The sequence below is a fragment of the Kogia breviceps genome, chromosome 2 (assembly GCF_026419965.1).
Source record: "Kogia breviceps isolate mKogBre1 chromosome 2, mKogBre1 haplotype 1, whole genome shotgun sequence".
In the NCBI taxonomy this organism is placed as follows: domain Eukaryota; kingdom Metazoa; phylum Chordata; class Mammalia; order Artiodactyla; family Physeteridae; genus Kogia; species Kogia breviceps.
This window is the reverse complement of record NC_081311.1, coordinates 140,359,396-140,636,184: the sequence shown is the minus strand read 5'-3', so window position 1 is coordinate 140,636,184 and position 276,789 is coordinate 140,359,396. Positions and strand designations below refer to the sequence as shown.

At 37.9% G+C, this 276,789-nt stretch overlaps 2 protein-coding genes and 1 pseudogene across 2 annotated transcripts; 2 read left to right on the top strand and 1 right to left on the bottom strand.

Annotated features, from left to right (window-relative positions):
* The first annotated feature begins 33,227 nt into the window (after nucleotides 1–33,227).
* TLK1 (tousled like kinase 1) lies at nucleotides 33,228–185,700 on the top strand. Its single transcript, XM_059053516.2, has 21 exons — nucleotides 33,228–34,174; nucleotides 78,729–78,847; nucleotides 102,033–102,104; nucleotides 124,070–124,145; nucleotides 127,361–127,407; nucleotides 128,911–129,006; nucleotides 130,747–130,836; nucleotides 131,866–131,958; nucleotides 136,345–136,455; nucleotides 136,570–136,706; nucleotides 139,687–139,875; nucleotides 154,708–154,774; nucleotides 166,622–166,719; nucleotides 169,202–169,283; nucleotides 173,116–173,207; nucleotides 173,297–173,386; nucleotides 173,546–173,715; nucleotides 174,027–174,162; nucleotides 177,460–177,571; nucleotides 178,966–179,073; nucleotides 183,936–185,700. Exons 1-21 carry the CDS (start codon nucleotides 34,036–34,038, stop codon nucleotides 184,110–184,112), a joined length of 2,301 nt encoding a protein of 766 aa, XP_058909499.1. The 5' UTR covers nucleotides 33,228–34,035; the 3' UTR covers nucleotides 184,113–185,700.
* Nucleotides 185,701–189,622: 3,922 nt separating this feature from the next.
* On the top strand, nucleotides 189,623–190,015 carry LOC131750721 (elongin-C pseudogene; annotated as a pseudogene).
* A 37,465-nt stretch (nucleotides 190,016–227,480) lies between these two features.
* GORASP2 (golgi reassembly stacking protein 2) lies at nucleotides 227,481–257,788 on the bottom strand. Its single transcript, XM_059053541.2, has 10 exons — nucleotides 257,437–257,788; nucleotides 243,987–244,067; nucleotides 242,222–242,425; nucleotides 241,219–241,305; nucleotides 240,311–240,441; nucleotides 236,981–237,113; nucleotides 235,169–235,292; nucleotides 231,030–231,116; nucleotides 229,896–230,006; nucleotides 227,481–228,290 (listed from the first exon to the last, which is right to left on the bottom strand). Exons 1-10 carry the CDS (start codon nucleotides 257,497–257,499, stop codon nucleotides 227,950–227,952), a joined length of 1,362 nt encoding a protein of 453 aa, XP_058909524.1. The 5' UTR covers nucleotides 257,500–257,788; the 3' UTR covers nucleotides 227,481–227,949.
* Nucleotides 257,789–276,789: the final 19,001 nt, after the last annotated feature.

Below are 276,789 nucleotides of genomic sequence, written 5' to 3'. Positions count from 1 at the left end.
GAGCAAAAATTCTGAAGGTGTGTTCTGGGGTAAAAAGGATCCTATGGACAAATTAGATTAGAAAATGTGGAATCAAAGTCAACTCATTTCTGTATTTCTGAAAGCTCTGAAGATGCCAGTGTGCCTTGGGACTCTCTAGAGAAGATTCTAATAGGTACCATTCCGCCAATTTATTTTTTATTTATTTATTTTTTAATTGAAGTAGAGTTGATTTGCAATGTTGTGTTAGATTCAAGTGTACAGCAAAGTGATTCAGCTAGATATATATGTGAATATATACATATATATATATTCTTTTTCAGGTTCTTTCCCCTTGTAGGTTATTACAAAATATTGAGTGGAGCTCCCTGTGCTATACAGTAGGTCCTTGTTGGTCATCTATTTTATATATAATAGTGTGTATATGTTAATCCCAAACTCCTAATTTATCCCTCTCCTGCCTGCCACCCCTCTGCCAACTTCCCCCTTTGGTTACTATAAGTTCATTTTCTATGTCTGTGGGTCTATTTCTGTTTTTTTTCTGTGTTTTTTATTTTATTTTTTCAGTTGCATTGGGTCTTCATTGCTGCACGTGGGTTTTCTCTAGTTGAGGCGAGCAGTGGCTACTTTTTTTGTTGAAGTGCTCAGGCTTCTCATTGCAGTGTCTTCTCTTGTTGCGAGCATGGGCTCTAGGCATGCGGGCTTCAGTAGTTGTGGCACACGAGCTTAGTTGCTCCGTGGCATGTGGGATCTTCCCGGACCAGGGCTTGAACCTGTGTTCCCTGCATTGGCAGGTGGATTCTTAACCACTGTGCCACCAGGGAAGTCCCTACTTCTGTTTTATATTCTGTAATACCAAGGAGCCGAGATTTGTTAGACTGCTGTTTCACAAGACACCCTCAGGGAAGTGTGTTGGCCATGCTGGGTGAACCCCTTCTTACATCCAGCTAGAAAGAATGCCAATATGGGTCAATGACAAAATGGAGTTCCTAAGTGGGACCAAGGGTTTTAGTTTTCACTGGGAGGAGTAAGAGAATTTAAAACTTATTTATTTCCCTTTTGTTTTTTTCTTGTGGCCATCTCTTGGCTGCTGTGAGATGCCTGACGGTGACCTTCATCTAAGAAGGCTAAGTGAATTCAGCGTGCAGCTCAGGCAAAAGGACACTTCAGGTAGGCACCTCTGGCCAGCTCCAGTTCTGACTTTGGAGAATGGCACTCTCCTTACACTTTCTTCCCAAAATGGATGTGGATGTAAATTTGGAAGGCCTTAGGGAGTGTTTCTTGTTAGGGGACTCACTGGGGTCCCAAGGCACAAGGGCAGAACCAGGTTCTATGGAGCTTGAAAATTACCCAACTTGGAGGTTGGGGGAACTTGTTAAGAGAAATAAAATACAAAATTAGGAACAAAAGTGACTATTTAAAATGAGGAAAGGAATCACAACAAATTAAAATTTTAAAACTGGCGAAAACCATGAATATCACAAAACCCAGAAAAACAACACACATTTTATTAACTGCCTAACGTACCTCTATTTTTTAAAAATATTTTTTGCTGCATCCTTGTTATTTGTCTCTTCATATGAAGCTTTCAAATTTTGAAATAACATTTTATATAGAATAGAAAGATAATCCAGGCTTTCCTCTAACAAGTTTGAATTTTGTGTTTTGCTATTGATCATTTAGAAAAGTTTCTTTCAGCATCAAAACTTATTGGCAATGGCATGTAGAATTTTAGGATTATTTTCAAATTTTGGCAAACTTTTACCTAGTGTCTTTCATATATGAGACTTAGCATTTCAAATTTTCATGTCAGTAATTAATGTAACTCTTTGAGTTGAAGACATTTGTTGAATAGTTTGTCACCAATGTCCTATTGTAGTGGCTTACTAATGACCTTTATGTTGAGCCCTTACCTTCCCATCATGGTGCCAGGTGAGTTAGCACAGTGGGAAGCAGGAGTATTCCTGAAAATGATTCCCACACTTTGATGGCTGGCAGTAACTCAGCTATACATTGAAGCACCTGTGACCCTCCTTAATATAATCCACTAAATTCAAACTGAATGTGTCCTCAATTTAGCTTCCTCTTAGCTTGATCCTCCAAATACCCATGGCCACACCAACAACACTTACATTGTATCCTGAAGGGTGGGAAAGTCAGAGTAGAAAAGAACAGTGGTATTAATTAATTGCAATCTTAAGTGTACAAATTTTACAAAAATTTATGACCAAAAAAAAAAAATTTATGACCTTGTGAACATATTTCCAGAACTTCTCCCAGGGTCTTGGAGGGATCTGTATAAGTGAGGGAAGCTGCGTTTAAGCTTCATTAGCATCAGGGTAAATTTGCCTCTGAGTTTCACACCATTTCTTACTCAGACCCCCCCAGTTGTGTAGTCAATACTACGTTAACTTGGAACAGCTTACTATGCATAAATCCTATAGAAATGAAGAGTGTGGCATAATGCCAGCGAAACAGTACCTTTCACAGATTTCCTTGCAGCTTGGAGTGGCCATGTGAGACAAGTTTTGGTCAATGAGACCTTAGCAAAAATTCACTGAATAGAGGCTTCTGATAAATCTCTTTCCAAGTTTTAGCTGGCATATGCCTTTTGCCTTTGTCATTTCTTCCTACTTAGAACTCACGTGCAATGCTGGAGGTAGAGCAGCCATCTTGTGACCACAAGATAAAAACATGAAGGCAAAACTATATGCTAAGATGGAGGTACAGAAAGATATAAGGCTCCTAACCTGAGGTCACTCTCTACCTTCAAGCTTGTTGGTACATGAAAAAAACTTGTCATGTTTTCTGTTATTTGCTGCTGAATGCAATCACAAATTAAAATGCTTCCCTTGGTATTGATTTTGAATTAAGGATCCAGGAGATAGAATTTCTTTTGTAACCCTCTGTGGGACTTGGAACATTTAAAAAATTGGTTGCCTATGCAATGAAAAATGCACAGTGTTTTCACAAGTCTCTCCCATGCTTCTCATTGACATTTTTTAAGTCAAGGATATTTGAAGTTTTAAGATTATACTATCAATATTTGAGTTGATTTTTTTCAGTTTTATTTTAATTCCCTCAATATTATCTTGTTGCATGGAAATTTCACTTAGGATGTGGTATTGATTTAAGATGATTTTCATGGTTGACTTACATCTCATTTATCTTTATTTTGTCCTTTTGTAAAATGGAAATAATTGCTGGTTCCTACTAAACGTAAATGAGGTAAATGAGTTTGTTGTAATTTCTTTGTATGTCCTCAGTAAAGTATTAAACATTATTTCTATGAAGTATTTTGCTTTGGTCTTAACGGGCATATTAGGATCTTGTAAAATTATATTTTAAGTGTGTCCTGAATTATTGCTTAAACTAGTGGACTTTGGGCTTTTCAGGGTAATACATTAAAATTGATCTTATTTTTGGTGACAGCCTACCAGATATTCTTCACCTAAATCGAACATAGGGATAAATGAATTTCACTTGACCTTTGCACCATGGTTAAGTGCTCCTTATAATTCAGTGATATCTGTTTTAATATTTCATGTTATGTGTATGGATGGTTCCTGCTTCTCTCCCCTCCCATGACTTTCCATTTCAGTACAGGGTTCACAATATGTCATGTAATCTCCTCTAAACGTGAAGTTTCCTTTTGTTTTAGAATATCATTGTATTCTTGTATTGGTAAATGATTAAATCTCTACTTATAGTAAATAACTTTTTCATTCAACAAATATTTAATGAGCGCCTCCATAGAATAGATATGGTTCTGGGTGCTGGGGATGCAGTACAAATAAAGCTGACAGTGTTCTTGCTCCTATGAAGTTGACATTTTAGCAGAAGCAAGCAATAAACAATGCTGTTTTAAAAACTAGGAAAGGGGACTTCCCTGGTAGTTCAGTGGTTAAGACTTCGCCTTCCAATGCAGGGGGTGCGGGTTCGATCCCTGGTCATGGAGCTAAGATCTCACATGCCTTGCAGCCAAAAAACAAAGCAAAACAAAACATAAAACAGAAGCAATATTGTAACAAATGCAATAAAGACTTTAAAAACAGTCCACATTAAAAAAGAAATCTTTAAAAAATAAAATAAAATAAAAACTAGGAATGGACATAGGGAATGGTGGCAAGCTGCTTTCCTAAAAATCGTGATTAGAGGAACCCAAAATCCAGCAGTTCAAAAAGTATCTCCTATTTGGCTGAAATGGTCTTGTGCCCCCTTCTCCTTAAAATTGTCTCTTGCACTTCAACTCATGGCACTGGCACTACTCTTGTAAAAACTGTTAACACTGATAAATAGCTTAGTGTCATGAGTAAATTTAGAAAGGACTTGTGAAAATATTGTAGATTTTTAATGGTATTGAATCATAGAATGTTAAAACCGGAAGGGAATTTCGATATAATGTAGAAACTGTATTATCTGAGAGCTACCTGAATTATCAGCTCAAACAATTAAGACCTTGGACCGTGAAGGAATTCTGTTATCAGGTGTACAGATTCCAGGCCAAGATGTCTGTTTCCTAGATTGGTGCCACATTGGGGAGGCTTTGGGAGGTGGATGCCAAAATATGAAGGAGACTCCTAGAGATGGGTGGATTGATGGAAGAAAGTACCGAAGATGAACTTTTTTTTTCTTGCTATTTCGATTTGAATTAACCTTAACTGAACCAACCAAAGAAAGAAAAAAGAAATAGCTGAATTTAATGACTTTATTCTCTAATCATTCATGTTTCATCAGTTATATGAGAGAAATATAGAAGTAATTATGAAAGGTGATCGCAAAGTAATGGACTAATTATTTAAGCCCACATAACCTACAGACTATGGCTAAGTATTCCTGCCCCCATCCCTTTGCAGTTTCAGTTCAGAGTGACTTTTATTGCTGGGCTTTACAAGCCAATGGGAAGTCAAAGATTTAAAAAAAAAAAAAAAAGTCTGCTTCTTAATGGGTCACTATGGGCAATTTGGGGAGGATTTTTTTTCTTCCAGTTTTATTGGTATTTAATTGACATATAGCACTGTATAAGTTTAGGTGTAGAGAGTGATGATTTGACTTACATACGTCATGAAATGATTACCACAGTAAGTTAAGTGAACACTAACAGGATAATTCTTTGTCACGCAGGACTGTCCTGCACATTGTAGGATATTTAGCATCTCTGGCTCCTAAGCCACTAAATGACAGGGGCACACACGCCCTCCCCACATCATTAGGACAATCAAAAATTTCCCTAAACACCCCTTTGGGGAGGGGGGAGCTGTATTATCCTCCTGATTGAAAACCACTGGTAGAAAGATATTGAAGGTTGAATCCATGAACGTGAAACTGGGGATACCAAGGGCTGACTGTCGAATGCAATTTTATATGAGACTTGAGCATCTGCACATTTTGGTATCCACAGGAGTCATGGAACCAATATCAAGGGTACCAAGGTACCAAGGGATGACTGTACATTACTTCCATATGATATGTGCTAGGCTAGCTATTTGTGTGCATCTGTATGGGAGCACAGAGGAGGGGCACCTAAATGAATATGGTGGTTCTCACAGGTGTTTAAGTGTTATTCCTACCGAAACAATCCAGTAATACCATTCCTACTCAAAATATTTTAGATATTCTCTTCTGGATTACTTTTAGAGCCTGAGTCATGTTCTTTTGAATTTGTTCAACAGAGGAAACTTTCTTCCTTTGGAAACAACCCAAAGTCACTTGTAGCCAAGCCTTGTGAATAATATGAGAGAACAAGCTGGATAATATTACTTTTAGTTAAAAACAGTTCCACAATACACAAAATTATGAGCTGACACTTTGTAGTTATTGAATTATGAAAAGCACTTAACCCAGGTTTTAATAACAGGTACCACTTATTTCATTGTTTTTCATATTTGTTATTATTACAATGTTGTTAGCACTCTGTTATAAGTACTGTGGGTATAGAAATGAAAGGCAATTCCTGCCTTTAAGGAGTTCAGTATCTAGTAAGGTAGGGAGGCAAGTGAACCAACAATTGCAGTACAAACATATAAGTGCATGCTAGAAGGGGTATACTTATGAGGCTATGGGAATGCAAAGGAAGGGCACTAGCTCAATCTCACAATGAGGAATGTGGAAAGTTTGCTGAGGGAATCTGATGTTTTATCTGAGTTTTGAATGTGCAGTGCTCATTGGCTTGGAGGAGGAATGGAAGATACTCTGGGCAGTTGCAGTAACATATCCAAGCTACAAAGGATTCGGTGTGGTGCATTCTGCGAGCTTCAAGTTCTTTGGTGTCTATTAGGGAGAGGCAGGAGATGACACTGGTGAGATAGGCAGCATCATTTGTCCTAACACTTCTATGTACCATACTAAGGAATTTGGACTTTGAAATGGAGATGAAGGATGGCTGTGAAGGACTTAAAGGATAGAAGTCTGAGGATACTTGCATTTCAAATCATTCTAACAATAGAGTGGAAAATGAACTGGAGGAGGGAGAAACCAGAGACAGAGTGGTTAAGATGTCAGGAAAGAGGAGAGAAATGAAGAGGTCCTAAATAGAGAGGTAGGAGTGGGGATTAAAAGGAGAGGAAGGATTTAAGACATTAAATATAAAAAAATTATAAAGTAACAGTAATTAAGCAATATGATTATGGATCAGGAAAAGAGATCCATTCTGATCAACGGATCGGAATAGAGAGTTCAGAAACCAGCATGTGCCTGGGAATTATACAAAGATGGTATTTTAATTTACTAGGAACAAGATGGAATATTTGATTTTAAAAAAAGTGTTGGTTAGAGGGGTATATTAGTTTTCCAATTAACAAATTACCCAAAACCTGGTGGCTTAAATACAAATTCATAATCTTACAGTTCCGTAGGTCAGAAATCTGACATGGGGCTCACTAGGCTAAAATCAATGTGTCGGCAAGATCGCATTCCTTCCTGGAGGCTGTAGGTGAGAATTTATTTCCTTGTCTTTTCCGTTTCTAGAAGCCATCCTCATTCTTTGGCCTCCCTTCCATGTCCAAAGCCAGGAACAATGCATTTTTCTAACCATTCTAACCACTCTTTTTCTTTCTTCCCCCTCCCCCCAACTGGTTTTTTTTTTTTTGGCCATGCTGTGCAGCTTGCAGGATCTTAGTTCCCCGACCAGGGATTGAACCCAGGCCCTCGGAAGTGAAAGCGTGAAGTCCTAACCACTGGACTGCCAGGGAATTCCCTCTAACCATTCTTCTATGGTCACATTTCCCTCTGATCACAGCCAGGAAATGTTCTCCAATTTTAAAGACTCATATGGTTAGATTGGGCTCACCTGGATGACACAGGATAATCTCATTTCAAACTCCATAACCTTAATCACATCTGCAAAATCTCTTTTGCCGTGTCAGGTGACATTTACAGGTTCTGAAGTTTAAGCTATAGACCTCTCTTATGGGCCATTATTCTGCCTATCACAGGTGAAAAATGTCAATTTAGATCTCTACCTCACACCATAAACAAAGAATAAATTACTTATGGATTAAAGATCTAAACATAAAAATAAACAAAACTACCAAAGTATTAGAAGAAACCACAGGAGGTTATCTTTAAATTAGGAAGACCTTCCTGGATAGGATAAGAAATCCAGAGGTCGTAAATAAAACTATCAACAGACTTGACCCAATAAATATTCAAAACATCTGTAAAGTGAAAAGCACTACAAGAAATTTACAAAGTTAAAAGATAACCATCAGACTAGGAAAAAGTATTGGCCACATAAATAACAAAGATAATACCTGTAGTATATAAAGAGTATTTACAGGGGATTTCCCTTCCCTGGTGGCGCAGTGGTTGAGAATCTGCCTGCCGATGCAGGGGACACAGGTTCGTGCCCCGGTCTGGGAAGATCCCACATGCCGCGGAGCGCCTAGGCTTGTGAGCCATGGCCGCTGAGCCTGCGCGTCCAGAGCTTGTGCTCCGCGATGGGAGAGGGCACAACAGTGAGAGGCCCGCGTCGTACCACCACCAAAAAAAAAAAAAAAAAAAAAAAAAAAAGAGTATTTACAAACCAATAAGGAAAAAACTTAGAAAAATGGGCAAACGATAAAAAAGATGATTTAAAAATGAAATCAAAGCAACCAATAAATAAAGAAGGGGGGAAAAGCTAAATTTCTATAGTTATTAGAAAATATTATTTAGGAATTTCTATATATGTGGTAAATCTTTAAAGAAAAGCAAGGGAATGATAAAACATATTCGGGATACTATTTCCTGGGGTGGGGGTGAGGTGGAGAGGAGCACACTGGAAACTTTAACATTATTAATAAATATTTAATTTCTCAAATTGAGTGGTAAATTCACAGGAGTTCATTTTTATTTTTAACATCTTTATTGGAGTATAACTGTTTTACAATGGTGTGTTAGTTTCTGCTTTACAACAAAGTGAATCAGTTATACATATACATATGTTCCCATATCTCTTCCCTCTTGCGTCACCCTCCCTCCCACCCTCCCTATCCCACCAGTCTAGGTGGTCACAAAGCACAGAGCTGATCTCCCTGTGCTATGCAGCTGCTTCCCACTAGCTATCTATTTTACGTTTGGTAGTGTATATATGTCCATGCCACTCTCTCACTTCGTCACAGCTTACCCTTCCCCCTCCCCATATCCTCAAGGCCATGCTCTAGTAGGTCTGTGTTTTATTCATTTTTATTTTTAAAGGTCATAACTTATATACACATTACACTTATTTTTTGTGTGTATGTATCCAATGATTCTTGATTTAAAAAATGGAAAAGCAGGTTTGTTTTTCACTTTTTATTTGGAAACAACTTACAGTATTTGAAAAAATTTCAAACTTGCAGAAAGTTGCAAGAATTATACAAAAAACTCCCATATATCCTTTGTCTAGAAGCCCTATTCAAGTTTACAATTGTCCCAATAATATTCTTTATAGCAAAAGGATTCACTCCAGGTTCATGTGTTTGTGATATTGTGATTTATAATAAGAAATATAGGGCTTCCCTGGTGGCACAGTGGTTGAGAGTCCGCCTGCCGATGCAGGGGACACGGGTTCGTGCCCTGGTCCGGGAAGATCCCATATGCCGCGGAGCGGCTGGGCCCGTGAGCCATGGCCGCTGAGCCTGCGCGTCTGGAGCCTGTGCTCCGCGACAGGAGAGACCACAACAGTGAGAGGCCCGCGTACCACAAAAAAAAAAAAAACCAAACCAAACAAAAAGAAATATATATTTGGTCTTCACCCCATTTTTTTGGCACAAAGGTCCTAAAACCCTTGGAATTTTCTAAGCCATAAGGGTGTCTTGATATTCATAACAAACCCCTTTCAACCATACCTGAGTTATGTTTCCTTTTAAATTTATTAATTTATTTTTGGCTGCATTGGGTCTTTGTTGCTGCGCGTGGGCTTTCTCTAGTTGTGGTGAGCCGGGGCCACTCCTTGTTGCGGTGCACGGGATTTACATTGTGGTGGCTTCTCTTGTTGTGGAGCACAGGCTCTAGGCGCGCCGGCTTCAGTAGTTGTAGCTCATGGGCTCTAGAGCGCAGGCCCAGTAGTTGTGGCGCACGGGCTTAGTTGCTCCACGGCATGTGGAATCTTCCCGGACCAGGGCTTGAGCCCGTGTCCCCTGCATTGGCAGGTGGATTCTTAACTTCCACCAGGGAAGTCCCATACCTGAGTTATGTTAATGAAGTGAGTTGGAAAGCCTGCAAGGGTGGGTGATGGTTGCCATGGTAACCAACCACGTGCTAGATAGAAGGTTGGAAATTTCAGTCCCACCCCTTGACCTCCAGGAGGGAGAGGGGCTGAAGGTTGAGTCAATTACCAATGATCAGCAATTTAATTAATCATGCCTATGTAATGAAGCCTACTTGAAAACTCAAAAGGATAAGAGTTCGCCTGGTGAACGCATGGAGGTGTGGGGAGAGTGGTACACCTAGACACCGTGGAAGTTCTGCAACCCTTATCACATCCTTTGCCCTAGGCATCTCTTCCATCTGGCTGTTACTGAATTATATCCTTTTATAATAAAGTGGTATACATAAGTAAATGGTTCTCTGAGTTCTCTGAGCTGCTCTGAACCCGAGGAGAGGGTTGTGAAAGCTTCTAATTTATAGCCAATTGGTCAGAAGTACAAATAACAACCTGGATTTGTGACTGGCACCTTGAAGTGGGGGAGGCAGTCTTGTTGGACTGAGACGTTAACCTGTGGGATCTGATGCTATCTCCAGGTAGATGATGTCAGAATTGAGTTAATTGCTTGGTGATGTTGTAAAAACACATTTTGGTTCTCTACCCAGTCGTCACATTTCTCTAGTTGCCTTCACCCTGAAACAGTTCTTCAGTCTTTCCTTGACTTCTATGACCTTGACATTTTTGAAGACTACAGGCCAATAATTTTGTAGAATGCCTCTCAATATAGGTTTATTTGAAGTTTCCTTATGATTAGACCCAGATCATCCTGGAACATCACAGAAGTGAAGCTGGATTCTTCTTATTGAATCCCAATATGTAGCCTATGACGTCAATTTGTCCCATTTCTGGTGGCATTGATTTGATCAGTTGCTTAAGATGGTATCTGACAGTTTTCTCAACTGAAAAATTACTCCTCTACCTTTTTGTAATTAACAGGTATTTGAAGGAAGTACTTTGAGACTGTATAGAACTCTGTTCCTCATTCCTCTTTCAGACTTTAGTATTAGCATCCATTGATGCCTCGTGCCTGAATTGTTAACTATGCTGATTGCCTAAATGTGATTTTCTAATTCCATCATTCCTTCTACATTTATTAGTACAGAGAGTGAGATTTCCCTATATCCCTATATTCCCAGAGATATTCATTACTAACATTATTTTTTAATTTTAATTTTTATTTCTGTAATTGAAGTATAAATGACCTACAACACCATGTTACTTCCAGGTATACAACATAGCAGTTTGATATTTCTATATATTACAAAATGATCTCCAGTACTAACATCAATTTTTATCTGTTTTTTTTTGTTTTTTTTTGTTTTTTGTGGTATGTGGGCCTCTCACTGTTGTGGCCTGTCCCGTTGCGGAGCACAGGCTCTGGACGCGCAGGCTCAGTCGCCATGGCTCACGGGCCCAGCCGCTCCGTGGCATGTGGGATCTTCCCGGACCGGGGCACGAACCCGTGTCCCCTGCATCGGCAGGCGGATTCTCAACCGCTGCGCCACCAGAGAAGCCCCCTAACATCAATTTTTGATAGCTTGATGAGTCTTATTTCTCCAGATGTTCAGGTATAAGAGGGAGAAGCCAGTGCTTGGATTGATTCAGAGTGGGTTCAGTGAATGACCTTTCAAAGGAATAAGGAAGTTAATTGTTTTGGCAAGAGTGGGGTTGAAGAGATGGACTGTGGGGTCTGATTGGATAATCAGAAGTTCTGAAGGAAGTGAAGCCAGAGGGAGCTGACAGATTAGGAAGAAATGGAGAGACGTGAGGACCTAGAACCTTGATGTTGTTAACATGGTGGACGGGCAGGTCTGGAGACATACAAGACATTAGAACACTTGGGTTCAAGTGTTGGCATGGGTTTTCACTTTGGATTTCTCAGATGTTCACTAAAGCTTTAGAGTGTTTATATTTTCACCTCACTGCTTAAGCACATGGAATGATCCATACATATTGGAGTCAAGAAAAAAACCAACATTGCCTTCACTTGTGAGTCTGACAATTTGGGGGTCTTGGTGATGTTACAGTTTTACACCACTAACTTTGATATTTTATTTCCATTTCCTAAAAGAAACACCATATTTTGTTTCAGCTACTATTTTTCTTAATGAGACATTAATTCTTCCAGCTTCTGTTGAAAGATGAGAACAAATGGCAGACCTTTATTGTCCTTGTTCATAATCCAAACAGAAACTTTCTTGTGCTCAAGGTTTCTTACAGAATGAATCTGTTCCTTCATGTAAATACAACTTCTCAATCATCATTATCAGAGTTAATCATCTGTGAACTTTTCCACATTTTTCTTAGGCCTGTAGTTTTATGAGTGGCATCTTCTCTAACTTTGAACTTTATGTTAAAGTAAAAAATACTTCCTCTTACCATTGTTTCCATGCCCATATACTCCTTCTAACGTGTCAAGTGACTCATTTGCAGAATTTACGTGACTGAAAATTTGGTTTCTAATCTTTGTCTCAATAACAGTCACTTATTTTTAAGCCAATTTAGAAAAGCCTTGTACGCTGCTGAAGCAACAAGTTAAAACATGTTGCAATCTTCTCTGCTGAGATAGTTCCTCCTCTGTTTCGAGGAATCATGGGAGAAAACAATTGGTCTCTTTAGTTTGCAGCACTACTATGTTGCTAACCTGTGATTTCAATGATCCATACTCCAGAAGAAAGAACACAGTATGGATAAAACAACTAGGAGTATTCTGAGGCTGGCTTTCTCATCAGCTCAGCATCAGAATTCCTATGATAAATACCACCTACTAACACACTGGGACCTGGAGGGTGGACGTGTTCCTCTGCCTTCTCAGATGACTTTTCTTTCTCTTTTTAAAAAAAATTTTTATTTTATATTGGAGCATAGCTGATTAATAATGTTGTGCCAGTTTCATGTGTACAGCAAAGTGATTCAATTATATGTATAAATGTATCTATTCTTTTCCAAATTATTTTCCCGTTTAAGTATTACAGAATATTGAGCAGACTCCCCAGTGCTATACAGTAGGGTCCTTGTTGGTTATCGGTTTTAAATACAGCAGCATGTACATGTCAATCCCAAACTCCCAATCTATCCCTCCCCTTCAGCCTTCCCCCCACCCCGTGCCACCCCCCATCCTGATAACCATAAATTCCTTCTCTAAGTCTGGACTGTGAGTCTGTTTCTGTTTTGTAAATAAGTTCATTTGTATCTTTTTATTTTTGATTCCACATATAAGCGATTGCATATGATATTTGTCTTTCTCTGACTTACTTCACTTAGTATGATAATCTCTGGATCCATCCATATTGCTGCAAATGGCATTATTTCATTCTTTTTAATGGCTGAGTAATATTCCATTGTATATATGGAATATATACACATCTTCCTTATCCATTCATCTGTTGATGGACATTTAGGTTCCTTACATATCTTGGCTATTGTAAATAGCACTGCAATAATGAACATTAGGATACATGTACATTTTTGAAGTATGGTTTTCTCAAGGTATATGCCCAGGAGTAGGATTGCTGGATCATATGGTAGTTCTATATTTAGTTTTTTAAGGAACCTCCATAATGGTTGTACCAATTTACATTCCCACCAACAATGTAGGAGGGTTCCCTTCCCTTTTTTCCACACCCTCAGATGACTTTTCTTTAATGGCTCCTTTAAAAATTCCATAATTGTGAATAATGAAATTGATGTATAGAGCAAATACTGTCAGCTTGATTGTCAAACCAAAAACTACTTCCTCCTCTCCTCTTTCTCTTCCTCTTTCCTTTTTCATAAAATGAATGGAAGGGGCTAGCTGCTTAAATGTCAGTCTCACAGCAACGAAGAGCCTGGCCGTGTTTCAAAGCTTCTGAAAGATGTCTAGAGGACAAGGAGGGGGCAGCGGAAGAATCCACACCTTCTCTCATCTTTTCTTCCTCCTTAGCCAGGATTCCAACTCATGTCTGTCTGATGCTCTTAACTGCAGATTATGAAAAATTAAGTCTTGAAAATGAGAGTAAGAAAGAAAAAAATGTCATCATGTATATTCATTTAATTTGGGAATAAAAGGGTGCCCTATAATTTAGAATAAGAGACAGGGATGACTCATTATAGCTATGAAGTTTATTAAGGAAATGAGTAAATTGGTCACACACCACCACAACTGTGCTTGTCATCAGAGAAGCATTGTCAATTTTCCTATACAGTTGGGAATTGCTATTCCATACCTTCTTATATGGAATGTAAGACCTATTCTGGTGTAACAATGAATATTAAAAATAGTCTTCAAATCCATCATTAGATGAGGCTATAAAAAGCTGTAACTAGAGCAGATGCAAGCTACCTCAGAACCTTGGAAAGAGTCATTCAAAATTACAGCACTGAAAATACACTGAATTATCCAATGTGATAAAAAGTGTATATATTTTTTAAAAGTATATATAAGATTTAATAGTCATCAGTGTATGAGTGACTTAAGAGTTCTTAGTTTTCTCTTCTTGTCCTTCTTCCCTTCACTCTGTCTTTCCATGGGTGGGGAAAGGGTGTTTTGAGTAGAGCTTGATTTCCAAAGCACCTGGCCTCTTCACAGTCTCAAGTGGCAGTTTCATTTAGAATGCAGAGTGGAACATCTTTTGGATACCTTTCCTGTATATTCTATAAAACTTTCCATATGTGAGGGTGTGGGAAGGTGTTTATAAAACACCTTAGCACTTTCTTCCTTAATATCAGAAAGCAAAAAAGAAAAAAAAAATTAAACCACAATTAACATTTGCTTTTCAAACCCTCAGGTGTTACCTCTAACCAGGTGGCCCTGGTCACCATCAGAGTACTGGAACCAAGGAGACCTTGTTCCTTTTTTAAGTTTATTCTGGACTCTTGGAGTGGAAATGAGCTTGTTCCTACTGGAGTTTAATTCCATTGCTTTTGACTCCAGAAAGACCCCCGTGCCTTTTGACAATGGCCAGGGTTTTATTTTCACACCAGTCTTTCCCAAGGAAACTCATTCCAAATTCTTACCTTTTCCACTGAGGTCTTAGAAGGAAAATGGTATTCTGGTTCATACTGTGGTCTCTTGTAACCTCAGGTCTTTAATGTGATCACTTTCAAATTTAAAAGATCCAGGTGGAAGTATTTTTACTATGCTGGTAATAATTCTACAGAATACCTGAATTCTTACCCTGTTATGTTTCAGTATAAGTGGTGACTTTTTCTCTTTATGTCTTTGATCTGGTTTCATTCCTGTAATACAGCCACCTGATTTTGTGAGGGGGGAATAATATGTGTTTTTTGTACAAACATGTTTCTCAATGTGTTATTTTGGAAAAGTGAAGAGAGGGAGTTTTGGGAGATCGGAAGAAATTCATCAAGAAGGCCTAATCTCCCTCTTTTTCAGTGAATAAATGGAACATCATTTCTGGAAAAAAAAAGTCATCAGTGTAAAAGGCTATGATACTTGAAAATTAAGCCTGTTTTGATAATGTTAAATTGATACCCCAAATCAGAAAAGTGACACAAAGCATAACTCACACTTATATTTCTTAGTTTAATAAGTCTATAAATTTTAGCAAAAAGTATAAAGGTAATATACATTATAGCAGCTTTGTTTGAATCTATTTAGGAAGTGAGATCTGAAGCTTCTCTGTAGTTTTCCTTATAACCTGACAGTCCATTTTGGCTAATACTTTGCTTAACTGTATCTTGGTTACTTTGATCATCAAGCTTGGAGATATCTTTCCACTGTTGTGCTGGTGGTTTGATAGCTTTTGTTACCCTTGTCTCAAAGTATGTCTGCAACCAAGTCTGTTTATCTTATATTTCTTCTTCAAGGAAGAAGAAAGATGGTCAGGAAGTAGGAAGGGGTGAAAAGCTAAAAAGCACACTTCCTTTTGGCTCCAGTCTGTAATTGAAAGCTCCATGACATTCCATCCAGAAATTTAGAAGCATAGTCTTTGGGGATAGAAATATATAAAAAGCAGTATCCAGAGTAGTTGAGAGCATGGACTTTGGCCCCAAGCAGATCTGGGTTTCAATTCTGGTTTCTTCCCTTAATATCTGCATGACTTTGGACAAGCTCCCTAATTCCTCTAAGCCTTAGCTTTCTCATTTGTAAAATGAGGATAACAATAGTGCCTGTCTCATAGAGTTTATTGTTAGAATCAAATTAGATAATGCATATAAACACTCCGCATGGTACCTGGCATATGGTAAGCATTAAAAAATGCTAGCTAGGACTTGCCTGGCTGTCCAGTGGTTAAGACTCCGGGCTCCCAATGCAGGAGGCACGCGTTCAATCCCTGGTCAGGGAGCTAAGATCCCACATGCTGCACCATGTGGCCCAAAACCAAACTAAACCAAACCAAAAAATGCTAGCTAAAAAAACACTGGTGCTATTCATGTAAAAATATATTTGTTTTCAAAAAATGCACGAAACCCTTGGTAGGAGATACTCCCATATCTTTTGGGGGACCTTATTCAGCAATGACTTTGAGCCTAAAAAAATGCTATACTTGTATCACTTTGTTAGTTGAGAAGAGAGGTTCTAGACGAAACTTTGTCCAGGATCTTTGATACTTCTTTTTCTTTGATGACCAGTTCTGTTCCAAATTTGATTTCTGTTTCCAGTGACTCTCTCTCTGCCCTCAAGACACCTAGGGTTCTGCATGCCAAGGGCTCCCACAGCAGTGTTTGAGGCGCAACCCAGGGTTTTCTGCCCCTCTTATACCAATGAAAATCTCCTATTTCTTTTTTTTTTTTTTTTTTTTTTTTTTTTTTTGCGGTACGCAGGCCTCTCACTGTCGTGGCCTCTCCCGTTGCGGAGCACAGGCTCCGGACGCACAGGCTTAGCGGCCACGGCTCACGGGCCCAGCCGCTCCGCGGCACGTGGGATCTTCCCGGACCGGGGCACGAACCCGTGTCCCCTGCATCGGCAGGCGGACTCTCAACCACTGCGCCACCAGGGAAGCCCCAAATCTCCTATTTCTATGGTGTGTTTCCTCTCTATATATATTAACCACGATATAATTTTTTTGGCCCAGATATATAACATTTATTCTAATTACTTATATGTTTATTCACTTCCCCCAGCCCATTATGTTATTTATTTGAGTACTTACTACCATGTTTCATTGAGTCTAAATTACATTGACTATTGGTGGTGGTGGGGGGGTGGAAATTGGAATAAGGGGGTCAAAAGGTACAAACTTTAAATTATAAGATAAATAAGTACTGGAGATGTAATGTACAACATGATGACTTTAGTTAACACTGCTGTATGGTATATATAAATTTACTAAGAGTAGATCCTAAAAGTTCCCATCACAAGGGAAAAAAATGGAGGTTAGGAATGCAGGAGTCTAAGCAGGGAGATTAATTACCAGCTATTTCTTTAGCTCTGTAAGAGATAATGCTAGCCTAGGCTAGGGCAGTAGGCTTGGAGGAGAGGGGAAATGGTAAAATTTGGAAAGTACATTTAGTGTACAACAGATCAGAACTGAATTATGTGGATGTGAGAAGTGACAGGAGTGTGGATTCAAAGATGATCCCTAGGATTTTGGTGGGAGCAACTACTACATGATGGGATCATTTGCAGAGGTGGGAAGACTGGGAAAAGAGCAGGTTTGGGGGCAAAAATCAAGCATTTAGTTTTGGACATGGTAGTTATTAGACAGCCCAAGAGAAGCTGTTGAGAACCAATTGGATATTTGAGGTTGAGGCTCAAAGAGAGGTCAGGGCTGGGGACATATATTTTGAACTAATCTGCATAGAGATGTTATTTAAACCCATTCAATGTGATCCTCAATTCTGCCCTCATTAGAATCACTTAAGATGCTTTAAAACCTATGAAATCCTGCCTTTGCCCCCAGAGGTTCTGATAGAGTTTCTGATAGAAAAGGGACCTGGATTTGGCGTTTCTTTTTAAAAGCTTCTCAGGTGATTCTAATGTGTAGCTAGGCTTGCGAACCAGGGTCAAAGGGAGTGCGGTAGTTGGCTGCAGAAGAGAAGAGAAGAGAGGGGAATCATGGATTGAGCCTTGGTGGGCTCCAACATTTAGTAGATCAGAAGAAGAAGCAGAGGGCCCAGCAACAGGACGGATCAAAAGAAGGTATCAAGGTAGGAAGGAAACCAGGATAGTGTTCCAGAGGTCAAAGAAAGACAGAGGTTCAAGGAGGACAGAGTAATCAGGTAAATCAAATACACACTAGAAGGACTAGTATGATAAGGACTGAGCATTAACTGTTAATTAAGTACAATGAAAGTGTGTTACAAATAGAGCAGGAGATAACAAATGCTTTTCCAGTCTTTCTTCATTGTACACATACATGTTAAGCAAAGTTGGGAGTTGTAATATGTTTGATAAATAAAAAATAATTTAAAGTAGTAAAGGTAGGGCTTCCCTGGTGGCGCAGGGGTTGAGAGTCCGCCTGCAGATGCGGGGGACGCGGGTTCGTGCCCCGGTCCGCGAGGATCCCACGTGCCGCAGAGCGGCTGGGCCCGTGAGCCATGGCCGCTGAGCCTGCGCGTCCAGAGCCTGTGCTCCGCAACGGGAGAGGCCCACGTACAGAAAAAAAAAAAAAAAAAAAAAAAAAAAAAAAAGTAGTAAAGGTAATATAACACTACTGAAAATTATATTCTAAATCCCCCCCCACTTTTTTTTTAAGATGGCAAATCTAAGTAAATAAGTAGCCACAGAAAGTTTGGGCAACTGAGAAAAGGAAAAAATATATATTACCATATTCTTTTGAGCTAACTCAACCATTATTTAGTCATTCGTTCGCTTTTATTTAGTGAATTCCTACTCTGCATCAGACTCTGTGCTGGGGATATAGAAACACATACAACAAAAATCTCTTCCCTCAAATAATTCAGGGCCTAGTGGGGGAGGTGAACACATAAAAAAATGACTACAAAACAAAGTGATAAGTGATGTAATAAAGGTTATATGGAGCATACGGTGGGAGCAAAGAAGACAGAGAATTTATTGCATGTTAAATGATAATTATGAAGAGCACCTTGGCAAACTAGAAAATTGCTCATGCTGTAATGTTAGTGATAGAAACCAGGTGGAAAATTGAGTGTACCCCATGATTACAACCATATAAAAATATGATCCCTGAAGTTTTCCCAGTCAAGGAGAATCTTTTTTTTTTTTAAACATCTTTATTGGAGTATAACTGTTTTACAATAGTGTGTTAGTTTCTCCTTTACAACAAAGTGAATCAGTTATACATATACATATGTTCCCATATCTCTTCCCTCTTGCGTCACCCTCCCTCCTACCCTCCCTATCCCACCCCTCTAGGTGGTCACAAAGCACAGAGCTGATCTCCCTGTGCTATGCGGCAGCTTCCCACTAGCTATCTAATTTACTTTTGGTAGTGTATATACGTCCATGCCACTCTCTCACTTCGTCCCAGCTTGCCCTTCCCCCTCCGCATATCCTCAAGTCCATGCTCTAGTAGGTCTGTGTTTTATTCCCATCCTATCACTAATCTCTTCATGACATTTTTTTTCCTTAGATTCCGTATATATGTGTTAGCATACGGTATTTGTTTTTCTCCTTCTGACTTACTTCACTCTGTATGACAGACTCCAGGTCTATCCACCTCATTAAAAATAACTCAGTTTCATTTCTTTTTATGGCTGAGTAATATTCCATTGTATATATGTGCCACATCTTCTTTATCCATTCATCTGTCGATGGACACTTAGGTTACTTCCATGTCCTGGCTATCGTAAATAGAGCTGCAATGAACATTTTGGTACATGACTCTTTTTAAATTATGGTTTTCTCAGGGTATATGCCCAGTAGTGGGATTGCAGGGTCGTATGGTAGTTCTATTCAAGGAGAATCTTGAACTGAGTTTTGGATGATGGGCCAGGTAAATAAGGTTGGGAAAGGTGGGAGAAAGAATTCTGGTAGCTGGAAGAAGTCAAGGGAAGTGAGACAGAGCGTACAACCTGTTTGGCCACTGTAATAACTTTGGTGTTGCTGGAGTGTGGGATTCCCGGGAGGGAGTAACCAGACATAAAACTGGAAAGATAGGCAGGAGATAACAAGATAAAAAGAATCACCATAGGCTGTACTAGAGAGTTTGAACTTTATCTAGTCACTTATGAGTAACCACAGAAGAATTTTATTTTTTAAATTTATTATTTATTTATTTATTTATTTTTGGCTGTGTTGGGTGTTCATTGCTGCATGTGGGCTTTCTTTAGTTGCAGCGAGTGGTGGCTGCTCTTCGCTGTGGTGTGCAGGCTTCTCATTGAAGTGGCTTCTCTTGTTGTGGAGCACGGGCTCTAGGCACGCAAGCTTCAGTAGTTGTGGCTTGTGGGCTCTAGAGCGCAGGCTCAGTAATTATGGCTCACGGGCTTATTTGCTCCGCAGCATGTGGGATCTCCCCAGACCAGGGCTCGAACCCGTGTCCCCTGCATTGGCAGGTGGATTCTTAACCACTGCGCCACCAGGGAAGTCCCCAGAAGAATTTTTAAATGGAAAAGCACACTCAAATTTGGTATTACAACTATAACCACAGCAGCTGAATTGAAAGAGGCTGAAAGCAGGAAGACTAGTTAGAGAGATCTTGCAGTAATCTAGGTGGGAAATGGTAAAGGCAATGGCAGAAGGATGGATAGATGGATGGATGGATGGATGGAGAGGGATAAATTCAAAGGGCTCTTTTTTTATTTTTTTTGCGGTACGCGAGCCTCTCACTGTTGTGGCCTCTCCCGCCGCGGAGCACGGGCTCTGGACGTGCAGGCCCAGCAGCCATGGCTCACGGGCCCAGCCGCTCCACGGCATGTGGGATCTTCCCGGACCGGGGCACGAACCCGTGTCCCCTGCATCGACAGGCGGACTCTCAACCACTGCGCCACCAGGGAAGCCCCAAAGGGCTCTTTAGGAGACAGTGTGGAGTTAGGGAATGGTAAGAGATGGGGGTATTAGGAATGTATAGTGAGGGATGACAAGAATGACTCTCAGATCTCTGGTTTAGATAACTATCCCTGTTCTTATTCTTGGCTGAGTTTCCACCCAAAGTAAAAAATATAGGAGGAAAAAATTGAGGGACCTGTGAAACATCCAAGGGAAGATGTGTAGTGATGAGTTTGAATATCCTGGGGCTGACAAGATATGTGTGGGCTGGAGATACAGATTAAAGAGGCATCATTACTATGTGATTTATGGAGTGGTTGAGACTGGGCAGGGATATTGTGTATGTGTCATTTGTGTGTTTTCCTTTCTAGTCATTTTATTCTAAGTTGTATCTTTATTTAATTATAATAATTAGGTATATGCAATTTCCTTTTTCCTTTTTCACCTTACATTATACCTGAAGTTTTTCTCATGTTGCACTAGAGTTTTCAAAGCAGTCAAAACTGAATAAAAATATACCAAGAGGATATGCTATAGTTATAGTTGACCTTAGCTCTGTGATAAAAACTTTTGTTCATAGTTTTCTCCCATGTTTTGGATTTTTTCCTTAGGAAAGATTCTCAGAAATGGGAATATGTGTGTGTTGTTATATAGTTAATGTATGTTGCACATATACATCCAAATTACTTTCCAAAAAGGTTGTACCATTTTCTCCTTGATACCAATAATGTATGAGAATGCAAGTTTAATTAGGTCCTTGCTATAACTTGTATTATGTATTTGTGGAATGTATATATTTTTATTATATATGTTAAACATTTCATTGAAGTAAAATATACATGCACCAAAGTGTACAAATCTAAGTGTACAGCTTGATGAATTTTCAAAGTGAGCGCACTGTATAATCTGAACCTAAATCAAGAAACAGAGCATTACCAGAATTCTCCCTCATGTACCCACCAAAGGTGTGCTGAATGATTTAACATTATAGGATGGTTTTAACTGTTTTTGAACTTTATATAAATGGAATCACATAATATGTAATCTTTTGTGTCTACCTTCTTTTGTTCGACATTATGTTTGTACAATTCATCATGTCACTGGTGTAGCTATGATTCATTAATTCTCATTTCTGTATGGTATTCTATTGTGTGAAAGTTCCACAATGTATTTATTCTGGTAGGCATTTGGGTAGTTTCTGGTTTGGGGCTATTATGAACAGTGCTGCTTTATGAACATTCTTATATATGTCCTTTGATGAATATATGTATGCATTTCTATTGGCAATGTACTTGGGAATGAACTGATGGCTCATAATATATGTATATTTTCAGCTTTGGTAGTTACTGCCCCATTTTCCAAGATCAACACTTTTCACTTCCACCAGTGTATGGGAGTTCCTGGTGCTCTACATGCTGTCTGATTTTTTTTTTTTTTTCATTATAGTCTTCTGGTGAATGGTATCTTCTTTGGCTTCAATTTGCATTTCCTCGTTAACCAAAGATGTTTAGCATCTTATCATATGTTTTTTAGCCATTTGGATATGCTTTTTTTGAAGTAATTGTTCAAGCTTTTTGTCTACTTTTCTACTGTATTGTTTTTTCCTTATTGATTTGTAGGAGGTTATTGTTGTTATTGTTGTTATTTTACATATTCTGAGTATGAGTCCTTTATCAGGTGTATATATTGCAAATATCTTCCGACTCCATGTTTCCTTCCACTATCTTAGTCTCTCAGTGATCAGAAATTCTTTTTTTAAAAAATTATTTTATTTTTGCCTGCATTGGGTCTTTGTTGCTGCGCACAGGCTTTCTCTAGTTGCGGCAAGCAGGGGCTACTCTTCGTTGTGGTGCGTGGGCTTCTCGTTGAGGTGGCTTCTCTTGTTGTGGAGCTCGGGCTCTAGGCGCGCGGGCTTCAGTAGTTGTGGCTCACAGGCTCCAGAGTGCAGGCTCAGTAGTTGTGGCACACGGGCTTAGTTGCTCCGTGGCATGTGGGATCTTCCTGGACTAGGGCTCGAACCCGTGTCCCCTGCATTGGCAGGCAGATTCTTAACCACTGTGCCACCAGGGAAGTCCAGAAGTTCTTAATATAGTTCAGTCTGTCAAATTTCTTCCTATGGTCAGCACATTTGTGTTCTGTTTAATAAATCTTTGCACACCTGTAAGCCATGAAGATATTTCCCCATGTTTTCTTTTTAAAAATTTTTTTTAAAAATTTATTTATTTATTTTTGGCTGCATTGGGTCTTCGTTACTGCACGCAGGCCTCCTCTAGTTGCAGCAAGCGGGGGCTGCTCCCCATTGCGGCGCGTGGACCTCTCACTGCGGTGGCCTCTCCCGTTGCGGAGCACGGGCTCTAGGCACACGGGCCTCAGTAGCTGTGGAGCACGGGCTTAGCTGCTCCTCAGCAGGTGGGATCCTCCCGGACCAGGGCTTGAACTCCTGTCCCCTGCATTGGCTGGCGGACTCCCAACAACTGTACCACCAGGGAAGTCCCCCCATGTTTTCCTTTAAGTGCTTTGTTTTTTATTTTCATATTTAGATCTGCAATCCATCTGGAATATATTTTTGTAGTTGGTGTAAGGTAGGGATAAAGATGCATATTCTATGTGGCTATCCATTTGACACAGTCTAATTTATTGAAAAGATTATCCTTTCCCCCACTGCACTGAGTATTAATATTTTAAGGTTTTTTTCCTCTCCTGTTTAACACATGGGAAGTGGAACCTCATTGTTAGACTCAAATTTCTTGATTGTTTGGGCAGTTTGCCGTTTCTTTATTGCATTAATTAAGACAGGATAGACTCTGCTGCGGTAGCAAATAAAGCACCAAATTTCAGAGGCTTAAAATAACATGGGTTTATTTTTCCTCATGCAAAGTCCAGTGCCAGTGGGCCAATTTATAAGGCAGCTGGTCTCCCTGCAGTGACTGGGAGATCCAGGTCACTTCCATCATGTGACTTCACATTATTATGTGGTCTCTATAATCCCTGTTAGAAGAAAAGAGAGTGCTATGGTAGCACATTGACTCCTAAATTCTTGGCCTGGATGGGACACACCCAATTTCAGCTCATGTTCTGATGTCTATATCTAGTAACACTGCCCCATCTCACTGAAGGGAATCTGGGAAGTATAGTTTTCCCATGTGCCCAGGGTGGAGAGGAAAAACAGATACCAGAGAGATAATGATTCCATCACATTCCCTCAATTAACTAATCATATTTCCACTGTGTGAATTGTTTGTGTCTATTGCCGCTTATCTTTTTTTGGTATCTAATATTCATATTAAATCAAAATAACCTTTAAGATTTTTTGCCTTGGATTCTATTTTGACTTAATAATGCTTCTCTAATTTATTGCAAGCTTGCTTACTACATTTCACCCATCCTTTTCTGTAGTCTTTTTATGTTATTTTATTTAGATGTATTTTTTATAAGCAGCAAAGTATTGGATTTTGATCTTTAACACAATCTGAGAGGCTTTTTCTATTAGTAGAGAATCTAAATTTAATAAGTAAACTGATCATGCTTAGTCTCACTACTGCCATGATTTTGTGCCTTTGTTTTCATACATGCATGCTGTTTCTTTGCAGTTTTGGCATTTGCTCTGCAGACTTGGTTTTGTTTTCTCTTATTTTCTACTGTGATTTTTTTGAAGGTGGACATTCCTCTGATTCTGCTAGTGGGTTCCTGAGAGCTTTCCACAAATACTTTTAAAATCTACACTTGTTTAATTGTACCAATAAAAAGCCAAACAATAACCTTTGGAAACCGTGGAAAAGGAGGCACCAAACATTTTTTTTCTTTCCCTATCACCTGCTGATCCTTCCTTTTGTTTGTCTTCATTAATCTAATCTGGGGTAGTAAACCCAGTCATTTGGAAAAATACAGTTTTTTTTTTCTCATAAAGTAATTGCTATTCCTATAAAATATTTGGACAATACCCCAAAGTACAAAGGCCAGCAACAAAAATCTGCCATCATTTTATCACATGAAGACAATCACTGTTAATATTTTAGTATATGTCCCTTCGGTCTTTTTACTATATACATTTTATGTGATTGAGATTATATTGTATATATAATTTTTATATGCTGCTTTATTCACTGAAATGCTCTTATAAGCAAACCAGTTGTTTTTGGTTATATAAAATCTTCACAGTCATTTTAATGACCTTATATTAGATGAGCCATAAGTTATTACCACATCCTTATTATTGTACATTTAGGTATTGTCAACTTTTTTTAAAAAATTAATTAATTAATTAATTTAGGGCTGTGTTGGGTCGTCGTTTCTGTGTGAGGGCTTTCTCTAGTTGTGGCAAGCGGGGGCCATTCTTCATCGCGGTGCACGGGCCTCTCACTATCGCGGCCTCTCTTGTTGCGGAGCACAGGGTCCAGACGGGCAGGCTCAGTAGTTGTGGCTCACGGGCCTAGTTGCTCCGCGGCATGTGGGATCTTCCCAGACCAGGGCTCGAACCCATGTCCCCTGAATTAGCAGGCAGATTCTCAACCATCAGGGAAGCCCGTCAACTTTTAATTATTGTAAATAATATTGAATAAAATTATCTTTGTGCAAAAGGAGAAAAAGCACTTTTTTTCTAATTTAGAATTATTTCATTAGGGCAGATTTCCAGAATGAAATTAGTGGGTCAAAAGGAATACCTTTTTTTTTGGCCGCAGTGTGCGGCATGCAGGATCTTAGCTCCCCAACCAGAGACTGAACCTGTGCCCCCTGCATTGGGAGTGGGAAGTCTTAACCACTGGACCAGAGAAGTCCCAAAAGGAATACATTTTTAAAGGATTTTTGATCCATATTGCTAAATTGCTTCCCAAAAGAAATCCCATCATTTAAAATAAAATCTCAGTATAACTATGTTATTGCTATAGTTCTTTTAGTATTTCAGACTTAGCATCAATTCATCTTTCATTATTGTTTTGGGCATCTCCACCAACTCTTTCCAACCCTACCTTCCAAATCATGAGTTCTTTTATGATTCAGTGACTCATTTTATAATTCATCAAATTGTGTCAGATTCATGGGAGAATGTTCCTGATATGCTTTTTTGTTGATTACCAATAAAGTCAATGCTTTATGTAAAAATTTGGTTTCTTTTTTCCATGTTGCATAGCAGGTGACTTAGTTTCAGTGAGGAAAATTACTTTTTTTTTCTGCTTTCTCTTCTGTTTTACTCTATATTTTTGAAACTGTCCATATATATATATATATATTTTTTTTTTTTAATTTATTTTTTTTTTTTGCGGTATGCGGGCGTCTCACTGTTGTGGCCTCCCCCGTTGCGGAGCACAGGCTCCGGACGCACAGGCTCAGCTGCCATGGCTCACGATCCCAGCCGCTCCGCGGCATGCGGGATCCTCCCGGACCGGGGCACGAATCCGCGTACCCCGCATCGGCAGGCGGGCTCCCAACCACTGCGCCACCAGGGAAGCCCTCCATATATTTTTTAAACATCTTTATTGGAGTATAATTGCTCCACAAAGGTGCGCTCGTTTCTGCTGCACAACAAAGTGAACCAGCCAGGAAGATTACTTTTTGATACTAGTGTCCATGTCCTCTCCCAACTCATAGAGCAAGGAAAAGCCTATGGTAAATTGAAAGATGCAGTTCTAGGAGGGATTGGAAAAGTGTTTTGAGGCTTCTAAACAGGGGAAAAACGGGAAGTAAGCAAAGATTTAACTAGGTGCTCAAGACTATCTGAAACTGAAAATATAATAAAAAAATAGAATAGAGACTTAAGTTGGTGTATGGAATAGATCCAGACTATGATGGATAAATTTTGAATCCTGAAAAGGAAATAATAATTTAGATCACTTTGATGCACTTCAAGGCCCAGCTGAAATTGCTCCTCACTTAGGAAGCCTCAAATGTAATCTTTCCTGCCTCCAAATTCTCCCATTTTTCTAGAAAATGCATCATTTTCTACTTTGGATAGTAGTCATTTGCTGGACTATTCTTTGATCATTACCTCTAAGCTACACGTGTGACTCACTCTGCACTTCCACAGCAGCTGGCAAATTGCTTTATCCCGGATAGGTGCTCAACAAATAATTCCTGAAACCAAGGCTTATCAGTCTGTAACAGTTTTCAAAACCAATGGATATACAAGTTATAAACCATTCCCAAACAACTTTATTAAGTGCTCAAGGTGAGCAATAGCTAAGTAGATAAATATTTACTTGAGGAATTTTTCATGGTGGCAGTTTTGGAAATTTCATCATGTGTTTATTGATTTCAAGACATTTTCTTTCCATAAGAAACTGCCATTCATTTCCCCTCATATTAACAACATTTTCCTTTTTAAAAAAATTACTCCTTTTTATTTTCTCATTAAACAAGACATTTTTCTTTAGAGTGTATGCCCACATGCGTGTGTGTGCGCACACATGTGTGCAGATACTTAGAATCACAAATGCCAGGTTATTTTTTTCTAAAAAAATTTTTCTAACTTTTTACTGTAAGTGTACAGTTTTACAAACTAGACACTCACTTCTAACCAGCACCTGGAACAGAATACTATTTGCATCTCAGAAACCCCCCTCTTGCTTCATGGTGACTTTTTGACTTTTGGGGGGGAAGGGGAAGAAATTCTCATCAATATTTGATGTTTTTATGTTGTTTCAAAGTTTCTAAATATGTATGAGGTTATATACATCTCACATTATTTTTGTCGTGTGTCTAAGAAAGATATAGCATTTTTTATTTGCTAGGAAAGCATTAAGTGATTTTTAAAAATTAATTAATTTTTTGGCTGTGTTGGGTCTTTTTAAAAATTATTTATTTTTTTCATTTATTTTTGGCTGTGTTGGATCTTTGTTGCTGTGCACGGGCTTTCTCTAGTTTTGGTGAACGGGGTCTACTCTTTGTTGCCGCGCGTGGGCTTCTGATTGTGGTGGCTTCTCTTGTTGCGGAGCGTGGGCTTCAGTAGTTGTGGTGCACAGGTGTAGTTTGCTCTGTGGCAAGTGGGATCTTCCCAGACCAGAGCTTGAACCCGTTTTCCCTGCATTGGCAGGCAGATTCTTAACCACTGCACCACCAGGGAAGTCACACATTAAGTGATTTTGTGTGCGTTTTTGTTTTTGTTTTTTTTGCATTAAGTGATTTTGAAAGTCTTGAAACCATACAGTTGGAAAGATGTCAAAAATCAAGGATATTTGATATTAATTTTTATGAAAAGGAACATCAGTTTCTTTGCCTACAAAAAAATTCGGACTGCAGAAACAAAGTCCAGAGTAATTAAGGCTTTGGGAATCTTTGTTCTTCCCTCTGAAGTGATGAATTTATATTTTAGTTTAATCAGTAAGACTTAGGATGAGTGAAGTGGAACACTAGATTACAATTGGTTTTATGTTTTCTTAATCACTTTTCTAAGTGACTGCTTTGTTAAGGGGTACATTGTTGGTTTAAAATCTGCTATGAGCACTGTTTGCTTGTTGCACTTTGTTTTTGTAAACATTTCATAATACTCATGCCCTTGGAGAACAGCCTCTGGTGCTCTTTGGGGGAGGTAATACTGTTCTGAAGCTGATTACAATTTTTAACCTAAGGTGAAATGAATGTTTTGAGAATCTAATAATTCCAGCTTTTGTTATGTATAGATCAAGCCCCCCCCTCCCCCAATGAGTTGACAAACCAGAAGGAAACCACTTCCACTGCTAGAGAGAGCAGAGGAAGTGTAACCTAGCCTATTATGCACAAAACCCTGAAACTATCTCTGCAGGGATTTGGAAACCATAATCTTCAAGCAGTGGCTTTGTGAATTGTGCAGGACAGGTAGAACACACTCAGTGAAATGAGAATTCTTCAGAATCCAATGCAATGGAGTCATCTGTCCAAGCATCTACCAAAAAAGTGTCACTAAGGTGACATATCATGATGGTAGGGCAGGTATCTTGAGAACTCCAATCTGTGTGCATACATTCAGACAAAGAAGGAAATCAAATCTGGGGGTGAGTTCAGGCAAGAGGAGACAGGCTGGGCATTTTAGTTCACTCTAATAAAAAGGCCCAGCACACTCCATTTCCTAAACATTTGTAATGTAATATTTCATGTATATTAGAGCAGATCTGATATATATATATATATATATATACATTATAAATATATATAGTTTAAAGGAAAAGAGTAATGCAAACATACCTCCACTCTCACCAAACTTAACAGTAGTGCATTTATTGATGCTTTTGAAGCCCCTGTGGGTCCTCCATGATCACATTCCCCCTTTTCCCTGATGGAAGTACCTGCTCTGATTTTGGCTTCTCATTCATTTTTCTTTTTTCTTTCTAGTTTTGTCACATATATATTCCTGAACACTATTTTATTTAGTTTTGAATGTTTTTGAATGTTTTATAAATGAATCAAACTGCCTTCATCCTTCTTTAATTTGATCTTATAAATCAGCATTATGCCTGTGAGCATTTTAATTGTTGTATAGTATCCTATTGTGTGAATATACATAACTGTATTTATTTATCTATTTTCTTGTTGTTAGACATTTGGGTGGTTTCCAGTTTTTGGCAGCTATTAACAATAGTGCTACGGACATGCTTGTTCTTTCTCCTGGTGCACATGAACAAGAATTACTCTAAGATATATTATTTGGAATGGAATTGCCAGGTAATATTATCTTCAACTTTACTAGGTAATACATCATTAACTATGTTTTGCTTAGTTCAAAAGGGCTAGGGTTGCCAGATGTAGCAAATAAAAATACAGGATGCTCAGTTACATTTGAATTTTACATAAACAACAAATAACTTTTTAGTATCAGTATGGCCCTTGCAAAATTTACATTTCATCTGGCAACCCTAACAAGGTCAGTGAACTTTACCAAATCACAAACATTGGCCAATGAAGTGAAAGTGTGAGGGGGTGGGGGAGTATTTGGCCTTTTCTTCCTCTGCTAGCATGGCCAACAGAGTTGTTTAGGAGCACATTAGCTCAGGGGGCTCAGGTGCTTGCTAACCAGCTCTGTGGGTAATTGATTGGCTCAACAAATATGTATCAGCACCAGCTGTATGCCAAGCAGGTGCTAGATGTTGGGACTATGTAAACATGACGGACAAGGTCCTTGCCCTCCCTAGGCTTTTAGCCAAGGTGGGGAAATGGAGGATAATAAGGCAATGATCTATGTACTGTGGGAGCAGTGGTGTGCTGGTGAGGAAGCCTTGATTTGTAGATTTTGCTGACTTTGGTGTTGTAAATACTCTTACCATGGCCAGTTCCAAGATACCAATGTGACATCATTGAACTCTGAGCTGAGGGAGAGACTTGTACAATCTGCTCTCTGGGTGGTATGAACTGGCTCCAGCAGCCCCCTGTATGGGGGAATACAAAGAAAGGACATTTCATCCAGTCTCTGGGCTCATTTCTGACTGGTTTGGGGGAAAGGGACTTAAGCATTAATTGTTTCCTCAAATTTAGTAGGAATCAAATGTTAAGAGGTAAAAAAAAATTATTATATCTATAATATTGGATGCTTTTAAAATATTTTTTACTATGGTATATAAATAGAAAAGAGTCCAATAAACATAGTTGTAAATTATGACTAGCCTATAGATCAGGGCTTAGATCTCTCCCCTTTTGTATGTGACCTTCTATCAGGAGAGGCTTGAAGACCTCCTCTCCTGGACTGGTTCCTCACCTGTATCCCAGCTCATTGATCCATATTACCCATTCCATGACAGAGTCCTTGATTCTGTGCCGGGCATTGCACTAGGGGCTTCGGTCCCTGTCCTCATGGAGCTCTCAATTCACAGAAAGAATATTCTCCCCAGTTCTTTGCAGGCAATTTTACTCCTGTGTTTTCAGGCTGGCTTTCCCTCTGTGAGTATTTCCCCAAGAAATCTTGCCCTAAACCCCCTTCCAATGATCTTTTCTTGCTTTTCTTGACAGTTCTCCTTCCCCAGAGTGGCTGAATCTGGACTCTCCTGACTTTCTTATATCTTTTCTTGTTGAGGAAGCTAACACTCTAGCCATCCCATCTCTCTCTATCAAACGTTATTGGAATGCCTGTGTACTAGCTGATGTGCAAGGGGTGGGGGAGCCTCTCCTTACCATTTAAAAGCTTTCATTTATCACAATAATTTAATAAAATTATGTATTTGCACTATTTGTATCCAGGCCCTTTTTATGCTTAAATTACTTAAGAAATACATGATTCATTGTACAAAATTTGGCAAAGCAGAAAGTAGAAAAGAATAATTATGCAATCTTACAGCCCAAGGCTAGCCATGCACTTTTTGGGGTGCATCCTTGCAGTCATTTGTTTTGCATACTTACAAACAAATCGGGATCATACCCGTGTTTTCTCTTACAATATACATGAAAATTTTACCATCCTTTTCAGTATTCTTCAAAGGCATGATTTTAAGTGATGGCATAACATTCCATTTTCAGGCTAAGCCACGGTTTATTTAAGTAGCTCCCTGTTGCTGGCAGTAGCCTCTTTATAAGTAAGTCAGTGTTGACTATCTTTATCATAAGCTACAAGAAAGCAGGAATCAATCATTTAATTTTCTTTCCAAGGCAGCACTTTTAACAAAAATAAATCAAAAGTAATTGGATTATGTTATTTGCTGTGATCCTCTAGTTACCATTTAAAATAAAAGGAGTCAGTCTGCATAAAATGTAACCGGGGTTGCTGTAAAGGTAACCTGAGGCTCTGGGGAGGGTTGGGAGGAAGATAACCTACTATCAAATCTCTTTGGTTGGGTTTTGTTTACTACTCTCGAGAGGAGCTGAGCTCTATATAAAGTCTTGGAATTGGTAGGAGCTTTAGAGATCACCTAGTGACTCTAACCTCTTTTTCATAGATGGGGAAATTGAATCGAGAAGGATTGTTACCTGCTGAGACTAGTACCCAGGCCTCTTGACTTCCTTCCTCTCTGGTGCTCTTTTCACCACAATCAGCTGACTAAGCTTACTCTTTTAAAATACTGAAAGAGCATACAGTTGCCTATTACCTATCATATAGGAATTCTTGTTTTGCCTTAGGGTGAATGTGCTTTGGTATAAAAATCTAATGGTAAGTTTCTGGATGTGTATCCAAGAGAAAGGAAGGCATATGTCCACACAAAGACTTGTACACAAATGTTCATACTAGCATTATTCATAATAGCCAAAAAGTGGAAACAATGCAAATGTCCATCAACAGGTGAATGGATAAAGTGTGGTATAGTCACACAATGGAATAGTCGGCAATAAAAAGAAATGAACTACTGATAAATGCAACAATGTAGATGAATCGCAAAATAATTATGTTGAGTAAAAGAAGCCAGACAAAAGTGTACAAACCTTATGATTCCATTTATGTAAAGTTCTGGAAAATGCAAGCTAATCTAAGTGACAGAAAGCACATCTGTGGTTACTTGGAAATGGGGGTGTAGGGGAAGAGGAACCACAAAGGGGTAGAGGAAGTTTTGGAGGCTGATGGATATATTCACTATCTTGATTTTATAAATGGTTTCAGGGTTGTATACACATCAAAACTTATCAAGCTGTACAGTTTAAATATGCGTAGTTTATTGTATGTTAATTATACCTCACCAAAGTTGTTTAGGGGACTTCCCTGGTGGTCCAGTGGGTAAGACTCCTGTGTTCCCAATGCAAGGGGCCCCGGCTTCCATCCCTGGTCAGGGAACTAGATCCTGCATGCATGCCACAACTAAGAGCTTCCAGCTGCAGCGAAGATCCCGCGTGCAGCAACTAAGACCCGGAGCAGCCTAAATAGATAAATAATTAACTAAAAAATTAATAAAATTGTTTTTAATTTGTGAGATGTTCCTCTTAAGTTTGAAAAGCAGAACATTACTAAAAACTCACTTTAGAATCTGAAGCATAGAAAACTAAAATTACCTCTGGAGATAACTGACAACCAAGGTTCTATTCTAGTATGATAGTTTATCTGAACAAAACATTACTATGAGAAATACAAAGTCATAAAAATAAAAAATAGAAATGACATTTTTGTCCCCCTGCATGCAATTTCCTCGTGCCAGTACAGTTGCTGTATATCATAATCTTTTTAGTGTTCTATTCAATTTGGTTTTTTAAAGAGAGCAATTCCTTGTATTTTTCCTGAACTATTAGCTCCTTTATGTACAAGATGCCCAATCCTTGATGTGTCTGTCCGTGTGTGGGTGTGTAGAAAGTTACACTGTACCTATAAATTTCAGCAAATGCTGCAATTTGCTTTAGGATTTTGTAGTCAGGGCTCAGCAGCGGCCCTGGAACTTTCTAGAAACCAACCATACCCTCTTCTACAAGATGAACCCTGGATAGTTTCCCTAAATATGTGAATTCAGTGATCAAAATTTTCTTATATTTCCCACCTACTGTTTTAAAACAAAGAACTGCTAGACCACACATACAGCGCAGAACACCGGTAAAGATTTTCTTTTTTGGAAAACACTCATAAAGTTTTATTTCCATCCCCCCCAACTTATTTTCTTAGCTCTTTTATTCGATAATCACTCCCATTCTGTAGACGGGGAGAGGCACACCGGTTTTTTTTGCACAGTACAGAGGGGCAAGAAAGAAGCAACTCTCAACTTTTCAGTTCCATTTTGAGAAATGATCACATCGAACTCCTGAGAAACGACAGCTCAGCGAGAGCAGAAGCATTTCTCTCCAGGCTGGGTGTGGGTCGGAAGCTAGGCGCGCTTCCGCGCGAGAGAGGGGGAGTCAGGTGGCAGCGGATCGGGCGCGGGAGCCGGTGCAGCGCGGCGGGGGCGCGTGCGGGGTGCGCCTCCCTTCGGCCGGCTCGGGGAGGCCACCCCCGCGCACGCCAGTCGGTCGGCCGGGCTCCCGCGCAGCGCTGCGATCCGCTGGTGAGCCAGCAGCGCCCTGCGCCCGCGTCTCCTCCCTCGCGCGCTCGTTCCCTCCCCAGCCCCCCCGCCCCTAACCCCTGGCAGTCCCTCCCCCAAGCCTGCTCCCGCGGCCGCCGCCGCCGCCGCCGCCGCTGCTACCGGAGGCGCAGGAGCCTCGCGATAGTGTTTGCACAGGCGGCGCGTGACGCCGCCGCCGCCTGTAACTGATGCAGAGGTTACCCCGCCGCCTCAGCCGCCACCCACCACCCGCCGCCGCCGCCGCCACCCGGGCGACGCCGGGGGCCGACGCACTGCAGAGGTGCCGGCAGGTTCCGCCCGCGGAAGTCTTCTCGGCCGGCGCAGCCCGCGCTCCGCCCGCTCTCCGACCCCGGCTCCAGCGGGCGCCCCCTCGACACCTCCGCCGCCGCGCTCCTTCCCTCCGCCTCTTCCCCGGCGCGCCCGCCGGCTCCCTCACTTCTCCCCCTTTTCCTCCTCCCCGTCCCCCCTCCTCCCCTTACCTCTACCCTCCCCTCTACCCTCCCCACCTCCCCCCTTCTCGGTTTCCTCCCCCATCCCCTTGAATCTCCCCTCCCTGCCCTCGCTCTCTCGCTCGCCCTCAGCGCGGCCCCCGCCATGACGGAGGCGGGTGCCGGTGCCGTTGCCATTGCTGCCGCTGCCGTCGCAGGGGGGGAGTCGGGTTCCCAGAAAGTAGCTTGATGAGTGTCCAAAGTAGCAGTGGAAGTTTGGAGGGGCCGCCATCTTGGTCCCAGCTCTCCACGTCTCCAACCCCGGGCTCGGCGACGGCGGCCAGGTCCCTGCTGAATCACACGCCGCCATCCGGGAGGCCCAGGGAAGGTAAGCGCCGTCGCGCCCGCGCCCGCTCGCGGTCCTCCCCTCCTGCGCCGCGGCCCCTGCGCCCCCGCGTCTCCTTCCTTCGACCCCGGGGTGGGGGAGGGGCTGAGGTGGACTTGAGGCCTCCCGGCTCCGGGGAGGTAGTGCTCTGTGTGTGGGTGGTGGTTCGCGGGTGGCTGAGAAGAGCGACGAGGGGGTGCGCGCTGGAGGGGACGGAGCGAGGCGCGGCGCACAGACTCGCCTGGGCTTCCTAAGAGCCAGTCCTGCTGGGATGGGAAGCCTGACCCCGGACTCGAGCCCCTTTCTGCTCCATTTGCTAGTACACTCAGTACTCTTAACCTCCTGGCCTCGGGTCTCTGGTGGATTTTCCCTGTTGGTGAAGCATTGATCCTCGAGCCCCCTCCCCTTCTCTCGCGCACTCCTCCCCTAGAGGCGGTCCCCGCTCTGCTTCCCGGGACCTGGAGGATGCCTCTCGTTTTCAGGGTCTCTGCCCTTTTGGGGGAGCCTCTGAAATTATCAAAGCCGACTTTGATCCCTAGCCTGGCCCCCTAGAGCAGTTGAAACGACAGACTGATTCGTGGGCAGGCTTTAAAAACCATTCCTCCAGATGGTTGCAACTTTGCTTCGCCATCATCTCCTGCGTGTTTGTGCGTTTTCTCTCTACAGCAAGTAGGCTGCTGTTCTTTGACAGGGTCGTGGGTTTTGTGGGAAATATCTGCGTAAAGGTTACTGCAAACACGCACCAGATCGGTTACAATTGTTTTCTAAGTTTTCTGGCTTCTTGCATGCAAGTGTGCTGCCACCAGATGTAGCAGTTACACAGCTAGTAAGACACCGGAGTGCTTTTGACTAATATTTCAAGTTGCTGTATTTAACTTTAAGTATACGACATAAAATGAAATTTGGGAGAATTATGGGGGAAGAATAAATGTGCGTAGAATCACGTTTAACGCTCTTTTGTCTGGAAAACGTTTAGCGGTATTCATCTGCAATTGGTAAATGGGTTGTTCACGGCCGGTTGTGTCACACAGGGGGATTGTAGCCACATTTTCAAAAAAAAAACGTCTGGAAGTCCAGTAGTCTAGTGAATCCTTTAAAGATACCAGGAGCTTTGATTTATGCAGTTGTCAGGGGGATTAATTTATCTTGAAAATATCTGTCAATATTTACGACTCAGAGCCCTGACATTTGTTAATCAGGTGGTTTGTGCCCTGAATCCAGTGGCTCAGGCACAGCATTCTTTGTCATTTTGTTCTTGTGAGCATGTGTGAAAGTGACAATAGGCTCAAAGATTGGTATGAATTTGCTCTGGAAAATTCAGGGGAAGGTTTGATTTATGGCATCCATTAAGCATGCTGAATACATTGACATGACATTTCCCCTTTCCATCTCACCCCCAACTCTGAGTTCTGATTATTAGAAGATAAAAGTTTATTTATTGACTCACTCAAATTTAGTACACCTGGTGATTTTTCTTTTTGCATTTGAAAATTTGTAAATGAATGTTTTAAAATCTATTTTGTAAACAGCAGTTGGTGCTTTTAGCATGCTTTTACTTTTGTCTGTTCTTTCATTAAGATGCTTAATGATAGTGTTAGGAGTGGTAGTGTAATGAGTGATAGTAAATGATGGTCTTGGGAAAGACTCTCTTTTAAGGCTATACCTTTTTTTCATTCATTTCTTAAATATTTGCTGAGCCATTTCTGTGAGCTAAGCACTGTGCTAGATACTGAGGGCATGGTGTTGAATTGCTCATCTGTAGCATCTGTAATTAATAATTTGGAGGCTGAAAAATCTAGATTGAGCTTCTGAGGTTACTTCAACTCTAGTTAAAAAACTTTCATACTATTCTGCAATTTTCCTGATGTTTTAAATTTTTGGGGGGTTGGTATCATTTAGCTTGACCCAAATAACCCGAAATTTTGTCCAGCAGTTTGGATTTTTATGTAACCTGAATAGTGAGTCTCTGTTTACTAATGAAATAACAGAACATGCTTTTGTGGAAGTTATACTTCACACCCAAGTACCTGTATGGTGACAGTGGTACATTGCTTTTTTTTTACCAACCAAGAAGTAAGTTAAAACTGTTAATTCTCTCTAGGATTATATATATTCATCTTGAAGCTATAGTTTCAGATTTCACTAATGCTAATAGGAATTGCATATATGAAGCCCTAGGTATCAAGATGGAAACATTTTCTTTTGAGTGTGATCCCAGTTTTTATTTTAACAAGTGCTTTGCATCTATTCCAAGTAACACATTAGTATGTTGTGTAAATTGATGTAAATTGAGAGCTTTGATTGCTGGTGACTGATAGATAGTAAGAATCATTACTATTAATGGAACTTAAGTGTATGTATCAAGGAGAGAATAAACTTTGTTTCTTGAAAAATTGAGCCAATTAAATGTAATATATAATAGAAAATTTTAAACTTAAAAGAGATGTACACATATGTATATAAAGTTACATATGTGATGAACTCCTTTTAAGCAAATTTTACTTTGAAAATGGGCTATTTTCAAAGTTGTTCCATAAGTATCTTTTCTATAAGCCTAACTCATAAGATTTAGGAATTTATATGATATAGTGTAGACTTCTTTCTTCCCTCTGAGTCCCAAAGCTTTTCCTTTATCAATCTTAAAATTCTCTGAGAGGTGCTCAGCAGTGTAGCTCTAGATTTCACACTGGGTTTTTTAAACCTGTGGCTAAATTCTCTATCCCACTTTATCTTCTAATGTGTGAATAAGGGTGTAGGAAGTTAAGAAATTAAAATTTCAAATAAGGTCAGGTTTGTTTGCGGAGGCCGAGGAACCTGGTGTGTGTACTGGCTAGATGAGCAGGTGGTTTTTTTGCGTATCAGTACATAGGTACTTTTGAATGGGTTACTGCTAAGAGTCAAATAAATGGTTATACAAAAGACTTGGCTTTTCTGTTTCATTTTGCCAGATATGAATAATTTGCTTTACTTTTACATAAATAATGAAAGTAGTTTGGTCAAAAAGATAATATCACAGTTTAAATAAACTTGCTCTCTGTTTCCATATTTACAGACTGCATCCTTTAGACAGAAGAGTTAAAGTATTTGACTCCAGATGATTGAGTAATACCTGTAGGGAGGTGTTAACAGTTAAATGTACCAGATGGCCCTTTAATTTCTTGAAGTCACCTGCCGGAGCAAGATAGGGTTGTATGTTTAAGGATTCTAGCTCATGAATATATAGATATGTGGTAGGTGCCTCCCTTACAGAGTCATATGTACGTATTAGAGGAGAGAGGGAAATCCAAGATTGTTAGAAGTCTGGGAATCTGCCCCTGAGAAATAGGCTGTGCTTTAGCCATTTTGGTCTCAGGACCTCTTTACTCCCTTAAATATTATTGAGGAAGAGATTTTGTTTATGTGGGTTATATCTATTGATATTTACTATATTTGAAATGCAATAACTTCAAAAATATTTATCTAAAAATAATCTGATTACATGTTAACAAATTTTAAAATGAAGATAAATATTCTAAAACAACAACTTTAGTGAGGGGACTTCCCTGGTAGCACAGTGGTTAAGAATCCGCCTACCAATTCAGGGGACACCGGTTTGATCCCTAATTCGGGAAGATCCCACATACTGCACAGCAACTAAGCCCGTGCGCCACAACTACTGAGCCTGCACTCAGTGAGAGCCTGCATTGAACCTGCACTCAATGATAAGCCCACGTACCGCAACTCCAGAAAGCCCGCACACAGCAACGAAGACCCAATGCAGCCAAAAATTAAAACAAAAACACACTTCAGTGAGGCTGGTGGCATTGTTTTATATTTTTACAAATCACTTTAATTTCTGGCTTACTAGAAGATAGGTGGATTTTCTTCTTTCAGTCTGTTGAGATATATTTTGATTGAGGCATGTGAAGAGAATCCAACTTCACACAGATATGTAGTTTAAAGGTATGTAGTTTAAAGGTACTTGTGATGTGGAAGTACATTTTATCTGGGAAGTGTCTTCAGGACCCACAAGAAATCTGTGGACCATACGTTTAGACTAAAGAAGAAACTAAAGGGTGGGAAAAAGTATAGCTGTTTTCAGGCATTTCAAACACATAAATTAAAGAGAGAATGTGTTCATTATGCTGTTATAGAAGATGGACCAGCAGGTGAAACTTAGGAAGGCACAGAATGAATTCAGTATAATTTTTTGACAAGAATGTAAAAACTATAACTACAGGACTTGGCCAGCAATGAAAGAACTGCTTTAAAGAATTTAAAGCAAACTACGGAGACTTTTTTGGGGGAGCTAGAGATAAATTCTGTAGATTCTTATTTTGTGTGCTATTAGATTAAGTGACTTAAGGTCCCATCCAGTTAAAAATTGCAAACATTCTGTGATTCTTTGAAAATTCGTAAATATAGTTAAACTGTACTTACATATCCATGAATGTTTTTGAATATTCTCTTAAGTCAGTAGCATGAAACTATCATTGACTTTATTACTCTTTTGCATTTTTATTATGCTTTTCCTCTGAGGATTTTTCTGTATTTTCTGGAATAAACACTGTCCGTCTTCCTGAAATCCTGATGAATTCCCTGTGAAATACAATAAGCTTTGAAGACATTTTAGGGAATTAGATGCTGCTTACGATACAGTTTAGTAGAGTTGTCATATACATGGGCACAGAATTTTAGAATGCTGTGGGGGGCTGATTTTCAGTTCAGAAAGAGAAACTCAGCAGTCTGTATAGTCTTTCATTTGTAATTGTGTATGTGATTTCAGAAGTAATGTGCTTAATCTAATGGTTTTAAAGCTAGAGTCTGAAAAAAGGATGCATGAAGGCAAAGAGTTTAATTGATCACTCTTGAATTTAAAAATGCATATTAAATAAAACCAGAACATAAAGTGAAGAATTTAAATTCTCATTGAGAGGATTATGCATATCATAATAACTATCATTACCTATAGCAATTCATATTTTAATTTAATATGGAACATAATCTCTTCTGTGAGATGTATTGAAAGGTTAGATTTTAGGTGCTGGGAAGTCAAGGTTAAACTCCTGTAACTTTCTTGGGGTCAACTTAAGTATAGTAAGTGACACAGCTTGAGACTTCATGTATTTCTTGCGTTTAGACTTAAAGCTCATTTTCTATAGAAGAGCCATAGGATTAAGTCATTTAGTTTAATAAACTTCTTCATGCTCTTTAATAATTTCCAGAAATCTTAGAATAGTTTAGAGGAATGGTGAAGTAGGAGAAGTATGGTAGAGAAGAGAAAGTGCATTGATAATTGGAATCCAAGTGTAGTCCCAATTTTGCCATTAACTAGCTGGGTGACTTTGGGCAAGTTGCTTATCTCTCTGCTTCAGTTTCATAAAATGAGAATTACAGAGCTGAAAAGAACCTTGGAAGCAAATGAATCCAAACCTCTCATTTTACAGACGAGGAAACTTAGATAATTTGCCCAGGCTTTTACTGTAGGAGAGGTGGGACCAAGATTCAGTTTTCTGACTTTCAACTTAGTGCTTTCTCCATTATACTTTGTGGCTTCTTTTCATCTGTAAAATGAGGGAGTTGAATTCGAAGCCTTCAGAGTTCTCTAACAGCTCAAAAATATTATTCCTTTGACATTAGTGCTAATTATAATTTACTGCAGGAAAGTTTGTAGCTTTTTTACTTTCTTTTTTTTTCTTTTTTTTTGGCCGTACGCGGGCCTCTCATCGTTGTGGCCTCTCCCTTTGCGGAGCACAGGCCCCAGACGTGCAGGCTCAGAGGCCATGGCTCACGGGCCCAGCCGCTTCGTGGCATGTGGGATCTTCCCGGACCGGGTCACGAACCCGTGTCCCCGGCATCGGCAGGCGGACTCTCAACCACTGCGCCACCAGGGAAGCCCTGTAGCTTTTATTTATTGGTGAAAGAAATGTTTCTTGAAGAAGCAATGTGACCTTTTCAAGGTTATGTTATAATTTGTTAAGAGAAGATATTCATCTTCATTATTACCAAAAGATTTTTAAGTTTATTTATGAGCATGGTAAGCAGTAATGTGCTAGGTGATCTTGTCTTTTCAATAATCTACATTCTAAAATACTGTTATGAATATATTAAAAGCTGTGTAAATTACATAAATAATAATGTGGTGCCCTGAAGTGAAGTAACTAGGTGATTGTTACTCAGAAATTATTTCTGGGGTGTTTCCCCCCCGAGTTAGATGCCTCTGCTCCTTAGTGTTGTATAGGATTGTCTATTTCATAGCACCTTTGTCATACTACCTTTAATTTTTGTTTTATTTTTTTGCATACTAGACAGAAAGGTCTTGAATTCAGAGACTGTGTTTGTTCATTTCCATATTCTCAGTGCATAGTAGGATGTCCTCTATAGCAGGGGTCCCCAAATCCCGGGAGGCTGCTACAGCTGTGGTCCGCGGCCTGTTAGGGACCGGGCTGCATAGCAGGAGGTGAGTGGAGTGAGCACAGCTTCATCTGCTGCTCCCCATTGCTTGCATTACCGCCTGAACCATTCCCCACCCCTGTACGTGGAAAAATTGTCTTCCACAAAACCAGTCCCTGCTGCCAAAAGGTTGGGGACTGCTGCTCTATAGAGGTGGCACCTAATGAAAAGTTTTGTTGAAGATCTGTTAAAGCCTTTTTTTTTTTTAAATGGAGTGATTATATACTTAATATGCACGTATTTCAGACCCAGGGAGATACTCATTTTAGTAATTCATAGGCAAGTTATATTTTAGAGAGTGATAATGGATAACAATAATAGCTAAAGTTTATTGTTTGTACATGTTAATTCATTTAATTCTCATAACTCTGTGAGGTATATACAATTATCATTCTCATTTTACAGATGAGGAACCAAAGCACAGAGAAGTAAAGAAACTTGTCCAGTATGACACAGAGTAGTAAATGTTAGGGCTGAGATTTGAATCAAGTCTGCATTTTAACCACTGGGATATATTGCTAAGATATGGAAATTTACTTTTGGGTAATTTCTTAGTTTTTCTTTAACAAGTTTTAATTTACTAATCAGTCTTTTAGGCTCATTCAATGTACTGGTAAACTTTGTTATTATTATTTTTTTGCATGAGTTTTGTATGTATGTGGAGATAAGATTAAAAAAAGGAAAAATCCAAAACCAATTTGTACAGATCTTAACATTTCATGGAAAATGTTAGAGGTATACTAATGAAAATCTTGCTTTCATGTTTAATAATTAAATTGGGATGCCATTTATCTTAATATTTTGACCTCATAAGCTCACCACAGCAATAACAAACATTAGAATTTGAATGGAGAATTTTTGACTGTCCATATAGGAATAGTCCACTTACTGTGGAGGGTTTTAACTTGGTGCATGAGGCTCTGAATAAAATTGAGATTCTTTAGTTGCAGATGTTTGAGTTTTATTAGTATTCAATATGGCAGGGAAAGGAAGCTTGAAGCTTAATCTGATTCATCTTATAAGAAGTATTTTTTAAAACACTTAAAGCTTTAATTATCTTATTGCATACAAAACAGATCCCTTGGTAACATGTATTATTTAGTGTATCTAATGAGAGACAGAATTTGAAAGGGTTGATAGGAATTCAAAGCATGATGTAGAAGGATGCAGATCTGAAATAGGTGGGAGGTTGTGAAACTTAAATCTTCTCAATGCCTTCATGATTAGGTTTGAAATATTGTGAATTTCACGAAGACAGGTTATACCTCTATTTAAGTTAAAATGCTTGTATGCTACAAAGATGCAGTACAAAGCCAAATGTGGTTTTGGGGGCTGACATAATATTCTCCTTCATTTATATGGATTATTAAGAGGTCGTTCTGCTCATAAATTTGTACCTTTCCCTGGAAACTAGTTTAGTTGGAGAAATGACTTCTAGGTTTAAATTAAGCTTTAACATGGTACTTGCTGGTATTGTTAAATGTCATACATTGTGATTTCATAATTCTGCACTTGATACTATGTATGTGCCTCTTGTCTGATGGTGAATATGGTGCCTCTGGAGAAGGTCAGGGGGATTTGTATGAAGCCAATCAGATTCATCCTGTCTTTCATGAGACCTGAGGCATATTTCTTTCTTTTTTTTTTTTGACAAATAGGGTATTTTTGCTTTTTTAAAAACAGTTTTTACTTTTTCTGTGCACAGATTTTTAAAAAAAATCAGGGAAGTTACATGGTTTAGTTAACTTTGTATATATATTTTTGCTTATCTCATTTATTTAAAAGATACATATACTTATTAATGGTAGGACTTGTTCTAGGCACTTTGTAAATAGTTACTCTTTTACTTCTAACAGTCATGAAGTAGGTACCATTGTATCCCTATTTTACAGATGAGGAAATTGAGCCACAGAGAGGTTAACTAACTAACCCAAGGACACATAGAGAATATGTAGCAGAGTCAGACTATGTAGCAGAGTCAGGATTCAGACTAGGCTCCTGAGTGCATGCTCTTAACAGTTATACTATTCTGTTAGCATTATTCCACTGAATTTTAACCACAGGGATACTGAATGGATGTACTGTAATTTACTTAGTTAACCATTCTTCTTTTGATAGTGTGTTAGTCATGATCCTTTTGCTTACCTGTGATAAAAACTTAACACAAGCTTTGGTAAATTAAAAAAGGAATTTACTGGTTCACGTAACTGGGAATTGTATGTGTGGAGGAGGATGGAATGGCTTTGGAAACAGCTTAGATCCAACATCTCAAATAATGTCACTGAGCCTCTTTGACTCCATTTCTGGGTTCTTCTAGCCTCTTGCTTCTGGAGCCCAGTCACATACCTTTTGGCTTAGTAACCACACTTGACAGACAAAACTTTTGCCTAATGTCTACATGTCACTTCTGGGTTTATGCTGTTGTATTATGATTGTCAATTCCTTAACCAATCACTGGTACCTGGGAGATGTACAGCAAGGTAGCCACTATGGCTGTAGGTAGAATGAGTTGGGGAATCCACAGAAAGCCATGATTGACAGACCACTGAAGGTCAAACAAATTAGGTGAGTGGTAGTTTTCCTGAGGAATGGATCATGGTGAACAAAAACATCTTAACTACCATAGTTGTTATTTAGGTTATTTCTTTTCTTTTTACTTTTACTTTTTGGCTACAATAGATATTGAAATAATATATCTGAGTAAAATCTCCCCCCACCCCCCGAAGAGGATTCCCAGTGATGGAATTATCAGGGCAAAAAGTATAAAACAATTAAAAGCTTTTGATAACCATTGCCAAATTATTATTTGAAGAATTGTGTTCGCTCATATAGCAGCAATGCATGAGCTAGGCATGTATTTTTGAACCAGGGGGGTTCACCTCATCCTAGGAATTACTGGGCTTAAATATTATTAACACAGTGCCTTGCAGTTAACCAAAGGGTTAAGATCTTCATACTGAACATGTATCTAATCCAGTTTATCAAATGCTTTATTATATTTTCTCTGGGCATTTCTGTCACTATTTAAAATTTTTTTATTTTATAATTTGAAACAGCAAACCCAAAAGGCTAATGAATTGCAGTCCTCGGCAAGCTCTTGGCCCCCTACTCCTCTTTCATATCAGTGTCTCCTACTTCTCTGACCTTGTTGACAGCATTATACTTAGTTTTTTATACTTAGATATTTATATCTTATGTTAGAAGCATTATTATGTAGAAGTAGTTACAAGCACATATTTGTTAGACCTGGATATCAGTTTAGGTTTTGCCACTTACTGTAGTAAGTTACTTAACCTCTCCATGCATCTGTAGATTTTCTTTCTTTTTTTGTTCTTTTTTAAATGCTTTTTTTTTTTTTTTTTTTGACCATGTGCCTTTCGGGATCTTGGTTCCCCAACCAGGAATCAAATCCGTGCCCCCTGCAGTGGAAGCGTGGAGTCTTAACCACTGGACTGCCATGGAATTCCTAGGTTTTCTTGATTGTAGGATGGGATAAGAAATAGTAACTATTTCATAAGGTTGTGAGAATTAAATGAGAAATTTGTGGCGTGTTAACCAGTCAGTATGTGTTAACTGTTACTATTATATTTAGATACAAGGATGCTTTAGAATTAAACATTTTTTCTTCTTTGTTTCAATGTCAAGAATAGGGAACAAGTACCATCTGGATTTAAGATCCTTATGGCCAGAGTACACTTGACATACATAGATTGTCTCCCTGGCTTGTTGAAGAATTCTAGCAGGGTTGTGTATGACAGAGGCAGATTTCAAGTGATAATCATAATTGTTAGTCTCATTTCTTTTCACTATATAATTTTGTGGCATTTATTATACATACAATTTTTCTTCCTTTGATTTATTTCTTTATTTTACATTTTAAGGATTTGCTTTACTGGGCAAAAGGGCATGAATTTTTTAATGTCATTTAATGTGTATTGTCACTGTTGTTTTCCCTGTGGGATAACCAGGATTTTAAAATCTGTTATTGCTTCTTAGAAGTGAATCAATTGTCAGAGCTTTAGAGTTTTATAGAAACCTTATTGGCATAGTTTGTTTATTCATTCAGCAAGTATTTTTGGACCTGGAGCATAGCACTGGGTAAACAAAGGTATGTAAGATATAGTGCTTGTCTCCTAGGAGCTTGGCCAAAGTCTAGTGAGGAAGACTACAATTCATAACATATAATTTATACTTAATAAAAAACAAACCACTTTGTGGGTCAGATAAAACAATCTGTGATGCCAGTTTCAACTTCTGATATAAACAGAATTATTATATAATGTGGTTGTAGCATATCCTATATCAAGGTGTTATATTAATTGGTTATTTGGTTGGTAGAAAAAAACTTTCGCAAAACAAATTTATTATTAGAAGGATATAGGGCTGAGTGTCTCTTAGAACCCATTTAGGTCTCAAGGGGACTGAACTAGAAACTGGAAATTCAGGAATCACAGTAGCACTGTTCTCCTGTGGATCATAGAGCAACCCTCTCCAGTGCTGTGAAGGAAAGTTTTTTAAAAAGGAAAAGTGGGAAGGAAGGAAATTGTATTTCTGTCAATAGGTATGAACAGAGTATTCCCTACAGAAGGGAATTAGACAATTTTCCTCCAGTTTAACTATTAAATGTTATCATCTTGTTTCAGTTGGTATGTCTTGATTGCTAGTGAGATTGAACTTAAACTTAATATTTATATCAAAAGCCCAATCTTTAAAAAATTATTACCCTCCAAAGTTCAAGTACTCTAATTTTACTGTATTCAATTGATTTTATTTTTTAATGTTATATGGTGCTTTACCTTTCATTATTGTATCATAATATTAATACATACAGAAAATGCACACGATAAATAATGCTCAGTGAATTACTATAAATCATGATGTACGTACTGACCACTCAGTTAAGAAATAGAACATTGACAGCATTTCAGAGCTCTCTTCCTGCACTCATCAGTCATTCACTACCTTCTCCCTTCCCTCCAAAGCAATCACTATTCTGACTTAATTATGCCTGTTTTGAATTTTATATAAACGGACTCACACAGTATATATATTTTTTCTAGCTGCTTTTGCTTCACGTATGTTTTAGAGTTTCATCCATGTTAATTCCTGTAACTGTTGTTCACTTTCAGTGCTCTATAATATTACCTGTACGTGTATACCACAGTTTCTTTATGCAATCTGTTGATAGATGTTTGGGTTGTTTCCACTTCTCTATTATTACTAATAATACTGTTTGAACATATTTATACCTGTCTCTTCATGTACTATTAATTTCTGTTGAGTATATACCTAACAGTACATTTTCTGGGTTATAGGCTATGTGTGTGTTTGCCTTTAGTAGATACTGCCAGTTTTCCAAAGTGGTTGTAACAATTTACATTCCCATGAACAGTGTATGAGAGTTCCCATTGCTCTACACCCCCACTGAAAGCTGGAATTGTTAATATTATTTATTTTTGATATTCTGGTGGATATGAAGTGGTATTTGTGGTTTTAATTGTCATTTCCCTGGTGAGTTAAGAGGTTTACCATTTTTTTAATAAGTTTACTGACTTTTGGATATATCTTGTGAAGTGCCTGTTCAGATCTTTTGATCAGTTTTCCTTTGTGTTGTTTCTCTTTACAAAAATAAAAAAATAATTGAAGAAATTCTTTTTGTATTTTGGATAAGTACTTTTTGTTTTTTATTAACACCCCTCCCCCATTTTCTGGCCTGTTTCCCCACTCCCTTATGGTATTTAAGAAGTATCTCAATACATGAAAAATGTTTTCCTGTTTTCTCTTCTTTAATATAGGCATTTACAACTGTAAATTTCCCTGTAAGCACTCAATTAATTCACCCTGTAAGTTCTTTTTCTTTTTTGTAAAATGTTACAATATATGCTGATATATTACACACGTTGTAAAACACAATATAAAAATTTGCAAAGGTTAAATAGATAAATTTAACAATATTTAAAAAGCTTTTTTTTGAATTTTAAAATCTTATTTTTTTGTACAACACGTTCTTATTAGTCATCCATTTTATGCACAGTGTATACATGTCAATCCCAATCTCGCAATTCATCACACCACCACCGCCACCCCCCGCTGCTTCCTGCCCTTGGCGTCCATACGTTTGTTCTCTACATCTGTGTCTCAATTTCTGCCCTGCAAACCGGTTCATGTGTACCATTTTTCTAGGTTCCACATATATGCATTAATATACGATATTTGTTATTCTCTTTCTAACTTACTTCACTCTGTATGATAGTCTCTAGATTCATCCACATCTCTACAAATGACCCAATTTTGTTCCTTTTTATGGCTGAGTAATATTGCATTGTATACATGTACCACATCTTCTTTATCCATTCATCTGTCGATGGGCATTTAGGTTGCTTCCCTGACCTGGCTATTGTAAATAGTGCTGCAGTGAACATTGGGGTGCATGTGTCTTTTTGAATTATGGTTTTCTCTGGGTATATGCCCAGTAGTGGGATTGCTGGATCATATGGTAATTCTGTTTTTCATTTTTTAAGGAACCTCCATACTGTTCTCCATAGTGGTGTATCAATTTACATTCCCACCAGCAGTGCAAGAGGGTTCCCTTTTCTCCACACCCTCTCCAGCATTTCTTGTTTGTAGATTTTCTGATGATGCCCATTCTAACTGGTGTGAGGTGATACCTCATTGTAGTTTTGATTTGCATTTCTCTAATAATTAGTGATGTTGAGCAGCTTTTCATGTGCTTCTTGGCCATCTGTATGTCTTCTTTGGAGAAATGTCTATTTAGATCTCTGCCCATTTTTTGATTGGGTTGTTTGTTTCTTTAATATTGAGCTGCATGAGCTGTTTATATATTTTGGAGATTAATCCTTTGTCTGTTGATTCGTTTGCAAATATTTTCTCCCATTCTGAGGGTTGTCTTTTTGTCTTGTTTATGGTTTCCTTTGCTGTGCAAAAGCTTTTAAGTTTCATTAGGTCCCATTTGTTTATTTTTGTTTTTATTTCCATTACTCTAAGAGGTGGATCAAAAAAGATCTTGCTGTGATTTATGTCAAAGAGTGTTCTTCCTGTGTTTGTCTCTAAGAGTTTTATAGTGTCTGGTCTTACATTTAGGTCTCTAATCCATTTTGAGTTTATTTTTGTGTATGGTGTTAGGGAGTGTTCTAATTTCATTCTTTTACATGTAGCTGTACAGTTTTCCCAGCACCACGTTTTAGAGAGACTGTCTTTTCTCCATTATATATCTTTGCCTCCTTTGTCATAGATTAGTTGACCATAGGTGTGTGGGTTTACCTCTGGGTTTTCTGTCTTGTTCCATTGATCTATATTTCTGTTTTTGTGCCTATACCATATTGTCTTGATTACTGTAGCTTTGTAGTATAGTCTGAAATCAGGGAGTCTGATTCCTCCAGATCCATTTTTTTCCCTCAAGAGTGCTTTGGCTACTTTGGGTCTTTTGTGTCTCCATAAACTTTTAATATTTTTTGTTCTAGTTCTGTAAAAATGCCATTGGTAATTTGATAGGGATTGCATTGAATCTGTAGATTGCTTTGAGTTGTATAGTCATTTTCACAATATTGTTTTTTCCCATCCAAGAAGATAGTATATCTCTCCATCTGTTGGTATCATCTTTAAGTTCTTTCATCCCTGTCTTATAGTTTTCTGCATACAGGTCTTTTGTCTCCCTAGGTAGTTTATTCCTAGGTATTTTATTCTTTTTTGTTGCAGTGGTAAATGGGAGTGTTTCCCTAATTTCTCTTTCAGATTTTTCATCATTAGTATATAGGAAAGCAACAGATTTCTGTGCATTAATATTGTCTCCTTCAGCTTTACCAAATTCATTGATTAGCTCTAGTAGTTTTCTGGTGGCATCTTTAGGATTTTCTCTGTATAGTATGTCATCTGCAAGCAGTGACAATTTTACTTCTTCTTTCCGATTTGGATTCCTTTTATTTTTTTTTTCTTCTCTGATTGCCGTGACTAGGACTTCCAAAACTATGTTGAATAATAGTGGTGAGAGTGGACATCCTTGTCTTGTTCCTGATCTTAGAGGAAATGCATTCAGTTTTTCACCATTGAGAATGATGTTTGCTGTGGGTTTGTCGTATATGGCCTTTATTATGTTGAGGTAGGTTCTCTCTATGCCCACTTTCTGGAGAGTTTTTATCATAAATGGATGTTGAATTTTGTCAAAAGCTTTTTCTGCATCTTTTAAGATGATCATATGGTTTTTATTTTTCAGTTCGTTAATATGGTGTATCACCTTGATTGACTTGCGTATATTGAAGAATTCTTGCTTCCCTGGGATAAATCCCACTTGATCATGGTGTATGATCCTTTTAATGTGTTGTTGGATTCTGTTTGCTAGTATTTTGTTGAGGATTTTTGCATCTATACTCATCAGTGATATTGGTCTGTAATTTTCTTTTTTTGTAGTATCTTTGGTTTTGGTATCAGGGTGATGGTGGCCTTGTAGAATGAGTTTGGGAGTGTTCCTTCCTCTGCAGTTTTTTGGAGGAGTGTGAGAAGGATGGGTGTTAGCTCTTCTCTAAATGTTTGATAGAATTCACCTACCTGTGAAGCCATCTGGTCCTGGACTTTTGTTTGTTGGAAGATTTTTAATCACAGTTTCAATTTCATTTCTTGTGATTGGTCTGTTCATATTTTCTATTTCTTCCTGGTTCAGTGTTGGAAAGTTATACCTTTCTAAGAATTTGTCCATTTCTTCCAGGTTGTCCATTTTATTGGCATAGAGTTGCTTGTAGTAGTCTCTTAGGATGCTTTGTATTTCTGCGGTGTCTGTTGTAACTTCTCCTTTTTCATTTCTAATTCTATTGATTTGAGTCCTCTCCCTCTTTTTCTTGATGAGTCTGGCTAATGGTTTATCAATTTTATCTTCTCAGAGAACCAGCTTCTAGTTTTATAGAACTTTGCTGTTTTCTTTGTTTCTATTTCATTTATTTCTACTCTGATCTTTATGATTTCTTTCCTTCTGCTAACCTTGGGTTTTGTTTGTTCTTCTTTCTCTAGTTTCTTTAGGTGTAAGGTTAGATTATTTATTTGAGATTTTTCTTATTTCTTGAGGTAGGTTTGTATAGCTATAAACTTCCCTCTTCAGCTGCTTTTGCTGCATCCCATAGGTTTTGGATCATTGTGTTTTCATTGTGATGTGTTTCTAGGTATTTTTTGATTTCATCTTTGATTTCTTCAGTGATCTCTTGGTTATTTAGTAACGTATTGTTTAGCTTCCATGTGTTTGTGGTTTTTACGTTTTTTTCCCTGTTATTCATTTCTAATCTCACAGCGTTGTGGTCAGAAAAGATGCTTGATATGATTTCAGTTTTCTTAAATTTACTGAGGCTTGATTTGTGACCCAAGATGTGATCTATCCTGGAGAATGTTCCGTGCGCACTTGAGAAGTGTAATCTGCTGTTTTTGGATTGAATGTCCTATAAATATCAATTAAGTCTATCTGGTCTGTTGTGTCATTTAAAGCTTGTGTATCCTTATTAATTTTCATTTTGGATGATCTGTCCATTGGTGTAAGTGAGGTGTTAAAGTCCCCCAGTATTATTGTGTTACTGTCAATTTTCTTTTTTATAGCTGTTAGCAGTTGCCTTATGTATTGAGGTGCTCCTATGTTGGGTGCATATATATTTATAATAGTTATATCTTCTTGGATTGATCCCTTGAACATTATGTAGTGTCCTTCCTTGTCTCTTGTAACATTCTTTATTTTAAAGTCTATTTGATACGAGTATTGCTATTTCAGCTTTCTTTTGATTTCCATTTGCATGGAATATCTTTTTCCATCCCCTCACTTTCAGTCTCTGTGTGTCCTTAGATCTGAAATGGATTTCTTGTAGACAGCATATATATGGGTCTTGTTTTTATGTCCATTCAGCAAGCCTGTGTCTTTTGGTTGGAGCATTTAATCCATTCACGTTTAAGGTAATTATCGATATGTATGTTCCTATGACCATTTTCTTAATTGTATTGGGTTTGTTTTTGTAGGTCCTTTCTTTTGTGTTTCCCACTTAGAGAAGTTCCTTTAGCATTTGTTGTAGAGCTGGTTTGGTGGTGCTGAATTCTCTTAGCTTTTGTTTGTCTGTAAAGCTTTTGATTTCTCCATCAAATATGAATGAGATCCTTGCTGGGTAGAGTAATCTTGGTTGTAGGTTTTTACCTTTCATTACTCTAAGTATATCATGCCACTCCCTTGTGGCTTGTAGCGTTTCTGCTGAGAAATCAGCTGTTAACCTTATGGGAGTTCCCTTGTATGTTATTTGTTGTTTCTCCCTTGCTGCTTTCAGTAATTTTTCTTTGTCTTTAATTTTTGCCAATTTGATTACTATGTGTCTCAGTGTGATTCTCCTTGGGTTTATCCTGTATGGGACTTGCTGCACTTCCTGGATGTGGGTGGCTATTTCTTTCCCATTTTAGGGAAGTTTTCGACTATAATCTCTTCAAATATTTTCTCAGGTTCTTTCTCTCTCTCTTCTCCTTCTGGGACCCCGGTAATGCGAATGTTGTTGTGTTTAATATTGCCCCAGGGGTCTCTTAGGCTGTCTTCATGTCTTTTTACTTTTTTTCTTTATTTTATTCCACAGCAGTGAATTCCACCATTCTGTTTTCCAGGTCACTTATCTGTTCTGCCTCAGTTATTCTGCTGTTGATTCCCTGTAGTGTATTTTTCATTTCAGTTATTGTATTGTTTATCTCTGTTTGTTTGTTCTTTAATTCTTCTAGATCTTTGTGAAACATTTCTTGCATCTTCTCAATCTTCACCTCCATTCGTTTTCTGATGTCCTGGATCATCTTCACTCTCATTTTTCTGAATTCTTTTTCTGGAAGGTTGCCTATCTCCACTTCATTTAGTTGTTTTTCTGGGGTTTTATCTTGTTCTTTCATCTGGTACATAGCCCTCTGCCTTTTCATCTTGTGTATCTTTTTGTGAATGTGGTTTTTGTTCCACAGGGTGCAGGATTGTAGTTCTTCTTGCTTCTGCTGTGTGCCCTTTGGTGGATGAGGCTATCTAAGAGGCTTGTGCAAGTTCCATCCCATAAGTTCTGATATGTTGTGTTTTTGTTTTTATTCATTTCAAACGTTTTCTAATTTTCCTTTTGATTTCTTCCTTTGACTTATTGGTAATTTAGGAGTATGTTAATTTCCACATATTTGTGAATTTCCCAAATTTTCTTCTGTAATTGATTTCTAATTTAATTCCATTGTGGTCAGAGAACATACTTTGTGTGCTTTCACTTATTTTAAATTTGTTGATTCTTGTTTTGTGGCCTAGCATATGGTCTGTTTTAGAGAGTGTTCCATGTGTGCCTTAGAAGAATGTGTATTCTGTTGTCGAATGGAGTATTCTCTAGATGTCTTTCAGGTCTAGTTGGTTTATTGTGTTTGTTTTCTATTTCCTTTTTATTCTTCTGCTTAGTTCTGTTTGCTATTAAAAATGGAGTATTGAAATCTTCCAGCTAGTTTTGAATTGTCTTTTTCTCCCTGTGTTTCTCTCAGCTTTGGTTGAAGTATTCTGAAGGTCTGTTATAAGGTACATATATGTTTATAATTTCTATATCTTACTGATGGATTGACCCTTTGTTATAAAATGTTTCTCTTCATCTCTAAAATCATTTTAGAAGCTGATATTATATCCACTTCAGTTCTTCTGTGGTTGCTGTTTGCAGGGTCTTTTTCCATCCATTTTTTTTTATCCTGTTTGTGTCTTTGGATCTAAAGTGTGTCTTTTGTAGACAGTGTTTAATTTGATCTTGTTCTTTTTTAATCGATTCCTACAGTCTCTGCCTCTTGATTATATTGCTTAATCCGTTCACATTTAATGTTTTTCTTATGGTTGGATTTATGTTTGTCATTTTGCATTTTGTTTTCTCTGTCTCATGTCTTTTTATCCTTCTGTACCTACGTTACTGTTTTCTTTTGCATTGAGTATTTTCTAGTGTAACATTTTAATTGCTTTTGTGATTTTTAAATCTTTTTTGAGTTTTTTTCTTAGTGATGACTCTACGTTATACATCTTATCAAAATCTGCTTCAGATTTACACTAAATTTGAGCATTATATAGAAACTTTATTCTTTATTTAGTTCTACTCCATCCTGCCCTTTTTTGGTTATACATGTTGCTATATGTTACCTCAGAATAAATTGTTATAATTATTTTATATGATTTAACGTCTTTTTTAAAGAAACTGAAATAAGAAAGGAAAACCCGTTTATAGTTTTTGTACCAACCTTATGTATCATTTCTACTTCTCTTCATTTTCTCATGTAGGTTTTTTTAAAAAATCTTTATTGGAGTATTAATTACTTTACAATGGTGTGTTAGTTTCTGCTGTATAACAAAGTGAATCCAGCTATATGTGTACATATATCCTCATATCCCCTTCCTCTTGTGCCTCCCTCCCACCCTCCCTATCGCACCCCTCTAGGTGGTCACAAAGCACTGAGCTGAGCTCCCTGTGCTATGCAACTGCTTCCCACTAGCTATCTATTTTACATTTGAAGTGTATATATGTCGATATTACCTCATGTAGATTTGATTGATACCATATGATGTTTCCTTACTCCAATAAAGTTTGTTTCCACCTGTCTCCTTCATGCTGTTACTGTCAAATACATTATGTTTTCTATGTTATAGACCCAACAATACAACTATATACATGTTGTATGTGTAATTGCTTTTTAAATTAGTTAAGGGAAGGATAAGAAATATGCAGTTATGCTCTCTTTACTAGCATTCATATTTTCTCATTTGATTATTTTGTGTAATTCCTATTTTTCATTGATATTCTCGCTTGATGAGACGTTGTAATAATATCTTCCTTTAATTATTGAAACATGATTTCCTTTAGTTCTTTGAACATATTTATAATAGCTGCTTTAAACTCTTTGTCTGATGAATTCAACATCTGGGCCCTCTCAAAGTCATGTGCAGTCTCCCTGACCACCAGAGCTGATAGGTTTGGGCCTTGTTTTCTTTGCCTCTTTCCCTGATCTCCCAATTAAGCTTTTGGCTGGTGTGCCTCCATTGCTGTCACAGCCAGCTGTCAGCCTCCACTGACTGCTAGCTTATTGTTCTATGATTTTCACCAACATCCCAGGGCATAAATTGCTCCATAGTTTGATTGCATTAAGTCAGGTCTCTGCAGAAGCGAAGTGTTGCCAGCCTTTGAGACTTGTGCTGCTTACCTTGAGGAATCTTACCGCCTTTTTTTTTGCCTAGTTCTCTCTGTTAAACTTCTAGCTGGTTTTTAGCTTTGCTTGTTGCTACTACTGTTGTGGAACTACCCGCCTCCTTTTAGTTATTCACCTCCACAATCTCCATAGTTTTGGACATTGCCCTTAGAAATGAGGTTCCCCACAGTCTGTCCTACCTAGTAGAGTCATTCTGTTAGGTGCGGGGGGACAGAGCTTTCTGTTCCTAATGGTCTACCTTTTCCCCTGGGAAGAACCTCTGCCTTGCCTCAGTGAAATTAGGGTCAGAGGCAAGATCACTTCCCTTGAAGTGACACCCCACTCCAGGAGTAGTGTGCTGGGCAGGGAGAGTAAATCCTACTTTAATCTTGCCCCTACTGGTAAAGAACTTCTGCCTTATGAGTGAGGAATTGGGACCTAGTGTTTTTGGCCCACTCCACCTGGAGAAGAGCTTTTCTGCCTTATAAGTAGGGGTTGGTTGGATGGAGGGACCCCTATTCTTCTCACCCAGGCCTCCCTGGCGTAGAGTTTCTGCAACACGGAGCTGGGGGGTGCGACAGGTGAGAGATGCCAGCAGCCTTCCCCTACCGGGGTGAAATTTTAGTCCTAGGCTGGAGTGTGGGAGCTCCTGTAGCACCTGTCTGTTGTAGAACTTCTGTCACCCTGAGTTGAGGGGTGTAATTGGGAGTGGCTTATGGCCCATATGTCATGGATACTTGCTGTTCTCACCTCTGTTTAGTATGTTTTCTTGAATAAATGTTTTTCTATTTGCTGTATGCCCTTAGGACAATTTTCAGAGACATTAAATGGTTGGTTGTTTAAAAAAATATTTTTTCACCAGTTAAATCGTTGTTTTACTGGAGAAATTGTCCACCAAGCTCCTCATGCCACTATTCCTAAAGTCCCACTCTCCGGTATTATCTTTCAGAAGCTTTGTTGTTATTATGCTTTTCATATTTAGATCTGTAATCCTTCTGAAGTTGATTTTTTTTCTGTGTGGTGTGAGATGGGAGTAGGTTTCATTTCCCTGTGAGTGTCCTGATGTCCCAGCACAATTTACTGAAAAGAATTGTTCTTTCCCACTGTTTTGCAGTGCTACCCTTTTCTGTAAATCAAGTGTCTGCCCAGAAACATGTCAGTTTCTAGGCTTTATTTTCTGTATTATGTTTGTCTGTTTTTGTGCCAGTATCATATTTTCTTAATTACTGTATTTCATAATTAGGTTGATATCCAGTGAATCAAACTTCCCTATTTTTTGATAGGTGGAATTCTAAAGATGTCCTCCCAACATTTCTGTCCCAATTATTCAGTTGAATACTAATCTAGGAAGTGCTGTGAAGTGATTTTGCAGATGTAATTAAAGTTACTAAATCAACAGACCTTAAAATAGATTATTTTGGTGGGTCCTATATAATCACACAGGCCCTTAAAAATAGAAAAGTCAGAAGAGAAGAAGGAAGCAAAAGAGGAAAGGGACAGAAGGAGAGGTCAGACGGATTTGACTCAGAAGCAGTGAAAAGGACTTGACCTGCTGTTACTGCCTTTGGAAGGGGACCATGAGCCAGGGAATGTAGGCAGCCTCTAAAAGCTGAGACTAAACCTCACTTGATGGACAGCAAGGAAATGGGGACCTCTGTCCTGCAGCTGCTTGGAACTTAGTGTTGCCAACATCCTAAATGAACCTGGAAATGTATTCTCTCCTAGAGTGTCTAGACAGGAACACAACCTGGCTGATACCTTCATTTTATCCTTGTGAGACTAAGCAGAGAACCAGCTGAGCCATGCTGCACCAAGATTTCTGACCCATAGAAACTGGAGATAATAAATGGGTGTTTTAAGCTGCTAAGTTTGTAGTAACTTGTTATTAGGACAGCAATAGGGAATTAATACACACTTTATTGATTTTCTTCAACATTGCCTTTGCTATTTTTGGCTAATTTCAAAAACCAAACAAACACACCAATCTGTTGGGGGTTTCATTGAGATTACACTGAATCTATTAATCATATCTTTACAATAATGAGTGTATAATTCATGTATATAATGTATTCCCTTCATCATTTTAATAATGTTTTATAGTTTTATCTGTAATAAACTTGCATAATTACTGTTGCACTTTTAGATGTTTTAGTTTTACTTTTTGATGTTACTGTAAATGGTATCTCTTTAACTTTTATTATTTTCTATTTATTACTGATATGTAGAAATCCACTTAATTTTTACATATCGACTTGGTAACCAGCAACCTTGCTTATAATTCTGATAATTTATCTCAGCTAGATTCATCTTCTATAAACATATGACCTATGAATGATAAGTTCATTTCATCTTTTCCAATCCTTATACTTAATTTGTTTTTCAGCCTTATTATAGTGACTTTGACCTCTAGTACAGTATTCAATAAATTGGTTATAGTGGGAATCCTTGTGTTGTTACTAATTTTAGAAGTGGGGGGAGAATTTTTCAGTATTTTACAATTTATTATATGGCTGTTTTGGGTCTATCCTTTCTCAGGTCAAGGAGATTCCTGTTACTAGTTACTATTTTTGTTGTTGTTGTTCAAATCACAAATGGCTATTGAATTTTATCAAATGCTTTTTCTGCATCTATTTGGACAATCATTTAACTTTTTTCCAGGTTTTTATTTTTAATGTGATAAATCATTTTATTGCTCTTTAAGTATTAAACCAACCTTGTATTCCTGGACTAAACCCAATTTACTTGTGAGCTGTTATTCTTTTTTGGGGGGGGGGGTACGTGGGCCTCTCACTGTTGCAGCCCCTCCTGTTGCAGAGCACAGGCTCTGGACACGCAGGCTCAGCGGCCATGGCTCACAGGCCCAGCTGCTCCATGGCATGTGGGATCCGCCCGGACCGGGACACAGACCCGTGTCCCCTGCATTGGCAGGCGGACTCTCAACTGCTGCTCTACCAGGGAAGCCCTGTTATTCTTTTTATACAAATTACTTCGCTGATCTTTTGTTTAGTATTTTTACACCTATGTTCATGAATGAGATAGGTCTATAACTTAACTTTCTCGCAAATTTATTCTCTAGATTCTTTTGGGAGGATTCATGGGAGCAGTATTTCCCAATTTTTGGCATTTTGATAACAGTTTATCTGTGTCTTCCATGTGCTAAAAATCAGTTTTACTGAATATAAGACACTTTATATTTTCTTGTCTTGAATATCTGAAATACGTTATTCTGTTTTCTTCTAGCATAAAGTGTTGCCTTTGAAAAATTAGTTGTTGGCCTACTGAATTTTTTTTTTCTTTTTTTTGCGGTACGCGGGCCTCTCACTGTTGTGGCCTCTCCCGTTGCGGAGCACAGGCTCCGGACACGCAGGCTCAGCAGCTGGAAGCTGGGCTGAATTTTAAAGGGTACATGGTGTTCCTTCAGCCAGTAGTTTCAATTTTTAATTTTCAAGAAAGTTTTCTTGAGTTACAGTTTTTACTGTTTATTCTCTTATGGTAGTGCATTTTAAAGACTTCTGTTTTCTGAATGTTGGATCCTTATTATGTCATTAAGTGGTTACTTTCTCTCATCCTTTTAATCTCTTCATTTCTTTTGATTTCAGAACTGTTCCTCCTTTTTACTCTCTCATTCTCTTAAAGCATTATCTGTTGTATGTATTTTCTCTTGGGTTCATTCAGGCTTAATCTTCATTTCTAAAAAGTTTAGGTTTTTTTATCAAGGTAACATTGACTTCATAAAAATGAGTTGGGAAGTACTTTTTCTTTTACCGTTTTTCTCAAAGAATTTATGTAAGAAGGGTGTTACAGCATCTATTTTTCATTCATTTATTTATTTGGTTGTGTTGGGTCTTCGTTGCTGCGCGAGGGCTCTCCCTAGCCGTGGCGAGCGGGGGCCACTCTTTGCCATAGCACGCAGGCCTTTCACTGTGGTGGCCTCTCCCACTGTGGAGCTTGGGCTATAGGCGTGCGGGCTTTAGTAGTTGTGGCACATGGGCTCAGTAGTCGTGGCTCGTGGGCTCTAGAGCACAGACTCAGTAGTTGTGGCACATGGGAGTTCATAGTTGCTCCGCGGCATGTGGGATCCTCCTGGACCAGGGCGTGAACCTGTGTCCCCTGCATTGGCAGGCGGATTCTTAAACACTGAGCCACCAGGGAAATCCAGCATCTTTAAATAGTTGGTAGAATTCACTGAAGCTTTGTAGTTCTGGAGTTTTCTCTGTGAAGTTTTAAGTAATGGCTTCAATTTCTGTAATGTCATAATACTCTTTAGAGTTTTAATTTTCATATCAGTTTTGGTAAATTGTATCTTCTAGGAATCTCTCCATTTTATCTAAAATCTCAAATGTGTCTGCATAAAATTGTAAATATTCCCTTGTGATCTTTCTATATCTAGGGTCTGTAGTGGTGTCCTCTTTTTCATTCCATATAGTCACTGTCTGTGTCTTGTCTCTTTTCTTGACCTATCTTACCAGTCCATAAGTCTTTTCATGGAACCAACTTCTGGCTTTGTTCATCAGGCTATAGATTATTCAGAAGTATACTGCTTAATTTTTAAACATAAGGTATTTCTAAATGGCTTTTTGTTACTAATTTCTAGCTTAGCTGTACCATAATAAGACCTAAAGATATAAGATTTCAGCTTTAAAATTTGAGACTTGCTTTATGACTCAACATACAGTCTGTCTTGGTAAATATTCCTTGTGTAGAACAAAAAAAATTTTTGTTGGGTACAGTTGTTAGATGTGGTGTAATAGGTATATCAGTTATATCAAGTTTGTTTCTTTTTTAAATTGTTATCATTACTTTTTTCGTTTATATGCTCTTATTCAGAGGAGGGTTTGTTAAAATGTCCAAAAACAATTACAGATGTGTCTGTTTCTCTGTATAGTTTCTGTCCTTTTTGCCTTATATATTTCAAATATGTTATAGGTGCTTACCAATTAAGAATTTTTGTGTCTACCTGCTGAATCAAGCCTTTTATTATCATATGTCCCTCTAAGTAAAGCATTTTGCCTTAGAGTGTACTTTATCTAGTGTTAAGATAGATAACACTAACTTTCAGATGCTAAGTGTTTGCACGGTATCTTTCTGCATTCTTTTACTTTCAACTTTTGTTTATAAAAGTTGTAAGTCTCTTGTAAGTAGCATATATGCTATTCTATTCTATTCTATTTATTTATTTATGGCTGCGTTGGGTCTTCGTTGCAGAGCGTGGGCTTTCTCTAGTTGCTGAGAGTGGGAGCTACTCTTTGTTGCAGTGTGCAGGCTTCTCACTGAGGTGGCTTCTCTTGTTGCAGAGCTCGGGCTCTAGGCACGCAGGCTCTAGTAGTTGTGGCTCGAGGGCTCTAGAGCGCAGGCTCAGTAGTTGTGGCGCACGGGCTTAGTTGCTCCGTGGCATGTAGGATCTTCCTGGACCAGGGCTCGAACCTGTGTCCCTTGCATTGGCAGGCGGATTCTTAACCACTGTGCCACCAGGGAAGTCCCTAGTAGGTTTCTTCATTTTGAGAATTTGGGGATAGGATACCTGAGAATATCCATTTATTCGTTAAACAAATACTTATTGAGAGTCTTCTATGTGTTGGGCATTCTTTTGGCACCTGGATATTTCAGTGAACAAATAAACTGCCCCCAACCCCCAAATTCGTTTTTTTGGAGCTTACATTCTTGTGAGAGGAGGCAATAAGCCAGCTTATTGATACAGTTGCAGACTCAGAATGACTGTGTCTGCCAAGGAGTTTCAAAACTAAGAAGCATTCACCTGTTTTGGCATGGGAAGGAGGTATGTAAAATTAACTTACATAGGGGGTTCTCCATAACCTCAGAAAGCAGGGTAATCACCAGTTCTTGCCTAGAGCTCTGAACATGGTATCTTAGAGTGGTCTGTGGGCTTCAGATACTGTGTCAGTTTTGCTAGAAAGACTGGTGGGCTCAGCATATAGTTGTATTCATGGTTGAGCTGTATTATGGTGACATAGTAAAGATGAACAGCCAGATCATAAGGGAAAAAAGCATAGGGAGAGCCTGGAGGGATCCATATTTAGGCTTCCTTATGTTCTCTCCCTCATAAGAGGGGGGACAGGGAGTGCACACACTTCCCCCAGCAGTGAAATTTCAGCAACTTGTGTGCAATGTGTCTGTCCAGGGAAGTCCATTAGAGACTCTGCATTCAAGGTTTTTCCTGGGGCATCTTCTTCCTAGTTATACTACATTGTTTGTATAACCTAGGCACTGTGAGCCACCTTATCAGTTAGGGAAAGGTGGGGATTTCTTTGCTGGGAGGCCTTTCTAAAGATAGCATTCTCAGGTCTACTGTGTTAACCCTTTTCTTCACAGTTACCTAATGACTCTGGATGGAGATTGCTGAGGTGAGTCTGGGGAGGGATAGTAAATATTTACAGTCGTCTTTCTTATCATGCTTTGGGTGTCATTGTTTTAAGGAAATAACCCTACATTCAAATAAAACATTTTAGGTAGTACAGTGTTTGCTGCAGCACTGTTTTTAATAGCAAGAAATTAGAAACCACTTGAATCCCCAATGGTAGGGGAATAATTAAACATATTAATGTATATCGATTTAATGGAATGTTAGGTAGCCATAAAAATAATGTTCATGAAAACATAATGTGGAAAATTGCTTTTGTATAATTGGAATAACATAGGGTAGAAAGCAGTAAGTAGTGTAGGATCTTGACAGCAGTAATGGATGCCAGACAACTTTCTAGTTCTGAAATTTGCAAATGCCCTTAAAACACACATTTCCTCCCCAAAATGTGGGAAAACGTAAGAAGTTAACTTTTTATTATGGGGAAAAAATTTAATTTATTGAAGTAGAGTGACTATTGCAGTGAACCCTAATGTACCCATCACACAGCTTCAATACTCATAAATTTTAACACAGAAGTTGGAGTTATTTGTAAAGAAATTTAAATAAATTTTATTAAACATGTACACTGCATTATATTATTAGGATAGTAACATTAACATGCAGTGAATGTATTATATAAATACATACGTTTGTAATTTATCTGAAGCTTGTTTTTGTTTTTTTTAATATTCATTCATTCATTCATTCATGCTGTTGCAGCATGCGGACAGACTCTTAGGTGAGGCATGCATGCAGGATCTAGTTCCCTGACCAGGAATTGAACCCAGGCCCCCTGCATTGGGAGCCCAGAGTCTTACCCACTGGACCACCAGAGAAGTCCCCTGAAGCTTGCTTTTTATGGCAAATAACTGCTGCTGTCATTTTCATCATTAATATTATTAATTGCGTTTATTTGGGGGGAACATTTTTCCCAAAAAAATGTTTTTCATGGGGGGTTGGAGTAACTGTGAGAGTTTCCGGATATATGACTACAGACAAGGAAAAACAAACCCAAACTGAGAATTGGATGGATGGAGGTTGTATTATAAGTTTTTCTCATTTAGTAGCACTTAAGCAGTTTTTATGTCATCAACTTTCAGAGTCTTTTGCAGATGGTTGAAATTAGAAATGTGGAAACATCTTTGAATGCTGGGAGCTACTATAAAGTGTAATCTTAATTGTTGAATAAAAAGTATACAGAAAAAAGACTGGAAGAAAATAAACCTAAATGTTAACTTTGGTTATCTTTGGGTAGTAGACAATGGGTGGGATTATTTTAGGTTCTAGTTTTTTGCATTTTTGCATTTTTCTGTACTGTTGGCAATTTTGGGTTCATGACCAAGGGTAAAAAGGAAAAGACTTCAAATTGCTTCTTTATTGTCACAATTTTATAAAAATACATGTCCCTTTTTACATAAGGCAAATAAATTGTCATTGGGAAAGAAATGTTGGAAAATTGCTGTAATTGAAAGAAAACTTGGTATATAAGTCAGACTTTTTAAATGATTGTATAGATTTGCTAGAGACTATGGTGAAAATTTGAGGGCCTACCTTATAAGCCATAAACTTAGTAAGACTGCACTCTGTTTTGGCAGTCTTGAGATTTAAACACTCATAAAGATGTATGAGAATGATGTGACCCACAATTTCTTTGAATCACTGAACACTGTAAAAATATGGCAGTCATAATCATTTGTAAAGGCACTAGGGGATTGATTATACCACAGGCCATTCAGTATTGGGTTGAACCATCTGAACCTATTTTATAGATTAAAAATGGTTGAATACCTGTAACTTCATACAGTTGAACCTGTTAAAAATTATAATATTTCATCCTTTGTTCAAATTGTTTTACTTAGTTTGTGTTATATATTTATCTCAAGTTACAGGTTGGTGTTTTTGTTAAGGTTGCAACTAATAGAAGTTACTACTAAAATTAAATTTTTTTTGTTTTTTGGGTATTTGCTCACTGGGAAATGTGTCTTTCTAGAGGAACATTATGATCTCAGTGGGCTTATGTGCTAATTTATGTATCTGGATCCTAAACTTTGGCACTCTGGAGTTTTACATCAATTCAGAGTTAGGAGTGATGGTTAAAGATTATTTTTATTTTCATCGAGCAGTATAATTTGTGTTGAACATGTTTATGCACTTAGAGCTGGTAGGGTTCCTAAACAGAGTAGTCTGTTTTGCTGGAAATTTTGTAGATCTGTTAATTGAAAGAAATATATATTTCTTCTTTATATGAAGGCTTAGGCTAGAGAAATTGAAAAGTAAGTGAGTAAATTGGCTTGCTTTCCTGTCTACTGATAATCTTTTGTTGCTTTCTCTCCTCACATCACTTGTTTGGTATGCAATTTTGGGTAAGTTGCTTATTTTTCTGGCACTTAGTAAGAGTAAGCAAAAATTAATGAGGCTGTGTATTCCAGGAACCTGCTAAGAGCTTACAAGTATTATCTCATTTAATTCACCTAACAATCCTGTGAGCTAGACTTTGTTATTAACCAGAAATTTATGGATGAGGAGGTCTTTAAGTGGCAGAGCTGGGATTTGAACTCAGTCTTGCAGCAGAGCCCACCTTAGCCCTAAAGTTATATTGCTACAATAAATGTACGAAGAAATTCATTTCAGGAGCCTTGTTGAAGCCATGATAGAGCCAGTGTTGGTGAAATGATACTTATGTTGAAATCACTGTATAAACATTTAGAATATTTTATCCTTGTTTATTATAATGCATTGTTTTAAGTAGTATTTTAATAGGTAGATAGTGCTCAAGTTGGACATCTTACATGTAGTACATGCAACTTACTTCCTGGTCAGAGATTTCCTTCCCTGTTGCAAATGAACTCTAAGACTGTTCTGTAGCCCTTCTTTTACCTTGCACTATTGGGATAGAAGAATAGACCAAGAAGGAGTACTGTGGGCAGTAAATCATCGCTGTGCTTTTTAAGGCATGTTAAATGGTTATCTGTGAGGAGTGGGATTTTGGGAGGCAGGGAAGTATTCGGACTTTTTACTTTTCTATTTTTGTATTGTTTATTATTGTTATAATACAAGTATGTTTTGTATTAATAATGGGAAAAAGCATGAAACTAGAAAAGATTCTCAAGTAATTAGCACTTTGGTTAGTGACAGGATACCAACTGACTTCCTAGTAGTGAGGAGGTTTTACTAAAATCCTGTTTTGGAGCTTTCCTGGAGAACATTTCTTCTTACGTGTTCAGTCACGTGCTCTCTTGGCAGGCGCTCTTTCTCTTTCACACACACACCCACACACACCCTTACACCCTTCTTTTGGACCATTCCTTTGGGACAAGGGTGCTCAGTTGAGTGGATATAAGTTCTAACAAAAGGCGTAACAGAACCTCTCAGTGTCTCAATTTCCTTATCTTTAAAATGAGAACTATATGTTAAAATAGAAAAATAGCCTAGTATTAAGACACACACACATGTATGCATATATATACATATATGTATGTGTGTATACATATATGTATGTGTGATACATATATGTATATGTGTATGATTGCTTTTTAAGGTAAATTATTATAAGCTAGAGGAGGAGGAGTTAGTCATGTTATTAATACATTAAAGAAATGAGGCATTGAAGTATATGCTATTCTACCTACCAGGAACTTCTAGCTTCAGCGAGAAAGCTGGAAGAGAGCTTATTATATACATTATACATACCAATGTTTATTGAGCACTTGTATTTTAGCATACATATATGTTCACATTTATTGAGTGCTAAGTGACAGATATAGTTCAAACTCTTCATATTAACTTATTTTACTCTAACAACTATAAGGTATATACTTTTATTATCTCCATTTTATACATAAGGAAGCTGGAACATGGAGAGGTTAAGGAACTTGGCCATATTGACACAACTTGTCTGTGTGTGTGTTTTATTTTTGATGAAAGAAAAAGTAGCTGTCAGACATTTTTTATTTATAAGAATAAAATTGAAATTAAATTATTCTCATGCTCCAAGGTCATGACAGTATAGAGAAGCAGAAACGAGAACTCCATGCCTCACCTCTGGGGCAAGCTACATATCGTTATATGAAAATTCGGTCTCAGGTTGTCTGAATCCTTTGCTGGAAGGGTTATAATTAAAGTGTTTAAAATGACTTATCTTAAAGATAAGGTGAGATATTAATCTGACTTGGAGTGATTCTAGATCAGACCTGTTTTCTCTTTACCACAGGCTTATGTAACTGAATGTGTTTCAGTAGAATAGATTCAGAAACTTGGCTTTTTATACATACTCTTTTCAGTCATTCTAGGTGAAATATTTATGTGTATATGTACAATACATAAATATTTGTATGTGTAGATAGATAGAATGGAGATATATGTGGTTCAGAAATAGTTTAGTGAAACAGAATTAAATATAGAAACATACCTATGTTTATATCAGAATGTGACACATGACTAGAGATGTATTTCATATCAGTGGGGAAAGGTCAAATTTGTGAGAAATTGTATGATATTTCCCTTTGGAAAAAATTCTAGATAAGTACAGTTAAATTTTAAGTGAATTAAATGTCCAAATGTTAATATTTTAAATCATTATAAAAAATGTGGGTGGTATTTTTATTGGATTCCTGGGGGAGAAAGTATATTAGGAAATAAAGAATTTGGACTGCTCTTGTGATAGGTCATTTAACATGTTCATTTAACTGCCAAAAAGTTAGAATATTTGGTTTTAAATAGGAGATCAGACAGTGGAATAAATGATGAAATGCAATGTAGTCAACAAAAATAATAAGTATATCCACTAAGTATATAAAATACTGTATATGAACATAGGTATGTCCTATTTATTAACCATGTTAGAGTGGATGTTTAAAGACGAGTCAGAAGTAATTCTGGAGTGTTAAAGTAAACTTGTTGAATTTTTAGTTTCCTATACTTTCAAATGCATTTTAAAAACTAATGAAAAGGAATGATTTAAGTGGAATATTTTATCTTGTTGAAATAATTTCTAACTTTATTATGGTATTTCTGTTTTTAATCTCTACCTTGTCAGGCATGATATGAAAAGTATTAATTGAAGAAAGACTTTACTGTTCTATATAAATCAGCTTATCATATGTGATATGAAAAGTAACAATTAAAACCTGGAATGAATTAAAATATTTTCAGAGTAAAGGAAGTTTTAAATTAAAAAAAAAAAATGAAGTAATGGCTGAGTAGCAGTTGAATCTAATATTAGAAAGGTCTTATTGAACAAACTCATTTCTTTTTGGTAACTGGTATTCTGGTTTTAACCTTTTGAAAACATGCTCTCTAGATATTTTTATTTTGTTTTGACTCTCTGCTAAGGAAGATGAAGACTTAAGGTACTTGAAAAATGAAATAATGAAAAATTGATTCATTGTCATAAAAAAGGTGCTATAACTATAAAGTAATGTTGACCAACCAGAGCTGCTAATACGTCCAAATACACGTGTCCTTTTTTAGACTGACCACCTTGGGAGGTCATACTTGTATAATAATTAACATTTATTGAGTGAGTTTGTGAGTGTGTGTGTGAAAGAGAAGGAGAGAGAGAGGAAAAAAAGTTATTAGAAGGGGCCATGACAGACTGCTCTAATGGGTCAAATTGTGGTTTTATTTATGTTGTTTTCCTAAAATTGTTCTTCATAAAATAGGATGTGATTGATCTCTAATTTGAGTAGTGACATCTCTTGCTATATGTTTTATGTGAAGTTTTGGGTTTACAATAGATTTTGGGGAGCAGTTCAGTAAGAATAGTAGCATAATTAAGAGACAGGTGGTTGTATTTTTTTTTTTTTTTTTTTTTTTGTGGTATGCGGGCCTCACTGTTGTGGCCTCTCCCGTTGCGGAGCACAGGCTCCGGACGCGCAGGCTCAGCGGCCATGGCTCACGGGCCCAGCCGCTCCGCGGCATGTGGGATCTTCCCAGACCGGGGCACGAACCCGTGTCCCCTGCATCGGCAGGCGGATTCTCAACCACTGCGCCACCAGGGAAGCCCAGGTGGTTGTATTTTTGAGATGGGGTATTCTTTAAGGATGGTATGGTCTTTTTTTTTTTTTTTTTTTTTTTGGTACGCGGGCCTCTCACTGTCGTGGCCTCTCCCGTTGCGGAGCACAGGCTCCGGTCGCGCAGGCTCAGCGGCCATGGCCCACGGGCCCAGCCGCTCAGCGGCATGTGGGATCCTCCCGGACCGGGGCACGAACCCGTGTCCCCTACATCGGCAGGCGGACTCTCAACCACTGCGCCACCAGGGAAACCCAGATAGTATGATCTTTATAGTGTCTTCTATAATTTTTTTTTTAACACAGAATGGCTTTTGGGCAGGTCACTGCCATTTCTTTTTTTTTAAAATTAATTTTATTTTTGGCTGCATTGGATCTTCGTTGCTGCGCATCGGCTTTCTCTAGTTGCGGCGAGTGAGGGCCACTCCTTGTGGTGGTGCGCGGGCTTCTCTCATTGAAGTGGCTTCTCTTGTTGCGGAGCACGGGCTCTAGGTGCGTGGACTTCAATAGTTGTGGCTTGCGGGCTCTAGAGCACAGGCTCAGTAGTTGTGACGCACAGGCTTAGCTGCTCCATGGCATGTGGGCTCTTCTAGGACCGGGGCTCAAACCCGTGTCCCCTGCATTGGCAAGCTGATTCTTAATTTAATCACTGCGCCACCAGGGAAGTCCCTTTTATAATTTTTTTCTTTTTCAAAAGTATAAGCGTTTATTGTATAATGAAGAATTTCATGGATCATGGTAAAATTACATATTCTTCAGAAAAATCTCACCTCTTGTAATTGAGAACCAAATTTTTGGATGTATCAGAAATGACAGTTTGATTTCATAAAAGATTAAAACTTTTGAAATGTGTTAGCTATAACAGGAGTCAGCAAACTACCTATTTTTTCATGGTTAAAAAAAAAATCAAAAGACTAATACTTTGTGACATGTGAAATTCAAATTTTAGTACCCATAAGTAAAGTTTTATTGGAACGCAGCCACTTTTGCATTATAATTGCAGAGCTCAGTAGTTGTGACAGAGACCCTATATAGCATTCTCTTCACTTCTTACTGCTTTGCTGCACTGTGAATTTCAGTGCTGCAGTTATAACGTGACAGTATTTTGAGTGCCATGTATATTGCCAGTCTTCAATATCTATTTTATTTTTTTTTATACCAGTGCATATCTATCATGTCAAAACAAGAAAAGAAGAGAACAATGGACTCTGAGTGGCATGCTTTTTAAGGCACAGTGGAGTGTGTATTATTTTATTATTGAATTAGATAGCAAGAAACTGTTCTTATTTTGCAGTGACACTGTGGTAGAATACAGTATATGTTGACATTACTAGACTAAGCATACACCACAGTATTCTCAACTCTCAAAATTTTAAAGTAACAGTCCATTTGAAGTGGAATATCTCACTACAGCATAACTTCATAAAAAACAAAATTGAAAATTTTATTTGCCAACAAAATAAGTTGCCAACTTATTTTGCCAACAAAATAAGTTTCTTAGTGACTCATTCGTTAGCCAAGCAAAGAAAGCTATTTACTGATGGTGAGTTAATTAAACTGTGTTTGATTGCAGCAAAGAAATGTGTCCAGAGAAAATAAACTTGTTTTAGACTATTAACTTTTTGGCAAGAACAGTTGACTTAGGAGTTGAGGACATTTGAAACAACATCAGTAGTCAATTTAAAACGGCAAAAGGTTTTGAGTGGTTTTCCTTGTCTCTTGATGAGTTCACAGATTTTATTGATACTACTCAGTTGTTGTTTATTGGAGGAGTCAATGCCAAGTTTGAAGTGGCAGAAAAATTAGCCTCTATGGATAATCTGTGTAGAACAACTACAGGCAAGAGTATTTTCAAAGTTGAGAAAACACTAAGTACAACCTGAGGTGGAATCTGCTAAGATGTGCTGCAGCTGATGGTGGTAAAAATATGTGTGAAACAGAAAAAGCCTTAGTTGGACTCATTTACAAAGCTTGTAAAAATGTGAGGTGTTCAAAGCCTACTTCTTTTTTTTTTTTTCAAAGCCTACTGTTATTCATTGTATTATTCATCAACAGGTACTTTGCAGAAAATAGGTGAATTTATCACGTTATTGAATCAGTATTGTGGTTTTTTTTTTTTTTTTTTTTTTTTTTTTTTTTTTTGTGGTACACGGGCCTCTCACTGTTGTGGCCTCTCCCATTGCGGAGCGCAGGCTCGGGACGCGCAGGCGCAGCGGCCATGGCTCACGGGCCCAGCCGCTCCGCGGCATGTGGGATCTTCCCGGACCGGGGCACGAACCCGCGTCCCCTGCATCGGCAGGCGGACTCTCAACCACTGCGCCACCAGGGAAGCCCTTGAATCAGTATTGTTAATGGTGAATTCCATTTGCTCTCATGGACCTAACTAGCATCAGCTGCACAAATTTTTGTTAGAAATAGAAGCTGAATATCCTGACTGGCTTAGCAGTGGTAACATTGCAGTTTTTTGATTTTAGGACTGAGATTGAAATTTTTCTGAACAAAGGGGACTGCCCTCAACCACTGTTATCAAATACTGATTGGCTTTGGAAATCAGCTTTTTCTGCAGAGTTAGAAATATTTTTAAATGAATTTAACCTAATATTACGAGGCAAAATAGCGCCCATATGTGAAATTTAGCTGCAGTAAAGTCATTTGAGTGGTAACTTAATGTTTGAATTACATGTAACATCAAGCTGCTTTATACACTTCTCATCCCATCAAAGTGAGATCTTCATTCCCACATGAATTTGCTTGAATATATTTTCCAACCTCAAACTACAGTTCCAGCAGCATTTTTCAGACATTGATGCAAGTGCAAAGAATGTTTTCATAATTCAGAATCAATTTAATTGTGCATCTGAGGAACTTCTACCTAACCTTCAATTGGATGTGATTAATCTGCACTGTAGTGACATACTGAGAGGCAAATATCAAAAGAATAATCAAATAGACTTCTCTAACTGCCTTTGAAATAATGAATATGCTCAAAGTCATATGCTTCCAGGTTTATATCAGCATTCGGCAGTACTTACTTTTCAGAAAAGACTTTTTCAAAGATAAATCCATAAAATCTGATCATCATTATCAGATGAGTACTTGCAGTATATTTTGATTATAGGAAACTCAAATTAAGCAGAATGTTCCCCCTTCCCCTGCCAATTCCATTCTTTTCATTATCATACTGATCTATTACAATATATTATATAGTTATCGTATACATCTTTAAAAAAATTTTTAAATTCATTTATTTATTTTTGGCTGCCTTGGGTCTTCATTGCCGTGTGTGAGCTTTCTCTAGTTGTGGCAAGTGGGGGCTACTCTTTGTTGCGTTGCGCGGGCTTCTCATTGCAGTGGCTTCTCGTGGTGCATGGGCTCTAGGCACGTGGGCTTCGGTAGTTGTGGCACACAGGCTCAGTAGTTGTGGCTCTCGGTCTCTAGAGCACAGGCTCAGTAGTTGTGGCGCATGGGCTTAGTTGCTCCGTGGTATGTGGGATCCTCCCGGACCAGGGATCAAACCCGTTTCTCCTGTATTGGCAGGTGGGTTCTTAACCACTGCGCCACCAGGGAAGTCCCATTACATCTTAAATTTTGTCAACAAAAAGTTTGTGGGAAGCTTTTCTCTCTTGTTATATAAACATCTGCATGATTTTGCCTAGTGCCCTACAGTGACTAAAATATTTATGATTAGGCTCTTTCCAAAGTTTGTGGTATCCTCTGTTCTATAGCAGTGCTTCTCAAACTTGAATGTACATAATTTTTTGAGGCTTTTGTTAAAATATGGATTCTGATTTGGTGGGTCTGGAGTGGAACCCAAGATTTTGCTTTTCTTATAAGCATCTGAGGTGATAACAGATGCTGCTGTCAGTGGACTGCATTTTGAGAAGCAAGGCTCTAGTATTCAAGGTTATGTAGATTTTTAGACAGGTATGCTAATATTTGTTATGTGCCAGGAGTTACACCAGGGTCTTTTGGACATACTGACTTTTAAAATATCACAAAAACTTGTTAGAAGGTGTTAAGGACTACAGTGGGGTTGGGACCCTAGTAAGGGTTTTCAGTTAGAAGCTAATTGTTTTGTTTTGTTTTCGCTTGAATGTACAGCTTCCTCTAGGACCTCATGGAGGAGAGGAAGCTATACACCTAAGAAACAAAAACAATGGGAAACAAAATACCACATTGTTAGCTGGTGCAAGTCAAATAGGGACTAATGTCCTCATCTTTCCTGCTAAATTCTATTGGGCCAGCAACCAGTTTCCAAGCCAAAGAGTGGACATAGTATATATAGCACATACATGTTTTGTAAACATTTTCTCGCAGTCTCTTGCTTTCCTTTTCATTTTTATAACAGTGTTTTTTGAACTAGCAAATTCAAATTTTTGATTAAATCCAATTTATTATTTTCTTTTTAAAAAATTATTTTTAAGAATTGTGATAAAATATACATAAATAAAATTTACCATTTTAACATGTATGGTTCAGTGGCATTAAGTACATTCTTACTGTCGTACTGCCATCACCACTATGTCTCCAGAACTTTATCTTCCCCAAGCAAATCTCTGTACCCATTAAACACTAACTCCCTATTCCACCTTGTCCCTCAGACCTTGGCATCCATGATTCTACTTTCTGTCTCTGTGAATTTGACTACTCTAGGACTCTAGAGTAATCGCCGTGCTATTTTCCACAGTGACCGCACCAGTTTACATTCCCACCACCAACACACAAGGGTTCATACAGTAATTGTTCTTCTGTGTCTTGCATATTTCACTTAGCATAATGTCTTCAAAGTTCATCTATGTTCTAGTCAAAATTTCCTTCATTTTTAATGCTGAATAGGATTACATTTTATGTGTATACTACATTTTATTTATTCATCCATTCATTCATTGGTGGACACTTAGGGTACTCTTTCCTTTTGGCTATTGGGAATAATGCCATCAACATGGATGTACAAATATCTCTTTGAGTCTTTGCTTTTACTTCCTTTGGGGGTGAAGCACACCCACATACACACATACACACACTTTCTGGATAATGTAGTAATTTTATCTTTGGAACTTTCTGGATAATGTAGTAATTCTGTGTTTAAATTTTGAGGAACTGCTGTACTGTTTTCCACAGTGACTGCCCCAGTTTACATTCCCACCACCAACACACAAGGGTTCAAACTTCTCCACATCCTTGCTAACACTTGTTATTGTTTTTTGATAATAGCCATCCTAATGGGTGTGAAGTGGTATCTCACTGTGGTTTTAATGTGCATTTCCCTAATGATTAATGATATTAATGATATCAGTTTTAGGTCTTTATGTTTAGGTATTTGATCCATTTTGAGTTAATTTTTGTATCTGGTGTTAAGGTAAGGGTTCAACTTAACATTTTTACATGTGGATATCCAGTTTTTCAAATACAAATACCATTTGTTGAAAAGACTTTTTTCCACATAGAATGGTCTTGGTGCTCTTATTTCTGGGCTCTCTATTTTATCCCATTGGTTTATATGTCTGTCTTTATACTAGACCATATATATATTTTTTGACTTTCGACAAAGCCACCAAGGCTATTTATTGGTGGATGCAGAATTTTGCTGTTTATGTTTTTCAATGAATGGTGGTTAATAAAACAGGAAAACCACATGGTAAAAAATCCTTGCCCTCATACCATATACAAATATTAATTTAGGATAAATCATGGACCCAAGCAGAAAAATATAAAACTTGAAAAGATTACTATGTTTGTTTTTTTATTTCTGAGATATACATTTTAAAGTAATAACTAGAATTATGATTTATAACATTATACCAGAACATATAAGATTTTCAGAAAATTCATGTAATGTCTGAAACATTATATTAACATATTTCCATACAAATAACCCAAAGAAAGTTTAGTATTAGTTTTTTGTTTGTTTGTTTGTTTTATATTGCAGGTTCTTGTTAGTCATCAATTTTATACACATCAGTGTATACATGTCAATCCCAATTGCCCAATTCAGCACACCACCATCCCCACCCCACTGCGGTTTTCCCCCTTTGGTGTCCATACAATTGTTCTCTACATCTGTGTCTCAACTTCTACCCTGCAAACCGGTTCATCTGTACCATTTTTCTAGGTTCCACGTACATGTGTTAATATACGATATTTGTCTTTCTCTTCTGACTTCACTCTGTATGACAGTCTCTAGATCCATCCACGTCTCAACAAATGACTCAGTTTCGTTCCTTTTTATGGCTGAGTAATATTGCATTGTATACATGTACCACATCTTCTTTATCCATTCATCTGTCGATGGGCATTTAGGTTGCTTCCCTGACCTGGCTATTGTAAATAGTGCTGCAGTGAACATTGGGGTGCATGTGTCTTTTTGAATTATGGTTTTCTCTGGGTATATGCCCAGTAGTGGGATTGCTGGATCATATGGTAATTCTGTTTTTCATTTTTTAAGGAACCTCCATACTGTTCTCCATAGTGGCTGTATCAATTTACATTCCCACCAACAGTGCAAGAGGGTTCCCTTTTCTCCACACCCTCTCCAGCATTTGTTGTTTGTAGATTTTCTGATGATGCCCATTCTAACTGGTGTGAGGTGATACCTCATTGTAGTTTTGATTTGCATTTCTCTAATAATTAGTGATGTTGAGCAGCTTTTCATGTGCTTCTTGGCCATCTGTATGTCTTCTTTGGAGAAATGTCTAATTAGGTCTTCTGCCCATTTTTTGATTGGGTTGTTTGTTTCTTTAATATTGAGCCGCATGAGCTGTTTATATATTTTGGAGATTAATCCTTTGTCTATTGATTCGTTTGCAAATATTTTCTCCCATTCTGAGGGTTGTCTTTTTGTCTTGTTTATGGTTTCCTTTGCTGTGCAAAAGCTTTTAAGTTTCATTAGGTCCCGTTTGTTTATTTTTGTTTTTATTTCCATTACTCTAGGAGGTGGATCAAAAAAGATCTTGTTGTGAGTTATGTCAAACAAAGAGTGTTCTTCCTATGTTTTCCTCTAAGAGTTTTATAGTGTCTGGTCTTAAATTTAGGTCTCAAATCCATTATGAGTCTATTTTTGTGTATGGTGTTAGGGAGTGTTCTAATTTCATTCTTTTACATGTAGCTGTCCAGTTTTCCCTGCACCACGTATTGGAGAGACTGTCTTTTCTCCATTGTATATCTTTGCCTCCTTTGTCATAGATTAGTTGACCATAGGTGCATGGGTTTATCTCTGGGCTTTCTATCTTGTTTCATTGATCTATATTTCTGGTTTTGTGCCTGTACCATATTGTCTTGATTACTGTAGCTTTGTAGTATAGTCTGAAGTCAGGGAGTCTGATTCCTCCAGCTCCGTTTTTTTCCCTCAAGAGTGCTTTGGCTATTCGGGGTCTTTTGTGTCTCCACACAAATTTTAATATGATTTGTTCGAGTTCCATAAAAAATGCCATTGGTAATTTGATAGGGATTGCATTGAATCTGTAGATTGCTTTGGGTAGTATAGTCATTTTTACAATATTGATTCTTCCCATCAAAGAAGATGGTATATCTCTCCATCTGTTGGTATCATCTTTAAGTTCTTTCATCAGTGTCTTATAGTTTTCTGCATACAGGTCTTTTGTCTCCCTAGGTAGGTTTATTCCTAGGTATTTTATTCTTTTTGTTGCAATGGTAAATGGCACTGTTTCCTTAATTTCTCTTTCAGATTTTTCATCATTAGTATATAGGAATGCAAGAGATCTTTGTGGATTAATTTTGTGTCCTGCAACTTTACTAGATTCACTGATGAGCTCTAGTAGTTTTCTGGTGGCATTTTTAGGATTCTCTATAGTATCATGTCATCTGCAAACAGTGACAGTTTTACTTCTTCTTTTCCAGTTTGTATTCCTTTTATTTCTTTTTCTTTTCTGATTGCCATGACTAGGACTTCCAAAACTATGTTGAATAATAGTGGTGAGAGTGGACATCCTTGTCTTGTTCCTGATCTTAAAGGAAATGCTTTCAGTTTTTCACCATTGAGAATGATGTTTGCTGTGGGGTAGTCTTATATGGCCTTTATTATGTTGAGGTAGGTTCCCTCTATGCCCACTTTCTGGAGAGTTTTTATCATAAATGGGTGTTGAATTTTGTCAAAAGCTTTTTTCTGCATCTGTTGAGATGATTATATGGTTTTTCTTCTTCAATTTGTAAATATGGTGTATCACATTGATTGACTTGCATATATTGAAGAATTCTTGCATCCCTGAGATAAATCCCACTTGATCATGGTGTATAATCCTTTTAATGTGTTGTTGGATTCTGTTTGCTAGTATTTTGTTGAGGATTTTTGCATCTATATTCATCAGTGATATTGGTCTGTAATTTTCTTTTTTTGTAGTATCTTTGGTTTTGGTATCAGGGTGATGGTGGCCTTGTAGAATGAATTTGGGAGTGTTCCTTCCTCTGCAATTTTTTGGAAGAGTTTGAAAAGGATGGGTGTTAGCTCTTCTCTGAATGTTTGATAGAATTCACCTGTGAAGCCATCTGATCCTGGACTTTTGTTTGTTGGAAGATTTTTAATCACAGTTTCAATTTCATTTCTTGTGATTGGTCTGTTCATATTTTCTATTTCTTCCTGGTTCAGTGTTGGAAAGTTATACCTTTCTAAGAATTTGTCCATTTCTTCCAGGTTGTCCATTTTATTGGCATAGAGTTGCTTGTAGTAGTCTCTTAGGATGCTTTGTATTTCTGCGGTGTCTGTTGTAACTTCTCCTTTTTCATTTCTAATTCTATTGATTTGAGTCCTCTCCCTCTTTTTCTTGATGAGTCTGGCTAATGGTTTATCAATTTTATCTTCTCAGAGAACCAGCTTCTAGTTTTATAGAACTTTGCTGTTTTCTTTGTTTCTATTTCATTTATTTCTACTCTGATCTTTATGATTTCTTTCCTTCTGCTAACCTTGGGTTTTGTTTGTTCTTCTTTCTCTAGTTTCTTTAGGTGTAAGGTTAGATTTTTTATTTGAGATTTTTCTTATTTCTTGAGGTAGGTTTGTATAGCTATAAACTTCCCTCTTCAGCTGCTTTTGCTGCATCCCATAGGTTTTGGATCATTGTGTTTTCATTGTGATGTGTTTCTAGGTATTTTTTGTAGGTCCTTTTCTTCTCTTGTGTTTCCCACTTAGAGAAGTTCCTTTAGCATTTGTTGTAGAGCTGGTTTGGTGGTGCTGAATTCTCTTAGCTTTTGCTTGTCTGTAAAGCTTTTGATTTCTCCATCGAATCTGAATGAGATCCTTGCTGGGTAGAGTAATCTTGGTTGTAGGTTTTTCCCTTTCATCACTTTAAGTATATCATTCCAGTTTCTTCTGGCTTGTAGAGTTTCTGCTGAGAAATCAGCTGTTAACCTTTTGGGAGTTCCCTCGTGTGTTATTTGTCGTTTTTCCCTTGCTGCTTTCAATAATTTTTCTTCGTCTTTAATTTTTGCCATTTTGATTACTATGTGTCTCAGAGTGTTTCTCCTTGGGTTTATCCTGTATGGGACTCTCTGTGCTTCCTGGATGTGGGTGGCTCTATCCTTTCCCATGTTAGGGAAGTTTTCAACTATAATCTTTTCAGATATTTTCTCGGGTCCTTTCTCTCTCTCTTCTCCTTCTGGGACCCCTATAATGTGAATGTTGTTGGGTTTAATGTTGTCCCAGAGGTCTCTTAGGCTGTCTTCATTTCTTTTCATTCTTTTTTCTTTAGTCTGTTCTGCAGCAGTGAATTACACCATTCTGACTTCCAGGTCAGTTATCCGTTCTTCTGCCTCAGTTATTCTGCTATTGATTCCTTCTAGTTTAGTTTTCATTTCAGTTATTGTATTGTTTATCCCTGTTTGTTTGATCTTTAATTCTTCTAGGTCTTTGTTAAACATTTCTTGCATATTCTCAATATTTGCCTCCATTGTTTTTCCAACGTCCTGGATCATCTTCACTCTCATTATTCTGAATTCCTTTTCTGGAAGGTTGCCTATCTCCACTTCATTTAGTTGTTTTTCTGGGGTTTTATCTTGTTCCTTCATTTGGTACATAGCCCTCTGCCTTTTCACCTTGTGTATCTTTTTGTGAATGTGGTTTTTGTTCCACAGGCTGCAGATTGTAGTTCTTCTTGCTTCTCCTGTCTGCCCTCTGGTGGATGAGGCTATCTGAGAGGCTTGATGGGAGGGACTGGTGGTGGGTGGAGCTGACTGTTGCTGGCAGAGCTCAGTAAAACTTTAATCTGCTTGACTGCTGATGGGTGGGGCTGGGTTCCCTCCCTGTTGGTTGCCTGAGGCAACCCAACACTGGAGCCTACCTGGACTCTTTGGTGGGGTAATGACAGACTGTGAGAGGGCTCATGACAAGGAGCACTTCCCAGAACTTCTGCTGCCAGTGTCCTTGTCCCCACAGTGAAACAGAGCCACACCCTGCCTCTGCCGGAGACCCTCCAACACTGGCAGGTAGGTGTGGTTCAGTCTCCCCTGGGGTCACTGCTCTTTCCCCTGGGTCCTGATGCGCACACTACTTTGTGTGTGCCCTCCAAGAGTGGAATCTCTGTTTCCCTCAGTCCTGTTGAAGTCCTGCAATGAATTCCCACTAGACTTCATAGTCAGATTCTCTAGGAATTCCTCCTCTCATTGCCAGACCCCCAGGTTGGGAAGCCTGACGTGGGGCTCAGAACCTTCACTCCAGTGGGTGGACTTCTGTGGTATAAGTTTTCTCCAGTCTGTGAGTCACCCACCCAGCAGTTATGGGATTTGATTTTACTGTGATTGCACCCGTCCTACTGTCTCATTGTGGCTTCGCCTTTGTCTTTGGATGTGGGTATCTTTTTTGGTGAGTTCCAGTGTCTTCCTGTCGATGATTGTCCAGCAGCTAGTTGTGATTCTGGTGTTCTTGCAAGAGGGAGTGAGAGCATGTCCTTCTACTCCGCCATCTTGGTTAAATCCACTATGTTTTTTACTTTGGGACATGCAAAGTTTTCTTGGAAAGAATAGAAAAATAATAACTGTAAATAGAGAAATTAGATAATTTTCACTTCACCAAAATTAGACACTTCTGCTTGTGAAACATTATGAAGAAAATGGAAAAAAAAATCAGAGCCTTCGTGCAAATGCTCTTCTTATCTATCTATCTATCTGTATCTGTTATCTGACAGTGACTGTTTCTGATGTAATAGCAGGATCAGAAAAAAATTGAAAGTACTGGTGATACTTGAAAGTACATAGTCAGGAGTATACTTATAATAGAAACCAGATTCCAGGGACCTAAGGAGGATAGGGTTATAAATCACTAGTTCAAGGAAAGGATTAAATGATAATAGTAATAGCACGGAATTCAAGCAAAAGTTTTTTTGTTTTTTCTTTTTTAAAGACATATAAATGAGGCAGAGAAGGCAGGGAGGGAAAAGATGCAAGAGGGGGGGGGGATACATGCAAATCAAGATTCCTTGAATATCAAGAAGGAATGGGATCAAAAGCAAGAGCGGAAGGCTTTAGCTTTTTGAAGGTAGCTACCTTTTTGTCTAAGATTGAAGAATGACGAATGGCCAGGGAATATATATGCAGGTACAGGAATGCTAATAAACATGGAAGGATGGCCATTATCCATGTAGTCCTCTATCCAGATGAAGATGGAAGGTAATGAAGGGAACTTTAAAGGGTGAGATCTATAGGAATAGCTCTTAACCTTTAGGAAAGAGGAATGTCAGGGTACATGGAAGTGGTCTAGTGTAATTTATAAATGCTCCACATGTGATTCTGAATTCTGATAATATCCTCCCTGCTCCCTTTGAGAACCAATCATTTATGTCAGTTCTAAGGTTTTATCAGTAGAGAATTAGCAGATATGGATAAAAGAATTTTTAAGAGTTTAATTGAACTTTAACTAGAATTTGTGGTGCTTTAGTTTACATAGTAGTAGTTACAGGAGGGCACTCATTTTTCCCCCTTAATTTCAGGGTTATTGTTTAATAATAGATGTTACCTTAGTTATCTGCTTGATATATGTGTGTGTTTTCTGTCTATCTGATAGGAACTGAAAACTATCAACTGTACAAAAAATTTTGGGGATGTGACAGTAATAAGAGTCTTCCCAGTTTAAAATTAGTCAGATAAAGTATATATAAGCAAAATAAGTAATAATACCACTTAGTGCCAAAATTCTATATCAGCTTAGAATAGGGAGATCGCATTATGGACCTGGGTCCATTAATGGCTCATGAAATCAGTTTAGTAGCTCACAAATCAGTGTTTTTCCTTTTTAATGGACTAGAATAGACTAGAAAATACTGGAGTGTACTGCATACAGTAAGAAGTATTTGTGGAACTTTTACTATGTGTATGTGTGTAGTGATTTGGGTGAAAATATATTTCTTAATGTAGATTGCAGTCAAAAGTATTGGAAATCCACCATCACCGTAGATTATTTTGATAAATAAGTGTGGACATTATAAACATCTTTAAGTCCTTACTTTCATCTGTTTTTAGAATTCGCTGAGTTTATATTGACATCTCAACTAATTGCATACACATATTTTGTGATGTGTGTATATAAATACATATGTATGTGCGTGTACTTTTTTTTTTTTTATCTTAATAGGTGCAATGGATGAGCTTCATAGTCTGGATCCAAGAAGGCAAGAATTATTGGAAGCTAGGTTTACAGGAGTTGCAAGTGGGAGCACTGGGAGCACAGGCAGTTGCAGTGTTGGAGCTAAAGTAAGTAAAATTGTAATCTTTATTTGACATTTTTTCCTTGTATTAAATGATATAAAATATATTTTGTAAAGGATCCCTACGTACGTACTTACCAGCAAATTATACCTACTATAATTTTTATAATGTGTAGAAAAAAATCCATTGTTTTTATACCTGATTTCTAGTATAGCATAATAAATATATTTTGGGGCATTATGTTATAATATAGCATAATAGGTTTCAGGGGTAAAAAGGAGTTTGGTAGATTGTACTGCCTTTCTTCCATTTACATAATTTTTACCTTTCCTGTCCTTTGTTTTTGATTCTTCCTTGCCCCATCACCCATGTTTCTATTGTGTATGTTCCTATCTGTACGCTAATCCACTGCTGCTCACTGCTGCATAAAATTAATAGTGTATCTGTTGGGCCTTCCCGTGGTAGATATCAGGTTGTCTCCAACTCCCCACTACCTCACACTGCAGTGAATTTCTTGTAATTGTTCCCTTACGGAACTTTGTGAGCATTTGTTTAGAATATATTCCCAAGAGCACAATTGATAAGGCATAGGGTATGTATAGATTTAAATTGAATAAACAGCGCAAGATTGCTATTCAGAATAGTTGTATAAAACTAATAAAACTAACCTGCACTCTCAGCATAATGTATCTTTGTTTGAGTTGTACCATCAATTATTTTGAGCATTTCTTCAATGCTTGTTAGCTTTTTGGGAGTCTTATAAATTGTTCCAGTTCTTTGCCTATTTTTCTGTCAGAATTACTTTCTTTTTCAAACTGATTTTCCCATGTTCCTTGTATATTCTACATATTTATGCCATGTTGATTACATACAGTACAAATAACTTTTGCCATTTTGTCATGTCTGTTAACTTTGTTCATGATGTCCAACATTGTACAGAACTATTTAATTCTGTTGTATTCAAACTCACCAATTTTTTGCTTTATGGTCTGTACCTAAGAAAAACAGTCGTCACCATTAACCATCTGGGTCAAATAGACCTTTTTGCTATGTTTATATTTTATTTTACTAATTTACAACAATAAGAATAAAACTGTAATGAAAAACAACTTTATTAGAAATTTTAATATGAATTTAAACATACTTAAAAATCTCTTTGTATCAAGTAAATCTTGGTGCACAAACATCATAAAAGATGAAGGATGTTGTTGTGTGTCCTTTGAGCATAATGAAATGGTCCAGGTTCTTGTTGCAGAATATTGTATGGTGAAGTCCTTCAGTTGAATGACTTAACTGATGAGAATACCATGTTTCCCTTTTTTTTTCCCCTTAGAAATGTATTGCCCTATTCATTGATTTTTGAATTTGAGAAAATTCATCTAGGATACTGTCATTTGAAGACTCAGATTTCATTTATATAGTCAGTGTCACCTTCATCAGTTTTAGGTGCTGTTATCTCTTTGTATTTATTTTCTGATTTGTCTAATAATTATAAATTGTCTTCTGTCATTTTCTCCTCTTGATTATCTTAAGTAGAAAATGAAAATTTCTTAGTTCTCAGCTGGAGTCAATGAAAGCTAAAATCAGACTACAAAGATGGTTTCTTAGTCATTTATACATTTTTGAAAGATGATGTGGTACTTTGGACAAGGCAAGAAGATAACTAAAAGATCATAATTTATTTGACTATTGCATCGTCCTTTTAGGTCATTAAATCTGTGTTGTTTTTCTATTTCTACTATAATAAATTATCACCAAGTTGCTCAAAACAGTACAGATTTATTATCTTACAGTTCTGTGGCATCAGAATTCTGACACCGCTCTCATTGAGCTAGAATCAAGGTGTCTGCAAGGCTGCATTCCTTTCTGGGAGCTCTAGGGAAGGATCTTTTCGCCTTGCCTTTTCCAGCTTTGAGAGGCTGCCTGCATTCCTTGGCTGGTGGTTTCCTTCCTCCATCTTCAAAGGCAGCAATGTTGTATCTCTCTTACGGTTCTTTGGCAGTCACATGTTTTGGACCATAGCCTAGAAGGTTCTTCACTTTTAAGTACTCATGTGATTAGATTGGGCCCACCCCAATTTGGATAACCTGGTATAATTTCCCCAATTCAAAATTCTTATCCTTAATCACATCTGCAAGTCCGTTTTGCCATGTAAAATAACATTCACAGATTCTGGTGTTTAGGGCATGGACATCACTAGGAGGCCAATATTTTGCCTATCATACCATCATTCTTCCATTTTCTTTTTATTTTAGTAGTTTTTCTTTGTATTAACATAATTGGGAATAATTGATGAACAGTGATAAGTAATGATGAGTTCCTAGGATGGTATAATAACAAAATATAGGAAAAGTAAGATCAGTAAGATCCGATAATGTGTTGCAGATTGATGAAAGGGCAGTGGACATCTGGTAATTAACTGCAAGCTAGAATGTGTGTTATTCTATGAAAAGTAAATCTTTGTTTTATTCTATGAATGGTCTCTAAGAAAGAATAAAAGTCCTGAAATATTAATTATTATAAACAGGATTACTTGAAAAAGAAGGTAAAAAACTAAAATTGGGTCCAGTGGACTCTGATGGTATTCTAAAAGTTGAACACTTCTTCCCCACTCCTGAGGCACAAAGATATTCTACAGCTCCTATTAATTGTACAGTTTTACTTTTATATTTACTCTTTAGTCTGAGGTCTTATCTTTTACATAGTATTGATAGAGATCGAGTTTTATTTTTCTCCATGTAGTAAACCAGTTTTCTCCACAGTGCTTCTTAAATTATCCATATTTTCCCACTGACTTGTGCCGGCACCTGTATCATATATTAAGTTGCCATGTGTATATACCAATCTGTGTCTGAGATTTCTCTAATGTTCTGATGGTCTCTCTGTGTTCTTGTGCCAGTATCACATAAAAAAGAAGAATACAATTGTATTTTGGTATGTCTTCTTTATATGGTGGAGCAATTCTCTCCTTTAATCTTCTTTTGTAAGGTTGACTTAAATATTTATGGATATTTATTCCCTCATATAAAATTTGAGCATCTCTTTGTTTGCTTGTTAGCATTTGGCGATTATTCTTCTATAATAACTTATTTGTATCTTTTTCCTTAAAAGATTCAAATGGAATTTTTATTCTGAATGCATTGAATTTATAGATTAATTTCGGGAGTACTGAAATCTATAAGATTAGGTTGTCCCATCCAAGTACATTAAATGTCTTTCCATTTGTTCAGTTCTCTCTGTAGAGTTCTTAAGAATTCTTGGCTAGTTTTTATGAATTTTGGGGGCTTATTCCTGGATACTTTAAAGTTTTTGTGGCTGAAGTACTTTTTATTATATTTTCTAGTTGGCTATTGCTGACCTAGGGTTTTTAAAAATTTTTATAGGCTGGTCTTGTATGTAGCAGTCTTGCTTTTGGTCTCTTATTGGTTGTACTACTCCGTTGATTCTTCTCTAAGAGAAATAGTTAGCTTTCCCCAATTTTTTTTTTTTAATATTGGTCATGAGCTTCAGTACTATGTCTTGTTGAGAAGGAATCATCTAAAGTTTCTCCATTAAGTGTAGTGTTTGTTATAGGTTTTGTGTATATAACCATGACCAAATTACAGAAGAACTTTTCTATTACTGGTTATTTAAGAAGTTTTTGTTTGTTTTTAATATAATAAGTATAACAAATTTTAAAAAAATGTTGAAGTTTGCATTGCTGTGATAAACCCTACTTGGTTACGATACACTATTTTATTTATTTATTTATTTTTGGCTGTGTTGGGTCTTTGTTGCTGCACATGGGCTTTTCTCTAGTTGTGGCGAGCAGGGGCTACTCTTCATTGCGGCGTGCGGGTTTTTCACTCTGGTGGCTTCTCTTGTTGTGGAGCATGGGCTCCAGGCGTACGGGCTTCAGTAGTTGTGGCATGTGGGCTTAGTAGTTGTGGCTCGTGGGCTCTAGAGCACAGGCTCAGTAGTTGTGGTGCACGGACTTACTTGGCTCCATGGCATGTAGGATCTCCCTGGACCAGGGCTCGAACCCACGTCCCCTGCATTGGCAGGCAGATTCTTAACCACTGTGCCACCAAGGAAGTCCCTGATACACTATTTAAAAAAATAGTGTATTAGGGGACTTCCCTGGTGGTCCAGTGGTAAAGAATCTGCCTTCCAGCGCAGGGGACGTGGGTTCGACCTCTGGTCGAGGAACTAAGATCCCACATGGTGTGGGGCAAATAAGCCCGCGCGCCACAACTACTGAGCTTGCGCACCTCAACGAGAGAGCCTGCATGCTGCAAACTACAGAGCCCATGCGCTCTGGAGCCTGCACGCCACAACTAGAGAGAGAAAACCCTCACGCCACAACTAGAGAGAAACCCATGCACTGCAACTATGTCCCGACGCAGCCAAAAGAATAAAGATAAATAAATAAATATGAAAAAATACTTTTGGATTTAATACATGATTAACTATTTTAGTTAGGATTTTTACATATATGCTTATAAGAGAAATAGATGCACAGACCTGAAGAGTAATTTAGTGAGTTTTGACAAATGTGTATACTTGTAGTAATCCATGTTCCTTTTAAGATACAGAACATTTTCATCACTCTACCTTGTCTGTTTTATAAAACAGTGTCACACTAGCCCCATAAAATGAACTGCTGCTTCTTTCACTATTTTCAATTTTTTCAACATCCTGTATGTGGTAGAAAATGTTCATGGGAAGATGAGTAGACATTTACCTGTAAAACTGTCTTGGCCTGGGGTTTGTTGCAAGGAAGGTCTTTCACTACCATTTAACTTTCTTTAATATTATTTAGTTTATTAATCTATTTCAGTTAAGCTTTTCAAACTTAATAGTGTATGGTTATAACACTTTAAAAAATCTCCTTTGTTATTTCATTTCCGTTTATTCTTTCAGTTCTCCTTTTCTGTTCATTCTTGCCAGAGCCCTGACTAATCAAAGAAACAGATATTGGTTTTAATCTATTTCACTTTTTTTCCCCCATTGATTTCTATCATCATAATTTACTTGTTACTTTACTTATTACTTTGGATTTGCTCCATTGCTCTTCTTCCAGCTATTGAGTTGAATGAGTCAGATTATTTATTTATTTATATAGAGACAGAATTAACATACGATAAAATGTATAGATTTTAAGTGTTTGGTTATGAGAGTCCCCCCCATGGTTTTCATTAAGTTATGTATAATTTACATAGGGTAAAATTCACCCCTTTTTATCATATAGTTCTGCTATAAGTTTTGTGAATGTATACAATTGTGTAATTCCCACCACAATTAAGATATAAAATACTCCTCAGTGTCCTTTTGCACTCTACCCCTTTAGGTTGCCTCTGGCAACCACTGATCTGTTTTCTGTTTTTATAGTTTTGCCTTTGCAAGCATGTCATATAAATGGGGTAAGTATTGTAAATATGTAGCCTTTTGAGTCTGACTTTTTATAAGTTAGCATAATGCATTTCTTTGAGATTCATCCATGTTGTTGTAATGTTACCAATACTTTTTATTTGTTGAATAGTATCCTTTTGTATAAAATATACAATTAAAAAAATTTATTGAAATATAGTTGACTTACAGTGTTGTGTTTCAGATGTACAGCAAAGTGATTCAGTTATGCATACATATATATGTATATATATTCTTTTTTAGATTCTATTATATGTTGTTATAAGATATTGAGTATAGTTTCCTGTGCTATACAGTAGGTCCTTGTTGATTATCTCTTTTTTATACAGTAGTGTGTAAAAGTATACCACAGTTCTTTTTAATCCATTTCTTATAGATAAGTAACATTTAGGTTACTTTCAATATTTTAAGAATTACAGATAAAGCTACTGTAAACATTTATATATTCCCTCCTCTTAGATTATTAGTTATTTTGAGCAATTCTTTTGTTACAGACTTATAATTTATTGCATTACATTTTGACAATACAGTTCGTATGGCATCAATCCTGAAATGTGCCCTGTCTTATAAACATTTCATATCTAATAGCTCCTAATTGTATTTAACTGTGATTATTGATGTATACATTTCAGCTTTATGCATTTCAGCTTGTAGTTTATCAGTTTTTGCTTGATGTATTTTGAGGTTATATTTTTACATGCATATACCTTCTTTTCGTTTCATGACTATAATTTTTTAATATTTGTTTTTTCAAATCTTAAGAATGCTATCCTCAACTTTCTTTTGGTTCATATTGTCTTAGGTATATGTTTTTCTATTCTTTAATTTTTATTGTTTTAAAGTGTGTTTCTTGTAGGCAATATGTCAACTTTTTTTGATGGAATATGAGCATTTTTATCTCTTAAATGGTGGGTTTAGTCCATTATACTTATTATAATTATTTTTATTTTCTGACTTGGTTCTGCCATCTATTGGCTGATATCTTCTAATCGTATTTGACTTTTATTCTCTTCTACTTGCTGCTTTCCATTGGACAAATGGAGTTTTTCCTGATGTTTTAAAGTTACATATTCTAGTTTTAGTTTTATGATGACACTCTATACCCATTTATTTCTGTTCTCTCAAACTGATATTTATGCATTCCTGCAGGGTCTCCCCTCCTCCCCTGTTTTTTTTTTTCTTAAACAACTTTCTACTTTGAAAAAAATACTATACCTTTAGAAAAATTGAAAATATTTTACAAAGAATACTTGTATACTCTTTATCTAGATTTAAGAAATATAGGGCTTCCCTGGTGGCACAGTGGTTGAGAATCTGCCTGCCGATGCAGGGGACACGGGTTCATGCCACGGAGCAGCTGGGCCCATGAGCTATGGCCGCTGAGCCTGTGCGTCCGGAGCCTGTGCTCCGCAATGGGAGAGACCACAACAGTGAGAGGCCCACATACCACAAAAAAAATTTTTTTTAAATAAAAATAAACATTTTTGCCAATTTTATGCTTATGTATACATACACATCTCTACCATCTCTCTCTAGTATCAGTGTGGTCTCTGTGCTGAATGTGAACAGACCTTTTCAAAGAGCCCTGCTTCATTTTAGTGGGGAATGGTACTTAGGAACCAAGCTAGGTATGCTTATTGTTATGTGGCAGTCTCTTAGAAGAATGTTACCGAATGTAGAAGGAATATAGAATCAGAAAATCAACACAGTATTTCCTAGTATAATTATTGATTAAGGTAAGGATCATCAATGGATGCTAAAACCATTTAGTAAAATGTTTTGGAGAACAGTGTTTTACAGGGTCTCAAAGTTTCACTCTATAGATTAGTTATTAATTATAAAAGAGAAAAATATGCCTTTAAACAGGAGAGATTTGTTGGTCACCACCATAATAAGTAAGGTCAAGATTTGCATTGGCAATGTCACAGAGAGCCTGACATTATATGTTTCCTGAAGGTGATGCAATAGGAAGAACACTCATCACCTGTAGTTTTCATGCTGGTAATGTTTGATTTGAATTTAATCATGAGGAAATACTCCTGGGACATCCTGCTGGCCTGGACTCTTTAAAGTATTCAGTGCCATGAAGAACAAAGGGAAGCAGAGGGACTGTTCTAGGTTGGATGAGACGAAAGAGATTTAGTAGCCAAATGCAATGTGTGAATCCGTGGATTCTAATTTGCTCCTGGATTGGGAGAAAAACAGTTTTAAAGGACATTTTTGAGACAACAGGGGAAATTTGAGTATGGACTGTATGTTGCATGATGATATTGAATTAATGTTGGTTTTACTGTTCTTTTGAGGGTAAGCTTGTATTTTAAAATATTCATTTAAATTTAAAAACAAATGCAGGCCCGCGTGCAGCACCGATGACCCAATGCAGCCATAAATAAATAAAGGTAAAGCTTACAGAATGTAACAGTGGTGAGCAATGACTCTTACAGTGTTTTTATTTAAATTGATGGTGATAACGTGCCTGTGAAATGCAGTATTATTAGTAGGGGCAAATTTTAATAATAGTGACACCAGGAGTTTGTAATGTGGAAATAAAAGCATTTGAAGGATCATATTTCTGATAGTGATCATGCTCTGGGAGAAGAGGAACGGGGGAGAAAGGGAAGAAAATCATCTAGGACTACAGAATAATTCATTAAGATTTGATTTGTCTATAGAGAAGAATAGGGTTATATGTTTGCTAAAAGTAGGAAAGTAATAAGCACAAGCAACAGATACTGTACATAGAACTTACTGTGATAGGGTGTAGGAGGAGGAACAAAAAGAAACTTAGTCTAATAAAAGTGAGGAAGAGAGAAAGAGGAAACAAAACTATTCTATTTTTACCTGCGATTATATAATATGGAAGAAATAAAGCCAAGTATATATTATGATAATAAATGAGAATCCATCTTTAGGCTGTTGACAGGAAACATCCCCCCCAAAATGACAAAGATTGGAAGTAACTGGAAAGAAAATAGTTCAGATAATCATAAATTAAAAGAAAGTAGAATTAAATACAAATTTGAATTCAGTTTCTCCCCAACTTCAGACCCTTCCAAAGACTTCCCATCACATTTAAAATAAAATTCCGTGCTCTAAGTAGACCTTCTGATCTAGCTCTAGACTACCCTATTTAACTAATAACTGTCCCACTACTGCACTCACATTGGTTTATTTGCCATTTGCCTCAAACACACTTCTCTCTCACTGCATTCAAGCTTCTGCTCAAATGTTACCTCTTTAGAGCAGCATTCTTTGACTGCTCTATGTATAGGTATGATACCTATACCACTCTCCCTTTCTCTACTTAGTTTTTTTAAAGTACTTACTGGTTCCTCATATATTACTAAATATTTATATGTTTGTTTATTGTCTGTTTCCCTTCTTGTAACGTAAACTTCATGAGCACTTGGACCTAAGTCTTTTTTTTTTTTCACTGCTATATCCCTAGCATCTACAACAATACTAAGGCCCTCAATAATTATTTTTGAATGCATGAATGAGTATCAAATGAAACAGTCTTCAAAACCAAAAGCCTGAATGAAACAAGGGTAGATACTTTTTAAGGACTAAGCATCCATTAAAAAGATATAACAGTTTTAAACTTTTATATAGCAAACAGTTCTAAAACTACATGGTACATTTATTAAAATACAGCTATATTGAGGGATTTTAATGTAATTCTTCTGGATTTTGACTGTTCAAACATATATAAAAGAGCAAGGCTATACAGGATTCACACAATATGATTATAAGCTTGATTTGATATATACAATCAATACTCTTTTTTAAAAAAAATAAGACGTTGGGGGTAGGTGTTTATTAATTTATTTATTTTTGGTGTGTTGGGTCTTCGTTTCTGTGCGAGGGCTTTCTCTAGTTGTGGCAAGTAGGGGCCACTCTTCATTGCAGTGCGCGGGCCTCTCACTGTCGCGGCCTCTCCTGTTGCGGAGCACGGGCTCCATACACGCAGGCTCAGTATTTGTGGCTCATGGGCCTAGTTGCTCCGCGGCATGTGGGATCCTCCCAGACCAGGGCTCGAACCCGTGTCCCCTGCATTAGCAGGCAGATTCTCAACCACTGCGCCACCAGGGAAGCCCCAATCAATACTCTTTATTCAACTTACTTGTAACTTCAAAACCAACATTTACATTGCTTTTGCTGGTCATTCACGGGCCTGTGCACTTGCAGAGTGGTGAAAAATTTGAGTCGCCTGAGGCTGAATAAAGTGACATTCTGCTTACATTTTCAGCTCTCATACTGTAAACAAGTATTCTTTTCTCAGTTTACTTAATGCCATGTTTTTCACATTTTTGTGCTTTTTGGTGGTAGTTTTACTGTTTAAAATAGCCCCTCAGGGTAGTAGTCAAGTGTTATCTAGTGTTCTAAGCACAAGAAGACTGTGATGTGCCTTAGGGGGAAAATATGCTTGTTAGATTAGCTTCTTTCAGGCATGAGTTACAGTGTTGTTGGCCATGAATTCAATGTGAGTGAATTGACAATACATATTAAACAAGGGGTCTTTAAACAGAAACACACTTTTATATAAAACAAGGTTATGGGCACTTCCCTGGTGGTCCAGTGGTTGAGAATCTGCCTTCCAATGCAGGGGACGTGGGTTTGATCCCTGGTCGAGGAACTAAGATCCCACACTCTGCACGGCAACTAAACCTGTGTGCCACAACTACACAGCCTGCACGCTGCAACTAGAGAGAAGCCCACAATGGAGACCCAGCACAGCCAAGATATATATATATAAAAACAAAAACCAAATTGTTGTGTGTTGATCGGTTGATGAACTTGTGATGAGAAGCTTGCAGGAACTTAATCCTGTATTTCCCTTAGCATCAAGGATTCACCATTTGCTAATTCAGTGTTCATAGCTGATACCAAAAATTGGAAGAGAAAGAACTGATATTCTATCATATGCCACTTCTTTTCTCTTATCCCAAGCCTACCTCACCTGTTTATTTTACTTGCCACAGATCCTTGTGGCATGAGTTTGTGGCTCTGTTGCAGGAATACAGATAGGAGGTAAAGGTAAATGTTATAAATTGTACTGATGTAAAGTTATAGTGTAGCTATCATGTTGGGAGAAAGAGGAACTGTAAAGATTTATTTTATTTTACATATTAAGGAGTCATACAGAGTTTAAAGCTAAAGAATAGGGCTTCCCTGGTGGCACAGTGATTGAGAATCCACCTGCCAATGCAGGGGACACGGGTTCATGCCCCGGTCCGGGAAGATCCCACATGCCGCGGAGCGGCTGGGCCCGTGAGCCATGGCCGCTGAGCCTGTGCTTCCGGAGCCTGTGCTCCGCAACGGGAGAGGCCACAACAGTGAGAGGCCCGTGTACTGGGGGGAAGAAAAAAGAATAGAAAAGTTTATTATTTGAAGTGAAAGTAACTGAAGATTTGAAAATAAAAATATATCAGGGAGAAGGGGAAGTTGTGATGCCAGTGAGCTAAATTCTTCATCTTTTATGGCAAGGTCAATAAAGAATTATTGAAATGTAGTACATCCAGTGGAATACTCTGCACCTGTTTGAAAGAAAGGAAGTAGCAAAGGAAAAGGGGAATGAAGAAGCTATGTATGTGTTGATTTGAATTTTTCCAACATAAAGAGAAAAGAAAGCAATGTGGGACAGTCTGCATAACGTTATCTTTTGAGTAAGAAGGGAGGAATCAATGAACGTATATTTAATTTGTTAGTGTAGACATACAGCCTTAGAAAGATGATAAGAAATGAACTGAAGGGGCTTACCTGGTGGCTCAGTGGTTGAGGATCTGCCTGCCGATGCAGGGGACACGGGTTCAAGCCCTGGTCTGGGAAGATCCCACATGCCGCGGAGCAACAGGGCCCGTGAGCCACAACTACTGAGCCAGCGCGTCTGTAGCCTGTGCTCCGCAACAAGAAAGGCCACGATAGTGAGAGGCACGCACACTGCGATGAAGAGTGGCCCCCGCTTGCTGCAACTGGAGAAAGCCCTCGCACAGAAACGAAGACCTAACACAGCCAAAAATAAATAAATAATAATTAAAAATGAATATCTGCTTATAAAAAAAAATGAACTGAAGTAGTTTGTTTGCATTACCTATTGAAAATTTTAATTAAAAACAATTTAAAAAAATGGTTGCCTCTCGGACTTCCCTGGTGGCGCAGTGGTTAAGAATCCACCTGCCAATACAGGGGACATGGGTTCGAGCCCTGGTTCGGGAGGATCCCACATGCCGCAGATCAGCTAAGCCCGTGCGCCACAGCTACTGAGCCTGCACTCTAGAGCCTGTGAGCCACAACTACTGAGCCTGAGTGCCACAACTACTGAAGCCCATGCGCCTAGAGCCTGTGCTCCACAACAAAGAGAAGCCACCACAATGAGATGCCCGCGCACTGCAAGGAAGAGTAGCCCCCATTCGCCTCAACTAGAGAAAGCCCGTGCGTAGGAATGAAGACCCAACACAGCCAAAAAAAAGAAATAAATAAGTTAATTAATTTAATTAAACTAGGTTAAATATTTTTAAAAAGTTGTTGCCTCTGAATAGGACTGATGCGGGAGGGAAATATTTATATTTCTGTAGTGAAATTTTTTCTATGTGCCTGTATTGCTTTTATATTTTTAAAAATGTCTCATGAATGTTTGCAAAAAAAAACAACTCTATTCTCTGCTTTGAAGGCTTCAAAAGTCTGTGATTGTGTGGTTGCATGTGCACATACTATATGTCTGAATGTATAAATGATTATGTACTAGATTTTGTCACACTCCCCCCCAGCTGTGCTCCCTTTTCCTCAATAACTTGAAAGTTTTTGTATTGAGATATAATTCACATACCATAAAATTGACCCTTTTAAGGTGTACTTTTGGTTTCTGGTATATCACAAAGCTGTGCAGCCATCACCACTAATTCCAGAATATTTTTATCACCCCAAAAATAAATCTTATAAACATTCACAGCAGCTCCTCATTCCCCTGCTTTCCTACCCTACACTTCATCCCCTGGCAACCACTAGTCTACTTTCTGTCTCTATGGATTTTTCTCTTCTGAACATTTCATATAAATGGAATAGTACATAGCATTTTGTGTCTGGCTTTTTTCACCTGGCATAATATTTTCAAGGTTCCTGAATGTTGTAGTATGTATTAATACTTCATTTCTTTTTATGACTGAATGTTTCATTGTATAGATGTGTCACATTTTGTATATCCATTCATCAGTTGGTGGATATTTGGGTTGTTTCCATTTTTTGACATGAATAATGCTGCTGTGAACACTCTGATACAAGTTTTTGTATAGACATATGTTTTCAGTTCTCATAGTTATGTTCCAAGGAGTAGAATTACATCACTGTGATATTGACACAGGAAAGAAAAATAGACCAGTGGAACAGAATAGAGTCCAGCAGCAGAGCCGTTCATATATAGTAACTCGATATATGACAAAGGTGACACAGCAGTGCAGTGGGGAAAGGGTCGTCTTTTATAATAGATGATGCTGGATCAATTGGATATCCACATTGGGAAGAAACAACAACTCGACCTTCATTTCTTGCCATGATAGAAAAATCAATTCCAAGTGACTGTAGATCTAAGTATGAAAAATAATAAAGCTTTAATAAGAATAATGACAGATTTCATAAATAGGTCACAAAAGGCTCTAACCATAAAGGAAACCATTTGATAAACGAAACTGTGTTCAAATGATACCAATGTATGAGTGAAAAGGCCAAGTCATAGAGGATTCATACCAAGGATATATAAAGAATTCCTACAGATCAAGAAGGAAAAGACACACAATCCATGGTCAGAGTTTTAAAAGCCAACTTGTCCTACCAAGCCTATAATGAAAATTGGTAGAAGCATGCCCCATTCTTTTAACCCTACATTTATTCTTTATAGAGGCAGTCCTTCTCACCTGTAGCTTTTTATTATACTATATATGTTTTGTTTTATTTATGTCTGTATTTGTAAGTAAGACTAATATAGTTCCTTGTCTTTTTTTTTCAGTTTTAGATATTTATTGACTTCCTGTTATAGAAGATGAGGCGTTAACTCTTAAATGATCCAACCCTCTACCCATGTAGAAATACTCAAACTTCCCTGACCCTATCCTGATTTAGAAATATTTTAGTTTTGGATTAGGTCATTATTTCATTGTTTATGTTATGACTGTAAATTTTATTCACAGCTGTGAGATTCCATGATTACGTTTCTTCTTTTGTACGACTTTTTGTTTTTCCTAGAGTTGATTTATTTCTTTAGTTTGTTAGTGTTCAGTGTAAGCATCCACATAATCTCTAGCAGAGGTGTGTAAAACTCTCAGTTTCAAATATAAATTTATTTATTTTATTCTTATATTTCTGTAGACATACCCCTGAAATCTTCCATTCTTCCATTCTTACCTAGGCTAGTTACTCTCTGTTTCTTCTGGGTGCCTGTCATCCTTGAATCCCTCTTCTTTATCATCATGGAAATTCCTTTTGTGTCTGTCCCGTGTTTGAGCTCCTGTTTCTTGTATGCCATATTTTCCTCTTTCTTGGTTTATTCTTTTGTTTTGGTGGAGCAGATTCTCTAGTCACTTCCTGAGAAAAGGTAAATGGGTATATTTTTCAGACATCTGGTGATATTGGGCTTTGCATGTCTATGCTTTAGGCACTGATTTTTGAGACTTAGCATATTCTCCTCTTCCCACTTGGTTGTTAGTTTGGGTGTAGAATTCTAGGTTGGAAGTCATTTTAACAGAATTTTGAAGGCATTGTTCCATTGCTTTCTAGCTTCCAGTGTTACTCCTGAGCACTCCAGTGCCATTCTTATTCCTGATCCTTTGTAGGTATTCCTGTTTAGTCTTTTCTAGAAGCTTCAAATCCTTGGCATTTAAATTTGTTTATTATAATGGGCCTTGGTATGGATCTTCATTGAACCAGTGTGCTTGGTTCAAAAGTGTGTCCTTCCAATTCATAAACTAATGTTTTCCAGTTCCTTTTTTTAAACATCTTATTGGAGTATAATTGCTTTACAATGTTGTGTTAGTTTCTGCTGTATAACAAAGTGACTCAGCTGTATGTATACGTATATCCCCATATCCCCTCCCTCTTGCATCTCCATCCCAACCCTCTAGGGGGTCACAGAGCACGGAGCTGATCTCCCTGTGCGATGCAGCTGCTTCCCACTAGCTATCTGTTTTACATTTGGTAGTGTATATATGTCACTGCTACTCTCTCACTTCTTAAAAAGTCTTGAATTATTTCTTTGATAATTTTAGCTCATTAATTTTCTCTTTCTTTTTTTTCTGGAACTCTCATTTGGAGCAGTACCTCTTGGACTGATTCTCTACTTTTCTTTTTTTTGAGGGTTTTTTGGTCTCTTTCTGGAAAGATTTCTTCAACTTTATCTTTGAATTCATTCTTTTTTTTTTTCCAGTGTGTTTCAGCTATCATTTTTAATTTCCAGGAGGTTGTATTTTTTTGGGGGGGGTCTTTTTATTTAATTACAAAAAATGTTATTTATTTATTTATTTATTTTTTGGCTGCACTGCACAACATGCAGGATCTTAGTTCCTCAACCAGCAGTGGAAGCGTGGAGTCTTAACCACTGGACCACAAGGGAAAGTCCCCTGGGGTTGTTCTTGAAATGTTTCTTTTCGTAGTTGGCTGTCACTAGGATATTAGTAATAGTTCTGTGTGAATTTCTTTTCTGCTCCCTGGGTTGTCTTCTTATGGGTTTTAAAAATATATTTGTTTATATTTTTCAGACATCTGGTGATATTGGGCTTTGCATATCTATGCTTTAGACACTGAAACACTTATTGGAAGCGTTGTTTGAGTAGGCAGGACTTATTACAGTAGGATGACTTGGCTGGGTCATTTTTCTGAGAGATTTTTGATTCTTGGTGTCTGTAAGTCTTATCTCTTGAGATGGTTTATTTTCCTAGAGAGAAATTCTGTACTCTCCAGCCTGTAGAGTTTAAGTTTGGCTGCTGACTTTCTAGAATTTAGCACAGGAAGGTGCTAAGAGTCTCTTCATTTAGTGTGTAGACATGCAGTTAATGTCTTCTCTTTCCTCAGCTGTGCCTTATGTGTCTCAATACAGAGTTCTCCTGGCTCACCGTTTCCAGAGATGAAATCTGACCTCCAATATCTATTATGACAAGCTAGCCGTCAGTCATATCCTTTTTTGTTCTCATGAATGTAATATGTTATCTTCCTCTGGTTGCTTTCAAGATTCTTTTCTTTTTTAAAAAAACATCATAAATTTTTTAATGAGGTATAGGTGACATTTAAGATTACATTACATATAAGATTAGATTACTAGTAAGATTAGATTACATGTGTATAGCATAATGATTCCATATTTGTATATGTTGCAAAGTGATTACCACATCCTAGTTAACATCCATACTTGGTTACAGTATTTTTCCTTGTGATGAGGACTTTTTTTTTTTTTTTTTTTTTTTTTTTTTTTTTGCGGTACGCGGGCCTCTCACCATCATGGCCTCTTCCATTGTGGAGCACAGGCTCTGGACGCGCAGGCTCAGCAGCCATGGCTCACGGGCCCAGCCGCTCCGTGGCACGTGGGATCCTCCCGGACCAGGGCACGAACCCAGTCCCCTGCATCGGCAGGCGGACTCTCAACCACTGCGCCACCAGGGAAGCCCAAGATTTCCCTTTTTTAATGGCTGAATAGTATTCATATATATATGTATTCATATATATATATATATACATATATATACACACACACACACACACACACACACACACCCACACACCCACACACACCACATTTTCTTTATCCATTCATCAAGTGATGGACACTTAGGTTGCTTCCATGTCTTGGCTATTGCAAATAATGCTGCAGTGAACATTGGGTGCGGATATCATTTTTTCCTTTTTTTTTAACATCTTTATTGGAGTATAATTGCTTTACAATGGTGTGTTAGTTTCTGCTTTATAACAAAGTGAATCAGTTATACATATGCATATGTTCCCATATCTCTTCCCTCTTGCATCTCCCTCCCACCCTCCCTTTCCCACCCATCTAGGTGGTCACAAAGCACTGAGCTGATCTCCCTGTGCTATGCGGCTGCTTCCCACTAGCTAGCTATTTTACGTTTGGTAGTGTATATATGTCCATGCCACTCTCTCACTTTGTCACAGCTTACCCTTCCCCCTCCCCATACCTCAAGTCCATTCTCTAGTAGGTTTGTGTCTTTATTCCCATCTTGCCGCTAGGTTCTTCATGACCTGTTTTTTTCTTAGAGTCCATATATATGTGTTAGCATGCGGTATCTGTTTTTCTCTTTATGACTTACTTCAGTCTGTATGACAGACTGACTCTATGTCCATCCACCTCACTACAAATAACTCAATTTTGTTTCTTTTTATGGCTGAGTAATATTCCCTTGTATATATGTGCCACATCTTCTTTATCCATTCATCTGTTGATGGACACTTAGGTTGCTTCCATGTCCTGGCTGTTGTAAATAGAGCTGCAATGAACATTGTGGTACATGGCTCTTTTTGAATTATGGTTTTCTCAGGGTATATGCCCAGTAGTGGGATTGCTGGGTCGTATGGTAGTTCTATTTGTAGTTTTTTAAGGGACCTTCATACTGTTCTCCATAGTGGCTGTATCAGTTTACATTCCCACCGACAGTGCAAGAGTGTTCCCTTTTCTCCACAATTTAAATTCCCACCAACAGTGCAAGACTGTTCCCTTTTCTCCACACCTTCTCCAGCATTTATTGTTTCTAGATGTTTTGATGATGGCCATTCTGACCGGTGTGAGATGATATCTCATTGTAGTTTTGATTTGCATTTCTCTAATGATTAATGATGTTGAGCATTCTTTCATGTGTTTGTTGGACATCTGTATATCTTCTTTGGAGAAATGTCTATTTTGGTCTTCTGCCCATTTTTGGATTGTGTTGTTTGTTTTTTTGATATTGAGCTGCATGATCTGCTTGTAAATTTTGGAGATTAATCCTTTGTCAGCTGCTTCATTTGCAAATATTTTCTCCCATTCTGAGGGTTGTCTTTTGGTCTTGTTTATGGTTGCGGATATCATTTTGAGTTACTGTTTTTGTTTTCTTCAGATAAACACTTGGAAATGCTAGATCATATGGTAGTTCTATTTTTTTTTTTTTTTTTTTTTTTGTGGTACGCAGGCCTCTCACTGTTGTGGCCTCTCCCATTGAGGAGCACAGGCTCCGGACACGCAGGATCAGTGGCCATGGCTCATGGGCCCAGCCGCTCCACGGCATGTGGGATCTTCCCGGACCAGGGCACGAACCCGTGTCCCCTGCATCTGCAGACGAATTCTCAACCACTGTGCCACCAGGGAAGCCCAGTAGTTCTATTTTTAATTTTTTGAGGAAACTCCACACTGTTTTCTATAGTGGCTGCACAGGTTTATTGCATTGGCCAAAATTTTCTTTCATTTTTCTCCATAAGATGGCTCTAGTAGCAGTTAGTTGTCTTTAACTTCATTTGAAACAATTTTGTTAGATTATATGTGACAGTTGACATGTCAGCGTGCATTTTAAAAAAAGGTTTACCAAAATTGGTGATTTTTTGTGTAGCCATTTTAATACTGAAGAGGGAAGAAAAAAAGCAACATTTTCGGTCTGTTATGCTTTATTGTTTCAAGAAAGGTAAAAACGCAACTGAAACGCAAAACAAGATTTCTTCAGTGTATGGAGAAGGTGCTGTGACTGATCAAAGATGTCAAAATGGTTTGCGAAGTTTTGTGCTGGGGATTCCTTGCTGGATGATGCTCCACGGTCGGGTAGACCAGTTGAAGTTGATAGTGATCAAATAGAGACATTAATTGAGAACAATCAGTGTTATACCATGCAGGAGATAGCCAACATACTCAAAATATCCAAATCAAGCATTGAAAATCATTTGCACCAGGTTGGTTATGTTAATCGCTTTGATGTTTGGGTTCCATATAAGTTACGCGAAAAACACCTTCTTGACTGTATTACCGCATGCAAGTCTCTACTTAAACATAATGAAAATGTTCCGTTTTAAAAACCAATTGTGGCAGGCAATGAGAAGTGAATACTGTACGGTAATGTGGAATGGAAGGAAGAGATTGTGGGGCAAGCGAAATGAACCACCACCATCCACACCAAAGGCCAGTCTTCATCCAAAGAAGGTGATGTTGTGTATATGGTGGGATTGGAAGGGAGTCCTCTGTGATGAGCTCCTTCCGGAAAACCAAATGATTATTTCCAACAAGTACTGCTCCCAGTTAGACCAACTGAAAGCAGCACTCAACGAAAAGCATCCAGAATTAGTCAACAGAAAACGTATAATCTTCCATTAGGATGATGCAAGACCGCATGTTTCTTTGATGACCAGGCAAAAACGGTTACAGCTTGGCTGGGAAGTTCTGATTCATCCTCCGTATTCACCAGACATTGCACCTTTGGATTTCCATTTATTTCAGTCTTTACAAAATTCTCTTAATGGAAAAAATTTTGGTTCCCTGGAAGACTGTAAAAGGCACCTGGAACAGTTCTTTGCTCAAAAAGAAAAAGTTTCGGGAAGGTGGAATTATGAAGTTGCCTGAAAAATGGCAGAAGGTAGTGGAACAAAAGGGTGAATACGTTTTTCAATAAAGTTCTTGGTGAAAATGAAAAATGTGTCTTTTATTTTTACTTAAAAACGGAAGGCACTTTTCTGCCAACCCAATACATTCCCATCAGCAGTTTAGGAGGGTTCCCTTGTCTCCACATCTTTGCCAACCCTTCTTATTTCTTGTCTTTTTGATAATAGCCACTCTAATAGGTATGAGGTAAGGTGTTTTTTTATAATCTTTGGTTTTCAGCAGTTTGATTATGATGTACCTAGGTATGATCTTCTTTGTACTTATCCTGTTTGGGGACATCAGTGAGCTACTTTAGTCTGTAAATTTATGTCTTACACCAGTGTTTAGAATTTTCTTCCTATTGCTTTTTCAACCTTTTTTTTTTTTTGCTCCTTTTTCTCTCCTTCTATGACGCCAAATTCATTTATGTTAGACTACTTAATAGTGTCCAACAGACAACTGCTTTTCAGTATTTTTCTCTCTATTTTTTAGTTGGAATAATTTTTTGTTCTATCTTCAGTACTTTCTCCATTCTGCTGTTAATAAGCCCATACAGTGAATTTTTTGTTTTAGAAAGTGAATTTTTCAGTTTTGCTATTTCCATTTGGCTCTTTTTTATATTTTTATTTCTCTGCTGAAATTTACAATTTCTTCCTTTATTTATAAGTTTATTTTCCCTTGGTGTCTTGAGCATACCTGCAGGTAGCTGCTTTAAGATCTTTGTCTGTTAATTCCAATACCTGGGTTACCTTGTGGTTGATCTCTATTGATTGTCTTTTCTCTTGAGTATGGGTAACATTTTCTTGTTTCTTCATATGCTTAGAAATTTTCTGTTATATCCTGCATACTGTGAATGATACATTATAGTGACTCTGGGGTTTAGTGTATTTTTCTGGAGAGTGTTAATATTTTGGTTATTATTTGTATTAGCAAGCAATTAATTTGGCTGAACTGAGATCTAAACTATGTCTCCCCACAGAGGATGGCAGCTGATGTCTCTAAGTCATTTTAATCTTACCTGTACTGCTTAGAGTCTGATCAACTCTTGCATAGAACAGTGACCAGTCAGAGACATGGGTAGAGTTTTTTGTGGTTCTCTCTTTGTGGTTCTTTATTTTCTAGTATGTGCCATCTCACTTTTCAGCTGCTGTGGTAGCTGAAAGCCAGTAAGACTGCATCTTTTGATTCACATTTCAACTGCTTTGTGCAGCTCAGTCTAGGGGTCTTCCCTCAAGCAAAAGCTGTAAAAACGGGAAACCCATCCAGTTCTCTTTCCTCCCAAATATTGTCTCCTAACCAGATTCTGCCTATTTTTGGCTGCTCAAGTGCCTTCAGGTAGTTGTTATTTATATTTTTTTCCAGAATTTATTGTTATCTGAGGGAATGTTGGTCTGATAAGAGGTATTCTGTTATTGCTCATGGCAGGATTTTTTTGTTTTAAAAAGTAAAAATCTCATGTATTTATATTAATATTTCCAGTTCAAGTCAGAACTATAAGGTGTTTATTTACATCTGTATCTTCTTTCTTCTATACCAAGAATTGTGGTTCTGAAGGACATAAAGCAGGTGATAGAATTAGAATATCACATAATTATTTACTTACTCCTTTCTATATATCACACACACAGCAGTCTCAACAGTGTGTACTATCACAATGACCAAAGAGATTATGGAAAATAGTTAAAACATTTTTTGCTTGTGCTTTCCATGAATTTCCATAGCACAGTTTAAAAAAAAAATTGTGTTAACAACTTTGCATGCATTTATCCATTAAATTTTATACTCTCTTCCTTGTACTTCTCCTTTAGTCTTTATCAACAAGTAAATAATAATATTGCTTGCCATAAATTCTTAGGTTGAAACTATTCATTTTGGTTGTCTAAAGCTTATTCTCTAGTTTCTTTTGGAAGGGCTCGTGGGAGCCAGTGTTTCCCAATTTTTGGCCTTATGATAAGTTTGTGTCTTCCATGTGATAAAAATCAATTTTACCAAATATAAGACACTTAATTCAGATTTTCTTTTCTTGAATATCTGAAATATGTTACTCTGTTTTCTTCTGGCATAAATAAAGTGTTGCTTTTGAAAAGTTAGATGTTGGCCTTCTGGGCTGAATTCTTAAGTGTACACAGTGCTCCTTCAGCCAGTAGTTTCAGTTTTTTTTTTTTTTTTTTTCAAGAAAGTTTTCTTGAATTATAGTCGTTACTATTTATTCTCTTATGGTAGTGCTCTTTAAAGACTTCTGTTATCTGCATGTTGGATCCTTGTTACTTCATTAAGTTGTTGCTTTCTCTCATCCTTTTAATCTCTTCATTTCTTTTGATTTCGAAACTGTTCCTCCATTTTACCTTCTCATTCTCTTAAAGCATTACCTCTTGTATGTATTTTCTCTTGGGTTCATTCAGGCTTAATCTTCATTTCTGAAAAATTTTTTTTTCAATTTCTAATGCTTTCCTGAGTTCTGTTACCTTATTTCTGAGTTTTTTAAAAATCTGATTTATGTTGTTCTTGCGTGTCTTGAGTCATTTTTGTAATGACTTTTATCTCATTTTGAAGTAGTTGGTTATAATTTTCACCTATTTCGTGGGTATATATTTCTGGTATGCTTTCATTATCAGAATGTAATTCTGTATCTTTTTCTTTTTTTCCCTCTAATTTCATAGGATTGACATACATCATTTTCTGTTGCTTACTTTTTTATGGTTTAGGATGGCATTTCTTACAGAGCTCCCTCTACTGTTGTTTTTGGAACTCTTCAAAAGTGTGGCATTTGCTTTCTGTGATTTCTAAGGCTTTGCTCCCTTCCCCACTATTCTCATTCCTTAATCTTCATTGTTCCTAATGTGCTCAATTTTGATTCCGTGCTTAGTAGCTTATCCTCATTGTGACACTGTTAGTGAAGGATCAGTTTTAAGAGTTCATAGAGGCTAACTGCCCCAGCTTCAGACTTCAGGAAAATGCAGAAAGCCAGTTATAGCTGTGGGAGTCTCTGTTCTCAGATGTGTCAGACACTGTTTTCTTCTGCTGCTTCTCATACCATGCAGGTTCTATGGTTGTTGGGGACTTGTTCCCACTTGCTGTTTCCTAGGGAGATTTATGTAGATTTCCTTGTCACCCAGTTTTTTTGTAAATGTTGTATGTGGGTTTGGGGATTTAGGGATACTCAGGAACGTTGCCACTGCCTCCACTGTCCCTGAATCTTTATAATTTATCACTTCTTAATTGCTGTTTATGATGTTCTCTTTTTCAAGTTTGATAATCTTGCCCTAATTAGATTATAATTCCTCTAAATAGTGCTTGAATCTTAGTTCAAATGCTATTTTGTGTTGAAAATAGCCTTTACAGTGTCCAGCATAGCACTGGACATATATGCAATGTATCATATCAGTCATCAGTTTTGAAATTAGTCTAAGGGTAATTATAGGCTAACTTGAAACTTGTAATGGTAGTATTAGCAGCTACTCTTACAAATTGAAGGGAAATGGATACCAGCTGGCCTGCTTGTACATGAAGTTCATTCATATGTCATCTTTGGCATATATGCTATAGTCTGTCTGGTCTAAACATTCCTGGAAGACATTGATCTAATGTACTGATGGTCCAAAAAAGTTGACAAAGTAATAACCATCATAGAAACATTGGAAACAGAAAATGTTATCTGCCATAGTGATAGTTCATTACTGTCACAGTTCAAAAATATTGTAAAAGGAAATTTAAAAACTCTCTGAGTGATGCAGTTAAAATGGTCAAGTTAGTAAAAGATTTTTTTTAAAGGCTAAACCCAAACAAACAGAAACCAAAGATTGACCAGTTTGTTAATATGAAGAGGCAGAGGGGTGTGGGTGAGATATGATGGAATTTCATAAGATTGTGATGAAAATTAAGGAACACAAATAATACTTTCAGTTAAAGGATGCATTAGTTTTTATACATTGGGTAGTAATTTTAGGGATCTTTTTATCCTAACAACATCTCACTTCCTTTGCTTCTGAATTTGATATTCTAAAAAGTCGGCTAACACAAGTCAGTTCCTGAAACACAGCAGAACTTTATTGATTTGATAAAACTTTCCAAGTATAGTGTTAAGAAGTTGGTCTTTCTTATTTTTACTTCATTTGTCTTCCTTATTTAAAGTAATCATATTTTATTTTTAATTATAAAGATAGATTATTTACTTTGTAAAATGTTCCATTTAAAATTACTCCTAATTTTTACCTTTTTAAAAATCTTCAACAGGCCTCAACAAATAATGAAAGCTCTAATCACAGTTTTGGAAGCTTGGGATCTTTGAGTGACAAAGAATCAGAGGTAAGTAACTTCATTTTAAATATGGTGCTATTAATAAGTAAAAGTTGGAATCACTTTTTTTTTAATTAATTTTTTTCCTTCTTTAATACTTGTGCTAAACGTTAATCCTTGTTAAGTTTTTTTGTAGGAGCATTTTATTCTGTTTTATGAAGCACAGCATTCAAACCGAAGACTGTATTGGACATTAGAAAGAAAATATAGTTTCTTTGGTTATGTAGGTGAACTTGTACATTAATGGTATAGACATTCTTAAGTTACTAGCCGTTCATAATTCTAAGAGATGAACGTGGTTTTGCAATACGTCGTATTTCGCAGTTTTCTATTATTTCTTGTTATACTTCCCTCTTAGTTTGGTCCTGAGTAAAGGTTTGTTTACTTTTTGAGATACAGAAACACATTTTTTTCTCTTTTTGAAATTTCTTGTGGGATTTCATGCTGTTGGTTTTCACTTTACATATTTTAAAATATCTGAAAAATCCCCTCCTCCCCCACCCACTTACTCTCCCCACTAAGAAAATATATGGAATTTTATAAGTAGGTATTTGGATCCATGGTATAGTTCACGTTGAGCATGATATTCTTGATGGCATTTTAAAGAATGTTTAGACAAGAGGTTCTTTGGGTAGTAGCATTCATTTGTTGATGCTGCAACTTCACTTTTTGCAGATACAGTCTGTAATATTTCCTCTTCTCAGATTATGGAGTTCTGTCACTTACTTTTCAACATGCGTGTGTGTGTGTGTGTGTGTGTGTGTGTGTGTGTGTGTGTGTGTGTGTGTGTATTTTCCCTGTCAGTGTTAACTTCTACTTGATCCATTTTAGTCTTTTTTCTGCTTGGGTTAGTATAGATATATCACCATGATAATAATACCATAGGTCATTAGGACCCAGTAACTCTTAGGCATTTGGTTTTGGTGTTCAGTGGAAGGGGAATATCAAAGATGGCATCTTTTTAAGCCCTGTGTTATTGAAAGCATCTAGGAATCTCTAGGTAGACAGTTTTGTGGAGTTCTGTGCAGGCACCCTGACACTCCAAAGGAGTGTGGCATAGGGCTCTCACTCATCAGGCTTTCCCTTCCACAGAGACAACTGGCAGGCAGCTGAAAGAACTGTGCAAGTGACGGGACTTTATCTGCAGTAGGTTCCCTTGAGGTAAGCGTTAGTAGCCCCTGTAGCACCAGATTATCACAGTTTAGTTTTTATCAAATTAACACACATTAAGTCCTTAAAAATGTAGGTTTAGACCTTGTCAAAGTACATTTTTTTCAAAAACCATATCAAGAATGTTTTCACTCTATATTTCCTGGATTTTGGAACATTTCTTGATACTTCCACAGATTTGGGTCTATATAGTAATTTCACATGCCTTCTCTTTTCATAGGCTTTTATGTTATGAAGGGCAATAAAATAATTTTAGATATTTCTCTTTTCTGTTCACCAAATCTAGTGTTTCTGATAGATTTTTTTAATAGAAAAACATAGTAAAAGTTAGACCACATGTATGGTTATATATTTCTGTGTTCTTTATTGAACCCAATAATGAGTTGTAGATGCAATATTTGAATTCTTCCAAAAGAATCAGTTTGTAAGAAAATACCACTTCCCTTAAAAGAATTCTAAGGCTCACTTTTGGCTATGTTCTTAGGTTAAAAAAAATTTTTTTTAAAGACCATAATGGTATTTGCACTAAAATACAATTTGGTTAACCATTGGATGTACTTAGCTTTATTTGTGTAGAAATTTTGACATTTGGGGCCACAATAGAAAAATCTTAAATTTTTTTGGCTTTTGCTGTTTTGTGTTCTGTATCTGGAATTCTTGCAAAATAATGGTTAAGTCAAGTGGCATAATACTTTGGAAATGACTATGGATTATATGTTTTCCTTAAAATTAGAAGAAGGAAATTTGAGGGGTGGTCTTTCTTTCCACTTAAGAAGTGATTTGTCTGGAAAATGATTCCCAGATTTTATTTCTGTACTAGATGCCTTAATGGACTCCCTTGGGGTGAAACTTCATATACATCACAATACAGATATTCAGATAAGTCATGAATAAAGTTGTTGGCAGTAAACCGCTGCAGGATAGAAGTACTTCTTTTTTCCCCCAGTACACCTAATAGTAAAGTTTATGTAGTATTTCGTTGTCTGCTGATGTCATTTTATTCTTTTGGTAATCCATCCCCTGAACCATCACATTTTAAAAAATAACAGTTTTCATTTTTATGGACAAATAGTGCTGAAAGGTTTATTATTATTATTTTTTAATAGCAGTTCTCTACCACTCACCCTTACCCCACCCTGCTCTCCATTCTCTTAGCTTTTCTTCCTGGTATTTATTTCCACATTTTAATATAAATAATATGCATATCTTTTTGGGTTCATCAATTGGACATTATCTGTGACTTCCTCTTAGTATTTATGAAGATTTTAACCTACTAATAAACCCCCTGCTTTCTATCCTCTTCTTAATACTGTTTTCAGACACTCAGAACCCTCTTGTTTTCATCTATCCTTTTACTATTAAAAGTGAAAAGCATCTGATATTCACTGTTGGGTTGATTAAATATACTTCAACTGAAAATTTTCATTGCAGTTTATATATGAATTAAACTTGCCTTTTATTTCTAAATGTAGAATTGTAAAACAGAAAGGGTTTTTTTTTAAATAATGAAATCGTCTAGTAGATAGGAAGGTGTTGGTCTTGTTTTGCTTTATTTTTATTTATTTATTTTTTTTTGTGGTACGCGGGCCTCTCACTGTTTTGGCCTCTCCCGTTGCGGAGCGCAGGCTCCGGACGCACAGGCTCAGCGGCCATGGTTCACGGGCCCAGCCGCTCAGCGGCATGTGGGATCTTCCCGGACCAGGGCACGAACCCTTGTACCCTGCATCGGCAGGTAGACTCTCAACCACTGCGCCACCAGGGAAGCCCTTGTTTTGCTTTATTTTATATCACTCTAGGACTATTCAACAGGCTCCAAAAATTTTCAGTAAGCATTTGTTACATATCTATTATCTTCTAGCCTCTGTGCCGAAGCACGGAGAATATAAAGATGAATAGTATACAATTCCTGCTTTCACATGAGATCAGTGTCTAGTAGGACAAACAAACTGTTTCATAAACAGTGTGGGCTATGCTGTAATAGATGTAAACACAAGGTACTATAGGAGCAAAGAGCAAGAAACCACTAATTCCATCTGCCTGCAGGCGAGAGGTAGGGAAGGAAGAGAAAGAGAGGTCTTCCCTCAAAGAACAGATGATAGGGACTTCCCGGGTGGCGCAGTTGTTAAGAATCCACCTACCAATGCAGGGAACACGGGTTTGAACCCTGGTCCGGGAAGATCCCACATGCTGCAGAGTAACTATGCTTGTGCGCCACAACTACTGAGCCTGCGCTCTAGAGCCCATGTGCCACAACTACTGAAGCCCACACACCCTAGAGCCTGCGTGCTGCAACTAGTGAGCCCACATGCCACAACTACTGAAGCACGCATGCCTAGAGCCCATGCTCCGCAACAAGGGAAGCCACTGCAATGAGAAGCCTGCACATTGCAACGAAGAGTAGTCCCTGCTCGCCACTGCTAGAGAAAGCCCGTGCACGGCAACAAAGACCCAACACAGCCAAAATAAATAAATAAGTTAATTAATTAATTTTAAAAAAACTAGTCTCTTTATCTTAAAAAAAAATAGAACAGATGATAGTTAAGTTGTTAAGAAAGCCTATGGATTCATCCCAGAGGACAAGGGCAAAGTATGAGAAGAAAGCAGACAGGCACTAGGATGTGCTTTTGCTTTTCCATGGAAGCATGGCACATAGTTTTGTTCAAGATGTAAGGCAGTGGTTCTCAATCCTAACTGCCTTTTAGCTCACCTGAGGAGCTTAAAAAAAGAAAAAACCAACTACCTGGGTGATTCATCTGGTTTGTAAACTTCTGGTATAGAGAAGATACACAAGAATGGTGAAAGATAGGCAGGGGTCAGGGTTTGAATGCTCTTGTATTTCATAGTAAGGAATTTGGACTTCTTTCTAGGAGATGAAAGGAGAGGAAACAAAACAAGTAGAGATGAAGAAGGCCCCCTCATGGGGCAATGTATAGGATAGGATGGGAGGGAGGTGAAACCTAAGTTGGGAAGACCATTTAGTTAAGGAATGCTGCTGCCTTTACAAAACTCCAAGGTTTAACAGGAAGAAATACTTCAAGTGGGGGTTCCTAATTACAGTGTTCTCAAGTTTGCCTTTTGGGCTCTGCCTTCTCTGGATTTTGTAACTATTGATGCTATCACCACCCAGGCCCGTGCTTCTCAAACTTTAATACGCAAGTGAATTACCAAGGGTTCTTACAGGTCTGGAGTGGGTGTATATGCATTTCTGACAAGCTCTCAGATTCCACTAGATTTTAAAAATAGAAGCAGTAGGGTTTGATGACTGAATGAGGGTAAAGAGGAAAGGGAGGAGCCTAGGATTATTTAAAGGTAGCTAGCTTTAGGTGAATGATAGTGTTTTTGAGTGAGATAGACAACACAGAAAGAAGATGAATAGGTTAGCATAGAAGGTAATGAATTAAATTCTGGACAGCACTGAGTTTGAATACCTATGAAATGATCAAGGCAGAGGAGCTGTCTGGAGCTCAGGAAGGAGGTCAGGCTAAAGATGAAGACTTAGTGGTTTTTGGCATACAAACAGTGCTGAGACATTATTTGCCCTTTCACAGTAATGCTAAGACATATTTGGCTTTTTAACTTTCATTTCTCCATGAGTTTACCATGAAAATTTCCAAAGGCTGTAAGACATATGATGATATCATTATTCTGATGATTTATGGATTGTGTATTCTGGTGTTTAAAAATTTTTTTAGTTTTAAATCCCCAAATGGTAAATAACAGTAGTTATATCCCACATAACAAAGGCTCTTTGGGGAACTCAACGGTTTTTAAGAGTTTGTAGATGGGTTTTGAGACCCAGAAGTTTAAAAACTGCTTTTGCAGATGAACTCATCCTGATAATGTGTGTAATGCTAGGAAATGTGAGCAGACAAGACGGGTGTGCTGGAGAAAGAGTAGTAGGAGGTAAGGAGGTGGATAAGAGAGGAGAAAGAAGAGGAGGAGGATAATGAGTAGAATTAAATGTTATGGAAGTCAATTAAGATAATGACTAAAAAGTGACTAAGAGTTTGTCACTTAGGCTTACTTTTAGTAGACTGATGGGAGCAAGACGCCAGATATTAGTTGATTAAGGAGCACTTGGAAAGTGAGCATATATTGACTACTCTTGGAAGAATCTTGACTGTGAGGAAAAGGAGGCAGTATCCAGAGTCTAACAGACTTGACATATTATGTGCTAGGGAAAGGATTATAGCAGACCTGTGATGGGACAAGGACAAGCAAAGTGCAAAGTGTTGAAGAGAGAGGAGAAACGAAACTAAACTTTTTTTTTTTTGGCTGCGTTGGGTCTTCGTTGCTGCGCGTGGGCTTTCTCTAGTTGCGGTGAGTGGGGACTACTCTTCTTTGTGGTGCACGGGCTTCTCATTGCGGTGGCTTCTCTTGTTTTGGAGCACAGACTCTAGGTGCACGGGCTTCAGTAGTTGTGGCACACGGGCTCAGTAGTTGTGGCTCGTGGGCTCTAGAGCGCAGGCTCAGTAGTTGCGGCACACGGGCTTAGTTGCTCCGTGGCATGTGGGATCTTCCCCGACCAGGGATCGAACCTGTGTCCCCCGCATTGGCAGGTGGATTCTTAACCACTGTGCCACCAGGGAGGTCCTAAACTAAACTTTTCCTGGAGGTTGTATGAATGGTGAGTTCCAGACTCTGGGAGGACAGGGTTAGTTGTGGACAGGACTGACTAGGAACATCCTTTCCTCTGATAGATGAATTTCCATACCTAATAACCTTTCTCTTTCTTCACAGTGAAAATAGAGGTTATCAACTGAAGGAAGAATCATGAGTGGGTTGGGGGTGTGAGGAGAATGATAAAAAATTTATGGGAGAGACAAGGAAGTAGTTTACAGGGGAGAGGGGTCACTCATTTAAATGTTTTAGAATGCCTGAAGGAGTTAGAGACATGATCTGTGTGCCTTATCTACTGGCTGAAAGTTCAGATTATTTTATGAGGATGAGAGAAGGAGCCCATATTTCCTTTTATCAATGTTTTCCAAGTTTTAGAACCTGTCTGGATCCATCCATTTGCCATTCTCCTTGCAGGACCCTTCCCTCTCTAAACATGAAGATCATCTTCACTTTCTCTAAATTCTGTACAGTTGGTGTCCCCTCTGTACCTTACCCCAAGATGCTGAGATAAATTATCTTGTAGCTCATTTGGAATTTATAATTTATAATATTAATACCATAACCATATCTCCGCCCTACCTTTTCTTTTGGATGTCCTAGGATATATTTTTCTGTTTTATTTCTTACTGTGGTTGGTTATTTGTGAAGGAATATAAGACTGAATATAAATCTCATTGAAGTATATTTTTAAGCCTATTGTTACATGTACGTACAATATACTACATAATGTTTGTAAAGCAGACACGTCAAATTATTCTATTTTTGTCTCAATTTAATTTTGAATATTTATTTTTATACTACTTCTATATAAACCTGAATCGAGTTGAACAATTTAAAATATATACTATCTTTTTCTAGAACTAAAGTTTATTTCCCACTTCCTTCTGGGTAATTGTCAATTCTTTTTTAACCCTTTATCCACTGGCATTGAATTAGTGTTTATTTTTATTTTTAAAATTTATTTATTTATGTTTTATTTTTGGCTGTGTTGGATCTTTGTTGCTGCGCGAGGGCTTTCTCCAAATGCAGCGAGCGGGGGCTACTCTTCGTCGCGTTCCACGGGCTACTCAGTGCGGTGATTTCTCTTGTTGCGGAGCACGGGCTCTAGGATGCACAGGCTTCAGTAGTTGTGCTGCACGGGCTCAGTAGTTGTGGTGTACGGGCTTAGTAGTTGTGCCGCACGGGCTTAGTTGCTCTGCGGCATGTGGGATCTTCCTGGACCAGGGCTTGAACCCATGTCCCCTCCATTGGCAGGTGGATTCTTAACTACTGTGCCACCAGAGACGTCCCTACTGTTTTTTTGTTTGTTTGTTTGTTTTTCCTGGTACGCGGGCCTCTCATTGTTTGTGGCCTCTCCCATTGCGCAGGCTCAGCGGCCATGGCTCACGGGCCCAGCCGCTCTGCGGCATGTGGGATCTTCCCGGACCGGGGCATGAACCCATGTCCTCTGTATCGGCAGGCAGATTCTCAACCACTGTGCCACCAGGGAAGCCCCCCTACTGTTTATTTTTGATCCAAGTGCATTTGGGGATTTTTGAGCTATTTAAGATTAAGGATATAATATAGATACAGTGCCTTGATTGTCTTAATTTACCTGTAACGTTGATTAATGAAGGCCATTTTATGAAAGAAGATCTAATTAACTTTCTCATTTGAATTTAGTTTCTAGAAGTAGTCTTGGTATTTAAATCAGATTTTTCCCTTCCTTATTTGAATTGAAGTTATGGAGTTGAAGACACTTTAAAGCATTAATGCTTTGTTTTGTTCTTTTTAAAAAATAATTTTTAAAGGCCACGTTATGTGTGAGTTCTTACTCTCATATTTTGGAGGAAGTAGAAATTAAGAATACTAGGGAATTAGAACTAAAACTACCTTAGACCTAGCTTTGGGGGGGGCATTATTTTCATTTTTAGAACAAGTCATATTATTTATATAGTTCTTCAGTAGTTTTTTAATTTAAAAAATCTCCTTTTTTGATATTTAAAATTATATATAGACATATATAATTGATTAAATGGGATGTCTCTGATATTAGTGAATTCGCTGGATTAAGAAATATGAGCATTTCCAGTTTTCACCTTGTTTGTTTTCTTTTTTTTTTTTTTGCTGTACGTGGGCCTCTCACTGTTGTGGCCTCTCCCATTGCGGAGCAGAGGCTCCGTGGCCATGGCTCATGGGCCCAGCCGCTCCGCAGCATGTGGGATCCTCCCAGACTGGGACACGAACCTGTGTCCCCTGCATCGGCAGGCAGACTCTCAACCAGTGCGCCACCAGGGAAGCCCCACCTTGTTTTTATATACATCCCTATCTCTACTTTTTTATATTTCCTTTTTGCCTTCTAAATAGTGTTTAACTGTAATGTTTCCTCAAGGAACAGTTAGTTACCTTAGATTAATTGGAAGTTACGATTTTATTTGAAAATAGAGATAATACCAGCCTAAAATTTCAGATTTTAGATTGATTTTTAAAAATTTATTTAAGTTTTATATATATATGTAAAAAATATATATATTTATGTATATGTATATATGTCTTATAACCTGGACAAATCTTTTCTTTAACGTCTTAGTCTGAGCACCCAATAAGAAAGAAAACTTGCAAAATGAATTTAGTGATGTATAGTTAAGTGTCACTGAAAGTTAACATTTTTATGCCTATTTCCCCCAAATGAATTACCTTGTTTTTGACTTTATTGTGTTTAAATCTGTTCAGCTTCTAAAGATTGTTAGATACCTAGTTTACTGCCCTCATTAATTTTAAGAAATATTCTTTGTGTCCTGTAACCTACATTATTTTCTGGAATGTTTTAGCCTGATAAATGCCCTTTGTGGTGGTGTTCTGTTTGATTGGTTCCTCTGTCTTCTCCTTTACTTATATTCATTTTGGCAGTATTTTCTCACTGACTTCTTCTTAACTGTATTATTAGGTGAGGTTAGTAAGATTTTGTAACAGCAATAAAGACATTTTCTCAGTAAGGAAATAAGTTTGTTTTTTTCTCTCTCTGTTAATACTAATAATCAAACTTAGAAATTATAGTTCCTATGAAATACCTGGAATTACTTTGTAAATTTTCATTTTATTTAGAAAGAGAAAACTATTTAATTCTGCCACTAAACATTAGAGGACACATTTTTTGTTGTTGTTGTTGATCGAACCGGAGCCCCCTGCAGTGAAGGGCGGAGGAAGTCCCTAAAGGTCGAGCTCTTACAGGAAGTATATTCAGCTAGAGTTATGGAGTGTCTAACTCTAAAATGTGTTATATGACAGAGTTCACAGCAAAGGAAGTAGGTCTGTCCTGGTTGAATATATACATCCTTAGTCTCCTGGAAGGAAAAATACTGTAAATCAAATGGCCTGATACTGGCTGACTCTGTGCCTCTGTTTCCATAAAGGTGGAGGACTATGTGTGTCAGAATCACCTTTTCAAAATAAAAGAACTTAGGCTCCCTTCTTGGAAACTCTGATAATACTCTGTCTAGATAATTTTTGATTTCTTATAGATCAATAAATCTTGAAATATTGATTCTGTAGGCTATTTATTTAGAAGGCAAACAAACAGCTGTTAAATGTTTCCCTTTTTAAAAGTACATTTAGTGTGGGTGAGTGGTTGTTAGAGCAAGAAAGTTCTAAGCTGACTGTTGTAAACAAGATTCGAAGAGGAACATGCCATGTCATTTTAAGAATGAAGATATACTTTAAAGTGGACCCTGGTATAGCACTTAACTGTAGTAGATGCTCAGTAAATATTTGTTGAATAAATAAATTTAATAATGTACTTTAGTTGTAGTATAATATAAGGCAGTTTCTGTGTCAGCTACATGTGATTCTTATGTATTCATCAAAGCAAGCTTTCTCAACCTTAACCTTATTGACATCTGGGGCCAGATAATTCTCGGGGTGGGGAGGGAGTTGTCATGTGTAATGTAGGATGCTTAGCAGCATCTCTACATGATGCATTAGATATCTGTAGCCCATCCCCCCACCCCTAAGTTGTGGCAACCAAAAATGTCTCCAGATATTGCCGTATATCCTCGGGGAGGTAGAGGCAGATCTCCTCTGGTTGGGAACCACTCCATTAATGAAGGAGGGAAAATAAAGTTGTAGCATGTTACCTGTGGAGCTAGATTACAGCTCTATAAGTTTCACATCTCTGGGTATGAAAACAAAAGCCCAGAGAGGTTAATTTGCCCACAGATAGTAAGTTAATAGTCAAAGTTCTAATTTTAAAGTGTCTGTCTTATTTCAAAGTGATGTTCTCAACTATTGTTCTATACTCTTTCTGTATAACTAATGTAGTATCTAACTTATTAGTTAGATAAATGACCCTAGTTAGTCTTTTGAAAAAAAGTGGTATTCTTTTTTGGAAATATTTAGATTTAAGATGATTTATAAAATTTGCCAATCCAAGATATGCCTGGACTGGCAGCACTTCACAGATTTTTTTTCTGATAAATATGCTTTTAGACTTAAGTACATTCAGCACAAGTTGACATTACTGAGCAATTTGGTTTCAGTATCTTACACAGGTATACCTTAGAGGTGTTTCAGGTTTAGTTCCATACCACCATAATAAAGCAAATATCGAAATAAAGTGAGTCACATGAATTTTTTGGTTTCACAGTGCAATAAACATTATGTTTACACTATACTGTAGTCTAAGTGTGTAGTAGCATTATATCGGAAACAACAATGTACCTGCTCTAATTTAAAAATATTATATTGCTGAAAAAAATGCTAGCCATCTTCTGAGCCTTCAGCAGGTTATCTTTTTGCTGGTGGAGGGTCTTGCTTCAGTGTTGATGACTGCTGACTGATCAGGATGGTGGTTGCTGAAGGTTAGGGAGGCTGTGGCCATTTTAAAAATAAAACAACAGTGATGTCTGCACGTTGACTCTTCCTTTCACTAACAACTTCTCTGTAGCAGCAACGCTGTTTGGTAGCATTTCCCCATGGTAGAACTTCCTTCAAAAGTGGAGTCAGTCCTCTCAGTCCCTGGTGCTGTTTTATAAACTAAGTTTATGTAATATTCTAAATCCTTTGTTGTCATTTCAACAATCTTCACAGCATCTTCACCAGGAGTAGATTCCATCTCAAGAAACCACTTTCTTTGCTCATCCATAAGAAGCAACTCATCCATTAAAGTTTTATCATGAGATTGCCCCAATTCAGTCACATCTTCAGCCTCCACTTCTAATTTTAGTTTTCTTGCTTTTTCCACCACACCTGCAGTTACTTCCTCCACTAAAGTCTTGAACCCCTCAAAGTTGTCCATGAGGGTTGGAATTGACTTCTTCCACATTCCTGTTAATATTGATATTTTGACCTCTTCCCATGGATCACAGATGTTCTTAATGGCATCTAAAACAGTGAATCCTTTCCAGGTTTTCAGTTTACTTTGCCCAGATGTATCAAAGGAATTCTATCAAAGGACTTACTATGGCAGCTATAGCCTTACGAAATGTATTTCTTAAATAATAAAACTTTTGGGCTTCCCCGGTGGCGCAGTGGTTGAAAGTCCCCCTGCCGATGCAGGGAACACAGGTTCATGCCCTGGTCTGGGAAGATCCCACATGCCGCAGAGCGGCTGGGCCCGTGAGCCATGGCCTCTGAGCCTGCGTGTCCGGAGCCTGTGCTCCGCAACGGGAGAGGCCACAGCAGTGAGAGGCCCACGTACCGCAAAAAAAAACACACCAATAATAATAATAATAAAACGTTTAAGTCAGAATTACTCCTTGACCTATGGGCTGTAGAATGGATGTTGTGTTAGCAGGCATGAAAACAACATTAATCTTGTACATCTCCATCAGAGCTCTTGGGTGACTAGGTGCATTGTCAATGACCAGTAATATTTTGAAAGGAATCTCTTTGTTTTCTGAGCAATGGACTCAACAGTAGCCTTAAAATATTCAGTAAACTATGTTGTAAACAGATGTGCTGTCATCCAGGTTTTGTTGTCCATTTATAGAGCACAGGCAGAGTAGATTTAATATAATTCTTAAGGGCCCTAGGATTTTCAGAATGGTAGATGAACATTGGCTCCAATTTTAACTCACCAACTGCATAAGCCCCTAACAAGTGAGTCAACCTATCCTTTGAAGCATTGAAGCCAGGCATTGACTTCTCTAGCTATGAAAGTCCTAGGTGCCATCTTCTTCCAAGAGAAGGTTGTTTTATCTACATTGAAAACCTGTTGTTTAGTGTAGCCACCTTCAATAATTATCTCAGCTAGATCTCCTGGATAACTCATTGCAGCTTCTACATCAGCTCTTGCTGCTTCACCTTGTATGTTCATGTTAAGGAGATGGCTTCTCTCCTTAAACCTCATGAACCAACCTCTGCTTCTTCACACTTTTCTTCTATGCTTCCTCACCTCTCTCAGCCTTCATAGAATTGCTCTGGATTAGTCTTTGGCTTGCGGGGATGTTGTGGCTGGTTTTATCTTCTATCCAGACCACTCAAACTTTCTCCACATCCCCAATAACGGTGTTTCGCTTTTTTATAATTTGTGTGTTCACTGTAGTAGTACTTTTAATTTCCTTCAAGAACTTTTCCTTTGTATTTGGTTAACTGTTTGTTTGGCCCAGGAAGCCTAGCTTTCGGCCTGTCTCAGCTTTCAGCATGCCTTCCTCACTAGGCTTAATCATTTCTAGTTTTTGATTGAAAGTGAGAGATGCACAACTCTTCCTTTCACTTGAACACTTAGAAGCCATTGTAGAGTTTTAGTTGGCCTAATTTCAATATTGTGGTATCTCAGGGAATAGGGAGGCCCGAGGAGAGGGTGAGAATGGCTGGTCAGTGGAGCAGTCAGAACACACACAACATTTATTGATTAAGATCACTGTCACATGGTCACAGTTTGTGGTGCTGCAACACAATTACACTAGTAACATCAAAGATCATGGATCACAGATCACCATAATAAATATAATAATGAAGAAGTTTGAAATATTGCAAGAATCACTAAAATGTGATACAGAGAGAGGAAGTAAGCAAATGCTACTGGAAAAATGGTGCCAAAAGACTTGCTAGATCAAGGTTGCCACAGACCTTCAATTTGTAAAAGAATGCAGTATCTGTGAAGCGCAATAAAGCAAAGCTCAGTAAAATGAGGTATGCTTGTACTATAGTAGAGTTTTAAAAATACTAGGTGTATTTTTATATCAGCAGAACATAGTATTTTACTAATTTTCTTTAAGATTAATTCTCATTTTCTAAAATAACTGAGTAACCGTGACAATGCACTGGACTTCTCCTAATGAACTTTCTGTTATATGTCACAATTTTGGTCTGCAGTTCTTAATGGAAGGTTATATATAGAATAACTTACTAACTTTAGGGATTCTCTAAAGTGGAATGTGCAGGAAATACATGCTATATTATTATATAGTAGATTGGCTATATTGCTAATCCTGATGATATATCAGCATTACTTTTGGAGCTTTTAAAAAATATGGATTCATTTGGTCTACCTCCAGAGATTTTAAATTTGGAATGGGGATGCCAGCATGAGCTTTAAAATAACAGCTTTGTGATTATGAAGTATAGTCAACATTGAGAATCAGTGCTAATAGATAAATGATAGAACAATTTCCTTTAAAAAATAAAATCAACCCCTTTTTTTCTGGTTATAATGCAGTATTGCTATAGAGAAAACTGTAACAATGAAATCCCACTTTAAAAAAAAAAAAGAAACCACATCAGGTAAACATCTTAAAGGATTTTGGGGCCTTCTCATACAGTTTTTTAAAAAAACAATATTTATTGGTTAACAAACATTTATTGAGTATATATGATGTACTGCTATAAAGTGAATGGTGTTTTAAAAAATATTTATTTTATTTATTTTCTTTTTGGCTGCGTTGGGTCTTTGTTGCTGTGCGCGGTCTTTTCTCTAGTTGCGGTGAGCGGGGGCTACTCTTCCTTGTGGTGTGCGGGCTTCTCACTGCAGTGGCATCGCATTGCGGAGCATGATCTCTAGGCACAAGGGCTTCAGTAGTTGCAGCACACGGGCTCTAGAGCACAGGCTCAGTAGTTGTGGCGCATGGGCTTAGTTGCTCGGTGGCATGTGGGATCTTCCCGGACCAGGGCTCCAACCTGTGTCCCCTGTAGTGGCAGGAGGATTTTTAACCACTGCGCCACCAGGGAAGCCCCTCATACAATTTTAGTGTGAGTAAAGATTTAATATCACCTTTGATAGTAAAATTTGGAAATATCTTTAAATTTTTAAATGTGCATATTCTCTGGCACAGCATTTACACTTAAAAGTATCTATAAAGACATAATTGTATAAGGATCTAGGGATTCATGTTCAGCCGGTGTCTATAGGGATACTATACAGAATATGTTACTTCATCATGAGTGTCACAATGGGAGAAAAGCTGTGAAATCACGTTCTCAATTTTACTATTACAGGTACTCTTCAAAATGCCAACATTTCCAGACTAAGTTGTCTTGGAAATTTGCTTCCCCCCACCCTCTACAGCATTTGCTCTCTATGGCTGTTTTATTCTGATTGTATGATTTGAAAACTGCTTGTCAGATCATATGAACAGAGGAGGAAGTCCAGCTTTATTCTAATTTTATGGTTTATACTATTTAACAGATAAAGCCTTAAATCAAAGGGAAAGCCAGAGAAGGGAAAATGCAAAGAAATAGTTATGCTATGTAAACGATAAGAAAATGGCAAACAAAACTGTGCTTTATCAATATCGAAGATTTAGTATGCTCCTTTTAAGCATATGTGAATGTAAGTTAAAATGGGTCCAGGTAATAGGAACCTAAGAAGTACAACTGTGAGGATGGCAAGTAAGGTAGTTTTTAAAAATTGAAAATAAGGTTAAATATTATATTTCTTTTAGTTACTGATGTGGTTATGGATGCTGTATGTTTGTGGAGGGAGTAAAAATCCTTCAGGCTTTTAAAAACGTTGTGAGCTGGCACACTTTTAGTTACCCGTAAGGCAGAGTGCATTTTAATTGAGGGTTACCTAATTTCGTCTCTTTGGCTCTCTACCATTTTTTTTTTAAAGGGCAGTTATTTCCTTCTGCCTCATTTATTTATTTTATATTTTTGCTGTGTTGGGTCTTCGTTTCTGTGCGAGGGCGTTCTCTAGCTGTGGCACACGGGGGCCACTCTTCATCGCGGTGCGTGGGCCTCTCACTATCGCGGCCTCTCTTGTTGAGGAGCACAGGCTCCAGATACGCAGGCTCAGTAGTTGTGGCTCACGGGCCCAGTTGCTCCGCGGCATGTGGGATCTTCCCAGACCAGGGCTCGAACCTGTCTCCCCTGCATTGGCAGGCAGATTCTCAACCACTGCACCACCAGGGAAGCCCTCTCTACCATCTTTAATATTATGTATTATTAAATGATAAAGGCAATACAGGGGAAAATAGGCTACACTCAAAATTGCTGATATGTTGATTGGGTTTACTTTGAACAGCAAAGAAATGCTCTTATTTGGTGATAGGATCCCAGAATGTTGCGTACATGAACTTTTTATGCTTTTTATATTGAAATCAGCAAAATAATAGATCTTTTAGGTGTCAAAGATTCAAGCAAACATTTACAGATAATTGTTGGTATTAAAGTTTGACTCTTGGGCAGAGAAAGACTGAATTTCAGGTCATGCCAGCTCAAAATCATCCTGGAATTAGGATATACATATTTTATGATACGTTTTATCTAAATGTAAATTGGATACAAAGCAGCAAGGAAGTTTTCACTACAGAATTTCAGTTTTCTTATAGTGCATTATTCTAACCTAATTTTTATAGCAAAATGTTGGAAGAAATAGTATCTTGTATCTTTGATATCCTTGACTAGAACATCTATTTTACATTGATTATTTTTATAAGGCTCCAGATTTCCCTTTTTAATTCAGTGCCGTTTTGTTATGTGCCATTAAAATAAATATTTCTCCCACATTTTTAAGTTTTGCCTAGAAATGTGAATAAAACATGGTTATTATCAGCTGCAGGCAAAAAGGTTTATGTGCCATTTGTTCAACTATAGTGACCTTGAATTTGAGACCTGAGTAACTATATGAATCATTGAAATAGCCAGTGAGTTGTGTTTTTCAAACCAGTCTTTAGCTAAATGAATCAATCAGAAAAAAATTCATTCTGACAAGTTTGAGGGTTGAATATTTTGTTACAGATATTATTTAATATTAGAGTAACTTTTCTTTCTACTTTAAAGTATTTTCTCCTTTAACAGAAAGAAATTAAATATATCTGTGTCTCTTAACTATAGTAATTTTGTTACAGGTGATGCTATCTCACTTTTCTTTTTGTTCTGTTCAGTTGGGGCTGATGGACTCTACCTAAGGTAGAGGTGAAGAATAAATTTTAATATCCACTCCTCTTTTGTTGATGTTATAATATCTTTTCACATACTGTTACAATTTTCTATAATGCATTTATGCCAATAATTTAAAATATCTCTAGTTGGAGGCTTGTAGAGGTGGTTATCTGTTTTCATGGAACAATCCATATTGCTTTCTCTCCCTCATTCTGTGACAGCATTAAGGTTCTTATTTCCTTATATTTGATCTTATTTGCATTGATGAAAGGCAGATTTATTTTTATTGCAAGATAAACCAACAGCCCACATGATTAGATATGAAAACCTTGTTTAATAATCACTGACCTAAATTCCAAATGAAATTGGAACATTAGGTATATCACTATCACCTCTTGAGTCCTTTAGATTTGTCTTTGTTTTTTGAACTTCCTTCCAACTCTGGAAAATGCTGTATAAATACACACTAATATCTTGGAACATTTAAATATCAGAGTAATCATTCAGGTTTTGGTATGATTACAAACTAGCATTTATAAAGCTGAATTGATTTAAAGAATATGAATTTCTTCTTCCATCATTTTCTCCTAACCACTGTTCCACTGTATGTCAGAATTCTTTAATTTTTTGTAATACTGTAGTCTTTCCATCTTTACTTTAAAGTCAAGTTATATTGTTTTGCCTTCCATAATAATCCTTCCCTGTTGTGGTCAATTATAGTGCAATAATTGAGAAAAAATAGAGGAAAGAATGACAGCATTAGTGAGAGCAGTAACAGGCTTGAAAATGTTGTATATAAAATGCTCAATATGTCCAAGTTTTACACTTTACAGAAATGCAATAGTGGTCTGGTTGATGTCCCTTAGATTTTCTAGGAAATCGATTGGTCAGGATCAGTGGTTTTTCAAACATTTTTGAAGCCATCGAGCTCTTTCTTTGAAGAAATCTGATATAGAATCTCAATATTAAAATAAGACATGCTGTGTTCCCAGGGATAGGGTAGAGGTGGGATAGGCTGTGTCTCTGGTGGCTAGAGCCTTAGCTCAGCCACCTGCTCCTTCCTTCCCTTTAGTAACTTTGGAGACATAACCTTCTCTCCCCTAAGGTGTCTCTGGAGTACAATTTGAAAGTCGCAGATAGTATTCTGAACTTTTTCTTCTCAGTGATGAGCCATTTTAGAGGTTAAATATTTGATGAGTTTCTGCCTATCCTAAATCCTCAAGCTTTTAAATCCCCAAATAAGTCCATACACAAACGATGTCTTAGGAAAATTAGCAGCATTAGGCTTCATTGAGAGTTTTTGTTTTGTTTAATATAGGTGTTGCTCAGATTATTTAAATTCAAAACCAAAAAAACTGTTTAAAGTACATTTGTCTTAGGGTTAGTGATGTAATAATTAGGGCCTAGACTGTAAGTTCTGTGGCTTATGGTTGAGATCAGAGTTGAAATATTGCTTATTTTGCAAACCCTACAAGTTATTTGTAAACTTTTAGGGCAGAAGCTGCTAATTATTTAACAAGTGACGCATGATTGAAGTTTTGAAACATAAAAGTGCGCGGATTATTTGGAGTAATAGAAGGATAGCCGTTCAGATAAGAATAGCTTACTGATACAGACTATACACTGTTCTAGATGCTATACTACTTATGTTTCTGGTATGTTTCTCATTTAATCCCCACAGTCCTTTTAGGCCATATTATCACCTTTAAAATTGATGAGAAAATTGAGTCTTGGGTTAAGTAACGTACTGAAAGTTATAGTAAATAGTGGACCCAGAGTTGGATTCTTAGTCTGTGTTTTTTCAGAGACTCATGGTACTTTCTTCTGAGGAAATTATGGTCCATTGGGGCTGACAGAACAGCCCTAAAATAATCTATGAGATGAGAATGAAGTCAAAGGTCAGCATGAGGTAGTCATACTAGGATATGGGTGAAAAAAGATTAACGTTCATGGGAACGTAAAATGGTGTGTTTATAATGCCTACATTTACTTTATAGGCAAATCAGATATATCCGGGTTTCCCTTTCTCATCTTTTGCTTTGTTCAACTTTTCAGGTTTTTTTTTTTTTTTTTTTTTGTGGTACACGGGCCTCTCACTGTTGTGGCCTCTCCCGTTGCAGAGCACAGGCTCCGGACGCACAGGCCCAGCGGCCATGGCTCACGGACCCAGCCGCTCCACGGCATGTGGGATCTTCCCAGACCGGGGCACAATCCCACGTCCCCTGCATCAGCAGGCGGACTCTCAACCACTGCGCCACCAGGGAAGCCCAACTTTTCAGTTTTTTATTAGCTATTTCCAACTTCTTACTCACGTTAGTGTTGGATTACAGTCTTAAAATTAATTTTAGTCCTGTCATCCTTTTTTTCCTTCATCCTCCTTTTTCTCTTCCTCTTCCGTCCTCAAATTCTCTGGTTTAAAAGAGGGAAGCCTGTTGCCTTTTTTTCTTCACTGTAATCATTATGCATTTGGGGGATTTGTTAGTTTGTTCTAAGCAAAATGACATTTCCCCCAAAAGACTGTCTCACTTCCCCATTCCAGAAAATTTTAAATTTAGGGAAATTTTGCCTTGGAGAAAAAGTTTTACTAAGTTACCGTATATGTCTTAAAAAAATGAAAATAAAAAAGACCTTAAATATCTTGAAGTCTATATCCAGTAAAGTAGTTAATGAATATTATCCCAAATAAGTTTGAGAATTGCCACATATACTGTATCTTTGCATCCCATCCCCCTTTTGGAGATAGCCAGTGAATGCTAGTATTTTAATGGTTCTTAGAAGCTTTGTGATAAATAAATCTAACTTTATTCACCCCCAGTTGAACCACCCTACTATACCTTCCATTTTAAAATGTAGCCTCTCAATCTATCCCTGATCCAGTGTTCCTTGGAATATACTTTAGAAAATGGTATATTACAACATTATATATTCTTTACATTATATATTTACAACATTATATATTCTTTAGTTTTCTAGATAGAAAATGTTGTTTCCAATATAGCTTTCAAAATTTTATTATTCTGTTTGGTTTTTTGTTTTGCTTATTCAAAGAAGCTAGTTAGGATTTAAGATGGAAATCCAAAAGGATTGTGCCATGCTTAAAAATTAGTATACCATTAAAACTGTTCTGAAAAACCATATTTCCTTGACCTTAAATTATATTTTTTATATAGATTAATTTGGGAAGGATATGAATAAATTATTATTTGGGAGTTCTCCTTTTATTTTTTTTAATTAAAAAATGTTATTTATTTTTGGCTGCATTGGGTCTTTGTTGCTGCTCGTGGGCTTTCTCTAGGCAGCAAGTGGGGGCTACTCCTCATTGCGGTGCCCAGGCTTCTCATTTCAGTGGTCTTCTCTTGTTGTGGAGCAGAGGCTCTAGCTGTGCGGGCTCGGTAGTTGGTAGTTGGCGGCATGCAGGCTCTAGGGCACGCGGGCTTCAGTAGTTGTGGCTTGCGAGCTCTAGAGCGCAGGCTCAGTAGTTGTGGTGTACAGGCTTAGTCGCTCCACAGCATGTGGGATCTTCCCGGACCAGGGATCGAACCTGTGTCCCGTTCATTAGCAGGCGGATTTCTAACCACTGCGCCACCAGGAAAGTCCCCTCCTTTGTTTTTTTTTTTTTTTTTTTTTTTTAATTTATTTTTAAATTTTTACCTATCTTTGGCTACATTGGATCTTTTTTGCTGAGTGCAGGCTTTCTCTTGTTGGCAGCAAGCGGGAGCTACTCTTTGTTGCGGTGCGTGGGCTTCTCATTGCAGTGGCTTCTCTTGTTGCGGAGCACAGACTCTAGGCATGTGGGCTTCAGTAGTTGTGGTGCACAGGCTTCAGTAGTTGTGGCTCACGGGCTCTAGAGTGCAGGCTGAGTAGTTGTGGCGCACAGGCTTAGGTGCTCCGCGGCATGTGGCATCTTCCTGGACAAGGGCTTGAACCTGTGTCCCCTGCGTTGGCAGGCGTATTCTTAACCACTGCACCACCAGGGAAGCCCCCCTCCTTTGTTTTAAGATAGATTATAGGGTTCTTTATAAAACTGTTAACTTAGAATTTTTAATTTGGTGATACTTTCATTCCAAGGAGAATAACAGATTGGTTACCACTTAAGTCTGAGTTTGGTAATTTTGAGTATGAAACTAAACTAATGAACTATTTACCTTAAATTGCTGGTATGTCAGTCTGTCTCCTGAGTAGATTGCTAGTTAGAGTGGATTTCTTTAAGATCTCTGGTTTACGATGTGAAAACATATAGGCAGTTTATTGGACATAATGAATTTTATTTATGAACTTAATGAAAATTTGAAGTATTTTTGTATGGTTGATTCATTCAGTTACTTCTTGATGTAGGATATATAATCATGACACATAGAAGGGGAAAAAAGCATTTAGGCCTTGGAAATACACAGAATTGAATTTGATTTGAATCCTGGTTACCTTGAGTAATTTATTTAATATTTGTTATTTATCATGCTAGATATGGAGTTGGGAGGAGGAGGTGGGGAGAAAGTATAACTTCTGTCTTTAAAGAATTCAGAGATTAGTAACATTCACTTAAACCTCTTTGAATCTGTTATCCTGTTGGCAGAACGTCAGTGAGAGAACTTAAAATTCCCCAGATAATACTTTGGGGAACCATAGATGCTCAGTATGAGTTAGGTTGTATATTGTCATTCATACTATTTAATCACAGAACTACTTACAAGAGACATCAAAATATGGATTAAGTCCCTTCCTTGTTGGAGAACTATGTTGCCTTTAGAGATTTATTTTAAGTTGCCTTGATGTTTCATTCATTCAGATATCCTTTGTTCTGGCACCAGACATACTTGCCAAGCTTCTAGAATTTGAGGGCCCTGTGCCATTGCCTTGTGCACATTTGGTTTTAATTTTTCACTAAGCATAGCATTCTGTCAGACTGCACAAAAATTACGTGTTGTTTTTAGCCTGATGGAAATACTTCCTATCAGTTAAAAGAGCAAACCTGTAATTTAAGAACAAGCCATCACGTAGGACAGGGCTCTGCAAACATTTTTTTTGTAAAGAGCCAGGTAGTTAGGCTTTATATGGGCCATGCAGTTTCTGTTACATCTACTCAACTCTGCTGCTGTAGTGTGAAAGGAACTACAGACAGTACATAAATGAATGAGTGTGACTGTGTTCCAATAGAACCAAATTTATGGACACTGAAATTTGAATTTCTTATAGTTTTCATATCATGAAATATTCTTGTTTGGTTTTTATATTTTTCAAACATTTAAAAATGTAAAAATTATGCTTAGATTACGGGCCCTGCAAAAACAGGTGGCCCGCCAGATTTGGCCGTCTGGCTATTGCAGACACCTGATTTAGGATATAATCTATGAATTTGCTTTGATTGTTGTTGGATAATAATTTTTAGGCATTTAGGTGAGTGGTTCTTTTTAGTAGGGATTGTATATATTAAGGTTTGTGTTCTGCTCTTTTTTCTAGCCCAAGTTCATTTTACTTCTATAGAATATATATGAATAGTAGAAAACTAATGGGAAAAACATATGGTGTTTTGTTGTTATTTTGTGGGGGTTTTTTTGTTTGTTTTTTGCTCTATCTAGTTAAGAATTTGAAGGGCATGTTTTAAAGGCTGATTACTCTCAGATTTATCATCCACCTCAAGTCAAATTCTGTAAATGTAAATTTCAGGTAATGTGTACCAGGTCTCCTACACTTCAAATTTTAAAAATTTACACAATAGGAAACTTTATCTTTTAAATAAATTGTATGTAAGTAATTACATGTTTACTTTGCATGAACGCTATTGAGCAAAATTTTTTACCTCGAAAATAAAAATGACATTTATAGTGATTGTAAAATTTTGTCTGTTAAAACTATAATTTAAAGTTCTGTTAACTTGCTTTCTATAGACACCAGAGAAGAAACAATCAGAATCATCCAGAGGAAGAAAGAGAAAAGCAGAAAATCAGAATGAAAGTAGTCAGGGTAAGTGAAGCAAAATCTTCCTTCAGAACCGAAGAGGCATTTACAATTAATTATTCTGGTTTTTAATCAATTAATAATTTTTTAAAAATAGTGTGTTTTTGTGATTTCTATAGATACCATGTAATTTCTGCATTAATAATAATTTAGGAATGTACTTTGTGTAAGAAATAATTATATGAAATTGGAATCTTTTTGTATCACCAGTAGTTTATGGTTACTGTTTTTAAGCTTTTGACATTTCCCTTATTTTTTTAATTTGAGAATTAGAAAGAAAAGTGTCATGTCCAAACCTGACAAGCATTGCCTTTATCACGTTTTCTCTCTTTATATGAATTATGGTATTGAAATGGCTTCTCGTTTTTGAATAAGAACTTTATATCTTACTTTGAGACAAGTACCCAAACTTACTCATCCCTTTTATTAAAAAAAAAGAGACTATATAAAAATGATTGAAGTACTTCATTAAAGCGCCATCTTTTTCTTTCCATACCTGTTCTTCATCCTTTCTTTCCTATTTACATTTTGTATTACGAACTGTAAGAAAATTACTTTCATTAGACTACACAACTTCTTATAATGGACAAGGTAGTATTGTCATTTATTTTGGCTTCTCAAAATTAAATACAATAAATTGAGCTCTTAAATCATGTGTAATGATGATTTTATACATATATTACATGTTTTGGAGCCACAAAATCTAGAGCCATGAACCCATGGCTTACTAGTATTTACATGTGGCACTGGCATCAAGAAATATATTTGCATCTTTGTGGAAGGAGGGAGTTGGGTCACTCTAGCACCTTTCTCTAAGTTTGTGATACTTTGTATTTCAATCTGCCCTGAGGTCCTTTTTGATCTTAGTGTAATTTCCCCAAGTTGTGGTTAGTGGGCTTGGATTTATTTAGTTATATTAGTTTTGATAGATATAACTTCAGATTTAAAACTCACTTTTTTTTTTTTTTTTTTTTTTTTTTTTTTTTTTTTGCGGTACGCGGGCCTCTCACTGCCGCGGCCTCTCCCGCTGCGGAGCACAGGCCCCGGACGCGCAGGCCCAGCGGCCACGGCTCACGGGCCCAGCCGCTCCGCGGCACGTGGGATCCTCCCGGACCGGGGCACGAACCCGCGTCCCCTGCATCGGCAGGCGGACTCCCAACCACTGCGCCACCAGGGAAGCCCTAAAACTCACTTTTAAAAGCAGGTCCCAAAATAGCTTGGGACTTCTAGGTTGGTTGATCCAACCTGTGTCTTTAAGAAGCCACATCTTTTTCTTTGTGGTCTGCCATCCACAGAATTGTCTGCTTTTCTCTTATGGTTTTAGGACTGTGGCCAGTTTTAATTGCATTTCCTCATTTCATCTTCCACATTTGTATTTGCTTTAGAGAGAGGCTGGTTTTCTGTGTATTTTTCTTTTTTCCCTGTTTCTTTGATGTAGGCTTCTTTAAGTCCACAGCAAACCTCTCCTGTCATCTTCTTGGCCAGAATAGGGTCATGTATCCATTCCAAAACCAATTGTGTCCAAGAGAGGTATTATTGCCCTTAAAATCAGGCCCATCTCAGGACTTCCCTGGGGGCGCAGTGGTTAAGACTCCATGCTCGCATTGCAGGGGGCCCGGGTTTGATCCCTGATCAAGGAACTAAGTCCCACATGCATGCCGCAGCAAGAGTTTGCATGCCACAGCTAAGGAGTCCGCCTGTTGCAACTAAGACCCGGTGCAACCAAATAAATAAATAAATATTTTTAAAAAATCAGGCCCATCTCTGAAAATGAAAATGGGGTAAAGTTCCATTTAGAAGTACATGTTGTGTGGAGAAGGTGTGATACCTCAACAAAATTTCATTTCTAATCCAAAGGAAGGAAGGAACTAGGAATGGAGGCCAGATAGGAGTCAGCCTCCCCTGAAGTTACATCTGCTCTATAGGGGAGGGAATATTAACAGAATAAAATTTGGATTCAGTCAGGGAAAAAAATTGGGGAAATAGTTTCTGGGTAGGCAACCAAAAAATGTCTCTGTCTTCATTAAAAATAGCACCTCTTCAGAATCTGCAGGAAAGTTGTTACAGGCAGAAGGGAAGTTCTTTGGTATAAAACTTTTATAGTGCTCCCTGACCTCTGAATAAATCTGTACAAAACTAGTGTTCAAAATTTCTAGGTAGTATTTATAGTCCTGATTACTTACTAGTTTTAAAAAAATTTCCCCCTACCTTGTTCCAAGAAGGAATTTGAGGTTGTTGAACTTTTAAATGTATTGTTTGTTTATCTCAGTAATGCCTGGCACATAGTAACCACTCAAGAAATATTTGTTGAATAAGATAAGTGAATGAATGTATATAAGTCAGTATTGAATTGATAAATGTATATGTTTATACTATCCAAAGCTTTTGACTCTATGCTATCATTAGTTTTTCTTTTGTAGCTTGAATCAATTATTCAGTATAATTCTAGTGAAGGATGGATGCCTCCCATCCAAAACGCCATATTTCTTAGCAACTTCTTACTTCAATATTTATAAAACTAATGAAAAGTCCATTTTGTTTCTTTGTTGTATTTTTTTTTTAAGTCCATTTTAGAGCAAAACTTTTAATTAAAGAACTGTGATCTGTAATAATTTGGATCACTATCAATATGGTCATATAAGGACAATATTTAAAATCTAGTTTATTTTTTTAAAAATCCTATTAATTTGGAAATACTTTTTAGAAAATCAAAACATTTTACAATATAGCATTCATATTAAAGCATGTTATTGTCAGTTTGTTATGGTTTGTGTTGACCAAGCTTTTTTATCATTATTTACAGGTATGAATTGGTTTGTCAATTATACAGCTGCCACTTATCTTTTTTTATTAATTGACATGTTTTTATGAAATTATTAGCCATTAAGCAATCTGAATAGCGTAGTTTTAAAAGCAGAGATCTTTTTATATGATTTATTCATTTGATTCTCCCATAATCAGGATTTCTAAAAATTGACATTTATCTATTGAAATATTGTTTGAGTTTTGGAAATCTGAAGTCGGCATCTGACCCTCTGAGGGCTCTTAATATTCTTTTGATGACCATCACTACCCAACTAAAATATATTCTTTTTATTAAATAGATTATTTTTGTGTGTATTAGGGAAATTAAGTTTGGCACATTCTCTTTCTGATATAGTATGTGGTAGATAACCATGACTGACTTTAAATCTATAAAATTTTTTACTTCTGTATTTTAGGAAAAAATATTGGGGGACGTGGCCACAAAATTAGCGACTATTTTGAAGTAAGTATTGAGAAATATCTTCAGATCTTAATATAATTTTGCTATGGGCTGAAATAATTTGTTTGAAGCACAAAGTCAACTTTTGATTATCTACTTAATTACAGCAGAACTTCAGTACTATGTGATGTCCTGACTTCTAGGAATATTAAACTTTACTTTTACTTTGGTATGGCACATCATAATTTTCAAAGTACTTTCTCCTGTATTTGCTTATATCCAGGAGATAGTCAAAGCAGGTGTTATTAGTATTCCTATTTTACAGATGAGGAAACAGAGAGCCAGAGATATAAAGTAGCCTACGTAAAGGCAAATTCTAAATGAAGGAGCAAAGAGTAGCTTTAAGTCTCCCAGCCTCTAGAATTCTTTCTGCTTTCAGTACCACAGCAACAGTTGAGCCCTGTGGATGGAGATTAAATAATGATAAAGATGTGAATCTAAGAGTCCCTGAAAATAATAAACAGTGGTAAATTTAAATTCTTACTTAGTCTGGAATGTTTCCTTTCTTCTACACAGAAACACTTCTGTCTATCAGTTATCATTATAAAATATTAATGTGATTATTAAAACAAACATGATCTACTCAGTTGAAAAATATTTATATTTCCTTGAGAGAGAGCAGAATTTGGTGATTAGGAGAAGGGCTGTGTTTAAAATATATATATATTTTTTATCCTCCATTGTTTTTCTTTCTTGAGTTTACAGTGTCTAAGCTAAAACTGTTGCAGACTATAAGATACACCTAATGCTCTTTAGTTGATTTCAGTCCCTTAGTGTTAATATCATTAAAAATCTTTGCCAAAGGTAGGATCAAATAAACAAATCTCAAGCGTCTTGGATGCCTACTGTGTGCTGAGTGTTACACTAGGCGCTATAGATAATAAATTTAGACAAAGCTCCTAGGTTGCAAGAAGCTGTTTAATGAACACACTAGGAAGTCCCCATCTCTGCTGTTCATACCTATACCCTGAGATGAGGTCATTAGCAGCAAATTGTTTTCTCCTTCCATTCTTGATTCAAAAACATGAGACTTGAGAAAGCTATGGAACAAATTAGGTTGGCTTCTTTTCATATGCAGTTAAGTCATGCACTATAATGCATGTTATGCATGTAAGAAAGGATTGATTTTTATTAGACTTTGTGCTATTTAAAAGAAGGGACTTCATTTGTATAGTTCTTTTATAGTGCTGTGAACATTTGGATACTTAACAGATCTTGGGACTGACAGCTCTGTTTTAAGATAGTTGATTATGTTCACTAACTTCTACATGTAAACATGTTAAAGTTTCTTGGGATTAGGGATCATACTGGTTTAACAAAAATAAGGGAACTGTGCTAAAATTTGAAGGAAAAATAAGACTTGTTCTTTGCTTTGGGGGAATTTGTCTTTAAGTCTGCCACAAAAATAATAATAAGATATATTTAAATTAATTCATAATGCCATATCTAAAATAATATTTGTCTAAACCTGTGTTAATAAATAGTGATGTTTCCTTTTTCCCTCAGTACCAAGGTGGAAATGGCTCAAGTCCAGTAAGAGGCATACCTCCTGCAATCCGTTCTCCTCAGAATTCACATTCACATTCCACTCCTTCCTCATCTGTAAGTTTTTACGTATGTAGTCTTTGTGTCTCAGAGTTTATGTGTACTGAATGAATAACTTTTATAATTTGTCTTTATTGAGACCTTTTTACATATATTAGTGTGTATCTTAAAAAAATCATTCTGTGAGATGACTTGAATTCTTTTTAATGATTTGATGCTATTAGAACTTTATTTCTGAAAATAAGATTCTTAAGTTAAAGATTTCCTGAATTAATTGTAAGATGTGTTCTTCGCTTTGGGGGAATTTGTTCCCCAAAGAAGTAATGTTTCTATAGAATAATGATGGGACCAGGAATTCCCTGGCTGTCCAGTGGTTAGGACTCGGCACTTTCACTGCCAGGGCCCGGGTTCGATCCCTAGTCAGGGATCTTAACAATTAAATTTCTTAACCACTAAAATGGTAGCATAATTAATTCCTTTCTGGGAATCCTGAAATAAAGAGTAGGCAGCCATCAGCCTCGGATAATGTAGTTTGGCATAGGAGAAGGATCTTGGACCTGAAAATTGTCTTATAACTTTTTGGTTTGTTTCTAACATTTTTAAGACCTAGTTCTTTTATATGCATTTTTCTACATATTGGATTTTATTCTACTTTTTTTTTACTTTCATTATGTGAAAGTTCATTGTCTAACCAGAAAAACAATGTTGGCTTTCAGTAATTTAAAGATGAATTTAAAATTTTTAAAAATCAGAGTATCTCTTATTTATTCAAGTACTCTGTTTTTACTTCCAGTGTCCCTTTCTAATTCTGTCTGTAGACATATACTTCTTAATGTCTTATTCATTTTGTACCTTGGGGCACATCGTATTGCCATATACTAAGTAAAGCATAAGACTCAACAATAACTTTGAGTTGTAGTGATAGCATTGGTACATGATGTAATCTGTTGCTTTCAGTGAATGTATTTTAGAACTAGTGACTAGATAAACCATGAAACTTATCAGTAAATTGATATATTACATATGGGCATGTATTAGTGTTACCCACTACTAAAAGAGTTCTGTATTAAGGTCTTTACAGTTTTACTTTTTGAACCATTATAATCTGTTTAATATTTTTGTTTTAAAATAATGTATTTGGCCTTGTTTTAGTTAACAGATTGAAAGTATTAAATTTGCTTTTATGGTACCAGATTGTTAAGTTCCTTCAGGGCAGGGCATATATGGCTGGTTGTCTCTTTTATTGGGCTTTATAAGAGGGAGATACTTAATGCTTATTGAATAAATGGTGATTAAAAAATTTTTAAAGTTCAATAATGTTTTTTTTAAAAATTATTTTTAATTTTTTTAAAATAAATTTATTTATTTACTTTTGGCTGCGTTAGGTCTTTGTTGCTGTGCGTGGGCCTTCTCTAGTTGCTGTGAGCGGGGGCTACTCTTTGTTGTAGTGTGCAGCCTTCTCACTGAGGTGGCTTCTCTTGTTGTGGAGCACGAGCTCTAGGCGCGCGGGCTTCAGTAGCTGTGCTATGTGGACTCAGTAGTTGTGACTCGCAGGCTCAGTAGTTGTGGCGCACAGGCTTAGTTTCTCTGCAGCATGTGGGATCTTCCCAGACCAGGGCTCGAACCTGTGTCCCCTGCATTGGCAGGCGGATGCTTAACCACTGTGCCACCAGGGACATCCCCAATTATGTTTTGAATTATTATCCTGATAAAAACTTAAGAAATGTTTAGTTGTTGCTAAGCAAAAGCCTATTTTTTTTCTTGCTAATGTAAAGTTTTTAATATATTTTTTTTAAGGTTCGACCGAATAGCCCTTCTCCTACTGCATTAGTTTTTGGGGACCACCCTATTGTACAACCAAAGCAGTTATCCTTTAAAATTACTCAGGTAAATGGTAATTAAAATTTCTTTGTATGATTTCTGAGAAACCAGTGACCAACTTTGTATACACAATTAAGATGTCTTCTCTTTGTTTTAGACATAGTCATAAAGTAAAATTCTGTATCAAGAAAGCTAATTACTAAACAAACAAAAAAACAGTTTGTAGGGGGTGAGAAATTGAAACAGCCAATTTACTATCAGCTTGTCCTTTGTTACACACTGGTTAAATATATATTTTAAGCAATTTAAATAAACAGAACAACCATAACATGTCAGTTCTGTTTACTGATTCTTTTGAACTTAACATCCAAGTACATATAATCGATATCTTCATGAAAGTGTTATATTTGTTATAAGTGGACATTAAAGCAGTTTGTTCCATGTGTCTATATTTTTGTATATTCATGTATGCTACACACTTATAAATCATTTGAAAATTAATCATATCTTTTACAGTTATTTAGTTTTATGAATTTTGAGTACTAAGGTTTTCATTTTAATTTCATACATGTGACAGTTTTTGGATGACTGAGATTAAGGATTGAAAAAGTAGATCTTCTTGCTTGCCACCTTAGTTGTGCAGTTTATTGCCGTTATACTTCTTCTTTCTGGTCATGTCCAAACTGTTGTGCGTGCCTCAAAACTTCTTTCTCTGGATGATCTTTAGGCCAGGATTTATAAGTACATTGCTTTCAGTCAGCAAACAGCTTGTGAAAGTTTTTACCATGTTCAAAAGTCAGCTAGAGTTGATAGCACAAAACAGTGGTTATGTTGAATTTTAATGAAGAACATATCAATATTCTAAAAATTTAAATAATTAATCTTAAAAATTTTTTCTTTTTAAGTTTATAGCACTTATGCTTCTGAAGATATTAAAACTTAAAACTGCAGTAAGACTTTTTGTGCTACTCTTTACATACACACACAAACTCCGATATTTTCTTTGCTCTTTAGAATCAGAGTAAAATCTAATTTTATGTTTGCATGCAGTGATATATTTATAATAGAGTAATAAAATAGCTTTCTTTCGTTTAGACTGACCTTACAATGCTGAAGTTAGCAGCATTAGAAAGTAATAAAAACCAGGACCTGGAAAAAAAGGAAGGTCGTATAGATGACTTGCTCAGGGTAAGTAAGAAGTCATGGAGGGGGAAAAATTTGAGTAAATTATTCGGCAGTAGTAAAACTGGTGAGAAAATACTTATATTGTAAAAAAAACTCTATTACTGGAAAAAATAAGCTTTTTCTTTTAATGTAAGTACATAATTGAAAGTATCAACTATTAAATGATAAAAACTATTTTATTAGCTCTTTAAATGTGAATTGAGAAACAGTTGGAGAAATAGAAGTTTATAAAATTTATTTTTACTTGATCAACTATCCTAAGACAGATACCCATTTCATGGTAGTTTTAAAGTTAATTGATTTTCTTATAAACCTGACTGCCATTTGACACTATACTAGAGGAAGTAACTACTGCAATTTTGTGAGATTTTTAATGGAAACTTTATAAAAAGACACATCAAAAAGTATGCCTAATAGGTGAGTAAGGGGTAAAGCAGTGGTTCTCACCCCTAGCTGCTCATTAGAATCACTGGATGGAAAGTGTGGAAGACACTTTATAAAAGTACTGATGCTTAAACTCCACCCTGAGGGTTTCTGATTAAATTGATATGACGTAGGGCTTGGGCATTGGTAGTTTTAACGGCTAATTTAGCTAACACTGAGAACCGTTGGTATAGAAACTCAATGAAACCATCATCCGTGATCATATAATTACTGATAACCTTTGAAACATCTGGTGTGCCTTTCCTGGTCCCATCCCATTCACTCTCTCACATCCCTTTACCATTAACCACTATTCTAAATTTTGTATTTATTTATTTATTATGCCTTTATGTTTCTTTATAGTTATATTACATATATCTTATACATTCTTAACAACATATTATTTCACTTTATTTTTGAACTTTATATAAATTACAAAATTACACTGTTTGTACCATATTGCCCTGCTTGTTTTCAATAAACATTATATGTGGGATTGTCATGTAATAGTTTGTTCATTTCACTGCTATATAGTAAGGCATTATATGAATATATTATAATTTATCTTTTCTGTTCTTGGTGGACATTTTATTTCTACTTTTTGCTAGTATGAACAGTTCTGCTAAGAATATTCTTGTACATATCTCTGTGGCACATGTGGAAGAATTTCTCTATGGTATATGCTTAGGAGAGACATGGCCAGAGTATAGGGCATGCATATCTTTTTTTTTTTTCGGTGTACGGGCCCCTCACTGTTGTGACCTCTCCCGTTGCGGAGCGCAGGCTCAGTGGCCATGGCTCACAGGCCCAGCTGCTCCAGGCATGTGGGATCTTCCCTGACCGGGGCACGAACCCGCGTCCTCTGCATCGGCAGGCGGACTCTCAACCACTGCGCCACCAGGGAAGCCCCAGGCATGCATATCTTAAACTCTGCTTTATAATAGTAAATTTTTCCCAAGTTGTTGAATCAGCTTCCATTCCACAAACAATGAGCAAGAAATAATCTTATTGCTTATTATCTTTGCCAAGGTTCATTATAATCATATTTAATTTGGGGGTTCAATTTAATAGATGTAACAAGGTATTTGTTATTATGCATTCTCTTTATTTCTTGAGCATCTTTAAAAATATTTATTAACTATTTGTATTTCTTCTGTGAGGTAAATGATCATTTTTTTGCTCATTTTTCTTAATGGTTCCTGTTGTTTGTTAAATTGATACAGTTTTTTGTTGGCCATATATGTTGATTTTTCTCCCAATGTGTGAATTATCTTTTTATTTCTTTGTACTGTCTTTTGATGATTAGTTCATTTAAAATTTATATGATTAAATATATCTTTTTATTTATAGTTTGTACCAAATTATTATCAAAGGTATACCAAAATAATTTGTTGTTTTTATCCCTAATATCATAAAGATGTTCTTCTATATTTTTTTTTAAAAGTTTTATAGTCTGCTTTTTCAATACAAGTTGTAAATCTCACTGGGATTTATTTTTGGATATAGTGTGAAGTAAGGTTTTATTTTAATTTCTTTCTTTGTAGAGAACCGGTTGTCCAGACCATGGAATTAAAAGTCCACTTTTTACTTCCAGCCCCATCATGCAATCTCTTTTTCATATACAAGTGGATCTATTTCTGTGTTCTGTGTTAAGTTCCATATTCTATTTGTGTATTCCTATACTGGTACCACAGCATCTTTTTATCATTTAGCAGTTGTCTTTGGCTGTTAGTAACAGAGAACATAAATGACAGTACTTTAAATGAGATACAATATTATTTTTTGAGAGTAGAACAGAAAGGGGGCTCCAAGTCAGAGCATGAGGGTACAGTGTCTCCTGCCCACTGAGTCACCTGCCCAAAACCAAATCCACTTGGGGATGGAGGTGGGCCCTTCCATAGCAGGCCCAGGAGGAAATGGCGCTGGGATAACCCATGGAACACAGTGCCCCTCACTAACACACCCGAGACAGGCTTTCCTTTTCTCTGCATGCTGCTCACCTCTGTGAGGAGAAGGGTGGAGGCGCAGTTTTTCCCTGGCCCCTGGGCTAGTGAGGGAGGCTGGGTGGGGCACTGCTACTGCCACACTGACCATTCATCCCAGATGTGACTGAGGAGGGCCTGGAGCCTGTTCATCTGTCCAGACAGCGATGTCTACACATGTGTGGTTAGGCTGTTATCCCCCTGGACAAAGTGTAAGGGGCCATGGGCCTTTGAATGGAAGGTAGTAGGTTTTGTGGAAATGCCATTTCACTGGCTGTGCTTTATTTCTGGCCAGGCAGAGCCTTGCTATTAAGCAGAGACAACTGAGCTGCTCAGGCCGTAGGTGTCTGGACAGGTTTCCATAAACGGCAGTACTTTAAATGAGACACAACATTATTTTTTGAGAGAAGAGCAGAAGTGGGCAGCCCAGGTGTGATGGCTTCACAGTGTCGTATAGGATCTTGGCTCTTTCAGTTTTTCTGCTCTTTCACCCTTAGTACATGGTCTTCATCTTGAAGATCATATCAAGGTACAAAATATTTATTAGAGTCACAGTTATGATATCTGTGTTTTAAGCAGAAAACAGGAAGAGGAAGGAAATAAAATGCAACAATTCTGTGTGCAACCTTCTTGGGTATTCCACTGAACAACTTCTGCTTACATTTCACTGACCATCGTTAGCTGCAAGGGAAGCTGGGAAATACAGTCTTTTAGCTAGACACATATCAATCCAGAATAAAATGTTGGTTTTCCATTACTATGGAAGAAGGCAAGATTTGGGTGATTATAATTACTCTAGGTTTATATTAAATCTTGATGTGTGGTTGAACAAGTATCATCTCCTTTTTGGCTATTTTTGGCCCTTTACTGTCTTAGAGAAGTGTTTGTCAGTTTTTCAGTTTTCACACACATACACAATTTGTTGGGGTTCTGTTTGAATTGCATCTAATGATAAGGATCTGATGCTAAATTCCATTTATGTTCCTCTGAAAGTATCTTTATTTTACCCTTTTCCTTGGAAAACAATTTTATTAGATACATACTTTTAGGATGGCAGCTGTATTTTCTCCCAGCATTTTTGACGTATTATGCCGTTGTCTCTTGGCTTCCACCGTGATTGGCCTAGACCTATGGTTTTCAAAGAATGATCCCCAGACCAGAAACATCAACATTACTAGAAATAAACTTTTATTTTTGTTTTTTTATTATTAGAAATAATAATAATAAATTATTAGAAATAAAAAATTATTAGAAATAATAATTTATTTTTATTATTAGAAATAAACTTTTAGAGCCCACTCTAGAGCTACTAATTCAGAAACTGGGAATGGGTTCCAGTAATCTGTGTTCCAACAAGTTCTCCAGGTTGTTCCCTGGTGACTGACTGTACTAATCAGACTCATCTTCTGAGTTTAGAGAGAAGACCCTTGCCTGAGCGTATGGCTGCCTACAGAGTTAACAAAATTTGTATTCATATGGCCAAGAAAGATGGTGAGAATAGTTAGCTGTTGGATGGGCATCTGCAGTGTCTTCCACAAGTTTAATGGAAAAAAACTTTTATTAGTTACAATAGATGGAAGAGAACTCACATTCATTTTTAAGTGTTAGATGCTTTGTATTACTATATTTCAGTTATTTTTAATTAAATGAGATAAAATGGTGTTACTCTGTTTTAGAAATAAGAAAACTGAGCTAAGGTTCAGATAACTTGTTTGACTTAGCACAGATTATATATCCTAGAGTGTGGATTTGAACCCAGGCAGTATGGATACAAATTCCATGTACTTTTCCACTACACAATTAAGCAGCATATAACAGTATTATTCCCATGGTAAGTAGATGTTTTAACAAATTTTTTAGTATCATATTCAAATACTTAATCTTATTAATCCCCTTTATGAAATTTGTTCAAAATGTATAAATATTCTTAAATGTCTTATATACACAAATTGTAGACCTTTTTCATCGTCTACTTATGTTGTAGGCTAATTGTGATCTCAGACGGCAGATAGATGAACAACAAAAATTACTTGAAAAATACAAAGAACGATTAAATAAGTGCATATCAATGAGCAAGAAACTACTTATCGAAAAAGTAAGTTAAAAGTTCAATAAATTTTCCCTCTCCTTTCACTAGCCCCTTTTACCTTGTATGCTTTTAAAATTTAAATTAATAAAATTGAACGGTGATTTTTCCTCCTTTTTTCAGAGTACACAAGAAAAACTGTCAAGCAGAGAGAAGAGTATGCAAGACAGATTACGCCTTGGGCATTTCACGACCGTTAGACATGGTGCTTCATTTACTGAACAATGGACAGATGGTTTTGCATTTCAGAATCTTGTAAAGTTAGTCACTCTTACATTTAAAAAAATTTAGTATTCCTTTGGGTTTTCATTACTTTCAAAGATTATAGATTTGGAATTATGTTCTACGTCTACTCCTTACTACTCTTTGAAATCAGAATTTAATACATTTGAAAGGAACATAGAACAGGCATTACAATTTTAGCTTTAGCAGACTTCTTGATTAGTTAGCATTCATCAGTACAGTATGATGTATTATTCTAAATATGACTTTTCCAGAACATAAACTGACCTAGCTTTTTATAGGCTAGTTGGGAGAGAAATTTTTTAAAGTTTGAACTTTCATTGGAAGATTTATATCTATATATCTTGGGATTTTTCTGCTTAGTTCTCCCCCCACCCCCACCCCCATTCCCCAGTCCTTACTTCAGCACTTGCCTGCTCTCTATTCCTATGGAAAAGACGTGAACATTTTCTCTGCAGCCTCAGACATAGTAACTCATAAGTCAGTTGAACTGAGCAGCCTCAGACATAGTAACTCATAAGTCAGTTGAACTGAGCATGTGGCTTTAGCACTTCTGAGGTAAACTTTAAAATGGAGAAATCGTTGTTGCCATGTTTTCTTGAGTTCAGGTGGTGGTAGCTAAGGGTAGGTTGACTGTATATGTGTTGAGCCGGGATCTATGCTCCTCCTTTTGTTTTTTGTGGGTTTTTTTAGCTGGAAAACTTAAAAACCTTTAAAGCAAGAGTGGTGCCAGCATCTAAATCAGCTTTCCCAGAGTCAGTCCAGTTAAATGGAAAATGGAGGCAAAGCTTTATTTCACATAGTATCACTTAAATTTCAAACACTGGTTCCCAGGACTTAAGCACAGAATGGTCTTCTCTCTGTCTCAGTTGATTTATGCAGCTTCTGTTCAACACAGCTGTGCTGGGTGTGAGGTATACTATAATGAAGGACAGTGTCTTTATGATGGTAGGAAGTTTGAGTTTTAATTCTGTGGATAATAGGGAGCTCTTACAGTTTTATGTGTGGTGTGTGGGGTCAGATTTGAGTTTTAGAAAGGTACCTGGTGGTGATGTGGGAATAATATTGGAAAGAACATAGATTGTTGACAGTTCAGTTGGAGAAGCATCCAAATGAAAGGTGATAAGGCTTGAGCTAAAATATTAACAGTAGAAATGGAGAGTAGGAAATACAGTTGAGATAGAACTTATAATTTTCGAGTATTTTTCTGAGCTACTAAACCCAGATCTACAGTTGTCCTGGTAATGAATAAAAGAGAAGTTTATATAATATAACCTTAAATATGAACTAAAAATATGAATTTAAAATATAAACTCTGCTGTTTGTTAAAATTTCTCCATTGAGCTGTCAAAAAAAGTAAAATTGGAGCTTCTGGGTTGGTGAACATGTAGAGATTTGGGGAGGGTATCAGGCTCAGAGAGAGCATGGAAACTCCATGTCTCCTCTCCATACCTTGCCCTATGCATCTCTTCCATCTGGCTATTTCTGAGTTGTATCCTTTTATAATAAAGCAGTAATCTAGTTTTTAAAAAATTAACTTGCATTTCTTATTATTGATAAGCATTTACTGATGGCCTACTGTATGTTGTTACATATATATATTTTATATCAAGCAGTTGATATTTATCAGTGTATATCAAGCTATATATCTGTGATATAACCCAAAGTAGTTGGAGGATGAGAAGAGAAATAAAAATTAGTAATATATTAATAATTTCTAAAATGTAGGTCATTACTGAATAATCAGGGATTAGATATATATCCATTCCAGTAATTCTTTTCATTCATTATTTCAGTAGGTTATTGCTGTTTATTTTCATTAATAACATCTTGATTTTACCTGAAGCTAGCTTTAAAATTAATTTTTAAATAAATTGAAATTATTTATAACCACTTCAAGGAGAAAACTGGATTAAAGTCTTATTCTAACTTTGCTATTCTTGAGATTTTTCTCCACCATTTTACTCTTTTACCTAGGTGATTCTTGATTCTTTCCCTCCTACCATGTTCTGCTACTACCTGGCTAGAACCATAGGACAAGGAAATGCATGTAAAACCAATTCTTCGTCAGTAGAGTAGAAGTTCTCTAGTTCTGGTTTGAATAGGGGCGGGGGAGCAAGGAATTGAAATATTTGACTTGTTTTAAATCTGAGTATCCCCACCATGTAGAGTCTTAAATTTTTTCCTAGTGTGGTGAGGTGACCTAAGAAGGAACATAATTATATTAGAACAAGCTTAAGGTGTTGTATGATGGGATGGTTTTAAGTTGGAAGCAGTAATATTTTTACTTATATTAATTGCCCATTTTTCAAAGCCATGTAAATTTTTCATGCTGTTTTCTCTTTAAAGTGTCAAAATTCTTTCTTTCTTCCTAAATTTCTGAGGTCAATTTTTGTTCCATTTCAAAATATCACCTGCCTATTCCCAAAATTTGACAGTGATAACATTTAGAAAATAACACTCTATTAAACTCACATTTGTCTTTTCTAAGTTTTTCTTTAAACAGTAAGTAATGAGATGCATGTATAAAACCTACTCTTTAACTCTGTTCTTTTTTTTTTTAATAGCTCATTTATTTTATTCAACAAATATTTATTGAATGCCTAGCATGTCCCAGTCACTGTGCTGGGCACTAAGGGTATAAAATAGTTGTGCTGTCTGTTCTCATGGAGTGATTTAGTCTAACCAGACACATTCTGATCAAGTGTTTGTAGGAGTATTTGTTTGAAAGGAGGAGGGTGGGGAGCTACAAGGTACTATGAAATTATATGTGGCAACACATCTTTTTCTAGTTCAGGGGGTTTAGGGAAGACCTTATTCAGAAATGAATGTTTCAAATGAGACGTGGACAATGAGAAGGTGTTGGTTCACAAGGGTGGGACCATAAGGTTACAAATTTATATTATATGATTTTTCATGTTTAACTAATGTATTTTCATGTTTTAACTGTGAAAAGTAATGGAAGGTTAATTTTCTTTTATGTTTATTTTTATGCAGGCAACAAGAATGGGTGAATCAGCAAAGGGAAGATATTGAAAGGCAAAGGAAACTTCTAGCCAAACGCAAACCTCCCACAGCTAATAATTCTCAGGCACCCTCTACCAATTCTGAACCAAAACAAAGGAAAAACAAAGCAGTCAATGGAGCAGAAAATGATCCCTTTGTTAGACCAAATTTACCACAACTGTAAGCCTGCATTTTTAATTTTCCTTTTTTTAAATTGTTGCCAGTGAGCATGAATGTTAGTAATGGATGTTATTTTTAAGTAAGTAGTAAAAATCATTATGGCCAGGAAGGAAGGCAGTATTGAAAAAATTTACTTCTAAAATAATAATAAGCCCCCAAATCTGAATTCTACCTAAGTGGAGATTTACTAATCCTCTTTTAAAATGAAGACTTAGATAGCTAAGAAGAGGCTGGAATCCACTTTTTCTTCCATGTCTGAATGATGGAGTCCGTTATCAGTTTTGATTATTCCAATTCAACATTCCTATTAGTGTTCCTTTTTCTGAGAGAATGTTAAGTAATCTAAACCTATGAAAGCAGCACATTCAGAGGTTATAGGTATTATTTTTCCCCTTTCTGCTTCTCTTTGTTTTCTAGATTTTCTGCTTTAATGATAAATTACTTTTTATAATTCAAAAGTCAAAAACATTTTAAAAAATTGTTATGTGCTTATCATAGGAAATTCAGAAAATATGAAAGAACATAATGAAACAGTACAGACCTTGATCCCGTCCCACAGAGAACACCATTGTTAGAATTTCAGTGTATAGATGCAACCTAATTTATATAATTTTTCTGTTCTATAAGACGTCATATAAGTTCATGTGAGTAGAAAACACATACACACACCCTCCGTTTTATATTTGTTTCTCCTTTGTTGAGAAATAATGTTTCATCTATGCTTTGAAGCCCATTCCCTGCTACATCAGGGACCTCTTCTATTGATACCTCCTTTATTTTACATCTTCAGCCTTTTGCTCTCTACTGGTTCCTTCCTTTTAGAAAACAAAACAAAACAAAAAAATTCTCCCTCAGTTTAAATCTCTCCAGTCTCCATATTCTGTCATCTTTATAACTAGGTTTCCTGAAAGACTTGCCTGTGCTTGCAGTCTCTTCTGCCTCATTTTCCAAATCTCTCCTTTCTTAACTGAAATTGTTCTTTTAAAGATTATCTCCTTGATGCTAAATACCATAGACACTTGAGTCTTTAACTTGGCAGCATTGGATATTGTTGACTGTTTCCCGAAAGGCTCTTTCTTGCCTTAGTTTTTGAAATAACCTGTCCTCCTAATTTTCATTTTAACTTATCTGGCTACATCTTCTCAGTTTCTTCTTCGGACATCATTTACCTTACCAATTTGTAAAATGTAGGATTTTAAGAATCTGTCCTAGGCCATCTTACTTCTTACTCTATGTATTCTCCTTGAGTATTAGCTACTCCTAGGGTTTCAGTTAGCATGTATATCCTGCTGACATCCAAACTTTTGTCTCCAGCCCACTTTTCTCTCTTGAGTATCATCAGATGTTTGTATCTCAATCTTGAATGTCATATCCTTGCTTGATTGATATTGATACTTAAATGCCTCACAAGAGCCTTTAATGCAGCCTGTTCAGAACTGTATTTACTAAACACACAAAATAAAAACTGTGTTTATTTTTATCTTTCTCATTTCAGTCCCCCCGACACCCCCTTTTTCTCTCTCTCTCTCTTCTCTCTCCACACAGACACCCCCCCCCCCACACACACACACATGCGCACACACGCACACCCCTTGCCACCTCCCGTGTTTTTTCAATTAGTACATGGTACCACCATCCTCGCAGTTCCACATGCCAGAATTCTGGTTGTCACTCATAGCTTTTTGATCAAGATTCCATTTATCTTTCTTAAACCATTTTCATTTTATTTTCCATTAACACGTGATGATAATCTTATATTTTGAAGTCTAAAATGTACGTCCTTCTTTAAGCCTTTCCTAATTTTTGGAGGGGTTGTTGTAAGTTGGAATTAAATCCTTTGGCTCTTGATATTAAAAAATGACAACAAACGATTTACTTTTCATAAATTTTTTTTTTTACTTTTCATAAATTAGTAAATTTGTTGCTTTAAAAAGGGTAGATGGGGGGCTTCCCTGGTGGCACAGTGGTTGAGAGTCTGCCTGCCGATGCAGGGGACACGGGTTCGTGCCCTGGTCTGGGAAGATCCCACCTGCTGCGGAGCGGCTAGGCCCGTGAGCCACGGCCGCTGAGCCTCTGTGTCCGGAGCCTGTGCTCCGCAATGGGAGAGGCCACAACAGTGAGAGGCCCGTGTACCGCAAAAATAAATAAATAAATAAATAAAGGGTAGATGGGTAGATGAGTGATTGATTATACAGGAGAAAGTGTGTGTTAGCTTAAGTCCACCCCTGTAGACACCCAATCTTCTAGGGCTCAAATGCGTCCCCTGCCGCCTCTTACTTGGGTTCTCTCTCCCCACCCCTACCCACCCCGTCACCTTTCAGCTTTGGTCTAGGCCTTGAATCCATTTTCAACTTGTAGTCAGAATCATTTTTTCCAAAATAAAAATATGGTCCTTTCTTTTTCTTCCTTGCAAACCTAACATAGCTCTCCATGAGTGATATCATCCAAAAAGCACTTCTGACTTGGCAGCTTCTGACCTCTCTAGCCTCATCTTTTGGCATTGACCAGTGCCTCCCACTCACCACCTAGTTTGTTTGTTTTGGGTTTTTTTACAACAGGTTTTTATTAGCTATCTATTTTAGACATATTAGTGGATATATGTACACCACCAAGTTTTAAACTCGAACCCATTGTCTTAATTTCTGCTCATCTTTAAAATCCTATACTAGGTATTTCCTCCTCTTGAGAGCTTTTCCTTGATCCTTGAAGTATAGGAGTTAATTATCACTTTGAGGTATTGCCATAGTGCCCTCTGTGTATTCAGTCACAGCATCATCATTCACTCAGTCAATGACACTAGAAACATCTTAGATGTTTGCCTTTTCCTTGTTCTCTGTGTCTATTTCCATAACATTTTTGTATCTGTCTTCATTACCACTATCTTACTATAGAACCGCATCTCTCTCTCTTTTTTTTTTAACTTAAATTACTGTTTCTTACATATCTCATCATGTCATTTTCATGTTTAACCTCCTTCACTGGCCTTCAAGATAAAATTCACTCTCATGAAAACCCTTTATAGGCCTTCTTTTTTCTCTCATTCTCCAACGTCTGCCCTATGCATCCTATATTAAACTCTTTCAGGTCTCTATCCAAATGGACTATGCTTTCTTGTTTCTGTGGTTTTGTACATCTTGTTCCTTGCCTTTCTTTACCTGTCTCACTTTCTATTTATCATTAAAGTCTTGCCTCCAGTGCCAATTCCAATAGGAAATCCTCTTTGACCTTTTTTTCTTCCCAGTTTCTTTCCCATTTCCCATCAAGTTAGGTGCCTTTTGTACATGCCTGTCGATATTGTAACATTTATCTCACTATTTTATCTCTATACTCCCAGTAACTAGTTCAGTTCCTGGCATATGGAAAGTGGTCAGTAAATACTAAATTACAGTACATAAGCATTTGATTGAATTTCATTTTGTCCTTCTCAGAAGGCCATTTTTTCTAGTTTGCCACAGGTGTTTTGCTTCGAAACTTGTCTTCTAGGGTGCTAACAGCCCTAACTGTAGTTTATTAGTTGTAGACTTGTCTCATTGCCATCCCATTTTATTGCATATGTTGACTTAGAACTTACACTGCTGTATGTTCCTGGAGTGGCAAATGAAGTAATACTACATGGCAATTAGATTGCATTCTTATACAAATATAGATTTAAATAGGGAAAAAAGCCACAGAAGCACTTTGATTCATATATATTAATTTGATTTTAGCAGCCATACTTTGCAACAGTCTTCTGAAAACTTCTTTTGAATCCCTGTTTGTGCTGAACATCTAGCATAGTTATTAGAATAGAGATCATGAATTTTTCATTATTTTTCTGTCAAGAAATTAATATAGAGAATAAAGTCACTATTATGTAGTGGTTAGCATTTTAAGCTCTGTAGTCAGACAGATATGGAATCCAGCCCTGACTCTTCCAGGTTGTTTTTTTGGTAAGCTGTTTTACTTCTTAGAGCCTCCATTTCCTTGTGAAAGTACCTACATCATAATGTTGAAAGGATGATATGAGGTGATGCTTATAAAGTACTTGCATGGTTACTGGCTCTTAACTAATTTTTAACTACCAGCAAGATTCAGTCAAGTTTTTTAGGTAGTAATTTCTCATTTTAGTCACAAAGACTTACTATTCAGAGTAAATAGTTTGCATAGCTAGTATTAGCTATGGATAATGTCTAAATGATCCTTGCTTTAATTGTATATTATTAATACATGTTAATCAAGATTTTGACTTAATGTTAAATGTTTTAAATTGTTTTTATTTTATCTGTATATTTTGTGTTTCACGGAGATGATTGCAAAGTAAACAATAATATTTTACCTTCTTTTTTATATGAGTGAAATTTTAGAGGTCACTCTTTTCTCATTTAAAGCTTAAATTTTAACTCAAGATTATATTTTATATAGCATGAAGTTGTTATTTGATTGATTGCTTGTTTCTGGTAATTAACATAACTGACTTTTTTTTAAGTAGTAAGATGTATTTTTAGAGCAGTTTTAGTTTACAATGAAATTGAGCAGGAAGTATGGTTTCCATATACCTGCTGTCCCCACACGTGTACAACCTCTTCCCCGATCAACATATCCTGCACCAGAGTGGTACATGTGTTACCATTGATGACCCTACATTGACACAGCATTGACACCTAAAGTGTAGTGTACATTGGGATTCACTCTTGGTGTTGTATATTCTCTGGGTTTTTACAAATGTGTAATTGATTTTTAAAAAATCCTGTCTGAAAAAATCTTTCATTGATGCATTTAATCCATTTTAATTTCTTGTATTTACTTATTTATTAGGGCTTAAATCTCATCTTTCTTCTCATGCTTTCTATTTATCCTGCCTAGTCTCTGTCCTTTTTTCCTTTTTTCTTACCTTTTCTTGGATTGCTTAGTTTTTATTTATTTGATTCTTTTTCTGTATTAGAAGTATGTTGTTTGTATACATACATATATACACACACACACCCCTACCTAAAGACATTGCCTTGTATAGTCAGTGTTCATCTAAACTTTACCTATGTATTTATCACTGTTTTGTTTTTCATTTATCCTACATCTCTGATTTTACCTCGAGTAAGATCTTTTTGCCTAAGAATACCATTTAGAAATTTCCTTTTAGTGTGGGTCTTTTGGTAGTGATGTCTTTCAGTTTTTGTTGGTCTGAAAATAACTATTTTCCCTTCATTCTTGAAATATTTTTACTGGTTTTATTTATTTATTTATTTAAAAAAATTCATTTATTTTGGCTGCACCAGGTCTTAGTTGGGGCATGCGAGATCTTTAGTTGCAGCATGGGAACTCTTAGTTGCGACATGTGGACTCTTAATCATGGCATGCAGACTCTCAGCTGTGGCATGCGAACTCTATAGTTGCGGCATGCATGCAGGATCTAGTTCCCTGACCAGGGATTGAACCCAGGCCTCCTACGTTGGGAGTGCGGAGTCTTACCCACTGTACCACCAGGGAAGTCCCTTTACTGGTTTTAGAATTTTAGGTTGGTAGTTATTTGAAGATATTATTTTACTGTCTTCTGACTTAAATTATTACTATTGACAAGTCAGCTGACTCTGTAGAAAGACAATCTTGGATGGAGCAAAAGCAATGTTTAGAGATCAGATAAGTGAGAATATTTTAAAACAGATGAGCAAGATCAGTCTATAGATTCATGAAGGCCAGAGAATTCCAAGTAGGATGAATAAAAAGAAATACTCACCCAGACACATGATAATGAAATTTCAGAAAATCAAGGCAAAGAGAAATTCTCAAAAGCAGCCAAAGGGGAAAAAAATATATTAGAAATAAAAGTTAAGAAAAAAAACATTCTAGGCAAATACCAACTGAAAGAAAGCCGTATTATATCAGACACAGTAAGTAAAATTTAAAGCAAAAAAAATTACAGGAAATAAGATGATTGTTTCATAACTATAAAAGTTTAAAATCACTAGGAACATACAATAATTCTAAATTTGTGTGCATAATAACATACCCTCAAGACAGATAAAAAATTGACAGTACTTTTAGGAGCTGTGGACAGATCCACAAATTATAATGGGATATTTCAACACACACATGTCTTAGTAATAGAACAAGTAGATAAAAGTAAAACAATATAAAACAGAACATATAGTGTGGGTATAGAAAAATTCAGTGGGATCGACAGACTTGACCTAATGAGCATGTAACCTCCTAACATATGCAGAATGTATGTTCTTTTTAAACGTGGACTTTTATAAAAATTGACCATGTTGGGTCATAAAGCAGGCCTCATCGAATTTCAAAGGACTGAAAGAGTTTATGTAAGACTGACATTGTTTCTTCCTTAAATGTTCAGTAGAACTCATGGGTGAAACTTAAAGGATTGGAATTATATGGAATATGTTCTCTGACCACGGTGGAATTAAACTAGAAATCAGAAACAAAAAAGATAGTGCAAAAGTCTCAATGGAAGTGAGAAGATATTTTTAGATGAATGACAGTGAAAGTGCTACATAGCAAAAATTTGTGAGTTAATTCTGAAACAATATCTAGAGGGAAATTTATAGCCTTATATACGCATATAGGAAAAGAAGAAAAACTAAAACTTTATAAACTGAACATCTATTTCAGTAAGTCAGAAGATGAGCAGAATTAACCACAGAAGGAGGAGAAGAAAGAAAAGAGCAGAAATTTTGATACAGGAAACAAACATACAATATAGAGAATCAACCAATCCAAAAAAGGTGTGTGGGGGGTTTTTGTGGGTGAGGGGGACTAATAAAATTGGAAACAAGAAAGAGAGAAAAGACAACCATTATCAGGAATGAAAAAAGGAATGTTGCTACAGAGTTTGCAGGTATTTAAAGGAAAACAAAATATTGTAAATGACTTAAAGTGAAAATTTTTGTGCAATGGATAAATTTCTAGAAAGATACAACTTAACAAAATTGACACTAGAAGAAACAAAATCAAATAGTTCTGTAACTGTTAAAGAAATCTAACCTGTAATTAAAATGTTTGATCATAGAAAACTCCAGGTACAGAGGACTTCATCTATGAATTCTACCACCATTTAAGGAAAAAATAGTGCTAATCTTTTAAAAACTTTTGAAGAGCAGCTAAGGCAGAAACACTTCCAACTTATTTTATGTAGGCCAGCGCAGTCTTCTCAAAATTCAAGAAAGACTGTACAAGGAAGGAGGGTTATAGTCTAATATCGCTTATAAAAGTAAATGCAGGACTTCCCTGGTGGTGCAGTGGTTAAGAGTCCACCTGCCAGTGCAGGGGACATGGATTAGATCCCTGGTCCGGGAAGATCCCACATGTTGTGGAGCAACTAAGCCCGTGCACCACAACTACTGAGCCTCTGCTCTAGAGGCCGTGAGCCACAACTACTGAGCCCACATGCCACAACTGCTGAAGCCCGTGTGCCTAGAGCCTGTGCTCCGCAACAAGAGAAGCCACCACAGTGAGGAGCCCATGCACCACAACGGAGAGTAGCCCCCGCTTGTTGCAACTAGAGAAAGCCTGCGTGCAGCAGCGAAGACCCAATGCAGCCAAAAATAAATAAATTTTAAAATAAATAAATTTCTTTAAAAAGTAAATGCAAAAATATTAAAATATTAGCAACCCAACAGATAATATATTAAAATGATAATTTATCAAGACCAAGTTTGATTTATTTCAGGTATGCTAGGTTGGTTTAATGTAAGAAAAATCAGTGTAATTTTCTACATAAAGAAAAAGATTATATGAACATCTTAATAGATGCCAAAATATATAAAATTCAGCATTAATCTGTCTTTAAACTCTTAGCAAACAGTAGAAGATAACTTCTTTAATCTACAGTGTACATTGGTTTTTCTTTTTGCTTGCACGTCTACATGCTGTGCTTCTGGGTCACCATGCCCCTGTGTGCCCTCTTTCTTCCTCCTGGCTTCTTTCTGCTGCTCCTGTTTAACCAGGCTCAGATGTTACCTCTTCTGTGCCTTCTCCCAGCTTCCTTCATATAAAACATTTTTTTCTTTACACTGTGTACTCATAGCTGTATTATCCAAAATGGTCACCTTATTTTAAGGTCAGCTAATTAGCAATATTAATCCCATTTAATTCTTGGCCTTTAAACATACTCACAAGTCCCGAGGATTAGGATGTGGCATTTTTGGAAAGTCATTATTCTACCTACACAATCTGCCCTCTGACCCAAGATGCACATCTTTCCCACATGCAAAATCCATTTATCCTATCTGCAAAGTCTCAACCTCATTACAGCCTTAATTCTACATCTAAAAATCTTATCAATCTCATTAATTTAAACATTCTAAATCTCATTATCTAAATCAGTTATGAGTGAGACTCTGTGTATAATCCATGCTGAGAACAATTCCTTTTAATCTGTGAACCTCAAGAAACAAGTTATCTCTTCCCAAAATACAGTGTTGGGGACAGGCATAGGTTAAGAGTTAGAGACATTTTCTGTTCAAACAGAAAAATATTAAAGGTGTCACTGATTCCAAGCAGTTTTGAAATCCATTCAGGCAAACTCTGGTTTCAAGGTCTGGTAATAATTTTTCTGTAGCGTGTGGCTCTGCAAGTTTCTGTCCTCTGAGTGTTTTTCATGAAGATTTCCTTTTCATGAAGGTTAGCATGTATTTGTTGCAGAGTAGCTTTTTCAACCAGTTTCTTGTTTGTAGAGTTTTGAGTGTTTGATAGCCTTTCATTTTGTACTCTCTGTCCCTTAAAATCCAAGCTGGTAGTGTTTCTGCTGGTATAAAGTTATCAAGAATCTTGTGGATCTTTCATGTATGACATAAGGATTCACTCCATTAGACAAGAGGATCCTCCATGATTCTTTTCTAGATAATTTCATCACTATTTTTGGCTTCTGCAGAGAAGGCTAAGAGGATCTATGAGTCACCCACTTCATCTTTTTAAAGACTGTTTATGTGATGAATACTCTGACTTCTCTGGAGTATTAGCAAAAGGTTGTCCAGCTACATCCTCCTTTTTAAGAGCAGCTTTGACCATGAATCTCAATTTTGGTGTATTTTGTACTCTGAATAAGATGAGAATGTCTTAAAACATTAAATCCTGGGGGGTTTTTTGGTTGAACATTTCTTCCCTTTGATTTACCTCTCTCTTCTTACATTTTAATATAAACTGTGAGAAGAAACCAGTCCACACCTTCAACACTCTATTTGGAAATTTCCTAAGTTCATTTCTTACATGTTTGGCTTTCTGCATAACTATAGGATCCAGTTTTCAGAACATGTTTCTCATTTCCTTCTGAGTTCTCACCAGTGGCACCTCTACTATCTACTGACGGTCCATTCATGACAATTTAGGTGTTCTCTAAGGCTGTTTGTGTTTTCCGTACTATGCTCCTCGTGGAATTCCTTGCATCCTCACTTAGCAGAGTTGTTAACATTTGTATTTCTGCTAATAGTCTGTTCAGGGCAGTCTAAGGTTGTTTTAAAATCATGCTCCTCAAAATTCTCCTAGCCTCTTGCCCACTGCCCAATTCCAAAGCCACTTCCACATTTTTAGGTGTTTATTATCGGAACATCCCATTTCCAGGTACCAAGATCTGTAGTAGTTTCCTCCTGCTGCTGTAACAAATTACCACAAATTCAGTGAATTCAAACGACACAAATTTATTATCTTACAGTTTTGGAGATCACAAATCCAAAATGGGTCTCCCTGGGCTAAAGTCAGGATGTTGTCAGGGCTGTGTTACTCTAGAAGAGAACCCATTTCCAGCTTCTAGAGGCCCTGCCCATATTGCTTGGTTCGTGATCCCCTTCCATCTGCAAGCCAGCAATAGCAAGTTGTCTTTCTCATGTAATGTCACTGATTCTGAGATGTCTGCCCTTCTCTCTGCATTTAAGACCTCTTGTAATTACATCCCCAAAGGGTAATCCAGAATAAATCCCTATTTCATTTATTTATTTAAGATTTTTTTGATGTGGACCATTTTTAAAGTCTTTATTGAATTTGTTACAATGTTGCTTCTGTTTTTATGTTTTGGCTTTTTGGCCACGAGGCATGTGGGATCTTAGCTCTCCGACCAGGGATTGAACCCACACCCCCTGCATTGGAAGGTGAAGTCTTAACCACTGGACCACCAGGGAAGTCCCTAAATTCCTACTTTAAAGTCAGCCAATTAGCAACTTTAATTCCATCTGCTACTTTAATTCTCCTTTGTTGTGTAACTTAGCGTACTCACATGTTCAAGGATTAGGATGTGGACATCTTTATGGGGCCATTACTCTACACACCACACTGGCACTTGGTGTAAGTCGTTAGTTCTCAATTCAGTTTTTATTCTGTTGTGAACATTGGGCTCTTCAGAGGCAGACTAGTTTCATCCTTCCCACACACCCCCGTTTCTTTTTCCCAGTGATACTTAAAAAAAAAAAAAAATTTGAGGTGAAATTTGCATAAGATACAAGTAGCCACTTAAAAGCATATACAGGGACTTCCCTGGTGGCGCAGTGGTTAAGAATCTGCCTGCCAATGCAGGGGTCACGGGTTCAAGCCCTAGTCTGGGAAGATCCCACATGCTGCAGAGCCGCTAAGCCCGTGCACTCTAGAGCCTGCGTGCCACAACTACTGAACCTGTGTGCCACAACTACTGAACTCCACGTGTCCTAGAGCCTGTGCTCTGCAACAAGAGAAGCCACCGCAACGAGAAGCCCACGCACCGCAATGAAGAGTAACCCTTGCTCACTGCAACTAGAGAAAGCCTGCACACAGCAACAAAGACCCAACACAGCCCCCAAATAAATAAATAAATTTATTTGTTTTAAAAAAAGCATATACAGTTCAATCGCATTTAGTGCGTTCACAACGTTATGCAACCACAACCTCCCTTTAGTTTCAAAACATTTTATTCACCCAGAACACCTAATGCGCATTAATTAATCAGCCCCCATGCCTCCCTCCCTACATCCTCCTACTAACAAATAATCTTCTTTCTCTATGTTTGTTTTCTCTATGTCTGTTTGCCTCTTCTGGATACTTCATTTAAAAGAATCATACAGTATGTGTCTATCCTTATGGCAGTGCCACACTCTTCTGATGAATATAACTTTGTCTTAATTTTTGAAATAGGAAGTGTTAAGTCCTCTAACTTTTTCTTTTTCAATATTGTTTTGTCTGAGGACCCTTGCATTTCCATATGAATTTAAGAATCAGCTTTCCCATTTTAGTAAAATGGGTGACGTGTATTTTGACCAGGATTACATTGGGTCTGTGGATCACTTTGGGGAGGATTGCCCTCTTAACAATAGTAAGTCTTCTAATCCATGAACACAGAAGTCCTTTCATTTAGTTAGTATGCTTTCATTTCTTTAGCAATATTTTGTAGTTTTTAGTGAGCAAGTCACTTCCTGAGTTAAATTTATTCCTACGTATTTTATTCTTTTCGATTCTATTATAAATTGAATTGTATTCTTAATATCTTTTTTAGATTGTTCAATTGCTGGTGTATACAAACACATCTGATTTTTTAAAAAATAATTTTATTTATTTATTTATTGGGCTGTGTTGGGTCTTCATTGCTGCGTGCGGGCTTTCTCTAGTTGCAGCGAGCGGAGGCTACTCTCTGTTTCAGTGCACAGGCTTCTCATTGTGGTGGCTTCTTTTGTTGCGGAGTACGGGCTCTAGGCATGCGGGCCTCAGTAGTTGTGGCACGCAGGCTCAGTAGTTGTGGCGCATGGGCTTAGTTGCTCTGCAGCATGCGGGATCTTCCCAGACCAGAGATCAAAACTGTGTCCCCTGCATTGGCAGGTAGATTCTTAACCACTGCACCACCAGGGAAGTCCCTAGGTTACTTTTAGATATCCATGATTGCAAAATGGTAAGTCATTGCCTAAGAAAGTCAGTAGCCCAGTATTTAATACTGTCTGTGAAATCTGCTTATTGATGCTTTAAAACCAAGCAGAGAGGGCTTCCCTGGTGGCGCTGTGGTTGAGAGTCCGCCTGCAGATGCAGGGGACACGGGTTCGTGCCCTGGTCCTGGAAGATCCCACATGCTGCGAAGCGGCTGGGCCCGTGAGCCATGGCTGCTGGGCCTGCGCGTCCGGAGCCTGTGCTCCACAACGGGAGAGGCCACAACAGTGAGAGGCCCGCGTACCACAAAAAAAAAAAAAACAAACAAAAAAAACCAAGCAGAGAGAAATTAATATATATATATATACACACATATATATATTTTGCTGTGTATTTGAAGTTTTATAGTAGTAATAATCAAAATGCATAAAGAAATAGCAAAGTTCTGCTGCTGCTGCAAGTTACCGTTAACCTTTAGTGAGAATTGTATGTGTTTCATATTAGGATTAGACCTATAAAATAATGCTCTGAGGTCAAAGCTTTTGAAATCAATGAAGTATCACCATACTAAGTAAATTTAGGGAAGGGAGTATGTGTGCATTTGCTTTAGCTATAGGGATGTGGATGATTTATATTTGAACCACAGCACAAACATATTAACAACTGGAACTAAATGCTAGTAAATAGCAAATATGCATTACATTATACTACAAGATTAACCAAACAGTATTCAACAAACTAAGTCATCATGGAGTTAATTGACATTGATTTATTATTAACTCAGAAGAAAAGTAGTTATTGAAAACTACTACCAACTCAAGACAACAAAATATCTTCCCTCCAAATTGCAGAAATTCCCAGCCATCTTTGTGTGTAGCAGCTGTACAGTTTTGCATGATAGCCAAACTTCTTAGTAGAATACAGTATCAAAAAATTTTAGGAAATTAAATTAGTCATATGAATTTTAATTTATGAATACTAAATTTAGCTAATACTTTAACTCAGTAAAAACCAAGGTATAGAATTGTATTTTATTCCTGTATAGAAACAAACAAAATATTTACATATTTTAAAAAAATTAATTCTGAGCCCATCCTATGGTCTACCAGTCGGCCTAAAACCATGTTTTAAGAATAGGAAGTTATGATATTGTTATACAGGTGATTTCCATTGCTGGCATATATGCCAATCCAGAAGCTATTTGCCAAAATTCCTATAGCTTTACTTTACTGGGCTAGTTGAGATATCATCGATTTTAGTTTCCAAACCTCATTTAAAAAAAATATCACCTTACCCCCTTCTTCTTTTATTCCATCTGCATGAATGTTTCACATTCACAATGCAACACTTAGTTCTCTGAATTTAAGCAGCCGTTGCAACTATACTGCTATATTCAGTATAATAAAATCCAGTGTTAACCTAAGACTGGGTAGAGAGATTTAATTTTAAATGTTTATTTTTTTACTCTTAAGATATTTCTAATGGAATGCTAACTGAATTTCTTGGAGGTTTTTTATTGTTTCATTTGAATACCCTTTCTTTAGAATTAGTAAATTTAATTAGCATCTAGCTAAAGGGAAATAGCATTTATACTGAATGTTGCTGAGGGACCTGCACCAAGCGTAAATAAGTCATACTTGGGTTAGGAGCTTAACCAAATACACCCAGAACACATAAGTAAACAAACAAGGGCTTGAATGTGATAGATAAAAGCAATTTTTTCAATATTGGTGTATGAAATGGAAGTTGTTTTGTTGTTGAGTGGTTTTTTCCTCTTCCTTTCACTTTAATGATACAGAATCATTTTTTCTTAGGAAATGTTATAATATGTATATGTCTTATTATGGTTCTACATACGTTAAACTACAGTTGAACCCTGAACAACATGAGGGTTGGGGCTCCACCCCTCCCACAGTTGAAAATGGAGCGCATAACTTTACATCTGGCCTCTGTGTCTGCAGTTCCGCATCCACAGATTCAGCCGGCTACGGATCATGTAGTACTGTAATATGTATTTATTTTTTAAAATCTTAGTATAAGTGGACCTGCATGGTTCAAACCCTTGTTGTTCAAGGGTTAGCTGCAATTATTTTTCAAATTTATATAGGAATATTTGAAATTAATAATAAACCATAAAGTACTTTCAAGTCTTAGGTCTGTTTATATTTATTAATAATTTGGTGGTTTGACTATAGTTTTAACATCCCTATAGCTCACTTATTCACTAGCACATGGAAACAGAGAAGGGAAAAATGTCTTCATTTCTTTTTTTAAACCAGTGCCCAAATTGGACTGATTTCCTTTGCAGTGATTTCCCAGTACTTTTTAAGTGAAATGAAATTCTTTGCTTGGTCTAGAAGTCCATACAGAAGCTGCCCCCCAGCTTTACATCTTTTGCTGACAGCCTCTTTGACTATGTTCTGATACTTGCATTTTTTCCTCTTCTCATGTATCAACCTGTTTCCATCTTAGTGTCTTTGTACTTGCTTTAACCTATGTCTAGAACATACTCCCCTAGGTCCTTTTTGATATTTAGATCAAGATTACCTCCCTAAAACTCAGTGCAAGTTAGGGTAATACAGTCATTATCACACCACCCTTTCTAGTTTTCTTTATAACACTTACTGTTATTTGGGATTATTTTATTTCTGGACTAAATTGTTTCTCTTCTGCTTTCTTACCCCCACTATGGAGTGTAAGTTCAAACCAGAGTGTAAGGAGAAACTGTCTTTTTCATCGTATCCTTAAGATCTAAATTCTAGAATATCACTTCATTCGTGGTACTCATTGAATAGTTTTTGAATTTATGAATCAGTCAGTTGTTCCATCTGTAAGTATTAGATGTGTTCTGAAGAATACCTTCAATAAGGTGTATTCTGAGGAATACTTTTGGCTTATGTGTTTTGGGCTGAAAGTTATCAACATTTTAGTATTTCCATTTGATTAATTTTATCTTATTTTTTGTTGGTTGTTAATAAGAGGTAAATGTTAATCTTAATATCTAGAATTACAATTTCATTTTGACAGGTTGACTTTGGCAGAATATCATGAACAGGAAGAAATTTTCAAACTTAGACTAGGACATCTCAAAAAGGTATGTGAAGCATATGCTGGATTTTTAGTTTACCAGAGGTTGTGGAAAGTTGTGTTATAAGTTTCTTATTGAAGAAGTCAAAACTTAAGAGAGAAAGCACCTAAATTAAAAACTTTGGACCAAAAAAGAGGAGCATTAAAGTTGCATTTTTATGTTGAATATATTAAAATAACATTCCTTTACCTTGTGGCAACTTACAGACATTTGAGATGCTGATGATACCATGTCCCTGTAATGGAGGAATGATTCCTGGCCATACCTCCAGGTTCTTAAAATTACTCTGTTAAATGCTATCTTTTTGTTAAAAAATGCTTCATTTTTAAGAAGAAATGTAAGATTCCATATTGTTTGTGTCCATTTCATAATAAATTGAAATAAGTATAAATTAATAACAAACATGTTTCTTTGGCTTAACTTTGAAGATATTGAATGCTTAATTAAATGTTTCAATTAAAATATGTACATTGGCAAATTTAGAAGAACCTGATCATCAGTAATAATATGAAGTGATATAATTTAGAAAAACATTGCTATATGTTATTAGTAAATTTTTATAATGTGTAGCTTTGTACTTGTTTGTAAACTCTGAAATTGTAATCAGTTCATTGTTTTTTTAGTTCAAACCACTTCAAAGAAATAACAGAGTAGATGTTTCCCCCTCAAAATGAAGTTACCGACAGATATAAAATCCTTTGCCTTTGATCCAATTTTTTCATTCTGCTTTCTGCTTGTCACGTTACTTACGTTTTTTTAATAGGCTGAATAATAGCTAAACCTGAGTTAGTGAACTAATTGATGATAGTATCTATGAAGTCATCTCCCTGGGGTAGGGTAAGGTAGGTCAGAGAAACCCATTTTTGCAGCAGCTACCATCTCACTATAGATGTTTTTGTTTTTGGAATGTTAGCACCATGCTTCAGATCCCTGCCATTTAACTACAGGGAAAAGAAGAAAATTATATTTTGTGTACATATGTGTATACACATATATGTGTAATTTGTGTTAGTGTTCTTTACTGTGTCATATCTGTCTATGCCCCTGCTCAGAAAAGTTTCAGCCTAAACTACTTGAACAGTAAATTCTAAAATGATTTATTCTGCTCTGTTTTGTTTTTGTATTCTGTTGTAATTGTTGACATTTCTCTTGCTCTTTGGTATAAGTAGGCAACTTCAGTCTGTTTTGTATCCAATAGAGTTGTAATGGGACTACGGAAGGGAAGAGGGGATTTTGTAGTTCAGAATTAGTACAAGTATTTGTCTGCCCACCTAAGCTATTTTGATAATAAATTCATAGAGACCTGTGTTTGATGTCCCATATAAAGATTTATCAATTATTTTCTAACCAGCCTCTCATGATAATGGGATACTAAACAATATAATTAACTGGAAGGTTATTATTTTCACATATAATAGTAAATTTCAAATTACTCTTTCTAATGATGAGATTTTACATGTTTTTATTTTATGAAAACTTACTATAAAATCTGAAATTATAAAGCAGTTAAATTAGTAATCAGCTATTTGTATTACAAAAACAAAAGGATTCAGAGGAGGGTTTGTTTTTATTTTTGGTTGGTGGGTGGTTGGTTGATTTTAAAGCTTTCCTGGTACATTGAAAATACTTCATTTCTCTGAAACACTTCTATTTTGTAAGTGAGGTACATATACTTAAATGTCTAGATATTATATAAACAGTTGTAAGCTGTTGTAGATTACTACACCTTTTCTTCTAACCTCCATATTATCTTCTTTCCCGGTGTTTGACTTCTCCATTTTTTTGTATTTACTCATTCTTTCTAGTAATTGTCCCTTCCATAATCTTTTTACTATTTTTTTTTCAGCTTTTATCAAATTTACTGAGCAGTTTTAGATTTCTAACTTAACTTCTTCTTAACCAATTTACAACATTACTTTTCTTTGATCTCTGTCATGGAATATTTTGGGAGAGTGGATGAAATAATGCTGAAATATACTCTCATGTCTTGAATTCTCACATTTTCTTCTGAAAGACTATTTTGGGTGAGGAGAATGAGTGCATTATGAAGAAAGTGGCTAGTAGTACACACAGAACAAAATTGAGTAAGTAGTGTCACCTTAGAGCACAAATAAATAGCAGTTGTCTGCTTACCACTGGGTATTAATTTTTGAGTCATACAATTTAAAAATAATAATCATTCAATTACATGTGTTAAAAATAAGTTATTTGGCATTCTAAAGCACAGTTGGAAAGTAGGGCATTAAAAATAGGTCATTTTGTTTTCTAAAACACAGGTAGATTGGACACTTTTAACACATACAGAGTAAGCTTGAGTTAAAAGAAAAGATGTTATCACCTCTATCTTAAGCCAACATGAACTATACCCTGACATGTAACTATATAGCTTCTACCATAGGCTGGATCTGATCTGTGAGTATTTGGTGTCCATGTAACCTGCATAGGAATTAATCATGTGACCTACATCAGCTTAGGGTTTAGATATGGAGCCCAGCATACTCCTGCATTAGCAAAGGTGACTCTCACTCTCCCTTTAATAAAAACTCGAAGTTAAATGGAATTATTAGATTAAATCTGTTGACACCAAAGGAAAAAATGTCCATCATTGACAAAACCCATACCATTTGGACATAGGAGACTAGAAGGCCTATTTACTTTTTCTTGAGATAAATAATTTATGATGTGCATTGTATTTCATAAAGATAATCATAATAATTGAATAGAGAAGCTGAAATATGAGAAAGTATATTTACCATTGAATAAATCATAAAATTCAGTTCATATTCTATACTATTCTGTAGGGTTAGAAACATAATAAATCTAAATCCAATGAATCTGTCTGTTAGTGTGATAGAGTAACAAATGAGAGTTGAGCAGTAAGTCCATGGCTAAAATAAATACATATTTCTGGTAACCACCAAATAGTAAATGTAAACTTACTGAAGGGCTTATTTTCTTTTGAAATTAGGAAAGCTATTATGCAGCATCATCTTTTTTTAATATAGCAAGGATTATTTAATATTTATTTTTAGTTATTAATCAGTTTGAGAAATTATTGGTCACTCATTCACTAAAATTCACTTTATTTCCACACTGCCTAAATCGGACATGATTCAAATTCCCATTTCAGGAGAATTACATAATATTACATTTTATTCACTTTGAAGTTTTAACCATTCTAAAGTGAACATTAATGTTAAATTTGAATGCCAAGATCTTCTCTGTTTGCTTTGTCTAAATTAATACAGCTAGTAACTGGCAAAGCAAAAACTTGAACCTTTTCTCACTGCTATTTCTTTTTTTTTTTCCTCCTATTTCAGTGGCAAGTACCCTTATGCTGTATTCCTACAGTTCTCTAGTTGTAGATAAATAGCAAGTTGATCCTTTTGTATTCAGAAGAATTAATTCACTTGTAGCTTTCTCTGCATGTTTCTTAGAGTAGTGTGAATGTTTGCTTTTTTTTTTCTCCAGAAACATGCTCTTTCATTTTCATTGCAGATAAAGGAGAGCAGTTAAGTTTTTCACACACACATATACTTCTTTCTTTCTCTTATATATTACTTTCCTTGGGTATCCTGTTAGTGACTGTTCTATCAACTAGAATACTTCTTTATTATTAGCTGCTTTGTTGTTTTTCATTCTGTTTATTTTTAAAGGTCAACAGGGAAAGCACTTTTTTGGGGTTAAAATGTGTGAATACACTCTAGTATAATTTTACCTTTTATAGAGCTAAAGATTTAATTGAATAGAACAGAAAAGAACTATATAGTAAAGTATATGGAGACTGTACAAATTATTCCTAAAACTTATTAAAAAATAACTTTTTTGCTACTAGTAATTATGCACGAACTTCCTTAATTATCATTCATTAAAAGCTTGTAGTTGGCAATGGGAATAATTTCCTGTCTTCAAAAAGTTGTACCTTTGGGCTTCCCTGGTGGCGCAGTGGTTGAGCGTCCGTCTGCCGATGCAGGGGACACGAGTTCGTGCCCCGATCTGGGAAGATCCCACATGCCGCGGAGCAGCTGAGCCCGTGAGCCATGGCCGCTGAGCCTGCGCGTCCGGAGCCTGTGCTCCGCAACGAGAGAGGCCACAACAGTGAGAGGCCCGCGTACCGCAAAAAAAAAAAAAAAAAGTTGTACCTTTGAGGCAGAGCAACTAAATCCCATTTGAAATCCCATCCCACCTGTGCCACATGTGGAATCTCTGGATTAAGGAAACTAATAAACCACATACCAGTTAGCTTTTATGGTTGATCCTGTTTTGATACCAGTCTTTGATACATTCTAGTTATGGGAAAGTCATTTATCTTTGTGATTTGAGGAGTTCTGCTAGGTTGTTGTTTGTATAGTTCAGATCTTTATTCTGGAATTGAAGAAAACTACATAGATGTGCTTTCCAAGAATTGTTACTGAACTAACACAAACAACTTTTTAAAAAATCCCTGAAAAACTGTTTTCCTTGTAATAGATTATCTCTGTAGTCATATTATTATTTAAAAGATACACATTACCAATCATAATATGCCAAAATAAAGAGAAGTAAGAATTCTGAAAGTTATTGGGACCAATAACTATGTCGTGCCACTGCTATTATTCAAGTTTGTGATGTGAACAGCATGTGGAGGTGTTGCTCCTTATTTTCTAGTCTTCGAATTTTTTTGTCTTCTGGATTTTAAATATTTGATTAGTTGGAGAGAATGCATATAGAAGATTTGGCATCTCAATATGGAATATTAGATAGTATTGTAGGGATTGGCTTTATGTGTTTTGGGGTGTGTGTGTGTGTGTGTGTGTGTGTGTGAGAGAGAGAGAGAGAGAGAGAGAGAGAGAGAGAAGCCCTGAATATAAATGTCAGAAATTTTTATTGGAAAAACATAACCAACTTGTAATTGAAACAGGATTAGTCAAGAACCATCAGCACCAACACAAGTGTATCTTTGCAGACCGAAGGAATCAGCTAAACAATTACAGTCATCTCAATCTCTACTAAAACAAAAATCGCATCCAACATGCCACCTGACACCATTTCTTTCTCTCTCTCTCCTTTGCTCCTTGCGATGTGGCATTCATCTCTCCTTGTGCCTCCGTTCTGAAGAGATAACAGTATAGCAACAACTCTGCCACTGAAATCCTGTTCTCTGACCGATTTTGGCACCTGCAAAGAGAAACAACCAGTGTAACAGGCAGCCGCAGCATCAGTATTAATCTTCCATGATGAAATCTTTACAGGTCAAGAACAAGCACACAGCTCTTTTCTCACTCCTTCACAGTGGACCATGCAACTAGTTGAAATGGAAGACAATGGATTGTCTGCAAGCCTTTTGAACAGTGGAGGATACAGGGCATTGGTTTTAGGTGAATTAACCCCCAAATATTCTTGAAGTTTGATATCTCCTTTGGTCTTTCTTTCTAGAATACCACTGTCATCTGATTTATCAAATCCTTAGTATGACCACAAAGAATAAGTTGGCATATGTGGCATCTCGTCACTTTAGTTTCGAATAAAAGTATGAAAATAATTAATGCTAGAGGGCTTAATCTCTAAAACTGTGTGTGCACCTTTATAGTCAAGAAATTTTTCTCTCAGAGCCAACCACATTGTACATTATGTTTCTCTAGAACATAACACAAGATGCTACTTGTGTAGGAAGTAGTTTTCAGTGGAAATCTAGTGAAAATGCATTATACTAGAAAAAGTCACCATTAAACCCATGAAGAATATTATGTGGTTCCTGACTTCTTGGCATGTGTGGGCAAGAGAAGTGCCAAGAAGAGTGTTGGAATTCTAAACTTGACATTTTGTGCTTAGTACTGCTTCCATTTAAAAATGAGTACTATCTATGAAAGCTGCCTGTGCTGAGAGAACATGGAACTAGCTGTAGATAGGAAAGCTCCCAGTGTATACTCTACTTCCTACTCTCATTGTAAACCTACAAACTTATTCCTGGCTTTTTCCCCACCATTTATAATTATACATCTTTATTTGGTAGTAGATGATTGTTCACTTACCAGAGTGAAAATTTAGCAGTAAAATGTGTTTTACTTCTGTAGTGTTTGATATTAATCCAGTTGTTATATAGGCAATGGAATTTTTTAAATTTCAGAAAGAATCTTAGAAGTCATGTTAACCGTTGGCTAGAGCAGGGTTTAATTTATTCAGGTTTGTAAGTTCAGTCTAGAGATCACTGTTTCACAAAAATAGAACAACTGCTTGGCCACTGGCCAAGAACTGTAACTCCATGCCGTTTATATGCATATGTACAGAGAGAGTGTAGAAGATCAGGTTCTTCTCATTATTGTGTAAAAATACGGAATCCACCAAAGTCCTGAAAAAGGTTAAAAGCAGGCAGAAAGCTGGAGGAAAGTATAGTAGTAATTGTACCTGTATGTGCTAAGGTTTGGTGTCAGACCTTGGCTAGTGTTTTTAACATCAAGGAATTTCATCCCCCTAATACAGTAGCTGTGATTTCTTTTTCAGGAAGTGTACTAAATAGTTAAAGTTTGCCAGAGAGTTGAACTGTTACATTTATTTGCTGCTGAGAAGATAGGGTTGGGTTTGTTTAAACAGAATGGGGGAACTGACAGAATCAAAACCTGTCCATTTTAACACATTCCCATTAAAGGGTTTTGATGTATATACATTTATGCATTTGAAGAGAGATTAACAACCCCCCACCCCCCAAAGAAGGAAATGAAGTGCAGAGAGAAGAAAACATTAAGGTTCTAAAGTAATTAAGCCAGTTAAACACACCTGAGGGAGATGCAGTATGTTCCCCTCAGTAATATCCAGCTCAGTGATTGAGGATGGGCATGGAGGGAGCATATATATAGTTAGGAACGAAAACCTCCCTAGGAATTTCATAATATTTGTCCTTTCTCCTCCTCCTACCCTACTCCTCAATCTATACAACCATACTCAAGCAAAAATAGGATTATGGGCAGTAGTTTCAAAACCGATCTCTACATTCAACGTGGTTTTTTTGTTGGTTGGTTCATATTTCCAATGGCTCATGTCTATCATATCCATATTTAAGATATATTAAAGAATATAATGGAGAAAAATTTGAGGACATTTAATAAGGATAAATTAGAAGTAAATTGGTAAAAATTTTCTTCCTAATTCTTTTTTTCTGCACTGCCCTTTCTGTTAGCCTTTAATAGTGCCTTTTGTTAATTTCATGTTTCACTCTCCTGGTGATAAACTTTTAGAATGACATTATAAATATTTAATGAAATTAAAACTTAATTTGAGGACCTGGAGATACTAACTCTTGAGGGATTCGTATTGTTCATACTACTAAATGAATTTGGTGTTAAACTTGTTGAAACCTCATTCTGAACTAGTTTTTCCAGATGGACTAATGCTGTTATGGTGCTGTTGAATATACTGTTGTAAGTGATAAGCTTTTCTCTGCTTTCACCATCTTCATAATATACCACACAGAATTCTTCTACCAACCCTCATGGATTATAGGCAAGCTGAGAATGCTATATCAGAAAATACTTTCTATCTTATCTTGGCTTTATAGAAAGGCCGCTCTTCGAAATTGAGGGTTTTTTTGTGGGGCTGACATGTAACATACATTAGAGATTTGCTAAAGAAGTTTAAACTAGGATGTTTAATTTTTTCAGGACATCCGTTAGTTTTACATGTGAAAATGCATTTTATAACTCCTTAAGCTTTATAGTTTAATGCCTACACACCCCCACTTTAAAAAAATTGCCATTAAAGGAAATGCTCAAAAATACCCCAAATCTGCCTAGCAGTTTTAATCTGGCATTTTACAGAGATTCTACTGTTGCTGTAACGTAATTTTAGCTTAGAATGTTGAGCCAAGAGGATACTAAGTTGCCAGAAAGGACTTTGATTACAAATAGAAAGCATTTCTATGCTAAATATCTGGTGAGGGACAAACTGGTTTTACCTTCCATATAAATCTTTTAAAGTTAAAAATTTTAGAAGGTGGTGTGTTTTGCAGGTTACTTAAATGATGAGGCAATATTGAGATCTGTTGTTGTATACTTGTCTGACCTGGGTTTTTTAATATATTTAAGTAATTCAGAATATTAGATCTTATTTTAAAATACTGTTAAAATAGCTGTAGTGTGTACTGTTAAGGTCTATTGCTATATCTTTTTGTTTAAATGGAAAAGAGCCATGTCCTTTTATTGTATGTGATTACCAAACCTACCTCTCTGTTTAATGGGATCTTTTCTTACTCACGTCCCTTCAACACCATAATTGTCTACAGAGACCAGTTAGTTCCCTTCCAGAGATGCTGTTTGTTTCTTCTTAGACCTTCTCTGCTTTAATTGCTTAGCTGGTGGATGACTTGAGGATTGAAACTTGGTATTCTTACTAAGCATGATCTAGCTGTCTGGATTGCCCCTCTTTTTTATTTTAATAATTTGGACTACCTTTGCCATGCGTTTCAGGATTCCATTCCATAATGATTCAGATCAGTTTTGAGCCCAGGTCTGCCTTGCTTCTCCTGAACCCTCTGAAAACGATTAATTCTGAGGATGGCCCAGGGGCTAATGTCAGTCTCAAGCAAGGAGAGCATGGCCTACAGTATATAGATCTTTGGAAATGATCTGCAGTAAAGATAAGTTTAGTTGCTAAGACTACCATATTCTAGACTGTTGTACGTTGGGGCTAGACCAAAACTGGGCCTTGCCCCTTTCTGTAAGGAGAGGATACTAAGCAGTATTGCCTAGTGTTTGCCTAAAAGTATGTGTATTAATCTGTTCAGGCTGCCATAACAAAATACCATAGACAGGATGGCTTAAACAAGAGAAACTTATTTCTCACAGTTTTAGAGGCTAGAAGTCTAAGATCAAGGTCCAGCAGGGTTTAGTTTCTGATGGGGCTCTCTTCCTCATCTGTAGATGGCCGTCTTCTCAAGCCTTCACATGATTTTTTCTCTGTGCTCCCACAAAGAGGTGGTGGGGTTGGAAGGAGAGATCTCTTTCTCTCTCTTCCTCCTCAAAAAGCCACTAATCCCATCATGAGGGCTCCACTCTCATGACCTAAGCTAGCTCTAATTACCTCACAAAGTCCCCTTCTCCAAATACTATCACACTGGGGTTTAGGGCTTAGACATAAAAATTTGGGAGGAACACGAACCTTCAATCCATATAGCATGTATACTTTTTCTCAGTGGGATTTGAGAGAAGTAACTTAGAGTTATTGAATTATCTTTCCTCTAGAAGTGTGTCACTTTGTTTTAAGGTCCAGGATATTGTGAAATCAATATTAAATTACAATATGGAAGATGTAAATATATTTCACTGATGACTATGGAGGATTTATGTCTATTTGCATATGAATTTGTTATAGTTCCTTCCCTTGACATGCCTCTTGAATACCTAGGATCCAGCTTTTTTTTTAAACTAGTGCTCCTGACATTTTGTTTCTTCCTGTAAACTTTACAATTCAAACTGAATGAAGCTTGCCTGTGTTTTTGTATTATAAGATCTTATGGGGCATACTTGTCATGTTTTATAGAGGGTAAAAAGCTCGCTTAGCTGGCACAGACATACATTTTATTTTCTTTAGTAAGTATATTGTGATATTGATTACTGCCATTGTATAAACATCTGAAGATTACCAAAAATTATAAAACAAATGTAATTATGTGTCAACAATCTAGTTGAATCTCATAATTATCTATTTATGAGCTAATAAAATTTAATATCTATAAATTCATTTTAAAAATAGTATCCCCATACCACATTTTCAAATGAAAGCTGAAACAAGTGTTTTTGCTGGTATTCTAATAGGCATTTCACCATTTTATCAGATTATTTAAAATTATACCAACTTACTAAGTATTTATTAGCTTCCTACATGTATAAGAAATTAATGGCAGGTTTTAAGGCAGCAAACATTAGTAATCTGAAGAAAGAAAATTATCACTTTCTGTGTTCTGTGGCATAAATGAATTTGAATTTTTTCATACTCATGGGCACAGCTATATGGCCAGTTTCTTATTCTACTTCATATAACTAAATGGAGACAACTGAACTGTGGTTTGACTTTATTGTTCCAAAGCTTTTTAATCTATTTCCTCTCCTTATAATGAATCTTCAGTTATTTAATCCCCTGGGACATTATCTTACCTTTTTTCTTTTTTCATTAAAATTAGAAAGATTTGTAACTGAAGCTACATTAAATGAGGAAATTTCAGAGAATTTAGTGTATCTATTTTAGAAAACTTTCCCCAAAATTTTAGAAAAGTTCATCTTCACTTAAATTTATTTTTTTTTTACTTAAATTTTATTTTGAAGGTTTCTATGTATCATCTAATGCCTAATTTACATTAAATATCTCTGAAACAAGTAATGGTTGTTTCATTTTAAAATAACTGAAATAATCTTAAGGTCAGGTGGAATATGAACAACATACTTAGATTTAGTTTTTTAATCTGTGAACGTTTGTTTTTCTTTATGAGACTTAGAATATTCCTTTCAGTTTGAGCCTTAGATAAAGGTGTAATAGACTTTATATCTCTATTATCTGCTTTACGATGAAATAATGTATTTTCAAAGTTAATTTCAGAACTATTAATTTTTTGAGATAAAGGCTTTCTAAAAATTATCAGAAGATAAATCATTAAGAGACAGTGCTAATGAAAAACAAATATTTAAATAACTTCTATTCCATGTGGTATAGATTTATAACGGTAGTGGTACACATTTAGGCCAAGGCAATCTGAATTTGTTTACTTACTCAATAAATAGTTATTCAAAAATATTATAGGGCTTCCCTGGTGGCGCAGTGGTTGAGAGTCCGCCTGCCGATGCAGGGGACACGGGTTCGTGCCCCGGTCCAGGAGGATCCCACGTGCCACGGAGCGGCTGGGCCCGTGAGCCATGGCCGCTGAGCCTGCGCGTTCGGAGCCTGTGCTCCGCAACGGGAGAGGCCACAACAGTGAGAGGCCTGCGTACCGCAAAAAAAAAAAAAAAAAAATTATAAAATTGGGCATTTGTAGAACTTTTCACTGAAATTTGGTATGTTCTTGTTTTTTAAGTAGTATTTAAATTTATATTGACAAATCAAGAGGTATGTGTGTAATGGGTGATTTTATTTGTTTTGGTGTCTAATTTTTAAAAATGTTCTAAAAATTGTATATTTTGAGACATGAAAAATATTTATCAAAATGTTTAGATTAAATGAATGTTAAAGTAAATTTCTTTAGGATTTGCCTAGGTCTGCTCTGATAACTAAGGATCTGCCACAGCTATTCATAAAATTTTTGTTTTAAGAGTCTCTTTAAAATTGTAGTGGGATTTATCCAAAGTGAGTGGCCAGACTCTGTGTGTGTGTGTGTGTGTGTGTGTGTGTGTGTGTGTGTGTGTGTATTCCAAATGTTGTAAGGTCTCAGAATAATCAGTAGTTCTGTCTCCTACCTTTCTTCCTCTTTTAACTGTTGTGAAATATCATTTCATTTGTTTTGTACTAGTAAATTATTCCCTCGTAAATTAAAATTTGGATGTACCAGAAATAAAACTTTCAGCTCCTTTTGTGTTATAAGTCAGTTTCAGACTACCTTGCAGTCATTTTCAGTTTAGACATTATAAAAATAGATTTCTTGTGGTACAGAATAAAAGTCAGCATCTCGTTAGGTATATAGATTTTCATGTGGAGGATGGTTTCTTGAAATAGGCTTTTGCCTTATCTCTTTCTATCTTTCAGGCATTGAAAAGAGCACTTTGGTCTTTTAACTCAGTGGAACTTTATAATACACCATTCTTCCCATCACTGTAAAAAATTGGTGCATCAGTAAAAATATCTTTTTTATATCACAAATAAATTGAGCTTGTTATAGTCCCCTCTCTTCATTTTCAGGAAGAGGCAGAAATCCAGGCAGAACTTGAACGTTTGGAAAGAGTCAGAAATCTTCACATTCGAGAGCTCAAAAGAATAAATAATGAAGATAATTCACAGTAAGTCATTATTTGTATTTCACAGTTGTACATGGTAAAAGTTTTTTCTCCCCTTGGAGATCATAAACACAGTATTTCCTTGTTGGGGGCTTCTCACCATAGACACCTCAAGTCCTTCCCATGGCTCTTCAGAAGGCCTTGTTTGATCTGGTCTCTGGCCACCTCACCACCCCATCTCTCTCATCCTCCCCTCACTTATATGTCATAGACACACTGGCCCCCTCAAACATGTCTGACTCGTTCCCTCAAGGCTTTTGTGCTCGCCATTTCCTCTTCCTGAAATGTTCCTCCTCTAAATATCTGAGTGGCTTACTCCTTATTTCACTCCCAGTGGTCATTAGAGAAGCCACCCTGTCTAAAATAGCAGTCCTTGCCTCACTCCATCCCCTATCTCAGTATCCTTGCCTTACTTTATTTTTTCTTAGCACTTATCACTATTTGGAATTACAAATTTTTTTTTTCAGTTATTTTACCCGTTTCCTTTCACTCACATGTAAGCGACATGAGAGCAGGGACTTAGTTTTGTTCTTGCTATATCCCCAGAACCTGTATCAGTTCCTGGCATATGGTAGGCACAGAATAAATATTTGTTAACTAAATACCAAAGTTAATATTATAGTAGTGAGGAAAAAATTATTTCAACCAAAGGGATTTCAGTAAGCCATGTATCCAGCATTATGTAAAAACTGGAGAAGAAATAGAAAAGTAGTTTAAGTTATAGTCTCTGTCCTTAATCCCTAATTATCAAAATGACATTAAACGCTAAAGGAATTCAAAGAATAGAAGATATATGTGGACTGGTGGGAACTTTATGAAGAAGACAGAAATTAAGCAAGGCATTAATTGGATTTAGTCGATGTAGAGGACAGGAAGGATGTCTTTTTACACTTTAAGACTTATATAATTTAAATCTTCATGACTTAATACAAGTTTCAGAAATGGAAGTGGCCTATTTCTGCCGTGAAATACAAATATCTTGCTTAAAAGAAGGCCTATTTATGATCATCTTTGTATGAACACAATCATTCCAATGTATGTCAATGAAATAATATAGTTATGTAATATCCTTAATTGTACCAGATGAAAATTCTGATAAAGCAGATAAGACAAAACTAATTTAAAATTGGCTCTTCTGAAAATTATGTCCAAACTTGTTTGTGGATATTACTTAATCCACTTGATGAAAATTAAATAAATTGTTACCGCTTTACATTTTTCTTTTCTTTCTTTTTTTTCTTCTTTTGGCTGCGTGGCTTGCAGGATTTTAGTTCCTCAGCCAGGGATTGAACCTGGGTCACGGCAGTGAAAACGCCAGTCCTAACCACTGGACCACCAGGGAATGCCCTACATTTTGCTTTAAAACTAACAGAAATCTCTTTTATTTGTAAGTTCTCAGGAAAAGCTTAAATTATCAAAGCTGTGTTGATATTGAATAAAATATCGTGTTTGCATCTGGAATTATAAAGCTATCATTGATTTTTTTTTTTTCCTTAAATATCAAGAGTGCACATTTTGGAACCACATTTTTCTGCTAACCCCTGCCATGTATTAGCTGTTGACCTTGGACAAGTTATTTAACCTTTCTGTGCAGTAGTGCCCTCATCTGTAAAATAGAGGTAGTAGCAGGGCCTACTTCAAAGGGTTGGTTAAGAACCAAATAAGATAATACAGGTGAGTGCTTAATGTATAGCAGGTGCAATAAGCTTTAAATAGTAATAGCAGTATTGTCTGTGGTGGGTGTTTTTTAAAGCATTTCTTTTTTGATTGGGAATTAAAATTTTATTTATAAAAGGCAAAGGCTGTAAAATTTCACCATGGGGCTTCCCTGGTGGCGCAGTGGTTGAGAATCTGCCTGCCGATGTAGGAGACACGGGTTCGTGCCCTGGTCCGGGAAGATCCCACATGCTGCGGAGCAACTAAGCCCGTGAGCCATGGCCGCTAGGCCTGCGCGTCCGGAGCCTGTGCTCCGCAACGGGAGAGGCCACAACAGTGAGAGGCCTGCATACCGCAAAAAAAAAAAAAAAAAAAAAAAAAAAAAAAAAAATTTCACCATGGATGAAAGCCAGTTTATAAATATAATTATTTTTAATCATATGTCAATATTATAAAACTTGATTAACTGTAACTCCCAAAATAAAAGTATATTTTTCCAAGGGAAGTAATTCCTGCTGAATAGATATGGGATTTCATAAAGCTCTTAGGAATACAATAGTCAGTAGGTCTTTATCACAGTGCTATAATTGGTCATTGAACCTGAATATTTGGCTATAAATATTAAGCTTTGTGAACACCGGAGTGTTAAGATGGGTGATAGTCATGCAGTTAGAGAAACAAAAGAAGTATGGAATGGAATTCAAAATTAGCAGAAGAGTAGCTGAAAAAGAAGTAGCTGGGAGTAGAATAAGAGATCTAACTTTGTTGTGGACGAAAACTTTTTGTGGGTGTTTTCATGTGCCTGAGTGTTTTTTTCCCCACCCTTAAGGTTCAAAGATCACCCAACGTTAAATGAAAGATATTTATTACTCCATCTGCTTGGTAGAGGTGGCTTTAGTGAAGTGTATAAGGTAATGTACATTTTTTTCCTGTTCTTCATACTAATACAACAAAGATATAGGAATATGTGGTTAAGAAGTACATGTCTTTGTATTGATTTTATGATTTTTTGACTGGTTTTATGTCCTCTCATTACAAAAAAAGAGTCTGTGGTGGCTTACGCTGTCTTATCTCAAGATGAGTCTGAAAACTATCCTTGTGCCTTTGCAGTCCCTCTGATATTTGGTACCTGCTTATCACTAGCCAGTCTGATACAAGTAATAACAGCCATTAGAATCAAGATAGGCAGGTAGCCATTTAATACAGTACATTTATGGAAAGGTTGTATCCCTTAATTTAAAAATGTGTCACAAGTCTTATATGTCCTGAATTTACCCTAATTTCTACTTATTTTAAGGCCAGTGTTTCTCAAATGTGTATTTATAAATGTAGAAATATTTACTTATCATGTTTAATGCTTTATACCTTTTTTTCCACTTTATCTTTCTGCCCAACCTTTAAATATTGTAGTTCCTAAGGTCTCATCATTCTTGTTCTCCTTTTCAAATATATCCCCCTCCCATTCACTAAGTTATCACCTATTTGATTTCAGATACAGATGTATAGATACTCAGCTATCTACACCACACTTTCCTTCTGAGCCCCATACCTGCTATTTATATGACTTAGTCTCTTCACTTCATGTGGATGCTTCATAAGCACTGCAAACTCACATCTGAAATAGAAGTTATCTCTTCTCCCAACGCCCCCCCCCCCGCCTTTTTTAACACTGCTCCCTACTTTAATACACAGCACTGCCATTTATCTGCCCAGTCCCTCAAGTGAAAAACATAAAAGCCATCCTTCAATTCACCTTGCCCTTAACTCCCTTCCCCCAACATAACCAGTCCCTGGTGTCTGTCATTATTAATGTCATTAAGCTCTCCTAAATCCAGCAATGACCCTTCTCCCTCTCTCTTAGCTCAGGGCCTCATTGTCTCTTGTTGCATTGCTGCCCAAGTCTCCTAGCTGATCACCTTTTTTCTGGGCATTGAGTTTCTCCAGTTCATTTGTGTAAGCTGCAGCTAGAGTGGCCTTGTTATAAAATGCAGCCTGATCATCTCACTCCCCTGCTTATAAGCCCCAGTGGCTTCCCATTTGTTCTTAGCATAAAGTCATATGAAGGTCATAGTCTCACTTTAAACTTCAATTCCTATAGAAGGCTTCCCTGTTAGTCTGCCTTTGAATAGCTCCTTGTAACACTTGGTGCTTGATTATGTATTGGTATAGTCAGTGATTAAGACCTTGGGTTCTGAAGCCAGACAGGCTAGGTTTGAATCCTGGCTGATTCTGACTGCTGTTTACTAACTGTATAAACTTGGGCTTATTGCTTACCATCCTCTGCCTGTCTTCACCTGGGAATGCTAATAGTACCTACATCATAGGATCATTATAATGATTAAATGAACTATCACAGGAAAATCACATAGAACTTTGTTGCTGAGAAAATGGAAGCTCATTAGATTGTTATTAGAAATCCTCTCTGTTCAATGAGACAACCTGTATCCAGTTCTGACTCTGGGGCAAATTATGGGATTTGGATTCAGAGAACTTCATTTCTGATCTTGGTTCAACCATGAACTATTTTTTGTTTTGTTAACTTGGACAAGCATTAAGTGTCACCCATCAAGAGTCATCTGTGAGCTCTCTTCCAATTCCTATTTCTCTGATTCTAATGGTAGTTCATCCTCAGGCACTTAATGGTTGAGTAGTCTTACTCAGGCCACAAGGTAGAAAAGAAGGTCATAATGTTGCTCACTGTGGATCTAAAAATCACCAAAAGTATAGTTAGCTAGCACTAGCTCTGCCTAGAAGTTGCCCGGCTTCTGAGCCTACTGATAGCTTTCATGACAGTCTTCTGCCACTGCCCAATAGTATTTCCATTGTTTTTAGCCCCATAGATAGGGTCTAAAAGGGACTTTTCTTTTGGAAGAAAAGGCTTCTGTAGAAATTAGAAAATGCAGATTGTGGGTCCCTAATTCCTTGAACCCTCATTACTGACTTAAATACTAATGACAGCCCCTCTGACCCCTTCAAGTCCTTTCATTGTTGCCAGGTTGCTTGGTAAACAAAGTCGCAGACTGTAAGTCAAAAAATCGACTCTTCTCTATAACATTGAATCAGGTGCTCAGTGATTACCATCTTCGCTTTATGGGAAGGTATACTTTACTCTCCTAATGTTGGGAGAAAGATGTGTCATATACAGTTATTATAATCAGTATACACAGATGATTATTAGTACTAAGAATTTTATTTTCTCCTATTTTTTACTATGATTGCCTTTGTTTTATAAAAGACTTTTTGCTTTCTCTCACATGAACTTCTTTTCTTTTTATTCTTTTCTATTATATTTCTTAAAACTTAACTTTTAATAGTATAATGAGCTAATGTTTATTGGATATTTATTATGAATCATATTATTCTAAACACTTTATATGTTTTACCCCATTTAGTCAACAACCCAAACTTTATGAGACTGAGGCTATTAGAGAGGGTATTAAGCACAAAGTCATGCAGCTAATAAGTTCATCTGACTCCAAAGTGAATATTCTTAATTACTGCATCCTATATTATTTCTGATCTCATGCTTTTATAATTTCGTGACAAGCAGTTTACCCCTACTGCTTATTTTAAGGTTAAATTGATGCAGTGGGAACTAGGAATCTTCTTCCTAATAAATATGTAAGCTTTTAGTGTTTTCTTAAGGGAGCGCTTTTGTGTAAAAGTCACAGTTGAACCTAAATTAGTAAATTCCTCTTTTAAAAACAATGATATTGATTGTTTTTAAAAAACATTTATAAATCACCTGAAGCCTTAAAATATTGATCATTCAATTTTTATCATTCTTTATTTAAGAAATAGTCTGGACATTTGAACAAATCAGTATAAAAACCTTTTTTTGAGCCCAGATTAAGGAAATATTGCTGATAGAGTTAGGTGTGATAATTACATATATGGTTATGGTTATGTTTAAACGGTTTCATAGTAAAAGTTTAGAATTTTTTTAAAACAGTTGGGAAATTGTTAGGAACTTGTTAATTTTCAAATAAGGGGGAAAAAAAGGTGGAGTTGCTAGGAAAGGATACAGGAACCCACCAAAAAAGTATTACAGCCGCCTGTTTTCCTGGCCACTTACTGCTACTACCAGTATAGAGAAGAATGTCTATATTAAAAACAGATAGCTTGGGACTTCCCTGGTGGCACAGTGGTTAAGAATACACCTGCCAGTGCAAGGGACACGTGTTTGATCCCTGGTCTGGGAAGATCCCACATGCCGCAGAGCAACTAAGCCAGTGCACCACAACTACTGAGCCCGTGCGCCACAACTACTGAAGCCCACGTGCCACAACTTCTGAGCCCATGTGCTACACTACTGAAGTCCTCGCATCTAGTGCCCATGCTCTGCAACAAGAGAAGCCTGCGCACCGCAATGAAGAGTAGACCCCACTTGCTGCAACTAGAGAAAGGCCGTGCGCAGCAACGAAGACCCAACGCAGCCAAAAAAAAAAAAAAAACCCAGAGAGCTTTATTGTTTTATCTTGATTCAATATATTGGCACTTACAAAACTTGAACGTGAAAATTCACATTAAGGTTTTCTCTGATTTAGCACCATGGAATTTGTATCTTGTTTTTGATAATAAATGTGCCACTGAACTATATATAACCTTAGCAGAGATGACTTCCAAAAATCGTAATGTGTATTCTCATTCCATATTATTGCAAAAATTATCACTCAAAAAAAAAAATCTCTTCACCTCTTCAGTTGGTCTTTGGTCCAAACTCTTCTATTCCTTGAATCCTAGGCTTTTGACCTTTATGAACAAAGATATGCTGCTGTGAAGATCCATCAGCTTAATAAAAGCTGGAGGGATGAGAAGAAGGAAAACTACCACAAGTAAATAAATATTAATTCTTTATGATTTTTATCAATTTTGAAAATATATTTAATCGTCATGGAGAATTAATATATTCTCTTTCTCGTAGACATGCCTGCAGAGAGTATAGAATACACAAAGAACTGGATCACCCCAGAATAGTTAAACTCTATGATTATTTCTCCTTGGATACAGATACGTAAGTGAATATAAAAGGATTTATTTTTTAAGAAAAGACATGTTGGCTTTTGCTTCCCCTATTCCATAGTGATGATATAAATACTCTTCATTTGTCCATTGTGATTCTGAATTATTGGATAATATTTTATGTCTGATTTTTTTCTCTTCTCCATTGTAGGTTTTGTACAGTGTTAGAATACTGTGAAGGCAATGACTTGGATTTCTATCTGAAGCAACATAAATTAATGTCAGAGAAAGAAGCTAGGTCTATTGTAATGCAGATTGTAAATGCACTAAGATATCTCAATGAAATCAAACCCCCTATTATACATTATGATCTTAAACCAGGTAATTAATAAAATTTTTGTCTAAATAATTTAAGCTTTAAAGAGTGTAATTTTTTAAAGTCATACTTATTAAGTTATCTAAAAATACGCTTTTTGGTTTAAAGTCAGTGGAATACTAGTGGTAGTATCTGAAGTGTTTTTAAAATTTATATCACTACATTTTAAAACTATATTTTAAATGTATATTTTAATTATATTTAAATTTTTACATATATAAAGTGTATTATTTATTTCCCCAAAGGCCCACTTTAGTAGTAAAGATAATGTTTTTCATTTATGTATCATTAAAAAAACTTTATACTTTGTTCTTAGGAAACATCCTTCTGGTAGATGGAACAGCATGTGGAGAAATCAAAATTACTGATTTTGGTCTGTCCAAGATTATGGATGATGACAGCTATGGTGTAGATGGAATGGATCTAACTTCCCAAGGGGCAGGCACTTACTGGTAAGTGTATTACTTAAAAACACCAAAATTATCTAGATTAGTGCCCAGTCTTTTTAATAAGAGTTTATTTTTGCATACCTTTGAGATTACTGTGGTGTGATGAGAGTACTGATATGAAGTCTCTGAGTTGAGAGACTACTGTCATCAGTCCTGTTTTCTCACCTGGTCTTAACTGTAACTATCAGCAAACCGGAGGAAGAAAAACTTGGCATCAGCAAGTGACTACCAGCTAGTTCCCTACCAGCCAGAAACTCCTAACATGGATAATTTGTGAATCTTGTTCTATAATGTTAGAGTGATGTTTATCATGAGTAATGATGCTTAATATAATATCTTAGCTATTAAAAGCAATAACTAATAAGCATTAAGCCCCCTCTGTAGAGGTTTTGTGGTTACAGTTTTTGTTTAAGATGGATGTTTTGCTGATAATGAAAGAGAAATTTGGTACAATCTTGGTCTTTGGCCTTAACGCTCAAAAATCTTTTTAATAACTTCATAATACAGATATAAATCTAGATAGAACCATAGATTCACTGATGAGTCTAAATGAATGTCATTCCCTTCAGAGTTACCTACGTGTTGACAAAAATTACTTCAGTGTGAATTTTCAAACTTAGTATCAAATTTGCCAAAGTGGAGAACATAGACTATAAAATTTCAAAACAAATTTAGTTTTCAGAATAAATTAGTTTAGCAAAAGGAGTGAAATCTTAAATGGAAGTGCGATAACTACTCAGCTTCACTGAGCAGGATGGTGACTACAAACATAAATGTGACATTAGAGTTTTTAGAACAATCTTCACATAGCGTGGGCAATAATAACCAATTCCATAAAATGCCACAGGTTTGTATGGACTTTACTTTTCAGACTAAGGATTAGTCATGTTCCATGTATTCATTTAAAGCCAGTTTAGAGTTTCAAATTATGCTTGTGGCATTTTTTAGGAATATAAGATAATGTATCATTTTCTTTCAATATATATTTAAAAATCTATCATTCAAACTAGTAACTCCTTAAAAGTCAGTACCCTCAGTCAGTAGTCTTTAGACTTCGTTCTTTTAGCAACAAGGCTCCTTTTTTCATCACAAAATCTTAGAATCCTAATAAAACCAAAAGAAATAAGGCTTCGTGGTAGAACCCTGTATTCTGTGGCATACAGCTTGAAAACCATGTTCTAAGTAATAGATCATCCTTCCTCTGCAGAGACTGCCACCATACTCTTTCCCTCTCACTCTGGCTTCCCTAGTGTAGAGCAGGGCAAGCAAATTTCCCCCTAACAGATGGGCATGAGACAGGGAAGCTTACGTTTTAGGGTGCTGTGCAGGAGGAAGATATAGTCATGGCATTTCCATGTTAGGAACCTGGAATTATATACTTCTTGTAGAAACAGCTTTCCCCAAAATGGTTAGTTTTTTATTCATATTAGTTTTTTAGCTATGTATTTGGTAAACGATGTCCTATAACAGACTTTTAGAATATAGGTATGTAGTGCTTTTTACACATCATCCCCAGAAGCTTAAATTATTTGTCAGTATCGCTTAGAAGAAGACAAGTTTTGTTTCTCCCTTCCTCTTGGGTCTCAGATGCAAGCATCCACAAAATCCTGCTGGTCATTTTCCCTGAGTAGCTTTGGTATCTATTCCTATACTTCCTCTCCTTGCTTATACCCTTTTACCTTGAGAGACGGTATAGCATAGTATTTAAGAGTCATTCTTGTTTTAGTTACACACACATAAACCTACAGAAAATATACGCTTTTATTGATAAAACAAATCTGGCTTTTTACTTGATTTGGAGGGTAAGAAAGGATTTACATCACAAATAAGTTATTGGTCATCTGTGAATGTTCTGCTGAAATTTAAACGATTTTAGCATAGTGAGTATAAAACTAAAAAAAAAAGTAGCTTCCCATTTAGCTGTATTATTCATTTTCAGGACTTTGTAGTTTATCTATTTTTTTAATTTATTTTTTATTTTTTTTTGCGGTACACGGGCCTCTCACTGTTGTGGCCTCTCCTGTTGCAGAGCACAGGCTCCAGACGCACAGGCTCAGCGGCCATGGCTCACGGGCCCAGCCGCTCTGCGGCATGTGGGATCCTCCCGGACCAGGGCACGAACCCGTGTCCCCTGCATCGGCAGGCGGACTCTCAACCACTGGGCCACGGGGGAAGCCCTATCTAAATTTTTGAAGTGTGAGATGCTTGCATCCTGATGGAGCTTTTTATCAATACTTATAACCTAAGGTTATAAGTAAAAATTTATTTTTACCTTTTAAATAAATTTTACAATTTATTTTTACCTTTTATCTAAAATATGAATATAAATAAAAATAGTATTTTTGAATGCTCCATATATTTCTGATGCTGCTACTGTTTGAAACTGTACAGTGAATTAATGCTGTAATGGAGGTAACATCTACCTGGAGGGAAGCAGAGAAGGCTTGTGAAAGTTGGGCGGGTCTTGAAGAAGAAAGGGTGGTCACTGTGTGAACTGGAGTAGTTAAGGAAGGCATAAGAGGTTGTCATATTCAGAAGCATGAGGGGGAAGCACAGTGCAGGGAACCAAGTGAATCGGCTTTGCCTATAGCCAGTTTGAGGGGCTGGGGGTCAGGAGAAGAGACTTTGGAAATTTAAGTTGCTGCTAGATTAGGACAGGTCTCGTGTTAACAAGCAAGAGATACGAGGTCTTGCCTGGGCAGTGAGTGATGTTGAGGTTCTTTAAACAAAAGAACTGGCTGAACAGATGTGTATTTTAGGAAGAGAACTGCCTACAGTTTGAAGATTGGTGAAGGGCGATAGGAGAGGATTTCTTCTATTAGTACTTAGATTAGAACATTGTAATTTCTAATGATAATTTGTCATTTCTGTAGATCATACACTACAGAAATGTATATAAGTTGACCCTTGAGTAGTGGAGGGGCACCAGCCCTCGGCAGTCAAAAATCTGAGTATAGCTTGGAGTTGCCCTTCATATACGTGGTTCCTCCACATGCCCGAAATTCAACCAGTCAGGGATTGTGTAGTGCTGCAGTATTTACTATTGAAAAAAATCCTCATATAACTGTTTGAACCCGTGTTGGAAAAAGGGTCCACTGTATATTACACACTTAAACCACAAAGTTGTTGTTTTGGCTCTAAAGTCAAATGATACAGGGATATAAATGCTTTAAAAGTTAGGACTTTAATCAGTGACAATCACCTAAGGTTGTGTGGATTTGAGTGTAAGATTTTACATTTAGAAGGTTTTAAATTATAAATTGTTAATATCCTTCCCTTTTTTTCTCCCCAAAAAACTAGGTATTTACCTCCTGAGTGTTTTGTAGTTGGAAAGGAACCACCGAAGATTTCCAACAAGGTTGATGTGTGGTCAGTCGGAGTCATCTTCTTTCAGTGTCTTTATGGTAGAAAAGTAAGTTAAAGTATAACAGATTCAGCTATATGGAGATAAGCTGAATTTTCCCCTTTTAAAGTTTCATTAACTTGAAGTCAATTTAGTCAAGAATTCCAAGAATGGAGACCTGGTTGAGGCAACAACAAAAAAAACCAAAATAACCGTTTATTTGGGGTTAGGAGTAGCCTGGGAAGCAGAAATACATGAAAGCACTTGAATTGTGTTCCGCTGGACTACAAAAGCGGGGGAGGGTGCTTATAGGCAAAAAACTGCAAGCTTACACAAACTGTCAAGAATTAGGATTGGAGCTGGCCTGAAGTAAGGGTGCTTGTTAAGCAAAGATTGGGGTTTGAAATGATTACATAGTTGCGGGGGGGGTGACTTTGAAAATACAAGGTTGCAGCTGGCAATTGCTAGCAGATAGATATGGTTTTGAAAACATCTAGTGGTTTCCTTTAGTTTGATACAGTTCAGAAAGTGCAGGTTTTCTCTGATGCAGGAATGTGTCTGAAACCACATCCACAATGGCCACCCAGCTCCATTTTGGATGCCTGAACCATAGTTACTCCATTTGATTTTTTAAATGATCTTAAATATATTATCACTTCCTAAAATTTCTGTGGCTCAGAATTATTTTAATGTCACAACAGCTTCTTTGGCTGCTCTTTGCCTTTTTTCTTTTAAGAAGTAACTAATCTTTTAACAGTGCTAACGTTTTTCTGTTGCTAGGAATAAAGGAGTCAAAACTGTTCATGATCCTCCATTCTCTCCACTTTCTCACCTCCTCTACCCCATTCCCACCACACACACAGTTGGGCCTGAGCATGTTTCCCCCTGTGCTTCCTCAGGGAAATTCCATCAAACTCAGTACTGATTTTTCCCAAACCTCTCTTTACATTGACGTCAGCTACCGTAGTAGGTATCCTTATCCCATTCAGTCCCTCCATCAGTGTGAAAAGAGAGATTCAGGGACTTGTCTGGGAATTCACTGCATGTTAGGACCAAACTCAGAGCTGATTCATTTAAGTTAGTGTGTCATACTCAAGGTATTTCACTCTTTGGACTTTTCACGGATGTTTCCACTACTTCTCCATCTCTTCTCTAATTAAACTTAAATTTTAAACATTCAGAATAAAATTTTAAATTTTTAAATTTTTATCTTATATTGCAATGGTATGATTTTCTATTGCTTATTCACAATGTTTTGGCTATGCTAAGGATTGATCAGATGCTCTTCCTCAGTCTGCTATCAGTTATAACCTTGTTTCTATGAGAACGCATCCCAGCTTGCAAGTAACTGAGAATAAGATTTTTTTAGAATACAAATCATTTGTATCTTGGGGATTCTCTGATAATATCTCTTTAAATATTTTGTGAGATAAATTTCTCAACATGAATTTTTTTTTTTAAAGCCATTTGGTCACAATCAATCTCAACAAGACATTCTTCAAGAAAATACAATATTAAAAGCCACAGATGTCCAGTTCCCTGTAAAACCGGTTGTAAGCAGTGAAGCAAAGGTACTAAATTTATGAAAATAAGCTTTGTGAAGTAAATTTTTGATTTCATAAATTGTGCTTAAAACAAAGTAAGTACTTGTTAAATAAGTAAGTAAAGCAAAAGGGATTGCAGCCACAGGAAAATCTGTCCAGTAGGGGCTGGTGAAGAAGTTGCTTTAGGCCTTTGGTTGTGATAGTTTTTAAGGACCCAAACATGGTCTATGATTCTTTTAAGAAGCCAGGCAAAGGAGAACATAATCTACGATTATATTTACATAAAGTTCAAAACAAGCAGAAATCAATTATGGTGTTTAAAAGTCAGGATAGCTGTTACCCCAGTAGATTGGGGGCAGAGCCAGTGCTGAAAGTGGCCATGAAGAGTCTTAGGAGTTTGATAAAGTTCTTTTTCTTGATCTGTCTGCCAGTTACATAGATATATTCACTTTGTGCTGTATACTCTCAATAGGAAGAAAATATTAGGGCAAAAATGGCATCATACCCTTTGGCCAAACTAAATTGACAGTAAAGTGGAATGAGGGTGAAAGGAGTGTTTTACAGAAGACAAATTCCAGAAAAAGAAGAAGACTCCAGAATTTTGTAGGGAGAAATGCAGTATTCCACATTCAACACAGTTACAGGCATACCTCAGAGCTATTGTGGGTTCGGTTCGGTTCGGTTCTGTACCACTGCAATAAGGTGAATATTGCAATAAAGAAGTCACACACAGTTTTTGGTTTCCCGGTGCATATAAAAGTTATGTTTACATTATAATGTAGTCTGTTAAGTGTACAGTAGCATTATGTCTAAAAAAATAATGTACATACCTTAATTAAAAATACTTGCTTGCTAAAAACTGTTAACCATCCTCTGAGCCTTCAGCCAGTAGTCTTTTTGCTTGTGGAGGGTCTTGCCTTGCTGTTGATGGCTGCTGACTGAGCAGGGTGGTGGCTGCTGAGGCAATTTCTTGGACTCTTCCTTTCATGAACCATTTCTCTGCAGCATGCAGTGCTGTTTGAAAGAAGTACTGCTGTGGGTGAACAGCTTTCAAAATCAGAGTCAGTCCTCTTAAACCCTGACACTGCTTTATGAACTAAGTTTATGTAATATTCTAAATCCTTTGTTGTCATTTCAGCAATTGTTTGCAGTCTTACATGGGTGCAGTTCATGACCCCCCCAAAACAATTACAATAGTAACAAAAATCACTGATCACCATAACAGGTATAATAATGATGGAAAGTTTGAAATATTGCTAGAATTACCAAATGTGACACAGAGACACAAAGTGAGCTGTTGAAAAAATGGTGCTGATAGATTTGCTCAACGTGGGGTTGCCACAAACGTTCAATTTGTTAAAAAAAAAAAAAAAAAAAAAAAAACCACAGTATTTGCAAAGTACAGTAGAATAAGGTGTGCCTGTGTTGGAAGTCCTAGCCAGAACAGTTAGGCAAGAAAAAGAAGTAAAAGGTGTACAAATCAGAAAGGAAGAAGTAAAACTGTCACTATTTGCAGATAACATCATTTTATATATAAAAACCCTTAAGACACCACCAAAAAAGTTAGAGCTAATCAACAAATTCAGTAAAGTTGTGGGATATGAAATCAAGGCAACAAATTTTTATGTATTTCTATATACTAATAATAAAAGAGCAGAAGGAAAAATTAAGAAAATCCCAGGGACTTCCCTGGCAGTCCAGTGGTTAGGATTTCGCACTTTCAATGCTGGGGCCCAGGTTCGATCCCTGGTTGGGGTGCAGCCAAAGAGAAAAGAAAATAATCCCATTTACAGTTGCATCAGAAAGAATAAAACTGTAAGACATTGAAGACAGCACAAGTAAATGGAAAGATATTCCATGTTCATGGATTGGAAGAATTAATGTTAAAATGTCCATACTACTAAAAGCAATCTATAGATTCAGTGCAATCCCTATCAAAATTCCAATGGTATTTGTCACAGAAATAGAGCAAACAGTCCTAAAATTCATACGGAAACACGAAAGACCCAAATAGTCGAAGCCATCTTGAGAACAAAGCTGAAGACCTGCTCCATGATTTCAAACTACATTTCACAGCTATAGTATTCAAAACAAACAGTACAGTATGTCATGGAGGAACTAAGCCTGTGTGCCACAACTACTGAGCCTGTGGCTCTAGACTCTAGAGCCCATGAGCCACAACTACTGAAGCGTGCATGCCTAGAGCCTCTGCTCCGCAACAAGAGAAGCCACCACAATGAGAAGGCCGCACACCACAACGAAAAGTAGCCCCTGCTCACCACAACTAGAGAAAGCCCACATGCAGCAACAAAGACCCAACACAACCAAAAATAAATAAATAATAAAATTGATTCTTTAACAAAATAAAACCAAACCATATGGTATTGGCATAAAAATACACAGATCAATGGAACATAATTGAGAGCCCTGAATAAACCCACACATGTATGGTCAATTTATGACAAAGAAGCCAAGAATATACAACAGGGAAAGGGTGGTCTCTTCAGTAAATAGTGTTGGGAAATCTAGACAGCCACATAAATAAGGATGAAGCTGGAGCCACTATCTTATGTCATACACAAAAAGTTAACTCAAAATGGATTACAATCTTGAACTTAAGACTAGAAATCATAAAACTCCTAAAAGAAAACATAGGGGACCAAGACCTGACATAGGTCTTGGTGAGGATTTTTTGTATTTGACAACAAAAGCAAAGGAAACAAAGTAAAAGTAAACAAGTGGTACTGCATCAAATGAAAAATCTGCACGGCAAAGGAAACTGTGAACAAAATGAAAAGACAACTTACCAAATGGAAAAATATTTGGAAATCATACCTGATAAAGGATTAATATCCAAAATATATAAAGAAATCAAACAATCCAATTAAAAACAGGATCTGAATAGGTTTCTTCCCAAGGAGGACCTGCATATGGCCAACAGGTGCATGAAAAGATGCTGAACATCACTCATAATCAGGGAAATCCAAATCAAAACCACAGTGAGATAGCACCTCATACCTGTAGAATAGCTTGTATCAAAAAGACGAGAAATGAGTGTTGGCAAGGATGTGGAGACAAGGGAACCTGTGTGCACTGTTGGTGGGATTGTGACTTGGTGCAGCCAATATGGAAAACAATGTGGAGGTTCGTTGGAAAATTAAAAAATAGAACTACCATATGATCCAGCAATTCTACTTTTGAGTATTTAAAGAAAACAAAAACATTAACTCAGAATGATATCTGCATCCCCATGATCGTTGCAGCATTATTTACAATACCCAAGACACGGAAGCAACCTTAGGTGTCCATTGTGGGATGAATGGATAAAGAAAATGTGGTGTGTGTGTGTGTATATATACATATATAAAATGGAATACAGTTCAGACATTAAACAAAAGGAAATCTTGCCATTATATGTGGAATCTTAAAAAACAACAAACAGAAAAAAACCCAAGCTCACAGATACAGAGAAGATATTGGTGGTTGCCAGAGGCGGGTGGGTGAGGGGTGGGAGAAATGGGTGAAGGGGAACAAAAAGGTACAAACTTCCAGTTATGTAAGACATGGGGATGTAATGTACAGCCTGGGGATTATAGTTAATAATACTATATTGCATATTTGAAAGTTGCTAAGAGTAGATCTTAAAAGTTCTCATCACAAGAAAAACTATTTTGTAACTACATATGGTGACAGATGTTAACTAGACAATTGTGGTGATCTTTTCACAATACAAATGTTGAATCATTATGTTGTATATCTGAAACTAATATGTCAATTTTTTTAAAAAATTACCATATGATGCAGCATTTCTACTTCTAGGTAGATACCAAAAAAAGTGGAAGCAGGGACTCAGATATTTATATACCAACATTCATAGCAGCATTATTCACAATAGTTAAAAGGTAGAAACAATCCAGATGTCAACCAAGAGATAAATGGGTAAACAAAATGTAGTATATACCTGCAATGGAATATTATTCAGCCTTAAAAAGGAATGAAATTCTGATGCATGCTACATCATGGATGACTCAAACATCATGCTAAGTGAAAGACACAAAAGGACAAATAAATATTGTATGATTCCACTCATATAAGGTACCTAGAATAGCCAGATCATAAAGGAACACAGGTGGTTACCAAGGGCTGGGGGAAGGAGCAATGGGGAGATACTGTTTAATGCGTACAGAATTTCAGTTTTAGATGAAAAAGTTCTGCAGATGGATAGTGGTGATGTGTGAATGTACTTAATGTCACTGAATTGTACACTCAAGGGTTAAAATGCTAATTTTTATGTTATGTATATTTTAATCTCAATAAAAATTAAGGAAAAAAATGCAGCTTTCCAGCAATAAGTTTAAATGGTAGTAATAGTATTTAGATGGTAAAGTGAACTCCTATGGTGCTGTGAGTTGAGAGTTGAATTTGGAGGGATAATTTTATTGCTACAATTTTTTAAAAATTTATTTTACTTATTTATTTTTGGCTGTGTTGGGTCTTCGTTGCTGCACATGGGCTTTCTCTAGTTGTGGCAAGTGGGGGCTACTCTTCATTGCAGAGCACGGGCTCTAGAGGGCAGGGTCAGTAGTTGTGGCACGCGGGCTCAATAGTTGTGGCGCGCAGGCTCAGTAGTTGTGGAGCATGGGCTTAGTTGCTCCGTGGAATGTGGGGTCCTCCCACACCAGGGCTCAAACCCGTGTCCCCTGCATTGGCAGGCAGATTCTTAACCACTGCACCACCAGGGAAGCCCTATTGCTACAATTTCTTAAAAACTTTGAATCCCCAGTGAAGTGAAATCTATTTATTGTCTTAAATGTGCCCATCATCTGTAGTATTTCGTTGATTGATATTGAGAAGAGGAAAAGATTTTAATTGCTTTTCTTTTTTTTAAGGCCTTTATAAGACGCTGTTTGGCATACCGAAAAGAAGATAGGTTTGATGTGCACCAACTGGCAAATGACCCCTACCTTCTCCCACACATGAGAAGATCCAATTCTTCAGGAAACTTACACATGGTTGGGCTGACAGCATCCCCTACACCCCCTTCTTCAAGCATAATTACTTACTGACTTTCCTCCAAAACTGGCATGATGTCTTTGAATTGCTTCCAGATGCACACTTGAGTTTGAGAGCTTTGGAGTGTTATTGTTTTCTTTTTTTACACAGGATATGGTTGAGAACTGTTTGTGAACTGAAGTTCTTCATAGCACTGTTTCTATGAGTGGATCATGGACAGTGAATAAATGTACACTTCTGACTGTAATCTTGAGCAGTGAAGGGTGACTGCCTGTTGCACAGAAACAGGAATACCATGTTAAGATAAAAGGAAAATGGTTTTTTGGGGGAACACTGTAAATAACGTTTATAATACTTAAATACATTTGGTTGTTACTAGAGAGTTCTAATATGAAGGGTGGTTTTTCATTATTTAAAAACACATGGAAAAAATGAGACATATTTCTAACACAGGAACTAACTAGTGCCTGGATACATTCTTCAGCATTCAGCAGTTTATCTGCTGCAACCAAAGTAAGAACTGAATGACAGTGACAGTTGTGTTTTATAGTAATAGAATGTGAGAGTTAGACTCTTTGGACAAAGTTATTAGACTTTTGTCATTTGCCTATTCTGGCTTTTATCAAGTTGTACCTCGAAAACACATGTCTGCTTTTTTCACTGGTCATGTTAAAGGGAGAGCTATTCCTAGATAGATTACACCTTTGACAAAGTGAGCTGCTTGTTTTGAAATCAGTTGAAGTCACTGAATTATAATATCTCCAGTGTTGTCATCATGTTAGAATTGTTAACAGGTATTTTTCTTTTGTTACCAGGCCTTGTTCATTCAAACAAGTGACAATACGTAACCAAATGCAGACCAGTTCTATGCAGGATAATGATAAATTCCCTTCTAGCTCTGTTGTAAATTGTGTACAGATGTCGTATTTCAATTACTGAGTTTCAGCAGCTTATTCTTGTACAAATGTTTAAAAATATGGCTTTTCTAATTGGATATTGTATTTTTTTTAAGTCTTCTTGAAGGCGCTTTAATTGCTGCTAAATGATGTTGCTTCTTTGCTAAAAAAATCAAATGACCTCCTTAAAGGTGCGAGTTGACTGTACATTATAGAGAGATTATTAAAAGCAGGCATTTATTAATAATCAAGGCATGTAAAAATGATCTGTGTTGGACATAAAGAGCTCTTGAAATCAGTTTCTTGGTTTCTAGGGCTGTGGAGCACATATATACTAGATTTATAAATTGTTCATGGTAATTCTACATTTCTAGAAAGTTCTTATCAGCAAGGTGGGATGATGGTCCCTTAAACGAGTTTCTTGTGGTTTGTACAGATTTGTTAAAATGTGAACATTTTCTAACTGCCTTGTATGGTAGAAACCATTATTTTTCAGGATGCTGTATGTCACTCCTCTAAGAAATTTCTTTATCATCACATTCATAATGCTGATACTCACATGTAAATTGTCCATGTTGCCGAAAAAGGAGGCTATGCTTACCACAGATTCCCCTTAATATTGTACAGTTAAACCATGGCTCTTTGTTCTTTCATTGTACATAGACACATTGTCTCTTTAAGATGCTGCTGAAATTGTAGAGAATGTAGCCAAAACATTAATAAACAATGACAGTTAAAATTTAAAGACTATGAAGTTACATTTGAAGGGAGCTTTCAAGATTTAGGACATTGACTAACTTGGCTCCTTAAGAATTAACTGAGTAAATTCTTGAAGTATACTTCAAGATAAGTATGAAGCGTTCCAAGCTGTTAAAGTATACCTAATAATCATTCTCAAAGCTAATCCTGGGTAAGTAACACTTAGCCATATTGGGAATGGTTTAAGGGCTATACCTGTTCCTCTGTAGATTAAGATAGAAATCCTATTAAAAAAATATTGATGTGGTAATGGGATGTTAGCATCAATTGGTGCTGTCGGCCAATTTTTCAATTTTGTTTGAGTTTTCATCTTTCTGAATCCTGAAATACTTTGTTCATATAGTAAGGGTTATTTGAAGTCTTGAATTAAAAGAAAATACCCAGTTTGTTTAAAATTTTGGTGAGATATTTAAATGGATGTGTACATGTAACATGAGATTGAAGAAGTGGTACAGACCTAGATCACTGGTCTTGACCACACTATTTTCAAATGAATGAAAGTGACTGCTACTGTCAAAATGCAGAAGAGGAGGAAAAGAAGCCATAAAATAAAAATGCTTCCCTGGGTTTAGGTAATCATCTGTTTAGAGTCCAAGATGTATAGGCAGTAAATGAGTTTAGAGACCATCTATTCCTTCTAAAGTTTTTCCAAAGAAATGATACAGATTTGGGGTAGTATGCCCATATTCCAGCAGGTACAAGATAGCTCTAATTGAGCCAAAGTGAGTACTGTTACCTTCACCTGGGAAACTGGTATTTGTCACTAAGTAGTTTCAGTCACTCTGGCAATCTTTGGCTCTAACATCTTGAAGCTTACATTGTTTTTTGGTCTCCTGAATTCTGTCCTCAGAATTTAAGTATTTCCTATATACCTCAAGACAGTAGCCAAGGTCTTCTCCCTTTAAGCACTGCAAGGTAAATGTACAGTTTTTGCATAGAATTTGAAATCTTTGTTTGGTATGAGTTAGCTTTAGTGCATGCATGTTGAGAGGAAGTAAGTGTAGAAACCACCCTCGTCCGGAGGTGGGTAGATATTTGATTGTTTTTCAAAAATAAAGTTTCAGGTCTATTTTTTTACTTGCCACCATCCCCTGCTCCTTAAAAATAATTTTCAATTTAAATAGTACATAAAATGTGAACAGATACTTCTACAAATACCTCATTACATGAAAACAAAATGGTAGAATTTCAGTGAAACAAATTTAAAGAGTATATTGTGTTTTGCTGTTGATCGTTACTTATTAAATGCAGTAATGCTGATTACCATCAGATGTCATTAGCTATGTTTTGCAGTGGTAGTGCAGACGGTCCGGTCCTATTAGATTGTGAGTTTACTCTTAGAATTTACATTACCGTTTGATTTGTGTGAAAAAGACAGCCTTACTCTTAGTCCTTTAAAATCACATTGGCACGTCTTACTCTAATCCCACTTTAAATTTTGACATGTTATCTGATTATTTTCCTCCCAAGCTTAATCTATTTCAAAAAGTGTTTTAGCATCTAGTTTTCAAATAAAATTGTTAGAATTCTAGTTCTGTTATAGAATTTCAGGAATTCTGTAACAGTTTTAGAATTCCTATAACTTATCTGTTGATTTGAATTACAACATACACATCTCTATTGACCTTCCCCTGCCTTCATTTCCCTCCTTTTTTTCTTTTTTTTTTTAAGGATTTTTCTTCCTGGGAATTCTTGGATTTTTGAATGGGAAAGATTTGAGTAAATGTATATAAACTAACTTCAAAACGATTGCATAGAGCCAGAGGAGAACTTAGAAGAGTCATCCTTCATTAGGATCAAAATGCATAGTTTTCACCTGGAAATCCTCACTCATTAAAAATACTAGAGATGTAGGTTACCTACATACCTATGACTGTTTTTAAAAAGGCAGTAACAATAATACTGTTTAAGAATTCATATTTTAGAACCAGATTCTTTGGGCTTAAATGTTGACTGCCATTTCCTACCTCTGTTTCAGGTTCCTCATCTTAAAATGAAGAAAACAGTGTGACCATACAGAGTGGTTGCAAGGAGTAAATGAGCTCACATATATAAAGCCCAGCACATTGTAATACCATGTATATAAAGCTGCTATTATTATTTTTTAAGAGTCAAAAATTATTCTGTTGCTTTTATCATACATATAAGATGCAGTCTACTTTGCTTCCTGTGATAAATTATTTTCCTTTAAGAAACAGTTTTACAATGCTCTGTTCATTTCAAATGTTGATTAGATTACCTGAAAAGGGAAGGTGGGGTGCAGCAACAAGAAGTAACTCTGTCTCAACTGTAATTACCCAAAGGATCATACCCTAACCATGTAGGCTATTTCATCAGAGGAAATTCTACCGTACATCCCAGGGTTTTCCTTGATAGTAGCAACCATTTGAGGTAGGATAGGTGGTATTATCCCAGTTTTACAGAGGGGGAAACAGTTGGAGAAAAGAAATAACTTGGTAAGACCACATAACTAGTAAATGACATCAGAACTAAAGCCCGGCTTTTAGAGCCCTAGAGCCAGGTTCTTACCATGCTAACATTTCGTTTGCCTCTTTTATTAAAAAACTTGTTTTCTGTGTTAAATTATCATGATTCTTCAAAATGACAAAAATGAACAGATAGAAACGTAACTGTCACCATAAAAGAGCAAATATAAAGAATTCTTCAACTGTTAGATCAGGAGTGCCATCTGAGCTGTGCCTTGATGGCTGGCTGTGAGTCATTTTAGAGAGGGGCTTCTGTCCAGATTCATTCTAGGCAAGGCAGAGAGTGGGTCACAGACCTTTTCCTGTTCTCACACTTGTTTTTCATTGTTTTTTGTTTTGTTTTGTTTTGTTTTGTTTTTGTGGTACGCAGGCCTCTCACTGTTGTGGCGTCTCCCGTTGCGGGGCACAGGCTCTAAACGCGCAGGCTCAGCGGCCATGGCTCACGGGCCCAGCCGCTCCGCGGCATGTGGGATCTTCCCGGACCGGGACACGAACCCGTGTCGCCTGCATCGGCAGGCGGACTCTCAACCACTGCGCCACCAGGGAAGCCCCTCATCGCATTTTTAATTTAAGTCAACGATCAGATTAGGTTCTGCTTAACTTGCAGGGATCACACCTTTCTCCTCCTCAGCCCACTTTCATGAGCATAGAAGGTATATTCTTCTCCCTGCAATGGTACTGGTTGGTCTCTAATAAGAGATCTGGAAAACTGAGTCTATTAAGTCAAAAGCTTGAGAAAGTCTTATAAATCTATGTGTGGTGCTCCGGTGCCAAGATGACAAATGAGTAATCCTGACTTCATCATGTGACTCTCACTTTGATTTTTTAAAGTCTGTTTGTAATTCAATTTTTCTATAAATACGTGATCCATTTTCATCTGAAGAATTTAGGCTCTTCCCATAACCAAATACCTAAGCTAAGCAGTACACGTGCATGACCAGCACCCCACTGTTCTTGGCGGAGTATATGGTATATTTGGATTAAATACCATTGATGTGATCAGATGATGAGGATTTTTTTCTAGGATGGGACAAACTTAGATACTAAAATTACCTCATCTAAAGAATGAGTATGGCTGATTTATGTCATTCATATTGATCCTATTTCACCTATTTATGTCTGCTAATGACCAAATTCATAACTTCCTTTTAAGGAGGTATTCAGAAGAGTGAAAAGTGGGGAAAGTCTGGGTTTTGAAGTCTGACCTGACTTTGCACCTGGCTTTGCTACTTAATAATTGGATGACCTTAGAGAAGTCACTGACTGACCTCTCTCGGCTTTCCTTCCACATCTGTAAAGTGTACATATTAATAGTACTTAAGGGCAGGCAGCTGGTGGGTGGGGGGGCTGGTGTAGGGACTGTGGCAGTGCGCGGGGACCCGGTACAGTGGCTGCAGGGCTGAAGAGAAGCTACTAAAGCTCCCGTGGACGCAAAGTAGAATTTCATAATAACATAACGGATGGAGAAGAGAAAACCTATGGTGGTTGTGAGGGCCCTGATGCCATGTATGTCAAATTGATATCTTCAGATGGTCATGAATTTATTGTAAAAAGAGAACATGCACTAACATCACGACAAAAAAGGCATGTTGAGTGGCCCAGGTCAGTTTGCTGAGAATGAAACTAATGAAGTCAATTTTAGTGAGATCCCCTCACATGTGCTATCAAGAGTATGCATGTATTTTACCTACAAGGTTCACTACACTAACAGCCCCATGGAGATTCCTGAATTTCCAATTGCACCTGAAATTGCACTGGAACTGCTGATGGCTGCAAACTTCCTATATTGTTAAATAAATTATAATAAACTGTTAACTTTTTTCAGTATTTAATACCTGTAGTTATTAGTTTTTTCGTATATAGTATGTTGCCTTGTGCAATTAAACTTTAAAGTTCACTGCAAAGCAGGTTATCCTCTGTTCTTTTGCGTAGCAATCAGAGTTTAAATTTGTTTGCTACATCAACAAATGAAGGACATTTTTACAAATTGAGAAATAAATATGCCAGTTCGTAGGTGGTTTTGCCTTATCCTTTGGATGTGATTTTTTTTTTTTTTTTTTTTTTTTTTTTTTTTGCGGTACGCGGGCCTCTCACTTTTGTGGCCTCTCCCGTTGCGGAGCACAGGCTCTGGACGCGCAGGCTCAGCGGCCATGGCTCACGGGCCCAGCCGCTTCGTGGCATGTGGGATCTTCCCGGACCGGGGCACGAACCCGCGTCCCCTGCATCAGCAGGCAGACTCTCAACCACTGTGCCACCAGGGAAGCCCTGGATGTGATTTTAAAAATTAGAACAGTGGTGATATAGTAAATGCTGAAATTTGGGCATAAATTCAACACGTTCTACAGGTAAATAATGGGGCTACATGTTTTTATCTTTTTAGTGTTGTTTTAAAAACCTATTCTGATCTTAATAGCTGTCATTAGCATTACTAGACTTATGCAACTGCATATAATTGCATTATAAACATATTTATAACTTAGCCAAAATATTGATTTTTATAACTGTCAAAGACATGAGAGTTGAAATTTCTTATGTGTCTTTTGATAAACTGCAGTATTGTTTTAAGTGTATCTTGTCTTTTTGTTTATTGCTACAATTTAAGAACTTTATTTAAAATCAATTTTGGAAGATTACTAGGTACAGCTTTTGGAGCAGAGACTTTGAACTGTAGCCACATGGTCAACAAGTAAACTACATGACTTTAGTTTTATGTGCATTTTGCATTTTGGCCAATCCATTGACTATGAAGTCTCCTTTGCAATATTCATTCTTACACAGTCCCTTGTGATTACACTTCTCATTATTTAAATATGTTTTAAAAGACTCACTATGAACTTCATCTAGATCCTAAGAGCAAGACTTCTGACAATTCCAGTCTTCCTCCATTCAACTGAAATGTTATAAAATATGAAAAACGTGGAGAGATGCAGTAGAAATCTAATAATGCACTTTTATATAGTATATTAATTATCTTCTATTAATGTATGTCCCACTAGACATGATATCCATAATGTGGGTCTTCTGAACTCAAACTTATAAAAGAGGTCATTCAGCTTTTATACTAAGACAAAAAAAATTTTGAACTATAATAGAGCATCTCTGCTTAGTCGTGGAAAAAGAAGCACTAGAGTTGGGTTTATTATTGTCTCTATCTTAGTAGTAAAACAAAGCTGTTATTATAGGATCTATAAATTTAAGTCTTCAGCTTACTTCTTTGACTGGTTCAGTATGGACCAGTTTTTCTGGAACCTGCAAATACCATAAACAACCAAGATCGATAAAAGTAATTTTTCCTCTTAGAAGACCTAACATTGTTATCGAAAGCAATTAAATATAAATGTTAATTGCATATATTTTAGTAACATCTTAAGACATACTGTTACATATTTTAGTATAGAATTAGCAAGTACAAGAATTATATTCTGGGTGCTTCCCTGGTGGTGCAGTGGTTGAGAATCTGCCTGCCGATGCAGGGGACATGGGTTCGAGCCCTGGTCTGGGAAGATCCCACATGCCGCAGAGCAACTAGGCCCGTGAGCCACAATTACTGAGCCTGCGTGTCTGGAGCCTGTGCTCCGCAACAAGAGAGGCCATGATAGTGAGAGGAGGCCTGCACACTGTGATGAAGAGTGGCCCCTGCTTGCCGCAACTAGAGAAAGCCCTCGCACAGAAATGAAGACCCAACACAGCCATAAATAATAAATAAATAAATAAAAATTTTTAAAAATTCTGCTACTCGGTGACAAATAATGCCAATTATAAACCTAAGTGGTGCTCTTAAAGGTCAAGGTGATAGCTAGAATACAGTTTAACTCTGATCCATCTTAGTAGGTTACTTTATATGTTAGGTCAAGAAGTTACCTGAAGTTCAAAATATTGAAATAGAACTGAAAGATTAGGAAAAACTGTATATCTTGTGGCGCATGATGCTTGCATGTTAATAAAGACTATTGACTGAAAAAAAAAAATAGTACTTGCCTTTCAGGCACCTAGCACTAAAAGTGGGTTCAGAAGGTCCTCCAACTAATATGGCATGAGCTCTGACCAGTCAGAACAAATGCTGACCATAGTGCAGAAGAGAGGGTCAAGAGTAATTGTGGGACACTCTGAGGAAGGGATGGGACCAGTTGGGGTAGGAACTCAGGAGACTCCAAGCAGCAGCCATTTATCAGTCAAAGTGGAGATGTTTCTGTATTTTAACTTGTATCTGTGCATAATTGCTTAGTATGAGCCCTGCCTGTCATCAGTGACAGGTAGACTGCATAAATGACTCCCTTCACTCCAGCACATGCAGCTATTTTAGAAGTTTACACAACTAATGACTTGCACATCCAAGGCACATTACTATTTTGGGTTGGAGACCTAACTGGTCTCTGTTTCCAGAACTCTTTTTTCTTCACTTTAGAAATGCTATTTCGATCTCAAGATTGTTTCTGTTCAATCCATCATGAATATTAAATATCATCATGGTGGTTGCTGGACTGGCTGATGAAAAAAAAAATGTTTCTTTTTGACAATTTAGACTTCGTCAGTAGGAATGTTTTAGAATTTTATTCCTGTGAGCTTCCTTCCCAGAGGTATGAAATATATCCACACATAGTAATTAGTAAAAAACTTTTTCCCCGATAGTAACCACAAAGCAAAAATCTACAGTAGATACACAAAAGATGAAAGAATTTAAGCATGCCACTACAGAAAAATCACAAATGAAGAGAACAAGAAGAAACAAAGGAACTACAAAATAGGAAACAATTAACAAAACGGCAATAAGTACATACCTATCAATAATTACTTTAAATGTATATGGACTAAATTCTCCAATCAAAAGATAAGAGTGGCTGAATAGGTAAAAAGGCAAGACCCATGCAGACGTAAGGACACACACAGACTGAAAGTGAAGGGATGAAAATAGATATTCATGCAGATGTAAACCAAAAGCTGGAGTAGCTATACTTGTATCAGACAAAATAGACTTTGAGACAAAGAATGTAATAAGAGATAAAGAAGGGTATTATATAATGATATAAACAGGATATAACATTTGCAAATATTTATAGACCTAACAGAAGCATATAAGTATATAAAGCAAATATTAACAGATGTAAAGGGAGAAATAGTAATACAATAACAGTGGGGGACTTTAATATTCACCTTCGTGAATGGATACATCATCCAGACAGAAAATAAGGAAACATCAGCCTTAAATGACACAGTAGACCAGATGGACTTAACAGACTTGAACAACCCGGGTTGGGGCAGCAACCCCCCATGCAGTCAAATTCATGTATAACTTTTGACTCCTTCAAAACTAATAGCCTAGTATTGGCCAGAAGCCTTGCTGATAACACAAATAATCGATCAACACATTTTGTATGTTATATGTATTATATACTGTATTCCTAAAATAAAGCTAGAGAAAAGAAATGTTAAAATGATAAGGAAGAGAAAATACATTTACAGTACTGTACTTGTTGATACCATAACTTTACATTGTTTACAAGATGAATCATCTGTCAGTAAAATATTGTCTTATACAAAACACTGCAGATATATGTATTATTAACACTAGACATCAAAAATGAAAAAAATTCATATTTATTTACAGGTATAACAATTCATGCATTGATAATGAAGAAGCAGTAATATGATTGTTTTATGGTAGTCTTGTGTAATCCACAGGAATACATCACAATATCCTAGCCTACACACTAATGAAAGAATCACTGAAAATTTTATGGCACAAAGTATCAGTCATATTCATAATATAGTATTGGAAACACATACATTAAAAAAAAGTTTATCTGTGATGATAGGTTGATACGCAGTTTTCTCTAATTACGAGAGAGAGGCATACTGTATGGTAATATAAATCTTTGAAAGAAAAGTTATAAAACAGTAAGAAAACTAACACATTATTAGTTTCATATTAAATATCACTCACCTTATGTCTATGTAAGGATAGACTATCCACTTCAATACAAGTCTTGTCCAAAATGTCCTACACATATATTTTCGTATATTTATTGAAAAAAAACTATGTATAAGTGCCCCCACACAACTCAAACCCATGTTGTTCAAGTCAACTGTATATAGAACATTCTATCCAAAAGCAGCTAAATACACATTCTTCTCAAGTTGCACATGCAACATTCTCCAGGATAGATCATATTAGGCCACAAAACAAGTCTTAATAAATGTAAGACTGAAATCATATCAAGAATCTTTTCCATCCACAATGGCTTGAAACTAGAAATCAATTACAAGAAGAAAACTGGAAAATTCACAAGTATGTGGCGATTAAACAACATACTACTGAACAACCAAGTCAAAGAATAACTCAAAATAAATTTTAAAATACCTTGAGACAAACGAAAATGGAAATGCAACATAGCAAAACTTAAGAGATACATCAAAAGCTGTTCTAAGAGAGGTTCATAGTGATAAATGCCTACCTTAAGAAACAAGAAAAATTTCAAATCACAATCTTAGTTTACATTTCAAGAAAGAGAAGAACAAACAAAACCCAAAGTTAGAAGAAAGGAAATTATGAAATCAGCAGAAATAAAACAGGGGCTTAAAAAAACAATAGAAAACATGAAACTAAGCTGGTTCTTTGAAAAGATAAACAAAAATTGACAAAACTTTAGCTAGACTAACCAACAAAAAAGAGGACTCAAAATCAGAAATGAAAAAGGAAATGTTACAGATGATACCAAATACAAAGGATCATAAGAGACTGCTATGAATAATTATACACCAACAAATTTGACAACCTAGAGAAAAGGATAAATTCCTAGTAACATACAACCTACCAAGACTGAATTATGAAGAACAGAAAATCTGAACACACCAATTACTAATAAGGAGATTGAATTGGTAATCAAAAACCTCCCAACAAACAAAAGTCCAGGAACAGATGGCTTTACTGCTGAATTCTACCAAAACATTAAATACACACCAATTCTTCTTAAACTCATCCAAAAAAAAAAAAAAAAGACAGGAAAGGAGAGAACACTTCCAAACTCATTTTACCAGGCTAACATTACCCTGACACCAAAACCAGACAAGGATGACACAAGAAAAGATAATTACAAGCAAATATCCCTAATGTACATAAATGTGAAAATCCTCAACAAAATATTAGCCAACCTAATGCAACAATGCATCAAAAAAAAATCATGCACCATGACTGAATGGAAGGAGTAAATCATCTGCAATTCAATATAATATGCTGCATTAACAAAATGAATAAAAACCTTATGATCAAAGGTATTTCTAAATGGGCTTAGGAGATTAGCATGTTTCATTTCCAGAATGTTTCTGCAGTGATTCAGGAGCTGGAGACAAGATGCCAGAGTAGAAGGACTTGAGCTCACCTCCTCTCACAAAAACACCAGAATCACAACTAACTGCTAAAGGACCATCAACAAAAGAAGACTTGAATCTATCAAAAAAAGACATTCTACACCCAAAGACAAAGAAGAAGCCACAACAAGGTGATAGGGGGGGTGCTGTCATGATCTAATCCAATTGCACACCTGCCAGGTGGGCAACCCACAAACTGGAAAATAATTATATTGCAGAGGATCTCCCACAGGAATGAGAGTTCTGAGCCCCATATCAGGCTCCCCAGCCTGGCGGGTCTGGCATTGGGAGGAGGAGCCCCCAGAGCTGGTTTTGAAGGCCAATGGGGCTTGAGTGCCAGACCTCCACAAGACTGGGGGAAACAGATACTCCACTCTTGGAGAGTGCACACAAGTTTTTATGTGCACTGGGACCCAGGGCAAAGCAGTCACTCCATAGGAGCTGGGGCCACACCTCCCTGCAAGGTGTGGAGGGTCTCCCGGGGAGGCAGGGCCTGGCTGTGACTCACTGTAGGGGCAAGGACACTAGCAGACACCCCAGGGAATACCCATCAGCATAAGCTCTCCCAGAGGTTGCCATTTTGGCACCAACACCTGACCCTACCCAACAGCCTGCAGTCTCCAGTGCTGGAATGCCTCAGCATCCCAGGGTGGGAACACAGCCAATGCCCATCAGCAGACAGGCTGCCTCAAGTCACCCTGAGCCAAAATGCACCTATAAACACACTCCTTGACATGGCCCTGCCCACTAGAGGGATAAGACCCAGCTTTACCCACCAGTGGGCAGGCACCAGTCCCTCCCACCAGGAGGCCTACACAAGCCCCCAGACCAACCTCACACACCTGGGGGCAGACACCAGAACCAAGAAGAATTACAATCCTGCAGGCTGAGGAATGGAGACCACAAACACAGGAAGTTAGACAGAATGAGATATGTTCCAGATGAAGGAACAAGATAAAACCCCAGAAGAACAACTAAGTGAAGTGGAGACAGGCAATCTACCTGAAAAAGAATTCAGAGTAATGACAGTAAAGATGATCCAAGATCACCAAAAAAAGAATGGAGGCACAGACCTAGAGAATCCAAGAAATGTTTAATAAAGAGCTAGAAGTTTTAAGGAAAAGAGATAAACAATAACTGAAATGAAAAATACACTAGAATGAATCAATAGCAGAATAAATGGGACAGAACGAATAAGTGAGCTGGAAGAAAGATTGGTGGAAATCACTGCCAGGGAACAGAATAAAGAAAAAAGGATGAAAAGAAATGAGGACAGTCTAAGAGACCTCTGGGACAACATTAAATGCACCAACATTCATATTATAGGAGTCCCAGAAGGAGAAGAGAAAGGGACTGAGAAATTATTTGAAGAGAAAATAGCCCAAAACATCCCTAACGTGAGAAATGAAACACTCACTTGAGTCCACGAAGTGCAGAAAGTCCCATGCAGGATAAACCCAAGGAGGAACACACCAAGACACATAATAATCAAGCTGACAAAAATTAAAGACAAAGAGAAAATATTAAAAGCAACAAGGGAAAAGCAACAAATAACATAGAAGGGAATCCGCATAAGGTTATCTACTGATTTTTCAGCAGAAACACTGCAGGCTAGAAGGAAGTGGCATGATATATGTAAAGTGATGAAAGGGAAAAACCTACAACCAAGAACACTCCACCACCAAGGCTCTCATTCAGATTCAATGGAGAAATAAAAAGCTTTACAGACAAGCAAAAGTTAGGAGAAATCAGCACCACCAAACCAATTTCACAACAAATGCTATAGGAACTTCTCTAGATGGAAAAGAAAAAGACACAACTAGAAACAAGAAAATTATGAATAGGAAAGCTCACCAGTAAAGGCAAACATACAGTAAAGGTAGGAATATTCCACAAACAAATATGATATTAAAACCATCAATCGTGAGGAGAGTACAAATGCAGGATATTGGAAATGCATTTGAAATTAAGAGACCAGCAACTTAAAACAAACTTGTATATATACAGACTGCTATATCAAAACCTCATAGTAACCACAAACCAAAAATCTACAATAGATAGACATGCAAAAAAGAAAAAGCAATCTGAACACAATACTAAAGATAGTCATCAAATCACAAGGGAAGAGAAGAAAAGAGGAAGGGAAGAAAAAAGACCTACAAAAACAAATCCAAAACAATTAACAAGAAGGCAATAAGAACATATATAATTACCTTAAATGTAAATGGATTAAATGCTCCAACCAAGACACAGACTGGCTGAATGGATACAAAAACAAGACCCATATATATATTGTCTACAAGAGATCCACTTCAGATCTAGGGACACATACAGACTGAAAGTGAGGGGATGGAAAAAGATATTCCATGCAAATGGAAATCAAAAGAAAGCTGGAGTAGCAACAGTCATATCAGACAAGATAGACTTTAAAATAAAGACTATTGTAAGAGACAAGGAAGGACATTACATAATAATCAAGGGATCAAGCCAAGAAAAAGATATAACAATTGTAAATACTTATGCATCAACACAGGAGAACCTTAATACATAAGGCAAATACTAACATAAAAGGGGAAACAGACAGTAGCACAATAATAGTAGGGGGAATTCCCTGGTGGCACAGTGGTTGGGGGTCCACCTGCCAATGCAGGGGACACAGGTTCAAGTCCTGGTCTGGGAGGATCCCACATGCCACAAAGCAACTAAGCCCATGCACTACAGCTGCTGAGCCTGCACTCTAGAGCCCACAAACCACAACTACTGAGACCACGTGCCACAACTGCTGAAGCCCGTGCGCCTAGAGCCTGTGCTCCACTACACGAGAAGCCACTACAGTGAGAAGCCCACACACTGCAATGAGGAGTGGCTCCTGCTAGCTGCAACTAGAGAAAGCCCATGTGCAGCAACAAAGACACAACTCAGCCAAAAATAAATGAATAATAAAATGGAGAGATGAAGCTATGTCTTAATAAATATTAAAAAATAATAATAGTGGGGGACTTTAACACCCCACTTACACCAATGGACAGATTATCCAGACAAAAAATAAATAAGGAAACACAAGCTTTAAATGGCACAACAGATCAAATAGATTTAATTGATATTTATAGGACACTCCTCACGAAAGCGGCAGAATACAGTTTCTTCTCAAGTGCTCACAAAACATTCTCCATGATAGATCACATCTTGGGTCACAAATAAAGCCTTGGTAAATTTAAGAAAATTAAAATCATATCAAGCATCTTTTCCAACCACAATGCTATGAGATTAGAAATCAATTACAGGAAAAAAAATGTAAAAAATACAAACACATGGAAGCTAAACAATAGGCTGCTAAATAACCAAGAGATCACTGAGGAATCAAAAAATACCTAGAAACAAATGACAATGAAAACAAGACGACCCAAAACCTACAGGCTACAGCAAAAGACATTCTAAAAGGGAAGTTTATAGCAATACAATCCTACCTCAAGAAATAAGAAAAAAAATCTCAAATAAACAATCTAACCTTACTAGAGAAAGAACAAAAAAAAGAACCCCAAAGTTAGTAGAAGGAAAGAAATCATAAAGATCAGAGCAGAAATAAATGAAATAGAAACAAAAGAATAGCAAAGGTCGGGCTTCCCTGGTGGTGCAGTGGTTAAGAATCCGCCTGCCGATGCAGGGGACACGGGTCCGTGCCCCGGTCTGGGAAGATCCCACATGCCGCAGAGCAGCTGGGCCCGTGAGCCATGGCTGCTGAGCCTGCGCGTCCGGAGCCTGTGCTCCGCAACAGCAGAGGCCACAACAGTGAGAGGCCCACGTACCACAAAACAAACAAACAAAAAGAATAGCAAAGGTCAATAAAACTAAAAGCTGGTTCTTTGAGAAGATAAACAAAATTGATAAACCTTTAGCCAGATTCATCAAGAAAAAGAGGGAGAGGACTCAAATCAATAAAATTAGAAATGAAAAAGGAGAAGTAACAACTGATATCACAGAAATACAGAGAATCATGAGAGACTACTACAACTAACTATATGCCACTAAAATGGACAAACTGGAAGAAATGGACAAATTCTTAGAAAAGTACAACCTTCCAAGACTGAACCAGGAAGAAATAGAAAATATGAACAGACCAATCACAAGCAATGACACTGAAACTGATTAAAAATCTTCCAACAAACAAAAGTCCAGGACCAGATAACTTCACAGCTGAATTCTAGCAAACATTTAGAGAAGAAATAACACCTATCCTTCTCAAACTCTTCCAAAAAAATTGCAGAGGATGGAACACTCCCAAACTCATTCTACGTGGCCACCATCACCCTGATACCAAAACCAGGCAAAAATATCACAAGAAAAGAAAATTACAGGCCAATATCACTGATGAACAAAGACGCAAAAATCCTCAACAAAATACTAGCAAACTGAATCCAACAGCACATTAAAAGGATCACACACCATGATCAAGTGGGGTTTATCCCAGGGATGCAAGGATGTTTCGATATCTGCAAGTCAATTAGTGTGATATGCCACATTAACAAATTGAAGAGGGGAGTTCCCTGGTGGCCTAGTGGTCAGGATTCTGGGCTTTCACTGCCGTGAGCTGGGTTCAACCCCTGAATAGGGAACTAAAATCCTGTAAGCTGTGTGGTGGCATGGCCAAAAGCAAAAACAAAACAAATTGAAGAATAAAAACTATATGATCATCTCAATAGATGTAGAAAAGGCTTTTGACAAGATTTAACACCCATTTATGATAAAAACTCTCCAGAAAGTGGGAACAGAGAGAACCTACCTCAACATAATAAAGGCCATATATGAAAAAGCCATAGCTAACATCATACTCAATGGTGAAAAGCTGAAAGCATTTCCTCCAAGATCAGGAACAAGACAAGGATGTCCACTCTCATCACTTTTATTCAACATAGTCTTGGAAGTCCTAGTCACAGCAGTCAAAGAAAAAGAAATAAAAGGAATACAAACTGGAAAAGAAGAAGTAAAACTGTCACTGTTTGCCAATGACATGATACTGTATATAGAAAATCCTGAAGATGCTACCAGAAAACTATTAGAGCTCATCATGAATTTGATGAGGTTGCAGGATATAAAATTAATACATAGAAATTGGTTGCATTTCTATACGCTAACGTGAAAGATCAGAAAGAGAAATTAGGCAAACAATCCATTTACCATTGAATCAAAAAGAATAAAATACCTAGGAATAAACCTATCTGAGGAGGCAAAAGACTTGTACTATGAAAACTATAAGATGCTGATGAAAGAATTTGAAGATGACACAAACAGATGGAAAGATATATCGTGTTCTTAGATTGAAAGAATCAATGTTGTCAAAATGACTATATTACCCAAGGCAATCTACATATTCAATGCAATCTCTATTAAATTACCAATGGCATTTTTCACAGAAGTAGAACAACAAATTGGAAACACAAAAGACCCCGAATAGCCAAAGCAATCTTGAGAAAGAAAAACGGAGCTGGAGGAATCAGGCTCCCTGACTTCAGACTATGCTACAACTCTACAGTAGTCAAAACAGTATGGTAACTGGCACAAAAACAGAAATATAGATCAATGGAACAGGATAGAAAGGCCAGAAATAAACCCACACACCTATGGGCAGTTAATCTACAACAAAGGAGGCAAGAATATACAGTGGAGAAAAGACAGTCTCTTCAATAAGTGGTGCTCAGAAAACTGGACAGCTACATGTACAAGAATGAAACTAGAACATTCTCTAACACCATATCCCAAAATAAACTCAAAATGCATTAAAGACCTAAATATAAGACTGGGTACTATAAAACTCTTAGAGGAAAACACAGGCAGAACACTCTTTGACATAAATCGCAGCAATATCTTTTTGAATCCACCTCCTAGAGTAATGAAAATAAAAACAAAAACGAACAAACAGGACCTAATTAAACTTTAAAACTTTTGCACAACGAAACCATAAACAAAAAGACAACCCACAGAATAGGAGAAAATATTTGCAAATGAAGTGACTGACAAGGAATTAATCTCCAAAATATACAAACAGTTGATGCAGCTCACTATCAAAAAAGCAAACAACCCGGGCTTCCCTGATGGTGCAGTAGTTAGAATCTGCCTGCCAATGCAGGGAGACATGGGTTCAAGCCCTGATCCAGGAAGATCCTACATGCCACGCAGCAACTAAGCGTGTGTGTCACAACTACTGAGCCTACACTCTAGAGCCTGCGAGCCACGACTAGTGAGCCCCCATGCCACAACTACTGAAGCCCGTGCACCTACAGCCTGTGCTCTGCAACAAGAGGAGCCACCACAATGAGAAGCCCGCGCACTGCAACAAAGAGTAGTTCCCACTCGCCGCAACTAAAGAAAGCCCATGCACAGCAATGAAGTCCTAACACAGCCAAAAAATAAATAAATTTTAAAAATAAAAAATAAAAAAAAACAACCCAACCAAAAAATGGCAAAAAATGGGCAGAAGATCTATATAGACATTTCTCCAAAGAATACGTATGGATGGCTTACAAGCAAATGAAAAGATGCTCAACATCGCTAATTATTAGAGAAATGCAAATCAAAAGTACAACGAACTTATCACCTCACACTGGTCAGAATGGCCATCATTACAAAATCTACAAACAATAAATGCTGGAGAAGGTGTGGAGAAAAGGGGATCCTCCTACACTTTTGGTGGGAATGCAAATTGGTACAACCATTATGGAGAACAGTATGGAGGTTCCTTTAAAAACTAAATACAGATCGGAGAGAAGATGGCAGAAGAGTAAGACGCGGAGATCACCTTCCTCCCCACAGATACATCAGAAATAACATCTACACGTGGAACTGCTCTTATAGAACACCCACCGAACGCTGGCAGAAGACCTCAGATCTCCCAAGAGGCAAGAAACACCCCACGTACCTGGGTAGGGCAAAATAAAAAAGAATAAACAGAGACAAAAGAATAGGGATGGGACCTGCATCAGTAGAAGGGAGCTGTTAAGGAGGAAAGGTTCCCACACACTAGAAAGCCCCTTCACGGGCAGAGCCTGCGGGTGGCGCAGGGGGTAGGCTTCAGAGCCATGGAGGAGAGCGCAGTAACAGGGTGTGGAGGGCAAAGCAGAGAGATTCCTGCACAGAGGATCAGTGCCGACCAGCACTCACCAGCCCGAGAGGTTTGTCTGCTCACCCACCAGAGCAGGTGGGGGCTGGGAGCTGAGGCTCGGGCTTCGGTTGGATCGCAGGGAGAGGACTGGGGTTGGCGGCGTGAACACAGCCTGAAGGGGCTAGTGCACCACGGCTGGCCGGGAGGGAGTCCGGGAGAATTCTGGAGCTGCCGAAGAGGCAAGAAACCTTTTCTTCCCTCTTTGATTCCTGGGGCACGAGGAGAGGGGATTAAGCACGCCGTGTAAAGGAGCTCCAGAGACGGGCGCGGAGCTGCTGAAGAGACAAGAGACTTTTTCTTGCCTCTTTGTTTCCTGGTGCGAAAGGAGAGGGGATTAAGCACGCCAAGTAAAGGAGCTCCAGAAACGGGCGTGAGCCGCCGCTGCCAGCATGGACACAAGAGACGGGCGTAGGACGCTAGGGCTGCTGCTGCCGCCACCAAGAGGCCTGTGTGCGAGCACAGGTCACTCTCCACACCTCCCCTCCCGGGAGCCTGTGCAGCCCGCCACTGCCGGGATCCCGGGATCCAGGGACAGCTTCCCTGGGAGAACGCACAGCGTGCCTTGGGTTGGTGCAGCGTCACGCCGGCCTCTGCCGCCGCGGGCTCACCCCGTATCCGTGCCCCTCCCTCCCCCTGACCTGAGTGAACCAGAGCCACCGAATCAGCTGCTCCTTTAACCCTGTCCTGTCTGAGCGAAGAGCAGATGCCCTTGGACGACCTACCCGCAGAGGCGGGGCCAAGTCCAAAGCTGAACTCCAGGAGCTGTGCAAACTAAGAAGAGAAAGGGAAATTTCTCCCAGCAGCCTCAGGGACAGCGGATTAAATCTCCACAATCAACTTGATGTTCCCTGCATCTGTGGAATAATTGAATAGACAACGAATCATCCCAAAATTGAGGAGGTGGACTTTGGAAGCAAGATATATTATTATCTTCCACTTTTTCTCTTTTTGTGAGTGTGTATGTATGTGCGGCTGTGTGACATTTTGTCTATATAGCTTTGCTGTCACCATTTCTCCTAGGGTTCTGACCGAACCATTTTTTGTTTGTTTGTTTTTAAAATTTTTCTTCTTTATTTTTTATTTTAATAACTTTACTTTATCCTACTTTATCTTCTTTCTTATTTCCTTTCTTTCTTCCTGTCTTCTTCCCTCCCTTCCTCCCTCCCTCCCTTCCTCTTTCTTCCTTCCTTTCTTCCTTCCTTCCTTCCTTCCTTCCTTCCTTTCTTTCTTTCTTTCCTTTCTATTTTTTCTCCCTTTTATTTTGAGCCGTGTGGATTAAAGGCTCTTGGCACTCCAGCCAGGTGTCAAGGCTGTGTCTCTGAGGTGGGAGAACCAACCTCAGGACACTGGTCCACAAGAGACCTCCCAGCTCCACGTAATATCAAACGGCGAAAATCTCCCAGAGATCTCCATCTCAACACCAAGACCCAGCTTCACTCAAGGACCAGCAACGAACAGTGCTGGACACCCTATGCCCAACAAAGAGCAAGACAGGTCTACAGCCCCATCCATTAGCAGAGAGGCTGCCTAAAATCATAATAAGGCTACCAACATCCCCAAACAAACCACCAGACGTGGACCTGCCCACCAGAAAGACAAGATCCAGCCTCATCCACCAGAACACAGGCACTAGTCCCCCCAACCAGGAAACCTGCTCAACCCACTGAACCAACCTCAGCCACTGGGGACAGCCACCAAAAACAGAGGGAACTACGAACCTGCAGCCTGCAAAAAGGAGATCCCAAACACAGTAAGATAAGCAAAATGAGAAGACAGAAAAACACACAGCAGATGAAGGAGCAAGATAAAAACACACCAGACCTAACAAATGAAGAGGTAATAGCCAGTCTACCTGAAAAAGAATTCAGAATAATGATAGTAAAGGTGATTCAAAATCTTGGAAATAGAATAGACAAATTGCAAGAAACAGTTAACGAGGACCTAGAAGAAATAAAGAGGAAGCAAGCAACGATGAGCAACACAATAAATGAAATGAAAAATACTCTAGATGGGATCAATAGCAGAATAACTGAGGCAGAAGGACGGATAAGTGACCTGGAAGATAAAATAGTGGAAATAACTACTGCAGAACAGAAGAAAGAAAAAAGAATGAAAAGAACTGAGGACAATCTCAGAGACCTCTGGGACAACATTAAACACACCAACATTCGAATTATAGGGGTCCCAGAAGAAGAAGAGAAAAAGAAAGGGAATGAGAAAATATTTGAAGAGATTATATTTGAAAACTTCCCTAATATGGGAAAGGAAATAGTCAATCAAGTCCAGGAAGCACAGAGAGTCCCATACAGGATAAATCCAAGGAGAAACGTGCCAAGACACATAATAATCAAACTATCAAAAATTAAATACAAAGAAAACATATTAAAAGCAGCAAGGGAAAAACAACAAATAACACACAAGGGAATCCCCATAAGGTTAACAGCTGATCTTTCAGCAGAAACTCTGCAAGCCAGAAGGGAGTGGCAGGACATATTTAAAATGATGAAGGAGAAAAACCTACAACCAAGATTACTCTACCCAGCAAGGATCTCATTCAGATTTGATGGAGAAATTAAAACCTTTACAGACAAGCAAAAACTGAGAGAGTTCAGCACCAACAAACCAGCTCTACAACAAATGCTAAAGGAACTTCTCTAGGCAAGAAACACAAGAGAAGGAAAAGACCTACAAGAACAACCCGAAACAAGTAAATGGTAATAGGAACATACATATCGATAATTACCTTAAATGTAAATGGATTAAATGCTCCCACCAAAAGACACAGACTGGCTGAATGGATACAAAAACAAGACCCATATATATGCTGTCTACAAGAGACCCACTTCAGACCTAGGGACACATACAGACTGAAAGTGAGGGGATGGAAAAAGATATTCCATGCAAATGGAAATCAGAAGAAAGCTAGAGTAGCAATTCTCATATCAGACAAAATGGACTTTAAAATAAAAACTATTACAAGAGACAAAGAAGGACACTACATAATGATCAAGGGATCGATCCATGAAGAAGATATAACAATTGTAAGTATTTATGCACCCAACATAGGAGCACCTCAATACATAAGGCAAATACTAACAGCCTTAAAAGGGGAAATCGACAGCAACACAATTATAATGGGGGACTTTAACACCCCACTTTCACCAATGGACAGATCATCCAAAATGAAAATAAATAAGGAAACACAAGCTTTAAATGATACATTACACAAGATGGACTTAATTGATATTTATAGGACATTCCATCCAAAAACAACAGAATACACATTTTTCTCAAGTGCTCATGGAACATTCTCCAGGATTGATCATATATTGGGTCACAAATCTAGCCTTGGCAAATTTAAGAAAATTGAAATCGTATCAAGTATCTTTTCCGACCACAACGCTATGAGACTAGATATCAATTATAGGAAAAGATCTGTAAAAAATACAAACACATGGAGGCTAAACAATACACTACTTAATAACGAAGTGATCACTGAAGAAATCAAAGAGGAAATCAAAAAATACTTAGAAACAAATGACAATGGAGACACAACGACCCAAAACCTATGGGATACAGCAAAAGCAGTTCTAAGAGGCAAGTTTATAGCAATACAATCATACCTTAAGAAACAGGAAACATCTCGAATAAACAACCTAACTTTGCACTTAAAGCAATTAGAGAAAGAAGAACAAAAAACCCCCAAATTTAGCAGAAGGAAAGAAATCATAAAGATCAGATCAGAAATAAATGAAAAAGAAGTGAAGGAAACAATAGCAAAGATCAATAAAACTAAAAGCTGGTTCTTTGAGAAGATAAATAAAATTGATAAACCATTAGCCAGACTCATCAAGAATAAAAGGGAGAAGACGCAAATCAATAGAATTAGAAATGAAAAAGGAGATATAACAACTGACACTGCAGAAATACAAAAGATTATTAGAGATTACTACAAGCAACTGTATGCCAATAAAATGGACAACCTGGAAGAAATGGACAAATTCTTAGAAATGCACAACCTGCCGAGACTGAACCAGGAAGAAATAGAAAATATGAACAGACCAATCACAAGCACTGAAATTGAAACTGTGATTAAAAATCTTCCAGCAAACAAAAGTCCAGGACCAGATGGCTTCACAGGCGAATTCTATCAAACATTTAGAGAAGAGCTAACACCTATCCTTCTCAAACTCTTCCAAAAGATAGCAGAGGGAGGAACACTCCCAAACTCATTCTATGAGGCCAACATCACCCTGATACCAAACCAGACAAAGACGTCACAAAGAAAGAAAACTACAGGCCAATATCACTGATGAACATAGATGCAAAAATCCTCAACAAAATATTAGCAAACAGAATCCAACAGCACATTAAAAGGATCATACACCATGATCAAGTGGGGTTTATCCCAGGAATGCAAGGATTCTTCAATATACGCAAATCAATCAATGTGATACACCATATCAACAAACTGAAGGAGAAAAACCATATGATCATCTCAATAGATGCAGAGAAAGCTTTTGACAAAATTCAACACTCATTTATGATAAAAACCTTGCAGAAAGTGGGCATAGAGGGAACTTTCCTCAACATAATAAAGGCCATATATGACAAACCCACAGCTAGCATCGTTCTCAATGGTGAAAAACTGAAACCATTTCCACTAAGATCAGGAACAAGACAAGGTTGCCCACTCTCACCACTCTTATTCAACATAGTTTTGGAAGTTCTAGCCACAGCAATCAGAGAAGAAAAAGAAATAAAAGGAATCCAAATAGGAAAAGAAGAAGTAAAGCTGTCACTGTTTGCAGATGACATGATACTATACATAGAGAATCCTAAGGATGCTACCAGAAAACTACTAGAGCTAATCAATGAATTTGGTAAAGTTGCAGGATACAAAATTAATGCACAGAAATCTCTGGCATTCTTATACACTAATGATGAAAAATCTGAGAGTGAAATTAAGAAAACGCTCCCATTTACCATTGCAACAAAAAGAATAAAATATCTAGGAATAAACCTACCTAAGGAGACAAAAGACTTGTATGCAGAAAACTATAAGACACTGATGAAAGAAATTAAAGATGATACAAATAGGTGGAGAAATATACCATGTTCTTGGATTGGAAGAATCAACATTGTGAAAATGACTATACTACCCAAAGCAATCTACCGATTCAATGCAATCCCTATCAAATTACCACTGGCATTTTTTACAGAACTAGAACAAAAAATTTCACAATTTGTATGGAAACACAAAAGACCCCGAATAGCCAAAGCAATCTTGAGAACGAGAAATGGAGCTGGAGGAATTAGGCTCCCTGACTTCAGACTCTACTACAAGGCTACAGTAATCAAGACAATATGGTACTGGCACAAAAACAGAAATATAGATCAATGGAACAGGATAGAGAGCCCAGAGATAAACCCACACACATATGGTCACCTTATCTTTGATAAAGGAGGGAAGGATATACAGTGGAGAAAAGACAGCCTCTTCAATAAGTGGTGCTGGGAAAACTGGACAGCTACATGTAAAAGTATGAAATTAGAACAATTCCTAACACCACACACAAAAATAAACTCAAAATGGGTTAAAGACCTAAATGTAAGGCCAGACACTATCAAACTCTTAGAGGAAAACATAGGCAGAACACTATACGACATAAATCACAGCAAGATCCTTTTTGACCCATCTCCTAGAGAAATGGAAATAAAAACACAAATAAACAAATGGGACCTAATGAAACTTAAAAGCTTTTGCACAGCAAAGGATACCATAAACAAGACCAAAAGACAACCCTCAGAATGGGAGAAAATATTTACAAATGAAGCAACTGACAAAGGATTAATTTCCAAAATTTATAAGCAACTCATGCAGCTCAATAACAAAAAAACAAACAACCCAATCCAAAAATGGGCAGAAGAACTAAATAGACATTTCTCCAAAGAAGATATACAGATTGCTAACAAACACATGAAAGAATGCTCAACCTCATTAATCATTAGAGAAATGCAAATCAAAACTACAATGAGATATCATCTCACACCGGTCAGATTGGCCATCATCAAAAACTCTAGAAACAATAAATGCTGGAGAGGGTGTGGAGAAAAGGGAACCCTCTTGCACTGCTGGTGGGAATGTAAATTGATACAGCCGCTATGGAGAACAGTATGGAGGTTCCTTAAAAAACTACAAATAGAACTACCATACGACCCAGCAATCCCACTACTGGGAATATACCCTGAGAAAACTATAATTCAGAAAGACTCATGTACCAAAATGTTCATTGCAGCTCTATTTACAATAGCCAGGACATGGAAGCAACCTAAGTGTCCATCAACAGATGAATGGATAAAGAAGATGTGGCACATATATACAATGGAATATTACTCAGCCATAAGAAGAAATGAAACTGAGTTATTTATAATGAGGTGGATGGACCTGGAGTCTGTCATACAGAGTGAAGTAAGTCAGAAGGAGAAAAACAAATACCGTATGCTAACACATATATATGGACTCTAAGGGAAAAAAATGTCATGAAGAGGTTAGTGGTAGGACGGGAATAAAACACAGACTTACTCGAGCATGGACTTGAGGATATGGGGAGGGGGAGGGGTGGGCTGTGACGAAGTGGGGGAGTGGCAGGGACATATATACACTATCAAATGTAAATTAGATAGCTGGTGGGAAGCTGCTGCATAGCACAGGGAGATCACCTCTGTGCTTTGTGACCGCCTGGGGGGGTGGGATAGGGAGGGTGGGAGAGAGGGTGATGCAAGAGAGAGGAGATGTGGGAGCATGTGTGTATGTATAACTGATTTAGTTTGTTGTAGAGGGAAAACTAACACACTATTGTAAAACAATTATACTCCAATAAAGATGTTAAAAAAAAAAAAATTAAAAAAAAATAAAATGATGAAGGAGAAAAACCTACAACCAAGATTACTCTACCCAGCAAGGATCTCATTCAGATTTGATGGAGAAATTAAAACCTTCACAGACAAGCAAAAGCTGAGAGAGTTCAGCACGACCAAACCAGCTTTACAACAAATGTTAAAGGAACTTCTCTAGGCAAGAAACACAAGAGAAGAAAATGACCTACAAGAACAAACTCGAAACAATTAAGTAAATGGTAATAGGAACATATATATCGATAATTACCTTAAATGTAAATGGATTAAATGCTCCCACCAAAAGACACAGACTGGCTGAATGGATACAAAAACAAGACCCATATATATGCTGTCTACAAGAGACCCACTTCAGACCTAGGGACACATACAGACTGAAAGTGAGGGGATGGAAAAAGATATTCCATGCAAATGGAAATCAGAAGAAAGCTAGAGTAGCAATTCTCATATCAGACAAAATGGACTTTAAAATAAAAACTATTACAAGAGACAAAGAAGGACACTACATAATGATCAAGGGATCGATCCATGAAGAAGATATAACAATTGTAAGTATTTATGCACCCAACATAGGAGCACCTCAATACATAAGGCAAATACTAACAGCCATAAAAGGGGAAATCAACAGTAACACAATCATAGTACGGGACTTTAACACCCCACTTTCACCAATGGACAGATCATCCAAAATGAAAATAAATAGGGAAACACAAGTTTTAAATAATACATTAAACAAGATGGACTTAATTGATATTTATAGGACATTCCATCCAAAAACAACAGAATACACATTTTTCTCAAGTGCTCATGGAACATTCTCCAGGATAGATCACATCTTGGGTCACAAATCTAGCCTTAGTAAATTTAAGAAAATTGAAGTCGTATCAACTATCTTTTCTGACCACAACACTATGAGACTAGATATCAATTACAGGAAGAGATCTGTAAAAAATAAAAACACATGGAGGCTAAACAATACACTACTTAATAACGAAGTGATCACTGAAGAAATCAAAGAGGAAATCAAAAAATACTTAGAAACAAATGAAAATGGAGACACGACGACCCAAAACCTATGGGATGCAGCAAAAGCAGTTCTAAGAGGGAAGTTTATAGCAACACAATCCTACCTTAAGAAACAGGAAACATCTTAAATAAACAACCGAACTTTGCACCTAATGCAATTAGAGAAAGAAGAACAAAAAACTCCCAAAAGTTAGCAGAAGGAAAGAAATCATAAAGATCAGATCAGAAATAAATGAAAAAGAAATGAAGGAAATGATAGCAAAGATCAATAAAACTAAAAGCTGGTTTTTTGAGAAGATATACAAAATTGATAAACAATTAGCCAGACTCATCAAGAAAAAAAGGGAGAAGACTCAAATCAATAGAATTAGAAAAAAGGAGACGTAACAACTGACACTGCAGAAATACAAAAGATTATTAGAGATTACTACAAGCAACTGTATGCCAATAAAATGGACAACCTGGAAGAAATGGACAAATTCTTAGAAATGCATAACCTGCTGAGACTGCACCAGGAAGAAATAGAAAATATGAACAGACCAATCACAAGCACTGAAATTGAAACTGTAATTAAAAATCTTCCAACAGGAGCGGCTGGGCCCGTGAGCCATGACCGCTGAGCCTGCGCGACCGGAGCCTGTGCTCCGCAGCGGTGGGGGGTGGGGTGGGGGGCATGGCAGTGAGAGGTCCGCGTACCATAAAAAAAAAAAAAAAAAAATCTTCCAACAAACAAAAGCCCAGGACAGATGGCTTCACAGGCGAATTCTACCAAACATTTAGAGAAGAGCTAACATCTATCCTTCTCAAATTCTTCCAAAAGATAGCAGAGGGAGGAACACTCCTAAACTCATTCTACGAGGCCACAATCACCCTGATACCAAAACCAGACAAAGATGTCACAAAAAAAGAAAACTACAGGCCAATATCACTGATGAACATAGATGCAAAACTCCTCAACAAAATATTAGCAAACAGAATCCAACAGCACATTAAAAGGATCATACACCATGATCAAGTAGAGTTTATTCCAGGAATGCAAGGATTCTTCAATATACGCAAATCAATCAACGTGATACACCATATCAACAAACTGAGGAGAAAAACCATATGATCATATCAATAGATGCAGAGAAAGCTTTTGACAAAATTCAACACCCATTTACGATAAAAACCCTGCAGAAAGTAGGCATAGAGGGAACTTTCCTCAACATAATAAAGGCCATATATGACAAACCCACAGCCAGCATCGTTCTCAATGGTGAAAAACTGAAACCATTTCCACTAAGATCAGGAACAAGACAAGGTTGCCCACTCTCACTACTATTATTCAACATAGTTTTGGAAGTTCTAGCCACAGCAATCAGAGAAAAAAAAGAAATAAAAGGAATCCAAATCAGAAAAGAAGAAGTAAAGCTGTCACTGTTTGCAGATGACATGATACTATACATAGAGAATCCTAAGGATGCTACAAGTAAACTCCTAGAGCTAATCAATGAATTTGGTAAAGTAGCAGGATACAAAATTAATGCACAGAAATCTCTGGCATTCTTAAACACTAATGACGAAAAATCTGAGCGTGAAATTAAGAAAACACTCCCATTTACCATTGCAACAAAAAGAATAAAATATCTAGGAATAAACCTACCTAAGGAGACAAAAGACCTGTATGCAGAAAATTATAAGACACTGATGAAAGAAATTAAAGATGATACAAATAGATGGAGAGACATACCATGTTCTTGGATTGGAAGAATCAACATTGTGAAAATGACTATACTATCCAAAGCAATCTACAGATTCAATGCAATCCCTATCAAACTACCGCTGGCATTTTTTTACAGCACTAGAACAAAAAATTTCACAATCTGTATGGAAACACAAAAGACCCCGAATAGCCAAAGCAATCTTGAGAACGAAAAATGGAGCTGGAGGAATCAGGCTCCCTGACTTCAGACTATACTACAAAGCTACAGTAATCAAGACAGTATGGTACTGGCACAAAAATAGAAATATAGATCAATGGAACAGGATAGAAAGACCAGAGGTAAACCCACACACATATGATCACCTTATCTTTGATAAAGGAGGCAAGAATATACAGTGGAGAAAAGGCAGCCACTTCAATAAGTGGTGCTGGGAAAACTGGACAGGTACATGTAAAAGTATGAAACTAGAACACTCCCTAGCACCATACACAAAAATAAACTCAAAATGGGTTAAAGACCTACATGTAAGTCCACACTATCAAAATCTTAGAGGAAAACATAGGTAGAACACTACGACATAAATCACAGCAGGATCCTTTTTGACCCACCTCCTAGAGAAATGGAAATAAAAACAAAAATAAACAAATGAGACCTAATGAAACTTCAAAGCTTTTGCACAGCAAAGGATTCCATAAACAAGACCAAAAGACAACCCTCAGAATGGGAGAAAATAGTTGCAAATGAAGCAACTGACAAAGAATTAATCTCCAAAATTTATAAGCAACTCATGCAGATCAATAACAAAAAAACAAACAACCCAATCCAAAAATGGGCAGAAGACCTAAATAGACATTTCTCCAAAGAAGATATACAGATTGCCAACAAACACATGAAAGAATGCTCAACATCATTAATCATTAGAGAAATGCAAATCAAAATTACAATGAGATATCATCTCACACTGGTCAGATTGGCTGTCATCAAAAATATAGAAACAATAAATGCTGGAGAGGGTGTGGAGAAAAGGGAACACTCTTGCACTGCTGGTGGGAATGTAAATTGATACAGCCACTATGGAGAACAGTATGGAGGTTCCTTAAAAAACTACAAATAGAACTACCATATGACCCAGCAATCCCACTACTGGGCATATACCCTGAGAAAACCATAATTCAAAAAGAGTCATGTACCAAAATGTTCACTGCAGCTCTATTTATGATACCCAGGACACGGAAGCAACCTAAGTGTCCATCAACAGATGAATGGATAAAGAAGATATGGCATATATATACAATGGAATATTACTCAGCCATAAAAGAAACAAAACTGAATTTTTTGTAGTGAGGTGGATGGACCTGAAATCTGTCATACAGAGTGAAGTAAGTCAGAAGGAGAAAAACAAATACCGTATGCTAACACATATATATGGAATCTAAGAAAAAAAAAAGTCATGAAGAGCCTAGGGGTAGGACGGGAATAAAACACAGACCTACTAGAGCATGGCCTTGAGGATATGGGGAGGGGGAAGGGTAAGCTGTGACGAAGTGAGAGAGTGGCATGGACATATATACACTACCAAACGTAGGGTGGATAGCTAGTGGGAAGCAGCCGCATGGCACAGGGAGATCAGCTCGGTGCTTTGTGACCACCTAGAGGGGTGGGATAGGGAGGGTGCGAGGGAGGGAGATGCAAGAGGGAAGAGATATGGGAACATATGTATATGTATAACTGATTCACTTTGTTGTAAAGCAGAAACTAACACACCATTGTAAAGCAATTATACTCCAATAAAGATTTAAAGGAAAAAAAAACAACTAAATACAGAACTACCATATGATCCAGCAATCTCACTCCTGGGCATATATTTGGAGAAAACCATAATTCAAAAAGATACATACACCCCAATGTTCATTGCAGCACTCTTTACAATACCCAAGACATGGAAGCAACCTAAGTGTCCCTTGACAGCACAATGGATAAGAAAGATGTGGTACCTATATACAGTGGAATATTACTCATCCATTAAAAATGATGAAATAAGTTCATTTGCAGCAATGTGGATGGACCTTGAGATTATCATACTAAGTGAAGTAAGTCAGACAGAGAAAGACAAATATCATATGATATCACTTATATGTGTAATCTAAAAAAGAGATACAAACGAACTTAGTTACAAAAGAGAAACAGACTCACAGACTTCAAAAACAAACTTATGGGCTTCCCTGGTGGCGCAGTGGTTGAGAGTCCGCCTGCCGATGCGGGAGACACGGGTTCGTGCCCTGGTCCGGGAAGATCCCACATGCCGCGGAGCGACTGAGCCCGTGAGCCATGGCCGCTAGGCCTGTGCGTCCGGAGCCTGTGCTCCGCAACAGGAGAGGCCACAACGGTGAGAGGCCCGCATACCGCAAAAAAAAAAAAAAAAAAAAAAACTTATGGTTACTAAAGGGGAAAGGAAGGGGAGGGATAAATCAGAAGTTTGGGATTAACATATACACACTACTCTATATAGATAATCAATAAGGACCTACTGTATAGCATAAGGAACTCTACTCAATATTCTGTAATAACCTATATGGGAAAAGAATCTGAAAATGAATGGATATATGGATATATATAACTGAATTACTTTGTCATACACCTGAAACTAACACAATATTGTAAATCAACTATAATATAAAATAAAAATTAAATTAAAAATTTTATGATCATCTCAATAGATACAGAAAAAGCATTTGACAAAAATTTAATTTCCATTTATGATTTAAAAATCTCAACAAAGTGGCCTTGAAGGAGCATATTTCAACACAGTAAAGGCCATATATGACAAGCGCACAGCTAACATCATACTCAACGGTGAAAACCTGAAAGCTCTTCCTCCAAAATCAGGAAAAAGAGAAGGATGCCCACTCTCACAACTTTTATTCATTATAATATTGGAAGGTCTAGCCAGAGCATATAGGCAAGAAAAATAAATAAAAGACATCTAAATTCACCAGGAAGAAGTAAAAATGCCACTATTTGCAGATGACATGATATATAGAAACCCTAAAGTCTCCAGACACACACAAAACTGTTAAAACTAATCACAAATTAAATATACTTGCAGGATTCTGAAACAATACACAAAAATCTATTGTGTTTCTATTCAGTAATAACTATCACAAAGAGAAATTAAGAAAACAATCCAATTTACAAATGCATCAGAAAGAATAAAATACCTAGGAATAACTTTAAGCAGAGAGATGAAAGACATGTACACTGAAAATTATAAGATAGTGATGAAAGAAACTGAAGAAGGCACAAATAAATGGAAAGATATTCCATGTTCATGGATTGGAGGAATTAATAGTGTTAAAATGTCCATACTAGTCAAAACAACTATAGATTCAATGCAATCCCTATCAAAATTCCAATGGCATTTTTTTTCACAAAAATAGAGCAAAAAATCCTAAAATTCATATGGAAACACAAAAGACCCAAATAGCCAAAGCCATCTTGAGAAAGAAGAACAAAGTTTAAGTCCTCATACTCTGTGCCTTCAAACTATATTTCAAAGCTATAGTAATCAAAACAGTATGGTATTGGCATAAACACAAACACAAATATAGATCAATGGAACAGAATAGAGAGCCCAGAAATAAACCTATGCATATATGGTCAATTAATTTATGACAAGGAGCCAAGAATATACAATGGGGAAAGGACAGTCTCTTCAATAAGTGGAGTTGCGAAAACTAGACAGCCACATACACGAGAATGAAACTGGATCACTATCTTATGTCATACACAAAAAGTAACTCAAAATGGATGACAGTCTTGAACTTAAGGCTTAAAATCATAAAATTCCTAGAAGAACAGGTGGTAAGCTCCTTGACATAGGTCTTGGTGAGGACATTTTTTATTTGACAACAAAAGCAAAGGCAACAAAAGTGAAAGTAAACAAGTGGGACTACATCAAATAAAAAAGCTTCTGCACAGCAAAGGAAACCATGAACAAAATGAAAAAACCTACCAAGTGGGAAAAATATTTGCGAATGTCATAAATATGATAAGGGGTTAATATCCAAAATATATAAAGAACTCATAAAACTCAATACCAAAAAACTAAACAATCCAGTTTAAAAAAATGTACAAAGGATCTGAGTAGACTTTTCTCCAAGGAAGACATTCAGATGGCCAAAACGTACATGAAAAGATGCTCAACATCACTAATCATCAGGGAAATGCAAATCAAAACTGTAATATCACCTCATACCTGTAGAGTAGCTATTATCAAAAAGACAATAAATGTGTTGCTGAGATGTGGAGAAAAGGGAACCCTCATGCACTGTTGGTGGGATTGTAAATTGGTGCAGCCATTATGGAAAATAGTATAGAGGTTCCTCCAAAAGTTAAAAATTATCCTAGGACTTCCCTGGTGGTCAGTGGCTAAGACTCCATGCTCCCAATTCAGGGGCCCCAGGTTCCATCCCTGGTTTTGTAACTAGATCCCACATTCATGCCACAACTAAGAGTTCAAATGCTGCAACTAAAGATCCTGCGTGCTGCAATGAAGACCCAACGCAGCCAAATAAATAAAGAAATAGATAAATATTTTAAAAATTATTCTACCATTGTGATCCAGCAATTCTGCTTCTGGATATTTATCTGAAGAAAATGAAAACACTAACTTGAAAAGATATTTGCACCTCCATGTTTACTGCGGCATTATTTACAATACCCAAGATATGGAAGCAACCTAAGTGTCCACTGATAGAATGAAAGGATAAAGAAAATGGGATAAATATATATATAATGGAATATTATGCAGCCATTAAAAAGAATAAAATCTTGCCATTTGCAACAACATGGATGGACCTTGAGGGAACAATGGGAAGTGAAATAAGTCGGACAGAGAAAGACAAATACCATATGACTTCATTTATGTGCGGAATCTAAACAAATGAACAAAAAAACCATGTTCATAGATAGAGGATTGGTGTTTGATGGGTAAGGGGTGAATGAAATGTGCAAAGGGGGTCAAAAGGTACATATTCCAGTTATAAAATAAATAAGTCAAGGGAATGTGCCATACAGCATGATGACTACAGTTAATACTATTGTATATTTGAAAGTTGCTGACAGTACATCTTAAAAGTTCTCATCACAAGAAAAAAAATTTCTAATGCTGTATGCTGTCAGATGTTAACAAGACATAGTGGTGATCACTTTGCAATATGTACAAATATGGAATAATTATATTGTACATTTGTAACTAATATATTGTTATATGTCAATTATATCTCAAGAAATATTACTTCACCCCAATCTCTTCATCTTCAAATAAAGGTAAAGTGTTATATATTATTTTCTTCAAGGAAAAAAAGTTGCTTGGAAAATCAGACAAGTCAACATATCTAAGTAGTTTCAGTTATGAATAAATTCAAGTAAATCAAGGAAGGATTTTCAAAATGGGAAGGATTTAGCAGCTTATATCTTTTAAATGATATAAGCTGCTAAATGAGAATTCCATCCTTTACAAATGCTGTTTGAGCATTTAGAAAATAATGCACTCAGGGATGCTGTAAAATGGGTTCTTAACTAGCCTAATCTAAAATTCCTCAAAGATCCTTCCAATTCATCCAACAAGAATTTACAGAGCATATATTCTATGTCAGACACTCTAGAGTCTGATGATACAGAAGAAAGCAGAAAAGTGTCCTTCTGGAACATAGAATCCAATAGAGGAAACAGACAACAGTTAGAGAATCACACACAAAAAAAGTGAAATTATATTGCGGTAAGACAATAATGTGATAAGTGCTACTGAAAAAAATAAAAAGAGGTACATAGAAAAGTCGAACGTCTGTGGTACTCCTAGCATAAAATAACTAAGATCATTTCACTGTAACAACTCCTCACTTCAGAAATGAAATAACATGACATAGTCATACTCCCCAAACTATCAAAAGTGCCAAAGCATACCCTGAGCTGAAAACTGAGAATACTGGCAATAATATCTGGTAATACTCCGGGTATTTGGGGAATTCTAATCTGAAGCAGCTCACAGATATACTTTAATGCTATCCATTCTCCTTGACTCTTCAAAAGAGAAACTTTTGGACAAATGTTAGCTGTGAAAAATTGGAAATCACTTAAGCTAAAATCTTTCCTTGGTAATTCTCCAAAAAGGTACTCTAATAATTTGAGTCATTTTTATTACATGTATGAACTTAAATCCCCCCATGATTATGTTATTGATACTTTTGACAATATTTTATATAATGCAGTTCTCTCCAGACACCACTCCATTCTCATGATAACAAACAGCTGCTAGTATCTCACATGTTCAGATATTTCAAGGTTTTAATTTTTTCTCAGATAAGAAGTTTTATGGGGACTTCACTGGTGGCGCAGTGGTTAAGAATCCGCCTATCAATGCAGGGGACATGGGTTTGAGCCCTGGTCCTGGAAGACCCACATGGCGTGTACCAATTAAGCCCGTGCGCCACAACTACCGAGCCTGCGCTCTAGAGCCCGTGAGCCGCAACGACTGAGCCTGGGAGCCACAACTACTGAAGCCCGTGCGCCTAGAGCCCGTGCTCCACAACAAGAGAAGCACCGCAATGAGAAGCCTGCGCACTGCACCGAAGAGTAGCCCCCGCTAGCCACAACTAGAGGAAGCCGGCGCGCAGCAACGAAGACCCAATGCAGCCAAAAATAAATAAATTAATTAATTAACAAAAATGTTCTATGAATTCTCCCAACCTATTATAAGTAAAAGAATAAATCTCTGAATATCATCTTTTGAGAGCGAGAATCCCAATCAGACTCTCTTTAGATTCAATTCCTTCCCACAACTTACTGTTTCCTCTTAAGCAAAGAGCTAAGCTCCCATCCTAAAACAAACCAACCCACGCCCCTCCCCTACCCCAATTAGATGGGGAATGAGAGAATACAGAGCCTGTGACCTGGGTGTTAGAGCAGCTGTGCGCAGCCCTCATCCTATTGTCACCCTAGGTCACATGCACAGCACACCACCAGACCCCCGTCTTGTCCCCACTGACAACTGTAGCCCCTTGGCGGAGGGACGACTGTGGTCTCCCCCCGCCACATTCTGTACTTCCTCCAGGAAGGTGTGCTGCTCCGCCCTCACATCCCTCCCTGTTGAGGGTCCCGGGTCTGGGGAAGTTCAGGTGGGGTGCGCACCCTCTCTGCCGGTCCTACTCTAACCTTCACTGCACGGACTCACTCTCATCTGGGTCCCATGGCTAGACTCCAAGCTAGATGAGGACACATCCTGATGGTCGCTCATTCAGCAGAAGTCAAGTGCCTGCTGTGAGCCAACAATGTGCTAGGTGTTGCAGAGACGGTTAAACCGGACATGGTCCCTGCCACCAACGCGCGACAATAAATGGCGCAACCCTAGGGGCGGCCTCCCCTCCTCAAAAGTCACATTTCATCACTTTCCAACCTGAGTCATCCCCTCCGCATGCACTTGTCCGCCAGTCTGCAGGGGCAGAAAGAGCTGCAGCCCAGACGCGTGGCTCCCCCCTCCAGCTGCTGAAGCTCCTCCAGGAGCCCGCGGTTAAATGGCCACCGAGTGACTAGGCTGCTTCATATGCGGTTCTTATCTCAGCTAAGAATCCTGATGACTGCACTGTCTCACTGCTGACAAAATCATTGGCACTTTAAATTCTGATAAAAATGAGGGTACTGTTAGCTCTGGCATGCGCTAAGACCATCCCCTAGGTGCGGGCACAGGACCTCGACCTTACCTCTACCCTAGCTCTCCAGCTGCCTCCGTATCTGCGTGCTTCCCACGAGGCTGGGAGCTGCCCACCCATCCCATCCCCCCACCGCACAGGTTGCAGCCAGGCTGAAAGAACAAATGAATGGTTCCTATTTCCACCTGGGTACCAGCCCCAACTCGACCAGCCCTATAGTTGTGAGCCCGAAGGAGAGTCATTTTACCTCTCTGGATTTCACTTTCTTCATCTGTAACATGAGAAACTGAGGGAGAAGATCTCCAAAACCTCCCAAGCTCTCTTCCTGAGCCATGTATATTGGTGATTTTTTAAGCACGCAGGGCTGAGAAAGCATGGGTCCGTCGGTTGCTTTTCTGCACCCAGGTGTAAAGGGTTGCCTTGCCTGGAGAGGGGCTGCAGAAGAGGAAGAGGCCTCACCCCACTGGGTTTCTGGCTCTTCCCAGACCTCTACAGACCAGGAGAAAGTGAAGGGGCTCCCCAGCCACACCGAGAGCAGGGCGCTGGGGGTGGGAATGAGTTCTTCCCCACGCAGGGCAGCTCTGGGGTGACTGGGGCCAGTTCCTCAGGGATGCCTCCCACGCTTTCCACTCCTGCTTAGAGGGAAGCTGCCAGCAGTTCCACCTTAATTTTTGGTTTGTAAGTCTATGTTCCACCTACTTCATTTAAAAAAGTCTTGCTAAAAGGGAAGAGTTTCAAACCTCTGATCTTTGTAAAGGTCAAACTCTTTACTCCCTTGCAAAAACAAAACAAAAAAGCTTTTATCAACTCCCCATTAAGGTACAGTCCGAGCTCCCTGGCACCCAAGGCTCCCCTCCAACCCCCAGCTGCAACTGCTGCCACTCCAGAGGTCGTCCTTCGCTTTCCAGCCACCCAGAGCAATGTGCGGTTCCAGAACACACTGTGTGCCACGTACCTTCGTGTCACTGCGGACGCTGTTGCCTCTGCCGACCATGCGGTTCTACTTCGCCTGAGAGCCTCTCTCCGTCCTTCAAAGCCCTGACGTCACTTCCCCCGGAAGCCTTCTCAGACCTCCTCCCGTGGAAATCATCCCGCTCCCGGGCTCCTCGTGCCTTACACTTAGCACAGTGGATACTACATTGCTCATTATCAGCAGCGTGGGGGAAGCCTGTGGATTCAGATCACCTGGGCCCAAACCCAGCTGCCCCACTAGGTGCGCCCGGGGCCTGTGAGGCGGGAGTGTGTGCCCCGCGGAGCCGCGCGGAGGATGAGCGGGGCCTCGAGCCCTTCTGCCTTCGGAGGGTTGGTGGGCGGTGGCAGGTGCACCCACAACAGGCCGTAACCTCAGTGGGGAGCCTGGGGCTGGGGGCCGAGGGTGAGGGAGAATGGGGGCTGGGAATGGCGTGGAGCACGACTCCGCACCTCCCCCACCGGGTCCTCAGACTTCTGACGTTTTTCTTTAAGTATCTGAGGGGTTCACAGACACCCGTAGGGCTTTTCATTTTTATCTTAACGATCCTCAGGTTGATCTATTTACTCTAAAATTATGTTGAAAGAGGACTCCTTTTGGTGAATGCACCCGTGCTTTCCTGCAACCCCACCCAGCTTAACTCGTCTGCGGTGGAAGGGAAGTACGGGACTAAGTCCCCGAGCCCTTTTCCAAAGAACAAAAAAGCGCCCACACCCTTAGGGCCGCTCCTGCGATGCCCCAGCCCCGCCCAGGGGCCCTGCGAGGCCGGCCCGGAGACCCCGCGGCCTCCGACGGGGGGCGGCTTTTCCGGGCTTGCGGCGCCACCTGGTGGCCGCGGCGCGCACTGCGGGCCGGGCTCTCGTTCCACGTGGCCTTGGAGACAACAGAAATCCCAGGGCAGAAGTCAGTGTTGGGCCGTGCGACCAACCCGGTGTGTGGGGACAGAACTGAGGCTTGGGAGCAGACAGACCTACCAGGAGTCAGCTCCTACCCCAAAGTTTCCCGCTGTGTGAACTGGAGGAGGTTTCTTCTCTGGTAAATGGAGAGAGCAGTACCACCTGCTGGGATGCCCGGGAGAATTAGTAGAAAAACGTGCCCAACTCGCCGCTGTTGTCAACTCAGTGCTTCTCTTTAAATTGATTCCTTTTTCTCACTAAAGTTTATTTATAAAGGAAGCTACTTTAGCCTCATCTTACGAAGCAGCTCAATTTTTTCAATATATGTTAAAATATATAGGTAATAAAATTAGAAAACAAAAATTTCCTCCATGGACAACGGGCACCACCAGTCCATGGGATAAAGTCTAGAAACTGTGCCTGCCCAGGGGCCCCTCTTCTTCCTCTCTTCTGCCTCCTTCCATGGCCATAGTCACCCCTCACCTGTTCCCTCCTGGAAGTCCCCAGTGGGTGGGGTTCTCATCTCACGTGATACCATTTGCCTAGTAGAGATCTGAATTTGGAAAAATAGATTTCACTGTCTCTGACGTTTCATACCCTTTTTATTTCTGGTCATACCAGAAAAAGAAAAACAAAAACTTGGGAGAGACGAAGGAGGGTAGATGCTTTATTAAAATCACAATGAGCTCTGAGGCCCCGGACTCAGGCAATAGGAACCTGCTTCTTCTTGCTTTTATTCAGTTCCCTAACAAGACAGATGGCATTTGTTCTCACATTTATGTTCCCCACCGCCCCAAAGCACACAGGTTTTTCAGCTGCTGATCTCAAACGAAAGCGTTAGAACTGCGAATACTTCATATACCTGACAGCTGGCATCATTTCCGGAGATCTAAATGACAGAACAATTCCTAGAGACAATGTGAACTCTTGCCATCATGTCTCTGTGCTCAGCAGAGCTATCTGAACCACACAGGGACATTTCCGGCCAAACTGATTTACAAACACAACATAATATCATAGATCATTACAGTGCGGGTAGGTCTATTAAGGCAAATGTCACTGATAATTCTAATCTAGGGCCAGTGCTAGGGATTTCTTAGTGGAGAGCTTTCAAACGCCGCTGCTGAAGGCCAGCACCTCCCCTCCAGGCTAGGCAGTCCTGGCTCCGCAAGTCTCCCATTTCTCTCCTACGAGAAAATAACCCTATTGTCTTTGCTGACTGAAAAGCAATTCAAATATGTCTTTAAAAATTCTGTTGATGTACAAGTGTATGAGAAGTTCCCATAACCCCACCCCATGTACCCCAATGCGAGTGTTCCTCAGCGATGCTTTCCTCATACCCCCAACCTCAGGCAGACTCACTAGTTCCAGTTTCAAACTGGGCCTGCCTGGCCAGAGCTGGGCAATTGTAAGCAGCTTCCCTCTCACCAGGATTCGAGGCCATAGAGCACAGGGCAAGGAAGCCACTCGGGAATTCGGGCAGGACCTCTCATTACCTACTCCTTGGTCCCTAAAAAAGAGAACTGATGATATATTTCAAGAGATTTGGTTGTTAAGGTAAACAACTAATGGGTTTTTGGTCCCAGACTTGGCTTCCAGAAGAGGCTGGGGAGACCCAAATTCCTGTCACTGTCCCTGTCATTGTCCAGACACCCATTTCTCCCCCAGGTTTATAGTTTAAGGGACTGCTTCAAATTTTGTCAACCTTAGGCGCCCATTTCACCACGATTCATGGATCCAAAATAGTGTCCATGAAAGATCTTGTTTTCTGATCCTGGATCCCCTAGGCTCTGGACCCTCCAACTTTTTGAGGCCCAGGCTTCCCACTCATCCGTACCAGGATAAAACTTCAGACGCCTGTGGACCGGGCAAATGGCAGAAACCAGTGGGCCAGGTGGCAAACTGGCGGGTGTAGGCTCAAGGGGGCGCTTGTTTCCTTGTGGGGCTGAGGAACTGGTGTTGGCAGATGTGGGGCAAGAGAAACCAGAAATCTGGATTTATGTGAAATTTTCGGATTTTGAAATGTCAGCAATTAATTCACATTAAAAAATATACAGCGTGGCTCAAGCGAACCAGTCAGGAGGAAGCTACCTCTTGTTCACCGGGTTGACTGTCCTACAAAGGGCTTTGCACAAGGCTGGCTCAGCTCCTCCCTTCAGTATCTACCCCACGAGGCGAGGCCTGTTTCTATCTAGTGCCAGGAAATATAGTGCAAAGTTAACTCTAATAACACAGAGTCCCTGAGCCCACATCCACCAGCAGATGGAGTGAGTTCTCTCACCTCGTTTGAACTGGCGAAGAGTGACCAGAGGGCATGGTGCTTGTGTAACTCCCCGGAGAGGTTGCTTTCCCTGCACTGGTCAGTCCTTGACTGCTCTTTAACAGTGAACTCTGCCCCCAGCCCTGGAGCTTGTGGGTGCCTCTGCCACTGGCTGCATCGCTGTGAACAGTGCATTCTCTTTGTCTCTGTCCCTCTCCAGCTCCCAAAGTGATGCCAGCCTGGGAGTGGTTTCACCTGCCCTTCCGCTGGCCTGTGGTTCTGGCGTTATTTCCCCATTCTTGTAGTTAATCAAATTGGCTCACATGTAAGAAGCTGACAAAGGAACGCGTTCGTTAGCAAGACCGGAAACTTCCTCCTAGATCTACTACAAACAGTATCATTGATAAAAGGATCCCTTCTCTAACGTGTGCACTTTGCTAAGTGGTGAAAGCGTCAGTAGACAATGGACTTTCTGTTGTCTTATTACTTCAAGTTATAGACCAGCCTGTCTCAATTATCACCCAGGAGGCGGTGCAGGGCCTCTGTTAACTGGACCTGGGGCAGGGCAGGTATAATGAAGGAGACAAATGTGTTTAGTGTCTCTCATTCCCTAAAAAGCTTTCCAGAACTCAGGAACCCAGGAATCCATATTCTCATAGAAGTGGTTCTAATTTGGCTCCCCTTGCTGGGTTGTCAGGTAATTAAAGGGGAGGCCGTCACCCACAGGCCCCGGCCAAGAGCCATTCTTGAACATTAGTTGCTGCCTCACAAATGGAGGTCTTTTTCAATTCACTTTCTTTTTCAATTTTCAGGGAATTGAGCTAAAGCCAGCTGTTCTAAGGTAAACGCGTTTAGTATGGGACTAAGCATAAAACAGGAAGACAAAGTGTAAAGATAAAGTCATCCTCACAGACTATCAGCTACCAAAGTGGCCTTCAGGTGACAGCAGCCTCCCCGGGGTCTCCTCCGTCTGCTCTGAAGCTTCTCCCTCCTTTCCGCTCACTTCAGGGCTGATTGTCCCTCCAGCTTCCACTGCCAGACAGGCTTCCTCAAATGCAGATGAGCTTGTCCGCACGGAAATCCTCCAGTGACTCCTGTTTTTAAGACAAAGTCCCAACTCCCCAGCCCGGCACTCAGGATCTGGCCCTGTGTGCTCTACTCCTCACCATTCCTCTAACCTCAAATGGTCTCTGCCCTTCCTTTGCCTAAATAATTCTTCATGTCAAATGTCATTCTCAGAAATCTTCCTGCTCCCGCCCCAGCACCCTGGCCAAACTGCCTCCTCTGGCTCCATCGAATCTGGGGCAGACGGAGGTGCTGTGCGGGGGCCATGTGAGGGCTCGGCGGGGGCTGCTCACGGGGCCTCTCTAGTCACTCTTCTTCCTCCTTGGTACACGACAGCATAGGCTTCATTCCTCAGCCTCCCGTTCAGCTAGAAGTGGCCATATAACTTCACACTGGCCAGAAGAATATAAGCCAAGGTGCTGTGTGAAACTTCTCCCCCAAAAGAGGGGGGCTGGCCATTCTCTTCTGGCTGGAACGAGGAGGGCATGGCGGGGGCTCTGGCTGCCATCTGGGCCCACGTGACGACCTTGGAAATGGAAACCACACGAGGCAGAACTACAAGACAGGAGCTGTGGTCTCTGACATTGCCAAGGGCTGGTCCTGCCTCAGCCAGACCACCTCCAACTCTGAACATGGGAGAGAAAATAAACTTGCTTGTTTAAACCACTGTTATTTTGAGAATTGTTCTGATAGCCGGGCCTATTCAAACCAGCTCCCTCCCTGTCACTGCCTCGTGCCTCTCACGTGAACGTAAGCACACTGAGGTTCGAAGCTAATTCTGACTGCCATCCTCACTGAGGGGCACATCTCCCTGGTTAGAGCGCTATCCTCGAGTGCCCTGGGCACTGACCACCCACGCTGTCCCCTCTACAAGGCCACAGTGAGTGGTCTACTGGTAGGGACACTGTCTTTTACATCCGTGTTTCTGGCCCCTGGTACAGGATATGCTACTGTCTTTATAAACACCGAAACTGGTTTTTCTGAAGGGAGCAGAATATCTTAAATAAGTGTTTTCAACCTCAGGAAGATCCAATGAGCCAATCTAGGCCAAGTCTGTTCCCATCTTCCAAGTGAGTACTAAGAATCCCTCTCTCCCCAGAGCTTAGTATTTTTTATATGCTTATAGACATTTTTCTGGGAAGATGTCATCAGGGCTGCTGTCATCCTCAGATGAGAACTGTGACCTCACAAGAGTTAAGAATCACTGCACTGGAAAAACTACTGTTAAAGAAACTGTCTTTAAAGCTTAAAAATTACTTACTTGCTTTCCATTAAGTATCTCAACATTTTTAAAAAATATGAACATCTTTTAGAAAGTAATAAAAACTTGCTCAACTTTTCCTATCCTGGAAAGTAAAAAGTTCTAACATTTAAGTATGCTTGTGAATATTTTCCCTGTTATAAGCTCCATTTCAAAAAACAGGATTGTTAAGTGAGAGAAATATTCTAGAAATATTTACAATGCAAACAGAAGGAGCTATGATTAGAGGTGGAGCCTTCTTTTATCATTTAGCTTTAAGTATAAACCTGGCTCCAGAAATGGACCGATCCTAAAAACTGGCTGGCACTGGGGTGGACGCTGATAACTCTAGTTCCCAGCTAGTGATCACAGACCAGTTCCACGCGCTGCTCCCCTGGCAACATTCATGCTAGTGCCAGGTCAATAACCGATCAATCTTTCATCTCATTTAAAAAACAGAGATATAATATGCATTTAATTTCATTCAATATATCAATTCCACATAACTTACCATCTCTTAGAAAATTCAGGAGACAGCAAACGTCAGACATGAAAAATTACATGGACGCAGCAGTGTGATGCACTGGAGAGGAACAAATGCACCATGGCAATCAGGAGTTGTAATTTAAATGTACCACAAGAAGAAAAGCAAAACTACTGTAATTTATTGCTGTATCTATGCTTCCCAGTATAGCTATAATATTATAAGTAGCTACAAAGTGCCACCTTCTGGTTTAAAACTGTGGAACATCTTTATTTCTTTTTAAATGCCAATTTTTGGTGGACATATAACAACGGCAGCAGTTACAAAATGTTGTCTGAGTACTTTTGAGAGCTCAAAACAAAGATCTGTGTATAGGCTGAATAAAAAGATGTTCAATTAATAGTGCACATAGTGTAACTTTAACAACATCTTTCATTGGAATTTTCGTGTAAACCTTAATAGAGATGTGACTCACAGAGACCAAAAAGTAAAATATCTTTTCCTTTCACGGTTTACTGAGGTGGTCTGCATTCTCGCAAATGATTTACAAAATACAAGAAATGTTGCACGTGGGTATTAGGCATAAAATATTTCATTTTCTTACAGAAGGAGCAGCAGGACAGGGAGCCTAGTGGACACCCTGTCACCACCTTTCCCAAGGACGCACGCCCTCAAGAATGGCAGTGGAAACCTGGCAGCAAGCCACCTTTACAATTCTTTTTGGTTGTTTTAAAATACAAGCACTTCCTGACATTTCCCTCCCCGGCCCATGAGCCCCACCCCCACTTGGCAGGATACAAACCCACGTCCTCTTGCTTAGTTTTCCCCTTAGAATTATTTACACAATGCTTACAGATACGGTACAAACTAGTATGAAATTAACGATAGTTTGCATTTCCAGACACACTCCTGTGGTGAAATAAGCACACCACGCCAATTCCGAAGGTTGGTCCAAAGCTAAGGTGACTCAGAGGCATTTGCATCCGTAACCGCAGAGACAGGCTTCTTGCTCGCTGGGATGGATTCACCGACTCTGTCCTCAACAGTGGCCGGGGCCTTGGGAGTGGGGGGCGTCACACCCACGGTGAGTGCGGACGCGGCGTCTGCCCTTGCAGTGGTCGGGACAGGGTCGGAGGGTGGGCTGCCGGTGGGTGGGAGAGAGGACAGCAGCTCTGTGGAGCCTGCTGCGGAAGAGACCTCTGGAACCAAAGGGAATGATGGGAGGAACTCGGATGGCATGGGGAGAGGTGCAAGGCCAGGTAAGTTTTGGGGAGGCAGGGAAGGAAGAGGTGGCAAACCTAGGACAAAAACGGCATAGATCACACATCCTCCCAGCACTAGAAGAGCAGCAGTCAGCATCACACGACTATTAATTTGCATTTTGTTAAGGAAACTGAAGCTGAGGAGAGACAATACAAATCACAACTTCTGATTATCCTCAGTTGGAAGCCAGGACAGAGTTAAATATTCATTGCAGGACCAGCTGGCCAGGAGGAAAGGTTCCCTCGTGCGACTCAGCCCAGAGCTCAGGGAGGAAATGATTCTCCCAGCCAGGATGGACAGGAGCCCACCCAGCCTGCGATGCAGCTACACGGAGTGGCCAGCAGGAGGACTCCACTCTCCCGGGCAAGCTGCAGGTGGATTTAAGCTGCCCTCTGGACAGACAAGAGGAAGAGGAGACACAGGGGCCAGGCCTCCTGTGAAGGTTTTGCAAGGGAGGGGCCTGCTGTGTAGCCCCTGGCATTAGCCTCACCAGAAGTACTCAGCCTTTATAACTATTTATAGTATAACTATTTATAGTACACTTGGCGGGTTTATTGTAATGATTTTAAAATGCAGATGAAGGGAAAGAGTATTACTTCTTTAAGAAACAAAGGAAAAGCAGGTTGTAAAACAGGTTTGGGGCAACCTGGGGCCTGGTGAAACCCTTAATACTCTTAGAGTCTGTCAATCTGGGGAAAGGGCAGAGCCAGAAGCCAAGAATACAGGGCACAAAAGAAAAGACAAAGGGAGCACCGAGACAGTAAACATTAGTTTGAACTTACTGACTTCATTTGTTTTTTAACCCATTGCGCTGAAAAGCAAATGGGTTAATGAGGATGGGCAACAGAATACACGTAGATGACGAGTGTTACAACAGGGGCCAGGGGCCGTTAGCAATGTGACAGTGTACACCACGGTGTAATAAGATCACTCGCTGACATCACCGATGGGCCAAATTCCCGAGATTAGCAATTAAAAGTCAGACCTGACTTGCGGCCATCTCAAAGCTAAAGATAATCTGGGCAATCATTAACCAGAAGAGCAGACTTGCGGGGACATTCTGCTGCTCCATTTTCATCAGTGCATAGAATACGAGTGTAAACACTCCAAATATCTGTGAACTTAACTTTGTAGCTAAAATCTCTCACAGTTTTTGTTATAAAAAATTTGTTAATAATGAAGAATATTTATCAAGTAGCAAGCCCAGCTAGCCTCAGACACGCAAAACAGTTATCACTACTCCCCGGGTGGCAGCTGCCCAAAACATGAGGAGAACCACAGGGAGTTCATCTGCCCCCACTGAGTGAACTGCGCACACCTCCCATCCAACTCAGCCCAGCAAGGCCAAGCCACTGCTCTTTATTTCTACAGCTGGCTTTTGTGGTGCTTGAGCTGTCAGGTGCAGGAGAGGAGAAAGGGGGAGGAGAGGCAGCCAGGCAGAGGAGCATCACAAAGACATATTCCTCCTCCTCTTCTTTTTCAAGCTTTTTAAATAAAAAAGATTGATTTTTATTTGAAGGAGCTGAAATTTGTTAAACTGATCTGCTCTTGCCAGAAAAAGACTGAAATAGAGGACTGCCTTTCCTGGATAAAGCTTTTTATTAGACAAGAGTCCTAGGAAGGCAAGATGGGCAACATACCCGGGTTCATGAGTTCTGGTAAGCTGACACCTGGCACGACGTGCGGGGCAGGGAGGTTGAGATTGGGGAGGGCAGGGAGGTTTGGTAGTCCTGCTGGTAAAGGCATCAGACCTGAAGAGAAGGCAGAGAACAAAAGATAAACCATCCAATCCTTGCATATTGAAAAAAATACTACCCACTTCAAAGTGAGAATACCAGAAGTCCACTTACCGTGTGGCAGTTTTGTATCATAACAACAGTAACAATAACCAAATCTCTCCCAAGTGAAGCATCCTTCTATACCCAAGTGATTAGATGGCTAAGTGGGTAAGGGTTAAAACAAACACACACTTCTGAACCTGAAAGCAAGAATGATGCTGACCTGTGTCTTGGAGAAGGGGCTAATTTATCTCAGCAAATATGGAACTGATTTTATTTGATGGTTGAGGTTTACAGCCTCTCAGGCTTTTTTTTTTTCCTTTTTCCTTTTAAATTTCAGACTCACAGTTGCTAATTTATATGAAGAATCCCCATGTATATCTTTCACTCAAACTTCTCAAATGTTAACATTTTACCACACTTGCTTTATCATTCTGTGTGTGCACACATTTGGTTAATGGCTTACTATGTCTGTGTAATGACATCTTTAGCTGTACAATTAAAGGCTCTCACAATGCAAGTATATTTGATCACTGAAATAATATCTGATCATTATCTGCTGGATAAAGGGACTTGGTCTTCACTGGGAACAGTAAGTGAAATAAACAAAAATCTAACCTAACATTAGAGGTACTGAAGACTCAAGTAAGGAGTGCTCTCCTCCAGGACACAATGTCTTATTCACTAAAAAACGACCAGAAAGCCCTGTGCTGAAGGACGGACAGTCTATATACTCCTTATTCCTGCCTCAGGCTGCACTGGGGGCAGGGAAGATGGTTGGCTGGGGTTAAGGAGCCCAAGGCTCAGCAGCTGACTAGCTGGTGACAGCAGTTCATTGCCACTTGGTTTCACTTATCACAAAGTTACAGCAGAGACAGAATGAGAGTAAAAGACATAAATAGTCACCGCATAGGTAGAAATTTTTTTTCATTGTTTTCTAAGATGCAAAATATCAGCAAAGCTATTGTTATTACATATATGTCTCCTGCTACTTACCTGGTAATGTAGTAGCTGGGTTCATTGGCGGCACAGAAGTGAGGGACTGGTTTACTTGTGGTGGCAATAATGGTACTGTTGGTACACCTAAAATAAAAGCACAACCTTTTAAAAAATGTCAGTTCATAAGGAATGAGCAGACTATCTCGGACAGTCTTCAGTCCCTTCCCTCCCGCCATGGTCAGGTCTTCACTCAGTGTGACTTCAGTCAGTTGGTCGCTAGCTGCATCACTGCCACAACTCCTCCACCTGCTCTGCCTGTGGCCCTTCACAAAGGCTGTTAGCAGACTGTGAGCCAAGAGGGAGCCCTCCGCAGCTAAGTAAAACCGGGTAAGAGTTTTACTAGTGACCTAAGCAGGGCTGGATTAGAAAACTGTTTTGGAAATTCAGAAATGGGACACAAGGATCCTAATCAGTCTCTACTGGGCTCCTGACCTAAAAGGCCACGTACACCTGGGGCTGCTGGGGGGCTATGTGCCCCATGAAACAGTGAATTCTGGTCTATGAAAGAGAATGGTGTAGATGGCCTGAAAGAGACAGAAAGAGCATGTGGACCTCCAGAGATGGGGAGAATGAGCTGGCTTCCTGAATCTTCATTTCCTTTTGACCTTAGGCTCTGTGATACTCCTTTGAAGTCTAGTACATTCCCACTCTTACTGCTGTTAGCTTGAAGAGGTCATGTTTTTTACATTCAAGTAACTCTTACGATACCACCTAATAAAGATTACCTATTAATGTTTACCACCTACTCATGTGGGAGGTTTCGCTGATGTCCAAACAACAGTAATACTGCATATGGATTCTAGATTTTGTCTTACAGAGATCTGCTTAAATATGGTAGCAAGAATGAATTGTACCTAAAAGTATGAAGCAACCATTTTCAGATAGCTTTTAAAATTTATTTAGTCATGTGTTTACATTTTTGCAGAAATTGGAGCCATGCAAAAACAGAAGACGGTTCTTTGTTTTATCAGATTCTCAAAGGGGTTGGACGGTTGGTTGGTGTGTTCAGTCTTTAAAGTTTGGGTGGGGGGGCACCTTCTATGTCAGACATTCTTCTAGGCACTGAGGAACTTTACAGCATAAAGAAAATAGATATCACTACCTTCTGGGAATTTACATTCTGATAAGGGGCAGAAAAAGAAAGGGAGACAGGAAGTGTGAGAGGGTCATATCGATTAATGTCATTTCAAAATGGTATATTCATTTTCTGAAAATTTCTTAATCCAAAATTTTCAAATCCACAGAGGTTTTTTTCTAAACCACATACTTTAATGTTTCTACAGTTACTGTTTGGGCTACTTTGCAGCAATATAATTAAAGCAAAGATAGAAAAATAAATGCCTAACAAAAAGTGGTATCTCACATGTTATAATACATTTGAGTGTTTTTAAATTTATTTGCTCAAAGTGAAAATGCTGATTTCTTTCAGCCTCCTTTGAGCAATTTCTGCTTTATTTACGTCTCTGTCTTTTAATATTCAAGAAACCATTTCTCTACAGTATAATAAGACCGGGGATCTCAGTGCATGTGCTTATATGACAATATAAGTACAACTGTAATGTAATTAGGGAAGATTTAAAATGCCTCTCAAAAGAAACTGGACCTTGAAGAGAGATGTCAGCTATCTCCTAAAGCCAGAACACTTTGCACTGGAACACTCACTGTAAAGCCAGGTGAGACTTATCAGACACAGATTGGACTGCTGTCTTGGGAAGTCTATTCAGGAATAAACTAAAAAACCATTTCTTACATCTGATGGGATGTAAGAAAAAAATCTTAATATCATAAAAAGAACTCAAACACTGCTTGAATGAAATAAACTTTAAAATCTCTTCTAAATGTATCCATGAGTTGATACTGATGACATTAATATTTAATGTCCTCTAGGAAATATTCTAAAACTGGACTGTGGTGATGATTGCACAACTCCATAAATTTACTAAAATTCACTGAATTCTATACTTGCAGTGAGTTAATTTTATGGTATGCAAATTATACCTCAATAAAGCTGGGAAAAAAACCCAGCAGAGAGCAGGGGGTAGGGAGGTATGTTACCATACTGATAACTGGTGACGCTGGGCGGTGGGGGCTGGCTGTTCTACTTGTTACGCAAATGAATCTTTATTAATAGTCATCTACTTTTGAATATGTTTCAAGTTTTTAATTATACAAAATAAACAATTTAAATTTCATATGTATCTTTGGGAAATAAAACAAAGACTCTGAAAAGATCTGAGATTTGAACCTAGGGGACAAACTCCAGGGATCATACTGTTGACCTTAACTGCATCCTGATGGGCTGTTTTAAATCCATTCGAGAACAAAGTGGAATATAAATATTTTAAAAAGAGCTCCAGAATAAAAGGCTATTAATGAAATAAAACTAAACCATGTCACAGTATTTCATCCACTTACTCAACATTAATTGAATATATAATATACTCTTGGTATAAAGAAAGAAAACCAGAAAAGAGATTTAAAAAAAGGAAAGGATAATTCAGAAAGAGTCATGTACCACAATGTTCACTGCAGCTCTATTTACAATAGCCAGGACATGGAAGCAACCTAAGTGTCCATCGACAGATGAATGTATAAAGAAGATGTGGTCTATATATATAATGGAATATTACTCAGCCATAAAAAGAAATGAAATTGAGTTATTTGTAGTGAGGTGGATGGATCTAGAGTCTGTCATACAGAATGAAATAAGTCAGAAAGAGAAAAACAAATACTGTATGCTAACACATATATATGGAATCTAAAAAAATGGTTCTGAAGAACCTGGGAGCAGGACAGGAATAAAGACGCAGACGTAGAGAATGGACTTGAGGACACGGGGAGGGGGAAGGATAAGCTAAAACAAAGTGAGAGAGCGGCATGGACATATATACACTACCAAATGTAAAACAGACAGCTAGTGGGAAGCAGCCGCATAGCACAGGGAGATCAGCTCGGTACTTTGTGACCATCTAGAGGGATGGGAAAGGGAGGGTGGGAGGGAGATGCAAGACGTGGGAGATATGGGGATGTATGTATATGTATAGCTGATTCACTTTGTTATAAAACAGAAACTAACACACCATTGTAAAGCAATTATACTCCAATAAAGATGTTAAAAATAAATAAATAAAGGAAAGGGAAAAATAAACTCTATTAACATACCAAGTTAAGAACTGTATCATGTGACCAAGCAATTCTAATTCCTCGGTATATAACCAAGAAAAATGAAAACATATGTCCATGCAAAAACTTGTACACAAATGTTCATAGCAGCATTATTCATAATAGCCAAAAAGTAGAAACAATCCAAATGTCCCTCAACTGATGAATGGATAAACAAAATGTGGCATATCCATGCAATGGAACATTATTTAGCCATAAAAAAGATGAATTATTAATATATGCTATGACATGAATGAACCTGGATAACACTATTCTAAGGGAAAGAAGCCAGAGAGGAAGGCCACAGAAGACCACAAATATTATATGAAACATCTAGATTAGAAAGAGAAAGTAGATTAGTAATTGCCTAGGCCTGTGGGATGGGGGAAAACAGGGAGTGACTGGGTACAGGGTATTTTGGGGAGGTAATGAAGTGTTCTAAATTGATTGAGGTGATGGTTGCAAACCCCACTAAATTGTATACTTTAAATGGGTAAATTGAATGCTATGTGAATTACATCTCCAGAAAGCTGTTGAAAAAAACCAAAACAAATGAAAAAGGAGTATATTAGGTAGAACAAGGAATACAGAAAAAGAGGAGATAGGCGTTTGTCCCCTGAGCAAGACTGAGTCCCTAGGAAAGGAATGGTAAACTGCTCACTTTTGTATCCCCAGTGTCTACTACTTAGGGGATATGCAAACATTTGTTGAGTAAATAGAGCTATTAAACAGAAATTAAAGGTAGAATCCTGACTCTACAACAAGGTAAACCCAAGGTCTAAAATTGTCTGAGAAGAGGTTTAAATGCCTGTGATGATTTAGTACCAGCTTTCAGACAGGGCCTGTCAATGCAGAGCACGTTTACAATTTTCAAAGTACACTGGCATCAACTTTTAAAATTCTACAGCTTGGGACAGAAAACAATATCATGTAAAACAAAGTAGACTGAAAACAGAATCTATTTTTCTGCACACCTGTACTGAGAACATTACTGACAGCTGGTGGAGTTGAGCTAATAGAAAGTCCAGACAGACTCTGTTCAATTTCTGTAGTTCCTGGTGATGACAAAGACGGGGGATTAACTGAGGACAGCTGGACCTTCCAAAAAAAAAGAAAGAAAAAAGGAAAATTACTCAAATTTACTTAAAAGAAAAGGCTCTCACCGGTCCTACAGATACCTTTTTCAATCATGTACTAACTGTCAAAAGTTTTCACCTGGCACTTTGGCTTTCAGACACCCCTTCCTAATTTTCATACATGCCAAGGACCACGCACTATAAATATCTCCCCCTCCTGTCACTTTCAGTCTTTTAACACATGGCATCTAGCCCATCATACACACTGTTTTAGCCACTTCGACACCAGGAGATTAGATTCTCTCTCCTCCTTCCTAGCCAGCCAAAAAAGATTATACTCAACCCTTAAAGCACTACTGCTTTCTTCTTCTTTGAATTCTCAGCCAGTTTTATGTTTTTAATTTTCACTGCTCATGGAAGAAGTCAGCTGAAGTCTTAATACCATGATAGATTCCTTAAAAATTTCTTAAGATGTCTAAACTCATGAGTCCTCCTTACCTTTTTTCATCAATGAATGAATGTGGCAGTCAGATCTCTACCTTCTGGGAGCATGGGGTGGGGGTGGGAATGAATCTATATGGACTCTACAGATGGGTGGATGGGTGATTTCACCTCTGAATCCTCCAACTTATGCCAGCTCCAGTGCCCTTTGACACATTCCAACATAACTTGTATTCTGGCCCTTCTCCCTAGCTGTTATTTCACCCTCTGGTCTTCTCAGACTGCCCATAGTGCCTCATCTGGGGCAGAGAGCACTGATTGGGACAGCAGATATGGTGGCAGGAGTCTGAACATACAACAACACTGGTTCTGGTCATGAGCCAATGGTGGATGAGGGTGAGGAGAGGTTACACTTCCCCATAGCTCCCTTTCACTTCCTCTAGAATTGGGGATGGACCAACCATGCACCATAAAATGACAGTGGCAGCAGCCCTTTCTTTACAACTGTAGCATTTTCTTTTTGAATGTTTGGTTTTTATTTAGTCATGCGTAGGAGTTAACTGTCCTGTAAGGCCTGCACAGGAAACATTTTAAAAGCCTATAAGCCTGCACAAATACCTCTTATTCCTTAAAAGGCCTCACTTTGATCCTGTAATACTTCCCACACCCCTAGCTCTCTTTGCTTTCCCAGTCAAGTTTCTTGAAATAGGAAGCAGTAGCTATCATCACCTTATCACTCACAACTCAACCTCTATCTCCTGTAAGTTGGTATCTGCATCCCATCAAGCCTTAAGTTGCTCTAGCCCAGGATATGTTTTTTCACTCCTTCTCTCACCTGACTTCTTTGCAGTACCTCACATAGCTGCCTATGCGCCCTTTCCTGAAGCTCTGTTCTCTCCCTTTGGCCTTCTCCTGAGCTTCCTTTGCTGAATGCTCTTTCTCTGCCCATCCATTTAAACACTAGGATGTTCAAGATTCTGGCCTCAGTCCTCTGACCCACCCAGGCCCAGTCCCTTGATGATTTTTACCAATCTTCATTGGATTAAAACCCTCTCTCTGCTGATTCCCAAATCTGTATCTCTAGCCTTGCCCTCCTTCCTGAAATCTAGAACCAGAAAACATCCATTTGGGTATCTTACAGGAACTTCAAATCCAACATGTCAATATTTAACTCATCATCTGCCCAGTCTCAAATAAGTGCTACTACCCCATACATCTACTCATTTGGGTGGAAAGTTACGGTATAATCAGGCAGTAAAGTTATCTTACCTCCATAAATCCATCTTTAAGAGGAGTAATAGGTGTACCAGTCATCTGTCCTGGAAGAGAAATTTTCTTTCCTTCTTCAAATGGGCGTGTAGGTATTCGATGCAAATAACCATATCCAATGCCACATCCTAGGCTATGAAGATATTTTTTTCTTAAAGTTATTGTTATCAACCACAGCTTGCATTTTTGAGGTTTTGAAACAGAAAAACAAATCTCTATTCTTTTAAATACTGTCATCATATCAGAAGTCTCCTCTGACGACCCTTTATTAAATGGCACCCTTCTCTCCACCACAGACACTAACTGTATTCTTCTTTATTTTTCTTCAAATATTTATCACCATCCAACACACTGCATATTTATTTGTTTATTTTGTCTCCCCCAATAAAACGGTAAGGTCCTTGAAGGCACAGACCTTGTTATGTTTACTGCCTTAACAGTTCCTGGCACATGGCAGACACTAAATAATTATTTGCTCAATGAATGACATATAGCCTTTCCACTGAACAGCTCCAAGCACTTTTGCATTTTGATGTCATTTACACAACCTATGGGTCTATTTCAGAACCTGACACATATCAATCCAAATTAATCCAAACTCCTTCTAATTCATCCTCCCAATGCCACCAGCGATATTTTTCTAATAAGATACAATCACTTTCCAGAGTGATCTTCCCATAGTCTGTTGACTTCTTTCCAGAGTCTGTTGTCTTCCCAACATTCCCTTTTCCTTCTTCCCTTTGCAGAACTACTCCTCTGCCGTTTTGTGCAGCATGGGTGGGACTGTCAATCAGGGGGCCTGTCCTGCCCAAAACAAGGAGTGGCTCATGACCAGAGCCAGGCCAATTTACCTCTCTTGCCCAGGACTGCAAATCTTGGAAGTGACAGAAAAAACCAAAATGGCTTTATCCCTTCAGTAGAAAGTGATGAAATTGCCAATTAGTTCTTCCTTTCTAAATCCCTAAAGGTGTCTGAGTCCTGTCCTTTCCCATTCTTAGTCTTTGATTACATGAGTGACTCCGTAGCTATAAATTCATGTCTGCTGCAGCTGGTTTCTACTATCTGGAACCAAAGAACCCTCACTGTTACAATATTATAGAACTAACACTGCCTGAAGTATATCCAAATTCCTGACCACGGTATCTAAGGCTTTTCACAATCAGGTTCCAACTTATATTTCTATCACAATTGCTTTTATTTTCCAAACTACTTGCACTTTCTGAGTAGGACATGCACAGGTATCACTGTGCCTCTCTCCTGCCAGGGCACCTGTTATTTCCATGGGTACTACTACGACCAAAAGCTGGGACAGCAGGCAGTGGCCAAATTCGGCTCTTCCTTTTCCAAATCTGATTTCATAACAATGCTTCATATTAAAAAATTATTTGTTCCCTCTTCTCTCATTTTTTCCTCCCTTATACCATCAAGCTGCAAATTTTACTGAACTGGATCTCAGACAGATTTAGAGGAAGAGAGAAAGATTAAATAATTTATACTGATCAATACAAGCCTTTCAGAGGTAGCTACATTTAAAAACAAGGTGCTTATTAATCAAAAGAACTAAGTGGTGGTAGAGAGAAGGCACTTGAGGCAAGAGGGAGACCTCCATAAATTTAAAGACAGCCCAGGAATGAAGCTAAGAAAAATGTGCTGTAATGAAAGCAATGTGGTCAGCCTCTGAGGAAGGCATGAAAATCAGAGGCACACATATGCCAAATGGGGGCAGACTCAGGAAGGTGGTCTGTATGGGCCTGTCTAAAGCAATGGCTGATCAGTGGTACTAAACCATGTCAATAGGAAAAATGTCTTCCATAGAAAAGGAATAACTGCTAAAGTCTAGAAAAGAAGGGCTCCAAGAATAAGAATGTAGCAGTAGGTAGTCAGCATAATTAAAAATTAATGAACTAGTAATGTTCTTTGCTGTTGAACTTCACCATCTAGAATCTCTTCCTTAGACTTTGATTTCATGCTCACCAAGCAATCTTGTGGCAGTAACAGGATCTAAGTATTATTCTAACTGGAGAGGGGGTATTTTTCTATTGTAAACTGAAAATTTGCCACTCTAATGAAGACAGAAGCTTTTTGCAAATTTAGTTTATATGAGGCAGTCCATCTGAAATGAAATCAACTTTGAATATCTTAAGAAGATCATCTTTCTGTGTGTTTACAAACCTGGACAAAGGACAATGATAACTTGGTCAAGTATGGCCCCCAGACAGGCCACATCTTCTATCTCATTTTCTCAAATTGCAACAAGTTAGCATTCTGGTGGCAATATACATTTAGCTGTAGAATCTCAGGTAGTGTGGGTAAAGGTACGGTGAGCAAACAGGCTTTCTCCATCTGCATTAACTAAGTCACCCTTTTCCCAGCAAGTACTGGAACTTTTATAAAACACTGGTAGAAGTTTCCAAACTCTAGGCTTTCCTATTACACTCAACAATTCCTCAAATTAAAAAAGGTTCTTGGGCTTCCCTGGTGGCACAGTGGTTGAGAGCCCACCTGATGATGCAGGGGACACGGGTTTGTGCCCCGGTCCGGGAAGATCCCACATGCCGCAGAGCGGCTGGGCCCGTGAGCCATGGCCACTGAGCCTGCGCGTCCGGAGCCTGTGCTCCGCAACGGGAGAGGCCACAACAGTAAGAGGCCCGTGTACCGCAAAATAAATATATAAATAATAAATAAATTTTAAAAAAAGGTTCTTAGAACTTTCAAAATAATGAAAAATTTCAATTTAAACAGTAGACTGAAGACCTAAAGATACCATGTTAAGTCAGCATGTTTTGCTTTGGTCTGGCCTTTTGAAATTAGGGAACTGACTTGATGAACAGTCCCAGAAAACTGATTTTATAAAGTTTGCTTTTCTGCTTGGTTTGATCCTCTTTCTAAATTGCTTTTAATTGTTGTTGCAATTTTGTCTAACTTTTGGTTAAAATCAGCCTGCCCATTTCTAAAAGGTAACAGTTTCCACAAAGTGCTAAGAAATTTCCCCAGCAGCTAGAGAAAGTTATACTGTATTGTCCCACTGCTGAGGAGGAAATTTTGGGAAAATAAAATAAAACCGAAAACTATTTTACTAAAACAACAAAACAAAAAAGTTTGTTAGTTCTTAGATCAGGAAAAAAAGGACTGGGTATGTGTACCATGCTCACTAAATATGTGCTTTAAAAATATGAATTATTGGATTCAATATTCTAGGTCAGCTCTTTTGTTTTCTTAAGAGAAGTCTTACAATAAACCAATAACTTGTTTCAAAATAAAAACAATGTTTACAACATATCTGACTGGTAAAGTTAAGTAGTCATAACTTAGTCTAAAAAATGACGTTACCTGCCTTCTCCACCCCATGCAGAATTTGGTGTAATAATCACTTCTCGACAGTTATCAGTGTCTGTATTATACACATAAAGTTTCAATGGTTTTGCTTCATGTGTTTCAATAAGGCTGAACAGATCTTCAGACTGCAAAAGCATTACAGGAGAAAAATGTTTTTGTTACTGAACTTTAAAATAGTAGGTCTCGAACCTGACTAATATCTAAAACAACAAAAACCTAAAACAAACAAACAAAAAACACACCTAAAACAACAAGAACGAAAAAAACCACACACACAAAAACCAGATTCTGGGCCCTGCTGCTAGACATAAAAATCATTTCTTAAAACCAATACTCCAAATGAGGTTTAATTCAATATATTACCTATCTATACAATGCAAGGCCTCTTGTCCAGTTCTGTAAGACCTAGTCAGCAATTTTAGTAAAAGTCTTCTACATCCAAATTCTACATATTCTGCTTACTATCCATTACTAAGACCTGGTTCTCTGGGCACCTTATTTTTTCTCTCATTTGTGATTTAGCAATATATACTTCCACTAGCTAAGAGACAAGGAAAAGGATCCAACTAATACAGCTAAGCCAATTTTGTTACTTTAGAAAGGAGAAGAGAAAAGGAAATCAATAATCAAGACGAGGATTCGATTTAATCTTGAGGTACAAGAGATTTCTAATATATACCATACACAAAATCTGTGCAATTGCCACAGAGTGTATGTTTTTCCTCACAGCTGTACCTAGAAAGACACCTCCCAGATTTCTGTCTAACATCCTGGAGCGTAAGCTATCTTAATCAGCAAAAACCTAAATTTCAACTTTAAATGTAAAGTGTGCAAATATACTTCTGAAATTAACCATTAATGAGAAAATGTTATATTATTGTTAGTATTAGTAAACAAATTACCTCATTCATGACCATATCTGCTCCAATGATATAATCACTGTGAGGTCTAAGACCTGCCAGTGCTGCAGGAGAATTTGATTCCACTTCCTAGGAAGACACGAAAACAACCCCCCCATCAAATTATTGCATATAAAATAATCTTCCAAATTGTATAGTTCAGTCCTTAATTATAGTAATTTAACCCCCCCATATTTTTCTTGTTAGAGACGTCAGACCAGAAACTATAGGATATATATATATATATTTAATCTCCCAAGCATTAAACAACCCACAATATTTAACAGATATTTAAAACATTTCTGTAGCTATTTGCTTTATTTTATTTTTTTAATATTTATTTATTTATTTGGCTGTGCCAGGTCTTAGTTGCAGCACTTGGGATTTTTGTTGCGGCATGTGGGATCTTTAGTTGCAGCACGTGGGATCTAGCTCCCTGACCAGGGATCAAACCCGGGCCCCCTGCATTGGGAGTGTGGAGTCTTAACCACTGGACCACCAGGGAAGTTCCTGTAGCTATTTGCTTTAAAATACGTTCTTCTGGGCTTCCCCTGTGGCGCAGTGGTTGAGAATTCGCCTGCCCATGCAGGGGACATGGGTTCGTGCCCCAGTCCGGGAAGATCCCACATGCCACGGAGCGGCTGGGCCCATGAGCCATGGCCCGTGAGCCTGTGCGTCCGGAGCCTGTGCTCCGCAACGGGAGAGGCCACAACAGTGAGAGGCCTGCATACCACACAAAAAAATAAAAATAAAAAAATAAAATACGTTCTTCTAATGGATAAATTATTAGAAAAATAGTTCTTAGGCATCATATTTGCTTCTCTTCCTCAAGTTGTTTTTCTTTTTTATTAATACATATTTTAAAAGCAATCAATTCTGATTTTCAGAAACTAAAAATAGCCTAATAATACCCCTACAATCTCACCAATTTGGAGACAACCACTATTAAAACACCTTTCTACACTGTTTCTTAAACTGCAAGTAACAGTTCACAGTTGATACCTACCAACACATGCCAAACATTTTCGTTTGCCCCATCAAAGCTGCAGAAACGAATGCTCACTCCCAACAAGCCCTGGCCACCCCACATGTTACTTGGTGTGACTGAGGTCTCTCGCAACTCCAGTGTTTTACTACTGTAGATAAGCATTTTTACAGGCTTTTCAACATTTGCTTTCAGTAGATCCTTAAGAGTATCATTGTCTTTATTCTGTAAACACATAGAAATTTTTCTTAATAAAAAACATTTACTTAACAGTAAAAATCTCATGTTAATTATCTTACCTTAAGCATCCCATGGCCCTATTGGAATAATATTATTAACATAAATAAAACATTCAATAGGTGGAGGTTTCATTAACATTCAAATACTCCTCAAAGTAAAAGAATGTCAAGAAATTAAGAACTTATGTTAGTGTAAGTTAGTGTAACTTATGTAGTGTAAGCAGGACCCTATGGGGCCTTCCTGGGACAGGCCTTTCCCCCTATCCTCTGCTGTAGTACCTCTCTGAAGTACCCATATAATAGTATCTCATGCATATTTCCTGAGTTTTTCAAATACTAAAAGCCACCACCAAAAGGAAGAAACTAACTACCTGAAGATCATGAGCAGGTAGCCTCCAGACCTACTGGTGCCTAAGGATTGATCACCATTAACCAGAGAATTGTGCATGAGCTGATCACATACGCTGGGACACCCCTCACCTTGCCTTTAAAAATGCTTTGTTGAAACCCTTCCAGGAGTTTGGGTTTTTCTGAACATGAGCCACCCATTCTCCTTGCTTGGCCCTGCAATAAACCTTTCGCTGCTCCAGACTCTGACATTTCGGTACTGTCTGGCCCCACTGTACGTCAGGCACATGAACTTGTCAAGTAACATTAGCAACAACTCCATAGCTGACTATGGAATTACAGAATTTGCAAGCCAACGTTATTTGAAATGATCTGGGGCTTCAATGATAAAAAACCAAAATACTCCACAAAAAGACATATTACTAACAGAGTTGGTATGACTTTGATTTTAAAAATCTAAAACATTTGCTAGAGTTGAAGTTTAATTTTGGTCTCTACTCCTACATATACACTTAATTTATTACAAACTGGCAGGAAAAGAAAACGGAAATACTATGTTAAATATTTCATTACATAAATGAATAAAGGCCATTACATAGGTGATGTTGGTAATAATGAACAAAAACTTAAGACTGTTGTGAAAAAATAAACCAACCAAGCAGCCATTGTCATAAAAATTTCCTTTACTGAAATTATAGTTTCCTTCCTATTGGACTTTACTACATGTAAACTGAAAGCAACTTATATAAAGTGGTTTTAATTGTGCACTTCTGGAACACATCTCTGTATAGTTTTGTAACATTATTTCTATTGATATATCAGGGAATTGAGCAACAAGAAAACTGACAAGTTACTTGAGAATGAGTCTTTACTAATCCATTTGTCAATAACCTACAAAAGTCTGACATCTTTGAAAAAGCAACAAAACCACATCTTTCTGCTTAAAAAAATTAAATATTTAACATATAAAGTAAAAGTCTCCAGTGATTTTCTTCTCCTAAGATAATCACTGGGGTGTGAGGTATAGTATTCTATATTTGACATTCTCATGTTTACTAACACAGGGTTATTTTATTGGTATCACACTCTAAATAATGTTTGTAACCAATGAATAAACATCCATCCCAGATAATCTGAAAAATTCCATTTTCAAAAGATTACAAAATACCATAGGCGTAACTACAAAAAGCTGAACTTACTAATCTTGAACCATTAATAGAAACAATAAAGTCAAAGAATGGCTCCAGTCCAGCTCTATGTCCTGGGGAATTTTCTTGTACCTGTAAAAACAAAAATGCCAAAAATGAAAAATGCAAAGCTTAATTATGAATCAAAAGCTAAATTGTAATACCCATAACTTTTCAGTAAAAATAGTTTAATTTCATTGATACAGGTACCCAATAGTTCTCTTATTTCTCTTCATCTCCCAGATAATGCCCCTGCAGCTCCCTAAATTCTACTCATTCTTTAAATTCATCTTGTACGTGAGGTTTTTCCTCTATGGTTTATTTCACACCACTTTCTGCTTTTTGGGGGGTGGGGGACAATCCTCCCAGCATTAGCACATGGCATAGCAGACGGTTAATCATTACAACTGAGCGGTAAATCCAAATTAATTTATTCTACTTATTCCATGACTACTACTAGCAAGGCACTATTCAATTACAAAACTAATGTAGGAACATAGTCGCTGTTATCAAGACATTTATAATCTGTTGAGGAACAGGCAAGAAGAAGGGGAGATGGAGGACACAGACCTCTAATAGCTGTAATACAAGACCAAAGATGTTAATGGTTATAATGGAGGTACAAAGTTCTAAGGGGAAGATTAAATCTGACTGAAGATGTTTCACAGAAAAAAAAATGACATTTGAATTGTGCTTTAAAAGGGGGTAGAACTTTCAAAGGTGCAGATGGATAAGGGATGAGGAAAAACATTTGAAAGTTGAAGACATAATACAAGTAAAAACCCAGAGGGAGTCTGAAAAATGAGGATCATAATATAGTATACCTAGAGACAACAGGGTGGTATGGGATAGAAATAAATTATATGCAACATTTTGTATGAATCAGCAGTTTTCAGGGTGTAAAGATCCATGGTTTTCATCAGATTCTCAAAGGGTTTCTCCTCAACCCAAATAAAGTATTAAAACCATGGATTTTGTGCAGTTCTTTTATTTTACAGGTGAAGAAACCATCTTATGACTTGCCTATGGTCTTACAGCTGGGTAGTGGTAGAGGTGAAACTCAAAAGTATATAACTTTAGTTATATACTTTTATATATACTTTTATATATTTTTAGTCCAGTAAGAAGGCTGGAAGGAAAGAATGGAGCTAGACTTATAGAGGATTTTACATGGAAGATTAAGATTACCTAGTTTCTCAACAACTCGAATGTTTAGCATCCCCAATTTGAAATGGATTAAAATAAACTATTAAATTTCCTAAATTTGCAGTAATATAAATATTAGTAGCTAGTAATGGTAGTAATGACAAAAGAGCAAAAAGTTAATACAGAACATTTTGCATTTCCTCTAAAATATTTTCATAATGTTTTAAGGAATTTTTATTCTGCTTGATGTTACTAAATACTGTCAAAACTATCCTATGAAAAGAGTTTGCATTGATATTTGTAAGCTGAACTTATATAATAGTCTAAACAGTTCTAATAGTCAATTCTGAGGCTAATGCAAATAACAGATCCACATCCATCCATACATCAATCTGTAGCTATTTCACACAGTAACAAATCATTTTAATGCTTTCAAAATGGAGCCCAAATTGTTCCCAGAATATGTCCCTCTTATACCAGATTCTTGGATTAATGAGACTTGATCTTGAATTAAGGATACATTCATTACTATTTGGATTAATGTTACCTTTTATTCATTTAAAGCCAAATTATACTATCATTGCCTCTGAAGAAGTAAACCTAGATTTTCTTCATTTGTCACAGTAAGGAATAGTTAGTTGTCCATTATAAAGATGGCTCAATGTTTAACATGCTAAAACTGTTTGACCTTGTTTTATGTAAAATTTCCTGCAAATGTGGGGTTAAATCATTTTTGTAAATTAAACGAGTTAAATATCAAAGGCACTTATTATTTAAAGGTGTTGGCTCTCTAATAAAAATAATCAGTACATACTGTTTATTTTCTTCATACTCAGTTTTCTTAAATGGGGGCTATTTTATATTCCAAAATGACAGATAGATTTCTCCTCAAATGGCAACTCTGAAAGGAAAATGGTGGCTGCCTGGAGCTATTATGAGAAGAAAAGAGAGTCAAGTCACTGCTAGCTGGCAAAAAAAGTCATAATACTCTAGGTGTAAGATGCCTGTCTATTAGGTTCCTATCAATTAGGTTCCAAATGCCTGAGGTGTGAAAAGAGGATAATTAGCACAGACCCTAGGAGCCCCCTCAGAAGGGAATTTCTCATTTAACTGGGTCCACATCTAATTATCTAATTCTCTGACTGGAAATGTTTCCAAATGACCATTTTATCTAGAAACCAACTAGTCCATTGATCAATTTCAGACTTCTCCACTGAGGCTGCCAACACTTTACCTTTTACTTAAAAAGGGCTAAAGGCAATACTTTTGTAATATCATCACCAACCAAGAAAGGTGATCCCACACACTGATTCTTATCATGCCACCCTCCAAGTATCAAGTTTTACCACTATTTGTTTGAAATGGAAAGTTTCCAATACCATTAGAATTGTTCTTCCCCATAACTCTAAAAAGATTTAATAGCTAAATTTGGATTCTAAAATAAATAAATAAATGTAAACAATCCTTTCTCTATTTTCATTTGCTAGAAACATCAATATCTCTGTTTCTAATTGACCCTGAAATTAATTTCTTTCCTAAATTTATTTACATCATTAGTACCAGCACAATTCTGGCATCTAGGTATCTTAATTACTACTAGGAAGCCAGCAGAGGGAGCCCTAGAAAATGCTCTCTTTGACCCTAATTCATTTAAAGAAAATTTCCTACATTTCATAGCATGGAAAATAAATTCTACTACCACAAATTAAACATCCACAAAGGTAAGTTCCTCTGGCAGTATTACCCACTGACAAGAATCTCTTAGGCACCTAATCTCTCAAGCATCAGATTACCACTTCAGTACTTTGTCCCCTATGAGATCTCATGATTGTTGATCCGTCTGCTTCCTTCAAACCATCTAATTTAAAAAAAGAAAAGAAAAAATATATATACCCGGCTCTATGGGCTATTTAATTTATTATTGGGCCAAATATCACAGTAATTTAAGATGAATAGATTAAATTTGAAAGTTTAATAATAAAGATTTTACATGATTTTGAAAAAAAGTACAGTGAAAAGATAACAGAATTTTAGAGCCAAACTGACTTGATTTTGAGTCATGGTTTGCCTACTTATTAGCTTTTGGAGCTTGGGAAAGTTTATCTTCCTGGGCCTCAATTTTCTCATCTGCAAGGAAGAGAAAATGCCATCTACTTTAGGAGAATATTGTAGAGATTGAATGAATTTAAGTTCTTGAAATGCCTAGTGAAGTCTCTGACATATGATAGGAGTCCTACAAATCTTAAGCTCCATCTTCCTAACTCTACAATCACCATCTGAGGGCAAATCTTTATAACCAATTAATTCCTGGACACTACATTATTTTTCTAACCATGTATTATCTCTCACCTCTTAAACAAAAAAAGAGAAAAAGACATAGAACGTTAGTCAGCTAGGAAGAGGAGATAAATCATTTTAAAAAATGTTGTCTCTCAAAAATCAATTCTATATGGACATCAGATCTAAAGGTCAAATGGAAAACAATAAAGCTTTTAGAGAAAAACATAGAATATCTTTGAGATCATCAAGTATGAACACTTTTCTTTTTTTTGGCCACGCTGCATGGCATGCGGGATCTTAGTTCCCTGACCAGGGATCAAATCCGTGCCCCCTGCACTGGAAGAGTCTTAACCACTGGACCACCAGGAAGTCCCAAGACTTCTTAAACTGAACACAAAAAGCTAACCATAAATTTTTAAAAAACTGACAAACTTTACTAAAATTATGAACTTCTGCTCATCAAAAGACACAAGTAAGAGAGTGAAATGATACAATATAATATCCAACAAAGGAACTGTATTCAGAACAAATTCAGAATTACTGAAAATCATTAGAAGGAGAGTGAAACCACAATGAGATACCACTTCACATTCACAAAACCTGCTAAAGTAAAAAAGACAACAACAAGGATTGGCAAGGATGTGGAGAAACTGGAACCCTCATACTTTGATGGTGGGAATGTAAAATGGTACAGCCTCTGTGGAAAACAGTTTTGCAGATCCTCAAAATGTCAAACGGAGAGTTATTGTATGACCTAGCAATTCCACTCCTAGGTATATAATCAGAAGAAATGAAAACATGTCCATGTAAAAACTTATATACAAATTTCATAGCTGCTGGAAAGTGGAACAACCCAAATGTCCTTCAACTGATGAATGGATAAACAAAATGTGGTACACTTATAGAATGGAATGTTATTTGGCAATAAAAAGGAATTAAGTATTGATATATGCTACAACATGAGTGAACCTTGAAAACATTATGCTAAGTGAAAGAAGCCAGTCACAAAGACCATATATTGTATGATTCCATTTATATGAAATGTCCAGAATAGGCAAATCCATAGAAAGTAGATTAGTGGTGACCAGGGTCTGGGAGTAGGAGGAAAAGGGAGCAGCTGCTAATGGGTAGGGAATTTGATTCTAGCGTGATAAAAAGGTCCTGGAATTAGATACTGATGATGGCTGCACAACTCGGTGAATATACTAAACAACCACTGAACTGTAAACTTTAAAAGACTGAATTTAATGGTATGTAAGTTATATTTCAATAAAGCTGTTTAAAAAAGAAGACAGACAACTTCAAGAAATGGAGAAAAGATTTTAGCAGACACTAAACAAAAGAGGATGCTGAAGTGGTCAATAAATATGAAAATGTGGTCGACTTCAATAGTCATCAGGAAATGCAAATTAAAACCACAATGGGATACTACTACACACCTATCAGAATGGCCAAGATGAAAAAGACGGAAATACTAAGTTTTATGCGGATATGGAACAATCAGAAACCTTAATTGCTGCTAGTGGGAATGTACATTAGTAAGCTATTTGGCAATATCTATACTAAAATACACACACCTTTGACAAATATTCTACTATTTAGTATTCCCAGTAGGAAAGGCAATACATATGTTCTCCAAAGGCATACACAATGTAACATTCACAGCAGCACTATTTGTAACAGCCCCAAGCTAGACTGGAGGAGTTCAAGGCTCACCTGTTAAAACATTCTCTTCACATGTTTTATCAAAATAACTCAAAGAGAATGTTCTCCTGATTCTGACCCAATGATATAACTTGTGACATACGAAGAAATTTGAAATAAAATTCTAATGCTAATTAAATGAAATAAAAACCCATCACTACATCATAGCTTCCTAGAAAAGATCTGCATGTTAGAAAAACAATGCTGAAAGAAACTGGTCTGCTCCAAAAGAAACTAAAACTCTGACAACATGCCATCTCATTTTATACTCTTCAAATACCAACTCGGGTATTTGTTTCTTAGGGAAAGAAAACTTGCTGTGTGATCTCAGGCAATAATCTTTCTGTGCTCCTTTTCCTTAGCTGTAAAGTGAGGAGGCTGACTAGATAGTCTCTAAGATTGAATGACTCACCATGAAAGAAGTCTGTTGTTAAACTATCTATAGATTTTACAGTGCAGATCAAACCCAACAAGATCATTTTTAATTATACAGACTGTAGGTCATTTTAGTTCAAGTGTTTAGTAACACTGTGGCAAAGCAATGAAAGGACACTGGCACCCACCTATCTTTTAAAATACAGATGTAAAATTTCCTCAAAAATGAGGATCTTTAAAAATTAACAGGGGGGTTTCCCTGGTGGTGCAGTGGTTGAGAATCTGCCTGCTAATGCAGGGGACACGGGTTCAAGCCCTGGTCTGGGAGGATCCCACATGCCATGGAGCAACTAGGCTCGTGAGCCACAACTACTGAGCCTGCGCGTCTGGAGCCTGTGCTCCGCAACAAGAGAGGCTGCAACAGTGAGAGGCCCGCGCACCGCGATGAAGAGTGGCCCCCGCCTGCCACAACTAGAGAAAGCCCTCGCACAGAAACGAAGACCCAACACAGCATAAATAAATAAATAAATGAGGTAGAAGGAAATAACTGCAAAAAATAAATAAATAAACAAAATAAAATGAAGGAGGCCTGACTGGTAGGTGGTGAGCTTCCTGTCATTGGAAGTATGTGAGAACAGGTAAAAAAAAAAATAACAGGGACATTTATAAAATTAATGGGTCAGATTTGACCCAAAACTTAAACAGCAGTGACGTACAGGGTTAGGTACATGGACAAAAAGTAGCTGCTGAATGACTAATTAAATGGAAATACTAATTAAAATGTTTACAACAAGTATATTTTAAGCAGTATTGGCACTATAATAGTTGTTCTCAATAGGTGACACAATAACGTAAATGCTAATAATAAAGGTAACAGCTAACATTTATTGAGTTTTTATCACATTCCAGATGCTACGTTAAGTGCTTTACGTGGAATATGCCATTTAATCCTCAGAATAACCAATGAAGTAGACAGCATTTTTTTAATAAAGAAATTTAAGGTGCTCAACTTTTTTTCTCCAAAGAAGATATACAGATTGCCAACAAACACATGAAAGAATGCTCAACATCATTAATCATTAGAGAAAGGCAAATCAAAACTACAATGAGATATCATCTCACACCAGTCAGAATGGCCATCATCAAAACATCTAGAAACAATGAATGCTGGAGAGGGTGTGGAGAAAAGGGAACACTCTTGCACTGTTGGTGGGAATGTAAATTGATACAGCCACTATGGAGAACAGTATGGAGGTTCCTTAAAAAACTACAAATAGAACTACCATACAACACAGCAATCCCACTACTGGGCATATACCCTGAGAAAACCATAATTCAAAAAGAGTCATGTACCACAATGTTCATTGCAGCTCTATTTACAATAGCCAGGACATGGAAGCAACCTAAGTGTCCATCAACAGATGAATGGATAAAGAAGATACGGCACATATATACAATGGAATATTACTCAGCCATAAAAAGAAACAAAACTGAGTTATTTGTAGTGAGGTGGATGGACCTGGAGTCTGTCATACAGAGTGAAGTAAGTCAGAAGGAGAAAAACAAATACCGTATGCTAACACATATATATGGAATCTAAAAAAAAAAAATGTCATGAAGAGCCTAGGAGTAGGACGGGAATAAAACACAGACCTACTAGAGCATGGCCTTGAGGATATGGGGAGGGAGAAGGGTAAGCTGTGACGAAGTGAGAGTGGCATGGACATATATACACTACCAAACGTAGGGTGGATAGCTAGTGGGAAGCAGCCGCATGGCACAGGGAGATCAGCTTGGTGCTTTGTGACCACCTAGAGGGGTGGGATAGGGAAGGTGTGAGGGAGGGAGACACAAGAGGGAAGAGATATGGGAACATATGTATATGTATAACTGATTCACTTTGTTGTAAAGCAGAAACTAACACACCATTGTAAAGCAATTATACTCCAATAAAGATGTTAAAAAAAATTTAATGTGCTCAATTTTTTTCAAAATATTTTCATGTACACTATCTAATGTGGTTTTTAGCAAAAACAAAAAAACAATAAAAACAGGTGGAGGAGGCATTACTCTTATCCCCACTTTTCAGATAAAAAGAATGAAGCTCAAGGAAGTTCAAAGGTTTGCCCACGGGAAGACAATGAAGTGATGGAGTGACATTAGAATCTAGTAATTCACAAGGGTGGTCTCCAGTGGTCTACTATGATAGTCTCTCAATGTATCCATGTCCACAAGATGACAAGGTTCCTTACTGCTGATAATGTGCTTACATGATCTCTCACTGATGCTTAAAAAAACAAACACACAAGCCAAAACCAAAAAACCCCAGCATTATTCTCTCATGCTGTAGTAAATTGATATGCGATGCCAAGAGGACCTATACAGTCTCTCAAAGTAACTACTTTGTTTTTGCATATGTTGTCTGGAAAAAAGTCATCTTAACTTGATAATCACAACTCCCAAGGCAATCTACAGTCATATTCTAAAGCACATATCAAATCTTTATGGATATTTTCTAGTTTAGATTGTTAACTGCTTTTTTATTAGTAAATCAATCAAAATAATCCTTTTGATTGAATATTAAAGCCCCCAGAATGAATGTACTGATATTAGTGGTTATTCTAAGTTCAATTCTTCTGAAAATTTCAGGGGAATTATTAAAAAGCCCTGTCAGTATCTGATCCAGAAAGGCACTGAAGCCAGTTCTGTGCACTCTCATACTTACTGACCAGAGACAGAAACCATAATTAACCACCAAGAGCAGGTCTCCCCAAATGAGGATCCTGAAGATCCACACATTAAAGCACACTTCATCACAACAGTATATAAGGGTATACAAACAACATGACACTATTAATTTGTTCGAGGCTTATTAATATCAGGAAAAGTTTATGTCTAATGATACTGACAATTCCTAAAAGTGTCCTAAGGTTCACAAACATTGTATTTCATGGCATTAATAAAACATTCATTCATAATAAAATGAAGTATTCTGATTCCTACATTTGAAAGCAATATCAAAGAATGTGTATTAAACAATTTCACAGCCTTTTATTAGAAGAGATCAATTTGGGGAGCAGGTTAGAATCTTCAAATGGTGTTTATAAAGCTTTTTCAATTTTAACTTTATACTTAGAAAACATCAAATAACCCAACTGTTTTCTTTTTATACCCACTGTTTCAGAATGAGTGAGAAGAGAAGGGATAATAGTGAGATTTTTATGTTTTTCAAATGGGGGCATGAGTTTAAAAAGTTAGAGGAACAGTGGGTTAGAATTAAAAAAAATTATGACTATCAAATAATGGGATTTCACTTTCTCAGAACAAGTACCAAGTTGAAATCTTGCAGGATTTCATTTAGATTACTTAGGTTCCACTAAAAAAGAGCACATCTAGGGACTTCCCTGGTGGTGCAGTGGTTAAGAATCCACCTGCCAATACAGGGGACATGGTTTCGAGCCCTGGTCCGGGAAGATCCCACATGCCGCAGAGCAACTAAGCCCGTGTGCCCCAACTACTGAGCTTGCGCTCTAGAGCCCGTGAGCCACAACTACTGAGCCCATGTGCCACAACTACTGAAGCCCGCACGCCTAGAGCCCGTGCTCCACAACAAGTGAAGCACCGCAATGAGAAGCCTGTGCACCGTAACGAAGAGTAGTCCCCACTCACGGCAACTAGAGAAAGCCTGTGCGCAGCAGCGAAGACCCAAACACAGCCAAAAATAAAATTAATTAACTAATTAATTAATTTTTTAAAAAAATATAGGCAACTCTTAAAAAAAAAGAAAAAGAGCACATCTATATAATAGTATATACAGTCTAGGTGTTGTTTTCTATAGAAATAATTCCACTTACTCTCACTTTCTCCTCTAAGGAGAGTACCTAATGCTGCCCAGTCTGTAGCAAATGGCTCAGAAGATAAAGGCCTGTTATTACACTAGAGACACGATTCATCTCAATGGTCTTTCCTTCAAAACATCCATCATCTCAAAATCGCTCTCAGAGGAAATTATAAGGAACAGTGAACATGACATTTTCCATATCCCCATACTGGTGTGAGTACTGGTTCCAGAATGTCCTCAGATACCCTCCGTTTCAAAGGATATTAAGTGTAGAGTGGAATTAATTTGAATATTTTAATTTAGAAACATCTTATAATGGGCATCCATGAGGCAACTCCAAAAACGTAATTTTGAAAATGGTCTTGTTGGGTTTACTTGATAATTAATAGAAAATCTAGACAAGAATTCTGTATTCAACATACCGCAACTGTAGTAACTTCTAACAAAACTGAGAAGTCCTGACTAACATTTCTCCTGCCTTATGTTAGGATGAAAGAATGGGAATAAAAGTGGTATGCATGGTGAATGCGGAACCAGACCCAATGCATAAGGGAATCAGAAATACAATGTTCTTTTTCTTTTTCTTTCTTTTTTTTTTTTTTGGCCATGCTCTGCGGCTTGTGGAATCCTAGTTCCCCAACCAGGGATCCAACTTGTGCCTCCCTGCAGAGGAAGCAAGGAATCCCAACCACTGGACAGCCAGGGAATTCCCTATAATGTTATTTTCAAAAGAGAGCTTCTAAACAGATTTAAAAATCTTTCACTAGGGGCTTCCTTGGTGGCGCAGTGGTTGAGAGTCTGCCTGCTTATGCAAGGGACACGGGTTCGTGCCCCGGTCTGGGAAGATCCCACATGCCACGGAGCGGCTAGGCCCGTGAGCCATGGCCACTGAGCCTGCGCGTTTGGAGCCTGTGCTCCGCAACGGGAGAGGCCACAACAGTGAAAGGCCCGCGTACCGCAAAAAATCTTTCACTAGGAGTCCACTTTCAAAAAATAATTTTTATAACTGTATTTTTTGTAAATATACAAATATTTCAGAGTCACTGTGAAAATCTGGGGTAATATATTAAAATTTAAAAGGAATAAAAATGTCACCATCCACCAATAATTCTTTTAAAATCCTGGCTTATTACCTTTCGATTTTATTTCCCTAAGCACTCAAATGTACATGCATACACACAGAGGCATACCTATGACTACAGAGTGTTTTGTTTTGTTTTTTTTGCGGTATGCGGGCCTCTCACTGCTGTGGCCTCTCCCGTTAAGGAGCACAGGCTCCGGACGTGCGCAGGCCTAGCGGCCATGGCTCACGGGCTTAGTTGCTCCGCGGCATGTGGGATCTTCCCGGACCAGGGCACGAACCCGTGACCCCTGCATCGGCAGGCGGATTCTCAACCACTGCGCCACCAGGAAAGCCCCTACAGAGTGTTTTGAAACATAATTTTCACTGAATGCACAGAATTCCAATCTGTAGTTAGGCCTTGATTTATTTAACAATTCCTCATTTGTTGGATATTTAGGTTGTAAAGCCAACATCCTATGATAACTTTTGGCCATATTGTACTTGATTATATCATATTACTCAAAATCTTTGTGAAACACGGCTAAAGGGCAATGGTAGGCACAGGGAAAAAAAAAGACGAGAAAAAATACTTCAACAGTATTTACCTTTAGATGGTAGGATTACAGGTAATTTAGGCTTTTTGTTATACTTTCTGAACTTATCCAAATGCTCTCTAATAAACACGTGCCAATAATCAGAAAACAATGTACTAATTTACTAAAATGAAGACCAATGTTTATATAAAGATATTACAATTCAATAATATGGGAAAATACATTTTAAGTGAAAACGAAAGGTAGGATTTAAGGTTGTAGATATGTATTTGTAACAGCAAAAGACTAGAAAAACTAAATGTCTAACACCAGGAGGTGGTGCTTAACCAAACTATGGTATAACAAACTTACTATGCAGCTAGGTGAAGGCAAGAGGCAAATCTCTGTGCGCTGCTATGGAAAGATACACAAGACACTTTGCCAAAAAAGACGACCAGGGTGTTTAACAGTATGTAGCACGTTATTCTAACAGTTAAAAAAGGAAACAAAAAAACAACAGTGAAAGGTTGGGGGGGTGGATTCTTTTACACGCATAAAACATTTTTAAAAGGATACATAAACTATGTTGGTTACTTCTAGAGTGAGTATGGGGAGTTGGGTATATAATATGATCACAAAATGAAAATGTGCATTAATACATAATAGATAAAAAGGTAAGTATACTGTTCATAGCAGAAAATCTGGAAACAGTTCAAGGTTGTCCCCTAATTTTTTTTTTTTTTTTTTTTTTTTTTTTTTTTGCGGTACGCGGGCGTCTCACTGTTGTGGCCTCTCCCGTTGCTGAGCACAGGCTCCGGACGCGCAGGCTCAGCGGCCATGGCTCAGGGGCCCAGCCGCTCCGCGGCACGTGGGATCTTCCCGGACCGGGGCACGAACCCGCGTTCCCTGCATCGGCAGGCGGACTCTCAACCACTGCGCCACCAGGGAAGCCCTCTTACAGACTTTTAACACACATTAATACTGTACTTTACATAGCGCGTTATTATAAAAATATCACGAATCCCCAAGGATTCATGGCCACAATCAGCAACTGTGAGAATCAGCTAGTAAAACTGGGTATCACACCGCAAAGCAGAGAACTCAGAATCAAACCAGAGAATAGAGAAAGTACGGCCACTAACTTTCACTTCACATCTGCGATCTGACAATTCTCCTTCCATTTCCCCTATCAGTGTGGCACTTGGGGGTTGGTTTAGCTGAAGAGAACAGGAAGGTATTACGGTTTATTTATAGATTCCCTTTATTTTCTGGGAAAATCATCCTTTCCCACCAAGCGTATGGCTTCAAGAGGGATTTTTAGCAGAGTGGAGAGACAACTAGACGTGATAATCCTGAAGATCAGAAAGGTGATTGATAACGGCCCTATCAAGCAGATGTCTGGTAATTTAAGAATGCTGTCTCACCTAAAACATGAGACCAAAGGAAGAAGATGACTAGCACCAGGAAGTGCACTTTCCCACTTTCAGTGAAAATGCTCTTGTCTGTGAGGAGCTATCTATTTACACTATATTATGTCCTGAAATGGTGCTACAGATTGGGGCCACTTGTTGGCAGTCCATCATGTTATCACTCAACGTAGGTGTCACGGCACACAACCAACACTGCCACTTTTAAAGACTCCCAGTTCCTTGAGGAAAGGACCACACGCTCCGTACAACCCAGGCTGTTCATAACTGGGGCTTAGCTAACGCCTTTTGAGATACTATGTTTCTCTGCATCCTGGTGGCCGAAGTTGCTTTCCTTTATTTACCTGGATTTTTTTTTTAAAAAAAACGTTCCTCTCCATTACCTCTTTTACACTGTGGATCTAAACCTTAATCTCCACCACACCCTGAGCAGCCTTAGAAAAAAGAGAACGGAAGTTCCCACCGCCAGGAAATGTGGAAAAGGAGGGTTGGGAAGGTCAGGAGCGACACAGAAGAGAAAAAAACAGTCAAAATCACGTAGATTTAAGTCCATCAAACCTACTTCTAGGCCATTTTGTTCTGTTTGCTTAATTGGCCTTTTCGGACACCCGGACAGCGCGGAGAAGAATCAACACCTGCCGTCGCATCCACCGCTTCTAGTCTGCGGGTTCCAGGCTTCCTTTTCTCGGAAAACTCAAATGCTACCTTCACCATCACCTCTTTTGCAGGCTGTGCCCGAGCCTTCCCTAACTTTGGGAGCTAAGAATGAAGGGGTGAGGGCAAAGAAGGCCGTGAAGAGGAAAGGAGTCAAGGTTGCCCTCTCGCCTGGGCCGCTCCTGGCCAAGTCGCCGGCTGCCTCCTCTGGTCCCAGCCCGTCCTCCCGGAGCGGCGGACCCGGGCCCGGGGCGCTCCGGGGAGGCGGGATGTGAGCGGCCTCCTGAGCCGGCCTCGGCCAACGCAGCGCCCGCGGTCGCCTCTCCTTCGCGGGGTCGGGCCTGGCTGCCCCGGGAAGAAGCCCGTCGGGGCCTCCGCCTCCCCGCGGCCGGACCCCGCCTCCAGCCCGCCGTCCCCGGGCCGCCGTCTAAGCCCTTACCCGCAGGACGTGATAGCCTTCCGTGCCCCCGCCTGGGATCTCGACGCTCTGCGAGGAGCCCATGGCGGCGGGCGATCAGTGTGGCCAGGCCGGGCTCCGCGCTGCTCCCCGCCCCCCCGCGCACCGCCCTCTCCGCTCCTCCGCGTAGCACTTGGGACGTGGCACTCGCAGCCTCAGGAGAGCCGGGCCGCACTGCCCGCTGGGAGATCGTCGCCGCGGCAGCCAGGGCCGCTGCGACCCCGCAGACAGCGCCACCTGCCGCGAGCCACCGGGAGGGGCCTGAGCCCAGGAGGCAGGGCTGGAGTGGAGGGCGGGGAGAGGCCTATTCTTGCTCGCGAGAGAGCAGAAATACGGTTCATCCAGTCTCTACACCTTACTACGGGTCCCTGGGTTTGACAAGATTCATCTAGACGCGTTCCCGCTCTCCCGAAAGAACGGTCGCTTGACTGTAGCTCCCCCTGGTGGCCAGAGGCCGGGAAGGGGCTCCTGCTGAAAAGAATAGGGGCGGATGCAAACACAGCGAGCTCCCTAAATCTCTGGGTTTCTGAACCTCTAGGTCTTGTCCCCAGGTTGCACAGAGGATCGTGGTAGTGGCTCTCTGTGGGCGGAGTACCGTGTCCGCTCAGCTTAGCTCAGTTTTATAAAGGAAAATGTCCTAAAGAGTTATGGAGGACCCACCAAAGTTCTCTTTTTGTTTTTGTTTTTTGACTTCGCTAATTGTGAGAACAAGATCAGTCTATCACAACCTGAGCGATGCCAGAGTGGGAAACACAGTTGGATGACCTTGGCGTTGCACCGCCTGCTGCTGGGTTTCCCATTCCACTTCCTTTAGGTAGCCAAGTTGTATTCACACTTTTCCTACTCGGTTGCTCCTTTTGTCCCTTCCCTCCAAAATCCCCAGTTATTGCCCAGGGGTCAATTTGGCCATCACTAACGGTGGATCAACCAGATATCAGAACATGTGTATTCTGATGTGAAGCAACGTGAAGTAACTATTATCACCCATGAAGTATGCCAGACCAAAATGTTTACCTTGCTCCTCTCACACCTTTATTTAGATCATCCAGTTTACAGGAATACAAAGGAGAGAAGAACAAGTAAAATGACTTCATAAGGAAACAACCAGGCAAAAATAAAAGAAATGGGCTGTTCTTTAGAACAGCTGGCCAGCTCTTTTCATCAAGTCAGAATAATAAGAAAGGGTCTGTACTGGGTTAAAAGAGATATGAAGGACATAACCAGGAGATGAAATGAAAGGTCTTGAGTTGGGGGCTGATTTGGAGAAATTACCTGTAAAGGACATTCTGGGCTCAATTGGGAAAATGTGAATACTGAGTGTTTGAAGAAAAGGATTTACTGTCATGGAAAAGTGGAAATTATTGGCTGGAAAAAAAAAGGTTATAAGACAGGATATGTCTGTAAACAGTATGAAAACATTTTTTTAAATAAAATATGTGTTAATACATAGTATGTATATGAAGATGTGGCAGAATGCCAGCTTAGGGTTACAGTGGTGATCCCTGGGTGGTGACAGAAATGTTTTATTTTTTGTTTTTGCTGCTTCTACATTCTAAAATGCTCATGGACTGCTTTTGTAACAATAAAAGAGTATTTAAAAATAAAATATTATTTTTCTTTCTTTGCTGTCAATAAACCAATACAAGGTTTTTAGGAGACCTAGTACATACATAAATGAATTCTCCAGTTATTAGGCTTGTCAAGGACAGAGAATGCAGTGGAGTCAGCTCTGTGTTTCTAATACTCAGCAGAGTGCCTGGCAGCTAATTTAATGAATTTGATGCAAATTAATGAATTTGACACAAAGGAATAAGTGTAAGAACTAGATTTGATGATAATATTCTTGTTCTGCTTGGCAATTATAATCCTCTTCATGGTGGGGTCATAAGCTGTTGCTATGTTGAGTGGTCAAAATTTTTGTTTCCCAGACATCTAACACGAGCCATGGTTTGCACAACCCTGGCTGTGGACCTGAAGTAGCCCATGAGCAACTCCAGCCCTTCCTTAGAGCTATAATGTGTCTCAGCCATTTACTTTCTTACCTTCTTGATTTTATTCAAGCTCATCCATACATCTTGGGATGCTCTTTCCTACATTTTCCACTTCAGAAAATTCTAACGAATCCCTTAAGGCCTATCTCAAATGTTACTTATTTATCCTTAAATTTAGAACGACTCTCTCCTTACCCTGAGTTCCTAGAATAGTTAGTTCTTTCATTTCTGGTAACATCATCATCATCACAGGCCTGTCTTCCACTGTTTATAGTCCATTTGTTCAGGGTGGGGACCATATTTTTCACCTTTAGATTCCCAGTTCCTCGTTGAGAGTTGGGAACATGGTAGTATTGTTTGATTTGAATTGAATGTGTGTGATTGAAGAATTTCCAAATCTTTTCTTTTTCCGGATCAGTTAATAAGTTACCTCTGCTGTTCCTATTTGTGCCTCATCAAAACCTGTGTTACTTCTTTATCAGCAATTGGTAGAGGGTGAGGTGCAAGGCTCACCTGATTTGGGATTGAGACTAACCCAAATCAGGTGATAACCATTGCTCCTGTTTTTCCTGGTGCCACTCATTTTCCTCTTTTACTTGGGAAATATGCTCAGAGGGAAGAGACTAAAATAAATAAAAGCACAACCAATGATGTTGCCAAAGCTAATATAAATTAATATAACATGATGGAGGGGAACACGTGGGAAATTATTGTCCAAGTCAGTCTCAATTGAATTTGGAATCTGCTGCAGGCAAGTTGGTATTTTGAAACATCACAGGCAGCAGAAAAATGAAGCCCAGCAAAAGCAAATATCTACAGACTTAAAAAAGTCAAATGAGATGAAATCTATTTTTCTAGAAGAAGAAGCATCTGATACGCAATTTTGTGTGTTTATTCTGGGTTTCATTAATCCTCCAGATTCTTTTGGCTATGCAGGGTCGTTTGTGTTTCTATACAAATTTTTGAATTATTTGTTCCAATCCTGTGAAAAATGCCTTTGGTATTTTGATAGGGATTGCATTAAATCTGCAGATTGCTTAGCGTAGTATGCTTGTTTTAACAATATTAATTTTTCCAATCCATGAGCACAGTATATTTTTCCATTTGTTTGTGTCATCTTCAGTTTCTTTCATCAATGTCTTACAGTTTTCCAAGTATAGGTCTTTCACCTGGGTTAGATTTATTCCTAGTTTTTTTTTTTTGATTCAGTTGTAAATGGGATTGGTTTCTTAATTTCTCTTTCTGATAGTTTATTGTTGGTGTGTAGAAATGCAACATATTTCTGTGTTTAATTTTGTATCATGCAATTTTACTTATTTCACTTATTAGTTCTAATACTTTTTTGGTGGTGTCTTTAGGATTTTCTATATATAGTGTCATGTCATCTGCAAACAGTGACACTTTTACTTCCTTTCCAATTCAGATTCCTTTTATTTTTTGTCTGATTGCTGTGGCTAGGACTTCCAATACTATGTGAATAAAAGTGGCAAGAATGGGCATCCTGGTCTTGTTCCTGACCTTAGAGGAAATGCTTTCAGCTTTTCACTGCTGGGTATATTGGCTGTAGGTCTGTCATATATGGCCTTTATTATGTTGAGGTATGTTCCCTCCAAACCCACTTTATGGAGAGTTTTTATCATAAATGGATGTTGAATTTTATCAAAAGCTTTTTCTGCATCTATTGAGATGACCATACGATATTTATTCTTGAATGTGTTAATAGGGTGTTATCATATTGATTAATTTGTGGACATTGAACCATTCTTGCATCCCTGGGATAAATCCCACTTGATTATGGTATAGGAGCCTTTTAATTTACTGTTAAATTCGGTTTGCTAAGATTTTGTTGAGAATTTTTTCATCTATGTTTATCAGTGATACTGGCCTTTGATTTTCTTTTTTTGTGGTATCTTTGTCTTGTTTTGGTATCAGGCTGATGCTGGCCTCACAGAATGAGTTTGAAAGCATTTCTTCCTTTTACGTTTTTAAAAAATTTATTTATTTATTATTATTATTTGCTACATTGGGTCTTCATTGCTGCACGCGGGCTTTCTCTAGTTGCTGTGAGCGGTGGCTTCTCTTGTTGCGGAGCACAGGCTCCAGGCACGCGGGCCTCAGTCGTGGCACACGGGCTCAGTCGCTCCGCAGCATGCGGAATCCTCCCGGATCAGGGCTCGAACCCGTGTCTCCTGCATTGGCGGGCGGACTCCCAACCATTGCGCTACCAGGGAAGTCCCTCTAATTTTTTGTAATAGTTTGAGAAGGACAGATGTTAACTCTTCCTTAAATGTTTTGTAGAATTCACTCGTGAAGCCATTTGATCCTTGACTTGTTTTTTGGGAGTTTTTTAAATTACCAATTCAATTTCATAAGTGGTAATCGGCCTGTTCATATTTTCTATTTCTTCCTGATTCAGTCTTGGGAGATTATATGTTTCTAAGAATTTATCCATTTCTTTTAGGTAGTCTATTTTATTGGCATATAATTATTCATAGTAATCTTTTATGAGTCTTTATTTCTGTGGGGTTGGTTGTAACTTCTCCTCTTTCATTTCTGATTTTATTTATTTGGGTTTTTTTTTAATGAGTCTGGTTTATCAATTTTATTTATCTTTTCAGAGAACCAGCTCTTAGTTTCACTGATCTTTCCTATTGTTTTTTAGTCTCTATTTCATTTATTTCTGCTCTGATCTGTATTATTTCTTTCCTTTTACTAACTTTGAGTTTGTTTGTTCTTCTTTCTCTAGTTCCCTTAGGTGTAATGTTAGATTGTTATTTTGAGATTTTTCTTGTTTCTTGAGACAGTCTTTTATCCCTATAAGCTTCCCTCTTAGAACAGTTTTTGCTGAGTCCCATAGATTTTGGATTGTTGTGTTTCCATTTTCATTTGTCTCTTTGATTTCTTCAGTGACCCACTGGTTGTTTAGTAGCATATTGTTTAGCCTCCAGGTGTTTGTGTCTTTTGCTGTTTTTCTCTTGTAGTTGATTTCTAGTCCCCTAACATTGTGGTTGGAAAAAATGCTTCATATAACTTTATTCTCCTTAAATTTATTGAGCCTTGTTTTGTAGCCTAGCACATGATCTACTGAGCAGAATGTTGCATGTTGACTTGAAAGGAATGTGTATTCTGTTGCTTTTGGATAAAATGTTATCTGTATATATTCTAATAGCTGTACGTTTTTATACCTCCCCCCATGTTTAATGTTTTTGAGATCACATTTTATATCTTTTTGTTTTGTGTATTCTTTAACTACTTATTGTGGATATAGATGACTTACTTCTTTTGCCTTTAACCTTCCTACTTGCTTTATAGTTGGTTGATCTACTGCCTTTACTGTATGTTTGCCTTTACCAATGAGACTTTTGCTTTTGTGATGTTCATATTTCTAGTAGTACCCTTTTCTTTTCCACTTATAGAGGTCCCTTTAACATTTCTTGTAAATCTGGTTTAGTAGCGCTGAAGTCTTTCAGCTTTTGCTTGTCTGTAAAGCTCTTTATCTCTCCTGAAATCTGAATGATAGCCTTGCAGCACCAGTGTCCTCATGGTAGAATGAGTTCCCCAAATGGCTGCCACCAGTGTCTCTGTTCCCAGGGGAGCCTCAGTTGCCTCCTGCCTCTCTGGAGGTCCTCCAAGATCAGTAGATGGTTCTGACCCAGGCACCTTTCAAATTAACACCTCTGTGCTGGGAGTTGGAGTGTGTGAGGTTCTGCATGTGCCCTTTAAGAGTGGAGTCTCTGCTTCCTACAGGCCTCTGGCTCTCCCATACTCAAGCCCCACTGGTCTTCAAAGCAAGACATTCTGGGGGCTTCTCGTCCCAATGCAGGACCCCCAGGCTGGGTAGCCTGATGTGGGGCTTGGACCCCTCGCTCTTTGGGGAGAAACTCAGCAATTGTGATTATCCTCCCGTTTGTGGGTTGCCTACCTGGGGGTGTGGGTCTCGCCTATACTGTATCTCTGCCCCTCCTATCTGTCTCATTATGGTTTCTTCTTTATATCTTTAGTGGTAGAAAATCTTTCCTGCTGGTTTTCAAGTGATTCTTATAGATCGCTGCTCTGTAAACAGTTGTAATCTTGGTGTGCCTGTGGGAGGAGGTGAGCCCAGGGTCTTCCTACTCTTTCATCTTGGCCACACCTCTCAAGTCCTTTTTTTAAAGTGTATTGAAATCTAAGCGGCTGGGAGTAATATTATTCCAGGAAAACTTTGATCTTACTTTACTGCATATAAAATGTCATTTGCAAATATTGTTACTTTAGGAACAGTAACATATTACTGATATAACCAGGGGCCACAAACTCATTTGTTTATGGAGAGAATGAGTTGGGCTGGATACAGGTGGAGGAAGAGAGAGGTTAAGTAACTTGCCTAAATTGAAGCAGCTGGTGTGTCAGAACCAGATGTGGTACCAAAGTCTTTGACCATATGTTCAGAAATCCTTCCATTGCACTAATAATTAGAGCACTAACAATTAGAGCACTAATAGTAGCCCTCATTTATTGAATGACAGCTATATATATCTTACACCCTTAACAGTTTATAAGCATTATCTTTTTTTTTTTTTTTTTTTTTTTCAGTACGCGGGCCTCTCACTGTTGTGGCCTCTCCCGTTGAGGAGCACAGGCTCCGGACGCGCAGGCCCAGTGGCCATGGCCCACAGGCCCAGCCGCTCTGTGGAATGTGGGATCTTCCCAGACCGGGGTATGAACCCGCGTCCCCTGCATTGGCAGGCGGACTCTCAACCCCTAAGCATTATCTTTAATCATCAAAATAACTTTGTTAATGAAAGGTGGTAACTTCATTTTTTTACAAACCGGGATGCAGAGAAGTTAAGTGATTTGCCCAAGATTCTACAGCTAGTAAGTGGTAAATCAGAGTTCATATCCAGACCTATCGATTTCAAAGTTCATGCCCTTTAGCTACACCATGCTGCCTCTCCCTGGAATGCAAGTGGAACTAAAGGGTTGTAGCTGAGTTTACAGTCTTACCTCTCTTTCTAAGCTGGAGGAGGGAGAATTCAGCCCAGGGCTACATAGGAGAATACTGAAGGTAGCTGGAGGGTTTGTCCTGTTTCATAGTCCTGTGTGGAGCAGGATAGGGAAGTTAAACTAGGGACCTCACTATTAACATTTTAAAAATCTCAGACCTAGATGGAGAAGCCCTGTTATTGAAGAATACATTTTATTTTATTTTTTTGGCCACGTGGCTAGTGGGGATCTTAGTTCCCTGACCAGGGATTGAACCCGGGCCCTCGGCAGTGAAAGCATGGAGTCCTAATCACTGGACAGCCAGGGAATTCCCATAGAATACATTTTAGAAAAGTTCAGGGCTTCCCTGGTGGCACAGTGGTTGAGAGTCCGCCTGCCGATGCAGGGGAACACGGGTTCGTGCCCCGGTCTGGGAGGATCCCACGTGCCGCGGAGCGGCTGGGCCCGTGGACCATGGCCGCTGGGCCTATGCGTCCGGAGCCTGTGTTCCGCAACGGGAGAGGCTGCAGCGGTGAGAGGCCTGCGTACCGCAAAAAAAAAAAAAAAGTTCAGAGACTACATTTAGGTTTTAGTCAGAACATGTTACTGGCAATATTGCTACATTGATGTTTCTAAGATATCGTGAGAAAAAAACCCTCCACTCTGATCAAGCTTCTGGAAACTAACCACATATTTTCAGTAAATACAGCACACTGAGGAACATATTAGGCAAGCAAACTCCAGACTGTGGGCAACTACAGGACAACAACCTGGTTTCTTCAGCGAATAAAATGCAAGGGAAAAAAAAAAAAAACATAGGGGAGGGAAAACCTATAGATTAAAAAAAAAAAGACTTAAGAGGTATATAAACAAAACACAATGTGTGGTTCTTGTTTGGCTCCTGATTTGAACAAACTAACTGTAAAGACATTTATAAGACAATCTGGGAAATTTGAACACTGACTAGATATTTGATAATATTAAAGAATTATTGTAAATTTTTTAGGTATGTTAATAATTATTCTTTTAGAAATACATACAAAATTGTGAGGGCTTTGGGCTTTCCAACTTCCCTGTGTCATTTGTGATATTTTTAGATCTTGTTACTTTAATAAAATAACTTTTACTTATTAATTTTTGAATAGGTAATATGCTCATTTGTAACATGAGTCAACAGATAAAAAGAATGAAGGCAATTATACTCCAATAAACATGTTAAAAAAAAAAAAAGAATGAACAGTGAAAACTAAGTCTCCCTTTGACAACTGTGGCCAAGTCACCCAGGAAGTTCTCTTCCCTGGAGGCAACCAATGCGTATCCTGTTGGAATCACTCGATGTAATTTATTTTGACGAAAGTAGTAACAGATCCAACCTAATTTTTCCCCAAATAGTTACTCAGTTGTTCTAAAACTATTTAGTGCATTATTCACATTTTCCCAGAAGAACTATAACTTGAAATACAACCTTTACCAAATACTAAATTCCCAATATATATTTCATTCTATTTTGTATATAATCTTTCTATTTTGTCCCATTGTCTATTCATGAACCAGTGTCACATTGCATAAATTACTATAGTTTTCCAATATATTTCAATAGCTGGTAGACTGGTAACTATTATTCTTTCTTTTCAGAATTTTCCTTCTATCCTTGCTTGCTTATTTTTCCATATGAACCAGATCAAGGAGTGGCAAACTTTTTCCATAGAAGGCCAGAGAGCAAATATTTTAGGCTTTGCAGCCACTACATCTCTATAGCAATTAGTCATCTCTGCCACTGTATAGTGAAAGCAGCAATCAGCAATAAGTAAGTCAGTGGATGTGCCTGTGTTCCAACAAAACTTTATTTACATAACCAGGATGCAGGGGCTTCCCTGGTGGCGCAGTGGTTGCGAGTCCGCCTGCTGATGCAGGGGACGCGGGTTCGTGCCCCAGTCTGGGAAGATCCCACGTGCCACGGAGCGGCTGGGCCCATGAGCCATGGCCACTGAGCCTGCGCGTTTGGAGCCTGTGCTCCGCAATGGGAGAGGCCACAACAGTGAGACGCCCGCGTACCACACACACACACAAAACAGGATGCATTAGACTTGGCCCATAGGCTACAGTTTTCTGGCCCCTGAAGTAGACAAACTCATCTGCCTAGTTAAAAATATCTTAGTATTTTTACTGGGATCTTGTTAAATTTGTAGATCAATTAGAGAGAATTAATCTATACCTTTATGATATTGAGTCTTTCTATCATAGAATGGGAAATGACTATTTGGTTAATGCTCATTTCATATCCTTCAGTAATATTTAATTTTTTCCTATCCTATCTATTAAAATATACATTCAGATTTAATATTTTAGTTCTCATTATTAGAACATTAAATGTCTACATGTTTATATATTCCTTGGCTATTTTCTATATCTATAATTTTCTCTTGAATCCTCTTTATCTCTGTTCATCATCTCTGTTTCATTTTTCTTGCTTTTCTTAATCCTGTCCTCATGTTTCTTACAATGTTTCCAGTAAAGTATTTCTACTTTGTGTTGCCCTCAATGTGGGCTGTGTTGGAATGCTTTCAGTTGCAAGTAACATAAGCCAACTAAAAGTGGCTTATAAGTTGAGGAAATTTTATTATTTCATATAATAAGAAGTTTGGAGACAGAGAAATTCCAGAGTTGGTTAACTCATGGTCTCAATGATGTCAGGGCACAGGGAAGGTGAGCTTCTCTCTGCTTCTCTTAGTTTTCCACACCTGAAAACAAGACGATGGTGGCAGCTCCACACGTTACATTGTCATGTGACAGCATATGAGAAGAGAACATATTTTGGCTTTGTATCTTTTTTAAGACCAAGGAACACTTTCTTAGAAGCCATCAGAACACATGTTTTATCAGCCAAGGTTGTATCACGCCTGAACCAGACTCTGACAAAGAGAATAGAAAAACCAGACTTGATTTAGATGAATTGGTACTTACCCTTGGGACTAGGGAAGGGCTCATGAAGCACTTACTATAAAGCTTTGGCAATCAAGTCACAGTGATGTTGGCTTCAGTATAGACACACAGATCAGTGTTATAGAATAGAGAGACCTACATATACAGTGATGTTGGCTTCAGTATAGACACACAGATCATGGTATAGAGAGACCTACATATAAGGTTAATTAACTTTTGATAAAGGTACTCAGGAAATTCAATGGAGGAAGGATAGTCTTTTCACAAAATGGTACTGGAACAATTGCACTTCCATATTGGACATTCAAAAAAGAAAGAAAGAAAAAAGAATCTCAACCCATACTTTACATTATGTGCCAAAATTAACTCAAAATAGATAATATACCTAAGTCCAAAACTTTAAAAATTCAAACTTCTAGAAGAAAACATAGGTAAAGATTTTTTACATAGGACACAAAAAATGTAAACCATTAAAAAAATGGTACATAACACTTCATCGAAGTTTAAAATTTTGGCTCTTCAAAGACACTTAATAAGAAAAAGAAAAGATAAGCCACATAATGGAAGAAAATATTTGCAAAACACATACCTAATAAATATACACACAATATATAAAGGACTGTAGTAACTCAGTAATAAAACAACCCAATTTTTTAAAAGACCAAAAGGCTTGAACAGATATTACACACACACACACGTACACACACACACACACACACACACACACAAATGTACAGATGACAAATGAGAATATGAGAAGATGCTTAACATCATTAGCTTTATAGAAATGAAAACTAAAACCACAATGATATACCACTACATACTTATCAGAGTAGCTAAAATAAAAAGAGCTAACAATACCAAGCACTAGCAAGGATGTGGAGTAACTGTAATGCTCAAACATTGCTGGTGGAAATGTAAAGTGGTACAGCCACATTGGAGAACAGTTTGACAGTTTCTTTTGAAGTTAAACAAACACCTTATGATACAGTGATCTCAGTCCTAGATAATTACAGAAGATAAATGTCTAGACAAAATGTGTATACAATAACCTATATACAAATGTTTACAACAGCTTTGTTTATAATCATCAAGACTGGAAACAACCCAATATTCATCAACTGGTGAATGGATAAACAAATTGTGGTGCCTCCAAACAGTGGAATATTACTCAGAAATAAAAAGGAACAAACTACTGATACAACCTGGTTGAATCTCAAAAGCATTAAGTGAAAGAAGCCAGATGTAAAAGGCTACAAGCTGTAGATTCTCTTTATATGTCATTCTGGATAAGATGATTATACAGGGTCAGAAAACAGATTAGTCCTTGCCAGGGAGTGGGGATAAGGGAAGAAAATTGATTACAATTCTTGCTTAAAGTGTTGGCTTGGCTACAGGCATACTTTTCTCCATCTCATATGAATCTAACTGCATGGGAGGGTATTTTATAACATATCAGTTGGACTTCTTGAGTGAGACATTGTTTTATTAGAAAATTAGAATTCTTCCATGAAATATATGATTTTTAAAAAGTATTGAGAGGCCAACAGAGAGTGAAAAGATGGAATGTGGATAGAAAAAAATCAGGAAACTCTTCATAGAGAAAGTAACCAAAGTTGTGATTCAAAACAAACTAAATGTTTTGCTACATATAATTTCAAATGAGTCTTTGTAAGAGGTTGGCTTATGCTAAAGAAAAAGTCTCAATGATTTCCCAAATCAGGATGGGTTTGGAAGTGCAGATTGGGGGAGGGGCTTGGGAGAGGTGAACTGTTCTGTGTAATATAGGCAAAGGATTAGAATATCAGGGAAGGGTGGGGACCAGGAAGAGAGAAGAGAGTGACACTAGCATGGTGGACATTTGCATGGGTGGAGGGGGAAGAGTTAAGGACCCTCAGGGCAGAGCACCCCAAAGGGTCTCCCTCTGACTTTGAGTGCCGCCTTATACAGCCATTAAGCAGACTCTGAGGGATGGAGTTGTCCAAGCCGGGACAGGAGGGTCCATGCCCCCAGAGAGCTTATGTCCTTAGTCAACCCCCTCCAGCATGAGCCAAGCATGCCATGTTCCTTAGGCCACCCCCACCATTGGCCTAGACTCTCTCTTTGGGGATATGTCTCTGCTGGTCAGCCAGAAAGTGCTTCTCCAGCCCTATCCTGGAGGAAAATTTCTTTCAGTGAGAAAGTTCAGTCCAGGTAGAGAAAATCAATGAGATCTCATGCAAATATATTCCTTGCCTTTGCTTTCACTGTTTCCTGCTGAGAAAGCCCTTCTTACGATTTCTATCTTCAGTGAACTACTGCTCATCTTTTAAACTGAGCTCAAGCCTCACTATAGGAAGCCTCCCTTGACTACCTCCCATCTGATGAAGTTTTGTTTACCAGATGATAAAAGTGATACATGCTCATTTAAAAATACTACAAAGGTGTATAATTAAAGTAATAAAAAGTCCACTAACTCTCATACTCTAACTCTACCCCTCTGAGATAACCAGTGTTAAGATTTGGGTATGTATAGTACCATTTCTTTCTCTAGACAAATACAAACTGATACAAACCTATGTACATACACATGCGTTGTTCTTTTATTCTCTCTCACACACAAAAGGGTTACATTATACACCAGATTTTGCAGTTTGCTTTCCCTCTTCCTTTCATTTAATATGTGATGAACATTCTTCTATTTTAATAGCAATATAATAGTTCCCAATTAGATGTTTGTGACAATGTCTAATTTTTATTTTCTATAAAACTCCTAGAGGAAAACATAGGCAGACACTCTTTGACATAAATCACAGCAACATGTTTTTTGGATCTGTCTCCTAGAATAATGGAAATAAAAACAAAAATAAACATATGAAACCTAATTAAACTTAAAAGCTTTTGCACAGCAAAGGAAACCATAAACAAAATGAAAAGACAACGTATGGACTGGGAGAAAATATTTACAAACAATGTGACCAACAAGGGCTTAATTTCCAAAATATACAAACAGCTCATACAACTCAATAAAAAAACAAACAACCCAGTCAAAAAAATAGGCAGAAGACCTAAGTAGACATTTCTCCAAAGAAGACATACAGATGTCCAACAGGCTCATGAAAAGATGCTCAATATTGCTAATTATTAGAGAAATGCAAATCAAAACTACAATGAGGTATCACCTCACACTGGTCAGAATGGCCATCATTAAAAAGTCTACAAATAATAAATGCTAGAGAGGGTGTGGAGAAAAGGGGACCTTCCTACACTGTTTGTGGGAATGTAAGTTGGTACAGCCACTATGGAGAACAGTACGGATGTCCCTTAAAAAACTAAAAATAGAGTTGCCTTATGATCCAGCAATCACACTCCTGGGCATATATCTGGAGAAAACTCTAATTTGAAAAGATCTATGCACCCCAATGTTCATAGCAGCACTATTTACAACAGCCAAGACATGGAAGCAACCTAAATGGCCATCAACAGATGAATGGATAAAGAAGATGTGGTATATATACACACAATGGAATACTACTCAGCCATTAAAAAGAATAAAATAATGCCGTTTGCAGCAACGTGGATGGACCTAGAGATTATCATACTAAGTGAAGTAAATCAAACAAACATCATATGTTATCACTTGTATGTGGAATCTAAAAAAATGATACAAATGAACTTATTTACAAAACAGAAATAGACTCACAGACATAGAAAAGAAATTTATGGTTACCAAAGGGGAAATAAATTACGGTGGGGGAGATAAATTAGGTGTTTGGGATTATCAGATACACACTACTATTTATAAAATAGATAAACAAGGACCTATTGTATAGCGCAGGGAACTATATTCAATATCTTGTAATAACCTATAATGGATAAGAATCTGAAAAAGAATATACATATGTGTGTGTATGTATAATATATATGTATATATATATAACTAAGCCACTTTGCTGTATACCTGAAACTAATACAACATTGAAAATTAACTATACTTCAATAAAAAATGATTTAAAAAACCCCCCAAATCTTGTTGTATTATTTAAGACTTCCAAAAGGAAGTGATTACTAGTGGTATCTTACTCCTGGTTTAAATGGAAATGTATTTAACAATTTATTATTTAATATGATGTTTGCTCTCAGTTTTTGCTAACTAATCTTTATCATGTTAAGATGGAATCCTGCTAAGCCTACTTTACTTCAAGTTTTTATTAGGAAAAGCTGCTGAGTTTCAGCTTATGTCAAATGCTTTTGGATGTAATTCCACTTAATCCACGATTTTTCTCATTTAACTTGTTATGTTTATAGGTTTTTTAAATGTTGAAGCATTTTACATTTTTGAAACAATTCTTTTTTGGATATGGTATTATTTTTTTCACTATGCTGCTGCATTCCATTGGTAGTACTGTATTTTATTTTTTTAGAAATTTAAAATCTATACCTATGACTGAAATTGCTCTGTAGTTTTCTTCTCTCTACTTATCAAACTCTGTGCCTCTATAGCACACTAGTCATACCTCTACATAGTACTTATTACCATGATGAAAACTGTATATCTAGTTGTGTATGCATCAGCAAGTGGAGAGCAGGGACCAGGTCATATTCGGTTTTCTGTTCTTTGTGTCAAGCACAATGCGTAGGACATGGCAGAAGCTCAATGAATCTGTGTTGAATGAAGGAATCAATAGCTTTGGGAAACATATTCCTTTCATCTAATTTTACCTAGTATTGGTAGTTAGCCATTTATTATATTTATACCTCTTTTCTTCCAATGCCGTGTTTCTATCTTCACTTGTTCCCTTGCAGAAATACAATTATTGAATGCAATATTGCAGTTGAAATGAGTAAACTAGAGCCACATATATCAACATGGATAGATCTCAAGAGTATAAGGTTAAACAAAAAAGCAAGAATATGAATAGCATAACACTCTCTATGTAAAGTTTTTAAAATGTAAACAATATTGTACACTTGCGCTGTTGGCTCTCAACCCCACTCCAGCCCTTTCTGTGCACCCTTCTGTATTGCAAAGGGCTGGAAACCTGTGAACTACATGTTGCAGGTTCCCTTGTCACCTGGCTTCTAGTTAGGTTTTTCCAGTGCCAGGCAAAACCAAAGGAAGGGAGATGCCATTTTCCTTTCCATTCCTGGCAGTGCTTCCAGCACACGTGGCAGCAGCAATAGCAGGAGGTGACTGAAAATGAGCATTTCAGTAGGTATCGGTGGCTATTTTAGCAGTGGCAGTGCCAACCTGTAGCACCCCAACAGGGAAGAAGGCAGGTAAGTAGATACTCTGATCTCATTTTCCTCTTTCCCTCTACTTCTGGCCAGCACTTTCCACTGTCCAAAACTGACCAGAAATCCAGTCAAGAGTCCAGTGGGGCAGTCTGTACAGCTCAGCTTTCTGAGTTCAAAGAAAGGTGTGGAATTGACCTGGTGGGGCAAGTGGATGAAACTGATCCACTAGCCTCCTCATCCCGTTTACATCTCCAGCCCTTTCTATACTCCTATAACCAATTCTCAGTATTAAACCTCCCTGTGTCTACTACATAGTTTCTGTTTTCCTGACTGGACAGTGACTGATTCAGTATAGTTTATGGATATACACATATGTAGCAAAGGAACAATAATTTGCATGGGAATGATAAACTCCATGTTCAAGATAACGGTTCCCTCTGGATAGAAAAGAACAGAATGGAATTAGCAATAAGTACATAGGCATCATCTTCTGTATCTAAAATATTTAACTTCTTAAGCTGGGAAGTGAATATATGGATATTTTAAATTATTCTCTATGTTTGTTATATGATTCTCTTTTTTTTCATATGCCAGAACTATTTTAGCCATCCTCATAATTACATACGTGTGTTTATATATATATATGTGTGTGTGTGTATATATATATACACACACACACATATATATGAATAAATCAATGAATGAAAATGAATGAGACCTGACTGAATTCTGACTGTCAGTTAGATCTCAAAAGTATATAAAGTTAAACAAAAAAGCAAGGAAATGTATAGGATGACACTACCTATACAAAGTTTTTAAAATGTAAACAATATGGTGCGCTTGTGCTATTTGGCTCTCAACCAACTGAGAGCCAACTGAGGTAAGTTAAGCTACTTAAGTTCTCTCAGACTTTGCATCCTCACCCATAAGGATAAAGATAACAGTGTCTACCTTTCAAGACTATCGTGATGATTAAGTGGGATATTATGCAGAATGTCCTAGCACAGTGCCAAGAACATGGCCAATCATAGTTTCCTCCCTCCTAGTCTTTCAGGAAGAATAAGGACTTGACTTTGATAAACGCTGAATTACAACAATTGTGCTCTGCCTCGAGGAGGTGTTTGCTTTCTTTTATTTCTTTTTAAAAGCCTTTAATATTTCTTTTCTGATTATAAGAGTGGTAGTTGTTCAATGTAGAAAGTTTGAAAAATACAGAAACATATGGAGATGAAAATTTAAATATATGGTAATTCTATCCCTCATAAGTGCTACAAATGTATACAAATCTTAAAAATTGGAATAACGCTATATAGTTCTGTGACATAGTTCTTTCACTTCACAACGTAAGGTAAACATTTTCCTATGTCATATATTCTATGACATCACTCCTGCAGGCTGTATAATATTCAGGTGGCTGGGATGTTTAGATTTTTCTAATATTTCACTCTATAATTAATGCTGCGATGAACTTCCTTGTTGATAAGTCTTTGCTCACATTTCTTATTATTTCCTTGGACAAAATACTTGTCAGAATCTTGGTCAAGTTGCATGTGCATTTGATGGCATCTTATGCCTTTGGTTATCTTGCTTTCAGGAAAGATTGTACAAAAAGAAAGAAAGAAAGATTGTACCAATTTACACTGCCTTTAGCAGTGTTGGAGAATACTACTTTGCCACATCCGGAAATTACTTTTAAAAAGAGAAATTAGAACAGACATGAACTTAATAGTGGAATCTACCACAATCGATTCTAACTAGTTTGCTGTTTAAAGAATAACAGCAAAGTACCACATCTTCACAGAGAAGAGGACTTCCATGGGCCATTGAAATCTAGTTTTAACAGGCTGCCGTGCAGAGGGATTCCAGTCATGCTTTCAAGGGTTAACTTCTATCTGGAATCAACTAAACATTGACACCAGCTAGAGGTGATTTGGAACCCAACTGACCTGTGGATTTTCTAAATCCAGACCTGATAGTGATACACTAGTTGGAAAATGGTGAAAAGACAAGCCAAGTACTCTACTCTGTTCCTGGCTGAGGCCTGAGACTTGGGTTTCTTGGGTCTTGAACATTCAGTTCTTAACTTTTCTCTACCTCCAGATTGAAGGGTCTTAGATCCACTCTAAACTGGCTAAATGAGAAAAAGGAAGATAGCAAAAAACATCAGCTAATAAGATCTTTCATTCTTTGTTAATTAATTTCTGCAACTCTAACCCTCTGGCACCTGCCAGCTTCACTGTACTGGAGCCAATGGATTTCAAAACTAATTAAAGTTAATGAGCTGCTCTTTGTGATAGGATGCTGAAAACTTAACAGCCATAATTAGTAGGAAGTGCAAAGTGGGGAAAGTGTCACTTACTGATAAATAGAATTTCCTCATCTTGTAGATACAAGAATCCTGCCCATATGTGAAAGAGATGCTCTATTGAGTCAAAGAAGATGTATGACTGAGTTTACAAATTGGAAGTAAATTGAAGAACAAGTACCAATCTTGAAAATGATATCCCTAGGCTAAAATCAGACCCCTCCCCCAAAGTAGCAAAATTAATGTGTCAAAACGTTGGTAACAATTCATGGCAAAGTCTCAGGCAACCTTAGAGAGTCGGTCATTACAGTCGACGGCCCAAAGAAGGGCATCGACTTTCCGTCCCTTGGTAACAAAAATAAACATGGGAATTATGGGTACTGAGGAGTCAAACACTAAATTGGCAGCTGCTCTCTGTGAGTTCAGACTGGGCATGATTTTTCAGTGTGGAGTTCTTGGAAGCAAATGCAAATGAAGTCTGGAAATGGCTCAGTGGCTGGGAGGAAGTGATGAATCTGAGCAGGTGGAATCTCATCTAAATGTGGGGTTTCCCTCAGGGGATCTTGCATTCTATTTTAAGATGATTTTAGGTGGTAAAAAGTCAAATGTGTCTTTTTCATTTTAATGTTTATGGATTTATTGTAATTCATATTTAAACCATTTGACTAGCACATCAAAACATTCATTTCATATTTATAAGAATAATATTTTTTTCAAAATAATGTATTCAGGTTTAAAAAATGAGATGAGTTGAAAAATTAATTAAATAGTAATATAGGTGGAATTTTGGTTCTGTCCCAAATTGAAAATTTGGAATGTTGGGGAAAATTTCAAGGTAACTATTTTAGGAGCTTCTAATTATTTCCAGGGCTTTGAAATGTACTACATTTCATCAAATCTAAGAAGCTTTTAATTGTACAATGAACCATTATATAATATATCATGAAGAAACAGAGAATGCTGCTAACTAAACTATGGCCCATTCTTTCTTAGCACTTAGAATTTTGTTTTGTATTCAGTGAAAGCTCTCTTTTATTCTCACTAGGTACAATTTTTTTTTTATCATATACTGCAGTACTCTGTTTCTGTGCCTTCCTGTTTATACAGTAACTTTTAAAATATATATATTTATTTACTTATTTACTTGGCTCCATTGCGTCTTTGTTGCGGCATGCAGGCTCTCTAGTTGTGGCGTGTGGGTTCTAGAGCGCAGGTTCAGTAGTTGCCGAGCATGGGCTTCGTTGCCCCGTGGCATCTTAGTTCCTTGACCAGGGATCGAACCCGCATCCGCTGCATTGGAAGGCGGATTCTTAACCACTAGACCACCAGGGAAGTCCCTGTACAGTAACTTTTGATCTAAATCATAGTGTAATCTTTTTTTTTTGTGGTATGCGGGCCTCTCACTGTTGTGGCCTCTCCCGTTGCGGAGCACAGGCTCTGGACGCGCAGGCTCAGCGGCCATGGCTCACGGGCCTAGCCGCTCCGCGGCATGTGGGATCTTCCCGGACCGGGGCACGAACCCGTGTCCCCTGCATTGACAGGCGGATTCTCAACCACTGCGCCACCAGGGAAGCCCTAGTGTAATCTTTTTGAAGACATTTTAACGACGATAAATTTCAAGTCTTATGGTACTGACAATGTACCTAACTGAACTGAAGTTACAGCTGAGCTCCTTTCATCACGGTTGCTCATGAGAAGGCAATGGCAAAGCTTTCTAGCTGCATCCAATTTCAGAGGTGAAAAAAAATGTGTTCCTTAGAATCAGTGACATACAATAACACCTTTTTAAAGGTCACTAGGAATTGTTTCTTTTCTTGTGCCCCAGGCTTTTTTTCCCCAAGAGCAGAGATCACCAACAAAGGTAAGGTAATTTAGAAAGCCTTAAAGGAAATAATGTGTTAGATATCAGAGCCCTGT

What these genes read in the sequence shown, in the direction of transcription:
- TLK1 (XM_059053516.2), top strand. Translation starts at nt 34,036, where the DNA reads ATGAGTGTCCAAAGTAGCAGTGGAAGTTTGGAGGGGCCGCCATCTTGG. An exon ending in ATTCCACTCCTTCCTCATCT is followed by an intron (nt 129,007 to 130,746) that starts GTAAGTTTTTAC and finishes ATTTTTTTTAAG; the next exon opens with GTTCGACCGAATAGCCCTTC. An exon ending in TATCCTTTAAAATTACTCAG is followed by an intron (nt 130,837 to 131,865) that starts GTAAATGGTAAT and finishes TCTTTCGTTTAG; the next exon opens with ACTGACCTTACAATGCTGAA.
- GORASP2 (XM_059053541.2), bottom strand. Translation starts at nt 257,499, where the DNA reads ATGGGCTCCTCGCAGAGCGTCGAGATCCCAGGCGGGGGCACGGAAGGC. An exon ending in CCCAGCTACTACATTACCAG is followed by an intron (nt 230,007 to 231,029) that starts GTAAGTAGCAGG and finishes CCTTCTCTTCAG; the next exon opens with GTCTGATGCCTTTACCAGCA. An exon ending in ACCAGAACTCATGAACCCGG is followed by an intron (nt 228,291 to 229,895) that starts GTATGTTGCCCA and finishes TTTTTGTCCTAG; the next exon opens with GTTTGCCACCTCTTCCTTCC.